At 37.5% G+C, this 288,358-nt stretch overlaps 4 protein-coding genes across 6 annotated transcripts; 3 read left to right on the top strand and 1 right to left on the bottom strand.

Annotated features, from left to right (window-relative positions):
- Positions 1-56,042: 56,042 nt before the first annotated feature.
- ATG10 (autophagy related 10) lies at positions 56,043-171,517 on the top strand. 2 transcript variants are annotated; one of them, XM_083357266.1, is made up of 8 exons: positions 56,043-56,336; positions 59,266-59,388; positions 69,047-69,157; positions 135,365-135,491; positions 142,747-142,844; positions 163,740-163,837; positions 168,633-168,748; positions 170,686-171,517. In XM_083357266.1, the coding sequence occupies exons 2-7, from the start codon at positions 59,266-59,268 to the stop codon at positions 168,742-168,744; spliced, it is 669 nt and encodes a 222-aa protein (XP_083213392.1). In that variant the 5' UTR covers positions 56,043-56,336; the 3' UTR covers positions 168,745-168,748; positions 170,686-171,517. The 2 variants fall into 2 exon arrangements, with proteins under 2 accessions (XP_083213392.1, XP_083213393.1); XM_083357267.1 differs by having other exon boundaries at positions 56,043-56,381.
- A 22,499-nt stretch (positions 171,518-194,016) lies between these two features.
- On the bottom strand, positions 194,017-198,675 carry LOC310633312 (small ribosomal subunit protein uS12). Its single transcript, XM_083351013.1, has 4 exons — positions 198,593-198,675; positions 195,796-195,955; positions 194,832-194,952; positions 194,017-194,211 (listed from the first exon to the last, which is right to left on the bottom strand). The coding sequence occupies exons 1-4, from the start codon at positions 198,594-198,596 to the stop codon at positions 194,065-194,067; spliced, it is 432 nt and encodes a 143-aa protein (XP_083207139.1). The 5' UTR covers positions 198,597-198,675; the 3' UTR covers positions 194,017-194,064.
- A 445-nt stretch (positions 198,676-199,120) lies between these two features.
- LOC310637016 (small ribosomal subunit protein uS12) lies at positions 199,121-201,775 on the top strand. Its single transcript, XM_083357268.1, has 4 exons — positions 199,121-199,171; positions 200,092-200,251; positions 201,301-201,421; positions 201,577-201,775. The coding sequence occupies exons 1-4, from the start codon at positions 199,168-199,170 to the stop codon at positions 201,721-201,723; spliced, it is 432 nt and encodes a 143-aa protein (XP_083213394.1). The 5' UTR covers positions 199,121-199,167; the 3' UTR covers positions 201,724-201,775.
- Positions 201,776-206,172: 4,397 nt separating this feature from the next.
- Positions 206,173-229,093, top strand: LOC310637011 (V-type proton ATPase subunit S1-like protein; the record flags this gene model as incomplete). Of its 2 annotated transcripts, XM_083357260.1 has the most annotated exons (7): positions 206,173-206,267; positions 219,078-219,118; positions 220,490-220,551; positions 223,422-223,654; positions 224,757-224,807; positions 225,771-226,014; positions 227,817-229,093. In XM_083357260.1, the coding sequence occupies 7 exons, from the start codon at positions 206,173-206,175 to the stop codon at positions 228,117-228,119; spliced, it is 1,029 nt and encodes a 342-aa protein (XP_083213386.1). In that variant the 3' UTR covers positions 228,120-229,093. The 2 variants fall into 2 exon arrangements, with proteins under 2 accessions (XP_083213386.1, XP_083213387.1); XM_083357261.1 differs by lacking the exons at positions 206,173-206,267; positions 219,078-219,118 and having other exon boundaries at positions 220,492-220,577.
- Positions 229,094-288,358: the final 59,265 nt, after the last annotated feature.

The following is a 288,358-nucleotide window of genomic DNA, read 5'->3' as shown; positions in this document are numbered from 1 at the left end:
AGATAGTGTAGATACATTAGATCTAGATACATTAGATGTATCTAGATAGATATATTCAATGTAGATAGTGTCTTTTCTTGAATGAATGAAATTAGTTTATCCATCTGAGCAAGATCTGTCAATTTCACCATCCATACCTATAGAATGGGTACTATCAAATATTTCCATCTCTAGGCCTATAATAATCTTGCCACAGTACTGTAATCATACATTGAGATCATTTTCTATGGCTGCACTATAGTCATGATGGTATTGAAAGTTCTGCTGCTACTTTAAATTCATTGGGTCTCTGTGTATTCCAAAAGAACCTGACATGTCTCAGTGTTGATTGAAAATGGTTTTTCTGTGTTCCTAATTATTTCCTAGTTGTTAACTAGGGTTGTGTGTTCTGTCTGCTCTAGCCCTACTTACCTAGAAAACCCAGATAGAAAGCAATAGTGGCTTACGTGATCCATGTGCCTCAACAGGCCGTGTGTGTGATGAGTGACCATTTGCTGAACCTGGAGGGGCATATAACACACACAACCTCCAGACTAAATCCTTTCTCAAGAATCTTCTAACCTGCAAAGTGATCTGCTACTCATAAATAGGAAGCTTGATTGGGCTAGGCAAAACTAATTGCAACTCTCATAGCCTCCTGGTGCCTACCAACTAATGTGCTGTGCAGAAGCAAAAACTACTAGGAAGGTGCATGTTCAACAACTGAAAAGTTGAAGCTGTCACCTGTTATCTTGCTTGTTGGCCCAAAAAGTCAAAAAAGAGCCACAAGAGGCTGTAATTAGTCCTTAGAGTGGCTTCATGAGGTCACAAAATGTGGATGTTAACACAGAAAAATAATGTATTGTTTGGTGATTGTGTATCCTACATGATTTTTTAAGAACAATTTTAGAGAATATATGTTGGGTGATGCAGTATGGTCTTCTGATAAGAAAGGAAGATTAAAAAAATGAAGTTTCTCAGCTGCATTCCATAATGATGCTTTGTGTTTCACAACAACAGTAAAATCATAAAACTCAATAATTAGAATAAAATGTCAAATTAATAGCAATATCTCTCAGCCCAGCACCCTGCTCTGTTGTGATTATCAAATAACCAATATACTTCCAAAGAATATAATTTTCATAGCTTCATTGAACAAACACCAATGGGTGTTCGCTGAACTTAGGGAAATTTCAGAGAGAAGCACCTCAGAGAAATACTGCTTTTATGTTCCCAACTGCTTTCATCTTTCCTATCACAAAATGAATAGCAGGACCTTGAGCATCCCTTTGTTTGATGAATATGCTGGACAGCGCAGTTCTACTTGGACAAAGCAATCCCAGAGATAAATGGGAGCCAAACCATATATGGCTTCATAGGTTATTTGAATTAGGCTTTAAAGCCTATTGAAGACAGCACATTGCTTGCAAAACCAGTGTTATATGGCTTTAGAGGCTTTCATCCACCAATAACTGCATTCTTTATAAACTGCAGCTTTTGAGTTGTCTTCAATTGCCATATAAAGTACACTGCAGCAGCCATCCATCTTCATACCCATAAGACCGTGAGTTACTATCATCAGGCTCTCCTATTCCAAATAAAGCTACAACTAATTCACAAGCTGAATTTGGGTAAAATCTCCCCAGGGTATGATCTCTGGTCTTCATGTGCAAATATAGTAAGAGCTATAAGTCTAAAACTCCACATCATCTCCTCCAGAGACAGCATGATACTTTCTAGAAACAAAATAGGAGATGACAAAAAGTTAAGTGGTTTCACAGAAATTGCATCACCTTATTTAATCCTATGTATTTATTTGTCAGATTTCTAGACCACCCAATTCCAAAATTACTCTAGACGCTTCATGAAGTTTAAAGAAATAACAGTATGTAGATTGGTTGATCTGAGCAACCAATGTATTTCCATATCACCTCCTCCAAACATCCAGATATGTGGATATTAAAGAGTAGGATGAAAATGCCAAATTCTGCAGCATTGGAAAATGGAACAGCCACTGGGCCAACTCCCCCACGCAACTGACCTTGAATACCACCAAGAGTCTAAAAGGACAGGCACCACTCACTGAATTCAGGTTAAATATTTAGTGTAGAAACTGTGTTTCAGCTGTTAGCTAAGATAATAATAATAATAATAATAATAATAATAATAATAATAATAATGATAATGATAATAATAATAATAGTAATAATAATAATTTTATTTATATACCGCCCTTCTCCCGAAGGACTCAGATGTGGAGTGGAATGAAAGAAGTTTAACTAATTACAATTAGTCCTCAATTTATGACTGTAGCTAAGCCTGGCAATTACGGCCATAGATCATGACAATCATAAAGTAGTTTATCATGTGACCTACCTGATTTTACAAACTTCCTTTGCAGTGGTCATTAAGTGACTGCTGTGGTCAATACCTATGTAAGCCAGGTTTTGCCAGAAACTGGAAGTAAATGCTGGATTGTAAGTAGCTTTTGGGGTCCAGTCATAAGTCAAGGACTACTTGTAATTCAAAGAGGGGCTTTCAGATCAATTTCGAGATAAACTCATGTCAGTGTGAATCCAGGTCTCTTTGGAAATAATGGAAGATTTGATGAACTGTGACAAAGTATGGGATGGAAAGACAGTTGTTACAATTTTTTTCATTTATTTATATTCCCTGCAACACTTACATATTAGAGTTTGGAAACATGTATTTATGAGACTACTGCTATCTGTCCAAGAAAAGATGTGCATATCCACATAAACACAGTGAACAAGCTGGTTATTTGTGCTTGAGTGTATTATTAGAATGCTCCAAAACTTTTCTAAACATCCAGAGAGTATCATTCTGAGGAAGGAAGGCATTTTGCAAGCACATGGCCGAAATGCTTCATATTTAGCTCATCCAGAAACAGGGAAGTCCCAATCACAAAGGCTAAGAGGCTGGACCATTGAGAAATTAAGTAGTTACCCAACATGTCAAGTTATGCATCAATATAAAGCCATTTCTGTTACCCTGTGGATGACAGTGGGATAGAACTAGGAACAATTTAGACTGCCCTCGAAAGCATGTAAAAATGCAAGTAGAAAAATAGGGACCACTCCGGTGGGAAGGTAACAGCGTTCTGTGCGCCTTTGGCGTCTAGTCATGCCGGCCACATGACCACGGAGACGTCCTCGGACAAGCGCTGGCTCTTCGGCTTTGAAACGGAGATGAGCACCGGCCCCTAGAGTCGGAAACGACTAGCACACATGTGCAGGGGAACCTTTACCTTTAGGAGTTGTTGATACAGTTCTTCAGAAGAATTATGAAGTCTTTATACTTCTATAACTTCTTGTTTGGTACAGCAACCAAAGAGGGCAGCTACAGAGTTCAATGGATAGTTAGACTGCAGAAAAAACAATTACAACCAGCCTATCTTCCATTGAGGACCTGCATATTGCACAGGTCAAAAATAAAGTTGAGAAAATGTCTACAGACTCCTCACATCCTAGACATAAACTGTTTCAACTCTTGTCCTTGTGATGCCATTACAGGATATTGCATGCCAAAACTAGACACAGGCAGTTTTTCCCCTTATGCCATTATTCCACTGAATACCTAATTCCCAGAGTCTTATATCTTATGTCTATATTTACCCATGTGGTGTGGCTGTGTTACTATTATCCTCATCTTGTTGTTTGTATGTACAATGAGACAAATTCCTTGTGTGTCCAATCCTACTTGGCCAATAAGGTATTCTAGATTCTGAATGATATTTTCTAGAGTTGTTAGATGATTTTTATTGTTTATCCATATGATTTGTTGACTGAGAATTCTGCCCGCACTGATCCGGTTTGAGCAGGTTTTCAGTGCTTTCATGAGCATAGTCTCTATTGTAAGCTAAAGGAATGCAGTTCAAACAGATTTTCATTTCTCAATCCATTTGCTATGGATTGAGTCCCATTTGTTTCTGTTTGTACCAGCTGATACTTCTGGTTTCACCTTGGCAGCTGTACCTTTACAATCCACTCCACAGTTTGAGAGCAACCTCCTCTTCTATGCATGTTTTCAGGCAGTTCCTCTCAGCCAAAAGAAGCTATTATGTTTTTAATAAAGGGTTTTTGCCATTAAATAAATGTATCAGCAGTGGCACCATCTTCTTGATTGTGCAGAATAATATTCTTGAAGGTGCAGAATAGTATTCAAAAATGATCAGAAGAATGTGGAACATCTACAAATTTCCCATAGGTGTACTCGGGGCTTTTTTTCTCATAGAACGTTCAGAATGGAGTTCCGGCACCTTTTTTGGATGTAACCTTGTAGGGTAGACAAGGCGGGTTGTATGACATGTGTGAGTTCCGGCTCCTTTTTCTTTTACAAAAAAAGCACTGGGTATACTTAAGGAGGTGATCCCCCCTCCTATTCTAACTTTTACATCTCTTATACTCCTTGCTTTGCAGAACAAAAGGATGATACTTTAATAAGTAAGCCAGAATATTTTCCATCCTTGAACCTGTTCCAATTTCTTGTTGGCCTCCCACCAACATCTGTCCTGTCCTGCAAGACTCTGGATTTTAGTGGTGAGTCTTCTTTGTCAAACCACACTCACAATAGCAGAAGCCATATATGTGGGTCCTTGAGAGGAACCTTTTTGATCTTTTTTCTTACCAATGGGGACGATAACCACACTATGACCAGCTATATATCCTTCCTTCCTCGAGAACAGTGTTGCAGCTATACCATGTCATTTGGGTATATCGGAATATTGAAAGCCATTCATCTTCTCCATGACTTCTAGTAGTCTTGTGTTACAGTAGAAATCAAGCCTTCTGTTTCTTCTTATACTTGTCACCATGCAAAATATCTGACCAGCAAACCATTTGGATTATTGCATCTTCTTCCTTCCCCACCTGGTCCTTGAGATATAGTTTCTTGGCACTTCTAATTGACCCACATGTCAAGAGCCTGACTGCCCCTCTAATAATAGTTTAGCTCTTTTCTAAAATGGCCAAATTCATTTCTGATCATGGCCTTTAATTTGACATTCCTTCAACAGGTTTTCTGCAAACTTACCTTACCTAAGCACCTGTTCCCTCATCCACAGTCCTATGGAGAAATGAAATACCATCTTAGAGCAATACCACAATTGGCCTGATGTTATATTTATGATTGGGTTTGCTTCAAGTGATTCTGTTCATAGTTTTGTTCAGATGTTATCATTTCAGGTTATCTATGGCTATTACCTAGTCCTGCTGCTTCTTAATCTTTCCCACATTTCAGATGCTTTTTCTTAGGAATTTCAAGCTGCTAAGGACTTCCTTATGGATTAACTGGATCATACCACTACCTTTTCCAAATGCTCTGTTGCTGAAGGTCACATATGGCTTTTTATCAAATTTCTCTCCTCCACACAAATGTAAAAGAAACTGGACTACTCTGTAATACACAAATTAGTTTCCTGACCTTTCACCTAAATCTTACAGAAAAACTGAAAAGTTTTTCATCATTTTCTCATGAACTTGCAAACTCTTTTGCCCTTTCATCAATAATTTCTTTGTCACTGAAAAAAAATAAAAAACAAAATGTATTTTGGATTCCCAGTGTAGTAGAAACAAACTGGAACATTTAATTTATTGGATGAACGGGGGTGGGTAGATGTCCACTTGTAGGACATAGCAGGTAATATTCATGCACCAGTCTCTTTTGACAGTTACATTTGCAATGTAAGACCAATTGCCAGATTGGCTGTGTAATCAGGGTTTGGCAGAACCCAACACTGAAAGAGAGATGGTCATTTTTATGGAATTTACAGTAGAATTACATTTTTATGTCACCAGACCTGGGAGTCTCAGGGAACCTGGAACATTCTTAGATGGCTCCACTGTAGGTGATTTTTTACTTTGTCTGTATGGTTTGTAGATTTAAATTTTTGTATAGTGTCTTTTCATTTTTAATAATGATTTTATATTTTTATAATGACTTTTTATATATTTGTGTTTTTTATTGATTGTTGTACACCACCTAGAGTTGCTTCTGTGAGATGGGTGGCCATATAAATGTGATAAATGAATAATTAACAAGATCTGTACCATCCAAGGATGAGGAGAAGAGTTCTGGAATGGTGGAATTTTGCACTAAAAAGAGACAACAACAACAACAATAATAATAATAATAAATAGGGTTGAAAGGGACCTTGGAGATCTTCCAGTCCAACCCCTTGCTCAGGCAGGAAACCCTACACCATTTCCAGATAATAATTGTCTGTTGTCCAGATAATAATTCTAATTTCCTAATGTCTGATGTTAGGAAGAGGGAATGGTAGAAAGTTCCAAAAGAAAGGAGATAAAAATAACTTTAACCAAAAGAAAATAAATGCATATTTCCTTTTGGCCCATCATCAGTCAGGAAAAAAAAGTGAAGGGGAAGCATAAAAGTGGGGGGAACTCAGGCTGAGAAAGAAATAGAATTGAAAGGAAGGACATCATGTTATCCACTGTTAGAAGGAGAAAGCAGGAGAACCCCAGGATGTGTCCCGATGCAGAGAGAAAAGGAAGGAAGGAATAGGGAAGGGACAAGCTGGTGAGACAAGAACCTGTAGTTCCTAGTCTAGAGTGAACTGTTATGTCTGCCTTTCAGTGCCATAGAGAGAATGGCAAAATATATGGAACCAACTGCCGGTTGAGCTCCGGATGGCACCGGATCTTCGCTCCTTCCGGCGCGGGTTAAAGACCCATTTATTCGAACAAGCTGGCCTGGCCTGATGGGGGAATGTCAGGGTTTTAATGGTTTTTTTATATTCTGATTGTTTTAATTGGGCAATTATTTAATCCTTTTTTAACTTTTGTATTTCTATTTATATGCCCTGTTCACCGCCCTGAGTCCTTTGGGAGAAGGGCAGTATAAAAATCCAATAAATAATAATAATAATAATATGCACCGAATCAGAAAAGGAGGAGGAAAAGCCTAGAAATAAATCATGGAGCACATACCTATATAAGGCCTTGATTTCTTCATACTGCATTCTTATATGTATAATGGCTTCATTTTATACTCAATAAAGGAGCTACTCAACCTCCTAAGCTATGTCTCAAAGCCTTCTGCCAAGTAAAGCCAATTTCTGAATAAAAGGTTAAGTTTCTAGAAAGCCAAGATTTGCAATCGGCTTCATGTGATGGAGATGGAGCAATGCTTGAAGTAGCTCCAAACAGCTAATGGGAACTGGGCAATAGGAGTAGGCATGTCAGAAGAGCTGCCCTCCCCCAACTCCATAGAATTCTCCCAGCCAGATGGTTCCTTCTGCAAAACATTTAGACAATTCAAATATTCTGGCTCCTTTCCCTTGGGGAATGATGCCCAGAAGTTGAAGGCCAAGACTTGTCTGCCTCAACATTGCCCTCTAGAGAGACCGTCTCTTATTGGTTAACCTCTTCACCATTTGGTTCCTACTCAAATTCTGGAATTGAAACAGGAGTTTGGAAGTCCGTTACCTGTCTGGGAAGATTAGAAGACCTTCAAGGTCCCTTCCAGCTCTGTTATTCTATATTCTGTATATTATTTCTTTGTGGAATATTCAACATTTGGGTCTTTATTTCATGGTCACCATTCCATGAATTTTTGAGCCTAGAAAGATAAACTGTTATTACAATTTTTTTCATCTATTTATACTGTTTGTTATTGCTTTTGACATAGGGTAAACTGGTTTTTTTTTAACAATGAGCAGCAGATTGGGTTTGGGAGTCTTTTTTCATTTTCATTTTCATTTTTCATTTTCAATCAGAAATGTATGTGTAATTGATTTGAGGATTGAAATAGTTATTTCATATAAGTACACTTCTTTTTTTACTGGTAGGTGTTTACCTTCTTCGTCTTTTAGTATGTTGAACTTTGCTTAAAATGTTCCCTCAATATTTGTATTTCTCTTAATATCATGGAAAGAACAAGAGATTTATTTCTCCCTCGAGGAACCAAGATGGCGAAACACTTCTGAAATAAACTCCCAGCTTGCAACAGGTCTTACCACATTTGGCTTAACTGAATGGCCCCAAAATGCCACCCAAGGGCAAGAAAAGAATCCGGACCAGCCCCACCTACTTTACTGGGACCCATAAATCCAACAAGGCAGAAAAAAAGACAAGGATAAATTTTTACCTTCCCACTGCAGATGTAACTAAAATATGTCTTTTATTTAGTTTAAACTCCTCATATCTTTGTGCTTTTCTGAAACTCAATATTTAATTGGCAAATGTTCTTCTGTCTCTGTTGGTCTACAGCAGGGGTGTCAAACTCAATTTCATTGAGGGCCGCATCAGCATTGCAGTTGCCCTCAGGGGGCCGGGTGGGTGTGGCCTGGGTGGGTGTGGCTGGCTAGAGTGCGTATGGCCTACTGGGTGGGCGTGGCCAGCTCTACATCGTTCGCATCAAGGGTGCCTATGGGGGCCTGGGCAGGAGTGGGACAGATCTGAGGGTCTCTGGCAGAAGGAGGGTCTCTGGGCCAGGGCCAAGGCAGTGGGGGCCGTTCCCTCACTGTTTCTAGGATGGCTTCGCGGGCCACATGAAACCACTTCGAGGGCCAGATCTGGCCCCCGGGCCTTGTGTTTGACATGTCTGGTCTACAGTGTCATATTTTCAACTTTGGAATCCTGAAACTTAGAAAGATTGTGTAAAGGAATTCTGAAGTTTGAAGTATCAGTTATATTTAAAAAAGCTTTAAGAGTGTTTCTCGATTTCTTTTATAGAGTTGAAATATGAGTACACTCAGATTATATGATCATAAACCTATTGGCAACAAAACATACCTTTAGTCTTCTATGGACTCAAAATTGAATAAAATGTGCACTTTCTAAACTACTGTATTTGACTAAATTAATGTTAAGAAATCAATTCTAAAAGTATGTTAACTGTAAGCTATTGGCCTTTATTCTGGCCAAATATATATTTGGTTCCAGAAGTTTGTGTAAATGTTAAGTATATTGTTTCTAAGTTAATTATTTTTCTAGGAAAAAAGATTAGCCTGAATGTTCAGAGTAACTAATAGTAAGATCCATTGTTCTCCAAAATAACTTTTATAGATATTCTGAAAAAGGATGAAATTCTAAGTCTTACAAAATACTTCTGGCTGTTTTAGGGATATTTTTTTTAAAAAATAGTATTTTACTAATTTTTTCAAAGAATGGAAATAAAAATACATTAAAAACAGAAACCACAGCTTATAAACATATACATGGAGTCCTTGAGTTACGAATGTAATGGAGCCTGCCCATTCCATTTGTAACTCAAGGATCCGTAGGAGTGAATCTCGTATGTTGAATGCAATTCACTCCCAGCTTTCACTCTTGCATTTGCTAATTTAATGCGTGGGCGAATGCACATGTTGTGATTCAAGGTCAGCCTGTGGGTTCGGCAGTTGGGTCGGACGACTCAGAGGAGGAGGGGGGTGTTGAAGACGTTGCTGAGGGGGTTGAAGGTCTTGCTGATGATAGCCCTCAGCCAGGCCCCTCCCACTTGGTCACCACGGAGACACAGCTGTGTGACCCTGACAGTGTGGATGAAGATGACCCACAGTTGGCCCTGTTCAAGGACGCCCGACGCAGGAGGCAGTCAATTAGGAGTAAACAGAGGAAGGCAATGGGGCTTCTCGGAAGGAGGCAGAGAGAAGCCACACCCTGAACTCTATATAAGGGGAATGTCTGGGAGGGCTGGTTTGCTGAAGGCAACCGCTCGGATGGTTCATGTTTCTTTAAGCTTCTGTTTCTTGGTTCGTGTCTTGTTTGTTTTTGTTGCAATAAATTTGGCAAGCGTATTCCAGCCTCTTGCCGTTTGTGGAGGGGTTGTCCCTGCCTTTTCTGCAGGGCCGGTAGCAGGCTGGTACAGAACAGCACAGCTCGCTAAGTGAACATGAGGTATCTCAAGATGGGGAAGGTCATGGAGGGGCCTAGTTATGGAACAGGCCATCTTCAGACCAGCAAAGTTCTCCCTCGACCCACTGAAATACCTAATGCTCCCCACAATCCTGCCGTGCTATGTCATTTACCTTGCAAAGATCTGTCTCCTCTCCAGCCTTTCTGTTTCTTTCTCTGCTATCAGGAAGAGTAGAGGGAGACCTCCGAGGCCCAGAACGGGCCTTCGGAGCCCCGCTGAAGTGTCCCCTGGAATCATTTCCAGGCATTGGAGATCTTTTCTGGGCCGCTGCCACATGGAAAGGACACTGGGGAATGCTTCAGTAGGGCTCCAAAAGCCCAATTTGGGCATTGGAGGCTTTTTCCGGGCTGCTGCCACCCAGAAAGGATGCTGGCGGATACTTCAGGGGGACTCCAAAGGCCCGATCCAGGCATCAGAGGTCTTTTCTGGGCTGCTGCTGCCTGGAGAGGATGCTGGGGGATACTTCAGCGGGGCTCCAAAGGCCCAATCTGGTGTCAGACACCTTTTTTGGGCCACTGCCACTTGGAAATGATGTCGGGGGATGCTTCAGTAGGGCTCCAAAGGCCCATTCTGGGCATCAGAGGCCTTTTCTGGGGTGCTGGCACCCGGAAAGGACACTGGGGGACACTTCAGCGGGGCTCTGGAGGCCCGTTCTGGGTCTCGGAGGCCTCCTGCAGGCCTCTGAGGCCCAGAATGGAGGCTTGGAGAGGCTTTTGTGTGCCTCCGGAGGTCCATTCTCCCCCGGCTTCTGTTCCGTTCTCTTTTGCAGAGAACAGGGTCCTAAACTACGGTGGAATCACATGACATCAGTAGCCTGAGATCTCATGCCACTGATCTTGCGTGACCTTGCATTACTTTAGGCCTCTATTCTCTGTGAACGCACCAAAGGAAGAAGAGAAACAGCCAAATAAGAGAAGGATTCTCAATCTTTGCAAGGTAAGTATCCATAGGCTTAGTGCCTAGGGAGACCCAGGGGGGAGGGAGGGAATAGCCAGGGTGAATGTTTCAGTGCCATTGTGGTTGTTCGTAAGGGTGAATGATTGCTGTGTGCAGCAACATTCACAATTTCGTGAGTTTTGGTAAGCACTAGGGGGCGCTTATTGCGTAACTTCGAATGTTCGCTAAGGGAATGCTCATAACTCAGGGATTACCTGTATGGTTCAAACAATGAAATCTAAATTATATATTAAAAAACAAAATTAATTCAAACTAACAACTAACATAGATACAAAAAAATTGAATAAAGAAAAATAAAAAACAATACTGTACAGTAAAAATGAAATGTGCTTTTCTAGAGTAAACACTAGTTAAGTTTTCCTGCAAAATGCCAGAGTTCAGTTTTTAAACAATGAGTTGAACTTGGATCATGCAGAATCATTCAATCCATTTTTTATTGATGCAGACAAGTTTCAGGAATACACAATCAACTTTTTTTTGCTACAATCCAAGCCCATCATATCCAAAGCTAACAAAAAGAATTACTAAATGAAAAAACAAAATCATGTACATTAAAATAAATTATAACTCCTATGAAAGGATGATTGCCATCTAAAACTCCTATTGAGAAGTCCATAGATGCTCATTTCTAATAAACAGGTTATCATAATAACAATATTCCCAGACTAAAAAAATCCTGTTTTTATACACCTTCATAGAAACCTTATTACTAACTGGTAAAATATTTAATTTATTCCATTTTATTGTATGACAGAGTATCCACCAAATTGTATACCATTCTTGCAAATTGTAGTAAGGCGCTTTGATAATTATTTAAAAGGCCCATACATATAAGACACATATGGGCATTGTTTGGTTCGAATTGACGAGGACTCAGAGTGGTTAACACTGAACGAGTTTATTGAATACACAAAGTCAACTGTCAACTGTCAATTGTTGCAACCCTTTTATAGAGAAAGCGTTTGAACTGTAACCAATACAAACAGTCTCTTTTCCCGCTCCTTGGTTGTGGCGTCCAATGAATGCACCTTATTTTCCCGCTTTAAACCTTGCAAAGCTGCACTGTGTTTGCAATCTCTTCCATGGCTTATTGCTAACTATTTACATACACAACACCCCTTACCCCCCAGTTGGTGTCATTTCTTTACAAAATCCATTAGGTATTTTGGTGGCCTATGTATTCTGGACGGGTATCTGTTACTTTGGCTATTAGGGACCCTTCTTCCTGGTTGACTGCTTGGCTGCTGGTTACTACTAGACCTGGGCTCTGGGTTACTGGCTTCAGATGTACTGTCTTGTGTATTAGGTTGTGTTTGGGATTCAGTGGTCACTGGCCTACTTCGCAGGGGTATTTCCCAATCAATTGGACTGAATTGTTGTTGTTGGGCATCAGGGAATGTGTCATCTTGCCCAACCTCTACACCGCTTTCTGGCCTAATGTTGTCTGTACTGTTTCCCCTTACTGAGCTTTGGTCCCCCTCAGCAGGCACACACCCACTAGATCTTTTCCTCAGCTGGTCTATGTGTCTTTTACAGATCCTATTCCCTTCCCCCTCAATGATGTATGATAGGGGACCTAAGATATCAGTTACCACCCCTGGAATCCATTTGTCCCCTTGGGCGTAGTTCCTGGCCCAAATCAAGTCCCCCACTTCAAATGTTCTGTTAGGAATGTCTAATTCAATGTTTGGTTGGAGTCTGTCAGGGTGTAATCTGTCCAGCTTGGTCAATATTTTCCTGCCCCACCTCATTTCAGCTGGACTTTTCCCTGTAGCCGAACAAGGGGTTGTGTGCTGAGCCAACAAGAACTCAGCTAGTCTCTGATGCCAGTCACCTCGAATGATTCTTTTAAGCGCGTCCTTCGTGGTCCTCACATTCCTTTCAGCCAATCCGTTGGTGGAGGGGTGGAAGGGTGCAGAAGTCTTATGCTTAATCGAGTTGGCCTTGAGGAAATCCTGAAATTCAATAGATGTGAATTGTAGTCCGTTATCAGACACTATTAAATCCGGCAACCCATGAGTGGCAAAGAGGCCCCTTAATGCCTGTATTGTTCTGCCTGCCGTTACTGAACTGACCGGTACTACTTCTAGCCATCTAGAGTAGCTGTCGACCACTACAAGGAACGTTAACCCCTGGAAAGGTCCAGCGAAGTCAATATGAATCCTGGACCAAGGATTCCTAGCTAGCTCCCATTTATGTGTGCGGATGTGTTGTTGTTCAGGCCTGGAACGTTGGCACAGATGGCAATTGGCAACGCATTCCTCAATGTCGTGGTCCAATCCTGGCCACCACAAGTGACTCCTAGCCAGGGCCTTCATCCTTACTATTCCAGGGTGTCCCTCATGCAATTCAAATAGAATAGCTGATTTGTGGATTTCTGGAATTACTACACGAGTTCCCCAGAGTAAGCAACCCATATGAACTGATAGTTCATCTTTCCTTCTGAAAAATGGACTGTATTTTACGTCTGGGTTGGCGTTGGGCCAACCGCTCATGACCCAGGCCATTACTCTCCTTAAGATGAGGTCCTTATTGGTTGCCTCAGCTATGTCTTTAGCAGTTAGGGGCAAATCAGGAATATCTTGTAGGGACATTACTTGTCCCACTGGGGCAGGGTCCTCCTCTGTTGTGCTAAGGGGCAATCTGCTAAGAGCGTCTGCGTGACCCATGTCCTTACCTGGTCGGTATTGGAGGGAAAATGAATATGCTGAGAGGAAAATGGACCATCTCAGCATCCTGGGAGACATAATTTGGGGAGTCTGTTTATCTGTGGTAAACAGTCCCAGCAGGGGTTTGTGGTCTGTCAGTATTGTAAAGTTCCTGCCATACAGGTAGTCGTGGAACTTTTTAACTCCTGCCACTATGGCTAAAGCTTCCCGGTCTATTTGAGCATAGTTCCGCTCTGCCTTGGTTAGTGTGCGGGAGTAGTAAGCAATGGGTCTTTGCATTCCCTGGGTGTCTAAATGGCTGATTACTGCCCCAACGCCATAAGGCGAAGCATCGCACGCCAGGTAGATTGGTCTGTTTTCTATAAAGTGGGTTACAGTTGAACTACTGGAAAGGATGTCTTTTAAGGTCTGGAAACTCGCTTTGTGCTTGTCTTGCCAATGCCAAGGGGTCTTCTTATCTAAAAGCCTGTGCAGTGGTTCTGCAATGGCAGCCTTATGTGGCACAAAAGTGTGATAAAAATTTACCAAGCCTAGGAAGGCCTGTAGCTCAGCCTTGTTCCTTGGTTCAGGAGCCCCTTTTATTGCTTTAATTTTTTCAGGGGTAGGGTGGACTCCGCTTTTGTCAATCCTGAACCCCAAAAAATCAGTGGATTTAACCCCTATGCTACATTTTTCCTTTTTTAATTTTAACCCAGCCTTTCTAAATCTACCCAGTACCTGTTCCAGCCGCTCTACTAACATTCCTTCATCTTTTCCAGCTATTAGGACATCATCAAAGTAAGGGCATACTCCAGGTATGCCCTTTAAGGTCCTCTCCATCACTTCTTGGAAGATGCCTGGAGCTGCTGCAATTCCAAATTGCAGTCTGTGGACTCGGAACGCCCCCTTGTGGGTAACAATTGTCTGTGCCTCTGCAGCCTCTTTGGAAACAGTCAACTGTAAGTACGCATGCGCCAAGTCGAGCTTGGCGAAGATGGCGGCGTCCTGGATCGTGGCGAGGACCTGCTTCACCGTCGGGACCGGGTAAGCATGCTTTTTCATTCCAATGTTGAGGGTCGCTTTGTAGTCGGCGCAGATTCTCACATCCCCATTGGGTTTGAGGGGTGTGACAATCGGCGTCTCCCACAAACCGCCCTCAACAGGTTCTAAAACTCCGAGGCCTACAAGCCGGTCGAGCTCGGCCTCGATTTTTTCTTTTAAGGCAAAAGGTACCCTCCGGGCCTTTAGCCTGATTGGATTTACTGAGGGGTCTAGGTTAAAATTAATGGGGGGCCCTTTGTACTTGCCTAGAGATCCATCGAATACGTCTGCAAATTCTTTGCAGACGGATTCGAGGGTCTTATTTCTAATCACTGAATTTATTCCCCCTATCCAAATTCCCAGGGCAGGAAACCAATTAAGCCCTATTAAGCTGGTCCTATTCCCCTCCGTAACTATCAAATCTAAGACCCCCTTAAACCCCTTAAAGTTTACTCTAAGGCTGGTCTTTCCTTTTACGATTATTGGACTTTTTTGGAAGTCCATTAATTGAATATTAGTTGGACTAAGTGGAATTCTTTTTCCGCTTAGTTGTTCAATTTTCTCAAGGGTTTCAGTGGAAATTATCGACACTGAAGCCCCTGAGTCGATTTCCATTCTGCAAGGGACCCCTTGCAGAAGGACTGTGATTTTTAATTTTCCGTCCGGAAAATTGTGACCCCTTCCCCGCCGTCTCCGATTGACTCGGGCCACCTCCCTTAGGTTTGGAAATTTCACCCGGGTTTTAGGGGTCTCCTTGCCACTAGCATTGGGGGTTACCTTACCCTCTGGCCACACATCGACTTCATTCAGACGGGTGTCCCGAACGTGGTTTCTGCAGATGGCCTGGATGTGGCCGGTCTTGCCGCAAGCCCTGCACTTGGCGGTACGGAATCGGCAGGAAGCGCGGGGATGGTTGCCGCCGCAGCTGCCACATCGGTTCTGGGTTTCGTTGTCGCGCGGTCTGGTTGCGGTGTCCCGCCACGGTCGTTGTGCCCCGGTCGGTGGTCTTTGCGGTGTTGCGGGTTGTTGCCGGCGGCCAGGTTCAGGCCCTTCGCTTCTGAGTTGTCTTGGTGCCATCTTTCCGAATCGCCTGGAGACTTCGGCGATCTCTTCCTCCCACTGCTGATCCACCTCCCCGCAGTCCACATAGCCCTCTTGGTTAATTTCGGGTGCTGCCGCCATGCTACCGCGGGGGGGGGTCGCGATACCCGGTTGACTCATACGTTAGGAGTTCGTCGAGCACTTCCTGTAAATCGCCGGTAGGTTTGGCGATTATTCTATTTTGTAATTGTTCATCACGTAAGCCCAGCACGACTCTGTCCCGAATTCTAATTTCTAAATTATCGTATTTGCAACGTACTGCGGCTTCCCTGACAGCAGCGACGAATTTCTGTATGGACTCCCCCGGTCTCTGATTTCTCTTTTCGAAGATGCGCCGCCAAAAGAGTTCGGACCTTCGTGGAGTAAAGTGAACCTTTAATTTTGCGAGGAGGTCGGCATAGGGCACGCTGGAGACTGGTTGTGGCTGGCACAGCCCGACAGCAACTCTCTAGACCGGTGTGCCGCAGATTGTCAAAAGTGCCGCCGCTTTTTTTCGGTCGTCAGTGATTCCGTTCACTAACAGGAATCCTTCGACCTGACCGATGTATTCTTCCCAATCTTCGGGGAAGTTAGGGTCGAATTCCTTCAGTGACCCGATTTGCGCCATTCGGAGAATTTTTTCCTATTCTGCCGCGGCCGCTCGGTTGACTATGACTCGCTCTGAATTTGCCGCCTTCACGACAATTCTTCCTAATCTCTGGTCTTCTGTCAATCCCACCTTCGTCGCCAGTTGTTTGGTTCGAATTGACGAGGACTCAGAGTGGTTAACACTGAACGAGTTTATTGAATACACAAAGTCAACTGTCAACTGTCAATTGTTGCAACCCTTTTATAGAGAAAGCGTTTGAACTGTAACCAATACAAACAGTCTCTTTTCCCGCTCCTTGGTTGTGGCGTCCAATGAATGCACCTTATTTTCCCGCTTTAAACCTTGCAAAGCTGCACTGTGTTTGCAATCTCTTCCATGGCTTATTGCTAACTATTTACATACACAACAGGCATCCATAGGGGAAGGATTAAAAAAAGTCAAGATTGCAGTTAGCACTGTGAGATTGAAACTTTACCACTTTTGGACATGTATCAATATCACCTGTATGCAAAAAGGGACAGGTCTTGATTATGTGATCATCCTGACATTTTTGACCCCAAGTCTACTAGATGCATATAAAACGTTGTTTTATTATCTGAACCCCTTGAATGTCACCAGGTATTCCAAGTTAACCAAGTTAAATATTAAAAGATAGGGAGCATCTTTATAAAGATCCACATTTCATTTTAAGAAATAACCCCATTAGTAATTATTCAAGCAGAAGAATTTATGCACTTTATTGGAAATCTATTTTTAACATAGTTTAGTGATAGGTGCAAAAGGCTACGTCTGCATATAATTTATTTATTTATTTGTTTGTTTGTTTGTTTGTTTGTTTGTTTCAATTTATATACCGCCCTTTTCCCGAAGGACTCAGGGTGGTTTACAGGGCAAATTAAAACAGTGCAATGTACAAATTAAAATAAAATTAAATTAATAGGCCCAAAACAGTTTAAAATTTAAAACCATTAAAACCCCCCAGTCCAGGCCGGCTAAATCAAATAGCCAAGTTTTTAGGTCCCGGCGAAACGAACGAAGGTCGGGGGCGATCCAGAGTTCCACAGGCAGCTGATTCCATAGGGCAGGAGCGCCCACCGAGAATGCTCTCCCCCCTGGGGATCGCCCGCCACCACTCCCTGACCGGCGGGACCCTGAGGAGGCCTTCCCCGTGGGAGTGCACAGGACGATGGGAAGTGGATGCTGGCAGCAGGTGCTCCCTAAGATAATCCGGACCCATGCCATTTAGGGCTTTATAGGTCATCACCAGCACCTTGAATCTCATGAAGCTGTCACGGTTGATTCTTTATTATCAGAACTTGATGTTTAAATATTTGCCAGTAATCTAATACAACTTAATCTATTTATCATTATTATATCATATGATATCCTTGACACACTTTCAAATATCCAGATAGCACTGGGTGAATTATTGTTGCTAATACCATCTGTAATCTTCATGCCAAAATAGTCAGCATTTATATTTATCAAGGAAATCAGATGATAAATCATACAATGTGTAGGATCCTTTCCTATTTTCAAAATAATCATTATATAAGATAAAATTATAAAAGATTGACTCCTTCCTTTCTTCCTCCCTTCTTTCCTCCCTTCCTGCAGAGGAATCATACTTTTTAAGTATTTAAAGGAATCCAAAACTGGTGGGCCTTTCAACATTTCATTGTTACATTAATATCAGATATCTCCTTCAAAATTAACAGTGTGGCCATGTCTCTTGAATGTATTTCCAAAATCTGTGAAAGATTATTCCTTGTAACAAAGGATCTGTTTAGGATATATATCATATTTATATAAAGAATGCAAATACAAGTAAAACTCTATACATTGAATATTAATTACGTTATACTCCCTATGAATTGGGGCTATAAGTTCAGGATAGTCCGGCAGCTAGGGGCGACAGTCTTCTGCTTAAAATGACTAATTTTTATTCAGGAAAAGGAAAATCTGGTTAGAATCTGGTTAGAATAACAGAGTTGGAAAGGACTTGTAGGTCATCTAGTCCAACCCCCAAGCAGGAGTCCCTACACCATTTCTGACAGGTGGCAGTCCAGTCTCTTCTTGAAAGCTTCCAGTGATGAAGCACCAACAAAATCTGAAGGCAGTCTGTTCCATTGGTTGATTGTTCTCACTGTCAGGAAATTTCTCCTTATTTCCGGTTGAATCTCTTCTTGATCAGTTTCCATCCATTATTCCTTGTCTGGCCTTCAGGTACTTTGGAAAATAGGCTGACCCACTCCTCTCTGTGACAGCCCCTCAAATATTGGAACATTGCTATCATGTCTCCCCTGGTCCTTCTCTTCACTAGACTAGCCATGCCCAGTTCCTGTAACCATTCTTCATATGTTTTAGCCTCCAGTCACCTAATCATCTTTGTTGCGCTTCTCTGCACTTTTTCATTAAAAAGCTTCTGCTGGGTTTTGAACCTGCAATCTTATTTATGCTAAAAAAAGATGTATGCTGTTTTCATTACTGTAGGCTAAAGAAAAACGTAAGAATGGGGATGCATGATAAACATTGATTTGGTGGTCCTTCTTTTGCACAGTAACCAATGAACCATTGACGTTAGCCTGCAATAGTGGACTAAGACAGTTATAGAATGGGTTCCATTTGATAAAAAGCATTCACAAAAGAGACCTAAAACATAATGAATCAACATCATCAGCAAGTATTGCAGGCTCAATTGGCAAAAGAAAGTTCAAGACTGTATTGGTTGGAAACATGCGAAACAGTGGATAGACAAGGGTTAGAACAGATAGAATAGAATAGAATAGAATAGAATAGAATAGAATAGAATAGAATAGAATAGAATAGAATAGAATAGAATAGAGCATTTGAAAAGTAGAACAGAAAAACACTCCTTGTTAATAAATGGTAATATTATCCATTTCTGACCTTCAGAAACAGTTGTTTACTTGTTCTGGTGATGTGACAACTGGACAGTGCAAAAGGATCTGTTCACCCAGTTCACTGAATTACAAGAAGTCAATTCTACTTTAGTGTTGTGTGTTGTGCAAAGCATGTGCTCTGTTTGTCATTCAGGTGGCAGATGAACTTGTGAACTTGACTTAATTTGTATAACATTTTATTAAGTTAGTGTCCTAATTTAAAACACATCCTGGTCCCTTATTCCATCAGCAACAAGCTTTTACTCTTCTGATTTATTGTTTGTGTTGTGTAGCGGGTTCTTTGGCGCAGGAATGAAGATGAGGCAAGTGAGTTCAGGAAAGCTCATGGTATATTGCTTGCAAGATCTGAACTGAAAATTGGGCTGTAACTAGCCGCAATATATAGTCTAGCCCCTAGGTGGGAGCAAATAGGTTTGAAGCAACCATTGCCGCCTAGGGACAGCCAATAGCAGCACTGGAGACTTGTAGTCTGGGTTGCTGGAGAGCCGTTAGCTGCTCCAGCAACCCACGTGGTATTACCATTGAGCCCAATATATAACAGTTTGTATTCAATATCTTTGTAGTACATTTCTAAAACAATCATATTTGGTAACTACTTATATTTCTAAGTGAATATATTTAGCTTAGCATGTAACTCTCCATACTATGGGATTAAATTCACTGATTGTTACTGTTCTGTATGAATAGATACTTTCCCACAGTTTTATAGCCATATATCTGTGCATTTATACATATTTTAAGTTTTAATGAGATCAGAATAATTTCCCAGTGCTTAGGGATTGTGATTGCTTGTTAGAGCTAATGATTTTCATCATTTGAAGTAATCATTTTTAAAATTTTAAGGTAGTGAAACATCAACACATAAAGCTCTATTGTGCATGGTACACCTCTATAAAAAGTCCAGTTCCAGTTATTATTAAAACAAGCTATCCACTTATTATATTTTTAGTACTCTACATACATAGATAATGCAATGTTTCAAAGACATGTATTCTATATCAATAAATTCACAGCTTACAATTAAGCATTTATCCTTTACAAATTGAACATTTTCCATATAAAATATAAAGTATATTAATTTAATTTCCCTGAATTACAGGGAAAACCTAGGATAAATACTAGCATTAATTTATATTAATTGCAGTAAATTTGTCATAAAACTGAAAAGTATGAAACTTGAAAAAGAGAACATTTTGATACAAAATGTATTGAAAGAAAAATGCATATAGATTGTAGTATGTTCCTAAATTGTTAAATCTACAAAGACTCACTGTAGTTTATAACAATCTATTAAAACATTTGGAATAAAAATAATTAAAATGTCAACAGTAGATAAGCTAATTAAAACAATAAAATATAAACTTCATTATATTAAGTGATAAAACATTAACTAACCAAAAAGTATAACAATAAAATGACAAGAGTGGAAAAGTCAATCACCAAACTCATTCTGGAAATGCTTCGCCTTTATCATGTTTGGGAAAGACATTAGAAAAGGAGCCAATTTTCTTTGTAAGGGAAGCCTTTTCCTTAAAAATGGGACATGGTCATAAGCAGCATTTTTTGCCCTTAGCCTTCTATAATAATAATAATAATAATAATAATAATAATAATAATAATAATAATAATGATGATGATGATGATGATGATGATGATGATGATGTTAGTTGTGAAGTCGTGTCTGACCCATCGCAACCCCATGGACAATGTTCCTCCAGGCCTTCCTGTCCTCTACCATCTTCTGGAGTCCATTTAAGCTCACGCCTACTGCTTCAGTGACTCCATCCAGCCACCTCATTCTCTGTCGTCCCCTTCTTCTCTTGCCCTCAACCTTTCCCAGCATTAGGCTCTTCTCCAGTGAGTCCTTCCTTCTCATTAGGTGGCCAAAGTATTTGAATTTCAACTTCTGGATCTGGCCCTCTAAAGAGCAGTCAGGGTTGATCTCCTCTAGGACTGACCAGTTTGAATGCCTTGCAATCTTGCCTTGCAAGGGACTTGCAGGAGTCTTCTCCAGCACCATAGTTCAAAGGCCTCAGTTCTTTGGTGCTCAGCCTTTCTTATGGTCCAAATTTCACAGCCATACATTGCAACTGGGAAGACCATAGCCATGAGTGCACACACTTTTGTTGGCAGGGTGATGTCTCTGCTGTCTAGATTTGCCATGGCTTTCCTCCTCAGGAGCAAGTGTCTTTTAATTTCTTGGCTGCAGTCCCCATCTGCAGTGATCTTGGAGCCCAAGAAAATAAAATCTGTCACTACCTCCATTTCTTCCCCATCTATTTGCCAGGAATTGAGAGGGCCGGATGCCATGATCTTGGTTTTCTTAATGTTAAGTTTTAAGCCAATACATAATAATAGTGGTGAGCAATCAGTACCATTCCTAGAATGATTGTATAGAATGGGCTGATTCAGATAGAAGATGATCCTGCAGGCACTTTCAGGTCAAAATGTTTAGGCCAAAACTAGCACTTTGAATTGAATTCCAAACTTTTTTAGTAACCAATGCAAGGCCCACAACACTGATGTTACATGTTTCAGGTGGTCAATAGCCACCAGCAAATGGGCACTGCATTTTGTGCCAGGTGTAGTTTCTGCATGATCTTCAGAGGCAGCTATATAGAGAACTCATTGCAAGATACTGTAATGCAGACATGTCAAATTTGCGCCATGATGTCACACAACGTATTGGGACGATTTTGCCGTTGCCGGCAATGGGGTGGGCGAGGCTTCCGCATGACACATCCAGCCCACGGGCCGGCAGTTTGTAATGAGTTTAAATGCAAGATAATAAGGGTATGAATCACTGTTACAAGATTCTGTCACTCCAGGTAGACCTGCAACTGGCATACCAACCACAACTGGGCAAAAGACCTGGCCATTATTTCTATGTCCCAGGTTTTCCAAAAATGGTTGTCAGCCCTTTGATATAGGCTAAATTAAGACAAGCAACACAAGATCCACTGGAACTCTATCATTATAGGGCATACAACAGCATCCTGAAACCCTATCATAGTTCCTCTTGCCACTTCTTTACCAAACAGAAACAAGGCTGGGGTTATCTTGAATTTCTTTCTCATACTCTCTTTCTTCTCAGGCTAATTTGACATTTACTTAATGATTCTTGCCTTCCTCCTTCAATATACACTCTCTAAAAATAAGACCTATCCCCAAAATAAGCCCTAGGTTGATTTTTGGGGTGGGCCTCCATTTTGCTGTCAGAGGCCTTCAGGAAATGACTCTGCAGCTGGAAATGGAGCTCTGGATTGACATGTGCATCACCTCAATTTTCCATTTCGCAGTCAGAGGCCTTCTGGAAAGGCCTCTGCAGCTGAGAACTGGGCTCTGGATTGAGTCACTCCCTGAAGGCCCCGGCGGCCAAATGGAGCCCATCGGCGACCCATATGAGCGGCGGCAAGTGGCCGAAGAAGTGGATCGGCTGGGTGGGGCTGTTGGTGCCACCACCATGGAAAAGACACCATGGAAAAGACATCGATTGGTGGCCCCCAGGGGGAGGTCCTTCTCTGTGGGCACCCTGGAGCTATGGAATCGTTTCCCGTTTGAGCTCCGGATGGCGCCCGACCTTCGCTCCTTCTGTCGCGACCTGAAGACATTTTTATTTGAACAAGCCGGCCTGGCCTGAAGGGGGATGGGTTGGGTTTTTATCTCATTTTTAATATTTGTATTTATTGTTTTTAGCTGGGCATATGTTTAATTTTCTTTTAACTTTTGTATTTTTGTATTTTTTATATATCTGCCCTGTTCACCGCCCTGAGTCCTTCGGGAGAAGGGTGGTATATAAATAAAATTATTATTATTATTCTCCCCCCAAAATAAGACCTGGTGCCTCTTTTGGAGGCAAAAATAATATAAGACTAGATCTTATTTTTGGGAAAACACAGTATTATCTGAATTATCACTAGGCCAGTATGCTGCTCAAAAATATTTGCTGCTAACTCCACATGGCATCAGGATGGGCATCCATCCAGTAAACACTCAGCTCAATCCAGTCACCCTGACTCTACTCCAAATTAAAGAATTGCAGGGAGTTTTTTATATTGTATATAGCCTTGATGATGCAATGTATAAATCCTTAGTGGATTTATAGTAATATAATTTTGTAGTATGAAGTTTGCCTTCTTTCTTTTGACCCACCACAATTTCTGTGGGTGAGTAACCTCAGTGATATTTCTCATGTGCTGTACTTACACTGTAGGAGCATGGAGATCATAATTCTTCATAGCAACAGCATCAATGTTTTATTTTACAATTTTTAAGTCTATAAAAGCTCCTCTAGATATAGTACATTTTAAAAACAATAAACAAATTTAAGCAATAATATGTGGCCAAATCTAAATGAGAACTTCTTTTATTAGGTACTTTACCATGCCAAACACAAACAAACAGAAACATGGTGACTGACCTTGGTTGTTTCTAAGAAATCTAAACTACATCAGCTATAGGTAATAGGTAGCAAAACACAGGAAATCCCAGCAGTGTAGGTTATAATGAGAAATGGGAGGAAAAAAATATCCTTGAAGAAAGCAGTAACAAGAATCTTTCATACTGCTAGCAAAAGTTCCATGGACTTGTCTGGATTTACTAGGTTTTTATCTGGACTGATGTGTTTTTATCAAGGAAATATATTTAAGTAATTTGACTAGTTATATTAATTACTTTTATTTCAAATTATAGAGTTAAAGTGTACCATTCAGTAGGACTGTTTGAAGCATTCAAAATTTGCAGTGAGAATAGGTACAAAAGCATTCTTTTAAACTGTTAAAGTGGCTATAGCATTTGTGAGAATGATGCACCTGTTCTGGAAGCTGCCCAGAATGTCTTTACAAACTCTGATTAAAAAAAGATCCTTGCTTAGCATCATGTGTGTAAACAATTCCTTTGTTTTTCCCCGAAATACTTTACATGCAAACTCTCATGGTCATTAAGTAAAACAGTAATAAGCCCATCATTATATGATGATTACAATCATAGAATCTTAATGGCCCATGTTGATTAGGGATAGCAGTATCTCCAGAACCAAGACAAAATATGAAATATTTCATGGAAGAGGCATTATGATAAAATCTTCTTTTAGTCAAACATAGGTTTTGGTGACTTAATGACTATATCTGCATAATTTTCTTGGCATCAATTCAGAAATAGTCTGCTTTATCTACCTAGAAATTTTGACTTACCTTCTAAATGTCCAGTTGGGAACTATAATTAGGGTATTTTTATTATAATATCATAATATATGTGGTCAGAATAAGAGAACTTTGGTTTGGAAACTCATAGATATAGCCTTAAGTGAGATCTGGTGTCTGACCTTCACAATTAATTTGTATATGAAAAGACTCCATTCTGAAAGTTATTGTCTGACTTGTACAACTTCCTGATTTTGTTTTAAATTTATTTGTCTTTAATTTTCAGGAACCCATCCAGATGTCTACTGACATTGGTTGTTCGATGAGCTCAGTGAGGTTTCTTTGAGCTGATTCTGATGTATCTCACTGTACTGTATACTACAGTCCCTACAGTTTCATACAAAGAGGAATTTCTCTGAAACTATTCTTCCACATTAAAATTATGATGGTAAGAATGCTACTTCATTACTACTTCCTGTAATATATTAAAAGAAATGCTAATAAATTTGTACTATATTTCTTCTTTTGCTATTGCTATTTTTCATGTAAGAACAACAGTTAATATAATGATTATACCAGTTCTAATTTGAGAATGCCCTTTCTTGAAGCTGAAGTCTGAGTTTTGTTGTAACTCAGAACATGTTTTCACATGTTTGTAGACTTACTGATGGGAATATATCTTGTCTTTAGAATGTGACAGAACCAGATGTGCATTGTATGAGTCTTACATGGGTTTGTCAAAAACAGATCATGCCAGACAAATCTTATTGCATTGTTTGACCAAGTGACAAAATTAGTGGATCAGAGGAATGCTGTGGATATAATTTACTTGGACTTCAGTAAGGCATTTGATAAAGTAGATCACAACCTACTACTTGATAAGATAGAAAAATGTGGGTTAGACAGAATCACCACCAGATGGATTCGTAGCTGGCTGACCGGCCGTACTCAGTGTGTGGTCCTCAATGGAACTGCACCTACATGGAGGGAAGTGTGTGGTGGGTGCCCCAGGACTCTGTTCTGGGCCCAGTGCTCTTCCAACAACTTCATCAATGATTTGGACAAGGGGATAGATGGGGAACTCATCAAATTTACAGACAACACCAAGCTGGCAGGAATAGCCAACACTCCAGAAGACAGGCTTAAGATACAGGAGGATCTGGACAGACTTGAACACTGGGCGCTATCTAACAAAATGAAATTCAATGGTGAAAAAAGTAAGATTCTACATTTAGGCAAGAAAAACCAAATGTACAGGTATAGTATAGGTGGTACCTTGCTCAATAGTAGTAACTGTGAGAGGGATCTTGGAGTCCTAGTGGACAATCATTTAAACATGAGCCAGCAGTGTGCTGCAGTTGCCAAAAAAGCCAACACAGTGCTAGGCTGCATTAACAGAGGGATAGAATCAAGATCACGTGAAGTATTAATAGCACTTTACAATGCCTTGGTAAGACCACACTTGGAATACTGCATCCAGTTTTGGTCACCATGATGTAAAAAAGATGTTGAGGCTCTAAAAAGAGTACAGAGAAGATCAACAAAGATGATTAGCGGACTGGAGGCTAAAACATATAAGGAATGGTTGTTGGAATTGGGTATGTCTAGTCTAATGAAGAGAAGGACGAGGAGGGACATGATAGCAGTGTTCCAATATCTCAGGGGCTGCCATAAAGAAGAGGGAGTCAAGCTATTCTCCAAAGCAGGACAAGAAGCAACGAATGGAAACTAATCAATGAGAGAAGCAACCTAGAATTAAGGAGAAACTTCCTGACAGTTAGAACAATTAACCAGTGGAACAACCTGCCTTCAGAAGCTGTGAATGCTCCAACACTGGAAGTTTTTAAGAAGAGACTGGCCAGCCATTTGTCTGAAATGGTATAGGGTTTCCTGCCTGAGGAAGGGGTTGGACTAGGTGACCTCCAAGGTCCCTTCCAATGTTGTTGTTTTATTATTATTATTATTATTATTATTATTATTATTATTATTATTATTATTATTATTAAAACTACTACTACTACTATTATTAAATCTCTGTATAATTCAAATAAAAGAAGGAAAAAAATGATCAGCCATTGCTATCAACAATAACTATTTCATTAGGTGATGAACTGACTACTGCTCAACATTATTCATTGAAATACTTTTCATGCAATGAAATATAATTGTTTTTTAAAAAAATTCTTTATGACTCTAAATGTCTTTCAATTTTACTAAACATATAGAACATTTCACATTATGTTTGCAAAGCTTAAAGAAATCTGTTGTGGCCTAAGACATGTAGACTGTGTCAGAATACTCCTGGAAAAAGATAGGCATTCTTGTATTCTTCTATAGATACACTGATTGTTCAATGTCATAGTCTTCATTGTGTAATACATAGTTTTCAAACCTAAGCTAGCTGAGAGACCAAAGAATGGTTCATAAGTAGCAAGGCAAAGGATTACAGAAGCCAAAAATCTAAAATTGCTACCAGTATATTTGTAAATCTTTCTCTACAGGGTTGTCTTGTACATTTGCAGGTAAGCAATTCATGATCAGTCACTTTAATTAATGTAAGCCTTTATCAGTTTAGCACTAGGGGTTCTATGATAATGGAAAGATATTTGGGGTATTAATTTCTTCCTTCATATGAATTCCTTTATGTCCATAGAAATCCGCTTTCATGTAACTTAAACACAATGTATCTCATCCATATGATAGTGGCTCACTACAGTACCCATCATATTGCCTCACAGACTTCTCTTTTCTAGGCGAAGCATATCCAATAATTTTAACAATGCTTCACAGATTGCCCCCTTTCCCCACTCCAAGTTCCCATATAATCTTTGTTGTTAGCCTGTGTACATTCTTCAATGTATCATTGTCCCATAATCTAGATGTGGTCAGAACAATGCAGAATACAGGAAAACTGCTTTTTCTTGATCTTAATACTATACAATTGCATTTGCCCTTTTAAAAGTTATAATACCCTATTAGCTCATGTTTAGCTTTTATTCCACCAAGGCACCAAATTCTTTTTACATAGATTGCTAACAAGTATAGTATCTCCCAACCTATATCCATGCCTTTGAAGTTTCTTACCCAAACCAGGGACTTTGCATATGTTCCAGGTTAAATTTATTTTGTTGATTACTGCCCATTGTTGCAGCTTATCAAGATTCTCATTAACTTTTATTATTCTATAAAGTATTATGTGTATGGTATTTGTGTTATTGCAGTTTTGAAGATCCTGTATTTTAATTCCTCATCCAAATAATTTATAACAAAACTGAGTGTAAACAGAATCTTATAGTACACTACTCAACAGCCTCAAGATTGATGTGGAGCTACTGAGGAACATTCATTGGGTATGGTTGCTCAACTAGCCTTGAATCATTTCATGGCAGAACAATCCAGCTTTCCTGAAATCTAAATCTAAATAATGTATGTTCATTGCATTCCTATTATCATATAAACTGGTCACTCTGTCAATAAAATTAATTTGGCATGATATGTTCCTTATAAACACATGCTGACTTGTGAAGCAATGTATTTTTTCTAAATACTTATATACTGTATTGACTACTTAGTAATCTGTTCTAGAGTTTTGCCTAACTTCAATATTCTAATGGTCAGTCTGTAGTTATTTGGGTATTATATTGTGCCTTTTTTCCACTCCATCCTCCATGTTTCCTCAAAGGTTATACAATGTGGCTCTCCTTTCAGAACTACTGTGGTGTACAAACCATAGTATGGTAGCTGAGTTCTCACAACATACTAAGAACACAAAACAAACTGCCTTGTAGCTTGTGACAGATGAATTTAGTTACTATTTTGCAGCCTAATCTACCTCAGACAATTAATTATATATTGTTTCCTTGATTATTTATAAACATGATTAAGAGTATTCTTATTTTGGAAAGAAGAGTTTATTTTATTTATATGTTATGGGATAAGGACTGTGGAGCATGGATGTATGGAAAATGATGTCATTGTGGATTTATTTGACACTTCAAAATAGCAATTGTAGAAAAAGCATCAAGGTGAGGAAGTAATGGATACAAGAACTCAAGTATAGGGCATGCTGGTGCTAAATCATTGCATAGAAAATTATCTGTGGAGAGAAAAGAATAGGGAAATGCATTCATATGAAGGCTGATGTCATAGCGGAAGGAAAGTAAATTTACTTTTAAAATATAATCTAGATTAATTGCTTATTTAATAAACAATTGTATCTTGATCAAGTTAATAAAAAAGATCTTTCAAGTCAAATGTCTATATTCTTTGAAGTTCAAAAATCAGCTGGAATTGAATAGACATTTCATAATGGATCTCAGCTCTCCTCTTAAACTGTTCATCTTAAACACACACACTTCATCATATTTAATACTTATGGAAGAAAAGTGTTGGATATCTTCTCATGGAAATAATATGGCTCATCAAGTGGGTCAGTCTTTCATGAATAAATGGGATATGTAGATTGAAACCGTAAGGTCAAATTGTCTGGACATATTAGAATCCAATTCCAAAATTCTCCTGCACCTGGAAAATATTCTCAAATATTTCAGAATAGCAAGTGAAGATAAATAGAGAAAACAGATTTGTAAGCTTGGTATATGAAGAAGATAGTTTCAAATGAGCGGAGAACAGATACATTCAATGTTATGTCTGAATTGGAGGCAACAGGCCTGCAATACTAGTTAAAAAAATAAAAAAAAATAAAGGCAGGAGAAGAAAATACATTGACCTCCTGCTGCTCATGGACATTCAGAGGCATCTGGCTGCCCACTTTGAAAAACAAAGGACTGGATTAAGATACCCCACATTCATAAATTTATAAAATAAAGAGAAAGGAAGCCAGGAGTTGCTGTTTTTCAGTCATCGTTCTGGCATTATGAAATAACTTGCAATTGGAATTAAGGCTCATAACATCCCTCTTAACCTTTTGGAACAGTTCACAATATACCTCTCCTACAGAAAATTGGATGAGCAGATAATTGTCATCATTTTTAAAATTTCAGTTTAACGGTCATGCTACATCTTTATCTTGTATTTTGGTTGGGTTTCATTTTTCCATCATTATTTTCATTGTAAGTATTATTGTTCTATATGGTTTCCAATTTTGATTTAAATGATGGCTACCATGGATGATGGTAGGTCTGAATTCCACATTTTAATTATATGCTGTGGGAAGAAGTGATTTTTAATTTTTGGTCTGTTCCAAATTTTCTTTCAATAAATGGCCCTAAATTCCTCTGTTCCTCATGTTTGAAAGAGGGAAAAAAGTTTTCCCTGTGTCTACTTTCTTTGAGTCCTGCAAGGTTTTATATAGCACAGTTTTAAAAAATCTGTGATCCTTTAATGTAGTAATATTAATATTTAATATTTCTGCAGAGATATGACATAAAATGTGATTTGTTCTCTATATGTCCTAAAACTAGATAAAGAGAATCCAATTAAACAAATGAGTCAAACATATTAGACTTCTTTATTGAAGAAAATGATACAAAGCTGCATATTTGTGTGTGGCAAAAGTAGGTGAACTTCTAGGATCATCAGTTAGTTTGAAGGGAAAATTATTCAGAGGTTTCAGTCAATGAGATGGTAATCAGGGAAGAATGTGGGAAGTCTTACCTTATTTAAAAAACAAAATTCTTGGTAATCACTATCAAAGCCTGAGCTTCGTAATACGTATGGAAATGTGTAATGGCCTCGAATGAAGGAGATTTCTTGGCCGGAATGGTTTACCATCATTAATGGAACTCTGAATTCTGAATTGCACCTGTAGATTTTAAAGAAAAATATCAAGGCATCTGTCCATGAACTGAAACTCAAGAGAAAGCAGGTATTGCAAAAGACAACAACTCAAAACACACAAGTCACATGACCAAAAAATAGCTCAAACAAAAGAAAAATAATATTTTAGAATGGCCAGATCCTGACCTTAATCTTATTAAAATGCTGTGGAGGAACCCCAAATTGGCAGTTCATACAAGGAAGCCCACTAAGTTAAAGGTAAGGAAGGTAAGGAAGAATGGGCTAAAATTCACTCAAACAATGTGAAGGATTGGTCAATGGTTATTGAAACATTTAATTGAAATTATTGCTGCCCAAGAAGGCATACTTGTTCTCAAGCTTTTAAGCACTACTGTAGACCTCAAACATGTCTCCTCTCTATGGGTAGTCCTTGCCTACCAATTAATTAAAGTTGCAACAATGCTGAATGATAGTAATGACTGATCCTTGAAGTTATGACCACTGTGGACTTCCAGGGAAGAAATGGTGAACTGAAGATGGCACTGCAAAAAGTGGAGCCAATGGCTGCAGTGGAATGAAAAGCCAGCAACTAGACTGGCTCATCGTAATTTCTCCCAAGACAAGGAGAAGACTTGAGATTGCTCACAAGTGCTCCAAAAAAATTGCTCCTTGGTCTCCGATGGCTTTAGAGCTCTTGCTCAAGCTATGGTCAGCACCTTTAAAAGGATGGTGGGTTCATATTATTTCCTTTTTAATTACTTTTGGGAAATATTTGACAATTGCTTTTTAGTTATTATGTAACTTGGGATATACAGGTTTTGCAGCACCTGGTGAATTTCCTCTATCCTGAGTCAAAGAAGTTTTAAAAACAAGTTTAAGTATTTAAATGTTGTGAGCAGAGATAAAAATAAAAAAAAACATATTCTAGGACATTATTTGACAGGACTTAAGATCAATAGGGACGCGGTGGCTCAGTGGGTTAGGACGCTGAGCTTGTTGATCAGAAGGTCGGCAGTTTGGCGGGTCGAATCCCGAGTGCCGCATAACAGAGTGAGCGCCTGTTACTCGTCCCAGCTTCTGCCAACCTAGCAGTTCGAAAGCACGTAAAAATGCAAGTAGAAAAATAGGGACCGCTACGGTGGGAAGGTAACAGCGTTCCGTGCGCCTTTGGCGTCTAGTCATGCCAGCCACATGACCACGGAGACGTCCTCGGACAAGCGCTGGCTCTTTGGCTTTGAAACAGAGATGAGCACTGGCCCCTAGAGTTGGAAACGACTAGCACACACATGCGGGGGAACCTTTACCTTTACCTTTAAGATCAATATTGTTAAACAGAAAAGGTGTACATTCAAAACGGTGCATTCAAAACTGCAACCAGGTGATTCCAGTAAAGTTTTGGTCTCTGTCCAGTTATTTACTTATTAAATTTGCATGCTATCCATCTTACTCTGAAAAATGAGCAGATTTCCACAGATTTCCACCTGTTAACAATGTATGTTTATTATCAAAGTTGCAAAAATGTGCAGATTTTCCTTACCCTATTTCAATAAGCACTATATTACTCAGCCTAATAATGTATTCAGTGATTGTAACCACACTGTCATGCTATTTCAGCAGAAAAGTGGTATGCAGTAAAACCAGTATGCTTGCTTCTTGGAATCAGGCCAGATAAAAGTAATAAGATTTCCTTATATCATGTATTTGCAATGACTCCCTGCTCTATAGGTTGTATTTAAAGAGAAAATTGATGCTGGCAGGGCAGAAAAATGCGTGGTCTTAAAACCCACTTAGCTCCAGAATGAAATAAGAAGCTGAAAAATTTTGCTTCCTAAATTGCTGTTATATTTGCCTGGCACAGTAATGTTGCACCATGGAGAAACTCCACAATACACCTTCTAGCAATCCAGAAGAGCAAACTGTTATATAGTCTTTGAGATGCAAATTGCAACTTATATGTAGGCAAACAAGAAATTCAATACTTTTTTGGGAAGCAAACTTTTCCTCCTTATCAGTTTGCAGCTAAACATAAAATAGAAGTTAAAATTGTCTACAGTACCTTAGTGCTGATGAGAATATTTAAGTGTAGCTGATGATCTACAATTTACTTTTGACCTCACTGTTTACTATTTATAGTCATACAAATGCACAACCATTTCTATGTTATACATACTTGTCAGTCAATTTAACATTCTGTCCATTTGATGGAGACTAAGCCATGAAAGTTTATGCCATAATAAATCTGTTAGTCTTTAAAATGTTACAAGACTCTGTGTTACTTAAATGAACATACTTTATCTTGACTGAGCAGCCTACATAATTTATTCTTTGGAAGGGTCATTGGGCAGCAATTCAGTTAAGTCCAAACAGCTGGATTTAGGCCAAGTAACTCTCATTGATACAAATTAGGAAAACGGAGTCCATAATCAGTAGGATTGCTGAAAGCAAGCCACAAACAGCATATACCACATATAGCTTTATTCTATGATAGTTATTCTGTGTTTGCATTCTTAAAAAGAAAAATTGCAATTTGTTCAACATGTGAATTCATATAGGAGGCAATGTATATGTTATAAAAAGACCTAGTATTGACATTGCACAAAATACTGTTAACTTTTAAAAATGTATCCAGATGTATGTAATTTATTTAAAAGTCTGTCCAGATGTTCATACTTTAAGTAGTGACTCAGTTCTGAAACAGTGATCATGATTTGATCAAATGGATGAAATTCTTTTCAATTGAACTCGGGGAAACCCATCCTTCCAGGTTCCATTTCAAGCTGACAATGTACAGTGTTCCCTCTGACCTTATTAGATTACTCTTGCTTTTCCAGAGCAGTTTTATTTTACTTTTCTTTTTTTAATGGGTGAGCTTCAAATCATGTGCAATGTATTTCACATAGCACTGGGAAATAACCGATTTCTAATTCCATGCTCATTAATGCCAAATATAGCTGCATAATCAACTAAAGTTTGCCAGGTACAAGGCTAAACTAAAGTCAGTGGCTAAGCACTGCAAAAGCCATACTACTGACAGAACACAAAGGATCCCACAAGGACATGTCTTAACCAGTTAATCTGTTTTGTACGAAGATGCTTTAGGAATGAACCACTGACTATGTAAGATTATCCTATGAGGTTGTCTGACTAGTGTGGCAACTTTATATTTATTTGCTGGAGTTCTAAATTTCAGATATAGCAAAGGGTTAGTTTTTTGGGTTTAACTTATAATGAACAGCATATACGTCACAGGGTTACAGGTTTCATCAAAGTGTGGCAAGAGTTGAAGCTATTTTTCTGTGGTTGAAAATACTCATTTGAAAGCTGCATATAAAAACCAACACGGAAAGAATATTGTGGGGAATATTGCTCCTCCCACTGAAGCAGGGAAATTTACATTTTAAAAATCTTGTACCCTGCAGTGGTGTTCTTAAAGTTGAGGACACCTGAATAAAATGGAACTGGCTCTTTTTACATTCTCTAGTATTGCATTCTCTCCTGAGTGTCAACTTGTCCCCCCCCATTCTCTTCTAATATTTTGTTCTCTACTCTCAGTCGCTCTCCACTATGCATCCTTTTATCTCTTTCTCCACCCACTTAGTTGCATTGTGCTTCTAGTTTCTATTCGAAATCCAGTAGATCTTCCCTGCAACCCCTCCATGTTTTTTCTTATCATCATGGACTTCTTTTCTTTCACTTCCTGTATTTTATGTGTTAAGGAAAACCAGGAATTAAAATAGATGCAATTCTTCATGGGCATTGTATTGCACTATGCTGATAAGCTCAGCTACGATAGCCTCCTGCCCACATAGTTTGTATTTTGTATTCCAGTTGTCTGATAAAGGCTGCAGGGACAAGCAACGTCTTGCTATCAGTTATCCTTGCAGCCTTTCTCAGCTCAGCATACATACAAAATGTCAACTGGTTTATATTAAACCATCAGATTTAAAACTATCAGTGCAGTAGGTATGATAAAACGGGATAAAAGCAGATAATTTGGTTGCTTGTTAAGCTTTTTAGTAATGTGATTAAATCCAAATATTTGCAGCTCTCTTTCCCTTCATACGATTATTTAATTATTTTTATCAGGATACAGGACAACAATTTGCTTCAGAAGTTGTTTTTTTTTGACATTGATTAATTGAGGTATCTTACTGATTAATTATTACATTTAGACAAAATAAATGCATTCTTTTAAAAAGATAAATACAACAAAAATGAGGTGCCCCTCATCAAATAATTCTTAAGTTGTATTAAGTCTTAAGTCTATAATTAGACTCATCAGCAGACCCCATAAATTATATAAATGTTTATACTACTGTGATTTTAGAGTGAAATTTATTTTATGTTTGTAGGAAAAGACAAATAAAGATGTGGAAGGACTATCCAGACATTGCAAAAGATTTCCCAGCCTAGACTACTTCTGTGCTTATCTAACTAATACATACTTTGAACCTTCTGCATTTTATTTCTCATTACATAGCTAAAAGGATTGGTACTGGCAAATCATTTATATTAAAAGTAACATGCTTTCTTATTTAGCAATATTTTGTGTAAAAGGGTCCTGTTTAATGAGGGGTGAAATCTTTAAATAAAACTGCCAAAATTTGGTCTTTGAGTGGCAGGCTGGTGATAGTACCCCAAAGCTAGGTAAGACCCAGGAGAGTTTGCAAAGTGAATAAAAAAACGACAAGATGATAGGTGTGATCATATTATCAAATCCATACTCTTTTGTGTCCTTTTTACTTGTGGATAGGATGGAGTTTGATTGCATAGTTGCAGCTGCCATCTTGATGTTTTTGAATCTCCTCTTTCCTGCAGAGAAACCCAGCAAGGCTTAATTTTGATCTCATTTCATTTATATATTATTCCTGATGTACTGATATAATTGTCTTCTACTGTATATATTTATATTTGGGACTCTATCTTGCTTTATACATGTTCTAATGATGTTTCATTTCAATATGGCATGCTTAACAAAATGATTTTGAAAATCCATATTAACCTTAACTTTGTTATAGCATATGTTATAAACATTCTAATTTCAAGGACAAAGGGTGTAAAGTGATAACCTGTTACAAGTGTTTGTGAGTATAAGGCTGGTGGGATAGTGAGGAATGAGAAGCACAGTACCTGTTCATGAAATTATGATGAACATACATATAGTAGAATAACATATAAAACCTTCCACCATGTGGCTAGACACAGGTACTGTGCCATTATTTAGTTCTAACATAAAAGGACTCAGCTAAAATTATTCTGATTTATGCTATGTCTGAATATCATCCCCTGCACAATAACATCATTTTATGAAAGGAATGCGATTTTGGAGCTCAATGATATGAATTTTAAATGATACTTTTTGGCAGAATGTGGGACTTCTGGCTTTGAATTGTCAATTGCTGTTAATGATCTAAAGGTAATATTTTGTCTGATCTATAGCTGTAGCTCCTGAGGAAGGGAACTGATCAGTTTGCATTTTCCAACTTAGTTTTTTGCAGTTTGAAAATTAGTCCTTTAGCATAGTCTTTGATCATATACTGAAATTATTTATAGCATAACTGTTTGGGTCTGATAGCTCAGATCCCATTAATATTATAGCATAAATGTACAGTACAGTACTCTACAGTACTGAATAGTTACTGTAAAGCAGACATGTCAAACACAAGGCCCGGGGGCCGGATCCGGCCCGCGAAGTGGTTTCATGTGGCCCGCGAAGCCATCCTGGAAACAGTGAGGGAACGGCCCCCACTGCCTTGGCCGAGGCCCAGAAACCCTCCTTCTGCCAGAGACCCTCAGATCTCTCCCACTCCTGCCCAGGCCCCCGTAGGCACCCTTGATGCGAATGATGTAGAGCTGGCCATGCCCACCCAGTAGGCAACGCCCACCCTGGCCATACCCACCTGGCCCCTTGAGGGCAACCGCAATGCTGATGCGGCCCTCAATGAAATTGAGTTTGACACCCCTGCTGTAAAGTAACTTTATATAAGTCTTTAAACAACAGGCTTTGAAAGAACGAGACAATATACAGTGCACCAATTGAAAACAATGATCTTATCTTTCTACCTGATCCATAGCTAAACCTTTGATGTCACATCCTAATGCTTCAAATTTCTCATCCATTGGCTTGTGAATAATATATTTATTTTGTTATATGTCAAAGATGGGGAAATATGCTTTTCCAGATGTTTCTGAACTACAGTACAACTCTCAGTAATTTCAATCAGAGTGGGTAATAATGATGAATATGGTAGCTATTGTTCAGCAAATAGATGGAAAATAGTTTTTTTTATTATTAGAGATATAGCACCACTGTTTTGGTTTTGGTTTTATTTATCAAGCAAATAAAGGCACTTCCCTGAACACAGACATCTATTAGGCACTTAAAGACAAGTAAAGGCACTTCCGTGAACATAGACATCTATTTATATGATATCTGTAAGTTCATACTATAATATTAATGGGACCTGAGGAAAAAAAATGGACCACACATATTAGTTCCTGCCCTCCTATCCTTGCATGTTCAGCCTGAAGATTTAAAAAAGGCTATGTGAAATCTTTGGTTTTCTCTGAGTTTGGTTGCTTTCTTGCAGTTATTTCATTACCCAACTAGGTAACAACATCAGTGCTATGTTACCTGATTGGGTAATAAAATGTCTGCAAGAAAACAACAAGCTCAGAGAAAACAAAGGACTCTACACTTGAATCCAGAACTACAGTACTAAGCTACTAAGCTACTTCTCTCATAAGGCTTTTTGAGAGAGATCAACTGAATGTATTTACAGGGGCCTTGCTATTGAAAATCCTGATATATTAGGGAACCTCAAATGCGTGAAGATTTAATAGGAGCTATATGTGCTGAGCCATTGGCAGTCTGCATCCATCAGCTCAAGAATGTTGTAGCCATGCCACTTTAATGCTTGAATAGCTCTTAGTACGTTATTGTTGTGGCCTGTTGGCTGCTGGAGAACTCAGCAACCAATTCAGATGAGGAAGCACAGGAATGGGCGCCAGGCCCAGCATCAGGTCCATCTGAAAGCTCCAACGAAGGAATTGAGCTGTCACAGCTAGGGACAGAGGTGGAGCCTGGGTCATCCCCCAGCCCTCAGATGGAAAGGTTGAGACCTTTGAAACCTTGAGGCCTTGAAGGAAGTGAGTCAGGAAAGGAGGATCACATGGGGCATGGGTGCAGCGGAAGCTGAGAAGAGAAGAACAGCGAGAGGCTAAGGGGCAGAGAGGCTAAGGGGCAGTCTTTGGGGCAGAAGAGTCACTAATGGAGCCCCACCTTCAGTTGTGGATAAAAGACAGGGGCGGAGACGAATAGGTGTGGCAGAGAACTATTCATGTTCCTGCTGGTCAGCCACTTGTATTTGGAACTCCTGACACTTCTCCTTTGAATTTTGCCAGAGTTTTTCTGCAGATCCTGTGGCGCTGGAAGTCAGAGCGCCTTCTTAGCCTGGGCATGTTAAACAATAGCCAGCTTGCTTGAAGGACTATTGGCTGCAAGCGTGGTGAGACTGAGAGTAACTCTGGGTATTGGGAGACCCCTACAGGGGAAAAGGGAGTGAACTCTGTTTTTGAGGTTGTGTGAAACTGCTGGCATTCCTGAAATAAAAGGAATCTTAGAGACTATTTGGCGCGTCTGTTGTGATTGGGGAGCTGGGTCAGAATAATTATGTGCTTTAGCAAGCCATGTATTGTTTTTAATATTTATTACAAAAGAGCTATAAAAACCATTTTTTCCCTAATTATTTCTGCCAGATACACACAAAATTGCTTTTTATGTTGTATATGTGATTTTTAAAGGAGATATACTGATCAATTCATTCAGTGCAATTGAATGAATTAGATCAGGGCTTTTCAAACGGTGGTACAGGTACCACCTGTGGTACATTGGCACCTGGTAGGTGGTACGTGACCATCCTAAAATAGTGGAAATGGGGCAGGGGAATGAGCTGAACCAGTGGCAGCACTGCAGAAACCTGAGTGAGAGATGGCTGGAGCTGCAGGGCTGTCAGGGCTCAACGAAAGTGACAGGATCAGCGCTTCTTTGGGGCTGTCAGGCCTCAGCAGAAGGATCAGCACTGGCTCCAGCTGGAATTCAACACTGATCGTGGTGCTTCTGAGCCCAGAAGAAGCGCCGATCAGCTGGAATGTTGCAGCATCTCCAGGGTCTTGTGATTTACATTCAGATGCTTGGCAACTGATTCATATTTATGACAGTCACAGTGTCCCAGGGTCATGTGAACTGACCAAAACCTGCTGCAACCAGCCAGCAGACGGGGGGGGGGGGGGGAGGAATAAAAACCCAACACCCCCCACCCCACCCCTGCTGCCAATCCTCAACAGAAATGGTCACAACAATGAAAACCTCGGAGAAAAGAAAAAGCGCAGCCAAGTGGGCAGGCAGGTGTCTTGCTCAGCTGTGGCTTGGGGGGCACTTTTTTCAGTGCCATTGTAACTTCGAACAGTCACTAAGCAAACTGTTGTAAGTCGAGGACTACCTGAACTTCATCACTTTTTTCCTTTTTTTTGTCATCAAGTTTTTGACACTTTGCTAGGCGACTGGTAGTACTCGGATGTTGCCATATCCTAAAAGTGGTACAGTGGGTGAAAAGGTTGAAAAGCCCTGAATTAGATAAATAAAGCTGACAAGTTTGGTACCTACTGTAGTCTTCTTTTCCTTTCTCTCTTTGTCCTATTCCCCTTTAGTTTGGAAGATAGTGTTTTAATGACCACTAGAATATTTTGACAAGACCACAGTAGTTTTCTGCAAAATTCACTCCTTTCCTCCTTAGCATGCACTCCATTGTCCGCCAAAGCCCTAGAGAAATTTTGACTGCCTCAGAGCACTTTAGAGTGTAGATGATTAGAAACTCTATCTCAGGCTATTACTTTGTTAAGCAGTACAATTTTAGTGATAGAATTTTAAAGATAAGGAGTGAAATGAATGGTTGGTTGGCTTTTTCATCATTGACTTAAATAGCAAAACACTTAATAAAACCAAAAAGAGCAGAAAAACATATGTATATATAATATGTTGCAAATATATAAAATAGCTAATGTATTATAGTTGATGAGTTCCTCAGTCAGCTGCATTAATATTTTTTGTACTGGTTTCTGACCAATGTAGGTGTAGCTTGATAATTATTGTAATTAAAAGTCTTACAAGCCTAATCAGTTTAACCCCTTTTTCTCTTGAGACTTTTACTAAGTGATGTTTGCATTTGATTATATTTTCTTGCTCACACCAAAGTTTTTAGATTGCTGGTCAAACTTCTCTGACAAAGGTAAGAAAAGGTAAGAAAAGGAAATACTGTAATTAAATTTCATAGTGACCCACAGTGCATTTCTTCCTAAAAGATAATAACTCTAAAATTTGTTCAGGTTCTGCCACTGTATTTCTTATTATCTGAAATTTTGTAAGGTCCATAAGGATCTCAAGTGGAAGTGTTAGAAACTCACACTATACAATGCAAAACACTAAAAGGTCACAAGATTTATGATTTTGGAAAATTTAATACATCTCACTTCTTTTGCTTTTTTGGGGGGAAGGGGAATCTGCAAATATCATTTACAAGGACAATTTAAAAGTGTTATGGGGCCCTGGCAACTAAAAGCAGCCTTTTGCTACCCTCTGCTCCTCAGAAAAATCCTCTTGTATTTAACAGTTCCTCTTAATATTGTTTCATATATTTTTCAGTTGTTATACATTATTTCTATAGTTGTTATGGGCAAGTGACAGGCAGTGCCAAATTTACATGTCTCTTAACTATTCAGTCCTCAACTTTGCCATGTTGACAGAGGAAACCTGAACTTACAGTTTCTATTTAAATAGAAGAAGCCCTGCACCAAATGTATTGTCACAGATTTTGCATCTATCCTATTCACAACACTAAAAGTATGATATTCTGAAATCAGCCAACTATAAGGATAAATACTCTTGCCTTTTTCTTGAGAATTGCCTTATTAATGTTGTCTGATGGACCTTAAAACAATACAAATAAAATTGTTTTTAGAAGTTCATTTTCCTGGTTCGGGAGATGCAAGGGTCTAAAATTGCTGCTTCATATTATTCAGAAACACTGGGTTTCTGAAGTCTGCCAGGAGATTTTACTTCTTCTCTAAAAAGACCCCAGATTCTAGCTCTGGGCAGGTTTAACTCTAGGGTCCAGAGCAGAAAAGTCTGCTTTATTGAGAGTGATGCTTTCCTTCAATATAACCCAAGAAAGTAAAGCAAACTTTCTGCAAGGACAGTATATTCAAATGCTGGATGATAAAGTATCCTAACTTATTCAGGAAGACTTCATTGGATCTCAAAGTCGCAATGTAGAAATACCTAAAAAGCTTTCCAAATGCATGTAAGCATAAAATAGCAGATCATATTGATCAATGTGCAGACATTATTGAAGATCCTGTTGTTTCTCCACTTTGCCCAAGCATTATAGGTGCTTATGAAACTGCCAAAAGTCATGCATTATTCCACAAAACTGAGTTCAAAAACACTTGCTATAGAAACAAACAGACTTTTATAAAGTGATTTGTTCTGCTAGAAATGTATTGCTGGAGGTTCAGTTTTCTATGGGTTTGGTAACCAAAATGGGACAGGACAACAAAAATTTGGTTTACATGGGGCCGTTTATGAATATATTCACCAATAGCTCTCCATCTCCAAAATGGTAATGAGTACATCTGTCTAGAATACATTGGCGTAGCTGAATTTTATTGTGAAGTATAGGAATAACCAGTGCTTTTTTTGTAAAAGAAAAAGGTGCCGGAACTCACACATGTCATACAACCCGCCTTGCCTACCCTATAAGGTTCCATCCAAAAAAGGTGCCGGAACTCCGTTCTGAGCGTTCTATGAGAAAAAAAGCCCTGGGAATAACACATGTGAGAAGGTAAAAACTGGTTTGATGACAAAACATGATTCCCACAAATGCCTCAAGAAAATGACTTTAAAATAGTATATTAAAGACTGAGTATATATTAATCAATATCAGGAAACTAGATATAATGGCAGAGCAAATAGTCATTTAATAGTAGCACCTGTAATGGCTGATAAAGATGCTGTATGAAATGATCAGTTTTGTAGCAGATGTTTTGAATCCCCTTGCAGAAGGCCACCACAGCAATAGGTCACAAATGTAGATGGCATCACAGGATGAACATTAAGCTAAACTATTGATGGAATGGAGATCAAAGAACTGTTAAAGTAGAAATGGAACCTAAGATATACCTTGCCACAAGAGCAATAGAGTTCTTCTGACAAAATAAAATATTTTTTACTAGTAGCCTAAGAATAATTATTGCAGATTTCAGTAAGATTGCATGGCTTGTAGGCCAGAAAAAGACTATGAGTACTACTAATACAATATTAATAATGTTTGTTAGGAACCTAAGATGATCAACATAAAGGTTGAAATAAAAATATGAAAGTACCTTTATGTTCTCTGATTGGGAAAAAGCAGGAAATATTGCTTTGCTGATCAAAAGCAAAATTACATATAGAGTTATATGAACTGTAATAATATTTCTTTAATTCTAAGTTTAATTTCAAAAACAGCTGGATTTTGGCTTAAGAAATTTGTTGTTAAATATCAGTTTTGAATCTGGGGATATAATTAAAGTTGGTGCAAAAAGTCACTTCAGACTGTCATAGACTTGGCAAGAATTTAAAAACTGAAACAGTTATTATTTAGGGATAAATCTTATATCTGGAAAGACCAGTGTTGCAAAGGAATTTAGCCAACTCTACATCATTTATTTGACAGAGCCACATGGCAAGCAATGGCAAGGCTGGCTTTAAAAGCTGAAGACAGATTGTTTCTTTAGTTTGTACTTTAGATGAAGAATCACTGCGGCACATTAAAGCACCGAATAGATAAAACATGCTGAGTATAATGATATAGTCAGCAACTTCTGACATTCACTCTAATGCATACTGATATGAGATAGGTCACCAGGAATACTTATAATAAATGTTAGAAAGCTTGATGATTAACTGTTTAGTACACTTAGTAAATGTCCATGTTTGGATTTGTCACTTCATTTGGCTGAGTTGGGCAGTTTTTGTTAAAGAAAATCTTTGGATAACAAATTGATGGATTGGACTCCTTGAATTTTGCTCCAAACTCTTTAGAGAGCAAGAAGCCAGGGTAGTTTTCATATGAGCAGGTGACTAAGGGGAAAATAATAATTTTGTCCCAACACACCATGATCCATATTAGAATTAGAAAGTAATTTGTGAGGAAGAGGAAGCTCATTCTTTTTGGAACCCTGATCCTGTTAAATGTCAACTATTCAAGCAGTGGTTCCCAATATGGCCCTTTATTGTTGAAACAATCCAAAATTATCTAGGGCATATGTGATGTAGTGACTACCCAAAGGCTATAATATAAATTCATTCATGCATTTATTTTTCCTAAGTAGTCTGGCTAGTTGTAATTATTTCAAAACAAAATAACACAACTAAAGAAGGGCTTTGATCGTCTGGTTTGGCATCTAATTCTATTAAAATCAATGCAATACTTGAAATTAAATTAATTCCATTTTATATTCCCTCCCTTTTTGTTTGTATTCCCTTTCTTTCTTTTGGTTAATTTATTTTAACTTTTTAAAAAATCTAGTGCTCAGCTCTCACCTGTGGCTCCAGGTAGCTGTAATAAATGGGAAAGTCTCAATGCCAATGAAAATGAAACTAGGGATATGGTTAGGATTAGGGTTAGGGTTATGTCTATTTGGAATCTTGGCTGAAACTAATGCTATGGAAGGGGAGCAAAGTTGACAGCTTTTCTTTTGGATTTGTTTGAGAATCACAATAGAAAAATCCCATTACCCATAAAAATTAGAGTAGGGTTAGGGTAAGGTCTCCTTAGAGTCATGGATAAAAAATGATGTCGGGGATAGATTCTTATAGGTAGTGTAATAGAAGCAACATTGACAGCTTTTCTTATGATATTCTTACAGTACCGCTAAAAATTTAGTGCTAGCATTAGTTTTCAGCCATGACTCCAAATAGACATAACCATAACCTTAATTTCATTTTCATTAGCAATGCATTTTTGCCATGTACTTTACTACGGACCAAAACCCCAGGTAAGAACACAAAGCTGTAACCATCCATTTTCTTACAGAATCTCTTAGAATCTGTGACGGATGTCCAGTTTTGGTCCTGACTCCAAGGAGACCTAATCCTAGCCATAAACCTAATCCTAACTCTACTTTAATTTTCATATGGAAAAGGATTTTCCCCAGTGGTGAGATTCAGCCGGTTTGCACCATTTTGGCAGAACCGGTAGCTAATTTTTTGTTGCCCAGGCCCAGAATGGACTTCCAGAAGCAGCATCCACACAAAGAACTGGTTGTTCACATATTTGAATCCCACCACTGATTTTCCCATATATGTTACTATGGTCAACAAATGAGTCAAAAGAAAAGCAATCACTGCTGCTTACAGAATATCTAACAATCTCTTCCTGGCATCAATTTTTGCCTTGACTCAAAGAAGACCTAACCCTAACCCTAACCCTAACCAAACCTTAGCTTCCTTTTCATCGACACTGGGATGCTTTCACATGTATTTTGCTGTGGACGACAAACAATTTGAAAGAAAAGTAGTCACCATTGTTTTCCTTAGAAAACCACTAAGAACATATTCCTAGCATTAGTTTTCAGTCATGATTCCAAGCCATAACCCTAACCCTAATTTTATTTTTATTGGCAATGGAATTTTCCCATGTAATTTACTGTGGATGAAAAACAAGTCCTATCAAAAAGCTGTCATCACTGCTTTCCTTAGACAACCTCTTAAGCATCTATTTTTGATGTCAGTTTTTGTCCCTGACTGAAATGACTCTAATACTAACCCTAAACTACTTTAATTTTGGTAGGCAAAAGCATTTTCCCATGTGTTTTATTCTGATGCTGAAACAACTCCGAAAGAAAAGCATCAATGCTGTTTTCCTTACAGTGCTTCTAAGAATGTATCCCTGACATCAGTTTTTGGCCAGGACTTCACGTAGACCTAATCCTAATCCTAACCTTAAGCCTAATCCTGTTTTGACTCTCCATGTGGTAGGGTATTTATCTTTCCCAGCATGTGAAGTCTGGGAGATTGAGTGGAGGAGATTAATCAATGTCCCAATGGTCAAGAAGGCAGGACTAGCTGCTATTGTGGAGGTGTACCTTGTTCCAAGAATGGGACTGCCTCTAAGCAATGGCTGATGCACTTAAAAATCCATCACAGAGGTTTATGTTGTACAATTCATCTTCATCTGCAACCCATTTGGAATTCACATATATTAAATTACTAAAGCGTATGCTGGTAATTTGGTTCATAAGTGGAGTTTTATTAGAAAGAAGCCAGGAATAAAGCATGAGACACTCCACCTGCTGCAAATCACGGCTTGAACTATCTTGCTTTGCATGTAATGAGTCTATCTCATATATTAGTTTCCCCTTTTAAATTGCATTACTGAAATAAATGAACTTTTGCACGATATTATAATTTTTCGAGTTTCACGTGTAATGTCTGTGACTCAAGTAGGCTTCTGAAAATGCCTTAAAGGTCTATAACTTTACTGCCCTAGAGCAGGGGTCACCAACTCCTAGGCTGCAGTCCAGTTCTTTCTGTAGGGAACTGGGCCACGCAAACGGCGGGTGAGTGCACAAGTGTGCAAAGCTGCATTTGTGCAAATGGCGCACAAAACCATCTCCTCTCTCTCCCCCTGCTGCTGGTCTGCAGAATGGAAAGGAAACTGTTGCCCTAGAGGACACCTGAAAATTAATTATTCAAAGCAAAAATATTATCTCTAGAAATGCTTTAAGGCTCTACCATGATGGACAATTAATGGTGAGCCCACCAAACAGGCAAAATTCTTTAAATATGTAATGTAAATATCTAGGTCCCATAGCAAATTTTTCAGAAATTTTAATTGAATTGTTTCTAAATTAGGAAACTCCTTATAAATATTCAAGTGAGCATCATATAACATCAAACCCAAAACTTTGGCTTTAAATAGCTTAACAGCTACAGGAAGATAATTGATGCCAAATTAATCTGTAAATTTAGTGATTACAAAGGATATTTTTGGGGCTTCTACTAAAAGCTCCCTTATACAAGAGGTCTGTCTGTAGATATTTCTATAACATCTTATATGTTTCAAATAGAAGACTATTTACTTTGTTCTGAATTGGGGCCCTACCTATCAGGACAACAATTGGCATATTTATAAGTCTCCCATTTGAAGCCATTCTGTTCAGACCTGGAGGTAGAATCTGTCTCACATTTATTTATTTATTTATTTATTTATTTATTTATTTATTTATTTATTTATTTATTTATTTATTACAAAAAGGGAAAAGACACACAAATATAATTATGATATAACATATTCAGGACGGAAAAAAGACCGTATTCCATGCTGGTTGCGGAATTCTGGGAGTTAAAATTCACAAGTTTTACAGTTGTCAAGTTTGGAGAACCCTTATTTAAAACAAATTTTATTCAAATATGTATATATTTTTAATACACTTGGATAACTATCATGCTTTTCTAACCTCCATACAAAGTCTACATCTATGGACAATCCACTCAAATGTGGCAAGTGCAATCAGGTCTTCAAACACCGAATGATACATTGACCTTTCTAATGATGCAATAGCAGTCTTTTGGCCATAGTAAGGATAGGGAGAATCCATTTACATTGTCTGCTTGTCAGATTCCATGCTCTTAGTTATGTAGTTCAAGAGTATAATATCCTCTGAATATGTTATCTGAATATGTTATTTAAATATATATTTAAACAACCTACTATTTTCTCCTAAAATTTAGCAACTGTAGGACATTGTAAAACATATGTTTTAGAACGTATTATGTTTATTAAATATCCAACAAAATGCTATTTTTAAAAGTTCTTTTCTATAAAACATAATGGAATCCAATAAATTCTAAATATTTTTGTGGTATAAGTCATAATATGAGGCCCATTGACACTATTGCTATAGATGTTAAGACTTTCTCATTGTCTAGGCAACATAAAAGGTAAAGGTAAAGGTTCCCCCGCACATGTGTGCTAGTTGTTTCCAACTCTAGGGGCCGGTGCTCGTCTCCATTTCAAAGCCGAAGAGCCAGTGTTTGTCTGAGGACGTCTCCGTGGTCATGTGGCCGGCATGACTAGATGCCAAAGGCGCACGGAACGCTGTTACCTTCTCACCGTAGCGGTCCCTATTTTTCTACTTGCATTTTTACGTGCTTTCGAACTGCTAGGTTGGCAGAAGCTGGGACGAGTAACAGGCGCTCATTCTGTTACGCAGCACTCGGGATTCGACCTGCCAAACTGCTGACCATCTGATCAACAAGCTCAGCGTCCTAACCCACTGAGCCACCACATCGCTTCTAGGCAACATAGTAATCTCTAATTCTTTATTCCACTCATTTGCTAGCATCACATATTAAACTGGTTTATTGATAATAAATATTTCTATCTTCCATTGGTTTACATATTTACAAATGAAAGAAAGATTTAAATTAGACAAAAAGAACCATGGGTTTAACTTTGTTAAAAATGAATTGGAAATCCTATTGTGTGGCAGTGATGAACATATTATTGCTAAAGTCTATAAAATGTCATTGAATTTAAATCTGGAAAATGAACAAGTAAAGCATTGTATGATTCAGTGGGCAAGGAACTGTAATGCTTGAACAATGGGAGAATATGTGGAATAAAGGCTTAAAAATTACATTAAACTATAACTTAAAAGAAATTTTTTATAAAATGATGTACTGTTGGTATTTAACTCGATAAGTTGTTAAGAATGTGTAAAGGTTTTTCAAGTGAATGTTAGAAATGTAAATGTAAAGAAGGGGCTTTTTATCATTTATGGTGGAGTGTGACAAAGCAAAGAAATATTGGAGTAGGATTCATATCTTAATACAGAAAATTCTTAAAGTGAATATAGAAAGAAAACCAGAGACTCTTCTCTTGGGATTAATGAACAAAGACTTGGGAACAAAAATTGGAAATTTGAGGTTATATATGTTGGCAGCAAGACTACTTTACGCACAGAAATGGAAGGTCACCTTGATCCCCACAATGGATGAATGGCTGCAAAAACTGATGCAATTAGCAGAGATGGCTAAACTGACTGCTCTGATTAAAGAAAAAAAATACAAATACTTTTATTTCTAAATGGAAATCGCTTCTGGACATTGTGCTTGAGGTGGAAAAAAATTGAAACTTTAATTTTGGGGTTTATTGATTAGATAGATTTGTTGTTATCGAAAGGGCTAGTTTATACTATTATGTAAAAATAAAAAGTTGAGGTTTAATGTTAATGTTTTATTCTACTGCACCAAAGGGAATCAGAAATCAATGCCTTTTTTTCTTTCCCCCACTTTTCTCTTCCTTTTTCCCTTCCCTAACTTCCCTATTACATACTTTCATATTTTCTTTGTATGCTATATTACAAATTAATAAAAATTAAAAATTAAAAAACCCAAATATTTCTAAAAGTTAATAGTAGTTTTTTTTTTAGTTTTAAAGCATTTAACAAGTTGTTCTAGTATCTCAGGCATGTCAGAAGCTGAAAATGCTGCTGGTGCAAACAATATTATTAACAAATGTTATAGCTGTAAAATATTGCAGTGTGATACATGATATTTATCTCTTAATACAGATTTGTTAAAAATTCATCTTCACCATCAGTTGGTCCAAAGTCAGAAGTTCTCCTTCCATCCATTTTTTTCCAAATTACCATCTTTTTCCCCCCCAATTTTTAAAGTTGAGTTTTCCCATAAAGTCAATTTGGCATGGGAAAAAGGGTAAAATCTATATTCCAAAGTTGCCCAAATTCAAAAATTAATACTAATTGTTCTTCTAATATTTAATTAGACAATAGGTAAGCATTGAGATAGACAGTAGCTCCACATTCGTATGTGCTATTAAAATGTCCATTGTACACCCAATAGTGATCAAGTTTAATCAGGGCTTTTTTTGTCATAGAACACTCAGAACGGAGTTCCGGCACCTTTTTTGGATGGAACCTTGTAGGGTAGGCAAGGCAGGTTGTATGACATGTGTGAGTTCTGGCACCTTTTTCTTTTACAAAAAAAGCACTGAGTTTAATACTTTCAACTGTTATAACTAATCACTGTTATGAACTGGAGGCTGTTACCCTTTTCCTCTTCACTAGTCTACAGAAATTCCTAAGAAGGCTTGCTCCAAATGAACCCCATATACAAAGTCTGGCCAGCCACAAGAGTTAGATTACTGATTATTTTCAACAAGGCCCTAGTGCTCATGGCTATGATTGTTTGAGCCATCTCCAATGTCAGGTATTACCAAATCCACACTTCCCTATACAAAAAATATTGAGACTCTAAAAAGACTGCAGAGAAGGGCACTATTTTTTTTTTGTATGATAGTGGATGGATGTTCTGAACAATTTTGATGAAGCCATTTTTTATTTTATAGTGTTGTACATGAAGATGTGAAATGGCAGGAGATACTTAACTTCTGCTTATAATAGATTTTAATATTAATAGTTGTAAGAAAAAAATAAAGCTGTTGGGACAATAACCAAGAGAAGCTTACAAAATACGTTGTTCATTCAAAGTTTCAATTCTTTGGGTGTTGTTTCTGTTAAAACCTTATTCATGTGTTTAAATATATAATGAATGAACTGCAGAACAATTACATTTCCCATTATCCATTTACTTGTCTTTTTCCATCATTCTGTTATTGTTCTCTCAATATATGATGAGTACATAATTAACTGAATGTTTCTAAAAATAATAAAAAGAAACAAACTATAAACATACAAGGCAAAAAACAATGTTTCACTTCTCAGCCATTCTGCAGTTCATATAAATAGTTTTGTATCTTCAAATGTGTTCTAAACACAGCTATTGGAGATTAAACCCAATTAAGCACAGTAACATTTGCACATGAAGAAATATTCATAACACTATACTATGATTTATTTATACATTATCATTGATACTGATGTTTATTTAAAAAAATAAAATAATTTGTAATAAAAATTGTTATTTTTTGATTTATAGAACAAAATAATCTGTTCCTTAAGAACATATTATGATAAAATAATAAAAACCATGCTCTAGCTAGAGTGAAGGATTTCAGAAATGAAATATTATGTTCACCAATGACAATACTTTATAAAACAAACAAACAAGGGCTTAGCATCTAGTAAAGTCATTTACTTTACTAGATGTGCTAACTGCTGTCACACTCACCAAAATTAAAAATAGCACATTTGGAAAACTTCACACATGATAGCACAACATCATTAGCAAATGCAGTTATAGAATGTAAAAACAACTACATACTGACATATGTACATTGGATGAAAGACACTTCAGAATGTTGTAGCAAATTGATTATTTAGCTAAACCTACCATATAATTCCAGATGAGTAGCCATTTCAATCTGTAGCAGCAACTATATAAAAACTACTCTGGCATCTCTAGTCACTAACGGGTTTATGTTGCATGAACATTTGTGCTTCGCTGCATTCCTATTCATGAACAGAGAGTATAATGTATTTGGGAGGGATGATAGCTTAGTGCTAGAGCGTACATCTCGTATTCAAAAGATTTCAGAATTAACTCCTTGCATGTCTAGGTAAAAAGAAGATAAAAACAATGAAAAATCTTTAGAGACCAAAGACATCTGCTGCGTGTCTAAGTAGTCCTGGTTCACTGAATCAGTATAAAATTGTTTTATTTATTATGAATGTTATGGTTTGGATATTTCAAAGTACAAATGGCATTTCTGACTAACTGATCTATGCATAACAATGCACTAACTCATTTTCATGGGCATGCACATGAAAATACTACAAAATAGTTTGTACAACCCATGTTGCATCTCTTTGTCTCATCCTCTATCAGTGTCTCTGTTAAACTTTGAGGAGAAAATAATTATAGTCTGGAAAGGAATAGTATTTTCTATGTGCATATCCCACTAAGTCATGATATGTCAATGACATAATAGCCAGGATTACATATAATGCTATGCAATAAATATGGTTTACAAATTAGAATCAGAAAGCTCATCCATTGTTCCAAGCCCAAACTAAATGAACTACATTACTACTGGTTTCGTATTATGAATTCATATTATATTATATTAAGGTTTATGGTAAAATATTTTCCCAATAAGCTACAATTTGCTTAAACCAACATAAGCAAAACCTAAATAAACTGTAATATTGGTTTATGTGATAAGTGAATCCCAACTATGGACTAAAACTGTGTGTAAACACACAGACATCAGTCCATATAATACTGCTGTCTAAAATTATTATCCTAAATCACCACTGTTAATATGAGATTTTGTAGAATATAGGACAGAATATTAAAAATAAAGAGCATTCCAAGCATGCAAAAAGACATAATGTTTTGTAATTTTCCCACGGCAAAGTCCCCTTTGAATTAAGCACCTCTTGATCACTTTGTAGATATGTCAATGCATTTTTCTTCCATTACTAGTACTATTTTACCACTGTTTTATCCAGGCAATTCACTTCTGAGTTATCAATCTAGTCACCAGCAGCTTATAGGCATAACAAGGCACATAAAGCAAATACTGGACCTCAAGCTAATGCAAAATCTGTACTCAATGCTGGAGGTTGTGCGTGCCTAGATGGGGCGGAAGAGACTTAGGCTCAATCCAGGCCAGACTGAGAAGCTATGTTATAGTTTGGCCCTTCTGGTTCTAGGGAGCTTTCATCTGTAGTAGCCCTTAATGGAATTGCAGTACCACATGTAAGACTGTTGTACACTCTGGGGGTCCTCTTGGATTCTTAGTTCCTGTTCAAAGAGTAAGGGGGAGCTATGGCCAAGGGGGCATTCATTCAGGTTCAACTTGTGTGCCTCTTGTGCCCATTTCCGAACTAGAGGGTCTTTAGCAGTCATTCAGACTTGGATCACCTTTCACTGAATTACTTTAATACATTCTGTAAGAGATTGCCTTTGAAGAGGAAGCTATAGAATGCAGCAGCATTTTTTTTATTTTTTATTTTATTTTAATTCCATTTATATCCCGCCCTTCTCCGAAGACTCAGGGCGGCTTACAAGCTTAGCAGTAGCCTTCATTCTATGTATGTGCCTGCTTATTAGGGCTTTCACACACACCCCAAGCGGCATTATTACAAAGTCAGCTTAATTGCCCCCAACAATCTGGGTCCTCATTTTACCTACCTCGGAAGGATGGAAGGCTGATTCAACCTTGAGCCTGGTGGGATGCGAACCTGCACTAATTGCAGGCAGCTGGTGTTACTTAAGGAGGCATTAGCCCACTGCTCCACCAAGGCTTGGTCAGTATATTGCAATATGGACACATGCCCCTGCAGTTTTGTGAGTGCCCTGTTGCCAGCTGGCTTCCAGGTGCAAATAATAATAATAATAATAATAATAATAATAATAATAATAATAATAATAATAATAAGAAGAAGAAGAAGAAGAAGAAGAAGTTGGAAGGGACCTTGGAGGTCATCTAGTCCAACCCCCTGCTCAGGCAGGAAACCCTATACCATTTCAGGCAAATAGCTGTCCAGTCTCTTCTTAAAAACTTCCAGTGTTGGAGCATTCACCACTTCTGGAGGCAGGTTGTTCCACTGGTTAATTGTTCTGTCAGGAAGTTTCTCCTTAGTTCTAGGTTGCTTCTCTTCTTGACTAGTTTCCATCCGTTGCTTCTTGTCCTGCCTTCAGGCGCTTTGGAGAATAGCTTGACTCCCTCTTCTCTGTGGCAGCCCCTGAGATATTGGAAGACTGCTATCATGTCACCCTCACCCTTCTCTTTGTTAAACTACACATACCCAATTCCAGCTACCGTTCCCTATATATTTTAGCCTCCAGTCCCCCCAATCATCTTTGTTGCTCTTCTCTGTACCCTTTCTAGAGTGCTGATTATCACCTATAGAGTTCCTGCATGGTGCAAAGCCTATTTACTTGAACTGCCTGTTTCCACATTTTGTCTGGCCATGTCAACTGGAGTGGGCATATCCTAGATCACTTATATTAAGTAGTCATACACAAACACACACTGGTCAGGTGTATTCTTTTTCTTCTTGATAGACTGTTTTCTTTGAATTTTTATCTGTAGGCTGCCCTGAGTTGCTGCAGAATTAGATGACCTCAAACTTTAAATAATAAAATAAAAAATGAGAATACAGAAAAAAACTGCTTCCACGGATCCCTTGTAACAGGACATTTTTATGTAATGAGAGTAGTGATTGACAGATCTTTGCTTAAGCTGTGGGGACATGTGATCTGATTGTAGAATCTAAAATTCATGCACATTTTTAAGTGTTTTAATTCTACCTTTACCTAAACACATCTAATTTTGGATGAGTCAGAGCAATGAACTACAAAGATCTGGCAGTGTTCCAACCATCAGAGTTTTATTTCATTTCATCACAACAGCAGTTAGCAAATGCCGCAGGAAATTCAGATTAACTCAGCCATGTTGCCACAGTGCTTTCAATACTAACTTTTTGAATTCTTGGTGGCAGCCTTTGTTCAACATTATCTGAAGGATAATAGGATTAACCTAATAGCCTTGTTTTGCCCAACACACTGAACCATAAGTTGACCATACTGCTTTGATCCATCCTGGAGTATTTAAGCCGGGTTACATTGCAGTTGCTAGATTTGCTCACAAGGCATACTTGGTAAGCAATCAAATTTTAGTCTAGGAACTCCTAATTAGATGGTAACCTGACAGTCAGTGCACCCTATTAAGTTGAAGAAAACATGGAGGTTAACTTACCCTTGAGAATCATGCAGACACTAGGAGGGAAGTCTGAATTATTGTACTGCAGAAATTAAGAGGGGCAAGCCATATTACAGCTCTTCCAACATACATAACAGAAATTTCTCTTTCTAAAGGTGGAACTGGGACCAACCAACTTGAAACTCTACAATAAATGAATTATTCACCGTCTCTCCACTTTATCCAGGAGATAGGCAGGTGTCTGGCTGCACGCATGCACTTCCAAAGATAGGAAAGATAGGAAAGCCCAGTAAGACTTCTGCACTTGCTTGACTCTTTCTTCCCTTCCCTTCCCAGCTGAGCTCCTTCCATAGAGAAAAAGAAGAAACTGCACTTCGCCTTGGCAGGAAGCTAAGAAGGTTCAGAGGAAGGGAGAAAAGAACCTAGGGAAGAAAAAATGGGTGCGGTAGTCTCAAGATTGGAAAGGCAAGTGGGCAGACAGACAGGCAGATGTGGAAACTTGTCTCTCCCTTCACCCAAAGCTCACTCTTCTTCTCCTTCAACTAGGTCAGAATGTTGTTGGAGCCATTTGCAAAATCCTATCTTGGCCTGCTGCCTGCATTAAAGGTTGCTCTATGATTGCACTGACATGTCAATTGGCATGTCCCCAATCAGACTGATGTTCTGCCTTTCCAAGCCTTACTTTTTCTGCCCCTTTCCCTATTCTCCCCACCCCCACAAAAAAATTGATACACCTGAAGATGCACTGCACATTCACAGTTCAGCCACATTTTGGGGTCTGAACCAGGAAGTGACGGCCTCAACCTTTGTGGGGTCGGTTGATATCCCTTCTGTGGAGACAACATGACCAAGGTATAACAGATGATTGCTAAAATTGGCATTTCTCTAGGGACAGCTTCAACTTTTCTTCATGGAGCCTAGTCAGAATCTTCTCCAGGTGCTCATGTTTTTCAAGAATCTCTCCAAAGACAATATCATCTAAGTACACTAACACCTCTATCAAATTCATGTCTCCCACCGTCCACTCTATAAGTCACTGAAAAGTCACAGAGGCCTCTGATAACCTTTGAGGCCTCCAAATGAATTCATTGAACCCCAAGGAGAAGATGAAAGCAGTTTCCTCTTTATCATCTAGATGCATGGGAATCTGGTGGTAGCCACTTCTCAGGTCCAGCACACTAAACTACTTTGCCCCTGATAAGCAGTATAGGGCATCTTTGATCCAGGGTGGGGGGACAGTGTACTGATCAGGAATGGTTCTCCAATTGAGGGTACGGTAATCTATGCACTTTCTCAGGGACCCATTCTTCTTCCAGGCTACTATAGGAGAGGTTTAAGACTTTGAAATTCTCAGATGATCCCGGTCCTCTTCAACTCTGTTAGATGCAGGTCTGAGGTCTAAGTCACCAAGTCAGGGAATCTACTGAGACCTCTTTTGGAAAGGTTTATCTTCCTATAGACAACTTTGATATTGAGCGCTTCTAGAGCACCCCATGTCAAATTCATCTTCTGAAAACAGGTGTCGCCATCTCCAAAGTTGTCTCTAGTTCTATCCTGCCACTCTGGGGCCAGCTGTGTGTTCTTCAGGTAGAATCTATCTGTTGAAACCTCACTTCAGGCTTTTCCCCTGTATCAGGGAGTACAACAGGGATGGCTGGGCTCACTTGTCCAAACAACATTCAGTCCTTCAACCTCACAGGGAAGTTGGTAACATTCTGGACTCCGACCAAGATTTGCCCTCTATCCTGCCACAAGGCCTTTGTGGAGACCCCCTGGGATTACTTCCAATCCAATGTTCTGTCTTCTGGGATCAGATTCAAGGATGAGGTTTCTTCCAGTTCAATCTGGCAGAGGCCTACAGACATGCCACCTCCCCTTGTTGTAGTATTCTGCTCACCCAGTGTATTGACTACAGCCATCCCATACCTTCCCCAGGAGTCTGTTGTTCTTGCACCAGATATCAGTATACTATCTGCACTGGAGGTTGAATGTCCCCCATCACCCCATCTAGGAAAATCGGTGTGAGGTGTCTGACCCACCAACTGTTCAGGGATCTCAGCGGTGAGAGGCATAGCATCTGGTCTGACTGTTCATGTTTGAGTACTCCTGCAAGTCTCCAAAGATTGTTGCCAGGGCTTCTGTGCTTTGTCCTCAGCAGGCCCTTGCATATGTGAGCCCCTCGCTAAGGGAGATGTCCCATCACTCCTGTCACTGAGGGCCCTTTGTAGTTTTCTGACTGAGCTGGACTTTGTGGTTTGTGCAGTTTTATACAAGTACACCCTCACAGCTTTAATAGATCACCTGCCTCACTGGCTTCTCAGCTGAAGTGGAAGAGCCCATCCTCCCACTGATCAGCTCAGCCAGGCCTCCATTTAAGGGCAAACCACCCACTGCCATCCACGAGGCCGTCATCTCTGTTAGGTGAGATATTTTGGCTTCCATAGCGGTAAGCTGGGCATTGTCACCTCCAATTTTTCTCACTCCCGCACATGGGGACCATTCTGGTGGCAAATTGGCTGTGGCCTCTTTGACTTCCTCCACCACTTCTGTTGCCCTAATTCTCCTTATGAGCTCATGATACCGCCAGGTGTTCCACGCATCCAGAGTCTTTAGCCGATTCCAGACTGGGTCTGAGAATAAAGCATCCTGAGAAAGCTGCTTCATCCTGGTCCATTCCACTTCACTGGTTCAATCCCTTCTTCCACAATCTTCCACAGCAACATGCCTTCTGCAGTGGGATCCCCTCTGCTTTTTTGGGATGGTGGTCAGTCCCCTCCCAGCAGGCAGGTCACAGGGTGGAGTGGTAGTCAGTCCCTTCCCAGTGCGTGGATCAGCGGTGGGGTGGTGTTCAGACAGCTGGTCAGCCCTTCTTCCTCTCTCTCTCTCTCTCTCTGCTTGCTGGTCTCTACTTCTACAGTCTCTGTTCCTTCCTTGATTCCTCTGCTTGCCTCCTTTCCCCTTCCTCCTTTCTCTACCCCACAGAAGCCTCCTTTATTCCTATAGCCCTCTCTCTTTTTCTCTTGCCCCACATAAGCCTCCCTTATTGCTATCACCCTCCCTCCCTCCCTCTCTCTCTCTCTCTCCCTCCCTCAGGCTTTCTCCACAGAAGCCTCCCTTATTCCTATTGCCATCTCTCTCTCTCTATCCCTCGCTTTACTTTCTCTTTCCCGCCAAAAGCTCTCCTTTTACAAACCCCTTCTCCTATTCTCCCCGCCTCTTCCTCTTTTCTTCCGGGCGCGCCGCCTTCTGGGGCTCTGGTAGAGCTCCAGTCTCGGTCGCTGCCCTAGCCTAGTCTAAACCATCCGCAAGCCATCCGACCGTTGCAGGCAGCGCCGATCAGGTGGAGCCGCAAGAGCTGATCCCTGGGCCTCAGCACAGCTCAGGCAGCGCCCCAGCTTCAGCTGACTCCCCACCCCCAAGGCCTGTGTGCTGCTGCCGGCGACAGCGGAGACCGACGGAGTTCCGGATCCGCGCGTGGAGTAGGCACAGCTCCAGCTGGTGATCCCAGTCAGCGCCGATCAGCTGGAGCTGCGCTGGCTGATCCGCTTCAGCTCATCTCTCCGGTACAGATATATTTTGACCTCAACTCTTAAAATTCCCAACAGCTAGTGAGTACCAGGTATTACGGAAAGTGAAACCCAACAAATCTAGAAGACAGATTGAGAAAGATTACTGTGGAGGTAGCAGAAATCAACATCTGGTATATCCTGTACTGTATACCCTTGATGGGCGGGAATAGGCTAGCTAGAATTTATAATATTGTACTAACTGCAGAAACCTAAATATTTATTATTAACCTTGTGCCCATAAACACTATGGAATGTATGACATTTTGCTTAAATAAGTTTCATATACTTTAATTATTCAAGGGTAACTCCTAATGCCTCTTGGTTCCAACAAAGGAAAGAGAGTGTTTTAATGCTGGTGTCATGTTTCTAGACTTGTAATCCAGTGATGGTTTACCTATCCCCATTACTGTAAATGTGTAACTGGAGATGCACATATTATAAATTTAATTTTTTGCATAAGTTTATTTTGTGCTGTTTTATTGATTGAATACTGCATTGCTCATTGCCACTGCCTTTTTAATGTTTCTAATATTTTATTGTTGATATCTATTTATATAAGAGGACTTAATGAAGACTTGATCTTAAAAAGCAATCTTAAATATTTTAATTAATTGAATCAATATAATGGGAACAATTGAATATTCTAACAATAATAGGTGCCTGGGTGCAATCCCAAAACATCTGGAGCATCACCTGAAAACCAGCAGTGATAAAATCACCATGACTTAATTGTAAAAGACGGCTTTACTTGGAACAGCTTACCTCCTATTATACATTTAATAACATCAAACAATACCTGCCTATCCCAGGTCCTTGGGAAGGATTCAATAGGTGGATAAAAATGCCAAATGCAGTCTAAACATCTGGCTGACTACAACAAACCATAATATTAATATAAGCATGGCCTGACATGAAGAAAAACCAAGAACCCTTGCTGAAAACAGTCAAGGAAAGCTCTTGAAATCAGTAAAGGTGAAAAGAAAAGAAATGAAACCGATTTAATTGGAAGAACAAGACAATGTATGGTCAATATTTGAAGGTTTAGGAGGAAAAGCTGATAAAAACCCATATGGAGTTATATAAAATTTGAGTATTAAATAAAGTAACTGAAAGCTTTATTTTGGTGGCTCAACAACAAGCTTTGCCAATTAGTTGTATGAAGATGAAAATTCAACATGTAACAACAGCAAATGTCACCTTTGCAGTAAAAAGGATGAAATAATTGATCAGTGGCTGCTGCAAAATTTCACAAACTGACTGAAAGCACTGTCATGACTAAGTTGCCAGAATTATTCACTGGAAACTTTGCCAGAGGGTTGGAATTGGATGTGGTAAAAACTACTGGGAACTTCAAGTTAAGAAAGTTTTTTAAAATTAGACAGTTAAGGTCTAATGGGACTTTAAGATCCAAAAAGAGATGCATTTTGTTCATAACATGTCCCATATAACAGACTGAAAAGAAATGAATCTGATTTATTGATGTTTCTATTCTGGGTGATACTAAGGAAAAAACAATTGGAAAATATTATCAAATATTAGGACTTGGGGACTGAAGTTGAATACAACAAATCTATTGTTATGCCATGCTTGGCACCCTAAAAGATTTCCTTGATATTTGGAAATTCTGAATTTATCAAACCTGAACATCATAATGTGAAACACCCCCCCCCCCACTGTGCTTAGAACTGCCTATATTCTTAGGCACTACTTAATAATAATTAGTTCCTTGGCTAGGTTTCCAGCAGTCTTAGACTGTGAATATAGTTTTAGATTACCCACACATATATACCCCATTAGGCATTTAGCTATCTTTTGCCACAGTTTTCAGTCTGATGCAGGCAACAAAAAGACTGTTTATAACTGATCATAAATAACTGTGGTGAATTACAAGTTCAGCAGACTGCAGAATGCAGCCAGTTTTGAAAATGTAGCATAAAAAAGATAGTTTTGCAACATAAACTACAGACTAAAATTTAATTCTTATTTTTGATGTGAATATTTTGTACTGTTTTTAACCTGATGCTAGTTGCCCAAGTTGAACCTGCTTTTCTTGATTGATTGATTATATAAATGAATAAATATAACTTCAAACTCAGAATGTTTATTTATTAAAATGTGATATATTTTATAAGAACTAAATAACTAATAAAATTCTTAATTTTTCAAAGATTTTAGCACATGGAAATGGAGTTGTTTATAAGTTTCCTAGTTGATCTGATGTAACTGTTGTATATGCTTATTTGCTAAAAACAAACTTCCTTTTAGGTGTCTGAGAATTATACCATCTGTCCTCCAGCAATGCTAACTACTGCTTTGTTTCTGTTGATAATGCTGAGAGACCTAGTAATTATTGATAAAGTCCAAACCCTGGAGTATGGAATTCCTAGTTCACAATAATCTGGGATGATGACAATATTTGTTAATCAATAATTCTCTTTAAAAATAAGATAGTTGGGGTTTTGCTGTCAGGTTCACTCTAATCTATAGACACTCTATTCCTTAAGCTCCCTTGCTTATTCAATCTGTTTTCATTTTGGTAAAGCAAATTGTTAAGCTAAATGCTTTCCATGTTGGAGTGCTAGGAAAAATACACATTTTATTGCACTACTGATTTTTTTTCTGACATTTTTCTGATTGGTAAGAAAGTAGTAACCAATGTTTAAATAGCACAAAAACTAAAAATGGAAATGTTTGTTCTTTTGGAATAGTTTCCAGACTCATGCACATAAATGTATTACTTCAAAAGTGTTTCCTAACTTGGTACCCTTCAGATGCCCTTCTGTAGCAAACTGATTAGGCATGAGTCCAATCCCTACTGTCTGTTGAATTTTCCGTTTTTCTCTCTTTCCTTTCCTTTGGGAGATAGGTAATATGTTAAGAGCTCACAGTTTCTGCCAATGCTAACACTTCCATTTCTTGACAGATGTCACTTAACTTGGTTGATGCAGATTTCTTTTTGGAAGAGAATAAATTCAAGCAATATTGTACAGAATTTCTCCAATATTCACAAAGCATTGGGGATGATTGGCAATGGAGAAGCATAAAGGTATGGGCAAACTTCAAAGTCTTAAGCCATCTCTAATAAAGACTTCCTGAGAGTTGTTGTTGTTAGTTGCGAAGTCGTGTCCTACCCATCGCGACCCTATGGACAATGTTCCTCCAGGCCTTCCTGTCCTCTTCCTGAGAGTAGTTGTTACCAAGTTATGGTTTATTGTACTTTAATATTTATACTAAGATAAAATATTCATATTTATTTAATTTGATTTCTGAAAGCTCTTCTTCCAAGAACTTTAAACAATAAGATCTCTTATCTAATTTTAATTCTTACTTGGCCTTTGGTTCTTTTTTTAAAGCACTGTATTTTTCTTAAAATCTTAATATGATATTTAATTTCAATTATTAATTTGAAATCAAAACTATAAATACAAGTGATAGGACTAGGATGCTTTTAACAAAATAAAACAAAACAAAATAAAAAATTAAATAGACATTGAGAATTGGGTATTCTTTTCCTTTATAAATATTTTTAACTTGCTTTTGAAAAGAAGCAGAAACAATTTGCATTGGGAAAATTTTCCTTTATGCTTGTTAATGATCTACATTTTGCAGAAAATTACAAAAATAACCAGTGTAGACACTTTCCTCTTAGGTTATATTTTTTTACAATACCATTCATTGTAGCAAAAATCTACAGTGATCAACTAAACAATGAAATTATCACAGGACACCTAAAAATCTAAACAAAGCAAAGCAAAAAAAGAATTTAAAAGTACTTAAGTGTATACATAGAAACTGCTTGCTTGGAGAATATTTTGTGTTTACAGATCACTAAGGAGATGGCTTTTTTCTTTTTAAGAGGGAAGGATTTCTTTGAACACTACAAGTTTTCCTTTTGGGTAATGTTTTGATGACGTTGACTCATAACTAGGCAAGCCTTGTTGACAACCATTTTGTGAACAGATGGACTTTTGCTGTAGCCATATTGCTTGCATATAGAACAAATGATCCAAAGATTGGGCAACACGGCTTTAGTTATTGCTGTAATCCTATCTGATTTTCTATGATTTTCTATCTGTGCTCTACTATGTTGATAACTGAAATTTTTTTATCATAAATATAATACAAATATGATAAGTACATGTTTTACATAGAGAAGCTCCTAGGTCTAATTTATCTGAAGATAGAATAAGAAAAAATGCTTTTCTGAATTCATGGAGAGCTGCAGCCAATCAGTGAACTATACATCAAAGTGAGCTAGATGCACCGGTGGTCTGACTTTACACAGGATAGTCCTGTATGTTTTTGTAGTTGTATTTTAGTTCCAGGTCTTTGGATATATTGGAAACTGGGAAGAGGGATAGGAACTTTTAGATACACATGGACACCGACAGTGTCCTCTAAATACAGTGATAAATTATTTGTAATACTGTAGATGCAATGGCCTTAACAAATGATATTTCTGGGGGGAAAATAAGTTTTTTTTAAAGTTTATGCTTCCTCATTGATTCATACAAGATTGTTTACTCTGGTACTCTTGCTATTAGTCAGTTTCAATATTTTCAATTCTTGAGCTTCCTTTTAATTTAGAGAGAAAAGCAAAAGGTAGTAAAACAACTTTTTCCCCAAGTTCTTTGGACATCCAAAACCTTTGTCGAGCTGTCCTTGCTGCTTCATCCAAATGCTATATTTTTTCCACCAGCCATTCCTTTCCACAATTTTGTTCAGATTGTATTTGTTTCTGTTGGCTTTTTAGCTACAAATTTCTTTTCAACCTGTGTCTGGATTCACACACAATGTGTCAAGTCAATCCAGCATGCATTCAGTACAGAAATTGTCCAGCAATCCTCAACATTGAGGATTCTACCATTGCCTAACACTTCTGCCTGATATATATATATATATATATATATATATATATATATATATATATATATATATATATATATATATGTGTGTGTGTGTGTGTGTGTGTATTTCCAAACATATGATGGGCCTGCTCTCAGGTAATTTAATTGGATATGAAGCTGCTAGATGTCTAATCTAACAGTTGAGTTGGTACTGACCAAAAAAAAAATCTTTACACCTAGATCATTTTATATTTTGCTATGTGTATCAGGGCATCATATCCTGCCACAACTGTATAATAATATCAATTTACATGTATACATGCTTACCAAAAAATTCAAATGAGATTTATTTCATACAGTGTGATTTTGTTTATAATTTTAAATATATAAACCAAGAATTGCCAATTTATGAGTTTTTATGCAATGTTTAGTAGGGGATTTTATAGTAAGGTACTGAAATGAAGTTTGTTTTTCCTACCCAATAATCCTATGTTTTTGTTCTGCTTAGATTTGGTTTGCAACTATAGTCTTTATTGCTTGTACAGTCATAGTTCGTTCTAGTAAAAGTACATTCTGAATTTGGCTCATTAGGTTTTAGTGGGGACATAAATATAAGGTGCCAGTAAAAGCAACTAAAGACAAGGTAATTTTCTTGAAAAGAATTGGTTTTGTGTTCAAATGTATACTGACAAAAGTACATATATTCATTTTAGGTGAAATCTTGACGAAAGAAATTCTAGAATAGCCTATGGCACTGTGATAGATAGATAGATAGATAGATAGATAGATAGACAGACAGACAGACAGACAGACAGACAGACAGATAATGCAGCTTGGAGGACAGAATTAATATGCTGAAAAGACATACATTGATTTAAAATCACAGGAAATGAAATAAACACTTGTCAGAAGTAATATATTATTCAAAGAGTTAAATTTATAGTTAAATCTGCAGACTTATCAAGTAATTTAATGGTACATTAATGGGGTTTGAACAGAGATTGTTTTGAATAGAATCCTTTTATATCAGCTGTTGCACATATGCTTTTTGTATGTGCTTCTCTAAAATAAAACTTAATGAAACAGCTAATAAAACCCCAATTTGTTTGTGCTTTCTTTGAGAAATGAGCTGTTAATATGCAGCTACTGTTTATTACCAACCATGCATTTTAGTTGTCTTTCAGTAGATATTGTTACCAGGAATCCATGCTGTGTTTACACAATCCCAGAACATCTTTTTTAAAAATAACCCTGTCAAAAACATGTTTAATTTTCTTAAATGAGATAATATGTAAGAAATGTGTAACTAGGTTTGGTTAATAGTACCTGGAACAGTTGTCCTATTTTTGCAGGATAAATTATATATATATATATTCATTTTGTGGTATAGTGGTAGATGATAAATCAAGTTTTCTGAAGGCTTTGTGAAAGCATAAATCAGGCATAAAAGCCATTTTTGGATCTATACCTCATATTGCAACTGCATGTTGCTAGCTAGAAGAAAATTAATAGGAGAAATGTGATTCTTGGTAGTTAACTCTTATCTGGAAAACTGCAGCAAGCAGATTCCCCCCCTTCTTTTTTGCACCACTGTTGGATTGGTATAATACAGGATTTATTGATCCCAATACCCAAAATCTCCTATCAGTATGGACAGTGATGAAGAATGCTGGGATTTGTAATTCACTAACATCTGGGGATTTTTCATCTTTGAATGCTCACTAATGAAAACATTACTGAACAGTCTTTGGAACTGCATATGGATTGTGAGAAATATATCAGGAACATATTGGGAGGTATAGAGGAAAGTGATTAAAACAGCAAGTGAATGTGTCGAGTAGAAATTCTTGTGTTTCATCAATCTTTAAAAATATTTCTCCTCCATTATAGAAGCTTTTCTATTTAAGCCAATGTTAAAAATCTATCTTTTTTACATCAAAATTAATACCACTTGTGAGCAACACAAAACCAGAGTGAAGAACAGTCTGTATCTATAATACAAAGCAGAAATGGACAACCCAGAGTATCTCCAGATTACTGTGCTGATCTAAATTCTACAACTTTCTGTTGTTTAATTCTCAGTAATATCTTTTCAGCTGTGGTATGTTTTCACTCCCCAAAATGGAATCTGGACATACTTCATGTGTTCCTTGGAGAACAAACAAAATATAATGTGGTTGGAAGCAACCCTCTCTATCTTTATATAAAGCTACATGGCAGTAATATAAACAGCAATAGATGGATAGACTATGTGCCATCAGATTTTCAATTCCTGGCACCATGATCTATCCCTAATCTGTTTTGTGAAATTGCCCAACAGGGTATTTATCAGTGTAACTGAGTGATCTACCTTACTGCTGTCAGCCTCCATTTATTTCCTTCCATCTTTTTCAGCATTAGAGCCTTTTTCAGAGACCCGAGTTGTTACCTAATATGTTTGAAGTAGGATAATTTGATAGGTAAATAGGTATGGACACATCACATCATTTGAATATTTTTTTTCAATGCCCTCATAGCTGCTCTATCAAGTGCTAGTTTTCTTGACTGCTTGTTCCTTTAGAGTTGATAGTTTAGGCCAGGGGCAGGCAACCTCGGCTCTTTTATGACTCATGGACTTCAACTCCCAGAATTCCTGAGTCAGCTATGCTGACTCAGGAATTCTGGGAGTTGAAATCCATGAGTCATAAAAGAGCCGAGGTTGCCTACCCTTGGTTTAGGCAGAAGCTATCCACCATTTTGATACCTTCATTGTCAAATCTAGGACTCTTTGCAGTTGCTATTATTAGTTTGGTTATCTTTATATTTCATTTTAGTCCTATTTATTCACTGTGCTCTTTGACTAAGGCTTGTGGATCCTTTGTATGTTTGACTGTCAGCAGTATCATCAGAATGCAGGGTATTTATATCTTTTCCTTCAGTTTTACACCCTTCTTTTCTTCCAGTCCAGCTTTCCTTAATATATATTCAGCATATAGATTGAATAAATAAGGGCAGAGTATGCAGTCTTATCGTGTGTGTTTTTTTTTTGCCAACTTGAAATGAGTATTTTTTGGTGAGTTCCCGACCTATCTGTACATTTCCCATGAAAATAATGGGAAGTCTGGGATTTCCATTTTTCCTAGTACTTTCCACAGCTTGATGCGATCAACACAATTGAAGCTTTTCAATGAAGCATATACTTCTTTTTGCTATTCTTTTGCTCTCTTAAATATCCAGCATCAGTTATTATATCTCGTGTTCCCTGGCTATTCTAAAGCTATCTGAACATCTGGCATCCCTTTTCCCATGCATGGCTGTAATCTGCTTTGGATGATCCTTATTTTGCTAGAATGTGAAATTAAGGTTATTAAGTATACTAACTTCCTATAGCCTTCTGGCTTGGTAAGGCTTGAAGTTTATCTAACTTCATCTTCTCTTACTTGTAAGTAGAGAATATCTTTTAAGGTACCGTATATTGAATACCTTGACATCTCTACTGTTTCAGTATACTTTTATTTTCCTTTGTTCTCCACTGAATTGGTTACTGTCTGTTCATTGGCATCCTTTAGCATATCAATTTGAGATTAGAACATTCTTCTGATTTCAGAGATCTTTTGAAAGATTTTCCTTGCTCTCCATGTCTGTTTCCATCTTCTTTACAGATATTGCTTCTTGTCTCTTCTAACACCTCTCTGAAACACCTTGTTAAGTTCCCTTCTGACATGTTTGTTGTTTGATTTTGACTTTCTTCTTTACTTTGCCATTTTCACTGTTTGTTGTGACATCCAGTTTGCTTTCCTCATTTTTGGAAGTCTTTTTTCACATTCTTCATAAACAACTTCTTTAAGTTCATTGCATAATTCCTCTGGTTTTCTGTTAATGAGAAACAGAAGTTCAAGTGATTCCTGATATGCTCCTTGAAAATAGTGGCTGCATAGATATTTTTCAATTTAAGGACCACAGTTGAGGCTAGAATTCCAATTGCTGCAATGCGGTTGTAAAATAAGAAATCATGGGATTATATCACTTAATGACTGCAATATTGGCAATCCACATTGCTATTAATAAGTGAAATTTATTAGTTGTTAGCCAAATACCCAACCTAGTCTAAGCCATTTTGGTTTTGGGTCCTTTCAGGCCCAAGCTTTAGTAAGGAAAGGGCTGCCTCCAATTCCTCCTACTTGCCTATCTCCCCTCCATCTGTGCCCTTTTGGCTATCCTGCATCCTGCTTTGTGGAGTAGCAAGCAGCCCTGGAACCAAGCAGCTCTAGGCCTGCTTGCCATGCTCTGCAAGACATAAGAACCCCAGCTGAATCCCAGACACCCTTGCTATCCAGCACTCTGCTGCTGCTGCTGCTGCTGCTGAGACATGACTGGCTTGTCTGCTAATCATAGGGGACTGACTTTGTGCAGTGAAAAAAAAGCAGAAGGAACTTAAAAGGGGCCTCAGCATTCCACTGGGGTGGTTTTGCTCTGAGAAAAGTGGGGGGAAGAACTGAACTAGCCCTTCCTTGAGGTGGAATATGCCATCATTGTTCGGATTACTTGTGTAATATGACATATTCAAGTTTTATGCTGTGAATTTATTTGATTTATAAATTTTAACTCATTTTCAGTGGTAAATAACAAATTCCAAAGTGAGGGCAATTTAAATCAATTTACAGTGACTTTTAAGCAATTGAAACTTCTAAAAGTAAAATATTTAAAATATTTAAAATCAGCTTAAAAACAAGCTACATGACAATAATGAATAAGACCAGAAGGCATGAAGATAAGCTATGCCCAGGTGAACATTGTGAACCTAATGCCTGGCGAGCCCCCCGTAGATAGGGCTCGCAACTTGGGAGTCCTCCTAGATTCACAGCTTTCTTTAGAAGATCATATAGTAACTCTGACCAGGGGGGCCTTTGCCCAGGTTCGCCGGGTGCGCCAGTTGCGGCCCTATCTAGACCGGGATGCCTTGCGTACGGTCACTCATGCGCTCGTGACCTCTCGCTTGGACTACTGCAACGCTCTCTACATGGGGCTGCCCTTGAGGACCACTCAGAGGCTCCAACTGGTGCAGAATGCAGCCGTGAGAGTTGTGTTGGGAGTCTCCCGATACTCCCATGTTACACCTATGCTCTGTGAGCTGCATTGGCTTCCAGTTGTCTTCAGGGTAAGATTCAAGGTGCTGGTAATGACCTTTAAAGCCCTACATGGCATGGGTCCGGAGTACCTTAGGGAGCACCTGCTGACGGCATCAACTTCCCTCCGCCCAGTGCGCTCCCATAGAGAGGGCCTCCTCAGGGTGCCACCGATCAGAGAATGTCGTCTGGTGGCCCCCAGGGGGAGGTCCTTCTCTGTGGGTGCGCTGGATTTGTGGAACCGTTTACCGGTTGAGCTCCGGATGGCACCCGACCTTCGGTCCTTCCGGCGGGATCTAAAGACCTACTTGTTTGAACAAGCTGGCCTGGTCTGATGGGTTTGGGTTTTATTATTGTTTTAACGTATTTTAACTTATTGTTGTAATGTTTTCGGCACGTTGTTTAATCTTTTCTTAATTTTTGTATCTTTGTATTTTAGTATTTATTGCCCTGTTCACCACCCTGAGTCCTTCGGGAGAAGGGCGGTATACAAATAAAATTATTATTATTATTTAGGGTATTTGAATCAAGATCAAATGTGCCGCATCACATAACATGTCAAATGTCAAATGTGCCGCATCACATGACATGTCGCAACGTATTGTGACTTTTTCGCATTGCCGGAGCTGGGGTGGGCGCAGCCTCAGCATGATGCAACCAGACTGCGGGCCGGCAGTTTGACAGCCCTGGTCTAGACAGACAGTTACATAAGGATATACACACCTATAGGTATTCAGATTCTAATATCATATAAGGCTACTGTGAATTTGGCTCGATAGCAAATTGGGAAAAAGCATTAACATTTTTAGAACAGATTAAAAACATTTTAGTGGTTCTCCCCTTCAACAAACATGTAAAAGTTAACCAGCATTCGGGATTAAATAGATTGTTAGAATCTTTCAGCTGAACTGACTTGGAATTATCCAGTTTTATTCCTGAATATGGCCCTATTGATATAAGTGAGTTAGTACAGTAACTCTAACTTCAAATATATAGATTCAGTTCACAGGGATATTATGATCAACAGTATCAAAAGCTGCCAGCGAATCAAAGAGAATAAAAAAGCTGTAATCTCCTTTTTTGTAAAGATCAACCATCAGTGATTGACCAAACCAAGGGTGATTTGGTCTTATAACAGGTTTGATCTTGTAAGTGGGCAAATCACCTAAACATATATGTATCTAGATAAATTCTAGCTGGTAAGAGTATTTGAAGCTGCTAAGCACCATATTGAGACATTTATAATGACTAAAGTCCAAAAAACCCCTTCACATTTTGAAAATTAAGTTAGCAGTTTTAATTATACTTTTCATTCTTACAGAGCTCTTTAGTACATTTCTGGGTCTATGTACTTTAATGTTTAATTTTAGAAAGTGCTATTTCACATTCTCCTGTATTACAGATGGTAATTTTTTTGTTCCATTTTCAATGGCATATGGGAAGAATCCTTCTTCATGCTTCTTGTGAAGTGCTTTTACTGAATGTCTGTTGAATGCTTGTGCCTTACAATTTATCAGTTTACCATCTGCACTTAACTGGAAAATGGGTCAGCATATATGATTTAATAACAATACAACCTTGTTTTGTTTTGACTGTTTTGAAATTGTTATTCAATATGGTATTAACTAGAGATTTTTATTTATGAATATTTACCCTGTGTCTTATTTTCTCTCTGCCACATTTGATATGATACATTTTGTAAGGCAAAAGGCAAGATCATATTGTATGATACACTTTGTAAGGCAAACGTTGCTTTGTAAAAGGAACAAATCCTCTTTAAGTAATGCTTTAAGTTGTAATATTTTACAAATAATTATGTCCTCATCCTGGACGATAATACTCAAAATGTGTTCTTAGAAACTTCCAATTCCAATGTTTCATCTGAAAATTTTGTTTCTACTTAGCTAATTAATAATTGTTTTAAATAGTGAAATTTAGTATTTTTATTCTTCTGTTGAAAGATCAGATTCTACTGCATATTATGAAAATATCTTTATTCAGAATACTGAATTTTTCTTAGATTTAATCCTCATATATTGCCTACACATTTCTGTAACCATAAATAAAGTGTAATACCACTAGAACGTATAATGGTTGGTTGAGTTTGATGAACTGGTTTTAAAACATGACAATGAATTAATATTTGATAGCAATATAATATTACTAGGATAGCTTAGAAAGAAAGTGAAAAGATTCCTCCAGTAAAGAAATTGAGAAAAAAAAATCAGCTTTAAGATTTTCAACTAATGGAAGTATTACCAAGAAAGAAAAAGGTAAAGATTTTTCTAGTATTACGAAAGTAAGTGGATAGAATCAATAGAACAGAGGCAGCAATCCTATGCATACACGAGACTGAACATCATTAAATTTAAGGGGGCTTATATTTGAGTAAACATGAATAGAAAATGTGGGTAGGAGTAGGTCTAATAATTCTGAATTTTTATATACTGTTTTAAGAATATTGAGCAATAAATCTTGACAAAACACTCTGGAAAAAGCCAATGACAAACCACTTATGCATTGTTTCCAAGAAAATAACATATAATATATGTAATATCTGAGAGACAGGCTCAACTTCACAAAATTTTGATTACTCAAGGACTTAAGTATTTAATTTGGGATGCTTTTGTATCAGTTTGCGTATTGCATAATTTAATTAAAATCCTTAAAATGAAAAACCTTTTTAATTTGTAGAATTCTTTCCTGAAAACAAAAAATTCAAAGTGTGCTTTTCTTTAATATCTAAACATAGGACTCTACTGATGGCTACATGAGTAAAACACATTTTCAGCTGAAAAACAGAAGTATCTCTTCAGGCAGAGTGGACATAGTAAATGATGAACCAACATTTCTGTCTGTTGAGGTATGTAACATTTCTGCTTTTGATCAAACCAAAATATTTTAATATTGTAATTTAAATCAATAAATTTAGTAATGTGAGCATTCATCAAATAGGTTACCAGGTAGACTCTAAAATTAATTGGAATAATTACAGAATAGTTTAGCTGTTGTTCATATATAATACTTGCTTGTTAATCATGTTTTGATTATACAATCAAATGTTTCATTATGTATCAGACAAATAGAATAGAATAGAATAGAATAGAATAGAATTCTTTATTCATTTCATTTCATTTCATTTCATTTTATTTATATACCGCCCTTCTCCCGAAGGACTCAGGGCGGTGAACAGGGCAAGCATAAAAAATACAGAGTTACAAAAGTTAAAAAAGGATTAAATATATGCCCACTAAAAACAGTAAATACAAATATTAAAATAACAATAAAAACCCCCACCCATCCCCCATCAGGCCAGGCCGGCTTGTTCAAATAGGAATGTCTTTAGATCGCGATGGAAGGAGCGAAGATCGGGCGCCATCCGGAGCTCAACCGGTAACTGATTCCATAGCTCCGGGGCGCCCACAGAGAAGGATCTCCCCCTGGGGGCCACCAATCGACATTCCCTGATCGGTGGCACCCTGAGGAGGCCCTCTCTGTGGGAACGCACAGGGCGAAGGGAAGTTGATGCCGGCAGCAGGTGTTCCCTAAGGTACTCCGGACCCATGCCATGTAGGGCCTTAAACACCATTACTAGTACCTTGAATCTCACCTGGAAGACAACTGGCAACCAATGCAGCTCATGGAGCAGAGGTGTGACATGGGAGTATAGGGAGACTCCCAACACAACTCTCGCGGCTGCATTCTGTACCAGTTGGAGCCTCCGGGTGGTCCTCAAGGGCAGCCCCATGTAGAGAGCATTGCAGTAGTCTAGATGAGAGGTCACGAGCGTGTGAGTGGCCGTGCATAAATCATCCCGGCCTAGATAGGGCCGCAACTGGCGCACCAGGCGAACCTGGGCGAAGACCCCCCTAGTCACAGCCGCAATGTGGTCTTCCAAAGTGAGCCGTGAATCTAGGAGGACTCCCAAGTTGCGAGCCCTATCTACGGGGGGTAATAGTTCACATTGGCCAAATGTGATTGGACACACAAGGAATTTGTCTCCGGTGTATAAGCTCTCAGTGTAGATACAATCAACAAGTGATAAATCATGACCATAATCATAAAATACAATCATCATAAATCATAAGATACAACACTTAGTGATAGTCATAGGATACCAAATAATCAACCTAAATCATAATAGAATACTAAATAAAAGCAATTAACATAAATCATGAGATACAAAAAACAAGTTATAAGAAACTAAGGAAATAGGTAATAGGAAAGATGAAAAGATGAGAATGATAATAGGTAATACAGCCCTACTGGGTAGTTTGACATCCTAGGGCATAGACAGTATTGTAGGGATTAGTTGTTTAGCAGAGTGATAGCATGGGGGAAAAACTGTCTTTGTGTCTGGTTGTTTTGCTGTACAATGCCCTATAGCATCGTCTTAAGGGAAGAAGTTGAAACAGTTTATATAGAGGATGTGCAGGGTCTGTAGCTATTTTTCACAGCCCTCTTTCTGGCTCATGCAGTATACAGGTCCTCAATGGAAGGCAGGCTGGTTGTTGTTATTTTTCCCCCCCAGTCCTAACTATTTGTTGAAGTCTGTGTCTGTCTTATTTCATTGCTGTGCCAAACCAGACAGTTATAGAGATGCAAATGACAGACTCAATAATTCCTTTGTAGAACTGCATCTTTGGACAGTCTGAGCTTTCTGAGTTGATGCAGGAAAAACATTCTTTGTTGTGCTTTTTTGATGACGTTTTTGATGTTAAGTGTTTATTTTAAGTCTTGAGATATTATAAAACCTAAAAACCTGAAAGTCTCTGCTGTTGATACTGTGTTGTCTAGTATTGTAAGAGGTGGTAGAATAGGAGGGCTTCTCTTAAAATCTACTAACATCTCTACAGTTCTGAGTGTGTTCAGTTCAAGATTGGTCCGGCTGCACCACAGGGCCAGTTGTTCAACTTCCCATCTGTATGCAGACCTGTTGTCGTCTCAAATGAGACTAATCACTGTTGTATCATCTGCAAACTTCAGTATTTTAACAAAGGGATCCTTTGAGATGCAGTTGTTGGTATATAGAGAAAAGAGTAATGGAGAAAGTGCATAGCCTTGGGGGGTACCTGTGATTTTGCCTAGTTTCACCTGCTGCTCCCTATCTGTTATAAAGCTTATGATCCACTTACAGGTGTGTCAGGCACAGCCAGCTGAATAATTTTAGTGAGAAGAATATCTGGAGTGATGGTATTAAATGTCGAGCTGAAGTCTACAAAAAGGACCCTTGCATAGGTCCTTGAAGATTTAAGATATTATAAGATGTAGTGAAGTACTATATTAATAGCATCATCTGCCAATTTGCTCAGTAGCAAATATGAAAATTGCAAGGGGTCTAACACTGGATCCGTGTTGGTTTTCAGGTGGGCCAGCACTAGCCTTTCAAAGGTTTTCATAATTATGGATGTCATAGCAACCAGTGTGTAGTTGTTCAGCTCCTTGATGGAGGGCTTGATGGGATGATAGTAGATTGTTTGAAGCAAGAAGGAACATAACAGATCTCTAGTGATTAACTAAAGATGCAGATGAAGATGGAGGCCAATTGGTTAGCACAAACTTTCAGTCAAGGAGTTATCTTGTCCGGCCTGGTGCTTTTCCAGGCTTCTGTCTGTGAAATAGACCTCACACATTTTTTTCTGTGATTACCAGTGGTGGGAGGCCCAGAAGGATGGAATCAGCTATTGGAGACTTGGCTGTTGTTGGTGTATCTGAAATGGAGAGGGTGGCGATAGTTGACAATGGTTTCCTCTCAGATGTACAGTAAAACACATTCAGGTCATCTTCCAGTTGTCAATTCCTTTCAGCATGGGAAGGAGGTTTGCTGTAGCCAGTGATATTTTTAAGGGTTTTCCACACATTTGCTGGTTCATTTGTTGAGGGCTAATTTCCTCAACTTTTCAGAGTAGCTTCTTTTTGCTGCTCTGATCTCCCTTGTTAATACATTCCTGGCCTGATTGTACAGCATTCTATCTCCTTTCCTGTAGGCTTCCTCTTTGGCACGAAGTAGTTGCTTGAGTTTATCTGTGAATCAAGTTTTGTTGTTATAATGCCCTTATTTGAATGGATATGTTCAAACATTAATATAAGCCAGAAGCAATCAATGCCAATGTCATTTTAAAAAAAATGCTGTTTCATTTCTGAACTAGTTTAAAGGTGAAATAAAGGAGAATAGCTAAATAAAATCAGATTTAAGACTAATTGAAAAAAATGAGCTGATTTTCTCGTGTTTATTACAATTAGATTTTAAGGTAGTCTTTGACTTACAACCATAATTGGGACTGAAATTTTCATCGCTATGTGATGTTCTTACAAATGGAGACATCATGTGACCACTACTTAATAACTGCAATCGTGGCAGTCCGGTTTCCCATTGTTAACTGAGAATTGTGCATTATGAAACAAGTGTCCAACCAATGCAAGCCATTCTGGGCTTCCTGAGCCTCAATAAGGTAAGGGACTGCTTCCATCTCCTCCCACCCATCAATTTCCCCACCATCTCTGCCCTTTGGCTGCCTTGTACCCTGCCTTGCAAGGTGGGAATTGCCTGGGAATTGCATCTGCCCCAGTCACAGCTGCAGTCATCTTTTCCATCCTGCATGCTGGGAGCCCAGTGCCTTGCGCTCTACCACCCCAGCTCTCACTGCTGACAAGTCTGTTTGTTCAGTGCCATTGTAACTTTGAACAGTGACTGAACAAATGATTCTTAAGTTGAAAATTCCCTGTAGTGTTGTTGCTACTTGAATAATTAAAAAGCTGTATGTCTATGGAGATTTTCAGTCATCCAGGTCATGGTTGTCCCAGAAATGCACTTTCAAGAGGCAACTGGACTTTCTTGCTTTTCTTTGAAGGTGTTTCTCCTCTCATCCAAGAAGCTTCTTCAGCTCTGACTGGATGGTGGGAATGGAAGGATTTACTGTATACTCCTTTCAGACATCTGGTCATGTGTATTCTTTTGGAGAAACATTGAGGCCACTTGGAGGTTTGTCTGTGTCCTCAGGGTTACCTGAGTAGTGCAAATAGGTCTGGAGCCTTCTTGGAACTGCTGTATAGCTGTATAGCTCTGCTTTCTGCAGGATTTTTTCCCAACAGCCATTTAATTTAAAGACATTTAAATTAAATTTCACAAATATTAGGGATAACTTTAAATTTCATACAGTTATTTCACATTAACAACTAAAATAATTATTTCTGTTAGTTAAATTAATATTAATTGATTTAAAATATTTAATTTTAATTCCTGCTTAAAAGAATAATTGTATTTTCTTTGTACACATTTCTTACTGCAATTTAGAATATTTTTAGTAAAAGTAAGCAATATTTATCAAATCTGTAGCATTATATTTGTAATATAAATTTGTATATTTATTTTAACTGTAACATTACTCAGATTATGTGGTCAAGCTAAAGCATGCATTAGATAAAATTGTTTTTACATCTTATTCTGTATCTGACAGTATATGATTGCATATCAGAAACTCCTTACAACTTCACCTAACAATAGAGCCATCTAACATCAGCTGCATTTTTCCTAACCTTTTTTCCTCTCCATCCTTCTGTAACCCATATGAAGATCTGTTGAAACTTGATTGCTTGTAACAGTTTAGTAACACTTCAGTTGGCTTAATAAAGATATTGACTTGGTGGATTTGGAAGCACTTTTAGAAAAGCTGTATAAACTTTATAGAAATACATATATATGGAATTGGCCAGTCACTTATCTATTTTCTCATGGGGCATATCCGGTGTAATGTGGATGTGGATTATTGCTTGCATGGTAATTGGAATGTATTGTTGCTTGCATGATACGGAATTGCTTTCCTCTCTGCAATTCCTGTAGCCTGTGAAATCTGTACTGTAGATTTGTTATGGTTGAATACAACTCTAACTAAAAAATTTGGTCTCAATTAATTGGTATGAGAATGGTCTGAAATGGTATAGGGTTTCCTGCCTGAGCAGGGTTTGGACTAGAAGACCTCCAAGGTCCCTTCCAAGTCTCCTCTCCTCTCCTCTCCTCTCCTCTCCTCTCCTCTCCTCTCCTCTCCTCTCCTCTCCTCTCCTCTCCTCTCCTCTCCTCTCCTCTCCTCTCCTGTTCTATTCTATTCTATTCTATTCTATTCTATTCTATTCTATTCTATTCTATTCTATTCTATTCTATTCCTATGTGCTCACCTAGAGTCAAGTTCAACTCAAAGATATGTTATCTTTTCTTAATATTTTATTGATTAAACGCATTGATATATTGATTAGAGATTAGAGCTAATACATAAATAATAAATTTTGTACTGTGAACATCTAAAACAGGCATGTCAAACTTGAGACGTCACGTGACATCGCGCAACGTATCAGAGCTTTTGCCGGCAATGGGGTGGGCACGGTTTCGTTGGGACGCATCCGGCCCGTGGGCTGGCAGTTTGACACCCCTGATCTAAAATGACTGGGTTGATTTCTTTGAATCATGTTCCTTTGATAGAATGTAATCAGATAATTTTCTATAAATGTCATAGTATTAATTTGGTGTCAATAGAGCCTACAGTCATACATGTTTTATGTGAATTGCTTTTATTTTTGAGACTATGGTGAGATGGAAAAAGTCATTCTGGATTAAATATGGAAAGTTTTCCATTGGATAAATCAGCTGCCAAGTTATTAATGCTGAACATAATCTTTTAATTTTAAAGTTAGACAGTTTTTGAAAATTTAGCTTGGCTATATGAATGCATTTTCATTAAGGGGCATCATATGTAGGTGCACATATTAATCATACAAATGTTTATTAATCATTTTTCCAAACAAACAAATGTGTTCAAATAAGAAAAAATCAAACTCTTCTTATTTTTGTGTAGAAGAAAATAGCTTGAACAAAAATGTAAATATTTGCATAACTGCACTGTTTGTTATGGAGTAAAAATCTGAAGTTAAAACTTAATAAACATTACTTAGGAAAAAATGTAAACAAGTTTAATGAAACCCAGCATTCAATAGGATTTTTTTTTCAGAGGAAAAAAATCCAAGTATTGTATTTTAAAGATAGTTTATAAACTGCCAACTGTTACTTTTGCTAACAGGAGTAATCTAAAAAAATTATAATTTCAATTACATTTAATAGTTTTGAATGTATAGTTTGTACCTGAGTTGATTCAGTGTTATACAATGCATGCAGAAAACATACAATGCATTTTCTGCCATTCAACATTGGGCTTTGATGTGTTCCCTGCAATAATTCTGTAGCAACCTTGGCTCTTTTATGACTCGTGGACTTCAGCTCCCAGAATTCCTGAGCCAGCCATGCTGGCTCAGGAATTCTGGGAGTTGAAGTCCACGAGTCATAAAAGAGTCAAGGTTGCCTATCCCTGCTTCTAATAATAATAATAAATAAACCTTTATTGTCAAAGTACAACATGTGTACATTGAGATTAGCTGAGCCTCCCCCCGTGCTCTCTCCCCCCAACACACCCTCCATCCTACCACACCATGTGAACCAACTACACCACACACCAGCCTCCCAATTCAATTCTGCATAAGATTATGTCCCATTTAAAAGCCTAACAGCCCACGGATAAAAGCTATTTTTCAGCCTGTTGGTACGGCTGGCTATATTCCTATATCTCCTACCAGATGGTAGGAGAGTAAAGAGATACCGTCCAGGGTGTGAGTCATCCCTGAGAATCTTCCTCACTCTTCGAAGGCAACGAGCCCTGGCGATGTCATCCAGTGGTGTCAGGGAACAGCCCACAATGTCTTGTGCTGTGCCCACTACCCTCTGCAATACTTTCCTGTCTGCGGCTGTCAGACCAGCATACCAAACCACAATACCATACGAGAGAACGCTCTCTATAGTAGACCGGTAAAAGAGGGTCATTAGCTGTTGTTCTACCTTGTTCTTCCGCAAGACCCTAAGAAAGTGAAGCCTCTGTTGGGCCTTTCTAGCCACCTGGGTTGTGTTAACTTTCCAGGTCAGATCTTCACAGAGGTAGACTCCCAGAAATTTAAAGGAGGAAACTCTCTCTACACAGTCCTCCCCGATGTAAAGTGGGGCAGGTTCCTCCTTTTTTCTCCGGAAGTCTAACACCATCTCTTTCGTCTTGCCGATGTTTAGGTGCAAGTTGTTGTTCTAGTTAGTTGAAAAAAAAAGAGATTATAGGGATATTCCAGAAACCATTTAAGGTTAAAATGTTGAAATGGGCACAGGTAAAGCAATGTATATATTACAGACCCTGTCCTCTGAAACGGGAGAAGTTCCAGAAATAGGCACATCTACTCTCCCAAGTCCTTAAGACTTGGCTCTGCTCTCATGTCATCAAGTATGGTCCTTATGGTTTTTGAATATTAATATTGCTCTTTTATCTGGTTGGTTGTGTTTCTAACTGTGTTTTAAATTATGTAATTTGAAATATTTTAAGCCTCCTAATTCCTTTTGGAATCAGTCAGTCTTAAAAATCCAATAAATCATCAGAACAATTAGCCTAAGCATCTTCATTTTCTTTCCTTCTAACTCAGGTAGGGAACAGACCATAATTCTCTTTCTGCTGGAATGCCAACAGAATCAAGTTTTATAAACTCATTTAAAGACTGATAATGATACAGTTACCTCTGCACCCTGATCTCTAGGTACTATTTTTTCTATGGAAAAAAATATCATGTTCCTAACTGAAATGGTTCTTTGGAGATTCTCAGCCCTATTGGTAGTTGGCAGGTTTGAATTTGGGATGTTTTGCCTATAGTGTATGTGTTTTATAATTGAATTATATATATATATATATATATATATATATATATTTATATATATATATATATATATATATATATATATATATATATATATATATATATATATATATATATATATATATATATGCTTCTGATATGCTAAGAAGAATAAGACATCATATTAATATAAAAAATACCCATTAACTAAAGTAAGCAAAGTGACCTTTTGTATTTTTTGGATTAAGACACCTATTGAATTGCAGGGTTGTTTGTTTGTTTAGACTGTACAGTTCTCAGGTTTTTAAAGTACAATAAATTGGAATAAATTATGAACAAAAACACCTTCATTTCTTTAGAATGTGATGTAATATGTGATTGAACATACCTCCAGGACGTACCTCCTGGAGTTTACATAGAAATGGAAAAATGAATTACATGATAGTTAATCATGTTTATCCTGAAATTAAGATCTTTTTCTAAATTGTTGTTTCAGCATATCAAATTGTTACTCTTTATTAAATAATGTCATATTCAAATTATCTCTAATTCAGATTTCTTTTTCTCAGTTTGAAATGCATAAATAAATAACCTGGTGAAATCCCTACAATATATTTTTCTTGATCAGTCTAAACATTTTATTCTGTGAATGGAACAAGCATTATTCAGGTTGTAAATGAAAGGAATTTCCACAACAATTGTGTTTTGAAAGTTCATTAATTTCCTTTTAACACTAAACAAGTTCTGATCTTTTGCGTTTGACATGGGCTATATGTTAATAGAGAAATGCAGCAGTTGTAACATAATGCTCAGTGTGTTTTCTTGTAGCATGTAAAATGCTTATTGTGTGAAATGTGAACGATAAAGTTATGAGTACTTTGTCATTAGCTTTAGCCAGTGTTTCATAAATTTAAACTTTAATAAAAATAATAGGATCATCATTCTGATCTTTTTTTTAAAGTTTCTGACTTTTGAGCTTCTCCATTATATATGTACTGTGTAGCACAAATGTCTATTGTGTATTGTTCTAATATAGCAATTTGGGTTGATGAATAAGAGAATGTAGTATATTTCCTAATGAATATCATGACATCAGCAGTAATTTTTATGAGAAGATATAAAGTTAGCTTTAATATATAAAATGAATTCTTTAAAAATGTTTCTAAGGAATATCCAGCCTTTAAATTTAAGTGAAATAAAATACAATTCAAGCCAATAAAGCAAGTCAAAATTTTATTAACTGAAGTGCCACTTGAAATAGTTGGTTAAAGAAAATATTAAATTATTATTTTTTAATCAGGTCAGGGTTAATTAGTTGGTTCTGATCTGTATTTGTATACAATAATCTTGGAGTGTTTGCATATTACTTAGAAGCTAAGAAAAAAATGAAAAACCTTTACATGTAACCCAGGACGTGAAAGTCTTCTTCACCTGATGTTTTATGGAATACCTATTTTCATTATTCTATTTTAACTATCTTAACGAGTTATGATTTTTCTTTATTCTTTTATGTAAAAGCATCTGTTTCTTAGTTTTGTTCACAGTGAATATTCTTCTGAATTCAGGAGGACAAAAGTTAAAAATATGTTGATATCAATATCTAAGTTTTGATACTGATGCAGTATGAGATTTGAAATACAAAATGAGATTCATTTTTAAATATACACAATAAAACGGATAGTATAGTTTCAAATAGCCTAAGCATAGCATAACTATTGGTTATAGTATATTGACAGCAGTTTTTTGTGTATAGAAAATACATAGGCAAAATCATACTTGACTTAACTGTGGCTTGTTGATGAAACCATTATTGGTTTGGTTGATGCCTCACTGGAAACCATAAATTATGATAGACAAAATACAATGATTTGTGATCATGTAACACTTCGTTTCAAATCAAAACAAAAGATCACACATGTTGTGTGATTCTTAACTAAGTATGGAAAAACCTATAAATTGTGTTAAATCTACTGTGTGACCAAGACAGCAGTTTCTAAGAATAGGTTCTACTCCTCCCCAGTTTTCTTCCTTCTATTGTCTAGTCGAGTGTCTTCAGAGTGTTGAAGACTAACAAACACATAGGTCCAGATTAATCCTTATTGTATCAGCAAATGTTCCAGGCCCCATGTGCTAAGGAATAACATCTGTCGGAACCCATGAGTTGGGTCTGGTCTGCCCTGGCACCTGCCCAGTAAAACAATAATTCCCAGAAAGTGAGATTAGCCCCATCTCTACTGACCTTCTGTAAGTCTGTAAGGCCTGGAGTCTCAAGGGGATAGTGGTCTGATGAGGTGGTTCCAGTGTTTGTACTGTGATGCTCTCTCTCAGCCGTTTTATAATAATATTAATTTTGGTACTTCCTGAATTTTTTTTTTGTAGTTTGTTCGTAGCCTGCCCAGAGCTGTGTCATGTGAGATGGGCAGCCAAATAAATGTTATTAAATAAATAAAGGTCTATATAAATTCCAGAGACCATTCTTTCCATTAACCTGAGCAAGTTTTATTTCTATTAAAAGGTGAAATTGTTACAAAATTACCTCCTGATGAACTTCCACTTGTTCTCCTGTTTATTTATTTAAATAATTCATTCTCTCTGGCCGACATGTAAGAATTAAAACAAAAACTTCAGCTTCTGCATGTAATTCATTCCCAAATTAAAACATCAGAAAGACCATGTCACCAGCAGAGCTCCCTCAATCACCTGGCCCAAATGCCTGGGGAAACAGCATTATAATTATAAAATTATAATTAGAGCCTTGGTGGAGCAGTGGGCTAATGCCTCCTTAAGTAACACCAGCTGCCTGCAATTAGTGCAGGTTCGAGTCCCACCAGGCTCAAGGTTGACTCAGCCTTCCATCCTTCCGAGGTAGGTAAAATGAGGACCCAGATTGTTGGGGGCAATAAGCTGACTTTGTAATAATGCCACTGGGGGGGGGGCGAAAGCCCTAACAAGCAGGCATATACATAGAATGAAGGCTATTGCTAAGCACATTGATTTGTGCTTTAGATTGTAAGCCGCCCTGAGTCTTCAGAGAAGGGCGGGATATAAATGGGATTAAAAAAAAATGTGAAAAATGAATATTCATCCTCATAGGATTATTATAACATAAATACAAAATAACAAAATGTCTTTCATACAATGCCATAACTATTTTTTAGTAATAAGATTAACCTAATTATTTTTTTCCACCTGTTAACCCTTAAACTGGTTTTGCAAATAAATCTCTATTTCTGCCTAAAAGTGGAGTTAAAAATAAAAGTTCGTGCATGCTAATACGTATTGCTTCTGATACTTTAGCCTGTTAGCCCTTTTACTATGTCACTGACTGCAGAGCAGAAAAACCCATGTACAGAAAATAATGAAACAAAGGATTAGCAAATTGGAAGTGCAACACTATAGGTTATTTGTAAATGTCACCTAGGAGTCATCCTGTGCTAAGGATGTTGGATTTTCATTTCAGAAGTTTTGTCTTCAGTTTCTGGTTTTACCCTTTGGCAATTTATGTTCATCTTGATTAAAAAATCAGTATATTATAATCAGCTTTCTTTGTACATTAAAACGCTTTCCTAATACTCCAGAGGAACCATGGGACTTATCACTTTTCACAGAGAATTTACAGTATATGTATAGGCATGATTAGTCACATGGTTTCCTTGAACATCTGCTGTGCTGGCCTTCCTGCACTGTTACAAGAACACAGCTGGGATTGGAAAGGCAGCAGGTTTAAAAGCAATTCCAGGTATTTGAAATTTTGAAATATAAAAATAAAATCATGTGAAATTTGAGGAGCATCCTGGTGAAAGCTTTTCCATAGCAGCCAAAAAAAGAAAAAGAACAACAAAGATGAATATTTTAGGTTCATGAATCTGTTGGCATTTGATCAAAGCCTTATATTCAGTTAATTTATATCTAGGAAGAGAAGCAAGAGACCTTTATAACGATTGAAAAATAGCTTATAAGGACAATGGGCAAAATAGCAACTTCAATTGCAGAGAAATTAATTTGAAGGAAACTGCATTCATTCAAAAATGTCCTACAGAGAAAGTAATATTTTTAAATACAAGCTTTCTAACTATCTAGTGATACTTTGTAATACATATCTAACTATTTATTTCCATTCTGTTATATTTTGCCAATGAAAAGTTGTTTTCCAGATATTCAGACTTATCAGATAAAGTGACAGGGGAGTGCAAACTTCTAAAGAAAGCACATTAAATCGCTTAGAAATAGCCAGAAAGCTTTAACAGCTCTCTTGGCTGTTGCAATAATGTTCTCCTTCCATCTGCTGCCTTCAAACTTGCTGCATTCTTTATTCTAAACAAATTGTTTGCTTGTGTGTTCATGTGTGGATGAACATTTTCTTAGAAAACTGTTCAGTGGGAAACCGAATATTGTTTAGGCTAGTAGTTAATTCTTTTTCATGAAACGGTTTATGGAGAACAGGTTATTTATTGTTAAATAGATAGTTGATTCCATCAACCCAGATTTGCTTTCCCTTTTATTTTAATATTCTTATGCATCTGTTAGATTCTACCAGAGTTTGGGTTTATATAGGGTGTTTATCTTTTTAAATTCAATACGTGGTTGTGTTGGATAATATATCTATCAATATTAAATAGAAAATAATATATATTAATATTAAATAAATTAGATATGATAAAGTGTAGGCATATCTGTATTATATAATGGAAGCTTGTGAAAAGTGTACTTTCAAATACTTTGATGATACCAATGATCCAGCACTCTGATACTTTCCTTCAGCCCTCTGTGCTCAATGCCAAACTGCTCGGATGTTGCATAATAACACCTGAAGCCATTTTTATCTTCACATGCTGCTGTTCAGAGCCCTCAGCTAGGGCAGAACCTGCCTTTGGAATAAGATGAATAGAGATTAAAAGAATTCCCTGAACTGACTTTGCAAATTTCTTGGTGATGGAGATTTTTATATCTGCTCAATCTGTATCTTACCAAAGATACAGTCATATTATAAATCTCAAGTAACTAATATGTCTTGATAAGCTAAAATATTCTGAAATCTGAATATTTTTTGAAAGCAGTGCAAGGAAGGATAAGGATATGGTTGCTGTTTGTGCACCCCGTTACTGATGATGTTTTGTGATTTTATGTTGTGTATTTTTATATAAATTAAAATTTGTATTTCTTTCTACCATAGCAATTAAGCTAAATAACAGTATGAACAACAAATAAGTTCTGGGATAAGCAATACTAAATGCTTCCTTTTTTCTCTTTTTGCTCTCCAAAGGGAATCCTCTTATCAGTCTCTTTTTGTCCAGCCACTACTGTGTTTCTGCACTTCTAGTCTCTTTCCCCCTCCTTCCATTTAAAAATAAATGGTTTGTGGAAAGTGAAGACTAAATTATCTGGGACCCAATTTAATCTTATGGATAATTAGGAAGGTTTAAAATTCCGTAGCTTTGTACCTGATGGAGTGGAAATGCTGCAGGAGCTTTAGAGCTACAGAAGTAGCATGTAGTTTTTTTCTTTTACAAAGGAAATACCTTCAAAATCTTCTCTTAAAATTACAGCACTTTGTGGCAGTACTGTGAAGTGCTAATATTTTGGCTACTTTTGTTGTGATTTGGGGATTCTTTAGTTGGATAATAGCTATATGATAGCATTCTCTCTCTCTCTCTCTCTCTCTCTCACACACACACACACACACACACACTCCAGTAACCTACATTATAAGTAAAAAGTTACAGAATATATATATTATAATTTATTTACATAATATAGAGCCATTTTGATGTAATGATGACTGCTGGTTTAGAAGATTGCGAGTTCTAATCCAGTTTTAGGCATAAAAGCCAGATGGGTGACTTTGAGCAGGTCACATAACTCTCGGCCCAACTCACCTCACAGTGTTATTGTTATGGGCTAAATATGAGCAGGAAGGAGAATTATGAATGTTTGCTAACTTGATTAATTTATAACAATAGGTAGGATAAATAAAAAATCAAAGTTTTCTTCCACTAATTAAGCTTGTCATGACTATTTCAAATTTTCTGATGGCTTCAATATACATTTAGGTATGTAAGTTTTTTGACGGCAGGAGTTGGGAGTTAAATGCAAGAGATGAAAATAATTTCTTATTGTTAACCAGAGTTTCTAGCTTAGCTCCTAATTTTATCCAATATTGCAACACACACACACACACACACACACACACAGAGGAAGGGAGGGAGAGAGAGGGAGAGAGGAGGGGAATGAAATTGCTTGCAAGCAGCCAATTTGGTGCCCTCAAGAATGTAAGGAAACATCAGAACTTTAGTCCCAACACACTTGGAAGATATCAGGCTAGTTTATTGATTGTCATTTATTGATCTGTTTGTTTTTGTATTCTGCAAGGATAATAGAGCACATTTCTGAACACACTGTTTATCTCAGAGATGTCTCTTAGGGCCAATCATTTCCTTTTGTGAAATTACATCTAACAATCTTATGGATGGTGCATTCCAAAGAACAGTTGCAAGTAGTTGACAAACTGCATTTGAAATCATTTGTCCATTTGCATTACTGCAGTTAAATTAGACTGCTAGAAAATCTTTGGGAAGTGAATCTGTGTTATCTAGTTCAGAATAGCTCAAAAACTCATAAGAGAGTTTCTATTCTTTCTCCTTTCTTCTTTTCCTGAAAATGTTACAAATCTCATTGTTGAGATGGGAGTATTGTTACACCATTTCCCGATTCTCTCCAATGTTGATCGTTTTTTTTTTCTACCTCAAAATCTGCCAATTTGTTTTATTTCCATAGCATTATTAGTTCCCTGGAATTCTGAAACAATAGTAATAGAATATTGAAATCCCAGTGCCTCTCCCTAGACCATAAGCCCATGTGCTAATTCCTCTGTATAGGTAGTATTCCTTCAGAACCAAGACATGTTTGCTTTGTAAAATGCTTGATTGGTTAAGACAGATTTTTTTTACCATCCTCAGGGAAGGGACATTATCTCAACAGAGCTGTAGGAGCTACTTTGGCAATCAAGTTGAATATGTGTAGGAATCAAATCAAAATATTCAAAACAGATGGTGTCCAGCTTCAGCATTAATCTATCAAGTCAAGAGGATCTGATCTTTTTGTGGTAACCTTTTTTGGGTTAACTGTTGAGCTGCTCTTATTATTAGAAATTTGTAGCAGTATTTGTAATTTCTTCCCTAAAAGCAATGTTTAAATGTTAAAATTGTGCCAACCCTAATGCATGCACACATGTTCGATACCATCGACCATGGTATCTTGCTGCGGCGTCTCAGGGGATTGGGAGTGGGAGGCACAGTTCTTCAGTGGTTCTCCTCCTATCTCCTGGGACGCTCGCAGTCGGTGTTGGCAGGGGGGCAGAGATCGGCCCCTAGGTCTCTCGTTTGTGGAGTTCCTCAGGGGTCGGTTCTCTCGCCTCTCCTGTTCAACATCTACATGAAACCGCTGGGTGAGATCATTCGTGGTTTTGGAGTTGGGTATCATCAATATGCCGATGATACCCAACTTTTCTTTTCGACCCCAAACCACCCCAGTGATGCCCTCGCTGTGATGTCCCATTGCCTGGAGGCGGTTCGGGTCTGGATGGGGAGGAACAGACTTCAACTCAACCCTGACAAGACTGAGTGGCTGTGCATTCCGGCATCCCGGGACATTCAAAATGTTCCATCTCTTTCTATGGGGGGTGAGCTCTTACCCCCCGTGGATAGGGCTCGCAACTTGGGAGTCCTCCTAGATTCACGGCTTACCCTGGAAGACCATATAGTGGCCGTGACTAGGGGGGCTTTCGCCCAGGTTCGCCTGGTGCACCAGTTGCGGCCCTATCTGGACCGGGATGCTCTGTGCACGGTCACTCATGCGCTCGTGACCTCTCGCCTTGACTACTGTAATGCTCTCTACATGGGGCTTCCCTTGAAGACCACTCGGAGGCTCCAACTGGTACAGAATGCGGCCGCGAGAGTTGTCTTGGGAGTTTCCCGGTACTCCCATGTTACACCTTTGCTCCGCGAGCTGCATTGGTTACCAGTTGTCTTCCGGGTGAGGTTCAAGGTCTTGGTTATGATCTTTAAGTCCTTACATGGCATGGGTCCGGGTTACCTCAGGGACCACCTGCTGCCGGCGTCAACTCCCCTCCGCCCTGTGCGTTCCCACAGAGAGGGCCTCCTCAGGGTGCCTCCGGTAAGGGAATGCCGACTGGTGGCCCCCAGGGGGAGGGCCTTCTCTGTGGGCGCTCCGGCACTATGGAATCAACTGCCGGTGGAGCTCCGGATGACATCAGACCTCCGAACCTTCCGTCGCGGCCTGAAGACCCACTTATTCGAATTAGCTGGTCTGGCCTGATGGGGGAATATGGGCTTTTAAAATTGTTGTTTTTATTATTGTATTATTGTTTTTTATTTGGGCATTGGTTTAATCTTATTTTAACTTTTGTATCGTAATTTATATATGCCCTGTGAACCGCCCTGAGTCCCTAGGGAGAAGGGCGGTATACAAATTAAATTAAAAAAAAAATACATACAATGTTGTAATTTAAAATGGTTTCTGGTTTACAGTATTACAAACTCACTAAAGCATTTCTATGGAACTTTTTAGTAGAAGTAGAGATTGTGCTAGATTGTCATTGTGACTTTGTACAATTAATTTCAATTCCAGTTCATAAGAGAGAAGGTTAATTAATAAAATATTTTTATGCCTAGATTTCAAAACACTTTTTAAAAATCACAAGTACCAGAGATCTAAACTCAGTAGCTTGAGGTTTCTAGAGTCAAGGGATCTCTTATCAGTTATTAAGAAATTCAAATGGATTTGTCAATGATGTTTGTGTTTTATAACTGAAAGAAAATTAGCCAGGTGATTCTTTGTGTTTCTGTTCTGTTTGAAAATTCTGACTTGAGATATAATTTAACTTGACATCCTCCCTTTCCAATATTTAGAGCCATATGTAAATTAAATACAAAAAAAATCTTTAGTGTACCATATTTCTCAAAATGGCAAAGAGTCTGGTGTTAAAGTGTTTAGAATTATTTGAATTTTGACATATTGTTACCATATTTTATTATATAGTGATTTGTAAGGGGGTTTTTTTGGTTCCTATATGTGAAATTTGTATGAAGATATGAATGGACATGATAGGCCATAGAAACTGAAAAGTTTTTCCTAGGATACTTCAGCTTTAAAATGTGTAGTTTTCAAAATATGAAATGTTCTCAAAACAAGATGATTCCCCTGTAAAATGGATGAGACAGTGGCACTCAAATGGAAAAATACCAGCAGATGAGATGGATAACAAGCTGGGAAATGGGATTATATGGCATTAGGCCTTGTTGAAATGAGTGGGAGTGGGAATAGTTTAAGTTTGTTTTGAATGTTATAGCAGTTAGGGTACATTATCTTGAACCATAAATTGGGAAAGGGCATATTGTGACAAATGGAAGAAGAAGAAGAGGAGGAGGATAATGGCTGCTATGAATAGCACTAACTAATTCTGGCATTTAAACCTAGGCTTTCTGGTGGCCACATGCCAAGCAGTTCATGGCTAGCGTATGGACCTCTTGGGTAAGGGAGGATACCTGTTCTGTCTTTTGTGGAGTGCTACCCATGCCCTTGAGACTGTTCAGGAAGTATTTGAAGAGACATGCTGACTTTGTTGCTCAGGTAGTTAGAGATATAAAGGGAAAGCTACCAAATATGAGTTGCATAGGAAGAGGATATTCCTTATGCTGCTGCAAGCAAGAATGTCAACATAGGACATCAATATCAATAGAAGAGAGTATAGCTCAGTGTTGAATTGTGGCGTCCTTGGTGCTTTCTCTGCATGGGTGCTTTATCAGGTAAATGAAATATCTGCAAGAAAACAACCAAGCTCAGAAAGCACCAAGGACATCAGTGACATTCCAGTTGCGTGCGGAAGGAACATATGAAGGACCAGGCTTAAATTCCTCTTTCTAGAGATGCTGACAGTGGAGCATATGAGGTAGGGGGATTTCTTTCTATGTCTCTGATTTAAGTATTCTCACATGGTATGTGGGGCAATGGGGAAATCCCAGGGTAAGTGGCCTTAATACAGTCAGATTGGCAACAGGTATCCTCTTGTTCTTTTGTTTATTAGGGCAGAGGGAATATGAAATACTCTATTAGTTTAGATTAGATTACTGGGTTCTTTGGGGAAAAAATAGGATGAAAAATAGGAGGTCTTTGTAAGAAAATAGATGGAAATGAGAAAAGGAAGAAATAAATAAATTTTAAGACTAGATTTCTTAACCTTTAAAACTACTTTTCTTAATGTGAATGATTTAAGAATAATATTAGAAGGATTTGTTTTATTTTTTACCACATTTATTCCCAAGTAAACCATAAATTTATGATAAATAAACGGTAATTATTGGTGGAAAATAATGGGAATGTGTGGAAACTGCCGAAAAAGATTTTTTGAAGCATGATGCTGAGGCTGGTGGCATAGGGTTGTGTTCTGTGATGTTAGGAGTTGTTTTTAAAGGTGAAGAGGGTTTGCGAATGTTGTGGAGATTTAGTTGCAGTTGGGGCAATTTCCCCCCAGACTTAATTTGGGCTGAAATCTAATGTGACAAGAGAAGCAATGGCAGCAGCAGTAGCAGCAGCATGGGTGGCCAGTGAAGACGAGATCTCCTAGGAGTCTAGCCTAGTTGGATGGACCATGGTGTGGTGTATATTGCTTTGCCTTCCAACCCAACAGGATTTGTAACTACTTTAGTATTAAGAATGACCGTATCGTATTTGTATTTATCCCAAGGCAGTATGGGAATAATATTCAGAAACACTAAAAATACTAAAAAAAATGATAAAAAAGAAGAATTCAAGAAGACCTTCTGCTTCTTCTGCTACACAGAGCCTGAAAGATGAATGAGTCTTTCGAAACTGACAAATTCGTAGCAGCACCTTCCCTGCATTAAAATTACATTTCATGAGCATTTCCAGCCAACTTACATTGCTCTAAACAACAACTGATCACATCTGTTTTCAATAGTGTCATCTCACTCAAATTGCCAAAGACAAGGAGGGTGTGTTTATCTTATCATCTGCTTGAAATGCTTCACTTAATCCTGGGAAGAATGTGACCATCTCAAAGTTAAGAAAATCACTTATCCCAGGATATTAAGGGAGACAGGGGAGACCAGTAACTCAGTACTTGAAGAACTGGCTAAAACATGGAATATTGGTATCAATACCAGATCAAAATATTAAAGTTAACTTTAAAAATGACGATGCATTAATGATTTTGGTGTCTCTGAAATACTTGCTTTATTTTGAAATATTACCAAATAAAATATAGTGGAACATTTCTATTATTGAATAAGATTCTTATATATAGAAAGGAATTACAATTTCTGCTGAATCTCAAAAGTGGTTGGATCCAAATTCAAAATGCCTTAAATGTTTTATATTGAGCTACAATTGAGCTATTTACTGTAAGTGTCATACCGTAATGCTAGGTTGATTTCTGTGAAGCTGGAAATTGAAAAGTTCTGTTCTGTGGCCTTTGATTACATTTTAATGTTTTGCTAGCTAAATATATGTTATATTTTTATGTTAAAACTTTTAAATCATTTTTGAACCATGGTATTATAGATCATGATCTTTACTAAAATATAAATACCTTGCCATTTGAAAGATCAAAGCTAAATGTAAAGTTTAACTTTAAGCTGTAATGTTGTTAATTAAATATTTCTAGTTTATCTTGTTTTAGTATGGATTTATGGATAAAATTTTGCTGTCAGAGCAAAGAATTAATTTGACATAAAAGCAATAGACCATTATGTATTCATTTGTGATGCCACAATTTTTATCTTGGATATATTGTACACATCATATGTTTCAAAGGACCATAGCAAAAGTTTAGAGAAGTATCAATATTAAAGATAAAACACACTAATTTAAAATGCTCTGTTTAAAAGGCTGTTCTTGATTGCTTTAACAAATTGTATGTCTCTTAAAAATTTACTGACTTGGTACAAACCTTCAGCTATGTCTTGAGTTTACTGTTAAACAAAATCATTGATGATTTTAACATGCTTCGTAATTGTGACAATTGTAATCATACAATTAAGAATTAAATAAAAGGAATCCAGTTTGTTTTCTATGTAAGGAAGTGCTTTGTTCCTTCTAATGTTGTTAGCTGCGAAGTCGTGTCCGACCCATCACGACCCCATGGACAATGTTCCTCCAGGCCTTCCTGTCCTCTACCATCTTCTGGAGTCCATTTAAGCTCATGCCTACAGCTTCAGTGACTCCATCCAGCCACCTCATTCTCTGTCGTCCCCTTCTTCTATTGCCTTCAATCTTTCCCAGCATTAGGCTCTTCTCCAGTGAGTCCTTCCTTCTCATTAGGTGGCCAAAGTATTTGAGCTTCATCTTCAGGATCTGGCCTTCTAAAGAGCAGTCGGGGTTGATCTCCTCTAGGACTGACCGGTTTGATCGCCTTGCAGTCCAAGGGACTCGCAGGAGTCTTCTCCAGCACCATAGTTCAAAGGCCTCAATTCTTTGGCACTCAGCCTTTCTTATGGTCCAACTTTCACTGCCATACATTGCAACTGGGAAGACCATAGCCTTGACTATACACACTTTTGTTGACAGGGTGATGTCTCTATTTTTTAGTGTGCTGTCTAGATTTGCCATTGCTTTCCTCCCCAGGAGCAAGTGTCTTTTAATTTCTTGGCTACAGTCCCCATCTGCAGTGATCTTGGAGCCCAGGAAAATAAAATCTGTCACTACCTCCATTTCTTCCCCATCTATTTGCCAGGAATTGAGACGGCGTCAACTCCCCTCCCCTTTAGTTCTTCTTCACTTTCTGCCATTAGAGTGGTATCATCTGCATATCTTAGGTGGTTAATATTTCTCCCGGCAATCTTAATTCCAACTTTTGATTCATCTAGCCCTGCCTTTCTAATGATGTGCTCCGCATATAAGTTAAATAGGCAGGGTGACAATATACAGACTTGCTGGACTCCTTTCCCAATTTTGAACCAATCAGTGGTTCCGTGTCCAGTTCTCACTGTTGCTTCTTGACCAGCATATAGGTTTCTCAAGAGACAAATAAGATGGTCTGGTACTCCCATCTCTTTAAGAACTTGCCACAGTTTGTTGTGATCCACACAATCAAAGGCTTTAGCATAGTCAATGAAGCAGACGTAGATGCTTTTCTGGAACTCCCTAGCTTTCTCCATGATCCAGCGTATGTTGGCAATTTGGTCTCTATTTCCTCTGCCTCTTCAAAATCCTGCCTGTACTTCTGGTAGTTCTCGATCCACATACTGCTGGAGTCTAGCTTGTAGGATTTTAAGCATAACTTTACTAGCATGTGAAATGAGTGCAATGGTGCGATAGTTTGAACATTCTTTGGCACTGCCTTTCTTTGGAATTGGAATGTAAATTGATCTTTTCCAATCCTGTGGCCACTGTTGAGTTTTCCAAATTTGCTGGCAAATTGAGTGTAGCACTTTTACTGCATCGTCTTTTAAGATCTTGAATAGCTCAGCTGGAATACTGTCACATCCACTAGCTTTGTTGCTCAGCTTTTCTAAGGCCCATTTCACTTCACATTCTAGGATGTCTGGCTTGAGGTCAGTGACCACCTCATCGTGGTTATCAGGGACGTTAAGCTCATTCTTGTATAGTTCTGTGTAATTTTGCCACCTCTTCTTAATCTCTTCTGCCTCTGTTAGGTCCCTGCCATTTTGGTCCTTTATCATGCCCATTTTTGCATGAAATGTTCCCTTCATCTCTCCAATTTTCTTGAAGAAATCTCTCGTCCTCCCTATTCTATTGTTTTCTTCTATTTCTTTGCACTGTTCATTTAAGAAGGCATTCTTATCTCTTCTAGCTATTCTCTGGAATTCTGCATTCAATTGGGCGTATCTTTCTTTTTCTCCCTTTCCTTTCGCTTCCCTCCTTCCCTCAGCTATTTGCAAAGCTTCCTCAGACAGCCATTTTGCTTTCTTGCATTTCTTTTTCTTTGGGATGGTTTTAGTTGCTACCTCTTGTACAATGTTGCGAACCTCTGTCCATAGTTCTTCAGGCACTCTGTCTATCAGATCTAATTCCTTAAATCTATTTGTCACCTCTACTGTATATTCAACAGCAATATGATTTAATTCATACCTGAGTGGCCTAGTGCTTTTCTCTGCTTTCTTCAGTTTAAGCCTAAACTTTGCAATAAAAAGCTCATGGTCTGAGCCACAGTCAGCTCCTGGTCTTGTTTTTACTGACTGTATAGAACTTCTCAATCTTTAGCTGCAGAGCACATAGTCAATCTGATTTCTGTGTTGGCCGTCTGGTGATGTCCATGTGTAGAGCTGTCTCTTGGGTTGTTAGAAAAGAGTGTTTGCTATGACCATTGTATTCTCTTGACAAAATTCTGTCAGCCTGTGCCCTGCTTCATTTTGTACTCCAAGGACAAACTTGCCTGTTATTCCGGTTATCTTTTGGCTTCCTACTTTAGCATTCCAATCCCCCATGATGATAAGGACATCATTTTTTGGTGTTAGTTCTATAAGGTGCTGTAGGGCTTCATAGAACCGGTCAATTTCATCCTCTTCAGCACCGGTGGTTGGGGCATAGACTTGGACTACTGTGATATTGAATGGTTTGCCTTGGATTCGAACTGAGATCATTCTGTCATTTTGGGGATTGTATCCCAGTGTTGCTTTTCCTACTCTTTTATTGACTATGAAGGCTACTCCATTTCTTATGAGGGATTCTTGCCCGCAGTAGTATACCTGATGGTCATCTGAATTAAATTCACCCATTCTTGTCCTTTTTAGTTCACTGATTCCTAAAATGTCGATGTTCAGTCTTGTCATCTCTTGTTTCACCACGTCCAGCTTGCCTTGATTCATGGATCTTACATTCCAGGTTCCTATGGAGAAAAAATCTTTACAGCATCGGACTTTCGTTTCACCACCAGATACATCCACAGCTGAGCATCCTTTTGGCTTTGGCCCAGTTGCTTCATTCTTTCTGGCGCTACTAGTACTAGCCCTCTGCTCTTTCCCAGTAGCATATTGGACACCTTCCAACCTGAGGGGCTCATCTTCCAGCGTCATATCTTTTTTCCTTTTGGTACTGTCCATGGGGTTTTCATGGCAAAGATTCTGGAGTGGGTTGCCATTTCCTTTTCCAGTGGATCACGTTTTGTCAGAACTCTCTGCTATGACCTGTCTGTCTTGGGTGGCCCTGCACAGCATAGCTCATAGCTTCATTGAATTACGCAACCCCCTTCGCCACGACAAGGCAGTAATCCATGAAGGGGTCTAATATTAGAATTCATTTTTATTAAATAAGATTACAGATGCATGATTAATGCTATGAAATGATTTAGCTCATAAATATTGATGTATTTGAAAATTCTGCCACCATTTTAAATAACCCATAAACCAGATACTAGGTGAGGCAAGTCAGTTTTTTCTTAAAACACGATTGCTATACAATTTCCACCTATTTTGAGTTAGTGCTCTGTATTACAGTAGTCTATTCTGCATTCTCTATATTTTGCTGAACAGCAATTTTCCTGCTAGGAAAAAGAGTTTTCTTGTTTTCTCTCTCTGCACAATTCCCTGCTTCCCTCCACCTTTGGGAGGAAACTTAATTCTTTTTTCAGGGACAAGAAACTGATCCCTTTCACTAGTGGATATGTGCCATTATATTAAGTAACTCATTGCCTCTTAATCTTACAGGATAGGTTCTCACTAACTGTGAAACCGGCTATAATCCATGTGGCCTTAAAGTGTTGCATTTGTGAAGTGCTGTTTGTATGCAAGGATGTCCTTGAAGAGTCTGGTTCAGTATGTTGCCTAGTTAGAGAATTAGGATAATTATTGAACTAATAAACTTTTAGGGAAAATTTATATTGTGATCTGCAAAATGGTGCAAAAGCGAATGAGACAATTATATTTGGGCATCATAGTGCTTAGAGTAACCCATTAAAGGAGTTCATTTTTATTCATTGTCATAACTTCTGCTCAGAGTGTAAGGAGGATAATTAGAGTTCATGCATATATTAAAATTGCAAGGGAATATATTGGCTTTCTACTTCTTTCTGAAATAAGTAAACCATATGTGTATTCATATTATGTTTTTATATTAAAATATGGATTTACAAATTTTATTGGCATACATCATAATGTGGTGAGTGATCAGGGTGTTTCTACAACTCTTAACACATTTATAAATTTTTTGAGCTTTCAGGATGCTCCATAGAAGTATCTTTAAGACTTGTTGAAAGGATAAAGGTAAAGGTTCCCCCGCACATGCTTGCTAGTCGTTTCCAACTCTAGGGGCCGGTGCTCAACTCCGTTTCAAAGCCGAAGAGCCAGTGCTTGTCCGAGGACGTCTCCGTGGTCATGTGGCTGGCATGACTAGATGCCAAAGTCACACGGAACGCTGTTACCTTCCCACTGTAGTGGTCGCTATTTTTCTACTTGCATTTTTACGTGCTTTCGAATTGCTAGGTTGGCAGAAGCTGGGACGAGTAACAGGCGCTCACTCTGTTACGCGGCACTCGGGATTCGACCCGCCAAGCTGCCGACCTTCTGATCGACAAGCTCAGCGTCTTAACCCACTGAGGATAGCTGATGTCTGTTACTAGGTTTCAGCATCCAAGAAAGGAAGTTTCACTAGTTGATGATTGGTGGAGTTTATCTGTCATCCTCTGAAAGTTGTGGGGGAGGGGCTCAACTAGCATTGTTATTGTAGGAAACATTCACAGGAATGGAGAGCGTCTTGGTTTACTGCCAGAAAGTCTTCAGGTTCTATGTAATGGATACTCTTTTTGTTGTTCAGCTGTAAACAAACAAAATCTTCTATTTTGAATTGTTTTAATTTGGAGTGGCTGTTATGGCATGCTTCTAATGGACTTGCAGTATGTCTGTTGTGCTTGAATGATGGGCATTTAATTAATGCATGCCATCACTGTCAAGGCCTTTCAAAGCAAGCACAGGGTAATCATTCTTCCTGATTTTGAGCTCTTTTCTGGAAGGAGGTTTCACTAGCAGCTACAAGGGCTAAATCAGTACTGACTGTAATTCAGACTATATCCATGTCTAAAGCTAAACAGCCATTAGCATTGATAACACTGGATCAAGAAGTGTTGTTGCTCTCAGAATATCTGAATCGCAGTGGACCCCAGCATCTCTTTAAAATCCTGGTTTTAAAAATCCTGCACTTCTTGTTTGCCAACAGACAGAGAATTGCCTTTCATGAAATGCCCAAAAGAATCCAGCATGGGTTAGGGAGTTACTAACCTATGAAGCAAAACAAACAACCCCCCCCCAACCCTCTACCAAATATAAAGGCAAAGGGCAGCTTCTGGCATTTGAGGTCTCATGCGTTACTTAGGGCCAGATTCTCTTGTTTTGTTGTATGAACAGGAATCAATGTGGATTTATTGCTAAGCTTGTGACACCTTGCTAAGGCTGTGATATGTTTCCCCAAACGTCTTCTTTGTGGAGGAAACATGTCTGTCAATCCAAAATATCAGATAAATGAGCTTTCTCCAAAAGCTGGGAGATGGCATTTGACCATATCTGTGTCCCACATTAATGTTTGTTTTATGTTTTATGTTTTATTTGATTTGTATACCGCCCTTCTCCCTAGGGACTCAGGGCGGTTCGATTCAGAATGAGGTCCAGTCTGAATTGGAATGGCTTGGCATATCCCTCAGGGCGGTTCAATTCAGAATGAGGTCCAGTCTGAATTGGAATGGCTTGCCATATCCCCAGGCAAAATGCCATTTTTTTTATCCTGTATGAAGTTATACTGCTCAGTTGGATTGTGATAAAATTGATTGCTCTTTATGAGTTGATATTGGAATTGCCTTCTGGGGACAAGAATAAGGACTTAGAGGTGTTCATTGTATCCAAGGTGCAGATTCTAAAGCAGAACTAGCAGAACTTCAGGCTCTGCAATTCCAATCTGTGAACTACAGCTTCTGAGCCCTGTAGTGTTCCTCTTAATTCTGAGTGGGGCAATAGCATGTTGAACAGCATAAAACTACTAGTTGCACGGTCCAATAAATAAAGGAAAGCTAGAGTCAAACTAATTTTGAGTGTCAGCTGAGCCTGAGAAAAACTGGTTTCTAGGACAGTGCCAGAAATAGGGACTGTTGTGGAAACAGTTTTATTACCAGCTTTTCACCTCCAGCTGAAACTATTGGATTAGAGACTACACTGCCAGCCTGTACAGGTGATGATCTGATATTGCAGGCTGTGCAATCATGCAGTAACTCCAATTTCTGCTTTTATATTTATAGCATTTCTGTGAACAAGAAGATTTCTGGCAGAACCTAATTTCTATCACTGATATTGAGAAAGCTAAAAAACCTCTAGAGCAGTGCTTCCCAACCCTTTTCCTTCATTACCCACAATTGCTTAGCAGAAAATTATTTTTACTCAGTGTTGATAAAATACTTAAGTTGGTTAAAAATGTTCCTGTTGTGATTGGAAAATGAGTTTGTGCATCATTACTCTGCCCCCCCCCAAAAAAACACTTTTACCCAATTTTGGGTAACTTACCCAGTTTTGGCTCCCAACTTGTCCTAGATCACTTCTGATATATTCTCACACCCCTTACAAAAGTTTGAAATAATGGCCACAAATTGTGCATATACACTATAATTTTGAAAACCCAAGTTTTTACACCCCCTGGAATATCAACTTGCACCCCCGGTTGGAAACCCCTGTTCTAGAGAATCGAAGGTGATTTTATTTTCTGTTTCACCACAGCACTAATCTCTATCTTCTTGTATATGTAGCTGAATGATCATTATCATTCTCATCCAGTGGTTCAGAAAGCAGAATATTAGATGAAATATGGAATAAATGTCATTCTACCAATACCTTATTCCTTAGGTCAGGGCTTTTCAACTTTTTCACCCATTGTACAACTTTTAGGATATGGCAACATCTGAGTACCACTAGTTGCCTAGCAAGGTGTCAAAAACTTGATGACCAAAAGAAAAAAGAAAAGAAAAGAAAAAAGTGATGAAGTACAGGTAGTCCTTGACTTACAACAGTTCGCTTAATGACTGTTTGAAGTTACAATGGCACTGAAAAAAGTGCCCCCCAAGCCACAGCCAAGCAAGACACCTGCCTGCTGGCCTGGCGGTGTTCTTCCTCCTGTCTGAGGATTTCATTGTTGTGAGCATTTCTGTTGAGGATTAGTAGTGGGGGTGGGGTGGGGTGGGTGTTTGGTTTTTATTCCCTCCCCCTCTGCTGGGTGGTTGCAGCAGGTTTTGGTCACTTCATGTGACCCTGGGACACTGTGACCATCATAAATATGAATCAGTTGCCAAGCATCTGAATGTAAATCACAAGATCCTGGGGATGCTGCAACATTCCAGCTGATCGGCACTTCTTCTGGGCTCAGAAGCACTAGGATCAGCCCTGAGCTCCAGCTGGAGGCTGGCACTGATCCTGGTGCTTCCACTGAGCCCTGACAGCCCTGCAGCTCCAGCCATCTCTCGCTCAGGCTTGTGCGGTGCTACTACCGGTTCAGCTCATTCCCCTCCTCCGCTACCATTTTTCTAGAATGGTTGCATACCAGCTGCTAGGTGCCAATGTACCACAGGTGGTACCCGTACCACTGGTTGAAAAGCCCTGCCTTAGCTCAAACACCACACCTATATGACATACCAAATCATTTTGTGAGGCAAGGTTGCTCCAGTAATTCACCATTTGTTTAATTATATAGAAATGGGCATGACAAAATTAGTTCATAAAGAGGAAGCTTGCGTAGTGCACCAGCAAATTAATATGGCCAAACACTGCTGTTCTGCCATGCATGATTCATCTAAAGAGTGAAGCTGTGAGGTAGGAAGCATTACTATTAATACCAGGCAGAACATTTGTGTAAGCATTAAGCATGGGTTTTCTAAAACAAGGCTGGAAAAATAACATCCAAATATGCATTGACTTGTAGAGGTGTGAGGAAAAGGCTTAGGATTAAAATATTTAACTAAAGTTTTGTAGCTTCTATTATTTTTATTATTCTATTATCTGTTATTCTGTTATTTCCTGGATGTGGGGTTCGAGTCCTAGAAAGATTTACAGCCATGCCTGATTTGAAATCTGACAATTGTACTATTTGGGATTAAACAAAGCCAGATATATTAAGAAGTCATGGGAGAATGGTGAATGACTTGTTCCATGCAGTGATAGGTGATAAAATGAAACAGGTATGTTTTTGTGTATGTGGTTTTCATTGTTTAGTATTGTGATCCACCCAAAGATTTTTGCTTGAAATAGACAGCCAGATAAATTTTCTGAATAAATGAAAAAATTACAGTGTTTCATATTCCACTTGAACATCCTTCAATACATATACATATTCTTACAAAACAATTTGTTATAGAATTCACTAATCTTTATTCTCTAATTCTCCTTCATGGAATATTTAGTATTTTATATGTATTAAAGCATAAGCTCTTTGAGCTGCTGGCTATGACGGACTGTCACTTGTAAAAATGGTATTCTTATTACCAGTACTAAGGCAAGATGTGCAATCGAATTAACACTCATAGAGTAGATCTGCTGTTCCTCTTTTTTTCACAAACATGAAGTTGTATTACACTCAGATATTCACTAACTTCCTTTTTCTCTCTGCAGCTACAGAGTTGGAACCAGCATGCCATTCTTTGGCTGTTAAAAAATCCCTGATTTCATTTCTAGATGGAATTCAGTTTTTATGAAAGACAGTGTAGCTCTGTGTTTGTCATGGATTTCAAAGGAGCTTGCTAGCTTCTCTGCAGGGGATTGCAGTTGGCTAACAGAATCTGTCATTCCTGCCTATGTGTTATCAAAGTTTTATTTTCCCTTTAGTTGTGTGGGCCCATTCAACAAAAGTGTTGCTACATCAGCAGCAATCTTAGAAGGCATCACATTGCCAGACATTTGTTGTGTTGCAACTTGGTCTCAGGCTTCATTTGCCACCTTCATTTGGCACTACCATCTAGATTCTCAAAATATAATGCTATATTTGATAGAATAGAATAGAATAGAATAGAATAGAATAGAATAGAATAGAATAGAATAGAATAGAATAGAATAGAATAGAATAGAGCTGGAAGGGACCTTGAAGGTCTTCTAGTCCAGTCCCCTGCTCAAGGAGGACAACCTATACCATCTCAGACAAGTGACTGTCTAATCTCTTCTTTAAAATTTCCAGTGATGGAGCGCCCACGATTTTTGAAGGCAAGCTGTTCTACTGGTTAATTGTCCTCACTGTCAGGAAGTTTCTCCTTAATTCCAGGTTGCTTCTCTCTTTGATCAGTTTCCAACCATTGTTTCTCATCCTTTCCTCTGGTACTTTGGTGAATAATGTGATCCCCTCTTCTTTGTTGCAGCCCCTCAGATATTGGAATACTGCTATCATGTCTCCCTTGTTTCTTCTTTTCTTTAGACTAGCCAAACCCAAGTTCCGCAGCTGTTCTTTGTATGTTTTAGTCTCCAGGCCTTTGATCATTTTAGTTGTTCTTCTTTGAATTTTTTCCAAACTCTCAACATATTTTTTGTGATATGGTGATCAAAATTCCAGATGTGGTCTTACTAGGGTTTTATAAAGTGGTACTAATACTTCATGTTATCTTGATTCTATTCCTCTGTTTATACAACACAGGATTGTATTAGCTTTTTTGATTGCTGCTACACACTGCTGGCTCATAGTCAAGTGATCGTACACTAGGACTCCATAGTTACTGTGTTTTTTTTTATTAAAGAGTTTTACAAAAACAAAATTTTACAATATATCCCCAAATCCCTCCCACCCCAAACCCATCCACTTCCCCCCCACTTCCCAGAGCTAAATACAGGATTATAGTTACAATAATCATATTCTAAATAGAAATTATGCATAATATACAATTAACCAAATTCATAATGTGTTTAACTCCCCTTTAACATAACTACAAACAAAGTACCAATAACAATATCCCACTAAAATCTACTCATAAGCTAAATGGAACTTTTTAGTCCCATATTTGTTCTGAATATAATTTATCCATCTTCTCCAAACTGAAATATATCTTTCCTGTGAATGATCTTTCAAATAAGCAGAAATCTTAGACATTTCTGCAAGATTCGAAACTTTAAACACCCATTCTTCTATAGTGGGCAAACTATCCTTCTTCCAATATTGTCCCACCAGTAACCGAGCTGCTGTTATCATGTTCAACATCAAGTTAGTTTCTTTAACATCACAATCTACAACAATACCCAATAAAAACAATTGCGGAGAAAACTTTATCTTTCTCTTAAAAATCTTTTGAATGTTCCACCAAATTTTGATCCAAAAAGCTTTTATATTTCTACAAGTCCACCACATGTGAAAATAGGTAGCTTCTAAACTACCACATCTCCAACATTAGGACTGTAAATTAGGATACATGTTGGACAACGTCTTGGGATCCAGATGCCATCTATAAAACATTTTATAAAAATTTTCTCTTAAATTTTGAGCCTGAGTAAATTTAACATTTCTAACCCAAATTATCTCCCAGGTGTCCAACGAAATTGGTTCCTGAATATTTTGTGACCACTTTATCATACAGTCTTTAACCAGTTCCGTTTCTGAATCCAATTCAATTAAAGCATTATATATCCTTTTTATATGTGCACAATTTAAATCTCTAATTTGTTTTACTAAATTTTGATTGTAATTTTTTCAAAACTCTCAACATATTTTTTGTGATATGGTGATCAAAATTCCAGATGTAGTCTTACTAGGGTTTTATAAAGTGGTACTAATACTTCATGTTATCTTGATTCTATTCCTCTGTTTATACAACACAGGATTGTATTAGCTTTTTTGATTGCTGCTGCAGACTGCTGGGTCATAGTCAAGTGATCGTGCACTAGGACTCCATAGTTACTGTTTTTGAGCCAGGTCTCGCCCAATCTGTACTTGTACCTTTGATTTTTCCTGCCTGAGTTTGTCTTCTGGGGTGTTAGCTACTCCTGTCAGTTTGGTGTCATCTGCAAATTTGATGAGTTCCCCTTCAATTCCCTCATCTAAGTCATTGATAAGATATTGAAGAGTACTGGACCTAAGACAGAACCTTGTAGTACCCTGCTGCTTATTTGTCTCCATGTGGATGTGGTGCCATTGAGGAGTACTCGTTGAGTACGGTTTGCCAGCCAGCTACAGATCCATCTAGTTTACCAAGGAGTAGCTTGTGGTCTACATTATCAAATGGCTTACTGAAATCTAAGTATACTACGTCCACAACATTTTGCTGGTCTACTAATTTATCATAGTTCTGCCACCTTTACTTAATTGCTCTGCCCCTGATGAATTAGCTTGATGATCCACATGCAATATATAGAAGCCTATAGAAGGCTCTGTTGTTTAGTTGCAACAGAGTAATCCAAAAGGATCTTTGTGTGTTCACATGATTTTACCCTACTCCCCAAAGTACATTAATCTGAAAAAAGAAGAAATATTGTCATAGAGTAAAGAAACCAAAAGGAAAATTATTAAACTTTTTAGGTATGTGAGTTGGATACACAGCTACAAATATGCAGCTTGCTTGCAGCAACCTGGAACAGCAGAAAAATGAAATAGAGCATCTATACAACATATTCCAACAAAATGGATATCCACCCAACTCTATCAAAAAGTCCCTGACCATTCAACCCAATACAGCACAACCAACACAAACCCTAAAAAGATTAGACTGCCATACATCAAGAATATCTCAGAAACTACCAACAGACTATGACTACCACATGGAACAGTATAGCACACAAGCCCACTACTTCTTTGGCATCCTTCAGTCTCGAGAGACTATGGTATCGTGCTCTGGGTGGCAGTCCCTTCCACACTGAGGGCAGATGCAGTCTGTCCCTTGTCCCGCCCCCAGATTTCGCTGGTTCCGGGACTACCACCACATGGAATAGCATAGCACACAAGCCAACTAAAGCCCTTCAAAACATCCTAAGCAGACCAAAAGACCCAACAACTTCAGAAGAAAAACCAGGAGTCATCTACAACATACAATGCAAGGACTGCAACAGCAATGTAGGACAAACAGAAGACTTGGCAGAACGCATTCACAAATACACAAATACCAACTAACAGTCAGAAGACATGATGAAAATTCTTTAATTTTACAACACATAGATAGATTTAATCACAGTTTCAATTGGGAAAATGTGACTATCCTAGACCAAGCCAAGTCTAAAAATGCCAGGGAATTTCTAGAAGCCTGTCACTCTGACAAATCAGCCATCAGTAGACACATAGACATTAAAACGTCTATAGGCTATGCAAAAGAGATTATCACCTAGCCCAAAAAGGAAGACCCAAGCACCTCTTCACCAGCAATCAGCACCCAGATCAGTACAGATTAACTCCAAGGTTAACATCAGACCAGCAATCAGATAAACAATACCCCATCAAGAAACTGCCAAAGAAGCCAACAGCAAACAGACCAACCAAAGAATCTCGAAGACCACCTCACCAACATTAACCAGCAAGTCACTAGAATATAAACTGACAGCAAACTGCACTCCTTACTAGCACTGATGATGTTAAACTAGTTTGGGTAATGAAATGTCTGCAAAGAAAACAAGCAAGCTCAAGACCCCTCTGGCATTTTTTGGCACTTACAATATTTTAATTTATTAATTTAATTTATTAATATTTCTATACCGTACCAACAGGCTGAAAAATAGCTTTTATCCGTGGGCTGTTAGGCTTTTAAATGGGACATAATCTTATGCAGAATTGACTTGGGAGGCCGGTGTGTGGTGTAGTTGGTTCACATAGTGTGGTGGGATGGAGGGTTTGTTGTCACTGTGTGTTGGGGGGAGAGAGCACGGGGGGAGGCTCAGCTAATCTCAATGTACACATGTTGTACTTTGACAATAAAGGTTTATTATTATTATTTATTATTATTTTAAAAAAGTGACTGTTGCAGCAACCCCATGAGCATGTGGTTAAAATTCAGATGCTTGGCAACTGATTCATATTTACTATGACAGTTATAGTATCCTGGGGTCATATGATCACCTTTTGTGACCTTTTGATAAGCAAAATCAATGGGGAAGCCGGATTCACTTAACAACAGTGTTACTAACAACTTCAGTGATTCACTTAACAACTGTGGCATGGAAGGTTATAAAATGGGGCAAAACTTAACAAATGTCTCACTTAGGAAAAGAAATTTTGGGCTCAATTGTGGTTGTAAGTCAAGGACTATCTATATATGTCTATTCACAAATGAGTCATACTAAATTCCTCTGGGCTTGGATATTTGTGTGAGTATAGATTTACAGATGAAATAGTTAAGAATTGCAAAAAAAATATAGAATGTTCTTAGTTTCAATTTTAGGAATTATGTTTACAGTTAAAAGATACCAATTGCTTAGAATGAAAAGTAGTACTGTATATATTTTTCAAATATCCTAGCCTTTCCTATATACTTTGCTCTCATGCTTGGGTTTAGTCTAAACTATTTTGAAAGAAATGTCATAAATATAAAACACTGTAATTTATTCCTGCTGCATCATTAACTGGTAAGCAATTTCCCTTCTATTTACCTACCACTATCATCACCACCAAATTTTGAAACTGAGCATTTCTTCATCTATCAGAAATAACACAGCACTGCATTTAGTTTGCATGTAATAGCATGTAGATTTAAAAAAAAAAGTTCTTTCAGCAATTGTTTAGAAAAATACTTTCCAAAAAGATCTGCAAGAGATTAGAATACTGTAACTATGTGTTCCTTTCTGGCTTCCTGTTTTGAAATTAAATGGAGGGTTCTCAGAATATCTTAGTTGAGAAAGAAAAGAAGAGAAAAAGAAAGCCAAGCCAAATTAACCTTTTCAGTACTTAAAACTTTCATATATGCTTTATTTTAATTATTCTCAGGGCTTTTTTTGTCATAGAACGCTCAGAACGGAGTTCCGGCACCTTTTTTGGATGGAACCTTGTAGGGTAGGCAAGGTGGATTGTATGACATGTGTGAGTTCCGGCACCTTTTTCTTTTACAAAAAAAGCACTGATTATTCTAGAAAAAGAAAAGATGAAATCATTTTCATTTTAATTAAACCATGTTATTGGACAATAATCTTTTCTTACATATCACTTTTTTAGATTTTTAAAAACTCCACCTTTAATATTTTTATAAACAACTCAAGGTGGTGAAGATACCTAATATTCTTTCCTCAAGCTGTGAGATGGGTTGGGCTGAGAAAAGTCACCAGCCAGGCCTGGAACTCACAGTCTTCTGGTTTTTTTCCTTGGGGCCTTAGATTCTGATGGCCAAGTTGACTTCTTTGATCACAGAAATGTCAGTATCTATATTTATTGATGACTGAAAAGTCTTTATGAATATTTGCATAAAAATGTAAAAAATAAACTTCAAATTTATAGTTTTGATGCTTTCACAGGATACATTATAGAAAGAAGAGAGTGTTGTAGCCTTAGACTAAGAGGTAAATTTGTAATTGTATTTATAACTGCTTTTATAACTTCTTTTCATGCACTTTTTTCTTTCTGATTTTTTTTCTCTTCTCACTTCATATCAGTTTATATTGGTTTTTAATTTTTTAGAACTTTTAATAAAATTATATAAAAAAGAAAAATTGATTACACTGATTTGAATGCAATATTGATTTATTATGTTACATAATTTGATTTGCACTTCTATAAATCAACTGAAGTGGATATTTTTGAACAGTATACTGAACCAGATAAATAAAAAAGAGAAGAGATTTAGAACCATGGTGACTTATTAATGATAATTTGTTTTTACCAATTGTAACATTAGTTCTGATATGAATTTAAAAGATTGTTGGAATTTTTTTTCTTTTTTGAGTTCATGCCATGATTGCTCTCTTTCTGTTGAGTGACAGCATTTCTCTGGTCAGTGAATATATACGCCAGCTTTCCTTCTCTAAAAACATTCTAAACAATATTTAGAAGTGTTAGTCACTATTAATCACTGAGGACCATTATTTTTAAGCAGGATTTTGCCCCCCTCCCCCACTCTTTTCTCCAATCTAAACATTTATTCAGGAGATGTGTAAAACAAATATTGATTGGCCTATTTATAATGAGGGCATGCATTCAGCAGCTGTAGAAATAATAGTAAAAAGATATCAACAGTCTCTTACATTCTTTAACAAAATAAGCCTAAAAATCTGTTGCTCCATTTTATGTCTATCTCTTGCATTATTTTTAGACTATAGAGATATGCACAAAATATTTTACATAATAACTACTTCCAGTGCAATTTATGAAAGAATGTCACTGAATGTTGCTTACTCTGAATTAATTATATTTAATATTACAGTTCTAGTTCAGGAGTTGAGGGCCATTTAGTGCAGTGCTTAAGGCACCAGACCAGAAACTGGAAGATTGTAATTTCTAGTCCTGCCATGGGCAGGAAGCTAGCAGGATGTCCTTGGACCAGTCACACTCTTTCAGCCCTGGAAGTAGGCAATGGTAAACCACTTCCCACATCTTTCCAAGAAAGCTGCAGTGACTTGTTAAGGCACTTGCTCCAGGAGTCAATATTGACTTGAAGGCACATGCTCTAAAAATAGGTTTCTAGAGCAATTTATGATTATATCGTTACAGAACCTGTTAAGAGGAATAGATAGTTTTAGGTTGAATATTGAACAGGTTTAGTGTATAACTGTAGTTAGGAAAGGTTAAATCATTTTATTTATTATTACATCATTTTACAAATTATGTTTTTTTTCTGTTTTATGAGCTGCACAATCAACAACTTGTTAAACTAGCTTTGTGAATATGTTTTTAGATAATATCAAATATTTTTTTGGATATGACAAATCTTTTGTTGACTGGTGATGTGTGCTGTCTTGGGTCTGCTGAAGTAATGAATATGACCAAATTATTTGATGAAGTGGTTAAGGCATCAGCCTATAAACTGGAAGACTGTGAGTTCAAGTCCCATCCTGCCAAATTCTTGCACCACCAAAATGAAATATCAGGTTGGAAAATAAGATCAGCATGCTAAGATCATATCCAAGTATGTGAAAAAATGTGTTATAGTCTGATGAGTTTTAGTTTTAAGGTATAATACTTATGCAACAATATTATTGTATGTTAATTGTTATTTCCCCACTAAAAGATTTCAGTTTGTTTTTCAATTGAATTGTACAAAATATATGTTATATTAAAGGTAAAACAATTTCTGAAATGATTTATCTAGTCTGATTTTTTAAATCTCAAAAACCTGTTATTTTAATGATGATGATGATGTTGGAAGGGACCTTGGAGGTAATCTAGTCCAACCCCCTGCTCAGGCAGGAAACCCTATACTATTTCAGACAAATGGCTGTCCAGTTTCTTCTTAAAAACTTCCAGTGTTGGAGCATTCACAGCTTCTGGAGGCAGGTTGTTCCACTGGTTAATTGTTCTAATTGTCAGGAAGTTTCTCCTTAGTTCTAGGTTGCTTCTCTCCTTGATTAGTTTCCATACGTTGCTTCTTGTCCTGCCTTCAGGTGCTTTGGAGAATAGCTTGACTCCCTCTTCTTTGTGGCAGCCCCTGAGATATTGGAAGACTGCTATCATGTCACCCCTCATCCTTCTCTTCATTAAACTACACATACCCAATTCCAGCAACCGTTCCCTATATGTTTTAGCCTCCAGCCCCTAATCATCTTTGTTGCTCTTCTCTGTACTCTTTCTAGAATCTCAACATCTTTTTTACATCGTGGTGACCAAAACTGGATATAGGATTCCAAGTGTGGCCTTACCAAGGCATTGTAAAGTGTATTAACACTTCACGTGATCTTGATTCTATCCCTGTGTTAATGCAGCCTAGGAGTGTGTTGGCTTTTTTGGCAGCTGCAACACACTGCTGGCTCATATTTAAGTGATTGTCCACTAGGACTCCAAGATCCCTCTCACAGTTGCTACTATTGAGCAAGGTACCACCTATACTATACCTGTGCATTTGGTTTTTCTTGCCTAAATGTAGAATCTTACTTTTTTCACTATTGAATTTCATTTTGTTAGATAGCGCCCAGTGTTCGAGTCTGTCCAGATCCTCCTATATCTTAAGCCTATCTTCTGGAGTGTTGGCTATTCCTGCCAGCTTGGTGTCGTCTGAAAATTTGATGAGTTCCCCATCTATTCCCTCATCCAAATCATCAATGAAGATGTTGAAGAGCACTGGGCCCAGAACAGAGCCCTGGGGAACCCCACTACACACTTCCCTGCATGTAGATGCAGTTCCATTGAAGACCCATGCTGAGTACGGCCAGTCAGCCAGCTACGAATCCATCTAGTGGTGATGCTGTCTAACCCACACTTTTCTATCTTATCAAGTAGTAGGGTTGTGGTCTACTTTATCAAATGCCTTACTGAAGTCCAAGTAAATTATATCTACAGCATTTTCTCTGGCCCACTAATTTTGACACCTGGTCAAAAGAATGCAATAAGATTTGTCTGGCATGATCTGTTTTTGACAAACCCATGTTGGCTCTTGGTAATGACTTTGTTTGCCCCTAGATGTTCGCTGATTCATTGCTTGATTATCTTTTCCAAGATCTTCCCAGGTATTGAGATCAGGTTGATAGGTTTGTAGTTTCCTGGATCCATTTTTCTCCCTTTTTTGAAGATGGGAACATCTTCAGCAATTTTCCAGGCCTCTGGTAGTTCCCCAGTTCTCCAGGATTTTAAAGGGTGTGTAGACTTTTTCTAGCCACTGTATGTACATGTAACATATTAAATAACGATTTTACTTAGATTTCACCATTATCATATTTTAGAATGCTGCCACAGTTTAAAGTTAGAGTATTTAATCCTGGAAATAACTATATGAACAGTATATGTTGCCTTAAACATACCATCCTGAGGACTTTTACTGGGATTTGAAGATGATCTCTAGTATATAACAAAAAATAATTTTAAAAGCAGACTTTCATTTTAACCTGATTGTCTCTAACAGAGACTTGGTGGGGAGTGAAATTTATGGCTTACCCCTTTTCCCTCCTTTTTCCTTGCAAATAAATTCTGTTAGCTATTCAGTGGTGCTTAAAACTTTGTGAACTCTTTTGAATTTTCAATATTTGTCCATAAATATGGCCTGAAATGTGGTCTGTTCTCTGTACCCAATTCAACAAATGAGTAAAAAATGGTATACTTGTTCATTTATGTATTGAGGAAAATGATCCAAATTTATATATTGTTTAATGTGCATGTGAAGATTGCATTTGTGGTTCATAATGGAAATATTGCTTCTATATTTAATTGTACAAAGGGAAAGGCAGCAAGAGTTAATATAAAAACTATATAGAGATTAAATTGTATGTTTGAGAAATGATTGTAGAATCCTGATCCAAAGGGTACATAAGATGAGAATGATCAGATTTTAGGTTGTGCCAGTAGGGAAGCGATTCTCTAGATAAGATTTTTGCTCTTCAACAGATCATTGACAAATATAAAAAAATGAGGAGAAAAGCCTATTGTATGTTTCATTTAGAGAAAGCATATAATAAAAGGAATAGATTAGAATTATGAGAAAATGGATAATTGATTGCTGAATTTAGTAAATGCAATATATGGTAGAGATAAATTATTCATGAGAATAAATGGAATGCTTAGCAAATAGTTCAGTACTAATCAAGGACAAAGATAAAGACCCATGGTGGCCTATTGCTTGTTTAGTATAGATACATTCATAAGGAATGCCTATGTTGATGTTAGGGGTGTGTGTTTGGAGGTGTAAGTATATATGTTTTTGTGTGAAGATGTTGACAAACTGCTCTCTGAAAACCTGAATAATTTGGAGAAAATTTTTGATTTTTGTGATTTGATTTTTGTAAGGAGAATGGACTTAAGGTATCAAGTCTAAGGTAATTCTGTTTGAAAGGAAAAATTAAGGGGGGAATTAATGGGATACTCTGGATTCCACCTGTTAGGGAAGTTGTATGACAGGTCCTCTGCAGAACCATTTTTGTCATGGCACTAGCCTTTTGGAATATCAACCCCCGTAGATTAGATTGGCCTCAATCCTGCTGGCTGTTCATGAGACCCTAAAGATCTGGTTTTACCACTCTGCTTAGGTATCCAGATATGCTGTTGACCTGTATAGTGCTTATGCTGATTTTATACTTTAACTGCTGATAACATTATATATTTTTTATTTTATTTATTTTAATTCCATTTATATCCCGCCCTTCTCCGAAGACTCAGGGCGGCTTACAAGCTTAGCAGTAGCCTTCATTCTATGTATATGCCTGCTTATTAGGGCTTTCACACACACCCCAAGCGGCATTATTACAAAGTCAGCTTAATTGCCCCCAACAATCTGGGTCCTCATTTTACCTACCTCGGAAGGATGGAAGGCTGAGTCAACCTTGAGCCTGGTGGGATGCGAACCTGCACTAATTGCAGGTAGCTGGTGTTACTTAAGGAGGCATTAGCCCACTGCTCCACCAAGGATATGTTCTCCAGCATGATAGATGGAGAATCCACGAATGGGTTAACTCTGTCTTCCTGCCCAATTAGACTGTCAAATTTGCCATGCCTCTCCTGGGCCAGGATACCTCCCAGTCATGACTTAGTCTGTGCTCAGAATAGACGTGGTAATTTTGGCTCCCAGTTTTCAGACTGAATTCATTGAGCAGGTGGTATGGTTCTTTACTTTCCATTCGTGAATTCTCCATTTCCCTCTCTGCGCTGGGATCAATGCAACTCCTAACTGCTCAGCAGATTTTCCTCTCCCTTTGGAGCTTCAAACTCCAGGAAGCATTTGGCTTCCCAGCCACTGCAGAAGGCCCTCTTCACAGGCCTCGGCCTACATTCCTTCTTCATCTCTCTAGCTGCACTGGGATCAGCGCAGCTCCTAACCGCTTGGCGGATTTTCCTCTCCCTTTGGAGATTCAAACTCCAGGAAGCATTTGGCTTCTCAGCCACTGCAGAAGGCCCTTTCCACAGGCCTCGGCCTACATTCCTTCTTCATCTCTCTAGCTACACTGGGATCATCGCAGTGCCATACTGGGTAAAGGTGCCCTTCTTACTCTGCAGTCTCTAGGAAGCCCCAGGCCTCCATCCCTTATCATGCCACGCTCGTTGTGGGTGTCATTTTGGAAGGCGCATGGGGAGGTTTTCTCTGGAAATCCTCTGCTGCCTTTCAAGCGTGCCTGTAACAGCTTTCCTTACTGGCTCTCCCTATCGTCAGCCTAACCCTCCTGAGATTTTCCTCAGTAGTGGCTGCTATTTTAGACGCCGCTATCGCTCCAGGTGCGGCCTGTCTGCCACTCGCAGGGGCATGGAGTGCATGTTTCTTTGAGCTAGAGGAATTAGAGCATATTGCCACCCACTGCTTGACTTCATAGGTAAAGCAGGCGCGGGGGTTCTTTTATACTTCTTTTCTTCCAGCCACTGCAGAAGGCTCTGGGACCAGAGCTCTTCTTTTGACCATGGCATCAAGGCCATAGAGCGATAATATCACAGGCCACACATTTGAGGTTACAGTGGCCATCAGTTCCGGCTGTTCCTACAACATCAGGTCCAATCACCTTTACCTCGCTTCCCTACTTACTGTACATTCTGTGGACAAGCCTCTCAGAAATGGATGGTCAATTACAGGAGGCAACAGTTATAGCCCTAGGACCCAGGCTAGGTGTTTCCTCGTCCACTCCAACAGATGATGTGTGCCAATTCTTGGCCTTGCCGCCACCAACTAGGACTAGTGAGCTGGCCGTTATCATTGAGGTGATCTTGCCGCCACTAAGTGAGCTACGTGTGAGTTGGCCATTATCACTGAGGTGATCTTGCCACCACAGTAGACCTGTCCAGTGCACCAAAGGTGGTTTCAACTGGTATTACGGCCATCAAGAGTATTGCAGGTGTGCCAGTGTCCATTAAGTTGGTCCTGCAGCCACCATTGCCCTAGAGTCCTTGTTGATCCATGTGAGGTGGCATACAGCCACAGGTCAGTACTCTGCTCCTCTACTTGAGATCCCTCTCAGCATACCACTGAGATTTCTCCCATTGTGATGGCAGACAACACGGCACCTCAGTCTTTGCACGGTGCCCCCAACACTTCTGGGCAGCCAAAGGACAAGTCCTCCAAGCTGGAGGCCTCTGGGAAACTCAAGGCCAAGGCCATTTCTGGCAAAAGGCCCTCCAAAGCGGCAGAGAAAGAGGCCAGCAGGAGACACCAGGCCTTAGAGAAATAGTTTTCCAAAGCCCAGAAACAAGGCATGATGGACTCTGACCATGTCTCTTCTCCTCTCGCAGAGGACTCAGGATTTGGCCCACATCTCACTCTTCCCACCTTGTCTGCCCAAAGGGCCTGGTCTCCAGATGGGGATGCTGGCCAATCCTACTTTCCCAGGGCTGAACAGGAGGAGATGATTTCCTTCACCCAGGGACCCAACTTTCGACTGGCTCCTCGTATCCACAGAGTGACACAGTCAAGACCTGAGGCCACCTTTACACCCACAGCAGCCGGTCTTGGACCGTCAGAAGTGCAGGGAACATGGTCACCAGAGCAGTTACAGTCCCTGATCTCCCAGGTAGTCACCCAGGGGTTGGCCTCAACATGCCAACAAAGGTCTGGACCTGATTCTGTGGCCTCAATGACCCTATCTTATCTCTCCCAGTCGGGAGCTCCAGACTTTTCTGATCTTATTTCTCCCGCCCGGTCTCCTCGCAGCAGAGTATCGTTCTCTGAGGAGAAGAGCAGTTTATGGATATGAACCAAGGATGTTTTGCAAGAATAAAGATATGCAGGAGGATTTTAAATAGTTTTGGTGAAAGGTAGATTTAGCTACATTTCTTTTTCTATGTTTTATGTCTCTTTCTTTGCAATAGTTTATTTTAAACTTCACAGAATGATCTCAGTTCGAATCCAAGGCAAACCATTCAATATCACTGTAGTCCAGGTCTATGCCCCAACCACCGGTGCTGAAGAGGATGAAATTGACCGGTTCTGTGAAGCCGTACAGCACCTTATAGAACTAACACCAAAAAATGATGTTCTTATCATCCTGGGGGATTGGAATGCTAAAGTAGGAAGCCAAAAGATAACCGGAATAACAGGCAAGTTTACCCTTGGAGTACAAAATGAAGCAGGGCACAGGATGATAGAATTTTATCAAGAGAATATCAATGGTCATAGCAAACACTCTTTTCCAACAACCCAAGAGACGGCTCTACACATGGACATCACCAGATGGTCAACACAGAAATCAGATTGACTATGTGCTCTGCATCTAAAGATGGAGAAGCTCTATACAGTCAGTAAAAACAAGACCAGGAGCTGACTGTGTCTCAGACCATGAGCTTCTCGTTGCAATGTTTAGGCTTAAACTGAAGAAAGTAGGGAAAAGCACTAGGCCACTCAGGTATGAATTAAATCATATTGCTGTTGAATATACAGTAGAGGTGACAAATAGATTTAAGGAATTAGATCTGATAGACAGAGTGCCTGAAGAACTATGGACAGAAGTTTGCAACATTGTCCAAGAGGTAGCCACTAAAACCCAAAGAAAAAGAAATGCAAGAAAGCAAAATGGCTATCTGAGGAAGCTTTGCAAATAGCTGAGGACAGGAGGGAAGCGAAAGGCAAGGGAGAAAAAGAAAGATACGCCCAATTGAATGCAGAATTCCAGAGAATAGCTAGAAGAGATAAGAATGAACAGTGCAAAGAAATAGAAGAAAACAATAGAATAGGGAGGACCAGAGATCTCTTCAAGAAAATTGGAGAGATAAAGGGAACATTTCATGCAAAAATGGGCATGATAAAGGACCAAAATGGCAGGGACCTAACAGAGGCAGAAGAGATTAAGAAGAGGTGGCAAAATTACACAGAAGAACTATACAAGAACGAGCTTAACGTCCCTGATAACGACCACGATGAGGTGGTCACTGACCTCAAGCCAGACATCCTAGAATGTGAAGTGAAGTGGGCCTTAGAAAAGCTGAGCAACAACAAAGCTAGTGGAGGTGACAGTATTCCAGCTGAGCTATTCAAAATCTTAAAAGATGATGCAGTAAAAGTGCTACACTCAATTTGCCAGCAAATTTGGACAACTCAACAGTGGCCACAGGATTGGAAAAGTTCAGTTTACATTCCAATTCCAAAGAAAGAATGCCAAAGAATGTTCAAACTATCTCACCATTGCACTCATTCCACATACTAGTAAAGTTATGCTTAAAATTCTACAAACTAGACTCCAGCAGTATGTGGATCGAGAACTACCAGAAGTACGGGCAGGATTTCGAAGAGGCAGAGGAACTAGAGATCAAATTGCCAACATACGCTGGATCATGGAGAAAGCTAGGGAATTCCAGAAAAGCATCTACTTCTGCTTCATTGACTATGCTAAAGCCTTTGATTGTGTGGATCACAACTAACTGTGGCAAGTTCTTAAAGAGATGGGAGTACCAGACCATTCTATTTGTCTCTTGAGAAACCTATATGCGGGTCACGAAGCAACAGTGAGAACTGGACACGGAAACACCGATTGGTTCAAAATTGGGAAAGGAGTCTGGCAAGGCTGTATACTGTCGCCCTGCCTATTTAACTTATATGCAGAGTACTTCATGAGAAAAGCAGGGCTAGATGAATCAAAAGTTGGAATTAAGATTGCCGGAAGAAATATCAACAACCTAAGATACGCAGATGATACCACTCTAATGGCAGAAAGTGAAGAAGAACTAAAGAGCCTCTTGTTGCGGGTGACGAAGGAGAGTGCAAAAGTTGGGTTGAAACTTAACATTAAGAAAACCAGGCTCATGGCATCCAGCCCTCTCAATTCGTGGCAAATAGATGGGGAAGAAATGGAGGTAGTGACAGATTTTATTTTCCTGGGCTCCAAGATCACTGCAGATGGGGACTGTAGCCAAGAAATTAAAAGACGCTTGCTCCTGGGGAGGAAAGCAATGGCAAATCTAGACAGCACACTAAAAAGCAGAGACATCACCCTGTCAACAAAAGTGTGTATAGTCAAGGCTATGGTCTTCCCAGTTGCAATGTATGACTGTAAAAGTTGGACCATAAGAAAGGCTGAGCGCCAAAGAATTGAAGCCTTTGAACTATGGTGCTGGAGAAGACTCCTGTGAGTCTCTTGGACTGCAAGGCGATCAAACCAGTCAGTCCTAGAGGAGATCAACCCCAATTGCTCTTTAGAAGGCCAGATCCTGAAGTTGAAGCTCAAATACTTTGGCCACCTAATGAGAAGGAAGGACTCACTGGAGAAGAGCCTAATGCTGGGAAAGATTGAGGGCAATAGAAGAACGGGACGAAAGAGAATGAGGTGGCTGGATGGAGTCACTGAAGCAGTAGGCGTGAGTTTAAATGGACTCCAGAAGATGGTAGACGACAGGAAGGCCTGGAGGAACATTGTCCATGGCGTCGCGATGGGTCGGACACAACTTCACAGCTAACAACACCATTTTAATCTTTTTTCTGTGTTTTTCTTGTGTTCCTTATCCTGAAAGGGAATGACCACTACCACCACCACCATCCTGCTTTTAGTTTGTACAACTCATGCATAAATATTTTTTAAAAATAATAAACCTGAGAAACTGTTGGCACAAAGAGCAAGAAAAAAGAATTGTTACTTTTATTTACGATGGGAAATGGTATGTTTCAACAACAGAAGAGAAGATTAATCAATTTGTTAAATATTAGCTTTCATTATATAGTAAACAGACATCAAACCTGGAAAAGATCAAAAAGTACTTAAATGCAACACAGTTTACAAAATGTATAGATCAACAAAAGGAAGCTCTTAATAAATCAATCACAGGAGATGAAACGAAGTAATACAGAAACTGAAATTGAACAAATCTCTAGGACCAGATTATTTTTTTTCTGTAGTAGATTATAAGACCTTTCAAGAACTTTTGATTAAGCCATTAGTTTAAATAATGACTGACATACTATAATAACATATCCTTTCTTGTGGCTAGAGCTTTTATATTTATTGTTTGCAAAGGGGGTAATGAAAGGTCCCGGTGCTCTTGAGCTTTGTTGTTTATTTGCAGAAATTTCATTCCCCAAACTAGATTAACATCATCAGTGCTAGTAGGGAGTGGGGTTTGCTGTCATTTTATATTTCAGGTGGCTTGTTCTTTCAGTGTTGGTGAGAGTGGTCTTGGTGGTTCTTTGGTTGGGCTATTTACTGTTAGCTTATTCACACTCTGATGTTAATCTTGCTGTTACTCTCTGCTCACCTGGTGCTGATTGCAGATAATGAGGTGTTCCTTTTGGCTTGTTGATTGTCTCTTGAATGGTTTGTAGCTGTTTATGTGTATGTACTAGTTGATGGCTGATTTGTCAGAGTGCCAAGGCTTGTTTAGCATTTTTGAACTTGGCTTGGTCTAGGATGGTCACATTTTTCCGGTTGAAACTATGGTTACATTTTCTTTGTGTTTCAAATTAAGGAGCATTCAGTGTGTCTTCTGACAATTAGTTGCTGTTTATGGATGTGTTCTTCCAGTTTTCCGCCTGTTTGTCCTACGTAGTGGCTGTTGCAATCTTTACACTGCATGTTGTACATGACTCCTGTTTTTGGGCTGCTTGTGGTTTACTTGGGATGTTTTAGTTGGTTTGTGTGCTATGATTATGCTATATGATTATAATAGTCTGTTGATGGTTTCTCAGATGTTTTTGATGCATGGCAGTTTTATCCTTTTCAGAGCTTGTGTAGGTTGAACTATGTTGGGTTGATTGGTCAGGCACTTTTTGATGAAGTTGCATGGATATCCATTTTGTTGGAAGATGTACAGATACTCTATTTCCTTTTTGTGAAGTTCAGGGTTACTGCAGTGTGTTTGTGCTAGTCTAAGTAGGGTCTTTATACAGCTTCTCTTGTGGGAGTTTGGGTTGTTATTTTGGTAATTGAGCACTTGTTTGTGCTTTGTTATAAACTTGTGTTTCTAGTTTGCCATCACTGTATCTGCTGATGAGGGTAGTATGTTGTTTTCTTTTTCCTTTGTGAATTTTTCTGCTTTTTTAAATAATATTTTATTGGTTTTCCAGTTTTACATTTGAGTATTTACAATGCAATGTGGTGATTGGGTTAACATAGTTCAATAACAAAATCTTTAGTAGATATGTCAGGTTACATCATCAAATATTTCTTCTCTGTTTCCCTTAACATTTGCTATTTCGTATTTAAGCTAGTAAATTTCTAATTGTATCAAACTCAGTAAAAATTTCATTGTCGCATTTATGAATACATTTTTTGCTTATACATAATCTTAATAAATCTCGATAAACAATCCATATCCTGTTATTAAGTTTTACCTATTTTTTAATTACAGTATTCCAATTAACCTTTAATATCCATAGTATTTGACTTTCAGGTAACCCAAATTTCCTTTATCTCACTTCATACAAATTATAATGTCTAAAATACACATATTAGTTACTTAAATATATTCTTATTCTATTTCGTAAACATTTTCTATTTCTCACCCTAATACATCACCACCTTAGTAATAGAGTATGTTTTGTTAGTTCAAATCCATCATCTATATTATCTGAACTAATCAGTAATTCAAACCTATTTCCTAATAATTAGTTTACATTTCCCTTGTAAATCTAAGTCTTCAGTATTAGACAGATTAATCCCTTTTTCCCCCTATTTTACAACTATTTTAAATCTAATAATCAAATTTCCCCTTGTCTCAAAATCTCCCTTTAGCCCACTAGTTAACAGTTTATGGTCCTCTCTAGTAAATCAAAAGGCCCCAGTTTTTCAACCTAATTCTAGCTTTCTTCTTTTGCTTCCATACCAATGCTTTTAAATCATCGAATAGATCTCCCTTCATTCTTGTATATGTTACTTGGATTGAAGGAGACCATCTAATTGGCAATTTTCTGAAAGATCTGGTCCATTTATGATCATTAGGTTGTTGCCCTGGTAACCCAGATCCCCGTATTTGTTCTGATATAGTTGTCTTCAATTCGATCTGGTCTTCTTCTTTCTCAGATTTCTTCTGGTTTGTGTAGAAAATCATTTTAACAGGAAAGTACTTGGGATACACAGAAGGTAAAATCTCACCCAGTTCCTCCACATTGCTTCCAAGGTGCTTGAAAATTTGGCCTCGGCTGTCAGCAGCTTGATGATGGGCCATATTGATGGCTGATCTTTTCCCTGTCAGTTTGAAGAGCTACCCTGGATCAAACGGGAGGACTGCCGCCCTTCTGCAATCACTTGGGGTCCTCTTCTCGCTCGTCACCCCTACAGGGTCACTTCCAACTCTCTTCAGGGTCCCCCGGAGGGAGAAAACCGACGCTGGAGAGAGCGATCGCCCCCACACGTTCTCCAACGCTGCGATCGCAAACCGGAAGCCTTGAATTTTTCTGCTTTGAAGATGTGGTTTCATGTATGTTCTCTAGTTGGTCCTTTTTATTGTACAAAGATGTCAGAAGGAAATGACTCAACATGCCCAAAGTCATTTAGACCTATGTCTTTGTTGATCGTAGATTACAAGCTATTTATGGCAATAGCTTTTTAACTTATCTCATACGTCCTGACCAGAGTAGCTTTCTCCCAAACAGATACATGAAAAAAGTAACAGATACATTCTGAATCTTATCAATAATATACTTTCAAAAATCAAGATTATTTTTCTAAATTCAGATAAAGCCTTTGATAATTTGGAATGGCCTTTTATAGTTCTGAAAAAAAGATGAACTGCAGTTTGAATTTTCTTACATAGATAAAGAATATTTATATTAAAAAATCCCAAGATAATGGTAAACTGATCTTTATCCCCAAAATGCTTCTCTTTCTCCTTCCTTATTTTTTTCTGGCATTAGAATTATTGACAAGGAAGTTACAAAGAAATAAAATTAAGAACATAAATTAATATTATATGCACATTATGTTGTACTTTCAGTTACTCATCCAAGATATTCTTTGGAATCAGTAATGTAACTTATAGCTTGGTATCAAGAATATGCCTTGGTATCAGGATATTAGGTTTAACAAGAGCAAGATATGCATGTTTATATTTGAGAATTTACCTGAAAAAGCAAAGGGACCCCTGTAGTAAATAACACATTTTATATTACTGTTAAAAGATTAGGTACCTGGGAACTTTCTCCATTTAAAATATCATTGTCATTATCTTTTTCCAAGTCGATTAATAGTCTTAAACCATAATAAAGACTTCTTTAAGTCTATTAATAAACTTGGAAAAACATAATGACAATGATATTTTAAAACTGGAAGTTTTTAAGAAGAGACTGGCTGGCCATTTGTCTGAAATGGTATAGGGTTTTCTGCCAGAGCAGGGGGTTGGACTAGATGACCTTCAAGGTCCCTTCCAACTACTTCTTCTTTTTCTTCTTCTTCTTCTTCTTCTTCTTCTTCTTCTTCTTCTTCTTCTTCTTCTTCTTCTTCTTCTTCTTCTTCTTCTTATTATTATTATTATTATTATTATTATTATTATTATTATTATTATTATTATTTGGAGAAAGCTAACATTGGCTTGGCTAGAAAAATAGCAATAGTAAAAATGAATGTTTTACTGAAGCTCAACTTTTATTTCTAACAATTGCAGTAAGAATTGATATTAAGGTGTTAAATGATTGGCAGAGACAATTAATTAATTTTATATGATCAAATAAAATACTGAAAGTTAAAGTTAATCAAGTCAAATCAATTCTTTATTAAAGACCAGCATAAGGAGGATAAGGTGCAAAGAATTAAAAAGTGTAAATAATATATTAGAATAAAAAATATTATACATACAAAAGGCTAAAAAATATAAAAACAGAAATCTTTAAAAAGACTAAAAGGATGAATAGGAGTTGGATGTCAGTATAGGGGAAGATGGCAGACTAGATCTATCATAATAAAGAGCATTTAGAAATGTGATCTAGGTGCTCATTAACACTACTTTATGGCACAGGCCTTCTGATGCATTTTAAGTGCTGCTAGCAATAGTATACAGTGTAGCAACATTATACAACCTGGGGGTAGCTGAAAGCAGCAGGGAGGTATGAAATAGTCTTGTGTACTCTGGTTTATGAAGTAATAGTAAAGTGAGGCTAGTACAAATGTCTCTGTAGTAAGGCACTAGTGAAATGCACAAACTGTAGTTTCAAGGTATTCAGAGTCACAGGAGCATTATCAGTCCAGATAGGGGATCTTCCTGTATTTACCTTCAAAGACAGCTGACGGGAAGGCATGACATTGTGCCAGAATAAAGGTCTTCTGGTGGTTAGGTACTTCAAGATTAGTTAAGTATGTCATAAGAGAGACAGCGTAGCTGTTGGTCTCATTGGCAATGAAGATTGGAGACCTGACTAGGTTGCATTTGTGTTATGCTGTTTAATGAATGCTTTGGCTTGATCATATCCCGTAGAAGACCTGGAAAGCAGCCCAGGTGTGAGATTTTATTTTTCACTGTCTTTTTCCATGTGGATTGTAAATCATCCCTCATAGTTAGTGGGACAAGGGGAAAAAGAGTCAATAGTCACCCACACTCTATCTTCCTATCTCTAGTTGCAGGGTGGTACTAGAGACACATTTTGGGACTTGAATGGCTGATCTTAGAGATTTCGACTGAACAGGTTGCAATGATGCAAAATTGGGAGACTGTGAATGCAAGTCATTGAACTATTGTTAACACAATCCTTGTCAAACCATGTGTAGGAGATGACCAGGCTGAGCCTGAGGGAGACGTCAAACATGTCATCAGTCCTGAGGGACTTTGCGCCCACAAGAGATCTAAGTCCAGTCCACCTTGAATTCCACTGAATCTTATCTACTGCCAATTTGCTTTAACAGTTAGTAGTTCAGATTCTTGTACAGAGCTTAAGCTTGCAATAAACCCTTATATTCATTTGAACTGCCAGAGTTTCCTGATTTCCATGCTTGACACCATGTCTTGGAATGGTGCTGTTGTTGCTTTGAAGGTGCACTTGGGTAAGGGTGTTATAGTTCTCCAAGAATGCATCAGGAGATTCATCTGATATCAGGGTGATCTGAGGCCAGTAGCTTGGTTATTATTTGATACAGATGGTGGTGGAGGGGGTTCACGTGGCTTAGCAGTAAGTTCTTCTTGCTGGCATTAGTAAGGATTCGCAGCAATCCTCAATATCTGTTCCTTGGTAGAAAGCATTTAACTGAGCAGGATTGGAAAATGATCACTGTCAAACTTAGGCATAGCTTCTGGGGCCTTTGCAATAAAGCCGAAGGTCCCTGGAGACAGTTATGTAATCAATAGCACTCATTCTGGGGCCAGATAGGTAAATGAATTAGGCTGGAAGGTCACTTTCAAGGGCACTGCTTAAAATGTGTTTGAGCCAGATAGAGATCTCCAAAGCTTGATTTTTGGTCTTTACAACAATGTTACCCATCTTTAGAGTTGGGTAACAGTCGGGAGATCAATCCCGACTGCTCTTTAGAAGGCCAGATCATGAAGTTAAAACTCAAATACTTTGGCCACCTAATGAGAAGGAAGGACTCACTGGAGAAGATCCTAATGCTGGGAAAGATTGAGGGCAATAGAAGAAGGGGACGACAGAGAATGAGGTGGCTGGATGGAGTCACTGAAGCAGTAGGTGTGAGCCTAAATGGACTCCAGAAGGTGGTAGAGGACCGGAAGGCCTGAAGGAACATTGTCCATGGGGTCGTGATGGGTCAGACACGAATTCACAACTAACAACAATTACATATCCTGATTAAAAAAAAATCTGTTAACATGGTTTGGCAAAACTATAGTGTTCTTGTGTGAAATAATAACATCAAAAGAACAAATAGCATTGATGGTGTTCAATAGAAATTGCACTTCAGGAAAGATTATTCAGATTGCAAATTGAGACTTAAAGGCAATTAATTTTGCCCCATTTTATGATAGATCTTGCTACAATTGTTAAGTGAATCACTACAGTTGTTAAATTAGTAACACAGTTGTTAAGTGAATCTGGTTTTCCCACTTTGAGAGAGAGAGAGGAAGAGAGAGGGAGAGAGATAAAAAGAGTATTTTTTGTTTGTATTTTTGTTTGCATTTTTAATAAAGGTAAAGGTTCCCCCGCACATGCGTGCTAGTTGTTTCCAACTCTAGGGGCTGGTGCTCATCTCCGTTTCAAAGCCGAAGAGCCAGCGCTTGTCTGAGGACATCTCCATGCTCATGTCGCCAGCATGACTAGACGCCAAAGGCGCACGGAACGCTGTTACCTTCCCACAGTAGTGGTCCCTATTTTTCTACTTGCATTTTTCCGTGCTTTCAAACTGCTAGGTTGGCAGAAGCTGGGACGAGTAACAGGCGCTCACTCTGTTACACGGCACTCTAGATTCGATACGCCAAACTGCCGACCTTCAGATCGACAAGCTCAGCGTCCTAACCCACTGAGCCACCACATCCCTCAACATTTTTAATATATACAATTAATTCAAGACTGTCCAGCAAAAGGTTATTCCCTCAACAAACTCAAAGAAAGTGTATTTGACATTTCAAGGAAAATGTGTATTTACCAGTTTGTTTATTGTTGATTATCATAACAATTTTGTATGGAGTTAATTAATTTTCCAAAAGCTTTCCAAACTATTATATATGCTATTACATAGTAAACTATTGCCAAGTCTGCCAATCATCTATAGCAGAGGTCCCCAACCTTTTGGGCACCAGGGAATGGTTCCATGGAGAAAGGTTTTTCCATGGACCAGAGAGCGCATGGTTTTGTGTGCTGCCTGCATCTCACGGATGGGGCTTTGCTTGTTTGTGCAGACCGGTTGCTGGCATGTTGTGGCCCCCGTGTACTGGTCCATGGACTGGGAGTTGGGTACCCTGATCTATAATGATATTATACAAAACTTACTCATTCAGCAAACAACTCAACATTTAGTGTTCTCTGAGACAGCTTATAGCACTGTTTCAAAAACCTACCTAAAGGTTGAAAAGTTAGAAACTGTTCTTGGGTTTAGCTGCATACACATTTAAGGCAAAAGACATTAGATATATAATGATTTTGGTTTTCATTCTCAGTACAAGCACTTTGATTAGAGACTTAATTAGGAGATTTGCTTTATATTGTAGCTTACCATGTAAATAGGTTTTCTATTTCTTCTCCAGTTCATAAGCAGGGCTGTGAATAGTTCGCTCTTTTCTTTCAATATATTGCTTTTCTAGGGATGGGGTGTAATTTCTGCAGTTCTTTGGGAACTGTAGCATGTATAAAATGTTCAAGGCAGCTGCTATATGCACAGTAATGTCCTTGTGGGGGAGGAATGAGAATTAGAATATAAACATTTGCAGAATATGCAATTGGGCTTTTTTTTTAAAAAAATGATGTAATATCTAAAGCCATACAGATGATTTTTAAGTGTTGGTGGGCAGTATCACTACTCTTGATCACTACTCATTTTACTTTACAAGTTGTGTGTTTTGTATTATTTTGAAAACCTTTTTGCAGAGATTTTGCAAATCTCTGCATTTTCCTATATATATTTTCCACATACATTTAACAAACAATCTATCTAACAAAATGAAATTTAGTGTACAAAAAAGTAAGGTGTTACATTTAGGCAAGAAAAACCAAATGTATAGGTACAGTACAGGTGGAATCTGGCTCAAAGGTAGTAACTGTGAGAGGGATCTTGGAGTCCTATTGGACAATCACTTAAATATGAGCCAGCAGTGTGCTGCAACTGCCAAAAAAGCCAACACAATCCTAGACTGCATTAATAGAGAGATAGAATCAAGATCATGTGAAGTGTTAATACCACTTTGTAATGCTTTTGTAAGACCACACTTGGAATATTGCATCCAGTTTTGGTGTTTATAAAAAAGATGTTGAGACTTTACAAAGAGTGCAAAGAAGATCCACAAAAATGATTAGAAGACTGAAGACTAAAATATATGAAGAACGGTTGCAGCAATTGGGTATATCTAGTCTAGTGAAAAGAAGGACTAGGGGCAACATGATAGCAGTGTTCCAATATCTCCACAAAGAAGAGGGGGTAAACCTATTCTCCAAAGCACCTGAAAGCAGGACAAGAAGCAGTGGATGAAAACTAATCAAGGAGAGAAGCAACCTAGAAATAAGGAGAAATTTCCTGACAGAACAATTAATCAGTGGAATGACTTGCTTCCAGAAGTTGTGGGTGCTCCAACACTAAAAGTTTTTAAGAAGAGATTGGACAACCATTTGTCTGAAATAGTATAGAGTATCTAAGGTAGAGTTTCTACAGTCCCAGTTATCAGTAAGCAAGGACTACATATACCTTTATAGACTTAAAAATATGGGCTAGAGAGTACTGGAATGTAATGGATTTGCAACTTGTTGAATAATTGCACTCCAGAGGCTTCACATCATTCTGTAGATTGTAGTTTGGAAAATGGAAAGCTGGAGCACATTCATAGTAGAGCTACCAGGAAGATAAGGCATTTGGAGACAAGTCCTATAATGAATCATTAAAAGAATTGGGCATGGTTTATATCACAAAAGACTGAGGAAGGATATGATTATGGTCTGCAAATATCTAAAAGAATGTTGCATGGAAGAGGAGTGTGGAGATTTTCTAAATAAAAATTGAGAGGAATAAGAGGCCAAAATTAAAAGGAGATTTGAGATAAATATTAAGAATTTTTTCCTAATAAGAACTGTTAAGCATTAGGAGAGTATGCTTAGAATAGTAAAGGACTCCTCTCAGTTGGAAGTTTTTAATCGAAACAGGATCGGCACTCCCAGAGATTATTTAGTGATTCCTGAACTGAGCAGGAGATTGAAACAAAAGACATACAGCCTACGACTCTGTAAGTATGACAGAATGAATGGATATTTTCTCATGTGAAGAACATTACATTTGAAGATTAATTCCTAGGCTATTATTGAAGTTTTTCTGTGAAAATTTAGTATTTTACAAGAAAGTTGGCAAAACTGCTTTGCAATGATCTAATTTTTTAGTGATATTAGATAAGAATTGGGGTGGTTTTGCATGTACTCTTACATTGAAGTCCTATGTAAAAAGTCCTATGGTGTTCCTTCTATATTTTTCGTTTAGCAATCACAGTTGGGACTGGCAGCTCCATCACTACCCGCTGCTGTCACTAAGGGGAAATGTGACTGTGACAGACTTGCAATTTTACTTTCATGTTTTCCATTAATTGTTGCAGACAATTGGGAAGCGTGCAAATGGTGTTGACATGAGTACAGGATGCTGCAACAGTTGTAAATGCATATTGGTTGCAAAGCACCTGAATGTGATCATGTGACTGAAATATTGTAGATGTGAGAATTGGTTGCAAAACCTTTTTGTTTTTCACCATTTAATTTTGAATGTTTACTAACAAAGCAGTTGGTAAACAAGGACTACCTGTATTATACAAGAAAACAAAATAAATGCCAGGGTTTTTGGTGTGGGTTTTTCTGCTTTTAAATCCATATATGTTACACAGTCACCTGGGTGAAATGGGCAACTATATGCTGTAAGTAAATATCCACCATATAGAACTTTATGCAGAGTCCAAAACAGGAGTAAGATATAGTAAGCTAAGATATTAAAGAAAAAAGAAAGGTAAAACTAGTTTACATAAACACACTCACTATATTTCTCCATACTATTTTATTTTTATATCATGCATACACTGGCAAACTACAAATATGTATACAGAACTATTATTTCATACTTCTTTTTAAATTTAATATCTTTTATTATATATGTTGAATTATAACTTTCTAAAAGTACTGTCTATCATTATCATTTGATTATCCCAGATTTTTTAAGGAGAACTAAAAAAAAGGCAGTTGTAAAAAAAATCTATATATTTTTGAAAAATTATCCTTTTCCTCAAATGTAGTTACACTGCATAATATCAGATTGAATATAATCGTCTTAAGGTAAAGGTAAAGGTTCCCCCGCACATGCGTGCTAGTCGTTTCCGACTCTAGGGGCCGGTGCTCATCTCCGTTTCAAAGCCGAAGAGCCAGCGCTTGTCCGAGGACGTCTCCGTGGTCATGTGGCCGGCATGACTAGACTCCAAAGGCGCATGGAACGCTGTTACCTTCCCACCGTAGTGGTCCCTATTTTTCTACTTGCATTTTTACGTGCTTTCGAACTGCTAGGTTGGCAGAAGCTGGGACGAGTAACAGGCGCTCACTCTGTTACGCGGCACTTGGGATTCGACCCGCCAAACTGCCGACCTTCTGATTGACAAGCTCAGCGTCCTAACCCACTGAGCCACCGCGTCCCTATAATCGTCTTATTAGTAAGCATTCCAAATTGTTTTATCTAACATTGTCTGACATTGGTATGGTTATCTATTCTTTTCCCTATTGAAGATAAAACAAAAAAATAAAAAGGTAAACAGTGGGGAATTCCTTTGCTTTTATTTTGAAAAAAATGTTAGAAATATGTAGGAAACCAGCAATTAATAAACATATTTGTTAAATATGACCATAAAGTTTTAAGAAGTTATTGATCAATGTTGGTGAAGCACTACTAAATGTTAGTAATAATGTCAGACATATATATATATACACACAACCTATGTTTGCAATAATAATAACAACAACAATGATGAAGATGGAGTTCTTTGTCTGTATGTTACCAGTTTCTACTTTAAAGAAAGAAGTAGTTTTTTTCTGGTCCCAAAGATGTATCTAAGTGTGTGTGTGTTTTTTTGATAGGGAGTGAATTTGCCTGTGATGAAAATACACTGCTGGTTTCTTTTTCTTCTATATGGAAAGAAGTAAAATACTTTAGCAGTTTGGAAATTTGTTGTATGACATTAGTAAATGAACCATTTTCAAATTCTCAGGCTTTCTTAGATTGCTTTCTACCATCCAAAAAAAATAATTTTAAACCACTATTTCTGGATTATACATAACAAACCCTAACTCTTCTGAAACAAATCTGAAGCCTGGTTTATTCTTCTACAAATAACAAGGGAGGGAACTGGAGAGGGGATTCCTGCCTATGCCTGGAACTTAATTATAGTTTATTGTTATTCATGAACATGCCTTTTGTGTGAGAAAGGAAGCAAACAGTTTCCCCATGATGTTTATTGCAGTGGGATCAAAAGGCAGGATAACTATAGCATTAAGTGAAAGTCACTTCCTTACAAAGAAAAAAAAAAATCTTTGTATTATTCCCCTTAAGGCACATAAAACTTTGTCTTCTTTGTACCACTCAAATGAATCTCAAAGAAATTGCAAACCTACTCAGGCTTGCAGCAGTTAATATGCTTTCTTCTGTTCCATCATCCATACTTTATACGGTAAAAGTCCTAGCCTTTGTAATAAATCTTTAAAAAGTTAAATAAAATTAATTAAATAAAAGTTTTGTTTCAAAAATAGACCGTGCAAATAGATTCATCCTCATAGTATGTACAAATTACTTCCTTTTAAAATATAATTAAAACAGTGGAATAAAACTTGAAAAAATAGATATGAAGAAGAGGGTATTATCATGATCAGGACTTTTTATAGAAGCAATAATTGTAAGAGTATGCTATTTCTAATATCATGGTAATGGTCTGTTAGTGAGTTCTTGAAAAGCTGCTTTTCTTCATTATTAATATAGTGTTTACTGATTGTTACAAATTAACTTTGAAAGAAATGCAAGGTGAGGAAAGATTCTTTAAGGCATCATTTGCATCTTTGTTTTTTTCTTTTCCGCTTAGTATCATGATTTCATGGCCTGCAACTGAAAAACCCACCTATAATCCTCTTCGCTTTGGGGTCTATTTGGTGCATATTCAGACTCAAGGAAGTTCTGTTCACATGCCAAGAATTATTCCCAATGGTTTTGAAATAACAGTTATTGGAAAGCAATGGTATTGTGAAATGTTCTGATTCTACAACATTGTATGTAATTGAGCACATATGTTTCACTGGTTGTTTCCAGATTATTGGGTAAGCAAAGAATTGGATTCAGTTCAGTAAGTTCTGCCAAACAGCCAAACTAAGTTGATTGTATGAGGCAAGTAGAGATGGGGGTGGGTGATTACAAGCAATAAGTGGAGTTTAGCAGTAATAAGGAACACCTGGGAGGTAGAATAAAGTATACAGATAACATCAAACCAAGCAGACAAGTCCTGACAACATCCCTTACATGGAAGAAATTTTAATCTAGTATTTGTATGATATTGTAAATACCGTATATTCATGCTCATTTGTTGTACTGCTTTACCTTGTTTCAAGGTAAAGTGAGCCTGAGGAAATGTAGAGTTTAGGATGTAACAAACAATGTTGAGACAATGATAAATATGTATTCTAGTGGGGAAAGTTCCTTTTGTTGGCACCTCATTCATACCAGATAGTCTAGAATGTATTTCCTGAATAAATGCAAAACCTGCATTCATTGGGAGGATTATTCTTTTCCAGATTTTCTAAATAGCTGTATCTCACTTGGGTATGAATACTTATTTCTGCATATATGTGTGTGTGTGTATGTGTGTGTGTGTGTGAGAGAGAGAGAGACAGACAGACAGACAGAGACAGGGACAAAGAGACAAAATAAAAATTTGCTTTGCCATATTAGGTGTCACTTTAATGTAGCACTAGTAGTTTTTTTGCTAGATATTATCAGACAAGTGCTACTTAAAAACATCCTGTGTGGCCATAATGAAATCCAATAATGTTCATTACAATATCAATGACTACTTTGGTAAAGGTTGGCTGCTATATGCTAAGAGATTATAAAATAGCAGCAACCCCAGCTTATAATTCTGGTCAACCTACAAATGTGTAGGTATCACTCAGTACTCAGCTGGGTAGATCTCACTGAGGAGGAGGACTGTCCCCTCACCTAACTATTCAGCCAGTTCAGTATTGGACACCAGGTCTGCCCTTCTCTTCACAGTTTCATCATAGACAACCTGACATTCAATGGCATCAGGCCAAGTATGAACGAAGAGTTCAGATTGGGGGAATGGAAATTTACAAACTCTTTTCCCATGGAACAACTTGTACCATTTCCATCTTACCTTTCCCTGTCTTTTTTTTCTTTAGCCTCACCCAATCAAACAGTGTACAGGATAATGATTTTCCTTCCAATTTAGCTCCAACTGCAATATTAATAATTATACCCGGCAGCTAGACTTGAATACACACATCTACATTCCAAACCCATTATTCCCAAGAGTACATAGTCAGGCCTCTCCCTTCTCTAGGAACCAGTCCTTAATTTCTTGGTTCTTACCAATTGTGGTCAAAGGGACAGAACCCCTTTCTTTGTTGTCTCATACCTGAATGCTACAACTTTCACTCAGAGAAAGAATGTACTATCTTTTGTTTCTCCTTTATCTTTTCTTTCCTATGTTTATTATTCGATCATATTAACTTGAAGTCAGGTTAATTTCATCAGTCAGTCAAGAGATCTCTTGGGCAGCTGCCCTAACTGGCAGAGACCTGCCATACAATGTAATTTTCATCTCCTTTTCCCTGTTCCATTTTACACATTCTACCTTTTTTTTCTTTTGTCATTATTTTTCCTCCTTTTCAGCTCATTTTATTTTCCCTGTTCATTTGTCTTTTGTACCTTTTTTTGATTCTTCTTTCTGTATTTCATATGGAACTGTATCTGCTCTGTTCTCATACCGTCTTGTCTTCTACTTTTCAGTGGACTGATCAGGTAAATTTCAGGCAGTTATTTTGGCAATTCACAGGGTCTGCTTTCATCTCAAGCACAGAAGTCATTTATTGAATAGTACTCCTCCTCGAGTTATGGTTTCTTGCTTCATCTGACTTCACTCATTTGAAATTCCAACTCTTTTATTTTATTCTTAGGTAAAACTTTGATTTCTGATTTTTTTTCCTAGTTTTTTTTCTCCTTCTCCTTCTAATCTTCTTTCTTTTCCTTCTTCTGCACCATACTTTGTATGCAACATACTGCAACACAATATTACAGTCTGGAGGTCCTCCTAGACTCATAACAATTGTGACTAGGAGGACCTTTGCAAAGCTCCCTCTTGTCCGCCCATTCCTGGAATGGCAGGCCTCCTTACAGGCACTCGTGCCCAACTCTCTTCCACATTAGATGGATGCAATGCACTCCACATGGGAGGACCCTTGAAGAGTATCTAGAGTATCTAGAATCTTCAGCTGATATGAAATGCAGCAGTGCTGGTAGTTATATGTGCTCCTCATACAGTGTGTGTTGCACTTCTACACTGCAAACTGTATGGGTTGCCAGTTTGCTTCCAGATCTAAATATAAAGTGCTGGTTTTATGCCATCGTGGCATGGGAATAGGCTATCTGAGGAATCGCCTCTCCCCATTTATTTCAGCCTGCTCTGTTAGATCTGGCAGAGATAGCATGTTGAGGGTACCATCAGTTAGAAAACCATATTTGGCAGGTCCCAGGAGATGTGCCTTCTCTTCTGTAGTGCCCATCTTATGGAACATTCTCCTTCCCAAAATTAGATTAACTCCGTCCCTTTAGTCATTTTGGAAAGCCCTCAAGGCCTGGTTATGTTATCAGGCTTGGAGCTCCTAGGAAACTAGAGATTTGCTTAGATGGCTCCATTGGTGAGGTAGCCATTTTTATTCTCTTGTTGCCTAGGGATTTGTATATGTGTTTTTATGCTATTCATTTCTCAATGTAGATTTCTATATTTTTAGTATCTGCTGTTTTTATATTTATGTTTTTATGTGATTGTTCCACATCACCCAGAGTTGCTTTTGGTGAGATAGGCAGCTATACAAATTTGATAAATAAAATTACAGAGTCATAAACAACAGGAAGAATAGGTAACATACTCATAGCCTACTGAATAACATTTTAGCTGATTATGTTTGAAATTCTTTGGACTAATTCAGACAACAAAATAAGACATAACATGATTTGTTTGGCTTTGATTTATTATATTAACTAAACCCAGTCATTGTCATTTATTTAATAAATCATAATTAAACAAATGATGATGTAATAACAAGTCTGTCTCTTGTTTCTTTGTTCATGGGAACGATTCTTTATGACTAGTACGAATTTTGAAAAGCAATACAAGGGACAGTGAGAGAATGTAAGAACAATGAGAGGGTGGTGGTGGTAATGCATTCCTGTAGGAATGATACATATTTTTGGCATTTGTATTACACTATCCCAGAATTATGAGTTCATGTTACTAACATATATAAAAAGCTGGTTCTGCATTACTGGGGAATTTTGCTTCAAAAATGCTTTCTGGATCAAGTGTTATCAATGTTTGAGAGTAGAAAATGATGCAACTTTTATCAGCTTCCTCTTCTTTCAAAGAGCCTTCTCCCTCTCTGTATTTTTCCATAACCTAGGCCAGTTGATGTTGGCTGGATTCCAGATCCTTTTGAAATGCTGCCAAATTAACAGCTCCCACTATATTGAACTTTGCTTGAAGGATCTTGTTGAACAGCTTTCTGAGAAAATGTACAATTAACATGTTTACAAAAGCAGAAATCTGTATTTTGGATTAATTTTTAAGGTAATTTTTAACAAGTAGCTTTAAAAAGAGCAGATCCCTCCACATTTGAGAGCAAACATAGGATTAAAATACTGAAGAGTTATTGAGATTTGTGAAAATCTTGTACATTAATTAAGTAGTGCTGCTTTTTACATAATAGTTTAGTTGAGATGAGATAGAAACAGTGAGCTTGGTATCTATTGTACTTAGTATTCCAAAATGATAGTACAAGAATCTTTTATTGAATGTAATAAAACAGATGCTTCCTGATGACAGCTTCCCAATTTGTTTAGAAAACAGGCAGTTCCAGATTGGTTTCCCCATGCAGTACAGCAAATAATATTGCAATGAAGAAGCAACAACTAAAAACTAACTGGTTTGGGGAAATTTTAAATTATTGTTATAAAAGGTTTCATTTCATTTTTAAACTCTGAATAATAATTACAGATCTTTTGATCACAAGCTATACTTACAAGTTCAGTCTTTCACAATTCAAAATCCAGTTGAAATCAGTGACAATCTCTCAAGTTTATAATTATGGTAACACCAAATTAACCCATATATTAAAACACTTCAAAAAGAACTCTTTTTATGAAAATACTAATACATTGTTCATATAATGCATGTTAATAGGTAAACTCAGCTTATTTGTGAGATATAATTGGACACAAATGTTTATAACAGGTTCATATGAATTTCTTTCTGCTATTACAGAATTAATAACATTTGACTCTCTAGATCAGGGGTGTCAAACTCAATTTCATTGAGGACCGCATCAGCATTGTGGTTGCCCTCGGGGGCCAGGTGGGTATGGCCAGGGTGGGCATGACCTACTGGGTGGGCGTGGCCAGCTCTACATCGTTCGCATCAAGGGTGCCTATGGGGGCCTGGGCAGGAGTGGGACAGATCTGAGGGTCTCTGGCAGAAGGAGGGTCTCTGGGCCATGGCCAAGGCAGTGGGGCCCGTTCCCTCACTGTTTTCAGGATGGCTTCGCGGGCCGCATGAAACCACTTTGTGGGCCGGATCCGGCCCCCGGGCCTTGTGTTTGACATGTTTGCTCTAGATGTTGTTGAACTTGAGTTCCCATTAGACCTGTGTAACATAGCCAAAAGTAAAAGAAGAATGAGGTTTCAGCTAGCAATTTCTAGACAGCAAGATGTGCTGAGCTCATCTACTTGTTCAATATGTTTTACCCCGCAGAAGTTGCTGCTAAAGTTTGATAACTTGAAATAATATAAAATATGGTGTGGGAGACTGAAAAAAGTAAAAAAGATAATAAAAATCCTATATTCGTCTTTAGAATATGATTTTTTGCTTGTACAACAGTGCTGTTCTTGGAAAGAACAGTGAACTGTATACACTATATGCTCCTAGACCAGCAGAGCTCAGTATGGAAACCTCTCTCTTTCCCCTCAGCATGGCTGGCTCAGGAATTCTGGGAATTGAAGTGTACGAGTCATAAAAGAGCCAAGGTTGCCTACCCCTGAACTAGACCAATGTAAAATGTGACATTAAACTCTGCTTCGCAGAGGAAATACAAAGCATCCCTTTCTGATTTTGAACTAGGCTTACATTAAATGGAAACTTGAGCAGTCATGCATGAACTAAAAGTATTGAATATGTCATAATTCTAAGCCTTGACTTAATCCTGACTTGCTTGAATTTATAATTTAAGATATGTTTCATTGTAATTGGAAATTGCTTAATTCAAAATCACAAACAAAAATGTTTAGTCTCTAGAGGAGGAAGCATGCAAAAGTTAAACTAAAGTTAAATCTAAACTGGCTATCTTCTGAAATACTATCTCAGCTTCGGGTGAGTATATTAGAGCAGAGGTCCCAAACCACGGACCGAAGAGTGTGTGGTTTTGTGTGGTGCTTGCATCCCATGGATAGGGCTTTGCTTGTTTGTGTGGACCGGTTGCTGGCATGATGCAGCCCAGTACCAGTCCACGGACCAGGGGTTGGGGACCCCTGTATTAGAGGGATTACCTAAATAGTTCTTTTTTTCCATAATTTTGAAACATCTAACCAGTGGACATCTGAATGCCTGGCCACAAGAGGAATGTACTTGCCATTATATAAATAATTACTCTACCATTCATTTCACAAAACATCGGTGCAATTAAAATTTTTGATAAATCTTTTCACTTATTAATTTTATTCATTATTTCTTCTGTTCTATATTGGTTCATAAAATACATTTCTGTCAGAAAATGGTTAAAATGTGCTATCAACATTTGCAGACACCAAGGTTTACTTCCTTATTTATATTCACCCTAGTGAACAGCAAAGGATTACACATGAGTACTCTAGATGTCTTGTTATGCATCCTGTTAGTACTGTTTACCAAATAAAAAGGGATTAATACTGGCCTTAAGCGGGATTCAGTAGTTCTTGTATGTTTATAGGATGAAGAACTTGCTATGCAAGTGGTAATAAGATAAGCTAATGAGCCTGTGCTCTGAGTATGTAGTTAAAATCTATAACAAAACTGGATATTATCCCTACTATGTATACTTATTAAACAGCTTGCTGTGCTTAAATTATTTGTTTCAGTGACTTTGTAAAAAAATATTTCTGTGCTTTTAGTCTGTGATCTTCAGGAATTTGATCATTTCTTTTGAATAGGCACAGATAGTTCTCAACTTATGATTACAATTGGGATCAAAATTTCCATTACTAAGCATAGTAGTTGTTAAGTGAGTTGCACCCAACTTTATGACCTTTTTGCCACTTGTTAAGTGGATCACTGCAGTTGTTCAATGAATCATGTATTTGTTAAGTGGATCCCATACTAACTTTGTCAGACTAACTGACAAATAATGGTCACATGATACTGTGCATTGCATTGCATTTTAATCATGTGACTGTGGGAATGCTGCAATAGTTGTAAGTGTGAGGAGTGGTCATAAGTCACTTTTTTCACTCCCATTGTAACTTTGAATGGTTGCTAAACGAATGGTCATAAGTCGAGGACTATCTGTACATTTCTTATATCAGTTTGTTTTCTAATACAGTACTATGTTTGGCATAGTATGAAATGTTTCTGTGGAAGGTAGTACTAGCTGTGGTTGAAACAAGTTCTTAAGTTATTGGTTTTTAATTGCTTCTTTCAGCTCTTTAAGTCTTCATGCATAAAAAAACAATTGCACAGTGATTTCCCATACTTACAGTTGCTAACTACTAAGGACATCTCAAATTTTTGAACGATATAGTATACAAACTTGGAAGTGTACAGTGTTTGTACATATAGATATATGTTTTTCTGGCAGGAATATCTGCTTATATTTTGGGAATATATTTTTTGTGTTATAGTATTGTATATTCTAATATTTGTCTTTCAGTCCATGATAAATGTTTTTTTTCAAAAATAAAATGGCTTCATTTCCAAATGACTACTTATATTTGCAAAGGAAATTACTTCAGTTTGCAAGTGGTCAGTAATTAATAAAAAGTGTCATAAATTGTCTGAACGAATATTTTGAACAGTTAAGAGTTATTATGGTCTTTGGGAAGGATTTAATGAATGCCTTATATTTATTTCACTTCTGTGATAGAATGTAAAAAATTTTCATTATAATTAAGCCTAATCTAGTAGTAGTATGTTTACAATTAAAGTATTCTTATTTCAGTAATTAAAATTGCTGTTATCATATGAATTAAAATATACATAGTTTGTGCAGGTAAGCAATAGGATCAAGGCTAGTATAAGAGTAAATAGTTTTAATTTTCTGTTTAAAAGTAGTATTATAAACACCAGCAATATAAATTTAGGGTCTAACATTTATTTTCTTTCAAATGAATCATACAGAAGGATGCTTAACTACTCAAAGTGATCAAAAGATTGTCAGTGATAGACAACCAACTTAGTGTAATGAGTAAAGTAGATAATACAGTTAAATTTATCTAGCCTAACTTGTTAGTAATAATGAAGTAATAAATGCAGCTCAGGGTACAATTTCATTCTTAAGAAGACTGTACATTGGTTTAACCATACTTTGAATTCTGTGTGAGTTTGGCTGTGTGAATTGTCTGTGACTCTAATGTAATATTTTTCTTCCCCTTTGTACATCTGTAAATCTTTTCTTGGTTGGAAGAAACCCTATAGATGTAATAGGTTAGGAATATTATATTGGTTGAAAGGAAGCCTCTGATTCTCAGCTTTGATTCATTAAATAGCCTTATATAAGGCATACCATTTTAGACTCAATATCTTAATCCAGAGTCACTTTGATCTAGTGCAGGGGTGTCAAACTGCTGGCCTGCAGGCTAGATGCATAACGTGGAAGCTGCACCCACCTCAGCTCCGACAAGGGGAAAAAAGTCATGATACATCGCGACATGTCACGTGACATGGCAAGTTTGACACCCCTGGTCTAGTGGTTGAGGCACCAAGCTAGAAAGCAAGAAGACCATAAGTTCAAGTCCTGCTTAGCCATGAAAGCCACTTGTTAACCTTGAGCTACTCAATAACTCTCTCTCATAGAGCTGTTGTTTTGGGAAAAATAGGAGAAGGAAGGAGGACTAGATGTGTTTGCTGCCTTGAGTTATTTGTAAAAATAATAAAGGTGGGATATAAACAAATAACAAAATAATATTTGTAATCTGGACAGTAATGGCCACAGGCATTAGTTTAGATTGTGATAAATGTAGAAAAAGGACTAGGCTTGTGATGCCGCAATGCAATACTGCTTTTTTCTGTATGATCCCTTTCTGCTGTAATTCTGAGGAGTTCATTATAAATTTTAAGCATTTTACTGAAGACAATATTTGACTTCATGGATAGTACTAAAGCATAATGTAGTTTTTATGGTTACCGCTTTGTATTTATTTATTTATTAAATTTATTGGCTGCCCATCTTATCACAGAGTAACCCTGTACAGCTGACAATATTAAATATTTTGTGAAGTTAGACACTGTAGTTTATAAACCATGATGTATTAAAGCAGACAACTATGCATTATTCAGTGAATGGTGGTAAGTAAAACAATAATTTAGCATGATGGGTTACCCCAGTTTTGTATGTCACTTTTTTGAATTATTTTGAATATTTGAAAGTTCTATACAATAGTTCATTGAGTTGAAGAGAAAACAAGCATATGGCTTTCAACTCAACGTAGCTGAGTTCTGAAAGAGAAAAGACTTTTTTCCAAATTTGTTGTATATTATCTCTCTGTGTGATACTGACTGCGTGATACTAATTGTGCAAATGTATTTATTTATTTGGAAAACTTATATGCCCTTCTATTTTATACATGATAATCCTAGGCAGCTCATAACAACACTCATAAAATCTGAATAAATAAAACCCACAAAACCTCACAATAGCATCACGGATCCCATTACACTGCTATAGTATCCAATTAATTCCATGTTTACATTTGCATTTGCTGGGCTAACTTCCACCTTAGCATAATGCCTGGGTGAAGATCTTCATATTTCTCCCAAAAGCTAATAGGCTGGGGACTCCCTGAATTTTAAGGGGAAGCTATTCCAAAGTAGTCTGACTTGCCATGAAAGAGACACAATTCTAAATACCATCACAAATAATGATATTTAGGGAAACAAACTTGTGATATCACTAAGAGATCTTTTTGACATTTTAAACAGTAAGACAAGAAATATATGGATAGCCTAGAGATTTTTTTTTAAAAAATGGGACTTATAGTTAAATTGCCCCAAACAAAGAAGATGGTACCCCCAAGGGTCTAATTATTACTAGAACAAGAGAATGAACTTATTTATTTAAAAAACAGTTTGTCACAAGTATATTAAACCCTCCCTCTCTCTCACACACACATGTGTGTGTCTTTGTGTTTGTATTCATGTGTGCACTTTTTTAAATATACCATCAATTTCCAGACTTATCATGATATAATACAATGTATGCATAATAAAAGATATATTAGTTTTGATTATCTCATATGTGTACTAATTTGATGGAATAAGCTATTTTTTTTCCTGTCAAGTCTTGTATTTACTAATATAAATTATGTTTCAGGAAGGTCTGGATGATTCTCAAGAGGCTGGAGTCTCTGAAGTATCAGAGGTGATTCGTTATGAATATCATGTTCTATATTCTTGCAGTTATCAAGCTCCTGTTCTCTATTTTAGGGCAAGTTTTTTAGGTAAGTGCCTTCTATATCAAGCAAATATTTAAAAGATACATAATGATATAAATTTTGAACTTAACTTAACAATTAAATAAAAAATGAGTAAGTGGTTTATGATTCATTTTATATACATATGTCAGTATCTGCAAGTATCAGTATCTTAAGGGTAGATGATATCATCTCTGCCTGAAGAAACTTGATCTTTAGAATTCTGGCAGAAAGCCTAACTGTGATCATTTCCTTTACTTACCTTTTTTTAATGTTAAAAATATGGGGAGATCCTCATGAATGGAATATTTGACCTTGAGAGTTATTGAGGTCACTGTTAGGGGCTTTTAGAAAAAGTCACAAAGTTTTAATAATGAAAACAAATTAATGAGGTTTCACTGTTTTGTGCATAATTTTTAAAATGATTCCCAAGGGTTGGTTATATATGTTGTTTTAACGTATATAATTTCTTAGGTTTTTTTTACATTGCTTAGAAAGGTAAAGAACTCAATCTTGAAGAAAAATTGTTAATTATTTTTAATCAACAGATGAGAGTAGCTTTTCCGAACCATAGTTCTGTCCAGATGTATAGACTTCAATTCTCAAAATTTCCCAGACAATTTGAAGAACTAGTTTGGAATATTGGTTAAGGTGTTGACTGAAGAACCAGTCAACTCTGAGTTCTAGGCCTGCTATGGCCATAAAAACCACCTGGATAACTGAGTTAGTCTCTCTACTCAGGAGACAAAATATTAGGCATGTTCTCTGCCTTGAGGTACTAATAAAAATAGATAATAGTAACAACAACAACAACAATAATAATAATATAATATAATACATTGAAGCACCACTTGAACACCATCAGCACTGACAAATTCATCATCAGACAATTGCAACAGGCAACTTTATGTCAAACAGCTGATATCCTGTGATGATACCTCTAATATTATCATACATCAACATCTGCCTATTTCACATCTTTGGGAAAGACCTGATAGGTGGATACAAATTGCTAATCCAGTCTGATCATCCAGCTCAGACATGTCAAACACAAGGCCCGGGGCCCAGATCTAGCCCGCGAAGTGGTTTCATGTGGCCTGTTAAGCCATCCTGGAAACAGTGAGGGAACGGCCCCCACTAACTTGGCCCTGGCCCAGAGACCCTCCTTCTGCCAGACACCCTCAGATCTGTCCCACTCCTGCCCAGGCCCCCTTGATGCAAACAATGTAGAGCTGGCCATGCCCACCCAGTAGGCCATACGCACTCTAGCCATGCCCACCCAGTAGGCTACACCCACCCTGGCCATATCCACCCAGCCCCTTGAGGGCAACCGCAATGCTGATGCGGCCCTCAATGAAATTGAGTTTGACACCCCTGATCTAGCTGAGGGCGTGATGAACAATAATAATATAGATAGATAAAAATGCCAAATCCAGTCTAAACATGACAATGAAGGATCCAACAAAAGGAAACCAGGCAACTATAGGCTAACTGCCAAATTCCTAACTGGTGTGGTAGCTAATGTCAGGGCTTTTCAACCTTTTCACCCATTGTACCACTTTTAGAATATGGCAACATCCAAGTACCACCAGTCGCCTAGCAAGGTGTCAAAAACCTGATGACCCCCCCAAAAAGGAAAAAAGTGATGAAGTACAGGTAGTCCTTGACTTACAAGAGTTCGCTTAGTGACTGTTTGAATTTACAATGGCACTGAAAAAAGTGCCCCCCAAGCCACAGCCGTGCAAGACACCTGCCTGCAGGACGGTGGCGCTCTTCCTCTTGTCCAAGGTTTTCATTGTTGTGAGCATTTCTGTTGAGGATTGGGAGCGGGGGTGGGGGGTGTTTGGTTTTTATTCCCCCCGTCTGCTGGTTGGTTGCAGCAGGTTTTGGTCACTTCACATGACCCTGGGACACTGTGACCATCATAAATATGAATCAGTTGCCAAGCATCTGAATGTAAATCACAAGACCCTGGAGATGCTGCAACATTCCAGCTCATCGGCGCTTCTTCTGGGCTCAGCAGAAGCACCAGGATCAGCGCCGAGCTCCAGGTGGAGCTTGGTGCTGATCCTGGTGCTTCCACTGAGCCTTGACAGCCCCGAAAAAGTGCTGATCCTGGCACTTCCGCTGAGCCCTGACAGCCCTGCAGCGCCAGCCATCTCTCGCTCAGGCTTGTGCGGTGCTGCCACCAGTTCAGCTCATTCTCCTCCCCCGCTACCACTTTTCTAGGATGGTCGTGTACCACCTGCCAGGTGCCAATGTCCCACAGGTGGTACCCATACCACTGGTTGAAAAGCCCTGGCTAATGTAGTCCAACATCTAGTTAAAAATAAGCTTGTTCCATCAGAAAGGGTACTGCCCAAACAGCAGAGGACAATAGGACAGCTCCTAATTGACAAGATGATTTTAGAAAATTGCAATATCTTTAATATTATTAAACAACTGCCTATCCTAAGTCATTGGGAAAGACTCTATAGATGGACGAAAATGACAGATTTGATCTAAACACTTGGGTGACCATGCAACTAACAATAATAATAAGGAATACCAGGAGTTGATACCTGCGGGAAATCCAAATTAGGACTTAAATGATTGTAGTACTCTCTTGTCTGTGCTCTACAATTTTCCATCCAAAGAGTTGTTCCTAGGATTAGGGAGTTTGAAATCCTGAAATCATTTCTAACTTTAGTTTCCTATATAGCAGCATCATTAGCTTTTCTATGTGGGATTATCTTGCTTTATCTAGATTAACACATCTGAATGTTACTAGTGATATCATTTTCTTTTTAATTAAAAAGTAGCTTAAGATGCACTGAATGTGCTTGCTAGATTTAATCACTTGCTGCCTTATATTGTTTAATGGCTTTTAATTTTGCCATGTTAGCATTTTAACTTGCAAAATTGGAAGAGGAAATTTTAAAACAAATCTGGTAAAAGAGTTTTTAATCTCAGGTTCATATTTTTGCACATGGTAATTTAGGCTATATTTGCAATTTAGGATGTAAGAAATGAGATGCATATCTCAAGCTGTATTGCTTGTAATAGTTTGCTAACTTATTGTGAGATTATATCCTTGTAATTATTATAAACCTTTGACAAAGTAGCAACACACTGTTGAAACCTATTTGCAGGTGGGCAAGTAATGAAATGCTTGCTGCTTAAAAATATAAAGTAAGAAGCCGATTAATTTAGCATGTGAAAATATGTCAGCTTTGTATTCACTGGAACAACAGTACTGCATTCCGTTTGGGTGAAAGTGGAGGGTGGAATGGAAAGGCTCCTGCGGTTGCAGGTACTGTATAAGGCAAGTTTCATCCCTACCCCCATTTTTTAAAAGTATGCTATTTTCACATAATTAGTATTCACTATATAAGCAGTTAATCACCAGAGAAGAGCTCCCAGAGACAAAACAAGTTGTTTAGCTTGTCAGCATCAGGGAATCAGATGTGTTGAAACATGATTCCATATAGCTGGAGTGGATATTACAGAAGCTGATAGGTGATTTAATGCACCATCATTATATTGCATGCCAACAGCTCCCCTTGCAGTACAGAATTTTAATTGTTCCTGAAAGTATAATTATGTGCTCTAACATGTTTGTTGGGAATTTTTCCATAGTAGAAAACAATAGCTTTTGAAGGATTTTCACAATTAACTCTGACTTCCTTCTATCTTACATTTCTTCACTAAAATGTAGGACCAATGCAGAGCTAAAATGGACCATTTCCCTGTACAGTTTTGTTTAAATGCCCTGTTGCATTTAAAGTTGCAGAATTGTAATTCACAGAATGTGTTTCTTTTGACAGAATGGCAAAGATAAATCTAACATAATGGAATCATTCAAATTAAAAAATGGTTAATATCTTCACTGAACAGTTAGTTGTGAAGATTAATTCTTTCATTATTTAGTAACTCGGTTACTGTTTGTTAACAGTAATTTGAAAATAACTCATTTAGTTGGATTTGTTGATATAGTCTTAAACTTGTTTTAGTAGTACGTGGAATGTACAGATAGAAAACAACGCTTATATAGTACTAATAAAAGAAAGCATTTAATGCCACATTTCTTTCTAATGTTATACACACACACACACACACACACATACACACCAATCAGTCATGGATATTAAGTAAGAGTTTGTGATATATTAACACTGTGATTGGTATATTATATCTTGTATTGTGAATATTCATCCAATAAAAAGTTTCTCTAATGTGAATATTATTAATTTTCTTTCATTTTCAAAATAATTAAAGTCTTAATTTCTTAATCTTTGGTACAGGTAGTCCTCAGTTTACAACAGTTCATTTAGTGACCGTTCAAAGTTACAACGGCACTGGAAAAAGTGACATGACTATTTTTCACAGTTGCAACCATTGCAACATCCCCACGGTCGCATGATCAAAACTCAAGTGCTTGGCAACTGGCTCATATTTATGATGGTTGCGATATCCTGGGGTCCTGTCATCCCCTTTTGCAACCTTCCGACTAGCAAAGTCAACAGGGAAGCCAGATTTAGTTAACAATTGTGTCGCTAACTTTACAACTGTGATAATTCACTCAACAACTGAGGCAAGAAAGGTTGTAAAATGGGACAAAGCTCACTGAACAACTGTTCTGCTTAGCAGCATACATTTTGGGCTCAAATGTGTCATAAGTGGAGGGTTACCTGCACTAACATTTTGTCATAAATATAATAAATTATTTTTATATTGCTAATTGTTTATTCTTCCATATGTAAACATTATTCATATTGCATTATTTATATATCTGTAGGATTCTGGCAGCACTTTGTGTACTTTATAGTAAAGTAAATTACAACTATGACACCAGAATCTCTATGGAGATTCTCAGTCATCGAGGTCATGGTTGTTCCAAAGGTGCTTTTTTCACGAGGCAACTGGACTTTCTTGTTTTTCTTTGAAGATATTTCACTTCTCATCCAAGAAGCTTCTTCAGCTCTAACTGGATGGTGGGGAATGGCAGGATTTATACTCCTTGCAGACAGCTGATCATTTGCTTTCTTTTAGCAAGTTGTTGAAGCCCCTGGAGGCTTATCTGTGTCATCAGGGTCAGCTGAGTAGTGCAGATGGGTGTGGAGCCTTATTGAAACTGTTGAAAGGACTCTGTTGTAGACTGGAGATAGATGATGTCGTTTTCCTCTCCTCTGTTGAGAGTGGCCTGTTCTGAATAGTTATCAGAGCTGGTATACATGTTCTTGCAAGAAAATGAAATTATAAATACTTTTAATTTTTTTTACGTAGAAGTGACTTGTGTAGCAGCAATTCTATCATTATTAAAATTAATAAGAACATTATTACCTCACCACATCTAACAGTTCTTGAAATGTTAAGTATAAATCTAAAGATTCTTTTGAACTCCACCACTTTATTCCAAATTTGCTATTTCCAAATAAAAATCCCAACTAACTGGAATTAATTTTAAAACCGTTATTTAATTATTTAAAAATTGGAAGTAAAAATTATATATTAGTAACACACTATAAAGTGTTTTTCCCCCCATTTATTTGTGTGATAGTAATGCCATTACAGTAGTGTACATTAAAACAGACAGCAACTTTGAAACAGATACTGTCTTCTGCTTTATAGAAGAGTTTCGGAATCAGATGGACAGACTTTGCAATCTTTTAGCCTTTTGAAGGCAAGGAATTGATCCTTTATCCAAACATACTGCTCAGCAATAAATGCAATTTATGTAGCTGCTTTTCTGTAGTTATAAAGACTTCATTCTAGAATAGGATCAATTCAATCAGACAAAGAATACTTGAAAGAGAATAGCAATTAAAACATGAAATTGTGCATTACCATATCAATAACAGATACTCATATTTATCTAAGCAAATTTGTTTTACTTAATGTCTGGAAGGAAGCCAGTCATGACAGATGTAAAATGGAAGTTTTGCAGCAGAAATCATATCTTTTTTTTGTGTTTAGCATTTCCTATTAAAACTAGTGCTGTGCAACAAAAATTCTTTTGCATTTGCTTTAACCACTTGCCTTTAATCTGATTAAGAAGAAATTGCTTTTTGTAACTTTCTTACAAAAAGAAAGTTGCAGGAATATTCTCATGAAATTCTTGTACTTACTTTGTTTTATAAAGTGGCCAAAGAGAATATGTTGACAATCTTTCTTTCAATGTATAATCATCTTTCCAGCAGTCTTCAACTGCCTTAGTTTCCTATAATTCAATTAAATCCCAAAGGAGACATCTTGAGGAAACTCCTACAATGGGCCTTTTTCAAAACAGGAAATGTGAGTAGCAAGAAAGACTGCAAAGTGAAAAAATATCCATAGAAGAACTCTTGATCATCTCGGAATTATTAAGTAAATTCTAAAACAAAATGAAAGGAAATACACAAGCACCTCAAGAATGGAATAGGAAAATGGAAAAGTTCTAGATAGAAGATAGCTTTTGGGAACTTGGAGGACCAGATTTCTGAACAGTAGTAATTAAAAGGCACATAAAGAGCCTTTTAATTACAACTTGTTTTGGTTGTTTTATTTGTATTAGTAACTTGATAGCTAACCTACCAGTATTTTGAGCTTATTTTCTGTTGTGACACATTCCAATTTTCCTATACAGATATTAGTTTCCAGTATTCTCTTTGCTTCTTTCATATTGGTTTTGCACTAGACATTAGTGCTGCTAAATAGTAAACAGAATGTTGTCCTCCATTTTCAGTATGTTAAAAAAACTGAATCTGATGGCAACATGATTTCAAGTCCTATCTAAATATGACATTCAAATGTTAATTGGAGGAATAAATCTTGTTTATTTCATGAAGATGAAAATGTCAATGGAATAAGACTATCACAGTATAATGTCCTTCTGACACCTGATAAATGCCATGATAATGACAGATTGGGAAAAAAATTAAAATATTCTCTCATTTATCAAAACCAGTTCATACATTTGTTTCAATACAGGGACTTTATTTTATTAAACAAAGGTGATGTAAGAGTGAGGGCATAATCAATATTGCACAGAGGATCTTGTTGAGGGTAGCTATCGTACCATTTAGAGTTACTTAAGTTACCAAACAATGATGAATAAAGTTAGACATCCTTATTTGTTTGTCTCTATACAAACAAACATCATGACATTATTGCTGTGATTCTTTGAGATTAAGAAGAATTAATGTTATCATCACTGTTAATTTTGTTTGTTTGCTTTCAATCATGTACATTTTAAAGATTAAAAATTATATAGAGATGTTATAAACAACTTCTCACAATAGATTATGTGGATTTCTTTTTACAGATGGAAAATCTTTAACATTACATGAAATATGGAAAAGTGTGCATGAATGCTATATGGATCGCCTCTGGCAAGGACCATGGGATACGATTACGCAACAGGTTAGCTATTTCTGTTACTTGTTTGGAATTATTTGTTTGAGGAATCAATTTTAGAGGAAAAAAAATTGTTATTAGTCCATTGAGTAGGATCTACTATGAAACATGTATTCGTTTGAATAGAAAAGTTAATAACTAGAAAATAATGTAAAGAGTTTTTAGATTGCTGTTTTTTAAGCATAATACTTTTGCCAATCAATTAACTACAAATATGTATTTTCTAATTTTACTATTGAGCATAGTAACAACACTTCAATGATCATTTATCTTAGAAAATAATGAATCATAAGGAATTCCTACCTGATTTTGAAAAATAATATTGTAACACAGAACATTTTAGCTTTCCTCCATCCCAAAATGTGCAACTGTCCAGAGATCTTGGGCAACATATTCATGTAATAATCAACAACAGCAGTAATACATAAGAAGTTTTGATTGATTTCTATTGTGGTTTATACATTTTACCACTGTACTACAGAAATAACCTATTTAATAGATCCTATAAAGAGGCAGAGCTGTTCCGAATTGCAGGATAATAATCATGCCATTAGTTTGTATATAATTCACTATATTGGGAAAGTAGCCTTTAAATGCATGGTCATTTTTTCTTTAATGAGGTTGAGATATAGAAAAACCTAATTTTGGAATTTTCTCCTTGTTTATATCTTTTCAAGAACAAAAAGGAACAAAAAAAAGATTCACAAGCTATAAAATTGAATGAGAATTTTTCAAAGAAGTACTAGATTATTAGATTAGTACTGCAAAAAAGGTGATTTTATATGAGTTTAGCATTTTAAAATAATGGTGGAAATCAAACAAATAGTAAATGCAGTCAATATAAGAATAATTTAAAATAAACAGTTAATAAACTTTTTATGTAATCTGAGAAAGACTTAAACTAATTTTGACAGACCATTTGGAGAAGAAAGAAATTATCATTAATTCCCAAATGTCTCATGTACCACCTTAGGAGGCTGCATTTTTTTCTAGTGCAGGAACCCATAAAAATAAAATTTGAATTAAAGAAATGCTGACAGGATGCTTTGGAGTGGGCATGGACATGCTGTCAGCAGTTCCCAAGTGCAAAACAAATAGTTTCCTGAGATTGTGTAGTATTGTGTAAGTCTAGGAATAGATGCCACTTCTTAAGAAAAATACCAGAAGGTATGGCTCATACCCCCTGCTCCCTCTGTAAAGCATTTTTTGGCTTCAGATCCAAAGCCGTGCACATCCCTCATTTATTGCTTTCCACATTTTATATGCCAGATGCAGTTAGGCTGAAGCACAAGATGGTTCAAGGTGATTCAGTTATACTGATATGTGGGATTCAGCTGGCATATATACAATTACTTTGGCTGAAAGTATTTTGCATTCTGCATGGAACTAATAATTGAAGCAGTGTAAGGGAAAAGAGGAGCAAACATATAAGCAGTCTGATTGTACTGATCCAAATGATGTGTTAAATTTCTATCAGAAAATTTCTGTCAAAAAATATTTCTAGGACATTCTGTTCACTTTTTTCTAGACTCCAGTGCTTGAGTAAACAGAAAACCCTAGTGGGTTTTGGTAGTTAAAGTTCTAAATCTAGAACCAGGTCTAAATATTAAGTCTTTCAACTAGGAACCTCTTGAGGAATAGCTGCCAGTAGAACTATCTCCTGCTTTCAGTTATTTTTCACTCTGAGAATAGTGGCCTGAATATTGGAGTATTTCTGCAAACATCTCAAAGGGTAACTCAGTACCCAGTAATTAATATTAGATCAGAGGCAAGTTTTCAGTTATAATGGTTATGTTCAATATACAGAAAGGCACGTATATATTCATGTGAAGATTGATACACTGCAAAACAGACTTTCCCAATCTGGTATCCACCAGATGGGTTGACTACCAATTTCATAATTGCTTAACAGTATAGCCCACTGTGATATATTTTATATAGTTAATAGGTTAATTAAATATTGGACAAGGAGAATGAATGGTCCAATGGGAGAGCATACACTTAAGCATGTAGAAAGTTTCACGTTTTCATTTTTTGGCAAATTTAAAAAATCCTTTTTGGTAAGCCTCCTCAAAAGCATGTTACTGGGGCCTTATATCCCTAGTTAATGATTCTGGAAGCTATTTCAGCATTACATCATTTTGCTCATGTGTATAAATTAGCATCAAGCTGGACTATTTTTAACATTGATCCAGCTGATACTCTTTTTTAGTATGTGGTTAAGAAGCTGAAAGGCAAGCTTTTCTAGTAGTATAACGGTGCTATCCATTACATCATTTAATTTATGGCGGTGTTGAGCAAAAAAATCAATAAATTATTTCTAAAATGTCAAGGATGTTCATAATACTGTTTTTTAAGGAAGCAAACTCAAAACTGTTTCTGAAGCTTTGATGTAACAGTGCTAAGGCAATACAAAGTGGATTCATGATACAGTAGAGTTTAAATCTTACACTTACATCTTAAAGAAAGTGTATAAGATAGCTATTCATTCAATAAACATTTTCCTGGATGTGCTGCAGGATTTTGTTAATAGAAAGATTTGTGTATAGTGTACCTTAATAGAAGGTTGTTAGGATTTCTCATTAAATGCCTGATCAATTGTTATCAGCAGTTGCTATAGTGCAGGGCTTTTCAACTTTTCACAGATTGTGCCACTTTTAGGACATGACAATATTTGAGTACCACCAGTGCTTAGCAAGGTGTCAAAAACTTGATGACTAAAAATGGGGGGCATTTTGGGTTTTACTGATTAGATTCATTTGTTGTTATAGAAATGGCTAGTTTATAATATTATGGAAAAGTAAAAAGTTGAGGTTCAATGTTAATGCTTCCTTCTACTGCAACAGAGGAAGTCAGAAGTCAATACCTTATCTTTTTCCCTTCTCCCCCTAACCTTTTTCCCTTTTTCCTCCCCACTGTGTTCTACTGTTTGCTTTTGTATTTTTGTATTTTATTCTATAATCTAATAAAATGTTACAAACTGTAGAAAAAAGTAAAAAAGTACCAGTTTTAATTTCTTCGGTGGCAGTTCCTTTGCTGAATCACTTTCCCTTTGCACTGACAAACTATGATGAATTTATCCATATTTACTAATATGCACCACTACCAGCTGGCTGGTCAGCCCTTCTTCTCTCCCTCTCCTCTCCTTCCATAGTGTAGTAAGAATGCAGCCCCTAGTTCCTTCACTGTACCCCTAAAGACACAGGAATCAAGTACAAAGCAAAAAAGGCTCACAAAAGCCTCCCAGAATAAAGAAAAACTCCATTTTTTTAATTTAAGCTGCCTCAGGCGTATGACAATGTTGCAATTGCAAAAGCAATAACCTTAAATTAAACCTGTTTACCTACAAAGAAAACTTGCTAAAAGCCATAGACAGATTCAAGATAAGGGAGTAAAACTAATTAAATTTGTTTAAAAGGATTAAACCTATGGAAGCCAACACTTTGGACTTATTGCTAGCCTTTGTAAAATATAGACTAAAATATTCCAATAACCAAAACACATAAACCAAGCCTCTGAATTATAAAACGCTGTAAAAACTGTACAGAAATCATTATAGTAACCAATCAAGCTGATAGCTGGCCCAGAACTAAATAAACCAACCTCCTTTCTGACTTGCTCGTCTCCCAGCTTTTCATTTCATCAGCACTGATTGCATTCTCCTGGCTGGAGAAAATGAACCAGGGGACCTTTTCTTAAAGCAATAGCTTCTTCTTCTTCCCTGTCTCTTTTCCCTCCCTGCCTGCTAAGCTCTCCTTCCACAACTTCTTCTCCATCCCTTCCCTGCCCAAACCACCTCCTTTTATATCCTTTCCTCTCCTCCCCCACTTTTCTCTTCAGTTCACCTCCAGCTAGGGAAGCACTAATCAGCTGGAGCCCTGCAGTGCTCCTGGGGCTTCTGTCCTGTAGCTACAGCTACCTCTCCCTGAGGCTTGTGTCACTTCAGCTCATTCCCCTCCCCTGCTACACTTGTTTAGGTGTAAAAAATCCCTGCTATAGTGCACTAGCTAGAACTTCTGTAAAATCATTTGTAGTATCAAAACTGAGGAACACAAACATATAAATATGCTGACCTTGGTTTAATTCATATTTTTTATTTCCATGAACAAATTTGAAACTTAAGTTTGGAGGGGCCATAGGTACCAATATATCCAAAAATGTGTTGTTCTGTTGTGCTAATTGAAACTTTCTACTATACAATCACTCCTGGAAATCAAAGAGTGGATTTTTAAAATTCTTGGGGGCACAGATTTTCAAATATGTACTTCAAATATTTATGAAGCATTTGTATAAATGTAAATCTGAGTCAGAGTCATTTTCATATATACTTCTGTTACTGTTTCTGTTTCAAAGTTGTGGAGAGATAAGATGATAGACAAAAGCAACAAAATTCCAAAGTTCATTTTGACATGGGGCCTGCCATCATCCCAATTAAGGCTTTAAAAAACCTTCAACTGAGCATTGGTGCCAAAAGTTTTATTTCATTTGCTATTTGGGAGATTAAAGAACAAACTGGGAGCCATAAACCTTATATATGCCAAAAGTGGCAATAAATCTCGACTCTCCAGACACTTAAACCATATTCAGGTATTGTTTATAATGGGAACTCAGATGGATAACAAGCTAGGTTAGTTGCCTTATTGCAGACAAGAATAAAAGCAAATACCCAGAGATGTGCCATCTGCAGTACATAAAAATATCTATTGTATATGTTGGTGTTCTAAGTTAAAATTCTAGGTCTTTATCTCATGTTTTTCTGAGTCAAAGAAAATGAATCTGTTGACTTCGTGGCCTTCTGATTGAGAGGCACCTGCTCAGTTTTGGCATAATAGTTCTGTCTAGCATGGGAATTGCTGGCTCTGCCTTGGCAGATGCATTCCTTATACCACAGGTGACTTTCAAGTGTGCTATTGTAATCCTTGACATACCATGAAAATTCTGATGATGCATGATAATTTTAAGCTATACCAACACATTGCTTATTGGGTGAATTAGGTACGTACATGGAAAGCATGCTATGGCTTGCCTGGCCTGCTTTAAATAACCTGTTTATCTTTCTAGAAGATCAGAATAGAAGATACAGATAATTCACTGAATATAATATTATTTAAGGGAAAAGAAACATTTAATGTATTTAATGGCTGATTCACTGAGAGCATGATGAGCTGTCAGGTGAACCTAAAACAGTTTATAATTTTATATCAATTCTTTTGCTAGGTTTTTGTTCTAGATGATTTTCAAAAATCTTTAGGAAGGAGCTTTAATAAATTCCTGAACAAGAAAACTGACAGATTGTATTTTCATTGTGGATTATATAAATATTGCATTGGTAGTTTATGAAAGACACACTAATCAATAGCTAATAATAAAGGAACTTGAAGAGATGCTTTGCAGCGATGTTGATGTGAATGAAGTGCCCTTCTTCAAAATGCTGAGGCAGCCATGTCCTCTTGAAGGTTAGATTCAACTCAAATGTTTATCTTTTTAAACAGCTATTAGACATAACAGAAAACAGGGTATCTATATGTAAGTACACTATGCCACTGAATGCCAATTGCTGGAGGACCAGAAGACTATTATCCTTACAGTTTCTTTCCTGGGAAAGTTCTAGTTCAGTAAATCTTAATTTCTAAATTCTAAACTTGAAAAGGATGCACATAAACTATTGGGATTTGTGCATGAAAACTCAAATAAATTCAACAAAGATTATTTTCAAGCAGAGGTTACTGCTTGGAAGAGTGATGCTAAGAAGACAATGTTCTGTGTTAAGTCAAGATCTGCCATGCTTACACCCACAGACAGATAAACATAGAGCTACTTTATAGTGGAATGTTTATTCTATAGTATAACTATAGACAACCATTTTGGTTATCTTTAAAAGTATGATTATTATGATTATCATTATTATGATTATGATTGTTATTGTTGTTGTTATTATTATTGTTGTTGTTGTTGTTTGCTGCTCATCTCATCAAAGAATTTCCAGAATTTTTTTCTTGCTTGACCTGTTACAACAAAAGCATTGTAAAAAATTAAACTATTACAGTCTCATTCTTGAAAGTACATGTTTTTAGACAGGAACTTCTGAGACAAAATTCATCCCTTAATTCTTCCTTTTTACACTTTCCAGTAGATACTTTGAGTTAATTTGTATTTTGAATCTAAGTTTTTCTTAGTGTCGCTTTCTTCCACACTGTTGTAATTGATGCATTTCCTCAACTTCCGATTTACACAAATTTTTCTGTGTAAAAACTAATTTGAGTGATAAAGAATCTGGTCAAACTGCGTTATAAAGAGTCCTGTGGTTCCTCAAGAACTTGATGCGGTACTGTGAGAGATTGTGGGATTAAAAAAGAAGTTCACTTGAATATAGCCAATTTTGTGTTACTAGAGATTTTCCTTTAGATATGGGAATTTTTTAAAAAATGAGCAGATTCCATGGTCTAAAAAAGTTTGAAAATTCCTGTTCTATCCTATACTACCAATACAATACTTGTGAGTGATGATTTCACATACAATCTAGTTCTTTGCTGTCAGGAATATTTTGTTTAGGTAAACCATACTTTCCTTAGTATAATAAGTACAGCTTTAAAAATTATCAGTGTTCACATTAAAAAGGTCATGAAATAACTATGTAAGTATAGTAATTCATTATATCTTCTTTTACACTTTTCTTTATTTGTGCTGTTTTTTCTATAGGAGCTATTACATGGACTTCTCTTAAGAAGCAAAATTTGCCAAGTACTTAGAAAATGCTGCATAAAAATAGCAACATAATATTAATTATGACTCAAATGTATAATTGCTTCTACTTTTTAGAGAAAACTGGAGTTCTAGAGTTTAAACTGAAAAATTGGCAGACCAATTTTTGTCATTAGAATTGGCACTCATTATTTTTGAAAAATAAACAGACGATATATTTTTCAGCACTTGCCAAAATAAAATTAATCAGTTATCAATGTTTTACTACCTTTGCATATTATTTTAATGTTAAATTAAAATAATTCTAAAGTTGTGAGATGTGTTGAAGGAGTTAAGAGGCAACCTTGACAAGTGTAACAATCAATAAAATAAGACAATAACGCAGCATGATATATATATATATTTTAAGTGTTTGTTAGGTATTTAGCAGTTTGGCGGGTCGAATCCCGAGTGCCGCGTAGCAGAGTGAGCGCCTGTTACTTGTCCCAGCTTCTGCCCACCTAGCAGTTCGAAAGCATGTAAAAATGCAAGTAGAAAAATAGGGACCACTACGGTGGGAAGGTAACAGCGTTCCGTGCGCCTTTGGCGTCTAGTCATGCCGGCCACATGACCACGGAGATGTCCTCGGACAAGCGCTGGCTCTTCGGCTATGAAACGGAGATGAGCACCGGCCCCTAGAGTCGGAAACGACTAGCACGCATGTGCGGGGGAACCTTTACCTTTACCTTTTAGGTATTTAGAATACCTTGCTAACCCAAGGTATTTAAAATACCTTGCCTAACCCAAGGCCATCAACAGGCTGTAGTCACACAGTGACAGCTCATATTTGTGTAAATTTTTTGGAGGGGATTGCTAACAAAGAATTAAAGGGAGACTGATATAGCTATTTCAAACTGATGAGAACAAATAAGTTTGAAATAGCTACCGTATATCAGTCTCCCTTTAATTCTTTGTTAGCAATTCAAAAAAAATTTTTTACACACACACACACACACACACACACATATTTGTGTTATTATATTATTATATATATATAAACAGTGATTAAATTAAGAAAGATTACATTGCTAAAGTAGTGGTAACAGAAAGGCTATGAAGTCTGGTTTTTAAAATGATATTATAATGCTGTTGCTCTGTAATACTAATTAAAACACTGCTTCAGAAATATTGAATGTATATTTCTGGAATTCTGGATGGTTGATGAGCTAGCATGTCTCGAATGAGCAGAGACAACTGAATGACCGAAGAGTAAACTGATCCTACATGTAATTAGTCATAGAGCCTTGGTGGAGCAGTGGGCTAATGCCTCCTTAAGTAACACCAGCTGCCTGCAATTAGTGCAGGTTCGCATCCCACCAGGCTCAAGGTTGACTCAGCCTTCCATCCTTCCGAGGTAGGTAAAATGAGGACCCAGATTGTTGGGGGCAATAAGCTGACTTTGTAATAATGCCGCTTGGGGTGTGTGTGAAAGCCCTAATAAGCAGGCATATACATAAAATGAAGGCTACTGCTAAGCTTGTAAGCCGCCCTGAGTCTTTGGAGAAGGGCGGGATATAAATGGAATTAAACTAAATTAAACTAAATATGTGGGAATCACATTGGGAGAGAGCAAAGTGATATAATCAAGAGACTAGCTGAACCCACAGCAAGAATGGGTAGAGCAAGAAGCACCAAAGAAATCTCCTTAGTATATTGCCTTGTAAAGGATACTGGAGGAGAGATGTACAGATAGTCTTCAATATGTTCTTACATGATTAAAGAAGATAATCATAATAAATCACAGAGAAATAAAATTCTAGCACTTTAATTCTATCATATATTTAATATTTTATATGTTCCTATACACTATGATTTAGCATTTAGGCTCCCCGTTTTGTATGCAAAAAATGTTAGAGTTGAAATGTGCAGATGAATCTTTTGCTAGCTGTCGGGCCTTTAGAAATTCAAATAATAACTGTGGAACACATTTCAGAGTTGCTCATGTACACAAAGGCCATGCTAAACTGATGCCCCCAAAGTTGCTTTCAGAAATTCCTGTTGATTAGGGAAATCTGGAGTAACCTGGCAGATGAAAACATTCAGCTGGACAGAGATGCTGGAATGACAGAACCAGTTTTCTGAAAGTGTGATTTAGGGAGCGCTCTTTTGGGGAATACTAGGCAAATTCCTAATATACCTATGGTGGACTATAATACAAGATGCCATTTCATGAAAATATATCTTTATCTATGGAAGAAGGAACTTAAAACCAGTGAGGAGTTCATTAGATCCTGTATATAACATTAAATCACAAGATGGCTGAATCTTGAGAAGGAAGTGAAGAACAAAAACGTTTCTTTAGATGTATTATTGGCAAAATATTATAAATACAGGTTATTTCAATATGATGTTTAAAAATGTCTTTATATTACTAAAATTCCCCTTGTTGTGACCTTTTAACTGAGAGAAATGGTGCAACAGTTTTACAACCAAGATACCTCAAATGGGCTAATGTGTAGAATGCATTATTTGTTGTTTAGTAGCCGTTCAAAAATTCTGAAGGACCTGAAAAAGGGACTTATGATATGTATACAAAGTTTTGATGTCTGACCTCCCAGTCACCTGACCACATTTTTGGTGCTCAGCAACTGGGGCACATTTGTAGCTATTTACAGTCCCCAACCTTTGCGGCTTGACAGCCTGGCTGGGGGGGGGAAGAGGGGAACTGGGCCACACGAGGTACAAGGCAGTGCACATGCATGGGCAGCTTGACTTGTGTGAGTGGCAGGATGGCGTGTACGTGCGCACAGCTCAACTTGCACAAGTTTTGAATTGCGTGCATATGTGCTGGCCTGCTGCTTCTGCAAGTTGAGCTGTCCACATGCATGCACTGGCCCAACATTTGCACAGCCCACTTCCGAACAGGCCACAGCCTGGTAGTGGGTAGTGGGTCCCAAGATCATGTGGCTACAATTTATGATTTTGTTTCAGAAACCAGTGTTTATTTCCACATTCTGACTCATAGCGAACAATGGGTTCACTTAACACTCATGGCAATGACGCCTGGGCTCAATGACGCCTGGGCTAAGTCGAATAATACCAGTACTTAAGCCTTTCATCTGTCTAGAGTAGTCCGAAAGGTCCTTTTTCAACAGGCAGCTGGACTTTGTTTTTCCTGTGAAGACATTTTGCTTCTCATCCAAGAAGTTTCTTCAGTTCTGAGTGAAGAAGCTTCTTGGATGAGAAGTGAATTGTCTTCAAAGGAAAAACAAAGTCCAGTTGCCTTTTGAAAAAGCAGCTTTGGGACATCCATGACCCTGATGATTGAGAATCTCCATAGACAATCTAGAGCAGTATTTCTCGATCTCAGCAACTTTTAAGATGTGAGGAGTTCAACTCCCATGCTGGCTGGAGAGTTCTGAGAGTTGAAGTACACACATATTAAAGTTGCTGAGATTGTGAAACACTGGTCTAGAGGAAGTAAGAAGAACAAACAAGATAAAAGCTTGAGAGCAAATATCTATCTCTAGAACCAGTTCAATTGCATTCAGGAATAGTGAAGAACTTAGTGGATAGTCTGGTTGCTGCTTTATGAGAATGGAGAAAAGCAAAACTTCACAAAAGTGGAGAGAAGACATTCCAACCATGAACAGTCCTGTCTATCTGACATTCATAGTGATTACCAAAGGTTACCACAATGTTCTTGTCCATAATTCTGCCAGGCAAATTTTATTTCAGGTTTTAATGGAATAACTTCCTTACCAGTTTGTGGGAATGCTGTATACATATACTGTATATTTTGACTTTAGCAAAACATTTGATAAAATACCTTATCATGCTGATTAGCAAGCTAGTTAAGTGTGGGCTAGATGTCATAGTAATTAAGTGGATACATTAATTATGGCTCAAAACTCCTACTGAAAGAATGCATATTAATGGATTCTCATAATTGGAGAGGGGTATCAAGTGCAATGTCTCAAGGATCAACCCTGGTTTGTTATTATTTTTATTAATGATTTGGATAAAGTAGTGAAGCAAATGCTTGTCAAATAGGCAGATGATGCATACTTGGGTAGATTAGTTAATACTGTGGAAGGCAGAAATTCAAAACAATATTTATAGATTGGAAAAAGTGGGCTAAAAGAAACGGAATGAAATTGAATTCAGATGAGTGCAAAATTATATATGTAGAAATCCAAACCAAATGAACAACTAAAAGATGTTACATAGAAAAAGCAGGACCTGTTCTTTCTTGCTCCAGAGTCTGATTCCAACTCTATGGTATATATTTGTGTAAAAATAATTTTGGCTTGCTAACATCAGTCAGAAACTCAGAAGGGTATGGCTGACTGATGAGAACAAATAAGTTTGAAATGATCATATCTGTCTCCCTTTATTCTTTGTTAGCAAGCCAAAAAAAAACTTCACACACACACACACACACACACGTACGTACGTACGTACGTACGTACGTACGTATGTATATGTATATGTATATGTATATATATCCAATGCCATAGACGTATCACGATACGTCATGATACATCACGTGATACGATCAAGTTTGACACCCATGCCATAGAGGGATTTTTATATCTGGAATATTGAGACAAAGCCAAAAGACCAAATATAGTATCTTATATTTAGGGGCAAAACAAGAACAATTAATGCATATAAAATGAGGAGATTTGATTTAAGAGTAATATAGATGGAAAATTTCTAGATGTCTTAGTGGATCAAAAACTGAAAATGAACCAGCAGTATTACACATTTGCTAAAAATATTAATGCATTTAGATATATATTAAACACGATAGCCAAATCACAAGAAATAATTGTTCTGCTCTATTCTTTATTAATGAGGCTACGTTGCATTATTTGGAAATTTATCAGGATTATCATTTTATTGATTTAAAAAATGAAAGGTGTGACAATTTTAATTTCAATTAAATTATAATTGATCCTTTTCAATTATTCTAATTAACACCCTCCCAACTCCTCAGCCTGAAAAACAGATGAGATACGTGGGGTACTAAAAACAAGTTGAAGTACAACCATTTTCTGCTGCCCTTAATAAAAGCTTGGCATACCTCTGTGAATGATTTTCATCAAAGCTACATCTTGCAAACTGGATGAGACAGGATGTTTTGGACAATAGTCCCTTTCCACTGCAGGAGAAATGGAGTGGCCATAAATGCTATGATGAATGCTCCAAGGCAGTTTAATGTAACACTGGAGAAAATAGAAGCCATTACTACTGGAGAAGTTCCAGTTATGACAGGGAAAATAAATGGTGCTGTTATAGGAAATGTACCGATAACAAAATACCTGCTGTTTGGGGGAAGAGAAGTAAAACATACAATACCAGCTATCCAAAACTAATTACCTTGCTGTATCCATTACCCAAAAGTGACATTTGTTGTTAATTGAAATTTGACATGGATAATATTTCACGTATTATTTTAGGCATTATCTCACTGTATGCTTACTCTTTAAAGTTGTATAACCTCTTTGCAAAAGGTCTGGTTATGGGAGGAATGAAGATTGCTTTCTCAGGAGGTAAAAAGAATGATTCATATACATTTACATTGATATCTGACGGAAATGATTTAGTGGAAATCTTGTATTTAGTCAAAATAAGCATAAGGGATATGAAACCAAAAAAAATTGACTCTTCATTAAATATTATTTTTTAATACATTGCCAAAAGAAACTTACACCATCACATGTTTTTAGATACCAAACTGTGCATCAATAAAAGCTCTGGTTTTTTTTTAATATCAGAGCTGTTATTTGTCTGTTTTCTCTGTATGGATTGCTGCATTGCAGAAGATGAAATTATAACTAATTTTGCATGTCAGTGCAAAAAAATCCTGATACGTTCATAGTAAAAGCTTTTGAACAAGAAAATTAAGTGAAAACTTTTGTTTAAAAATCCATGGAAATTAGAAGGGGTAATACAAATGGGAAAATGAAAATATTGAGAGAAATAAATTTACAAACACATAGTGGACAAGCATTATAATAAAACCTTTTTGATTTACATGTCATTATCCACTTTGTAGAAACAAAATGGTTACATTCTAGAAGAAAACATAATATTTGATATATTTATTCCTGTCCACAAAATATTTTTGTTTTTCAAGTTGTCACATTGTCTCAGCCAAATTTCAGATAGATATTAATCAGAAGGCAATCCACTGAAATAGCAATTTCACTCACAAAAAGATCAAATTATGACTGAAATAATTTTTTTTCCAGTTAAATGGGTTTGTGCTTATATGGATCAACGTGAGTCATGTTTCATTTCTGTAACATACGCAAATCTGACATATGGAAACCAAATTTTACCATTTTTGTGTGGGGAGAATCCTTGAACTCGCATAATAATAAAAAATTCATATAGTTGTTTTTCAGTTTTGTACTCTGGAATTTTTACATCAGTTATATAATCTTCTTTCCCATTTACTGTGCTGTTGTTTGTTTCTTTGATTCTCAGCCTTATAGGTAGTTTAGGCAAAAAGAAAGTATAAAGAGTTGCTTCTGGAGCTATTTCAAGAGTTATTGGTGCATGGAGGGACAGAAGAATTGGTTAGGAGATAAGCCATTTAAGGGGGAAATAGCATCAAATATTTAGGACAGCCCAATTTTCTTCCACTTAATACTTCCCTAAACATGGGAATAAGGCTGATGGCATGGGCCATCAGAATGTATATGTTTTGATTCCTGCAATTAAAAAAGAAGAGACCATTCTTTTCCAGTCTGTTGTTAGACAGTAACTTTGTCTCCAGTCAACTCTGCTTTAATGCATCTGAATTGTGCCAGATTGAAAAAAGTTGATACACTGGCTGTTTAGCTGTGTCATAGTAATTAGAGAAAGGACATGTACTGTTTGTTAGAAACTTGATTTCAGTAAGTTCATCTGAACACTTGTATTTACACCAAGAACATAAGATTATTTTGATTAACTTTGAAAGGTGGTATTGTTGCTACTATTAATATTATGCAAACATTTGATCAGGAAGCTTATTCTGCAGGGATTTTTCATCTTGCTTAGAATTTAATGGAAATATTTTTAAAATGTTTAAATTGTAGACAATTATTAATTACAGTTTTGTTTATCTTGATCTATTTGATCATTTCATTAATTCACTTTTTTCATTTATTCCAATGTTCCTCTTCTCAACAATAAAAAGGGGCTACTTCTAATAAATAGTAATAAATTCTAGTATTATTATATATATATATATATATATATATATATATATATATATATATATATATATATATGTATGTGTGTGTGTGTGTGTGTGTGTGTGTGTGTGTGTGTGTGTGTGTGTGTGTAGTACATTTCTATATACTATATACTAGTAAACTGCAATAAATTGTAATAAATAATATAAATATTCAAATTAATATACTAAGGGCTACATTCTGGAAATTAGCACTGTCAACATCCAACCTTGAAAAAATTTCCTATGTACAAAATCTTTTGGAGTTAGATCAGCATATCACATATCTGTCTTTCCCAAACTGAAATGCTACAGGAATTGATAGAATATCTACAGATATGACAAGTAACAGAAGAAGAATCTGTAAAAGTTCTACCAAACAATGTCAGCAAATTTGGAGAACAATTTAGATTGGAAGAGGTTGGTTTACATACCAGTACAAAAGTATATTTCACATATTAAGCAATACTCAGAACCATCCAACACAGATTAAAGCTCTCTATATAAAGGGAAATGCCAGATGACGAAGCTTAGCCAAGGAATAAGAAATGTTGGTATTGATGCATGCTCCATCAGTAAAAAATTCTTTTGCAGAAGTGAAAGAATTCCAATAAATAGTCAATATGTGTTGGGAAATGCCCACCCACAGAGGGAAGACGATTAAGCAGGGAATTAGCTTTGAGTCATTGTTCAACCACAAGACATATAAGATTGATCCCCCCCCCAAGCCCCATGGAACCTTATCTATCTGTTCCCAAGGGAAGGCAAGCAGTCTGGGGAGATACCTAAATTATAAGCAGATTGCAATAAAGTAGTTTATGGATCAGGGGATAGATGGACAACTCATCAAATTTGCAGATTGCAGCAAGCTGGCAGGAATACCCAACACTCCAGAAGATTGGCTTAAGATACAGAAAGATGTTGACAGACTTGAACATTGGGCGCTATCTAACAACATGAAATTCAGTGGTGAAAAAAGTAAGTTTCTACAATTAGGCAAGAAAAACCAAATGCACAGCTATAATTAATAGTAACTGTGAGAAGGATCTTGGAGTCCTAATGGACAATCACTTAAATATGAGCCAACAGTGTGCTGCAGCTGCCAAAAAGCAAACACAGTCCTAGGCTGCATTAACAGAGGAATAGAATCAAGATCACAGGGAGTGTTAATACCACTTTACAATGCCTTGGTAGGACCACACTTGGAATACTGCATCCAGCTTTGGTCGCGACAATGTAAAAAAAGATGTTGAGACTCTACAAAGAGTGCCAAGAAAATCAACAAAGGTGATTATGGGAATGGAGGCTAAAACATAAAAAGAATGATTGCTGGAATTGAGTATGTCTAATGAAAAGAAGAACTAGGTGTTACACGATAGCAGTGTTCCAATATCTGAGGGGTTGCCACAAAGACGAGGGAGTCAAACTATTCTACAAAGCACCTGAAGGCTGGCCAAGAAGCAATGGATGGAAACTAATCAAGGAGAAAGCAACTTGGAATTAAGGAGAAATTTCCTGACAGTTAGAACAGTTAATCAGTGGAAAAACTTGCTTCCAGAAGTTATGAATGTTCCAAAACTGGAAGTTTTTATGAAGAGACTGGACAAACATTTGCCTGAAATGGGTTTCCTGCCTGAGCAGGAATGGGCTAGAAGACCTCCAAGGTCCCTTCCAACTCTATTATTCTGTTAGTTACCTTGAACTCTGCATTTGTGGATCTGGTCACTTGCGCCTGACAATATGTGCTTTGTTGATTATAGAAAGGTCTTTGTTTGTGTTTATCATGACAGTCTGTGAAATGTCCTTAGAAAATTAGAGTCCCAGAACTTCTCAATGTATTCATGCAAAATCTATATTTTATATATTTAATTATTTAATATATATGTTTAAGTTTAAGTTTATTGAATTTATATACCGCCCTTTTCCCATAGGACTCAGGGCGGCTTACAAAGTATTTAAAAACATCAATACAATACAAGAGTTAAAAACAGTTAAAATAATTAAATTTGATCCCTGGGGGGGGAAACCTCTCAGCCTAGGCCGGAAAGCTCAAAGAGCCAGGTCTTCAGGTCCTGGCAGAATGACTGAAGGTCGGGGGCAGTCCTAAGCTCCACGGGCAGCTGGTTCCACAGGGCAGGCGCACCCACTGAGAAGGCCCTCCCCCTGGGTGTTATCCGCCAGCAGTCTTTTACAGGTGGCACCCTAAGAAGGCCCTCCAAGTGGGAGCGCACAGGACGAAGGGAACTTGATGCCAGCAGTAGGTGTTCCCTCAAATATCCCGGACCCAAGCCATTTAGGGCTTTATAGGTCATCACCAGCACCTTGAATCTCACCCGGAGGGCAACTGGAAGCCAATGTAGCTCACGGAGTAGATTAGTATATGTTGCTCATCTGAAATATATAGGCAAAAGCCAGAGTTCAGGCAGAACATGGCAATATGTCCTTGCTCCAGCTCGGCAAAGGAGTGAAAAAATGCCATATATTCTCTTCTTATTTAACATGTCATTTACTCATTCATTCAGCCTATATATACTCTGATTGCAAGAAATTAAATGTGGGTTTAAAATTGTAGGAGGAAACATCAATAACCTGTGGTATGCTAATAATTCTCCTCTGATTCCAGGCTCTGGTAATAGAAGTTGAGCACAGTGTAAACATGGGGATAAGATTATATTTAATCTTAAGAAAAGCAAACTAATAACAGGTACAGCAGCCAGTCATAGATATGATGATAAAGATACTGAAGTGATAGTTAGTTTCTGCTCTTTTGGATGGACTATTAAGAGTAGCACAAATTGATACTAACGCTTGGTAGGAGAACATAAAATGATATAAAGATGCTTTCAATTGGCTATACTTACAAAGAGCAAACTTGCACAAGCAATGGTTTTGCCTGCAAGACTATGTGGAAGTTCAATAGAAGGAGTATTGATAAATTTGAACTTTTGTGTTGGAGAAGATTCTGAGAATATATGGGTAGCCAAGAAACAAAAATCAATCCAGATTTGTCACTCAAGGCCAAATGACCAGGGACAAATTGTCATATTTTAGATACATTATGAAAAAACCTATATCTTTAGAGAAAACTATAATTATAGCAAATGTGAAAAGAAAGAGAAAACAACCAGTATCACTTCTGGTTAGGCGTTGTGGCATGATAGTCGCAGGAAGACGGGGCTCCATCTTCTATGTTCAATTTTGCCAAGCTAGGGACCTTAAAAAGGGTCCAAAGTCGCCCCTGAGAGGTGACAAAGAAGGAGGGGACCCTCGTCGATCATGGAGAGGTGGCGGCCCTTCCGCTGGATCCAAGGAAGCCCTCCAAACTGGCAGGGGAAAGACTGGCTACATTCGTGTGGCCAGTCAGAAGCTGCTGACAACCGAAGATAAGCACTAACTAGCAATTTTTGAGCAACGTGGATGGAACTGGGTGAGACTTTATCCTCGTTTTATGACCTTAATACTATTTTCCTAGAAAAATGAATGCCCAAAGCAAAGAATCCTCCCCGATGAGAGAGGGAAGGGAAGTTTTTGCCCCACTCCTTCAGGAAAAGAAAAGTGCTGAATTAATTGCGTTGGGGGAAAATAGAGAAAACTACAAGATCAATTTGGAATTAATACAGATATATAGCTTTGAAATTTGGGGAGTAAAAGTACCTTTGAGATTTTTTTTTAGAAATTTTTTTTGAAAGTCTGTAAAATAGACTTGGATTTGGAAAGCTGGAAGACAGTGTCAATGTCATCTAGTGGTGAATCATGGCACTACAAAATTTATTATACTTAAAGGAAACTTGGCTTGAAGCCTGGACTTAGATAAGACTATTTGTTGTTCCTGGAAACTTTCACTTTTGCAGACTGCACCTGGAAAAAGGGGGGAAAAACTCTTGGGCTGGTTATCTGTGTTGGGGACCTTATTGGACTATAAAGACTACATACAAAAACAAAATGGGTGTTCCATACTTAGCATCAAATGGAAAAAACCATCTTGAACACTTGTCTCCGAAGCTCCAGCTTGATATATCAACAAGAAAATGTTAATGAATCTCAGAAATTCTTTCTATGTTGAAATCAGTCCAAGAGACAATTGTTTTATTTCATGATGAGACTAAACATAATACAAATGAGGTAAAAGAACAATTTTCTAACCTCTACTTACAAATCCAGACAATGACTACAAAGAAGGAGCTAGTAACCCAGAAAACAGAAGGAAAATTAGAAGAAACTGATCCAAAGATGGAGGACCTAAAGGAAGGAATTAACAGACAAATACAGACAAATTTAAAATTAAAAAATGCAGTGATAACAAACAAAAACAAACAAGAAGTGAAAAACTGAAGGAGAAGGATGGAGGCTGTTTAATGAATAAAAATGGGTTGAGCGTTCTTCCAAAAATACTTCAATCAAATTCTCTTCCTCATTCCAAACAATATATACAAAAACAGTAAGAATTTCTTGATAATTCAAATGCACTGACTTGGAAAGTTATTTGACAAAGGAAGAAAGCCAGAGTAAGACTGAAGAAAATAGAGGTTTTGACCTATTAGATAGAATATTATACTATTAAACAGATGTTTGAATATGGTTAAGAAAATAGATAACTGCTAGAAATAAAAGTATTATTATAATTAGAAGGATAGGATTTGTAACTAGAATATTATACTTTGTTATGAGATGGGAAATATGAAAATTCTAAAAGCGTTTGAATAAGGGAAGCTCTTGGTTACCCAAATATAATTTATTATGAGAGAATTTTAAGCGATAGAGATATTTTGAACATTGATAGGAAATTATTTTTTTTTAAAAAGCCGTAAAAACAAGATATTGATTGAACAAATGGATTTTAAGTGCAAATGCAGTTGAGATAAATTCTAGTTAGAAAATATATTACAAACTGTCACTATCGATGATATGTATAATACCAGAAAAATGTGATGAGGATGTCTATATTTAATTGTATACATGTTGTTTATTAAGTACTGATGATTGTAAAATTACACACACACATATTATGGACTTTATTACAGTGGCAGTATGTATATCTCTATTTTTCACTAAAGTATGACATTCATTTGATAATACATAATAATAGATAATAGATATAATTTTGATAATTAAAACTTTATTGCCAGTTTCAAGATTTGATTCTTTTCCAGAAATCTGTCTTTGCAATAAGTTTTTAAGTTTTTCTGATGCAATAGTAAAGGTTTTTTTCCCCAATTTGGCACTTATTTCATTATGAAAAAATACATCAGTTCATTTGTATGAGTAACAGATGGTAATATCTTTGCATGAATTTATAGTTGGGATCTACAGGATTAAAATAAAAGGAATCTAAAACATTTAATATTCTTCTACCATCTTAAGTTTGGTAAATGTTATAGTTTCATTGTATATATTTGCACTATTTTGCATATCTATAAATTCATTTTTACATTATATTTTGCACAAAATTAAAGATGATAAATTTGTCTCACTAACTAATGTGTTATTTTCCAAAATCTTTTAATGTTTCAGAGTTTAAATAGAGAACTATAGGATAAAAGAATTTTAATGTCTAGCTAAGTTGACTACGTATGTTTCATGAGAGTTGAACATCTAGAAAATCATATCCTGACCATTTCTAGATAAGACAGATATGAAAATGGGTGTGTTTATATCTCCAAAAATAAAAGAGCATTTGATTTGTAGAAAAAGAACATGCAAAAGTCTGATGCTGGCAAATGTGAAAGTAGTAGTCCTACATATAGCTAAGATTGCATTAAATACTTTAAATTTATCTTAAATATATGATTAGAGTTGTTATATTTTTTACTCTTATTATTCTTTTAAATTATATTCCTCACTGCTATGCTTTTTGGGGGTCCAGTTTAAAAAAATTATGTGAAAAAGGGTTGTGACAAGTAGCAAAGTTTATTTTCTTATTGCTACCAAACTACAGGAACATAATCAAAATGTTTATGAGCCGAATGTAAATTACAATTGCCAAACCGAATTATGACTAATACAATTTCAATAACACCAATATTGGTTTAGCACTTAGCAGTAGGTCTGGTCTGAAAAGGAACAGTAAATCATTTAAATTTAGAATTAAATTTATTCATCTCTGTAAATCCTTTTGCTAATACAAAAAGAAGGAAAAAGCGTAGCTTGGAAATTACTTTCACAGTCATTCTTATTTTAACATTTCATGCATGTTCTGCCCAGCCCTTGCCCTGGCATCATTTTCTTGCATGATATTTTTTAAAAAAATAACTTAGAATGTTGTGTATTTGGAATTTACCATGAGGTTATAAAGTTCTTAAAGATTTTTAATGTTCAAATGCTAAATGTTTTTTCATATGACTAATGTTTTAAGAATAATATTTAGATGGTACATTTTTAAGATAAATGCAGTATTGTATGAGTATTATTATAATTCCAACTTATGTACAGTTATAATTATTTAGATTTTGTTATTTAATCATGTTGACACTTTTGTAGTTAAATAAATGAAGATAGTTTATTCAAAATAATACTGAATAGGTTTAAAAATCTAGGATTCATGCCTCAGGCTTATTTAGATCAGCGGTCCCCAACCTTTCCGGCTTGAGGGCCCAGTGGGCAGGGGAGAGGGGATGGTTCCATGCAAGTGATAGGCACACACGTGCAACTCCATTCGCCTGCTGTTCACACAACTGAAGCTTCATATATGAGTGCAACCACGGTCCACCTACCAGCGCCTGCCACTCACAAAAGCGCCTGCTGCTCATGCAAGTAAAGCTACTCACATGCTCTTGCCCACCACTCATGCAGCCCAATTCCAAACGGGTTGTGGCCCAGTAGCGGGCCACGGCCTAAGATTGGGGATGATCTTGGGCAATTCAATTTCACTTCACTTCCATTCATTGAAAAAAGTACTTTCTAAAAAATTATTATGGGACAACTTGTGAACTGTAAACAGTTTTGTATACTAAAAATGCATTTATACAGTTAATCAGATTACCTCTTTTTAGGAACATCCATTACTTGGTCAGCCTTTCTTTGTACTTCATCCCTGCCGGACAAATGAATTTATGTCTTCAATATTATCCAGTTTACATAAACAAAAAAAGTGAGTAATACCAGTGTACATTCTCAAATACAACATTAAATATTTCATGAAAAAAATCAATAATGTATTTTTGGTGATGAACTATTACCTAAGAACTATATATGTTTCCTATAGCTATGGGGAAGAGCAGGTTACAAAAGAAGGTACTAATTCCTAAATTTATTGTTATAATGAGTATATATTTCTTAGTTCCATAGTTCAAGTTGAACAACTTAAGAGTTATTTCTCAAAATAGTAACCCAGACATTCTGTTATTTATATGGCCAGTGTTATATCATGATTTTGACAAATATTATGTTTGTTTGTTTATTAGGCTTGTTTGCTGCCCATCTCTTGCCTAGAGATGACTCTGGGCAACTTACAAACATTAATATTATATTACGTAATGGTTATTAGTTTTAAACAAAATATCTCTACATAAAGCTTAAAATATCTTTTGAAAAAATGCTGAATCTCATGTAGTGCTTAGGTAATGTTACAGGATAGAATGTACAGATTTGAAAAGGGTCTTTAAGCCCAGCTCTCTGATCAGGGGAACAATTTAAATGAAGCTATCCCTGTCTGTCTAATTTTTGCTTGAATATAACAAGTGCACCATGTCACCATGCCCTTCCTAATGGGACAAGTAAATGTGACTGAGATAGGTAGTCCCTCAAATTACCCAGCATCTTGCCATAAAGGGCTTTGAAGTCTACTTTCTTGTAAGAAACTTATAAGTCCAAGTTCTGCACTGTAGAATAATAAGCTGATATTCTTCTGTTGATATACTGTCAAATATTTGAAGAGTGCTACTGTACACCTTTCAGGTCTTCTCAAGTTAAACATTCCAGTTTTCTCAGCCTCATAGGAGTTTCTTTGTTGTGTTCTGAGAACTGTCATTGCCTTTTTCTGTACCTGTAGTGATTTCTCTGTATCTTTTTGAAAATGTAGTATCCAAAATCAAATGCAGAACTGTATCCAGAGTATCATCTACCTGAAATTTGGAAATTGTTCACCAGTTCATACTGGTAGTCCTTGACGTACGATGGTAATGGGACTGGAATTTGTTGCTAAGCAAGGTGATTGAAAAGCACAACCACATTGCTTAGTGGTGGTAATCCCTGCAGTCTGGTTGCCATTCTTAACTGAATCCCATGGTCATTAAGTGAAACAACTTCCTGCTTGCTTTCACAAATAAGTCAGTGAGGAAGCCAGTAGGAAGTTGCAAGTCCCAGGAAGTTTGTAAGCAGGACAGCAGGGAAATAAGTGGCTGATGATATGAGGGATGGTCACAAATGTCCATGTGATACATAAAAAAAGTAGAAGTTTAGATTCAAATATTCACATTGATTAAGAGGATTTAAGAGATAAATATACGTTTGAGACCAGATGTTTTTCTTTTGGGATTCATGGACAAACAATTGGAAAAAAGTCATGGAACTTTGTTTTTGTATATAACTACAGTGAGATTATTGTATGCACACAGATGGAAAGAGCCGGCATTACCTACAGTAGAGGAGTGATTGTTGAACAAGATGGAACTTATTGAGAAGGCTAAATTAATTTCTTTTGTCAATGAAAGACAATATCTATGTGTGCAGTTGACTGGAAACCTCTTGTGCACTTCTAGCATAAAACAGAAAAATGAATTACAATTTGTGATTTTGAGGCAGGATAGATTATAGAAAGAAGAGAGTCATGTTGTAATCATAGAATAGGAGGTAAATTTATAATTGTTCTAATAACTACTGTAAAGAAAAATGGAAACCACTTCTTTTATCTTTTTTCTTTCTTTTCTATTTTTCTTTTTCTTTTTTTCCTATCTTGCACTTTTACTTTTCTATTTGATTTCTTTCTTTGCATTTTCTTACTTTATCTTATTTTTTATTAGTTTTATCTTCTTTTTAAAAATATTAAAATAATACACACACACAAACACACACACACATATGTATATATATATGTGTGTGTGTGTGTGTGTGTGTAAATTTTTTTAGATTGCTAACAAAGAATTAAAGGGAGACTGATATGCATTTCAAACTGCATATGCATATCAGTCTCCCTTTAATTCTTTGTTAGCAATCTAAAAAAATTTACACAAATATGAGCTGTCACTGTTGTGACTACTGCCTGTCGATGGCCTTCAGTTAGGCTGAAACAGGAATGTTTGGGGCCTAGCAAGGTAATCTAAATAGTTAACAAGCATTATATATATATATGTCCGAGGACATCTCCGTGGTCATGTGGCCGGCATGACTAGACGCCAAAGGCGCACGGAACGCTGTTACCTTCCACCGGAGTGGTCCCTTCCCACCGGAGTGGTCCCTATTTTTCTACTTGCATTTTTACATGCTTTCGAACTGCTAGGTGGGCAGAAGCTGGGACGAGTAACAGGCGCTCACTCTGTTACGCGGCACTCGGGATTCGACCCGCCAAACTGCCGACCTTCTGATCGACAAGCTCAGCGTCCTAACCCACTGAGCCACCACGTCCCTTTAATACACTATATATATATATATATATATATATATATATATATATATATATATATATATATATATATGAGTTAATTAGCAAGGTCCATTCAAAAAACCTTGACAAATACTTAAACATACATTTGCCTTGCCTTCCAGCTAATATAAGAGAGAAGGAACCCGTGGCTCAGGAGGTTAAAACACTGCCTGATATATATAACCAGCCCGGGTTCGAATCTCAGATAAAGGGTATGACTAACTGATGAGAACATGGGGGGGTGTTCTGAGTGGATGGGCTGGTCTCAGCTGCCAGCTCCAGAACTGAGCTGGTGAGTTGTGCTGCTTTTGTTCGGCTTCGTGTTTGTGGTGGTGCCATGTTTTTATAGTGGGTGTCAGTTTGCTTATTGTGTGGTTTGGAGGGGTTTAAAGTGGCTAATGTTGCAGCTGTGGTTAGGTTTCTGTTTTGTGGTTGTGTGTCTTTATCGTTGTGGGTTCGGATTTGCTTTTTGAATGGTTGTGTGGTGGTGATGTCATGTGATGTTATCATGAGTTTGGGTCTGGTATCATTCTTGGTGGTTGGGCCTCGTCTGTCAATCAAGGCGGGTTTCCAAATGGCTGGTAGACGAGAGGTATCATCTCGTGTATTCATGCTGTGGGGGCGTTTTTCTATCTCAATGGCTTCTCTGATTATTCTGTTGTTAAAATGTTCAATTTTGGCGATAGTTTTGGTTTTTTTAAAATCAGTTCTGGAGCTGGCAGCTGAGACCAGCCCATCCACTCAGAACACCCCCCCACCCAATCAGAACACACCCACCATTCAAAACACACTCCCACCCAATCAGAACACACTTGGTCCCCTACCCAATCAGAGCACACCTCCACAGAACACACCCCCTCTGGCAGTTTAAAAAATAGGAACTAACAGCCACATGCTTCTCCCAGAAGAAGGAAGCTAAAGCCTGATGATGACGGATGGGACTCCGTCGAAACGTTGCGCCCACACCTTTAGTTCTACGCGGGGAAAAACCCGAAAAACCAAGGATCCATATATATATATATATATATATATATATATATATATATATATATATATATATATATATATATATATATACATACACTATATATAATTTTTAATATATAAAAGTATGTGTAAGATGGTTGTCAAGTGCTCGATGATGATCATCTGACAGTGGGGCTGCTGGAACTCCGAGGACTGGTTGTAAGAATCATTCATTCAGGTCCATCATAACTTAAAACAGTTGCTGAATGAATGGTTGTAAGTCAAGGACTAACTGGATAGTGTTTCTTTTTCTTGTGTACTAGCACACTAGTACACATTCTTCCTTAATGACCTCACTTAATGTCCTTACCTGCCATATATGTCTTCTTTTTCCAGATGGTCACTAACAGTTTTATGCGTCTACAGTGGCTTTTGCTGTTTTTATTTTTCTTTGTTAAATTTAGTTACAATTATGTTTTCAGCATCTTCCCATTTTCTTTGCCTGCCACCTATTATTGTTTTGTATTGATTAAAGTCTGAATTCTTAGGTTCAAGAGATATGTTTGACTATAATCTGGTTCTAGTAGTAGGGAGCCACCACCTATAATTCCCTTCTTTGTTATATTTGCAAATAGCAGTTCAGTCCTACTGCTATTCAGGGTTGAGAATTTGAATTTTCTCATATTCCTCAAAGACTAAAAAATTCAATTGAATGACTGAAATAGAGAAATGTGAGAAGAAATTCAGCTATATTCTCAGTATCAGTGTCCAGTCGTCCATTTATTTGGGTTACTGGACAAATAACTTGATGCTTTTAAAAGTTCATAAAGGCCAGTTCTATGGGCTTTCAACACTCTTTGCAATATTCCTTTCTAAAAGAGCTTTCAGTTATTTGTGGCTTTGTGTTTTTATTACATTACAGGTTCCACTATTTTTCAGATCTGTTGAATTTCATTTGTAATTTTTGCAGCTTTTCTTATTTAAAACAGGATTTTTTTAAAAAAAAAACACCAAGTTGACTTGTCTTATACTTAATTTAAAGTATAAACAATTGTAATAAAACAATTTCACAATCACCAGCTAAAAGACTTTATGGTGGTACCTCTTGCAATTAATTCATCCTCTATAGAGATGTCTAACAACTGTGTCTGTCTCAAAATACAGTGTACTGGAAGGTTAGAATTGCCAATAATGTAAATTGTTTTACAAAATGTTCTTTCTTAGCAGCTGTGTGTCATAACACTTTAATAAAAAAATACTGCCCAACTTTCAAAGATACTTGGAATATTTCACTGCTGTTCCCCTAAATAGAAATGTATATTTCCTTTTTTCTTTGTAGACATACAAACTACATTATTTCATGGTTGAGTGTTGTTGGCCCAGTTGTGGGTCTCCATCTGCCTTTAAGTTATGCAAAAGCCAATTTGGAAGAGACTACAGGTGCTGATTAAAGAGGTAAAATATAAGGATGTCATTATTTATTTATTTATTAATTTTTTTATGCCACTCATGTCCACAAGGGGAAACTCTAGATGGCTTACAAGTAAGTAAAAACAATGGGATAAAATATTAAAATAATAAATATTAACATTAAAATGGTTAAAAGTCGTCAAAGATGGGAAGGAACAAAGCAAGATATACATGGGATGGAGGTGGAGTCTTGTCTCAGTCTATTAGCCACGTCCAGCATGACACCTCCCCATTGGGTCCCCAGGCCAATTAGAAGAGCCAGCTACTCAAACTCTTTTAGAAGGCCAGAAATGATTCGTGTAAGTTTGGATGGCTTGTATCCAAAGCCAAACATATACATTTGGTCCACATAACGAATTAAGCCGGCTTGTTTTGTCCTGATCATGGATCACAATGGAGTTATTATAGGCAGAACTCTTTTGGTGGCAGGAAGAGTGGAAACAGTAAAACATTGTCAAGGATTGAGGGAAAGCAAGGTAAAAAGAAAAGGGAAAGTTCTGAACATTAGGAGTGGGTGGTCTAATGCAGTATGCTGTGATATTATTGTTGGGGATTAGAGGGATAAAAGATAAGATCAGGTGGAATGGAATGGAAGATAGTGGGGCAGGTAAATTTATTTTATTTTATTTTTTATTTTAATTCCATTTATATCCCGCCCTTCTCCGAAGACTCAGGGCGGCTTACAAGCTTAGCAGTAGCCTTCATTCTATGTATATGCCTGCTTATTAGGGCTTTCACACACACCCCAAGCGGCATTATTACAAAGTCAGCTTATTGCCCCCAACAATCTGGGTCCTCATTTTACCTACCTCGGAAGGATGGAAGGCTGAGTCAACCTTGAGCCTGGTGGGATGCGAACCTGCACTAATTGCAGGCAGCTGGTGTTACTTAAGGAGGCATTAGCCCACTGCTCCACCAAGGCTCTTGGTGGATGATCACCAGTCTTTTCCTAGTCATGCTATAAAATTATTTTAATTCGACTTAACCAAGAATATTCTGGGATATGTTTCTGCCAAATCATCTAGAATGGTTTGGCAGAACTTCCAGAATGTGATGTATTTATTTTGTGTTTGAAACAAAACATATTTTGAGTTTGTGCACATTCTTCTAAAATAGTATTTATTTAAATTACATATTCAAAAGCGCTCTTTCTTAGAATTACTAATTGCTAATCATAGGTCTGCTTGTCAAACTATAAAATATCAAACTTTTTTAATATACCAATAACTTTATACCTAAATGGGAGTATAAATTTTCTAAAAGGTGATCTCCTGAGTTTGTTGCTTTTATTTTTATTGTATGGTTATATGTTATATTTTGTATCTTTTCATTGATTTTACACTGTTCTTTAGAATACTATACATCGATGGATTTTGTGTGAAAACTCAAATTCTCTGGCTGGTGCAGATTAAATTAGAGATAATTTTCACCATGGTTGAGAAACTGGAATGAGAACATTTCCCTGTTTCTATATAGAGAAAATTTCTTTCCCATTTATATATGATTGCTACTTATGACACAGTAGTCATGACTATGACTAATAAGATTGGTCTCACTTAACTAGAATAAAAACTAGGATTGAAATGTAATAAAATAAATGAATATGGAAGCATCTTTCACGTATTATATTTTTGTGTTGGAAAAAAATACATGTTGAAGTGATAACTGCATAAAGTATCTAGTAAATCTAAAATTGCTTATATATTTATTTGCAGAGTATGTTCTCAATGATAGTTATTTGTCTTAAATATTTATGCAGTGAAGAACTGTTTTCAAATGCTGAGGGTAATTATTTTAACAATCAAAGAAAAAATAAAAGCAAGATTTATCAAAAGCAAGTTTAGATTCATCATTCTCTCCATGTTTACATTTTGATCTCATTCAAACCATAATTTCTGATTACTTTTTCATTGTTATTTCAGATTATGGACAGAAAATATGGATTTGGAGTAAAATATAAAGTGTCACAAGCCTTATAATTTAACTTATACTAAGGATAATACCACAATGGAGACCATGTTGCATTGATATAGTGTGATGAACATCCAGTTTGCAAAGTTTTCATTTCAATCAGAATACATGATGCCATCGAGATACAAATATTGATTCATATTATAATTTCCTTGACTATGATAAGTGGGTAAAAAGACATTCCTCCCCAAAACAAATAAGAGGACTATATTGGAGCAACATCTGGACCAGTGCTTCAAATCATAGAAAGCAATTGCCAAAGATGTCTGAAACCAGCAACAGTTACAACCATTTCTCTATCTGGACTGCTGTTGGAGCTTATGCAAATTAATGAAAATGAATAATTTGTGTGAACAGTTGCCTTGCTGCAGAACTCATGAGCAAAGCTGATAACATAACTTTCTTCTTTTGAAGATTTAGTATGAAATGTAATCATACAGAATGTTAATAGGCTAGTGCACACATAAGGAAAGCTTATTGGCTACAGCTTCAATGTATAAGCATTATAATATATTAAAGGCTAATATTTATATGACTTATGACCAATTTTATGTCATGGTGTCAATTTTATTTTTTCAAGTGTCTTTCCTATTCCTGTGGAAATGAGGAACTTTGGTATAAAAATGCAGTAAGGGATGCTGCTTTCACCAACTTATAATTTATGGTCCATTAATCAAATATCGTAGCCTGGATCCCATATCAGAAATAACCCAGACCAGGGGGAAAGTGCCCAAGGGGTCAAAATTGGCTTTGAAAAGAGTCCGTTACTGTGTCTGGATGTCATTCTCAGGGCTTTTTTTCTCATAGAACGCTCAGAACGGAGTTCCGGCACCTTTTTTGGATGGAACCTTGTAGGGTAGGCAAGGCGGGTTGTATGACATGTGTGAGTTCCGGCACCTTTTTCTTTTACAAAAAAAGCACTGGTCATTCTCATAAATAAAATGGCAGCTGCTTTCACACCTACTTGTCTTTCTGTATGCTATTTCTTTAAAGAAAAATGTTTGACATAGAAAAATGTAATATATGTAATAGCCCAATTCAAACCATCTGAAATTTAAGTCCTGTAAATAATGTGTATCTTTGTTTTCTGTTTTTTTCCCCAGCTGGTTTTCTTTTCAGTAGAGTTGCATAAAGATAAACTGTGCTGAAAAGTTTACATTACAAGTTCCACAACTTTACAAGGTGCACACACATGCTTATGTTTGGTTGTGGCTTACTCTTTCAAGAGGTTAATTAGCAGTCAATGTATGAAACCAATTAGCAGAAAATGGTCAGGTTTTTATTTCAATTATCTTATTTAATTAGTCACTGTCTAATTAATGTCAATTATTTCTCTGAGATGCACCCTAGCATACTATGTGCCTTCCACTTAGTTTTCATTTCTATGAGAATAGTATTAGTTGTAAACAAAATCTGCCTATTTCTTACTATAATAAATGGTGTCGATATTCCAATATTTTACTATAACTATTATCAGTTAATTTTCAAAAGCTCAGTGTGTTTTGATAATTAAAAAAACAATTCATTACTTTAGCTTCTTTCATAATATTAGGATATGTTGAGGTAATTCATAGGGTACTATTAAGACTTGGGCTTGTTCTTAGCTTTATGTTTTTCCCATCTGTAGTAATTAAATCTCCACAAAGATTAAATAGATTTCATGTAAATAAAGTTACTATAATGTCAGTATGAGAAATATTACACTGTAATATAATATCCATATAATTTCCATGTGAATCTTTTTCATTTTTCTTCAGTTTAATTTTTTATTTTCTTATAGGGAAAAATACATGTAAAACTTACTATTTAAAATATTTTAGAATATCTCCTATTTGTTAAATATATATTATTTATTTTGCATTCTTTAAAGTGGCTATAGTGCAGTTTAATACTTTTGTTTGATGATGTAACTTTGCACATTTTTAAATTGAGTTTTGTGTTGTGTGTCTGTACATGCATATGTGCACTACCATATTAAAGAAGAAGCCAACTAAGAGTTGTGATACCAGCTTAGTGTTAAAAGCCATATTTCCATTCCGTTGATCTAAATATATACACTATAAGAAAAATGAAATAAAATCTCTCATCTTGGTGACACTATTATTTAGATTCTTATATATTCAGGATGCATGTTGTCAGAATGTCACTTGGTATCTTAATTATATTTTATTGCACAAACTATAATATTTAATTATGTAATTATTTATAACTTATAATTATTTAATATACTTGAAGCTGGTTAACTATTTTTAATGGCAAAATTTATATCATGATAGCTGGCAAGCTTAGTACTTTAAGTTGGGTCTGCACTGTCAGCGAATTACCACCAGACTGCAAATATTCCATTCCTGGCTGCTTAACAGCAGTTAATGTTTCACTGTATGGTGCTGGAATGTCAAGACAAAATGCTGAGGAAAAAGGATGCATATTTCAATAAATGCAATGAAATTATCCAGAGCATTTCTATTCTAATACTAGTACAAAACTAAGAATCATCTTCTAGAAATACACTTATTTTTGCCAGTTGCTGTTAAAGTTCTATGAGGTTGTCTTAGTAGAAATAATTCTTTAGTTATTAACCATAATTCAGGAACATACAGATTCCAATCATAGAGGTCTATATGTGCAATGTGACATATAGCTGTACAATATCTAACCAACCCTTAATTTGTTGATCCATTCCACTATTTTTTCAATAGTGGGATAGCAATACAAAATACACATATGGTAATATTTATGAATGTTTTTTTATCTCATGACTTTTATTGTTTTATCAATGTATAAAATACAAAGAAAAATAAAAATAAGGGAAGGAAAAGGGGGGAATATGAGGTACAAGAGAAGAAAGAAAAAAGCGTTGATGTCCAACTCTTTAGCACAGTACAAGATAACAACATTACAGACTCAACTTTTTACATTTATACATTAGTATATAACTACTGGTAGCCATTTCTATAATAACTATCAATAGTAATATAAATTAATTTAGTCTGTAAGCTTATTGTTAAATGTAGAGCATAGAAAATATTTTTATTTTTCAAAGATAGTTAATAGACTCATATCCTGGATCTGTTTCTTAAAATCAGGAAAGTGGTTTCTTTTTGATCATCTTCTTTCCCACGCCCCAGGCTTGGCATAGCCCAAAGTTCTTAATGAGATGACAGAGTCCATGTTTTAGAAATATAGTTCAACGTAACATTAAGGTTCTTTATAATATTTCTTCCCAAAATGGTGTTAACAAGTGCATTTATTTGAAACCAAAACAAGGCTACAGCTTGACAAACCAGCTTACAGGAGTTAAATTTCAGTTAGATTTCTGACTCCAATTCAAAAATCTGGACATTAGTTTGTGGTCACACTAGATTATGCTTCAGTTTCCATTCTGCATGCCTTCAGCCAAATAGCTTTTTACTTGTGGTTCAACCATTAAGAGCCTCTCTCTGGTTTTGAAATACTGATCTGCATTAAAATTTGCTGTTATCTGTAACTGTAGTAGAATAATAATAGAAATAAAAAATTAAGAGCTGGCATTAAAAGAAAAGGTGAAAGTTTGAAAACATATATTATCCGTTCAGGTGGCATAAAAATGCAAAATGGGAAATGTTTAGAATTATGGTTGGCTTTACATTGTGCATGAGGATTATCACTGAATAAAATAAAATGTGAGGCAAAAGTGTTTCTAATTAGACCCAGAGGCTACAATATAAAGGGGCCCTACTGCTAACAAAGTTTATGGTTACAGTTGCTAAGGCAAGCAAGATCTTTGGCAATTTGCAGCAATAAAAATGAAAATTATTGGTTTGGATATTTTGATTGCAGGACTAGTAGAGAGAATTAAGCTGAGTGGTATATGAAACTAATATATTGAACTTTGCTTAAAGAGTTTTGGGAGAACACTGCAAAGCAATTATGTTTATGTTGATGTTTATTGGACTTATATACCGCCCTTCTCCCGTAGGACTCAGGGCGGTTCACAAGGAATTTAAAATAACAATACACATAATTATGCATTATGGGTCAGTGGGTGTAGCCAAAGTTCAACAGATAAGCCAGGGAGGATAACAAGAGGAAACAAAGAAAAACATGCAGAACCAGAGAATAAAGTTTAATCTTGAGATGAAGAGTTGCAGCCTAAAAAAAGAAGACCACTGGTGGCTATGAGAAACACATGAGTTTAAATTCAAAAAGTAGAAAATGTTCATTGAGCAAACCACCAAAAATCTGAGATGCCCAACAGCTTCAGTGGATATATGCAATGCTTTGGACTTGATTCAGTGCAGTAGAAGAGCTTCAGAATAAATGAAAGGCATAAATGTTGAACTCATTAAAGCAGTTGCACTTGTTTCCAGGAATGCATGGTCATCACTATAGCGATAGAAAGAACCTTTCTAGCTGTTAGCTTCAATCACAAGGAGTGTCATCATATTCATCCCATTTCCCAGGTTGTTATTAATGTATATGTTTATTGCTTTCACAAAAATGAGTTTATATACCCAGAAGTCTAAATGTCTAGTAGTTGATAATCGTAATAGTGCAATAAGCTGCTGAAATGTGGCTTTATTTTCACTGTGCCTTATTTTTACGTAGATTTTTGAGTAATCTTCTTGAACCAGTCAGAACTCAAAAGTTGTCAGGATGTCTCACTCTTGCCTCTGCTTTGTAGAATTAACACACTAGTTACCTAACATACGTACAACCATTTTAGAAAAGGTCAGTGAGAAAGAATAGGATTAGACAGAGATGGAAGGAATTGACATTGTTTAGCCATCAGTAGAAAAGTGGGGCCAGTGTTATGATAGTTTCATTTTCTGGTTTCAGCAAAGAGAGAAAACACTTCTACAACTAGCAGGCAAAATGCAGGCACAATGCAGGTGTTTAGGGGAGAGGCTTACAGAGGTAGTGGATAGGAGAACACATTTTGGAAGGAGCTTGATCAAAATGCAGCCAAGCAATGGGAAAAAATGGGAAGCAATGGGAGGCATGAAGAGAACTGAGATATAAGTGATTGGAGCATAGCATTTGCAGCAAGGCTTCTGAAGAAATCAGGAAGCTTGTCTTGAGAGATAGCATCAGGCAGGCAGGAGCAACAAGTGTTGGAAAGCATGTAAGTGCATGGTAGCTTTCTAGAGGCTGAGAAGATAATCAGAAACTCACAATATTTTGCAAAGTACTAATGGAAGAGCCAGAGACTTGGTCAGCAATGTGCCAAGGTCAAAACATAGCCAGAATCAAGAGCAAAAGTGCCCAAAGCCATATGCTGAAGTTCTTTTCAGCAAGGCAATTTGTGCACAGTTTAAATCTTCTCCCCAAGTGTGCACAGGTGAGCTTTTTCTTGTTCAGCTGTTGCTAACAATGGAGCACCAAGCTTGCTTGCAGAGCCAGTGTCTTGCCACTTGCTCACAAAACACTTATTTTGATGAAGTGCAGGATTTCCTTGGCTGAAGGGGTATATGCCTTGCTTCTTGGCACCTGTGTTGGCTCAAGAGGGATCAGTCCTGACTGAGGAAGAACCCGAGAGGGTGTCAGCATTTTATTCAGTGGCTACCCAATCAGTGGGTGCAACACCTGGTGGGACTTGATCCATCCTTGTTTTGGAGAGTGATTCTGAGGTCATGAATGATAAACTCTTTGGCTATTGTAAAAATGTTATACAGGAGGCTGACTATCCATTGTTTCTAATTAAGAACACAAATTGAAGTTTGGGGTCCTTGGTGCTCCCTGAGCTTGGTTGTTTTACACACATTTTAGGCTAGCAGGCACTGATTGTGTTACCTAGTTGGATAATGAAATCTATGCAAGAAAACAACCAAACTCAGAGAGCATCAAGGATCTCACATTCCTGAACTACAAATACTGTATTCTCTGGTACAGATTGAAGTTACAAGAAGATGGATTCTGATTGAATTAGTATTGTATTCCATCTTTTTATATATAACTTAAGGCAGCAAACATACCTAAAACTAGAATATTAGGAAAACATAACAGTAAGAGTAAATGGCCAGTAAAATTAATTATCCAAAGAGATGGTGAACTCTTCCTTGTGGGTTACGGCCAAGCAAAAGCTAGAAAGCCATTTGTTAAGAATGCTTTAATTCATATTCTTACATTTAGCAGATTTAAAGGTTTATGTCTCTTTCCAACTTCATAATTCTAAATAAAATTGTGGAAGTGCACAGTCCCATTAAGGCTCTAGTTATATGGAATGTTCAACATGCAAGAGCTTTGCCTCCCTGCTAATGTTTTAATTATGCCAGCTGCTGCAGGCACTTGTACACTGAGCATGGATGTCTGCCTCAAAGGATCCCTACACGATATATGGTTCTGTAAGCACTGATCCATGTTGAGGTAGCAACCTTAAAAATTATGATGCTAATTAATTTGAAGCCAATGATTTGCTTATGGAACCATTGATACTTGATCATAAAGTCTACTGAAATCATTACATCTTTGCAGGAAAGAAATGATGTTGGGCTATGAAAAGAAAGACTACTCTAAACATTAGTTTTCAGACCTTAGCTCAAGCAAGGTGTCTGTATCTCCCAAGGCCAGATAGCTGCAGCTTTGGCAATCACTATCAGAAGGTGAAGGAGAACAAGGATAAGAACAAAACTTCTGTGAGTAGTTGGGGATGAGGAGTGAGGCAAGAGCGTTAGAGCTTTTATTTAAAGATGAGATGGCAAAATGAAAATGTTTCTCCATGTGTAAACAAGGATAAACATCCGAACTAATAAAGTAGGCATGAGAATAATTAGGAAATGGTTGAATACCTAAGAAAAGGATTTGTAATACCCCTGTAATTGTTTAATGTAATTATGGATAAATGTTCAAGAAACATTAGACATAAGGGGACATGAACATATGTGTGCTTTTGAAGGAGTGATGTAATGTTGATGGGTGACAGCCTGAATAATTTGAAGATAATAATAGTTAGACTATATGATACAGTGAAAATTGTTTTTTTTAAAATCACTGTATCAAAATATCAAGATAGTTTGAAAAGAAAAGTGTAATAAATGATTGCAAGCTATATACAAACGACGAAGAACTAGCAGAAGCAGATAAATTTGGATATCTGGAGAAAATGGATGGACAAATTTGAATATATGAAATTGCTGGTGGGAAGATAGTAATGGCTGTCCATCTCAGCCAATAACTCTGGATGGCTTACAGTTCAGAAAATCTATCACAATTTTAAAAAAATTAAAGCAATAAAAACAGTAAAAAGCATTAAATTTCTGTTTTAAGGAATTGATTGCCAAAAGAAATTAAAGTGGCTATGCATAAGAGCATGCTTCTGCTCATTTTGTTTTACGGAAGAGAGTGTTGGGCTTATAAACTCTGATTGACAAGAATAAATAAAAACAAAGAGGCTGTTTGTTGTAGCTGCTGCTGCTGTTATGTTGTCCAGTTGAAAGTTTGTGAATGAAAGCAGTGGAGATAGCAAGGAAGGAATGGGAGCCAAGTAGGTGGCTTCCTTCTTTGCACTGTGTGGCAACTGACACTTTTGATCAGGTTGTCAGAAAGAGGGAAGAAAGAAGATACATGGGATGGAGCAGTCTCCAGAGATAGACCAATGGCAGAAAAGACAGGAAATCAAGTAATGCAGAGATCTGCAAGTGAAAATTTGCTATTATTTACTGATCCTGGAGAGTTTTTGCAGCAACTGGTCAGGAGAAATGAATTGACAGATTTCCTGAGTGAGAACTGGGAGAATGGAAGTATGGCCCTATCTCAGATTTGAGAGATTAGGGAAACAAGTTTCCTCACTCTCTTATGGGGCCTAGTGGGCTTGAGGAAGAGAGAACTAGGATGATGGGAGAATGCTATTGTGTTGTTGATGGGATATGTGGTCCTGTTTGGGTGAGAAAAGGGCCTCAATGGCAATGGAATTAAAAGGGCCTCAATGGCAACAGGAATGGAGAGAGATAATATAGGATTGTCTTAAGTAAAATCTTCGCACACATTGGTTAAATTTGGTTTTCACCTCTGATATGAAGATAGAATATATTATCAGTAGTGTTTGATATAGTCATATCAATTTCTGGAGAAAGTTTGACCTCTGCAAGGTCAGGAAACTGATTAAAATTATTTAATCAGTGAATCCTTCAGGCTTTTTGTCTGGAGATTTTTTTTGTAATATCATAAGCAATTTTACCAGTTGAATGTTAAACTCTGGAGTTTAACTTATTCAAGAATATTGAATGACATTGTCTACATTAACCAACTCTCCATTACAAATAACAACTTAACCTCTTGTAAGAGAATCTGTGTAAGAGCATATTCAGAAAAGCACAAACATACTACAACAATCCAGAACATCAGGAATAGGAAACAGACTTCCTATACAACATCTTGCAACAAAATTGATATCCACACAATTTTATCAAAAGTGTAGCTGATCACTCAACCCACTAGACAGCAAACCCACACAAACGATGAAAAAACAACTCTGCCATATATCTGAAACATCCCAGAACAGACTTACAACCGCACAACATAACTGTAGTACAAAAATCAACTAAAGCTCTCCAAAACATCGTAAGTAAACAAAAAGACTCAATAATCCAAGAAGAAAAATCAGGAGTCTTCTACAACATACAATATGACTGTAACAGCTACTATATAGGACAGAGAGGCACAAGACTAACACAGTGCATCCATGAACAAGAATTAGCAGGCAGAAGACATGAATATTCATTAACCTCACAATACATGGATAGATTCAACCAGTGCTTTTTTTTGTAAAAAAAAAAAAAAAAAAGGGTGCCGGAATTCACACATGTCATACAACCTGCCTTGCCTACCCTACAAGGTTCCACCCAAAAAAGGTGCCGGAACTCCGTTCTGGGAGTTGTATGAGAAAAAAAGCCCTGGATTCAACTATAGTTTCAACTGGGAGACTGTGAGCATCCTAGACCAAGCTAAATCCAAAAATGCTAGGGAATCCCTGGAAGCTTGGCAACAAATCATTCAGTAGACAATGAAAAAGCTAAGAAGGAAAGAAAAAACACATCCTCTTCATCAGCCAACAGTGAAATAAGGAGGGATTAACACAAGACAGACAACTAGAAAGCAATATCCTGAGGCAGGGGTGTCAAACTGCTGGCCCATGGGCTGGTTTCATCATACCAAACCCGCGCCCACCCCATTGCCGGCAATGCAAAAAGAGTCATGATACGTCGTGACACATCACGTGATGTGGCGAGTTTGACACCCGTGACCTAAAGGTTTTCCTAAATCCATGGCTATTGTTCATACAGCAGAGGGAGGTTGTGTTTAGAGGAGACTTTGCTCTGATTTGGATGGAAAGGCTTGGTGGCCCCTTCTGAACTAGGAGGTGTCAGTGTCACACTCTCATCACACAATTAAACTACTGTAATGCATTGTACTTGGGATGACTTTGAAGAGGACTCTGAAATTAAAGTTGGTTTAAAATGCAGAAGCTCTCCTACGAGTGAGCATGACTCATTTTAGCAACATAATATATAGTGCTGTGCTGTTTTAATTGCCAATAAGTCTCTGAGTCCAAAGTGCTAGTTTTAACCTATAAGTGCCTTACACTGTAAACTTTAAGGATTGTCTACTCCAAATTTAATTCTACCACCCCAATCTGTTGTGTGTAAGAGAAAATATATTTGTGATATTTATGTACTATTTAATGTTTATGATTGGAAGATTTTGTTTTTATAGTCTCCTTGAGTCTATCAAAGTGGGGATATACAAGCAACTGTAATAAATAATATTATGGGGATAATCAATGATGATACATGAATCCCTGGAAAGATGTTAGGACGCGTAATAAAGTTGATCATTGGTAAGCATCTTTAAGGTAATGTCATGACTGATAACAGCAGTGCTTTTTTTGTAAAAGAAAAAGGTGGCGGAACTCAAACATGTCATACAACCCGCCTTGCCTACCTTACAAGGTTCCATCCAAAAAAGGTGCCGGAACTCCGTTCTGAGCGTTCTATGAGAAAAAAAGCCCTGGATAACAGCCAACATGGCTTTATCAAAATAAATCATCTGAGACTAATTTTGACTCCTTTGCCAAGGTAACTATTCTGAATGAGCAAGATGAATGCTGCGAATATAATCTACCATGATTTCAGTAAAGCTTTTGACAAGGTTTTATAGGACATTTGCATTGACAAGCACTTAAAATATCTGTTGGAGGACATAGAGAAAAGATGATCCACTCCTGTCTAGCTACCTGCAGACAATCAGTATTAATGTTCTATATCAAGCTGGAAATTGGAAATTAATGGGATTCCATGAGAAATCTGTCTCATTCAACACTTTTATTGACCTGGCTTTTTATCATATTGGCAGTTTACATAAAACTGGTTAGTCTGGCTAACATGTAGAATGATGCAAACTTTCAATTTAATCTGGTTTAAGAGAAACGAGCAACCAACTCATTAAAAACAAATCAGGAGTATAAGGCAACTGCTGGAAGAACTCATACAGTTCTGAGCTGCATTAGAAACAAAACGCTACCAAAGATACATGAAATCATTACTACACTTTACATAACAAGAGTGAGACTTCACAGAGTACTGTGTACAATTCTTAGCATTCAGTTCCCCCCCCCCCAAAAAAAATTACACATTGAAGAGAATTCAGTGGATAGCAACAAAGATGATACAAAGACTTCAGAACATGGTATGTGAAAAAAGGCTGAAAGACTTCAGGATATTCAGTCTGAAGAAAAGATATAGGGGAGACATGATAGTCATGATAGTCAAATTATATTATTTGCAGATTTTATACCATTCATAATAAATTATATATTTTGAGTAATTACATTGTTACACAAATGATATAAATTGCCACAAATACTGTAACATTGAAATAAATTTAGCTGTGTTGTCTGGAATACTTTGGCTGCAAACAACTTGTCTGTTAATGGGGGTGGATGTCTAAAGGAAATCAGCTTTATCACAGACTGAAATAATAGTCTTTTAAATCAAAGTTTGACTATAACTGTTAAAGAGGGACGCGGGACCTGACTCCAGTACATGTTTAGATCTACCTTCAACATCCTTGCTTATTCTATTTTTATAGAAAGTTTTGTACATTTTTGCAAAGAAGTGAAATGGAATTGAAACATGCTCTGGTAAAATGTGCTTACAATGGTGCTCACAATAGGAAACTAATTGGACAAATGCAGTTCTGAAAGTGTACAGCTAAATATGTTTATAACTGCCTTTCAGAACTTAATTCTAAACATAAGATTAAAGTATTATTGAAACCAAAAGTATTATTTATTTTGGAATTAATAGACAAGCAACTAGGAAAAAGTCATGGAACATTGTTTTTATATATGACAGTTGCCATGAGACTAATATATGCTCGAAATGGAAAAAATTGATAGTACCCACAAAGGAGAAATGGTTGGTGAAGATGACAGAACTTGCAGAGATGACTAAACTGATTTCTTTGATTAGAGGAAAAAAGATTATTTACATTTATGGTTGACTGGAAATCTCTTACAGACTTTTTACATAAAATGAAAACGTGCACTTATGATTTGTGGTTTTGATGGTCAGAAAAAATGAATAATAAAAAATGACTTTTCTTTTGTAGTTATAGAGTAAGAGGTAACTTTGTAATTGTATTTATATTTGCAGCAAAGGAAATTGGAAACTTCTTAGTATTTTTCTTTTTCTTTCTGCACATTTGTCTTTTTACTTCCTTTTCTTATTTGTCTGCTTTTATTTGTTATTAGTTTGTGTTAGTTTTTATGCTCTTTGTAAAACTTTCCGTAAAAAAATATATTAAAATGATACATACAAAATTTCCCCCAATCCACAGATTTATAGATTTTCAAGTGTGCACCAACTTTATGAACCATATAAGTAGCTTGGCCCAACATGTGTAAGGGTTACTAACCATTTCCTGAGAGCAGCAATGCAAAATTCTACCTTCTACCTAACTTTCAGAGTGGTACAGACAGCATCAAGGAAAGGTGTGAAGAATTATTGAGTGTTGAGTATTCCTTTGGGTTCCTTTTGGGATTTGTTCCTTTTTAGGGGGAGTGTGTACATTGAGATTACACCAAAGCAGTTTTTCCAAATTTTCATACTGGCTGGGAAATCCTGGGAGCTGAAGTCCACACGTCTAAAAGCTGCCAACTTTGAAAAGCAGTGTGCTAAAGGGAAGTGTGATAGCAAAATGTTCAGGAATCCCTGCTTTACACACAGTTCACAGACAAGGCCGACTCTGTCTTCTGCTATATGACAAAATAATGTGAAATGTAATGTATTCCTGTAGTGGAAAACTTGCCAATAAAATTATTTTATGATTGTAATTTGGTTATTATAGTTACTGATACTAGATAGGATTATGAAACTATAAAATCATAGCCTGCTGAAATTGGTACAGAAGTAATCTGAAGAAAAGAAACTTAGCTATTTTGTCTAGAATCTTTTGCAATTTTGAACAATCCAACTTCCCTATATGGTTGAATAAATGGGAAGGTAAGGGAGCAAGTTAAAACTTCAAAGGGAAACTAAAGTTTTGTGGGTGTAGTAAGTTAGCTGGGCAATAAGAAATCTGATCACTGCAGTTCCTGTTTGCAATATTTATACTCAAACCTGGTCTAAAGGCAGTAAGAAGCAAAAGCAGACAAGGTGTAATTTTTAATAATCTGTAAATACTCTCAGATGTACTGATGAAAATGTTACATAATTAACATGGCTGTAAGGAGATGGTCTTAATACTTTGAGACAATGCTCCTTCTACTGATTAGAACGACAAGAGCATCACCAAAACAATGCAAATGAATGCAAAATTTTGCTTCTAGGAAGAAGTATCCAAAATGACATCATTCAAATTTCCATGACCAATCCTGTGAGGTTACGCTAGTTGTGAATGAATTCCAGCTTGACTGGAATTACAGTGAAATGGTTATAGACATCAGCTGAAGTACTGTAGATGACAAGAATTCCTTGCCCTTCCTACTGCCAAAGCTAAATATGAAAGAAATCTATGGGGCTCAAAGAAGATTTCAACATTCTCTCTCCCCCCCCCCCTTAACCCTCTCAAAATAAACCAAGTGAAAAAGTTAATCCTACTGCTAGAGACTACAAAAGAGGTACTGAAATTGTGTGTCTCTGCTGCAGTATTCTCCATTGATGGCCCCACCTTCTGAGTGGCTCAGTCTGACTTAATAGGATGAAGGAAAATTCACAAGAGTTTCTGAGCATCCCATTCACAATAGCATTTGTGCTGGATGATGGGATTTGCTTACCAAAAGAAGGATAACTAAGTACCTGCCAGCGTTTTCCCTTAGATGGTTTGCAATCAATACAAAACACGTGGTTGTATTTCCTGTTTCCTAGCTACGTTTGTTTTTTTTAATTTTTCTTATTGAAAGCTCAGCACATAATTGACTACAAGTCACGTAGCTCAGATCACAGTAGTATTGGGACTGAAGTACAGTATACTTCAGTCTGACATAACCATGGCTTGATGCGATTTTTTTAAAAAATTGAAATGATACTAGCAGTTTGGAAACCTGACAGGCAGAATATCAGGGTCAACTTCTTGGTTTATTTTTATGCACCTGGTTTACAGTCAACAATTTTGGTAGGTGTTAGTACTGAATAATGAAACCATCACTTTGCAACTTTAAATCAATACTTACATATATAATTTTAAAACAAAGCGATTCAAAAAGGTAACTTTTGAATCTCTTTGTTTTAGAATTACATATGTAAGTATGAGTGTTTCATATAAATTAATAAAAATCTATAAGAAGGTGCAAAACTATTTTAGATGAAGGTCAAACAGCCAGATGATTTTTTATTAATTTATTTTGGCTTCAATAAGTTTCCACTTAGCCTGTTTCAGGTAATATTTATTTTCTATCAAATAAAAACTCTGAACTGGCAGGAAATGTAAATAAAAGTGCTCATTAATGAATGCAATATGTATTGGTTGATTGAAATTTGATTACAGTGTAAAGTTGATCTGCTTTGGCTTAACAAATATTTAGCAGAAAGAGAGGAACCAAGATTAAAATGGTCTTGTGTTTCAGAGGGATGACACAAAGCTGGGGATAAACCTCCTAACTTTAGAGCAGGGGGTTGGGCTTGAAGACCCCCCAGATCCCTTCCAGCCCTGTTGTTCTACAATCTATGTTCTAAGATGAAGGGGCTGGCATTTGTGACATGGATACCTGTTAGTCAAATAAAAGCTATGGACCTCTGCACACATTTGTGACAAGATTGGTGGTGCTAGTTAAAAGAAAAGTGGGAAGATAAATCTTTCCTTACTCTTCTGCAAACTGTGAATAAACCATCCTTTTATTTATTCTGTTATTACACAGATATTACTTCAGCATCTAGTTTTCTTTTATTGAAGCCCAGAGAGACAAAACCCTAGGATGAATGGTGGTCAGTGCTTTTTTTCTAAAAAAAAAAAGGTGCCGGAACTCAGAGGTGCTGTCACTGGGAGCGATGCCGGTGTCTTGCTAGGGCGTCGCTGCCCATCCTTTGCACCCCGCCCCTGCGGCTCGGAGCCTCATTCCACGGGGATTCCCCTCCCCACAGCCACCGTGGGGATTCCCCTCCCCACAGTTGTCACGCCGCGGCCCGTGCTGAGCCCCCACCTGGAGCTGCTCTGAACTCCGACCCAGAGCTGTGTTACTCATGGCAGGGGTCTCCAGTGCCAAACAGCCTCTTTCCAACCACATCCAGAAAAATTTGTAACAAGCATTGGAATTCTTAAGGCCATGTTTGGTATTTGCCAGCAATCTGTTACTGGAAGGAAAAAGGAATCCCTGCTGCGTTACTGATCCCAGAGAAGCATTTGCATGTATGCAGGTATCCTTAGGGTGCCATAGTTATGGATGAGAAATATTGGTTGCAAAGTTGGCATTTCTGGATGTAATACAGATATTTTGGACTTATTTTTGTTTCTTTGCATGTTTGATATTTTTAAAAAGGCATATGCTACTGACTACACTTATGCACATATGTAACATATTTTGCTAGGATACATGAGCACTGCTTGTCCAGAATGTGAAAAGTAAAAGATTGTGACTAAACAAAATTTTAATGTACAGATAATACCACCAGAAATTATTTTAGTCTTTTTAATAAATGTTGTTATTGATGTTAAGCTCACCACGGAAAACATCATATATTGTTATGTATATACTAGGTTAATTATTTAAAGACTGAACTGCACCATAACTAGATTCTAAATAATCTATTTTTCAAAACACACAACAGTCCAAACAGTAAAAGTAAAGTCCAAATTAAGAATATTTCATTCTTAAGAATTGTTTAAAGTGGTTTAGTTGTAATAGATGGTTATAGATTCAAAATAGTTTTCAAGAGTGTACAAAAGATACTATTTTTATAGCATCAGCTAAATTAGACGTATTACATTGAGAAAAATGTTTGTCATTTCTTTCCTGTTACCTTTATTGATTTCATTGCAGAGATGTTAACATAGGAAATAGATTATTTTGTTATCTAATTTTACCTTCCAAAAGACAGAAGCAGATGAAAAATGTGAGGTTCTTTCCTGTTGGCTTTTTTGAATTAGCTGTTTTAGATTCTAAAAGTTTAGTTCCTAAAGAAGTAACCTTGTAACTAATTTTAATGTCCTCCTCTAGTGCAGGGTAGGCAACCTTGGCTCTTTTACGACTCAAGGACTTCAACTCCCAGAATTCTTGAGTCAGCATGGCTCAGCTTGGAAACCTCTCTCTTTCCCCTCAGCGTGGCTGGCTCAGGATTTCTGGGAGTTGAAGTCCATGAGTCATAAAAAAGAGCCAAGATTGCCTACTCCTAAAGCCAATAGAGGGAGCTTTTTTTGCAAAAAAAAAAAAAGGTGCCGGAATGCCATTCTGAGCGTTCTATGAGAAAAAAAAGCCCTGATGGTGGTGCAATATTAAATTTGTTCACCTGAATGGAAGTAAAGCTAGTTCAATACAGTATGTTAAAAGTTCTCAGTAATAATTACTGTAATAGAATTGTGTAGTTATATTTTTCTGCATTTTCCTGACAAGCACATCTACAACTCTGTAAAGTTCAAAATAGGATGTCAAAGGAGCATTGAACTTCCTGAGCTGTTCTGGTACTACAAAATAATATTTCTTATTTTGTTTGTTACGCTAAATTTGTATAAATGCAATTTAGATGAATAGATAATTCCATAGTAGTTAGATTTGCTCAAGCAAAGGAAGATTGCTACTAAAAGGCTGTGAGAGCCACAAAAATGTAGATCACTATTAGACAGCAGCAGAAGAAATTATCGTATCACTTTGCTCTCATAGAATAAGCCTTCTGGATTGTTGGCAGTCTATATATGGCAGACCTAGTATAAATTAATCCCCAGGACTGAGTTTTAATATGTTACTATTGGTATATTATTGTATTTACCGGTATTAAAAGTGTATTTTTATTTTAGGATCATTGTTATGGCTTGGTTAAACATACATTTGGCTTGGTTAAACATACATACTAAACCTTTTCCAGACTATCAACAATTAACCTTTTGGCTTATTTTTTTACTTCTATGAAAAGTTTCCCTCAAATCATCTAATTTGCTACCTTCAACAATTCTAGGAAAAGCCCACTCTCTAAATGAGTATAGATAAACGTCTATCCAATTCTGTTTCCTCTTTCTGTTTATAATATGGGTTGAATGGGAAGTCTTATATATTCTTCAAGGCACAGCTGAGATTTTTTTCTTTTTCTTTTCAGAGATGGAAACATGACACCACCCAACAGTAAATAAAAGATGTTTAGTCCTTTGGTGGATCAAAGTTGAACTGTTGAAATCGTGCATCAGTTTCAGAAGATTTTCTCCTAACCAACATATTAACATTGTACAGTCAACAGCTTATGCTTTTTTTCTTAATAATTCTCAGCACCCTAAGAGTGGCATCTAGTGGTAGGATGCCCTCATATCCCTTACCACCACATTACTACAAACATGGGCAATTTTCACTCGATAGGTTTACGAGCATAAATCCTTCACAGAAATATGTATGGTCTTCCTATCATTTACAGTACATGTTTTGATTTATAGTTTGTCATGATTGATTGATTTACGTTAGGCAACACATACTTCTCATGTAGGGTTAAAGAAAAATAGCATTCATTTCACTAAGCAAATAGAGAAGGATTGTGAAGCACTTGTATGCAAGTATCATGGAAAAGCTGAGAAAGAAGGAAAGAGAATGGAATACTGAGGAATGGGGGGTGGGGGAGGGGGAGGAAGCCAGTAATCTGAACCACTGATAGTAGACACTGAATACAGTAGCGATGGAAATCTCATTGATTTGGTAGTTTCCAGAAAACTATAACAGAACACTGTCTGTATGTACGGGATCCATCCATTCTGATTTCTGAAGGTGGTTAGAAGACCTTAAAATGATGTTTGGTTTTAGTTGAGATTAAAATGTCTCCCTTGGAACACAGAAATGTTTTAGCAAGAAAACTCTTGGTTCTTATGTGTTTGGTAGGCAAATTTCATAAGAAAAGAAAAGAAAAACATTGTTTGCAGCAGTTAGAGACAGAATCATCCTAGATCACCAGTTTGCAGCATCTATCCTGTGGCTCTGGAAGGCCCCCTTAAGCATCCAACAGATAGCTGAACTATTATGGAAGATGGAAGATTCAGAGGAAGGAGCAAGCCAGGAGTCAGGGAGGTTTTCTTACCTTGGTACACTATCAGATTGTTTGTAGCTTTTGCTGGAGGTTTTTAAGAAGAAACTGTTCAGCCATTTGTCTGAAATGGAATAGGAACTCCTGCTTAAGCAGGGGTTGGAGTGGAAGACTTCCAACTCTTTTATGTCTGTAAATCTGGTTGCACTTTGGCTAGAAAAAAGGATAGCAAGACATATCTATCTGTCAAATGTAGCAGTTGCTCATTGGGAATAGGACATGAACTGTCACTATATTGAATAGTACCATGACTACTACCCTGTGTTTTTTTAAATGAAATAAGGCCTCAAATAGGTAAAGGTAATCCTTGACTTGTGACTAATTGAGCTGGAACTATGGTTGTAAATCATCTTGGTCATTAAGCAGGGTTTCCACGTGACCTTGCCCAATTTTTATGATCATTTTTGTGATGGTCATTAAATGAACACCATAGTTATTAAGCAAATGCAGCAGTAGTTAAGTAAACACTGCAGTTGTTAAGTGAATCCATTTTATCTAGTGGAATTTCTTTGCCAAAAATTAGAAGAAATTGGAAAAATTGCAGTCACATGACTCCAGGACATTGCAAATAGATGTGAAGGTGAACATTTACCAAGTGTCCAAAATGCTATCTTGTGACCATGGGGGAAGGGTGTGTGTGTGTGTGGGGCTATCCGAACTTTGAAATTAGGTCGTAAGTACCTTTAGGGGGTCCATCCTTTGAATGGCTGCTAAGCGAGGCATTACCTGCCTGTTAAACCTTTGGTTGGCCTAAAGCACTAATTTTGAATAATCCATACTGTTCTCCAAAACTAGAGATAAAACATCTAGGTCTCCTTCTCCAGTGCCAATAGTGCATCATGTTTTCTTCAGTCCTTGGAGGCAAATAAAAGAAAACATAGTGCCTGCCTACCCACACCCCAACTGCAGGCATGTAGGGGAAGCAAGAAAAAAAACCCCGTTAACCAGAAAACAGAGTTGGTGCTAGAGTAAGCTAGACCACAGCATAACAAGCTCTTCCATCCCACAGATTCTCCAGGTGATAAGAAATCCTAATTTTCCAGATAACAGGAGTTAAGGTTTCATAGCACCCCAAAGAAGATTTCAATGTAGCCTTATTAATTCCATTATGCATACAGCTTCTTGATGTATTAGGAAATTCAGAAGTCAAAGAAATTAAAAAATGTGAGAAAGGATCTAAAATCTGCCTACCATTTGTCGTATTTCCAACATAGCACAGTGTTAAGACTAATTCATTAGGTTTCTTCTCAATATTCACAATAAATACATGGAATAAAGGATAAGTACCACTTCTGGAAAATATATGGAGAAAATAAGCTCTAGCTTCACTTTTGTGCTGGAGTGTAGTTTTTTTAAACAGAAATACAATAATACTGCAGCTTTAAAGAACTCAACCTTGGTCTCATTTAGGAGAAAATGTAACTCTTCACTATCATTGCAAATTGATAGCTATTGAAGTACCATTATCATTAACATGTGTGAAAATTCCTGAAACTATTATATAACAGACTGTTATATCTGCAAAGCCTTCCTCTGAATATAGTCACATGCAAAATTCTCCATTTGCATTTGTTCAGGCGTTTTAGCATTGCTGCTCCTGATTCTGATTCCCAGGCTGTTTGTAGAATAACAGTGAGTAGTATATGTTTGCTGCATGTGGTTTGGTCAAATCAAAATGAACATTTCTTTATTTGGCTCATTTGATTTCACATTTGGTATTACTTTCAGGCTATGTTACTTCCTACCAATTGTGTTCTTGATTTGGCTAAGTTCAACTCTCAGACTCTTCTTCAAATTTTGCTTGCTTTTGCTTAGAGTGAGATCTAGGACCATGTCTTTGGTCAACTAAAGCAGGCATTAGATTCTGTCTATGTTTTGCCCTGATCATTATGGTATAACCTCTGGTGTGTTTGAACAAGTGCATGGCATTTTTGCCCATTTGGAAAAATAAGTTCCAAGCTTAATCCAGTTGCTGTCCTTTTTCATCTTGTCTCCATGCAGTTCAGGCTGGACCAATTCTCAACCTGTTAACGGATATGTGTTCTCTGTGCCTGTTGCTCATGTAGTGATGGCTGTACTATTGTTTTGCCTTGCCCTTGCCTCCCAGTGCCTGAACAGTTACAGTACTTTCTTGAAATCTCCAAATTTTACTGCCATCCTTGTTTCTTCCCTTGATCCTTCCTCCTTACACATCTCCAATCATGGCTGTCTTCTTTCAATTGCTGACCTTTCTCCTTGCCATGTTATTAAAGAAATTCCCATTGCAAATGCTGATATTAAATTTTATAGCAATGGGTTTTCTTACACTCCCTGATGGAAACATGTTTCTAGATATGTAGAATTCTCCTTTGAATGTGTTGAATCTGGTTCTATACCACCTCCTCCTCTCTGTTCAAGTTGATAACATACCTGCTGCAACTCAAGCTTTTCTTTCAGCTTTTGGTTGTAAGAACCAATGTTGTTGTTACATGACAATGACCAAATTTGGCAAAACCATGGGTCTCTCAGTTCTCTGGTTCAGCCAGCTGACTTTATTTCTACGGTACTTTACTTGATGTTCTGCTCTCTGCATTTGATTTCATTAAAATAAAGGATCATTCTTGTTAATTTGGTAATGAATTCTTGCAGTTAACGTGCTGCTTTTTCGTCTTCCGAAATTTCTGTACAGGATGCTCTTTTACTTCCTCAATTTCATTGTCTGCTCAGAAGCTAAACCTAACTTAAAGGACTAGATCAGGGCTGTCAAACTCAATTTCATTGAGGGCCGCATCAGCATTGCGGTTGCCCTCAGGGGGCCGGGTGGGCGTGGCCTACTGGGTAGGCGTGGCTAGAGTGTGTATGGCCTACTGGGTGGGCATAGCCAGCTCTACATCGTTTGCATCAGGGGTGCCTATGGGGGCCTGGGCAGGAGTGGGACAGATCTGAGGGTCCCTGGCAGAAGGAGGGTCTCTGGGCCAGGACCAAGGCAGCGGGGGCCATTCCCTCACTGTTTCCAGGATGGCTTCGCGGGCCACATGAAACCACTTCGCGGGCCGCATCCGGCCCCCGGGCCTTGTGTTTGACATGTCTGGACTAGATTAATGCAAGATGCTTTCTTAGCTCCCATGGAGCTCTTTACTTGGTTGGTTCCTCTTTTTTTCCTCTTTGCCTGCTGAGCCCATTTTAGTGGACATATTGGCAAAAGTATTGGTAGGCAACCAGGATCATACCTATGAAAGTCACTTTGTGCAAATTTATTTCACACCAAGTAACCAAATGAACTTGTCTGCAGTTAAGTACTGTTAAGCACCACTCTCCTATCTTCTGTTGTCAAAACTAATCAGTACTGTCTAGCCACTGGATCTTCATGAAGACCCACCAGCAAAAATTACCCCAACTTTGGTGAAAAAGAACCTTCCAAATTCCTTTTCCTATAACCTCAGCAACAAGTTGCCACCCTGGATTCCTGAATCCACCAGACCCATGGCAAGTTAACTTGCAAACACTTTTAAAAGCTTCCATTGCAAACATGACCAGAATAATCACTACCTCTTATCAAACAGGCCAAGATATTCCGTGCTGAGTTATAAGAAAGTAGAAGTGGTAGAATACAGGGACAAATAAAGACCCCTTTCCATTATCTCTGAATGACAAGTCACATTTAAGGAAACCCAAGTAATAAATTATATGAATATCAGCATATTCTAGGATGGGGAAGCAGTCTGTATGTTAAGACTGTAAGAGCACAAAATGCATCTGTATGTGCAAACTATGTAGTTTTATATAAGCACAATCATAAACCATTAAGAAATGGACACATTATGCTATTTCTAAGTATTGTAACCATCCAAATATTATCTGCTTCTATGTGAAAATCCAGTGGTTATTATTTAATAAAATGTTCAACTCATTGGATATGGGTTCATTATTCCAGAAATGAATAGAAGGTATGAACTTACTTTGTGTAAACTACACTTTTTTATTTCTTATTTTTATTACATTTACTCATTTCTTCCATTCTGTGAGCTGACCCCAAAGAGGAATAGAGAAAAGTTTTGTCTTTGTGCCATCTTATGGTTGTCTAGATTTTTGCAATCAAAAAAGATATTTCAACTATTTCTCGTTATATAAAACAGGACTTTTCAACCTTTTCACCCATTGTACCACTTTTAGGATATGGCAACATCCGAGTACCACCAGTTGCCTAGCAAGGTGTCAAAAACTTGATGACCAAAAAAAAAAAAAAAAAAAGGAAAAAACTGATTAAGTACAGGTAGTCCTCGACTTACAACAGTTCACTTAGTGACTGTTCAAAATTACAATGGCACTGAAAAAAGTGCCCCCCAAGCCACAGCCGAGCAAGACACCTGCCTGCCTGCCCAGTGGCGCTCTTCTTCCTGTCCGAGGTTTTCATTGTTGTGAGCAGGGGGTGGGGTGGGGGTGTTAGGTTTTTATTCCCCCACCCCAACCCGTCTGCTGGGTGGTTGCAGCAGGTTTTGGTCACTTCACATGACCCTGGGACACTGTGACCGTCATAAATATGAATCAGTTGCCAAGCATCTGAATGTAAATCACAAGACCCTGGAGATACCGCAACATTCCAGCTGATTGGCGCTTCTTCTGGGCTCAGAAGTGCCAGGATCAGCGGCGAGCTCCAGCTGGAGCATGGCACTGATCCTGGTGCTTCCGCTGAGCTGACAGCCCCGAAGAAGCACTGATCCTGGTGCTTCCGCTGAGCTGACAGCCCTGCAGCTCCAGCCATCTCTCACTCAGGCTTGTGCGGTACTGCCACTGGTTCAGCCCATTCCCCTCCCCCGCTACTTTTCTAGGATTGGCGAGTACCACCTGCCAGGTGCCAATGTACTACAGGTGGTACCCGTACCACTGGTTGAAAAGCCCTGATCTAAAACTGTTTTGGATTTTGTTCCTGGTGAAACAAAGGATATGAAAAACTGTTACATTTGCTTCTCCCAAAATGTAATTGATCTATGATTTGACAGAATTTCTGGACACAATATTTTCTTTAATTTCTGAAATAAAATGTATTTTGCATTTCACATATACCTCTTCTGCCCCACCCTAAAGCAAATGGCTGCCTATAGCTTCATTGGTCCTTCATGTATCCATGTATACCTTTATGCTGGAGCTTAAATATCTTCCTATCACCAAATGAAAGAAATAAAAACCAACCACCGCAGTCCTAACAAATGTAACCCTGAGACTAATAAAAACGATCCAACTTAGAAAACGTAGAATAAAATGTATTTCAAGCATATCTCATCAACCCTAAAATGATTGTTACATTTCTATCTTATTTTTCCTTCAGGAACTAAAGGTATTCCAAGCTCCAATTCCCATGACAACTCTTTGATACAAGTTAATTGTAAAATCATGACTGGTAAAAAATCCTCCAGTGAGCTTCCACGATTGCGATGGATTTGAACTAGGCCTCCTAGGTTATGATCAATGACTAATATACCACTCTGGTATTGTATACAAATCCAGATCCAATATGAAATTTTCCAGACCAATCTAATTATTATAAATATTAAGCCTGACATTTATGTAAAAGGCATGATGTCTAAACTACAAAATTAATCATAATAAAAGTGATGGCCATTTCTTAAGAGCAAACGGTTATTTATTATCTTAACAGCGAAATAAAATTTATGATCTGGGTCTCTCCTTTTTGCCTTTGTACAAGGCTAACAAGGAAACGTTTGCCACTTTGACAACCTTGAAACGAACTCCAGGAATGTCACCAACAGCATGTCCTTTTCGACCAAAGCCAGCAACCAGAACCTCATCGTTCTCCTAAAATTCAATGAACAATGAACAAATAACAGTTAATGTCATTCAATCAAAATTTAATAAACATATACACAACAACTTTTGAGTCTTTGAAGGCTCACTTTGCCAAACAAAATCTATTACTTCTTTTTAAAAGCTGAGAAGCAACACAGAAAAAGAACAGTAAAAAAAGAAAACCCTAATTTCCTGAAATGTCTTTTTTTCTTGAGAAAAATCTGAATACTAGAAAACCAAGTTCATGGTCCAAATTCATCTCCCAATAATTGACCACAATACAAACTTCCTGGACAATGTTTTATTGCAAGGGTCCATCATTCCCCTTCATATACAGGCAGCTAATGTTTTTTCTTCTGCTTGATTTTATCTTTATATGTATATATGTAGGTTGTATTGTAGGTTTGTGTGTGTATAAGAAAAAAGGGAGATTAGTTGATCCTTGTACTTTTATAGGTAGGACATTTTTTAGGTAAGCGCCTCCCTGCAATTTTTGAGAATTTTCTGTGCAAATATTCTCCTGCAAAATGATCACATCTGAAATATTTTATAAAAAAACTCAGTCATAATTATTGCAAAAACACATTACTATTCCCTACTGTTTTATAGAGCAAAGATTAATTATGCACCTCAATGAAGTTCAAGCAACCGTCATTGGGAACAAAAGCTGTTATTTTCTTCCCATTCTTGATGAGCTGGACTCGGACACACTTTCTAATAGCAGAATTTGGCTGCTTAGCCTCCACACCACTAAAATGAAAATAATGAATGTATGTTTAATTTTTTTACCACAAGCTACACGTCTTCTTGGCTAGGATAGAAAAACATTTTATTTAATAAAGGCATATTCCCACCACTTTCCACTAAGGAAAACCATTTTAGACATGGGTCAGATTCAGCTTCTCTTCCATTAGTGGGAACATTTCTTAAAGAGTTCAGAACCAATCCAGCTAGCTTAAAGGGAGATGATCTTTGCAGCTTTCTTTTCTTTATATCTTCCAATGTTCCAGATAGTTCCTCAAATTTCTGGGTCAAATTTTTAAGGAAGGAAAACACACAGAAGTGCAGCAGAAACTGCTATATTTTCCATTCCCTCCATGAGGTTTTCTGACAGATCAAAAGTATTCCCTAACTGAATGAAGATTTTCTATCTTTGTAAAACTGAGCTTAGCTCAAGTCCTCATATTGATGGGCTGCCTACAAAAAAACAAAACAAAACTGAAATTCACTGAGCTAAAAAATAACCAAAATGCCAATAATGAAAACTCAGTCTCACGACACAAACAGCAAATTGCAAATCAGCCATAACAAGTCCACGGAACAAGTAATGCCTAATATAATTTAAGTATTCAGCAAAAACTAATATCAAATTTCACTTTACTCAGAAGATCAGAAATTAAAGAAAAATTTCCAGTATTTGATGCTATTCGTATTAACAAAATACATGAATACTTTCAAAAATATGTTACTCAGCCACCCAACTGCACTTAATCCATTTATCAGTTCTGCTAAACAGTACAATACACCTTAAAAGAAACAGGGTAAATCTCTTCAGTCAAAATTAAGATTCAATGAATTCCTAGTGAAACTCACACTTTTTCCAGAACAATTCCTTTGGCATGAGAAGCTCCCCCAAAAGGATTGGCTTTCAAAGCAGTGCCCAGATGGGCCTTCTTATATTGCTTGTCATGCCACTTCTGTTCACGACGGTGACTGCGCAGCTTCCTGGCTGTGCGAAGTCCACGACACTTGCCTAGAAAATGGTGTGATAAAAGTTATTAGGAATTACAATTAAGTCTGTAAAACTGGACCTTCATCAACTTCCCCTATTTAAGTAGGATTTCTAAGATTCATTTTTTTTAATCTACTCAAAATTGCACTAATATTTTACAGTATTTTCTGATACTACATCCAGGATGTTTTTTTGCACAAATTTAAGCAACTGAGTATACTGAAAATGAGGTACTCTATGCCTCTGTTTTTCAACCTTTTTTGGGCAAAGGCACACTTGTTTCATGAAAAAAATCACGAGGCACTCCACCATTAGAAAATGTTAAAAAATTTAACTCTGTGCCTATATTGACTATATATAAAGTAATTCTCTTGAATAGGAATCAAATAAACACAAAGAAAGTATTTTATAATTACTTTTCAATTTTTCCCACGGCACACCAGGCAACATCTCGCGGCACACTAGTGTGCCGCGGAACAGTGGTTGAAAAACACTGCTCTATGCTAAAGCCTTATAAACAAAATTTATCTTGACTAACTCGAACAATGGCGCCTACCAACAAAATGAGTTTCAATTTGGAGAAAAGCAAAGTCCTGCACTTAGGCAGGAAAAACCAAAAGCACAAATACAGATTGGGTGAGACCCAGCTTAAAAGCAGTAACTGTGAGAGGGACCTTGGAGTCCTAGTGGATGGATCACTTGAATATGAGCCAGCAGTGTGCAGCAGCAACCAAAAAAGCTAATACAATCCTGGGTTGTATAAACAGAGGCATAGAATCAAGAACATGCGAAGTATTAGTATTAGTACTGCTTTATAAAACCCTAGTAAGACCACACCTGGAGTACAATTTTGGTCACCATATCACAAAAAAGATGTTAGAGTTTAGAAAAAATTCAGAGAAGAGCAATTAAGATGATCAAAGGCCTGGAGACTAAAACATATGAAGAATGGCTGCAGGACTTGGGTTTGGCTTGCTTAAAGAAAAGAAATAGGGGAGACATGATAGTAGTGTTTCAGTATTTGAGGGGCAGAAGGGTTCAGGTTGTTCACCAGAGCACCAGAGGGAAGGACAAGAAACAGTGGTTGGAAACTGATCAAGGAGAGAAGCAAACTGGATTTAAGAAGAAACTTCCTGACAGCAAGATCAATCAACCAGTGGAACAGCTTACCCCCAGAAATCATGGGTGCCCCATCACTGGAGATCTTTAGGAAAAGACTAGACAACCACCTGTCTGAGATGGTGTAGGTTCTCCTACTTAAGCAGGGGGCTGGACTAGAAGACCTCCAAGGTCCCTTCCAGCTCTATTCTATTATTGTTCCAAAGTCTTGTGTTCCCCTCTTTGTGTGTGTGCATACAAATGCACATTATACATATTACGATTTCTGAAGTTCCAATCTGGTTTCCTTTTTCACAGCACATTCCCAGTTTATTTTAATTTTTTTTCTATTTATAATACACCTAGTAACAAATGGGAATTTATATCATTATTCATTGCAGAATGGGAACGTAAACATTAGAGAAATCTGAGTTTTGTAAGTAAATCTCATTATGTAAACCAAATATGATGTAAAAAAAAATCATTCAGGCACGCTGGCTGGGGAATTCTGGGAGTGGAAATCCACAAGTCATAAAAGGGCCAAGTTTGACTTGGTATAGACTTTTATTCCCAAAATTCTCAAGAGCGGTCATGCTGGCTGTAGTCTCATCAACTGTACCACAGATGGCAAACACTGGCTCTAAAATGTATTTTCCATGTCATGCTCTTCAAGCCTGTTCAGTTTGAACTCCCCTATCCCCTAACGGAGAGACATCACCCTGTCAACAAAAGTGCGTATAGTCAAGGCTATGGTCTTCCCAGTTGCAATGTATGGCAGTGAAAGCTGGACCATAAGAAAGGCTGAGTGCCAAAGAATTGAGGCCTTTGAACTATGGTGCTGGAGAAGACTCCTGCGAGTCCCTTGGACTGCAAGGCGATCAAACCAGTAAGTCCTAGAGGAGATCAACCCTGAGTGCTCTTTAGAAGGCCAGATCCTGAAGCTAAAACTCAAATACTTTGGCCACCTAATGAGAAGGAAGGACTCACTGGAGAAGAGCCTCATGCTGGGAAAGATTGAGGGCAATAGAAGAAGGGGACGACAGAGAATGAGGTGGCTGGATGGAGTCACTGAAGCAGTAGGCGTGAGCTTAAATGGACTCCAGAAGATGGTAGAGGACAGGAAGGCCTGGAGGAACATTGTCCATAGGGTCGCGATGGGTCGGACACGACTTTGCAACTAACAACAACATCCCCTAACGAGCACATCTCTGGCAAAGCTTGTCGGGGAAGATGGGATTTGGATTTCAATGCATCCTTAGAAACTCAAGGTTTCTAACAGAAACTCTGTTTCCGAATAGGCAAATCCTGCTGGCCGATTTTTTAAATATACCATCGCTGTTATCTCGTATCAGGGAGCTCTATGAATTAATAACACGAGGAGGGACTAATTTTAGGAACCCACAAGGGGGTCCCTCGTGGTGCTTAAAAAAATTGCGCTGAGCGGACGGCGGCGGGGCGTGTGTGCTTTTTTCCCGCCCGCCAAGATCCCTCAGCCACAACGCGGTCCTTTTCACCCCTCCGTTCAGCCATAACGAGAAGCCCAGACCCGGAGCACCTCACCCATCGTGTCGTCCGCGGATCCCGAGGAGGAAAAAGAAAGACCCAGAATGCATCGGCCTCGAGGACCCTCCCGCAACGCACACTTTTCGGGGGAAAAAGCTGTCTAACTGAAAGCCTGCTGCAAGGAGGATAGTCGCGGCGCGGCGCATTGTGCGGAATTTATTTGGCAGCCGCTCCTTTTCTGACAAGAGTCTCATTTGCTCAAACCTAGAAACGTTAGACCTCCAGTTAGGCTGTCTTTCTTTGCGAAGATAGAAATACAGATACTGCGGGAATGCGTTTTGTGTGTGTGTGTGTGTGTGTGTGTGTGTGTGTGTATCTTTGAGGCGTTTCTAATTTATTAGGATCACATGTGAGCGGCCTTGTAATTTTTTTTTCCTTCCCGCTCAGCCTCCCGCGCCCACGCTGGCATTCGCCCTTTTTTCCCCCCCTCTTAACAGAAGATAGTGTAAAATCCGGCGAGTCAGGCGCAGGGCACCACATGTACGCGGGGTCTTCGCCACTGTTACGTAAATCCGCCGCAAAGGTTTGTGGGTCTTTTTTTGTCGTCTTCGGTTCGGGAACGCGGCAGCGCGATGGGTGAGAGGAACCTGTAGCTTTTCTGACGGGCGGTATAAGCGGTCCTTATAAGTCTGGGTGTCTGCATAGGGGAGCCGGCATATATAATTGAAACTGTATTGTCTGCCTCGATGCTGCTGTCTTCGGTCAGATTTTCTTTTTTTTTTTAAAGCGCCAATTAGTTGGCGGAAGTCTCCTTCGGAGTCCACTTCGATTTCCCTGCACGCGCCTTTTCAGTGTCCTGGCAGGGCTCGGAGCGAGTTTTCTGTGGCTTTGGGTCGCTTTTTAAAACTTAACATTTAATTTGCAATCTTGTTTCCCCCCCCCCTCGAGGAATCCTATCTTGTTAAGTAGATCTGGCTGCAAGTAGCTTCTTTGTCACCACAGTAGATATCACCCAAATACCAAGAGTCGTCGACGGAACCAAGAATAAAAACAGCATGAAAGTTTTAACAACAACAACAACAAAAATCAGTAGTAAGGCCTATTGCAGGGGTAGGCAACCTCGGCTCTTTTATGACTCATGGACTTCAACTCCCAGAATTCCTGAGTCAGCTACGCTGACTCAGGAATTCTGGGAGTTGAAGTCCATGAATCAAAAAAGCCAAGGTTGCCTAAAGGTAAAGGTTCCCCCGCACATGCGTGCTAGTCGTTTCCGACTCTAGGGGCCGGTGCTCATCTCCGTTTCAAAGCCGAAGAGCCAGCGCTTGTCCGAGGACGTCTCTGTGGTCATGTGGTCGGCATGACTAGACGCCAAAGGCGCACGGAACGCCGTTACCTTCCCACCGTAGCGGTCCCTATTTTTCTACTTGCATTTTTACATGCTTTTGAACTGCTAGGTTGGCAGAAGAAGGTTGCCTACCCCTGGCCTATTGTAATGAGGTCCTTCGGATGAAATCCAGGGGAAATTCTTCTTCTCATCTCTAAACTTCCTTTTCTAGGCAAGTGTCGTGGACTTCGTACAGCCAGGAAGCTGCGCAGTCACCGTCGTGAACAGAAGTGGCATGACAAACAATATAAGAAGGCCCATCTGGGTACTGCTTTGAAAGCCAACCCTTTTGGGGGAGCTTCCCATGCTAAGGGAATTGTCCTGGAAAAAGTGTAAGTGAGATCTCACCATTATTAACTAGAGTGTGGAATTATTTATAATTGAGCTATTGCTGTTAGAGGTGCTTGGGTATTCCCGATTCTCCATATGAATTGCAGCCTTAGAGAGAGAATTTGTATTGATGGTTGGAATGGGAATGTTCTTGTACCTACAACTTCAAAAAGTCCATAATAAAACTTACAATCTGGAATTCTACCGGTAAGAGGAAGATCTTCAAGGTTGTTGTCTTAGCACAGCTCTGAATGATTTCTCTGTTCCAATTATTAAAATTAGAAATTAGTGTTTGATACAGAATAATAAGCATTTTGGTCTCGGGAACCTTTATATTCTTAAGAATGAGGACTCCAACAAGCTTTGGTTTATATCAGTTATTTCTGCATTTCATGTATTAGAAATTAAAATGAAATGATTTAAAAATATTTGACTTTGTCAACCTTCTGAAAAGGTCTCGGAGACCTCTCAGGGCCCCCAGACCACACTTTGAGAACTACTAGTTTACCTATAACCAACCTTAATCCGTCTTTTGCATCTTTGTAAATGTTAAGTTTCTTTTGTTTTTGTTTTATGAAGCATATAACAGCCAGTTATTTGCCTAAGGATACTGTTCTATATGTTTCTATTTACTTATAAACAAGCCCATGGAACTCAGACTTCAGTTTGTCTTGTTAAGTTCCGTGGGTTTTATCTGTGTGCTTATCTGTATTATTACTTACATAATTGTCCAGTTTTTTCTTACAATAGGTAAAATTAATATTCCAGCATTATACACACTTACTTGGAGTAAGATCCATGGAAAATAATAAAGAGATACAGAGATGCCTGGATTTTGCTGTGTTCTTACATAAACAGGACTAGCTGTAAATTGTGCCTTAGTTTTGATTGTCATTTGCACACGGGAAGACAACCCCAAATATCATTTGGTTTTATGATCTTAAGATTATGAATTCAGAATATGAAGATTGTATAATTAGATGCTAAGCATTATTATTGTACTTTAGAAATGTATTATAACAGTGTCTGTGTTGTTCAATTCATGTTTCAGTGGTGTAGAGGCTAAACAGCCGAATTCTGCCATTAGGAAGTGTGTTCGAGTTCAGCTTATCAAGAATGGCAAGAAGATTACAGCTTTTGTTCCCAATGATGGCTGTTTGAATTTTATTGAGGTAAATGCATTGATGGCTATAATATGGCACCTGATTGAAGGTGGAAAATTATTAATTGAATGAAACTAAATCATTTTTTTCTTAGAACTAAAAATTGTAAAAGTATGATCATGCTTTTGTCATCAAACATTAATTGTTGTCTTGTTTTAAACTAGGAGAATGATGAAGTCCTGGTTGCTGGCTTTGGTCGGAAGGGTCATGCTGTTGGTGACATTCCTGGAGTTCGCTTCAAAGTTGTTAAAGTCGCCAATGTTTCTCTACTAGCCTTGTACAAAGGCAAGAAGGAGAGACCCAGATCATAATTCCTGTGATGCTGTGAATGGATCTAATAAACATTTTTGCTTTAATAAGGTTTCCCTGATGAGTCTTTCATAAAGTGACCCAGAATGTGTGTCTGTAAATTTTTCATGATGCTTTTGACTTTATTCTTACATAATATCCCAGAGTTGCTTTGCTTGTAAGAAAATCCTGCCGAGTTCAGGAGATTTTCATTACTTTGCATCAATGTGGGTACAGCTTCTATTCTAAATAGGGTCCATTTTGAATCAAGAAAATGAAATTTTTAAAAGTTTATTTAGTAATACTGATTGCTAAGAAAAGTATATTTTCTTTGATGTAGTAATGTAACAAGGGACATGCAAGGGTAAACAGAACAAACCATTTATTTAAGTAAATAAAATCGTGTCTATTTTAAACTTATCCATAGCAGTTTCCAGAGGCTTGTATCCCCTGTTGGACATCTTTGCATGTGAGCAAAAAAAAAAAGAATTTAAAATATTAGACAAAAGACATAGTTGGAATTAATTAAAAGTTAGAATTTAAAGGAAAATTGGTAGCCTTTGACCTCATAAGTGCCATTCTAACTTCAAAATGGTCATAACTGAAAGACTACCCATATAGCCTTGTCTCAATTTTTTTTGTTACATTAGATTATTTTATCCCATGTCTTATTATTTGTATATTACAAGATGGCAAATGCATCTGATACTCCTTCCTCCTATTTCCCCCACCCAACTACCCTGTGAGGTTGTTGGGGTAAGACAGTGACTGGCCAAACCTGTAGCCAGGCTATTTTGTCATATCTATACTGTGGTTTCCTGTCTTGTAGATGGATTTTATTTATTTATTTATTTATTTATTGATGGGATTTATATCCCGCCCTATCTCCCGAAGGACTCAGGGCGGCTAACAGCAAAACATAAAATAGGTACAGAAATCAAGATAGAAATAAAATTGAGAACATCTGTGCAATAAATTAAAATTAGAGAATTAAAAAAAATAAATTAAAAATACTAAATATAAATTAATTAAAATGCCTGTCAGTCTAGGTCAGCCTGGTGGAAAAGGAGTGTTTTGAGGCCGCGGCGAAAGGATTGGAGGTTTTGGGCCATCCGAAGCTCAGGGGGGAGCTGATTCCATAGGGCTGGCGCTCCCACAGAGAAGGCCCTCCCCCTGGGGGTCGCCAGCTGACATTGCCTAGCTGACGGTACCCTGAGGAGGCCTTCTCTGTGTGAGCGTACTGGACGATGGGAATTTGTTCCCGGCAGCAGATGGTCCTGCAAGTATCCCGGACCTAAGCCAGGATTTTGTACAAGATGTTTTGGGATTCCTGTTTTCCCAAGGACATTCCACAGCTAGACTCAACACAATCAAAGGCTTTTCTATAAACAATAAGGCATATATTGACTTCCTTTTAGTATTCTTTGGCTTTCTCACTTACCCACCTTGCATCAGCAAAAATGTAACTTGTTTCTTGGCCTTTTCTAAAAAGAGCTTGAATATCTTTTCTCATGTAGGGTACAGTCTGTGTTGGAGATCCTATGTATTATTTTGCTAGTATGTGGATATTGTATGATAGTATCAGGCTCCAAAAACCAGGAAAGGCATGCAGAGTTACATCTAAGTAGTTTCCTTTATTTTTCCTCACTATAGACAGAAATCTTGTCAAACTAAAGTAACTATTTGCATAATTAAAGATGTACTCTGAGTACTAATAGGGAGGAGCTATCTTGACTTCCAACCAAACTATCTAAACTTAGCTGTTTCTTGGTCCTTTGGAATGCAGCCTGTCCCTCCTGGGAATCTGTAAGGTAAAAGGTAAAGGTTCCCCCGCACATGCGTGCTAGTCGTTTCCAACTCTAGGGGCCGGTGCTTATCTTCGTTTCAAAGCCGAAGAGCCAGCGCTTGTCCGAGGATGTCTCTGTGGTCATGTGGCTGGCATGAGTAGATGCCAAAGGTGCACAGAATGCTGTTACCTTCCCACCGTAGCGGTCCCTATTTTTCTACTTGCATTTTTACGTGCTTTCGAACTGCTAGGTTGGCAGAAGCTGGGACGAGTAACGAGTAAATATTTCACCACAAATTTCTTTCTTTCTTTCTTTCTTTCTTTCTTTCTTTCTTTCTTTCTTTCTTTCTTTCTTTCTTTCTTTCTTTCTTCTTTCCTACCATTGGCATTCTTTAGTATATCACTTTAAGCTGGAACCTCCTTATTTCTGTGTTCTTTTGGAAGACTTGTTTTTCCCAAGTCTGTTTCCATCTTCAGTGTTATAATGTGATACTGTTTGTTTATTCTAGCAACTCTGAAATTCTTTGTCATGTTCCTTTACTTTTCTAAACTTTAGCTTCTCTTCCCTTTATGCAATTTCCATCATCTGTTCTGACATCCAGTGTGCTTGCTTTCTTGGTCTTTCACAGTCTTTTTTTACATTCATCTTGTATGCTCATAATAGTTTTGTCCTGGAAAATATTTGGGTTTTTACTTCCATTTTAACTTAATTTGGAATTTGCATAAGGCAGCAGTTCTCAATCTGCTTTCTACAGTATAATCCACATGACTTCCTTGGAATTTCAAGGAGGTTATTAAATATGACTGGATTAATGACTTAATGTCAAAAAATGACATTTTGATAAGTATTTTTATATTCAATTGGCAATAAAATGCACGTTTTCTAAATACAACATATTTGGGCAAAAGAGAAAGGAAAGGTGAAAGGAAGGAAGGAAAATGAATTTATAGTTTGGCCCCAATATTGCTAGTATTTCATATCTTACTTAAAGGGTAACTGCCTATCTCAACAGAGATTAAATTATTAAACCATAACCAATGGTTCTGAGGTGATACGAGCCTTCCAAAGCCTCCAAAAGTATATGTCATTTTTTAAAATATTAAAAAATCTTCAGTTGGATTTGACGTCTGATGGTATCAATTACCGGTATTTTCCCAGTAGTCATTTAGAAGCATTCTAGAATCGTCATTGTGCCAAAATAATAATGAAGGCAGCCTTTTTATTATTTCACTGTTGATGGGTGTTATGTGTTCTGTGAAAGCAATATAAATCACCAGAGGGACAATGACAGTATTATGAAATCATTAGACCTATGACAGTGAAAATTTAGATTTCATCATGTCTTATTGTGTTACAAAGGCAAAATGTTTCTTGAGTGCTTCATAATGCAGATAGGTTTAAAAACAACAAATGGAAGACAACATCTGGCACAGTCTTCCTAAATTTCTATGAACAAGGCAGGTTTATTCTCACAGGTCTGGAAACACAAAATTAATAATAGTTTTACTGTATTTTTTTTAAAATTCTTTTTAAAAAAGTATTTTCTTTTTTAAAAAGAGTATTTTCTTTTTAAACTGGTTTGTCATCAGGTGCTAATATGCTCTCTTTTTCTCATCTAGGACTTTATTGTGAGACTTACAAATAATTGTTTTGTCAGGTTAAATTTGATTGGTCTCCATAACCATTCACACTGGCAAGCAGAAACTAACTCAGAAACAAATACCATTTTTCAAATGGTATTTTCTGAATCACATCCAAATATATTGATTAATAATGTAAATTGTTAGATGGCCATATATGAGAAAGAGGGAGGGAGGGAGAGAGAGACTTCTTGATTTTATCATCTTGGCAAGCTCAGATATATTTCATTTTGCTCATAGGCGATGTGCATGGACAGATTATAATGGAAGGGCAGAGAAAGCTTTTTTTTTTTGCTAGACAAGGATGCAGATGGATCTTGGAAAGTGAAAGTGAAGCTATTCAAGTCCCAGCTGCCCTAGCGCAGTGGTCCCCAACCTTGGCAACTTTAAGACCTGTGGACTTCAACTCCCAGAATTCACCAGCCAGCCATGCAGGTCTTAAAGTTGCCAAGGTTGGGGACCCCTGCGCTAGTCCATGAACAGAATATAAAAATAGCCTGTGCATTGCCCCTTTCCAAAATACCTTGCTATTCAGTTGTTTTGTGTAGGAGATATCCTAATTGTTTGCATTCGTTTTAAAAACCCACTTTTATAAAAATTTTCCTCCCAATAATCTCCAAAGTAGAAAAAAATATAGCTAAACAATCCAGTGATCCCACGACTTATATTTTAATTCCATGCATATGGAAGAATGAATGTAATGCTGCTGTCGTGTAACCTTAATTTAGACAGCTTTAGTATTAAAATAGACTTCTGTTAGGAGATATCTTTTGTCTTAGTAGTTGTTCTTCAAGTATTCAACTGTATCTAATCCTTTGATATGAATTTTAAAGCACAAAAGGAAGGTGACTGTACGTTCAGTAGAAAATGTCCAAGACAGCCTCTTATTTTGCATAGAGACTACATGACAGCTCAGATGGTGCTGAGCAGTGCTTCCTATTGGTTGGTTCAGCTGTCTATCTCTGGTTGCTGAAAATACTGGCTCTTGTTTCTTTGCTACACATGAACAGATGTGCTGGGGCTGGAGGGTCTGCTTTATTTCTCAATGGAAAGCAGTGCAATTTTTAGATTTTTATTTCTCCTTTTCTGCATAAGATTTTCAGCATCTATGGACCAAATAGCTGGAAGAATGGAAAGGAGGTCAGTGAATTTATGAGTGTGTGCAAAAAGTGTGGGGGCAGCTGAATGAAAGGTTTATGTTTGTGCTTTGGAGAGGGTAGATTAGTAGATTGATCATTCAGGTATTGATGATTAGGGAGTTATTTGGTTTTTTGATATACGAATCACAGGCAAATAGTTTCAACATTTAAGATGCTGAGATAATTTAGTTAAAAACAGGGCTGTCAACATCAATAGACATTGTCTTGAAACTGTATTATAGATGAGAAAATAAACAGTCCTGTTATGCACAATCTTATACTTAAAACCCAAAAGCTATGAGAAACAGTCTCTGTTGCATTTCTCTTTTGCCATGATGGTTTGATTTTCTTTCCTTACGCACTGTTAATAACAGAGATATAAATAAAATAGTGTAGGTGTAAAACATACAGCCGGAAACGGTGCTGATGACACTGAAAAAAAGAAATTTAAGAAAGATGAAATGAAGCTTATAATATGAATTTTGATGCAAATTCAGGTTTACCAGAAAATGTGCAATCTCATTCTTGTTCCCTGTACACAATTTTATTTGTGCAATATAAAACAACGTCAAATATTTCCCCAAGGGCTTGAGTTGAGAAAAGTTACAATTATAGAAGGAAAAATAGTTACCCAGAGAGATATGTTTTGTTTCATCATTAAAATGCAGGTCAGATTAAGATGGGGAGGCTCACAGCTGTGCCTTGGGGTAATGGATAGGTGCTTGTATTAATCTGTATCTGTAATTGTATAGATCTGTAGTTTGGCTAAGAGATGAATTAAAGTGTACTAGTTATTTAGTTTAATTACATTGGCTCATAAATGCAAGCAAGGGAAAAAAGCCACATGTGTGATTTGTAATAACATCGAATTTTACTGCATTAAATTTGTTTTCAAAAGTCTCTCAGTGTTTAGGAAAGTCTTTCTAGAGATATATTTAAGTCTCTGGAATGCAGGATTTCTCCAGTTCTGGGCTCATGATGTAATCAGGATCAGAACGAGATGTAAGATAGCGTTTCCTCTTTCTTGTTATTTAATAATCATTGGGGTACAGCATGGATAATCTTAGAGGTAGTAACTGATTTATTGCAAAAGTGATTGGGCAAAGTGATATTTTAGGGAAGAAATTCCCTTGTCTGTAGAAGGGGGTTAGTAGTAGTTTTTGTGCTTCCCTGTGTGGATCTTGTTAGTTGGTAATTCTGCCTGTGTGTAACAAAGCACCATTGACATAAGGATTAATGGACCTATTGTAGAATTTGAATGGCAAGCAGACAGATTCAGTGTATTATTTTTTTCTCAGAAAACTTGTTATGAATGAAAAATGAAAAAAAAAATCTGTTGATATTAAATTCTTCTGTTTTCCCTATGCACAGACTCCAAATCATAAGTGGATACTGATGTCCTTTCCATACCTTTGATATCTATTGCTGCTTTGATCTCCAATGTCTGAGCAAATCTGAATGATTTTATATGGGAAAATACTTTGTAATCTATGATCTTTTTGTTGTCCTAAGTTGCATGAAGTCATTTTAGATTAAAATAACATGGATCTGAGTTGTAACATATTTAGCCAACCCCAAGTATCACAAAACTTAATTTTCTGCAGCAATAGCATCAAATGTTAATGTCATGAATGACCTTTACAAAAATTTATAAGTAGCCACATTTCAGGAAAGCAATATTCGGGCATTTTTTTTCTTTTGTTTTAAGCAGTAATGAAGGATAATAGTTGGTTAAAGTCTCCAATTAAGTCCTGATTTCCAGGTTCAAGAATCGAACAGCTGAACACTTAGATTCTAGGTTCTCCCACAATATAATTGTCAGTACTATAAAAGATAGCAGTGATGCTGAACCCCTATATCTGTGATGTGTTCAATATTTTGTGCAGACATTTAGTTTATGCACTTGATCACAGGGGCCACTTGCTTTCCACCAGATGTATATCCATTCCATTAACCTGTTTACCCTTTAATTTGGTGTCTATATAGCGCCACCCTGAGCCTTAGCTAGTATACAATATTCACAGGTACTGACTGCTTGTCCTATTCAATGGCATTTGTGCAGTTTGACACTTTAGTTCCCTCATCCAACAGTTCTTGTGACTGACCTATCGTAAGATAAGTCTTTGGGACTATTGTAAATGCCCAAAATTTTCAAAGCTTTTGCATATTGTGTGGAAGAGTTATACTTTAGAAGAATTATATCATTTGGACATATCAAGAGTGCAGGTTTTCTGTCGTCAACATAGATTTTAAAAAGTGCAAGAACAAAAAAAGGCCAGAAGGTACCCAGGCTTGATTTCTCTAGGTATGGTTTCATATGGAATGTCAGCTGTGATTTGTTTAACTTTTAATGAAGTACTTTGAATTCATTATAAAAGTAATTTACCTAGATTACTTTTTCTACCACAAACCCCATTAAAATCAAAAGCTCTCTTCAGGTCAATAAAAATAAATCTGTTTTGGTTTGGGTTTTTTTACATTATGTGCAGGTAATCTTTCACTTACAACCACAATAGAGCCCAAAATTTCTGTTACTAAGTGAGACATTTTGTTAAGTGAGTTTTGTCCCATTGTATGACTTTTCTTGCCAAAGTTATTAAGTGAATCACTGCAGTTGTTAAGTAATACGGTTGTTAAGAGAATCTAGTTTCCCCATTGACTTTGCTTGACATAAGGTCACAAGAAGTGGTCACATGACCACAGGACATTGCAACTGTCATAAATATGAGTCAATTCCCAAGTGTCTGAATTTTGATCATTATGGGCATGCTGTAATGGTTGTAAGTGTGAAAAATGATCAGAAGTCACTTTTTCCAGTGCTGTTGTAACTTTGAACAGTAAGTTCAGGACTACCTGTATTTAATATTTTAAAAAAAGATAGCTGCAAACAATTTAGTTAAAGAGTTCAAGGAATGGTTAATAGGAATAGAGGCTGAGAAAATATAATGTAATTTTAATAGGATCATGGAGAAAATTTTTCTGTGTGGTTGCTAAGAGCTGACAATGACTTGATGGCATATAATCAATCAATCAATTTTAATGGAAGTCATACACTGTTTTAGTTAGAGCTGAACCAGGAACCTTCTATAGAGTAAATGGAATTAAAAAATAAAGTACTGAAATTATTTAGGATGAAATAGTGGAATACTGGAAATAGTACTTTAGTAATTTGCATGAGAATTATACTAATAGGTTAAAGATTTGAAACAAATGATATAAATGTAAATGTTCAAGAAAAAAACCATGAGAATGTATAAGAAATGCATGTGGTGACATAAAACCTTAAGGTGTTGGACATTAATACATTTTATATGCAGATGAGTCTCTGTATTGGCTGCGATTATGAATGATTTGCAGTGAATATTAGATATGACGCATGTCTTAGATATTAGATATGATGCATGTAGAACGTGAATCTGAAATTTAATGTATCACAGAGCAGGTAATTGTTGTTGACAGAGAAAACGGAGTGACAAATTATAAGTTATACAAAAAAATAGCAGAAAACTACAATAAGCAAATGAATTCTAGGTGATAAAATGTTTACTAAAGATGGAGGAATAGATAAAAAATTAAGACATGAGGCTTCCGGTTTGCATGCACGGCACTTGCAGATGCACGGGAAGAAGCCTCTCCCCGCCGTCCGATCTATCTTCCTTGGAGGACCCTGAAAAGGGTCGAAAGTCACCCTGTTGGGACGACCACCATGAGGAGGTCCTCCTAATGATCACGGAAGGGTGGCAGCCCTCCATTTAATCCAGAGTAGCTCCTCTGGCCCAAAGAAGAAGAGATCGGCCATTAAGATGGCCAATCATTAAGCCATTCCCTGCTGAAAGCCAAAAACACCATCAAGCACAATGAAGCAATCTGGAGGATCTGGGTGAGATCTTACGTTTCTTATTCCCCTAACTAACTTTCCTGTGGGATCTTTTTGAAAATCTCATCCCCCTCTTTTGAAAGATCGGCAACTGCTTACTTGGAGAACAAAAATTTTAAAGCCCTAAAAGAAACCAAATAACTAAGCTGAAAAATTAAGCAACCTTATTTGTACTTTTGAAATTCCTGGGCTATTAAAAAGCTTTTATTTCTGCGAGGACCTACTACCCTATTTTCTGCTTAAGCTGTGAAAGATGAGGAAAAGAACAATACTGATTAATTGGATAAAAGCCTCATATCAGTCTGGAAAAAGATTTTACATCTTATTTTATATGCTATTGATGACATCTTGTGGCGAAACCTGGTATAACAACTAAACCTTTTCTTTATTGTGAGAACTGGCTGAAACACAAATTTGTCCTTGACGCTATCTTTAAAGATAAGAATTGGGAACACCTGGCACTGAAAACAATCTCTAGGAATAGTGGAGGTGGACACTCACTGATGCTTATTAAAATAGCCTCCATGAAATACCTACCTGTAAACATCAAAGAAATGGAGGATTATATTCCACCACTTAACTATAAACTGATACTTAAAACAATATTGGCACTTGCTGAGCAAACGAAACGAGACTGCAAGATAAATCTGACAGCTTAAATCTACCAAATGAAACTTTGACTTTAAATGATGAATTGACAACCCAAAAACAAATAGAAGAAGAGGAAATTAACATCAAAATAGGAGACCCTAAAGAACAACAAATACAATCTATTGAGAACCTTGATGCCTAAATCTCATCTTTAACTATAAAACCTACAATTAAAAAAAAATAGAAGCCAAAGAAAGCAACACTTAGACGGAAGATACCAGAGGCTTTCAAATACAGTACGTTGAGAACCTAGCCAACCAAATAATAACTATAACATCGATCATCCCCTCTTATCTAAGCCAGATGGAATTGGAAGAAGAAGAAGACCAGACTGAACTAATGACAACTATACCATACCAAACATCGAGAATTGATCTATTAAAGCAACAACTTAATGATTACAAAGAGGACACTTTCTTTGCAAAACTGACAATTGGATGGTCTCCCTGGATTCAAACAATGTGTGTTGGAAGAAAGAGAGACACATTTGAGAAACTAAAGACACCGATATGGAAGCCTGATTGGCACAAAAAGAAGGCGAGAGTTAGATTTCAAAGATTGGATTTGTCTTTCTGTTGGAACTTGTAATGATAGAGGTGAAAATTTATTTTAATGGGCTAAGGGGAATCTTTAAAAGATATAAAATATTTGGGCAATAATTTAATTCTTTTTTGGGCAATAATTTAATTCTTTTTTAACTTTTGTACTTTTGTATTTTTATTATATGCCCTGTTTACCGCCCTGAGTCCTTCGGGAGAAGGGCGGTATAAAAATTTAATAATAATAATAATAATAATAATAATAATAATAATAATAATAATAATCTGATTCTATACTTAGGTTTTAGATCTTTAAGGGAAAGCAAAATTAGCTATTAGAACATAACTTTGAATTATAGAATTTGGAATGATATAATAAAAACATTATTTTAATAATTGATGAACTATTAAGATGATAAATAGAATATATTTGTTGTAATGATAGAGATTAAAATTTTTATTAATGGGCTAAGGGGAACTTTTAAAAGATATAAACTGACTTTATATTTAACTTCTAGATTTCTAAGGGATAGGAAAGTTAGCTATTAGAATTGATTTATATTATAGAATCTGGAAGGATAGAACAAAAGATATTTTTTCAATAATTGGTGAACTATTAAGATGATAAACACTATATACTTGTATAAAACAAGAATGCACTGAAATGAAAAATGTATGTATTTTAGACAGGATAATTACTATATAATGAAATGGGGGAAATATGGGTTACTCGAAAATTAAGTTTTCTTCTATATATTACAGGCTACTTTGAAATATTCTATTGCAATTAGGTAAAATTCAAAAACATGTCATGGATATGTATAAGTGAAAATATATTGAAAATTGTTCTAATTGATTGTGTCACAATTAGAAATGTATTAATTTGATTATGTTATCATAACTAAGGCAATCGGATAGGGAATTATTGTTGATGTAACTTGAGCTATCTACAAATGATTTTGTTATTTGCCATTGTTTACTTTTAACTACCCAACCACTGTATTGCTTCATAAATACCTGGATGTAAAATTAAAAAAATAATAAAACTTGTATTAAAAAATTAAGACATGCAAATGAATGTAGAAAGATAGTGGGTAGGATTTGGTCTCTTAACAAGGAATGAATACTTGTTCAAGAAAATAAGAGTGATTATGCAGGTGCTTCTGCTCATGTGGAAGAGAGTTGGGCAAGTTGTGAGAAGCAGAAAATGTAGTTGAATTCAATGGAAATGGTGTACTTGGAAGAAATGGGTGTGGTAAAAGAAGAGATAGCATTAAGATTGAATGGGTGATGAATGTAGAATGTGCAAAAATTAGCAATCAATATGAAAGTTTAGATGGTTTAAAAAAATAGAATGAACAACAACTGAATTACAAAATAAATATTTGAAAGAAGAATGATGTAGCTTGAGAGGAAGAAAAAGTCCAACGAAGCCATAACTGGCGGAATTTGATGAAATCCTCAAAAAGCGAATAGCCAGAAGTTAAAACAAGAAAAGGCTAAATAGAAAGAAGTGCTTGGGCACGGTGGAAGCAAGAATAGAAAAATCTGGAAATATCCAAACAACCAACCTAGATGTTCTTATCTTATTAACAGATACTCATAGAGTAACTAAGCATATACAATATTTTGTATATGTAATTTTATTTAATCAGGTATTGCCTGGATTAGAGCTGGTTATATGTACAATGTGCGGCTATATAGATGTTTTAAATAAATACATTCCGTAGCTGTTCATAGTTCGATTTTAGTTTGACTGTTGATAGAATTAGAATAGGAATGCCACATATCATACCATGATTATGGAATATAAATCATATTTACATTTATATTTTTTTCTTGAAGTTCATAATATGGTATATGAATCATGGCTATTTACACATTTAGATTGATTCTTCCTATTACGGCAAAATTAAGCATTATTCAGAATTTGCAATGGACAAGGAAGGGAAGGATAGAAACCCGGTACAGGTAATGATTAATGAGCATTCATTCAGTGACCATATGAAGTTTGGAAGGCTTTGGATGGTCCTTGGAATTCTGACCATCCCAGCACCCCTGAGGTCACATGATCACAATCTGGGCATTTGGCAACTAGCTCACACTTACGATATGCAGTGCCCTGTGGTTATGTGATTCATAATTTGTGACTTTCCCTGCTGGCTTCCCACAAGCAAAGTCAACAGGTAAGCTGGCAGGGAATGCCACAAGTTGCTCAGGTAAGTCTCCCCCACCTGTGCACCCTCCCCATTCCTGCAGGACTTATGCTGTGCCTTGCTGGTCACCTGCACATTCTTGTGCAGCCTCTTTGAGCCTGGCTGTGCCCATGCTATGCCTCGTGCACTTTCCTTAGCCACGTGCACATCCACATGTTGATGATGATGATGATAACTTTATTGTCACTTTGAATGTACACCAATCGGCATACATCAAAATGAAATTTCGTTGCATACAGCTCTCAAAGGGTCACCACCTCCGATATATACTCCTTGTTCGGGGCCCGCTCAAATTTCACATTGTCCATTTTAGTCTCTAGGGAGTGAACGATGGCAAACAGGACAGATGGAAATGGGGCTCCATGTGGATTAGCCCTCAAATTCGCTTGTATTCTGACAACCTCGCCTTCTTTCCTTTTTCTGATCCTGACTCTTCCACCTTTTTCTTTAAGAGGCCTTGCTTCTTTTCACCCCTGGAGCACGCTGCTGCCGCCGCCACCAACTCCTCCAAAAGCCTCTCTCTCTCTTCCTCTGGGCCTGCAGACAGCCTCATCCAGTTCCTTTGTTTCATAAGCTCCACGTCCTCTCCTCCTCTGCCTCCTCTGGAAACAGCCCTGATTTGCAGTAGAATCCATCACTGGGCCAGCAGTCAGATCTTGCTGCTGGTAGAACAAATTCAAACAGCGCCAATGATTTTTAACGGTCTCACCAAACAAAAACAACTAGAAACTCGTCAGGCCAGCAAAGATTGTCGGTCGTATGTCGTATGTTACCTTAGTTCCACCATGTTGCTCAAACACATTAAAATCTTCCTGATCATGTGGCCTATAGCCCTTACTATCCCTCCCAAAACTATTCGCCTTCAAGAGCCAATGCAGCCGCAGCCATTCCAGGCACCGCCATCTTAGAACTGATGTAGCAGCCACCCTGAGCCACTGCATTGTGGCATGCCTCCCCACAATCAGTACACTCTTTTGCAACCTCCCAGAGCCTTACTACCAAGGTTTCCTGGCTACTTATACAACCTTCCTGGTCACTTGTGTATCCATGCTCACCCTCTCTCACCTACCAGTCACTTCAGACCCCACCACACTCACACAAAACTTCCCTTGCTATCCACACACCCTTGTGCACCATCTCCAAACCTCACTAGGCCTGCACTATGCCTCCCCACCCAACAGCAGCCACCCCAAGCCCTTCCATGTGCACACTGTGCCTCCTTGGCCATCTGCATGCTCTCTCCCTCCCCCAGCAACAGTCACTTACCTGCCTGCTGGGCTGCTTGGCTCTTGCAATTTCCTCCCACTTTTCCCATTGATTTTGGTTGTTGGAAGCCAGCAGGAAGTTATGAGGTGGTGCTTGCTTAGTGACTCCAGATTATCAATGGCAATAGGTATTTCAGGGATTGCCATTGCTAAGCATTGTGGTCACGCAATGTTGCCTTTATGACTGCATTGCTTAGCAATGGATATTCTGATCCCAACTACTATCATAACTCAAGGACATTCTGTTTAACAAAGATGCACAAATTTCATTTGGTTTAGGACTGCATTAGCTTTTGAACTGCATATGTGAGGAAGGGAATATTTTAAAAAATATAAAATAGGTGGAGACATACATAATATTGTGGTGTTTAATATTATTTAAAAAATACATTTCATATAAAAATAAAGCAATCTTCTTACCTCAATTGATTTCTGAGTTTAAAATGAATTAAGAGTTAACATAACTCTTCATACATGTAGATACTGTACACATAAAACACATATATAAAGGTCATGGCAAAAGATAGCATGAAAAGAAGAACTCATGAAAATTCCTTTCTGGTAGATAACAGAAATTGAAGAGGATACAGAGCTATTCCATTGCACCTATGATTCTGGTAATAAAAATAAAAATAAGGCTGACAAAAGATTTTAGCTTAATCCAGCCTCCTCTAACCTCCTGGTACTTAAATATGTTTGGACAGCTATTCATATAATTTGTGTTAAAGCCTTGATTGGTTTCAAATGACTATTATGACTACAAATGTCAGCACAATTTTGGGAAGAGATATTATACATAGGGATCTCAATGTGAAGATGGGCCATATAAATTGTTTCCATATAAAACATGGAATTTGTTATCAGACTCTTTACTGAGTCTGGGGCACAGCAAAGAAGATGATTTTTCATAACTGAAATGTATTCTCCTTTTAAGGAATGGATCAAGGATATAAATTTGTTACTCTTTTTTTTTGTTTGGAAAAGCCGTTGTATTCTAAAGATGAGAAGATGATGTACTACATTGCTGAATGATTTTGATTTAATAAGCTTAAGGATAAAATTAAATAAAAATTGTTATTTCTAAATATTATTTTTTTCTAGTCATGCTAAGTTTATTTTAATCCCTGCAATATATCTAGGTTTTCTTTCTTCAAACTTTACACTTACTACTTATCTTTTTTATGTTATGATGCAGGGTTTTTTTTAATTTCACAACTTTAAAATGTAAGTTAAAATTTTTAAAAAGCCTTGGAGCTAATATATACTTCTAGGGAAGACTGATCAATCCCACAACATGAAATTGTTCTTTTATTATTATTTTTAAAATGGCTATATGGGGACATAAGACTGGAGAATATTTGGCAGCTGCACCACAATTCTAGAACTTCACTTCCTCACTAACAACTTTCTGAAAGTTTAGAGGCCTTCAGTTTGTCATCCCCCTTGCTGTTTCATCCACTTCTGATCTAAATATTTTAAATGTTTTTTTCTCTCTGCTTTTGGTATGCTATTTCATGTAATATGTTGTTTTTATGGTTCAGCTTAAAGTTCTTAATATTATGAACCATTTAGCATGGGCTAAGTGATAGACAATATTTTCAATCATTAAAGAAATATTGTAGAGAGCCTACCTAAAAACAATGAGTGCCTGTGAGCCAGAGAGCTTTCCTATTTTTTACCTTAACATTTCCTTCCCATGAAGCTTCAGTAGCAATCTTTCATCCATCTTCATTTGCTGACATCTGAGTTGGCAAATGTGATTTAAAAAAAAAACAGATCACTCTTTGTCACAACAGGCAGTTGGGGGCTTATATGTTTGTACCGTCAGATGCTTCATTATATTAAATGGATTTACGTGCTTTGGGGCTCCAAATGTTTTTATGTATTATAAAAAAAAGTGTTTATGTATGAATAGGGAGCAAAGCTACACTGAAGTACTCCATCCATAGTATTCTGTCAGTCTATGTTGTGGGTAAGGGCTTTCATGTGTACATCTGGACACATAAAATCCTGGTAGGCAATGATGCTATTTCTGCAAATGCTGGGGAAGAATGGAGAAGGTGTTATTTTGCATGTACAATACTAGGAGGAGTTTTTCAATGTGACCATAGTCTCTGCTTTACTGCTACATGTATTAATTTTATTTCTATAAGGTCTGAATGCTTCGATGAGCAAACTAAAGTTGCTTTGTGGCGCATTTACTACCTGCTTTCCAAGAGTAGAAAGATTGTTATTTTTTTCTGTTTGTAAGCTTTTCAAAGGCTTGGAAATTACTATTGCCATTAGGGTTTTAGCAGAGTTATGAATATTTCACTTGGAGGCATCTTTAGTGCTGGGTGCATTTTCCTGCTAAGAGAAGAATATTATTAGTTTGGCATGAAACTTGGTTTCATTGTCTGGTGGCTTTTTGGAAAGAATCAGAACTGAAATCAGCAATTTTTAACAGTTATTTTTGGGGTGCAGTATACTTTGTTGGGACAATACTGTATAAATAAATATGTTCACCTAATTTGTAAGTGTATAGTAATTTCTATGTAAGTTAAGGTTTGAATTAATAAATAGTTACTTGTTGCCTAGCAAAAACAATGTGTGGACAGGAGAAGCACAATGATCTTCTGAATTTCAAAACCCTCAGTGATATCTATGGGTTTGCGTTGAGATATTTTAATAAATTTTCAAACCCACAGTGATAACTATGGGCATGTTTTGCATACTCTAGTAAAATGCATACATTTTGTCCACTTAAATTTATTGGCCATCCAACACCAGTGGACCTTGGGCTGTGTAATATTCCTAGAAAGCTGGTGTGTGGCTTTTCTTCAGATCTCTAATGTGCCCTTTAATTGATAAGCCGATTAAATACTAAATACTGACTAAAAAGATTAGCATACAACAGATTTAATGTTGAGTGCAGTGACTGGCACAACACTCAAAGTGACAGGCGGCCATCAGCCCAAACTGGCTGCCTCCCTTGACCCAGGCTGCTTTTCTAGCTGGGAATATAGCATCTGCCAGCTGTTCATTAAACAGCTTTTGCTCTTGTTAACTATATAAGGCTTGCATGAGAGACCTACCAGTTTACTTAATCTAATTTTCTGGGTTTGTGTGGCAAAATGAACCCCATTCAGATTGGGTTTGCACTATCCACTAGAAGGTAGTTGGATGACATGTGATGCAATCTATCAAAAAAGTAAGGTTTCCTTGTCCAGCTGTGTCTGACTCTAGGGCACAGTGCTCATCTCTGTTTTTTGGCTGAGGGAGCTAGCATTGTCCGAAGACATTTTCCATGGTCCTGTGGCCAGCATAGCTATACGCCAAAGGTCTAGGGAACATTGTTACCTTCTCACAAAAGTGGTGCCTATTAATTTACTTGTATGCACATGCTTTTGAGCTGCAGGTGGGCAGTTTGAATAAAAATGTATCATGTCCATTTTCTCATTCGCCATGGACAAGAAAGGAGTAGGGAACAGGGAGCTTCAGAGACTGAATCACTCAATCTCCTAGGTAAGGAAGCTGGTAGAACTACAAAATTCAAACAGTACTTATTGTGCTGCAGCAGGCTGAGCTGTTCCCAAATCACTGCATATATTTTTGTTACCTGGCCTTGAAACATGAAATATGGTGACATTTTCTCTTTTCATTTGACCTCCCTTGTTGCCAGGTATACTGAACTGGGAAAGAGTTTTGCAGCAGTTTTATTTAAATGAAATAACTAGTCTTTCAGGTATCTATCAGACTCTTACCTAGCAAAAGTCTATTTTAACCTATTGCCAGCAACTTTCTCCACACTGTCAGAGTCCCACTTTTTAGCATGAGACCATGAAATGCATTTGTTCATGAGTTGCATTTGGCCCTCACTTGATTTGCGTTTAGGAAATCTTCAACAGCATCTCTTAAATAGGTATTTTAATCTTGATTTTTATTCATGGATTTAATGTTTTATTTCCTGGTTTTATTTTTAAAATTTTATCATATTTACCTGAATACTTACCAGAATGGATAAATATCAAATAAATAAAATGAACCCACTTAACATACCCTGTTGATTTACCAATAGTTGTGTCACATGAAGCCTCATTCTAAATTCAGCATGGGGAATGTTTTTCCTGAAAGGTTGTTTAAACTTTTAAATAGATACATTATTTCCTAGATTATATTGCAGTTTGAAAGTACTAAATATTATATTACTGCAGTTTAAGTAAGATATATAATTTTTTAAAAAAATATTGCTCATGTACTACTTTCATGTCTGCTTTTTTGCAGTTTGTTTGTATTCTCTGATCAAGATCTACTCCAGAGAAATGGTAAGGCCTTAATTATCTCCCTCAAATTGTCACTTCCTGAAAAAAATACAGGTCCAAAAAATTTACAGAGGAGTTTCAGGTCTCTATAGGTCACCAACAAATAGTTTAATTAATTCAAACATTTTTAACCTTTTGTTCCACCAGAAATATTCCTACAGTTGCTTAGGAGTGATTAATCGCAAAGTTGTCTGTGTTCAGGGATATAAACTAAATACACCACCAATGGAAAAATGGATGAGCAGGGAAGCCATATCAAGCAATAGTTCTTAGAATCATTAACTGAAAACAGTTCAAAGAACTGGATCCCATCAGATCTTATATTTCCATAAATTTAATGGAACGAGTTTGCTTTTTACTTTTCTTCTGCTGCAATAGTTACACCTAATTAGTCTGTAAGGGAGTTATGAATGAACAGCAAGAGGTGTAGCCACCATGACATTATAGAACTTTCCTCCTGCTCTACCCTCATCAACTTCAAGATACTTATTCCCTTTCTCTTTTTCTCCACTGGGATGCTGAAACAGAAGATACATAACCAAAGGGCATGAAATGCTATTTCCTTGAAATGCAGGTAGTCCTTGTCTTGCAACCATTCATTTAGCAACCATTTGAAATTACAACAGCACTTTAAAAAGTAACAACTGGTCCTCATATTGATGACCATTGAAGCAGCCCCACAGTCATCTGATCAAAATTTGAGTGCTTGGTAACTGGTATGTATTTATGATGGTTACAATATCCTGGGGTCATGTAATCACCATTACACCACCTTTTTTGTCGGCCTCTGACATCAAAGTCATTAGGGGAAGCTGAATTTGCTTAAGGATAGTAAAATTCACTTAAGAAGTAGTTGCTTAACACTTGTTGCAAACTTCATAAACTTGAGCATGATTTATTTAACAACCACCTCATTAGCAATGGAAATTCTAGTAGCAATTGTGATCATAAGTTGAGGACTACCTATAGTAGACAAGATAGACAAGAAGAGAGGATGCGTTGGGTTTATAAACATTATTCCACAATACAATTGATTTAGCAGGTTCTTAGAGAAGATTCCTGAGTATTAAGAATTGTTCTTAATAATGAAAGGCAGTCGAAGATTGTACCTCTCTTGTTCTAAAGATCTATCAATGACATAAAGATGAATTTTTAAATAAATAATCTTTTTTAAAAGATTCGTCCAAATTATTCACCATGTTGGCTGAGGATGCTGTGTTAAACTTCATCTGTTGATAAGTTGTCTGCCCCATATAAAAACATTTTTATATCAGTTTTAATAAAAAGGAGCTCAAATTTAAAAATAGTAATTAAAATTGTTTATTGCTAGGATGAGTTTTATTTGGAATGTATTGTATGTTGTTTCTTTTGTAGGTCGGCGATATGATGGCAGTGTGAAGCCCAAAGTTAATTTACAGCATGTAGCAATAACACAGGTATGGAGACACCAGGAAACTGGATAGTAAGTTTTTCATGACAATATTTTCCTTCTGAATCATGTATCATATTTATGCTCCTTGACCAAATTATTTTCAGTGTTATACAGTATATTGTGCCTGGATTGTAAATCCATATGCATATTGTAATGTAGCGGTGGGTTAAGGACCACGCGAGACAGCTGGTACTTCAGCGAAGAGTTGTTTATTCAGAGGAGAATCGGACAGCTGACAGTGGGTTAGAGTCGCCCTTTTATACACAAGTTGTCAACCCTTTGACCAATCCCTGCAGTGCATTCTCCCGCCGCAGAACTCTGACCAATCGGCTGTCGGCAGCCCTTGACAGCTCCGAGCTGTCAAGCAGCTGCCGCGCATGCGCAATCAGCTGGCAGCAGCCTTGACAGCTGAGAGCTGTTAACAAGCTACCGCGTGTGCGCTTCAAACTGTCAGAAAGCTGTCAGCGGTTTTACCTCATAACTAATGTTGTTCCCAAAAGTTTAACAATCGCAACACAGCACAACACAACACAACACAACACACATGTTTTCCAAAAAAAAAGAAAAAAGAAAAAACATTGATGATAGCAGATAAATTCATGATATGAGTTGGTTTTGCAATATTTGTCTTTCCAGAACAATTTTTACCCTGGTACAAACTCCACTGATTGCCGAAGCAGTGGCATATATCAAAAATTAAAATAAATAAGGTAAAGAAAAGAAAAAAAGAAAAGAAAAAGACTCAGCTTTCCATATTGAAAGTATAACTGAGAAATATTCATGATGGTTTTCTGCAAGAAACTCTGAATGACACATTTATTGGCTCTTAGGAATATCTGGTACATATTTCAGAAACCCTGTAAATGTTGTTCTGTTCTGAATATCAATAGTTCACAATTTTTCACAGAAAGTATTCTAGAATTCTATTACATTTTTTTTGTTTCTTTTAGTAGCTACAGGTTGTCTTCATCTTAGGACCACACCAAATTCTGTTGCTAAGCGATACATTTATTAATTTGTCCTATTTTACAATTTTTTTTGCCTTTTTGTTAAATAAATCTGGCTTCCCCACTGATTTTGCTTGTCAGATGGTCACAAAACAGGATCATATAATCCCAGGTCACTGCAACTGTCATAAATATGAGTCAGTTGCCAAGTGTCTGAGTTTTGATCATGTGACTATGGGGATGCTGCAATGGTCGTAAGAGTGAAAAATGGTCATGTCATTTTTTTCAGTGCTGTTGAGGACTACCTGTACTTATCAAATAATTTCACCACCACCCCCAGCCTCCCTGTTATTTCTGCTACTTTGTAATGGCATGAGTTGTCTGCTGGCACAAGTGTGCACAGGACTCTCTGGCACAATTGTGCCAGCAGGATGCTTCTAGATCCTCCATTTACCATCTCTCCTTTTAAAACCTCCCACATTCCTGCTCAGTGTGCTATACATTCCAATTTATTTCCAAGAGAAATTCTCTTCCTACTCTGGTTTAATCCGTGTGGAACAAAATTGCCCAGACTCTTCAACAACAATAATGTGGTACATCCTCTGACTTTTCTCAGTAGCCTAGTCAAATATGCTGTGCTAAAATTTAATCCCTCTCAGAATGAGTGGACTGACTCAGAAAGAAATTCAAACCTTTTAATATGTATATCAGAAGTACGAAATTATTAAGGGTGAAAGACAAAGAGAGAAAGGAGAATTGAACAGTTAATTTCTTCAGTTCCTTCACTCAGGAAAATATACATAGAACAAAAGCAGGTAGAAATAGGACATAGTTTAACAAAATAAGAAAAGCAAACAAATTTCTAACAACTCAGATGATTTCTTCTGCTCTTCCTGCGAGAGAGGAAGGTAGAACAAAAAAGGATCTTTCTATTCTTTTTTTAAAGCCATCTTGAAAGTGTTGAATTTCTTGGTTTCTGGTTGGTGCTTCAGATTTGATTTTCTAGGACTTTCATGGTCTCTGCCAATTTCCTATACTGACAGAATTTAGGTTTCATTGACAGAACACATTTGTGTTTTCTTTCATCACTTTCATGTCTGAGCCTCTGAGATGGGATTTCTTTCACATCTGTTTATCTCCTGAAATTTCCAGAATCTCAATTTTAAAATTGGTACCCTATATAATGTTACAAAGATGTAATTTTGTTTAGATTTTGATGAAAAATATTCACAAATTCAGTGTCTGAATTATCTGATATAATAAAGTTCCTGCTGATAAGAAGCTGTATAAATATTTCCAGCTATTATTAACATAAATCAATATGTCTTCTTGTATCTAGATGGATAAAAATATGAGTTCATATTGCAAGCTGTTCATCTAGAGATATTTATATTTTAGCACATTAATTGCACAGTGTTTCACTAATGCAGCATTTCACTAATAGCACTTATGCCATTTTACTCTAGCAGTACTAATTTAAATGATTTATCTATTAAAACTGTTCAATGAGTTTTGTTTCTACTATGATTAGACATTTATTATAAAATCTATTTTTAGAAACTCTGCTTTTTACTTATGCATTGGGGATGAACAGAAATTATAACTTCTTATGGTGTTTTATAAGCAGGGCTTCTCTTCCTGTTACACAGAATTATGATAGCCACCTTTAAGCAGAATATTGCTAGTTGTTTAATTTATTATTATTATAGCCAGAACTGAGATTTTTGTGCAATGTTCTAGTTCTGATTTTGATTATCCGATTTTGGATGGGCTCCATCTCAAAGCAAAGCATTTTGGACTAGTCTCGATGGCAAGTTATTTATGGAGTTAACTCTATGTTGCTCTGGGGTCTAGTAATTCAAAATTAAGCATTAGTAGTATGTTAAGGGAGAACACTAATTGTTATTTCTTACTTGGTTGCATGCAGATTGGCAATTACAATGTAAGCACTAAAGAGAATTTGGAGAAAGAATCTATGATTCACACCCACTACAGTCCACTGAATATCACCATTAATGGAAGCCCCTGTATTCTATTCTGGGCCAGAAGGATCATGATTAAGTTTCAGAACTACACTCAGCTGGATCTAACAGACAAAACATTTGGTGTTCATGCATCAGTGGATGTTGCTGATTCAAACTGCAGTGAAGAAAATGCAATGTAAGATTTATGGAGATTCTCAGTCATTCAGGTCCTGCTTGTCCCAAAGTTGCTTTTTCCAGCAGGTGACTGGACTTTCTTGATTCTTTTTGTTTAAAAATGTTTCATTTCGCATCCAAGAAGCTTCTTCAATTCTAACAGAAGAACTGAAGAAGCTTCTTCAATGAGAAGCAAAATGTTTTCAAACTAAAAAACAGTTGCCTTTTGGAAAAAGGACCTTTGGGCCAATGTAAAATTGTGGAGATTTCCTAGGTCTGGAATAAAATTCAAACAAATGTATTTTTTTAAAAAAAACAAAAACAAAATAATGCAGTGTCCTTGTGGTAGCACTGAACTAATTTAATGACTTTGAATGTTCCCAAGTATTCTACTTGCTGGAACAATACAAATGATGAATGCTTGCTATCCTATGTTTGTCAGCAAGGTAAATATCGTAGGTTGTCTGTGTTGTAATGTTCATATAAGCCAAAAATGAAAGAAATAGATTGTGGAATAGATTGAGAAGAAAAAGTTTTGTGATGTATAGAAACTAAGGACTAGACTTATGTAGCAAGATATATTTATAGAAACCTATGCTAAAATTAATTGGATAATCTTCAAGGTATCATAATATCCTGTGTCTGTGACAAATGCAGTTTATTTTAAGCCCAATTATTGTCTGTTTATGATGTGCGACTACAACCATGAAATATAGCTGTAATTCAGTTTTACTATGAATGGAATATAGTTATTACTAGGTACCCACACTAACGTTACTCTGAGGTCCTGTGAACCTCTAAATAAGCATCCTTGGATACAGTTGCTCACTTTTCTTCAAGCATTTATTGTACTGTAGAAGCATGGCACAAGCAAAGTGCCACTCAAGTACATTATAGGGCCACATTTTTTGCACCAGGTTAAGATTTGGACCACCAATAACTGCAAGAGGTATCAAGACTGCATGTTGTGTCATTACCAAGCTCTGCCCTTTTGTGTGTTGCGATGGTACCATGCAACTATCTTAAATAACTTTGATGAATTTATATTTAACTACATTGTCTTCTCTTCTTCTTTCTCTTTCACCTCTGAATAGTTCTTGATTTAATTGTCCTTTTCCATCTAGGCTTTCACTTAATTTTGGTGATATTGACAATTTGAAAGGATTTGTTATCAGGTATGTTTTCAAATATTAATCTCCACAGCATTATTACATTAAAACTACTGTTAGCCTATCTCCATTATGATAATATTAAAATGTGAAAATATGTCGCTGTTGCAATAAATACAAACTCTTCCACAATACAACAGAGGCAAGAATCTGTAAGAATTAAAGATCCATTCATTTCAGTAAAAAAAATAAATATTCCCCAACTGAAATTACCAGGACTTAACTGGTTAACTTTGGATGGCAAATATCCATAGGCACAGTTGGATGTTATCAAAATTTAAGTGAATAATTGCAGATATAGTTAGCATATCTCACCTTGTGTATTTTAGAGATGACTTATTAGGAGCAAATATTTTTTAACCTCCACTGTGCTTTTATTTAATCTGATTTATGTTGTCTTAATGTTTTAATGAAAATGTATTTTTATGATATTTGATAGTTCTGTTTCCTCATTTAGTTTGAAATATTATGTATGCTATGTTGGGCTTTTAGTTTTCAAAATTACAAATTGCTCTAGGAAATTTTGCTTACAAAGGTGGTATATGTGTTTTACATATTTATATATGTAAATTAGTGCACTACATGAACATCCAGTAATATTTATCCTCTTATTTTTCTAGTCTTTAATTTAGACAGTGCTTTTAAAGTATCAGACGTACAGAATGTCAAGGCTGTTGAATTATTTATCTAGAATTGTATTTTTGATAAGTTTTAAAAAGAATATTTGCAAACAGCAACAACCAATTCCTTCCTTCTTTTCCATTATCTTGATTTTCTTGCCATTTAAAGGGGACTATTTTTAGTGTTTAATAGTGAAAACGAAGAATTGAAAAGCATACATTCTGCATAAACTAGGAGATCCCATGCAATAGTAATATGAAGTTGGTATATCTTTATTAGATTTATTTACAAATATAAACAAAAGATGGCAAGATTTACTGCAATTATTTTTCTGATTTTCCCTGGCAGATTCATTCTGACAAACAATTATTACAAGCTCTCCATTCAAAATTGGTTTACCTTACACAGAATCCAGCTTATTTACAATCAGTCTGTACAAGCAACATTCAATGCAACACGAATACATGCACCAGCAATCTATTCTTATCACTGTGAACATGTCAGCAACTTGCAGAGATATGATGCACTGCTAACACCCAGTTCTGCAAATGATGCAGCCAAGCAGTGGGAAATTACTTTTATTGACTTTCAGGTAATGTGTGGGAAAGCCAACCAAGGCCTTTAAGCAAATACTTAGACGGCTAGATCTTATTACAGGTGGGGATGAGACAGCATATAGGGCGGAGGTACAAAAACTATCCATATGGTGTAGTAACAACAACTTGCACCTAAACATCGGCAAAACGAAAGAGATGGTGTTAGGCTTCCGGAGAAAAAAGGAGGAACCTGCCCCACTTTACATCGGGGAGGACTGTGTGGAGAGAGTTTCCTCCTTTAAATTTCTGGGAGTCTACCTCTGTGAAGATCTGACCTGGAAAGTTAACACAACTCAGGTGGCTAGAAAGGCCCAACAGAGGCTTCACTTTCTTAGGGTCTTGCGGAAGAACAGGGTAGAACAACAGCTAATGACCCTCTTTTACCGGTCTACTATAGAGAGCGTCCTCTCGTATGGTATTGTGGTTTGGTATGCTGGTCTGACAGCTGCAGATAGGAAAGTATTACAGAGGGTAGTGAGCACAGCACAAGACATTGTGGGCTGTTCCCTGACACCACTGGATGACATCGCCAGGGCTCGTTGCCTTGGAAGAGTGAGGAAGTTTCTCAGGGATGACTCACACCCTGGACGGTATCTCTTTACTCTCCTACCATCTGGTAGGAGATATAGGAGTATAGCCAGCTGTACCAACAGGCTGAAAAACAGCTTTTATCTGTGGGCTGTTAGGCTTTTGAATGGGACATAATCTCTATGAACTTATGCAGAATTGACTTGGGAGGCCGGTGTGTGGTGTATTTGGTTCACATAGTGTGGTGGGATGGAGGGTTTGTTGTCACTGTGTGTTGGGGGGAGAGAGCATGGGGGGAGGCTCAGCTAATCTCAATGTACACATGTTGTACTTTGACAATAAGGGTTTATTTATTATTATTATTATTAATGTGGTAAGAACCCTTTAAATGTAGATTACGTGATTTTTTTAGAAATAGGTAAAGAAGTAAACTTTGAATAAGTCCATATTGTCTGCTTCCTCTAACAATCACTAACCACAAACAAACCATGAAGTACAACCCCTCTGGCTCTGGGGCAAGCTCTCATTGGTTTTTTCTTCTCTCTGGGCCCATAACCTGTCAGAGCGTGCCCAGTCCTATCGCGTGCGACAACCCAGGAGCAGACACATCAAGCAGTGGTTTGTAACAAATGGTGGTTTACCTATGATATCTACAATTCTATGCAAGTATCACTAGGAGAAATATACATACATGTGCTATGAGCAGAATCCAACAAACAGCAAATAAAGCAGGAAAGGGAGAAGAAAAGAAGACACTCTAGCAGACCCTTACCTTTTTTACACAGGCTCTTAAAGAGACAAAAGCCAAAGACCCCGCTGACTCATTCCCATCATTGCATCAGCTGGTCAGCTCTTAAGTCATCACCTTGACAGTTTTTATGTGCATTGCACAGAACGTTTGTCTCTGTTTTAATAAGGTATTGGGTTTACCTTCTTGATCCTGGAATTACAATCTTTGGTAGTGTCTTCAGTAGTCTTATTTAGCCAAATTCCATTCAGATGTGTTAGTAGTACTGTATCCCAACTCATTTGGGAAGTCGGTCAAGGCTTAACGTCTGCAATCTCACACATATATCTATCCTAGTTTATTTTAAAAATCCTCAGTGTCACACAAGAAGCTTCATAGGAATAGATGCTGATTTCAATTTCAATTTTCGGCAACTGATATTGGGGAAAATAATCTTGATCAACAGTAGTGATCAAAGAATAGCGTGCCCTTGAATTGAAATGGGTTGTTGTCTTAATTTAGGATATTTTATTTTCTTCACAGATTCAAGGATTTAACATTGAAGATGGACAGTTTGCTTATGCAAAAGATTGTGCTGCCCTCTTCCCACCAGCCATTCTAATGGGTCTAGTGATGTCTCTGATACTGCTTCTTGTTTTAGCTTATGCTCTTCACATGTTGGTGCACTTAAAATCCATTGACAGACATTATGAATGCAAAGCATCTTCTGCTTATTATCCACAGATGAAAGATATTGATACAGCAGACGAAAAAGAGCCCCTGAGAATCAATGGGCACGAAACCTATGAACTTAGAAGCCAACAATATTCTAAAATCTATATCTAACCATTATTCTGGGTGGCTGTTCTCATCCCATGGTTAGACAGCAAAGTGCTTCAAGGAACCTTTACAACGCTACTGAAACATAATGTTGCAACTTTAATTTCAATCAAACAATTTCAAGTTCTGGTGATTTTGTGGAGATAAAAGTAGAAGTGCTACACTGAAGTGCTTCATTACTCATCAAAAACAAATCACATGAGTGAGTTTGTTAAGTTTGTCAATATCTAATACAAAAGCAACTTTTTAAAAGGAGATGTTTCAAGGTCAGGAATGTTTTTAGAATGATAATATTGACTGTGTGATTAATTAATTGCCTGGAACTTATCTAAGAAGGTGGAATTTGCTGCTGTTCTAAAGCTGCCAAAATTTTCTTCCCAGTGAAAATAAAATATAACAGCCAAAGATGCATAGTAAAAAAGAGCCAGTTCTTCAGATGTGGTCTAGCAACAACATCATGTTCCTTCTGCCATAACCCTCAAGATTCTTAAACAAGGGTTCCCCCATTCTGCAATATCCAAATGATTTCTATTTTGGTGTAGCAAAGAACATTTTAACTGCTATTGAGCTGAAAAGTGACTATGTGCATTCTAATCATTGTGTCTGGTTGCAGTGTGAAATGCAAATGCCAACCAAACAGCAACCATCTATGGCTCCTGAAGATATTATGTGAATTTTGTCAGTTATATCTCAGTGTTATACAGATTTGCTGTGGATAGCTTATCTTGTGATGCTTTTGTGCCTTGGCACTGAACATTGTTCACTTTGGTTGTATTTCACTGAAATTATAAACAGTTTTTGATGTTACATTCTTCTAATATTGAGCTAATTTTTATGACATGATTTCTCTGATAAATGATCAAAAAATACCAGACTGTTGGCATTAATTTCAAAACATGTCATTCAGAATAAGATAAAAGAAAAGGAATCTCAGTGGGAAGGAAAAATTTAGTGTAGCAAACATTGCCTCTGCAAAAGTATGAGTGTTGTCTTCAGTTTTAATTCCCAAAGCCTTGAGAATCATATTTAATAATGACATTTTTGAAGAAACCAAACAATTGTTCAAAGGCAGAAAGCCTCTGGTCTCTTGTAACCGTATAAAAAGAATCTATTGTAAAAACCTTTTGAATTCTACCCTAGAGGTACCCTCTATTCTATAAATACACCTCCAACATAATGTATGTCGGACAGCAATTAGAATGTTTTAGCCCATGGATGAAGAAGTTGTTTTGAAGCCACACCATTGTAACCTCTGCATAGGTGGTCAATACTCTTACAAAACTGAAAATTGTATTCAAGAGTAGATACAATTTTGAAATCATGTAAATGTTAAATTTTAAGAAACATTATCTGGAATCATGATAAGCCAATAGCTTAAACAAGCCAACCTGAAGCAGTGACATACTTTTAATTGCCTTGTAGCATTTTGTATCCAGAATTTGGATAGTATCATAGAAGGCAGAGCTGGATTTTGTCGAACACTTTTAACATCATCCACGTCTTGGGAAGGGGAATGTGGAAAGTATTCAGCCATTTGGCTACATTCTGTTTCCCAGCATTTTGTTGTCATCTACATAGTAATGAACATTTTTACCAAGTTTTAGTTCCTAGCGGTTAATAGTTCTTTTTTGTATATAAAGGGAGAAAGAAAGAATCCTGAACAATTCTAATCTCATCTCTGTTGTTTTATATTTAAAAAAATAAATAGTATTGATCCCACAAAGCAGATTACATATTAAAATATTACATTACAGTATCCAAAAGTTCACTTTTCATAAAAATAGAGTAGAGTAAGTGAAACAAATAGAAGAAAGCCATAGATTTTAATTAATTTAATTAAAACCACAGTATACCCAAAGTAATAAAATAGTCACTACACAATATGCTAAAAGTCTACAATATTGTAAAAGTATACAATATATAAAATATATTGTATTATAAATATATTTGATAGGTTTGGGAAATATCAGATAGCAGCAATGCAGCCTCTCTGCTCTATACATGCAGGGATTCTTTTACTTCTGTTCCTCTCAGTTACTTTTCAATCTTGCCTAGGAAAAGGGCCAGCCAAGTTGACAGTGGCTGTTTTACTAGGTTTTCTATTTCCCCCTTTTTTTTCCTTGAGTTACCCAAGAGAAACAAGCAGGAAATTGTTCCCACTGCATTCAAGAATTTGCCCCTGTGTAAAGGGGTAGAATAGAGCTTCCTGAGGCCTATTTCTTTTCCACTCCTGCTCAGGTCACTGCTTTTTCCCTTGAAGAGAAGTAAACAGCAGCAACAGGAATTGTTGGATGAGATCAGGGGCTCTGGAAATTGACCCCTATTTAATAGATGCCAACAAGAGCAGTTCTTAATGTAGGTCCTATATCAATATATCAATAAATTGCTCTCCATATGCATCCCAAAAGGGATGATAAGACATTCCAGAGATTCCAGCCTGCCCATGATTTACTTTCCATAAAAGGAGACAGTAGATGGGACATTCAGTTACCAGAACGGAGTATTATTAGGGTAAGAATTGTTCTTTCTCGGCCCTCTGTGTCTTCCTCAAACTCACTTCCATCACAAATCATCTTTCTGCTACATTATTGCCTAACATTAATCATGGTTAAGAAATGGCTGCATTCACAGAGCATGTTAAGCTTCAGAAAAGCAAAACATAGTTTTTCTAATGAACAGTATGAACCCAGTCACTGGGTGAGGCATTCATGCTAACCATAATATAGCCTTTTTGATTTTGGTTATGCTATTGGGTGGACCCAATTATTATGGCATGTAAATCTTGGCTTTTACTTTAGAATAAATTACAATTTCTTCAGTAAACCATGATTAAAATATTTTCTAATTCTGCATGAGATATATCTCACCTTATCCCTCTAGATAAGAGGGATCAAGTAATCTTCATCAATTTCTAAGTACCCAATAGATGTAAGTTAGGAAGATGCCACCAAATGAAAAACAATGCTTATCTGACCATGTGCATGAGGAAAAATAAAATAAAAATGTACAATTGTCAATGATCCAGGCTTTTCAAATAAATCACTGTATTTTGTAACCAAATAATAATTATTATTAATAAGTGGTTTAAAATCTATGTATCTGAATGCTACGTGTTCAGAGCAGAGAAAATGCTTTCTGCTTGTAGATTTGCAGAAACCAGTCACGCTTTTCACCATCTGCTGAATTTCCACAAATTTCCTGCAGCTTAGCAACTAAAAATTAAAAAATAAGATCAGTTTGGCACTGGACAGCTAATTTGGTATCTCATTCATGCAAATGGTAGAACATGCTTGAAAGGATTTTCATCTGTCATAAAACTGGGTGCTTGAGGAGCAAATATTTCAAGCTTTAAATCTGCACAGAATATAACATAATGCTTATATAAGAATTTGTGTTGAAATAATTAGAATGACATGTTGAATTATTTATATGGTACAGCATATGATTCATTCATTCATTTATTTTTTGCATTATTGGTAGGTTTCTGGAGAAACAAGTTCAAGGCAAAAATTTGGCCATTCTTCCGGAAAGCATAAACTCAAATGCAGGAACGCAGAGAATAACAAAATATTGCTCCATGGACTTTGGCACAAAATGTTATCTTCACAATACAAGAGAGCCCCCTAGCGCCTGTTTGCTAATATTTGCTATTATGAAGATAACCTCTCTATCCTAAAAGCCTTTATTTATTTTTTTGTAAAGAATGCAGTATGAGAACAAAACCCTGATTAGCCTTAGAAATTAACACTTTATTATGATAGCAGGCAGTGCTTTTTTTGTAAAACAAAAAGGTGCTGGAACTCACACATGTCATACAACCCGCCTTGCCTACCCTACAAGGTTCCATCCAAAAAAGGTGCCGGAACTCCGTTCTGAGCGTTCTATGAGAAACAAAGCCCTGATAGCAGGAATGGAAACAAGGCAGGGATATTGTTAACCCAATTTAATAAGAGTTTGTCCATGGGAAAGATGGTGGGACTTTTCCAGCACACATAGCATGTGTGTGAATTATCGCTCTGATTCTTTACATTCTTGCAGTAACAGAGTGTATTAGTTATAATCTCTTAATTAGAGTTTTCATAATCAATAAAAAGTAGAAATTAAAATGCCGTATATTACTACACTAAGTCACTTAGGCTGCCTATGTTGATTTCAGGAAAAAAACACACCACTGCCTGGTTGGGCCTGGTTAATACCAGCTTAGATCACTAGAAAATCCTAGAAACCAAATCTCTCTCCATCTATCTCTCTTTTTCTGCTATGTTGCCTCTGCATGTACATCCACAAACAATACTTCTGCTAGGACAGCTGATAAAGGAAAACAGCAGTGGAACCAGACCCCTGGGTTGGCACCTGGAGAAATCTTCACAGCAGCTGCATTGAATCTTCTGGATGCCATGTTGCCCTCTGGATGCCATGTTGCCCTCTGCTTTGAGGAGAAGGGTCTTTGTTCATTCCTACATACTTTGCAGAAGGATCTTTCAAATGTTTTGTACAACTCTAATGCTCATTACTTTAGCCTATTTAAAGTGTGTCAGCAATGTTCTCTGGTTTAATCAATGTGGTAAGCCCTGTGCCAATTATGCAGTACTTAAGACTAATTGCTATGTAACATTATTATATGAAAAACAGGTACATGTTATATTGTTTGAATTTATTTTAAATTTGATTTGGGAAAAAATGGCGAAAATAAACGTAGCTGGGGACAATCTAACCAAACTTGTGCTTGTGTGTGCGTGTGTGTGTGCACATACATACACACAAACATACACACACACAACACACAATATTTTCCCCTTTAAAGGAAAAATTAAGCGTGTGTTCAATCCTATGTAGTTAAAACCAAAGGATTTACAGAAAGAAAAAAGCAACTGAGGTTGGATTATCCCTAATGGCTCTAATTCACTCAGTCTGCTGCCATTCCTTGTCTAGTGACAAAGTAGTAGTTCTCTGGTTACACAGAGCAGCCATCTTTGCTGATAGATTGACAAGTTAACTATTTTTTTGAGGAGGACCCTTAAAGGAAATATTTCACACTCTGTATTTATACACTGATAGCTTTTCTCAGTCAACCAGGTTTTCCTCCTTCTCCTTTCCCCAGTGATGTGTTCACCTGGTAAAAAAAATAAAAATAATTTCTCCCCATTGCTTGGTTAGCTTTCTCCAGGAAAGAAGAAATAGCAAAGTTGGGCAAACGAACAGCAGCAGCAGCAGAGACGAGGAGGATTCTTTACAATGGGTTTATTGCTGATCTAGGGACGTCACAAACAATCAAATCTTGATCCTAAAGACAGGGCTTGATAAAGGCAAGCAGTGACCTGTATAATAATATTTTTTGCTGCTGCATTCCTGTACTGAATAAAGTATGATACAATTTTGTCTTGTTATGTATTCTAAAATATGGCAACATATAGTAAGTTGGTTCCTTGTTATAGTACAAGAGAAGATTGGTATTCCTAGCTTGCTTAGCTAAAAAGACGTGGGATTAGGTAGTGCCTGACTGGGATATTCTATGGGAATGTTATATGAGTTTCATTGTGGAAAAAAGACTGTCTCTAAAAGTCCTAAATAAGGCTGTAAAAGAATTGGTGACCCATATTTCCAATATGATGGAGTTTATTGTTAAAAATAACCACATATCTTTGAAATCTGTCCATTTGATTATAAATTGTATTACTGTATCCCAGTTTAAATACTTCAGGCAATATCTTGCTGTCTTCCGCTGACTTAGCCACGCTCTGTAGGCTAAAACAGACAATTTTGTTCAAGTCAATTAAGATTAAGATTGTAAGCAAGTGGAATTTAGTATAGCCAAGCTGGATACACATTTTTCCAGCAAAGGCCAGATACAAAAGATAGGAATTGAAAGAAAGGGGGAAGAAAAGCAAGCTAGCAGTAGTTTTATCTGGGACAAATCCAGTGAACTATCCAGAAGGGAAGTTTGATTTGATAGATTCAGGGCATTTTTTTCTCATTGTTGTTGTTGTTGTTAGTTGCGAAGTCGTGTCCGACCCATCGCGACCCTATGGACAATGTTCCTCCAGGCCTTCCTGTTCTCTACCATCATCTGGAGTCCATTTAAGCTCACGCCTACTGCTTCAGTGACTCCATCCAGCCACCTCATTCTCTGTCGTCCCCTTCTTCTATTGCCCTCAATCTTTCCCAGCATTAGGCTCTTCTCCAGTGAGTCCTTCCTTCTCATTAGATGGCCAAAGTATTTGAGTTTTAGCTTCAGGATCTGGCCTTCTAAAGAGCAGTCAGGGTTGATCTCCTCTAGGACTGACCGGTTTGATCGCCTTGCAGTCCAAGGAACTCGCAGGAGTCTTCTCCAGCACCATAGTTCAAAGGCTTCAATTCTTTGGTGCTCAGCCTTTCTTATGGTCCAGCTTTCACTGCCATACATTGCAACTGGGAAGACCATAGCCTTGACTATACGCACTTTTGTTGACAGGGTGATATCTCTGCTTTTTAGTGTGCTGTCTAGATTTGCCATGGCTTTCCTCCCCAGGAGCAAGCGTCTTTTAATTTCTTGACTACAGTCCCCATCTGCAGTGATCTTGGAGCCCAGGAAAATAAAATCTGTCACTACCTCCATTTCTTCCCCATCTATTTGCCAGGAATTGAGAGGGCCAGATGCCATGATCTTGGTTTTCTTAATGTTTAGTTTCAACCCAAGTTTTGCACTCTCCTTCTTCACTTGCAACAAGAGGCTCTTTAGTTCCTCTTCACTTTCTGCCATTAGAGTGGTATCATCTGCATATCTTAGGTTGTTGATGTTTCTTCCGGCAATCTTAATTCCAACTTTTGATTCATCTAGCCCTGCCTTTCTCATGATGTGCTCTGCATATAAGTTAAATAGGCAAGGCGACAGTATACAGCCTTGCCGGACTCCTTTCCCAATTTTGAACCAATCAGTGGTTCCGTGTCCAGTTCTCACTGTTGCTTCTTGGCCCGCATATAGGTTTCTCAAGAGACAAATAAGATGGTCTGGTATGCCCATCTCTTTAAGGACTTGCCAGAGTTTGTTATGATCCACACAATCAAAGGCTTTAGCATAGTCAATGAAGCAGAAGTAGATGTTTTTCTGGAACTCTCTAGCTTTCTCCATGATCCAGCGTATGTTAGCAATTTGATCTCTAGTTCCTCTGCCTCTTCGAAATCCTGCCTGTACTTCTGGTAGTTCTCGATCCACATACTGCTGGAGTCTAGCTTGTAGAATTTTAAGCATAACTTTACTAGCATGAGAAATGAGTGCAATGGTGCAATAGTTTGAACATTCTTTGGCACTGCCTTTCTTTGGAATTGGAATGTAAACTGATCTTTTCCAATCCTGTGGCCACTGTTGAGTTTTCCAAATTTGCTGGCAAATTGAGTGTAGCACTTTTACTGCATTGTCTTTTAAGATTTTGAATAGCTCAGCTGGAATACTGTCACCTCCACTAGCTTTGTTGTTGCTCAGCTTTTCTAAGGCCCACTTCACTTCACATTCTAGGATGTCTGGCTCGAGGTCAGTGACCACCTCATTGTGATTATCAGGGACATTAAGCTCATTCTTGTATAGTTCTTCTGTGTAATTTTGCCACCTCTTCTTAATCTCTTCTGCCTCTGTTAGGTCCCTGCCATTTTGGTCCTTTATCATGCCCATTTTTGCATGAAACGTTCCCTTCATCTCTCCAATTTTCTTGAAAAGATCTCTGGTCCTCCCTATTCTATTGTTTTTTCTATTTCTTTGCATTGTTCATTTAAGAAGGCATTCTTATCTCTGCTAGCTATTCTTTGGAATTCTGCATTTAATTGGGCATATCTTTCTTTTTCTCCCTTGCCTTTCGCTTCCCTCCTTTCCTCAGCTATTTGCAAAGCTTCCTCAGACAGCCATTTTGCTTTCTTGCATTTCTTTTTCTTTGGGATGGTTTTTGTTGCTACCTGTTGTACAATGTTGCGAACCTCTGTCCATAGTTCTTCAGGCACTCTGTCTATCAGATCTAATTCCTTAAATCTATTTGTCACCTCTACTGTATATTGAACAGGGATATGATTTAATTCATACCTGACTGGCCTAGCACTTTTCCCTACTTTCTTTAATTTAAGCCTAAACTTTGCAACAAGAAGCTCATGGTCTGAGCCACAGTCAGCTCCTGGTCTTGTTTTTACTGACTGTATAGAGCTTCTCCATCTTTGGCTGCAGAGCATATAGTCAATCTGATTTCTGTGTTGACCGTCTGGTGATGTCCATGTGTAAAGCCGTCTCTTGGGTTGTTGGAAAAGAGTGTTTGCTATGACCATCGTATTCTCTTGACAAAATTCTATCAGCCTGTGCCCTGCTTCATTTTGTACTCCAAGGCCAAACTTGCCTGTTATTCCAGTTATCTTTTGGCTTCCTACTTTAGCATTCCAATCTCCCATGATGATAAGGACATCATTTTTGGGTGTTAGTTCTATAAGGTGCTGTAGGGCTTCATAGAACCGGTCAATTTCATCCTCTTCAGCACTGGTGGTTGGGGCATAGACTTGGACTACTGTGATATTGAATGGTTTGCCTTGGATTCGAACTGAGATCATTCTGTCATTTTGAGGGTTGTATTGCTTTTCCTACTTTTTTATTGACTATGAAGGCTACTCCATTTCTTCTGAGGGATTCTTGCCCGCAGTAGTATACCTGATGGTCATCTGAATTAAATTCACCCATTCCTGTCCATTTTAGTTCGCTGATACCTAAGATGTCGATGTTTAGTCTTGTCATCTCTTGTTTGACCACATCCAGCTTTCCTTGATTCATGGATCTTACATTCCAGGTTCCTATGGAGAAAGAATCTTTACAGCATTGGACTTTCCTTTGACCACCAGACATATCCACAGCTGAGCGTCCTTTCGTCGCTTCATTCTTTCTGGCGCTACTAGTACTAGCCCTCTGCTCTTCCCCAGTAGCATATTGGACGCCTTCTGACCTGAGGGGCTCATCTTCCAGCGTCATATCGTTTTGCCTTTTGGTACTGTCCATAGGGTTTTCATGGCAAAGATACTGGAGTGGTTTGCCATTTCCTTCTCCAGTGGATCATGTTTTGTCAGAACTCTCTGCTATGACCTTTCCGTCTTGGGTGGCCCTGCACGGCATAGCTCATAGCTTCATTGAATTACGCAAGCCCCTTCGCCACGACAAGGCAGTAATCCATGAAGGGTTTTTTTTTCTCTCATAGAACACCCAGAAAGGAGTTCCAGCACCTTTTTTGGATGGAACCTTGTAGGGTAGGCAAGGGGGGTTATAAGCCGTATGTGAGTTCTGGCACCTTCCCCCCCCCAAAAAAAAAGCACTGGCTAGATTCATTCCTTTTCTCTGACCATTTTTTACCAGCCAACACTTTACTGGTCTCACTGTGCCTCTGATTTAGAAAAAGATAATTTATCGGCTTCTCCTGTCTGGCACAACCTCTTTAATTAGCTCCTTGTAGATTTATAGCTTGTTTCTCTGTACTGTTTCTCTCTGTGTGATACTCCAATGTGAGAACTTTCCATGTATTGATTTCTTCCATGGAATTCTAAGGTGCTATTTCATGCCCCTTTTCAATGATCTTTGAGCAGCATGAAAGACTTGCTTCAGCCTTTGATCTATTGAAGCAAGGCAGTTGTGTTTGTAAGGTTCATTTTTTCCTTCTTTTAAACAAAAGGAGCTTATATTAAGAAGTATGAACACTCCTGGTAATTCTTCTCTTATAGCTTCTTTTCACTGGATAAACTTTTCTTCCTGCACTGTTGCGATTTCCTATTCTTTCAGGAGATACGACCAATAAGGCAGAACAGCTATCACAAGCCTCAGGCATCCATCTTCAAAAGGAAGCCAGATGATGAATGCCTCAAAGTACCCTAACCTCATCTAAAAGTAGCACATTGATGGAGATGCTTCATAAACAAAATATATTTTCTAATTATGTAATCTGGTGTTATGTGCCCAAGACACACACTAGAATTTTCTTTCACATAGCCTGCAAAGAAGCTAAAAAGACAACTAGAATGGATACACCTGAGAAAGGGTTAGATAAAAAGAAGTTTTTACACTACAGAGCAGTAGAAATTATTTTATTGCACAATAAAAGGTATATGTCTCTTGACCATTTTGTAAGTAGGGAAAAATACATGCATAAAATTCAATACTCCATTCATAGGACCCTCTGCAAAATTCTCCTTTTAAATAATTTTAAAGGATCTATTTCTTCAGACTGAATGGGAACAGGTAGAAAATGAAATGCATCCTGCCTTTGGGGTCCTTGATTTCAGTGGTGGGCTCCAGTGTTATCTGGGCCACTACACAGATATTGTCTTAGGAAAAAAAAAGACGAATCTGAAAAAAAGCAAATCTGAAAGATGTTTATTAGGATAAAAAAACAATTACTTATGTTTATAACTTTGCATTACAAAGGAAAAGTCAAGAGCAAAACCAAGAAAATACCGGTAAGTAATTGAATTAAATAAATCTAAAGGGCAGCTTTCTGAAATAAAGGATGTATGGTCACTATACACTACATGCATATGAGAATGGAGCATTATTATGGTTTGTTACACAGTCAGCCAAATGTTTACACTGGATTTGGCATTTTTATCCACCTATATCCAGTCCTTCCCAAGGACCTGGGATAGGGAGATGTTCTTTGATGGTGTTAAAGGTATCGTTGCAGGATGTAAACTGTTCCAAGTAATGCTGTCTTTTGCAATTGACTGATGGTGATTTTGTCAATGCTGGTGCTCCAGATGTTCTTATGATTGTACACTATTGGTACTATCTTTGGCAGAGTTATTCTACTTTTATTTGCAGGTCTTTGTATTATTATTATTGTTATTGTTATTGTTATTGTTATTGTTGTTGTTGTTAGTATTAGTATTATTAATCATCATCATCACTCTGTCAGCCAGATATTCAGACTGGATTTGGCATTTTTGTCTACCTATTGAGTCCTTACCAAGGACCTGGGATAGGCAGATGTGGATGTTTGATGGTATTACAGATATCATCGCAGAATGGAAGCAGTACCTAGTAAGGCTGCCTTTTGCCATTGACTAATGGCAAATTTGTCAATGCCAGTGGTGTTCAAGTGGTGCTCCAGTTGTTTTGGGATTGCACCCAAGGCACCTATTACCCTTGCTTATCTTAGTCACAGTCTTTCTATTTCTATTTGTAGGTCTTTGTATTTTGTTATCTTCTCCAGTTTTTTCTCATCTATTCTGCTGTCTCCAGACACTACCACATCCGCTATCCAGACTTTTTTGTCTTTCTTATTGACAATTGTTAAGTACGGGGTGTTATGTTGCAGCTGCTTGTCTGTTTGAATTCTGAGCAGTTTAATTTTATCATTTTCTATGACTTCTTCTATTTTATGATCCCACCAGTTCTTGCATACAGGCAAATGATATTTCTTGCAGATCTTCCAATGCACCATTGTTGCTACTTTGTCATGCAGCTACTTGTAGTCAGTTTGTGTGATCTTCTTGCAGCAGCTTACTAGGTGGTCCACTGTTTCTTTAGCTTCTTTGCATAGATGACACTTACTGTCTGTTGCTGTCTTCTCAATTTTGACTTTGTATGCATTTGTCCTTAAGGCTTGGTCTTGTGCAGCCAGAATTAGTCCCTTGGTCTCTTTCTTCAATTTTCCTGCTCTTATTATTTCCGGGTCTTATTATTATCTGCTTTCCCAGCCATTTTTTTAATGTACTGGCCATGTAGTGCTTTGTCTTCCCATACCTCTATTCTGTTCTTCATTTGGTTTTTATTGTAGGCCAGTTTGGTCTCTCTAGTAGTCAGTAAGCCTTCCAGATATACTAATTTCAGTGCATCTTCATCACTGTACTTCAGATATTCTTCCAAAGCCATATTTTCTTCTTCAACCATCTGAAGTACTTGCAGCATTCCACGCCCACCTATTTGCTTGGTACACAGAGTCTGTCAATGTCACTGCGTGGATGAAGGGCATGATTCATTGTTTTTCTGGTCTTCCTATCCATTGCTTTTAGTTCTGCTTGAGTCCAGTCCACTTTTCCAGCTGTGTATCTAATGACTGGAATTGCCCAGGTGTTGATTGCCTTCATGGTATTTCCTCCATTGAGTTTGGACTTTAAGATTTTCTTCACTCTCTTGATGTATTCACCTCTAATCTTTTTCTTGACTTCAGTGTGCTTAATGTTGTCAGCTTGAGAGATACCCAAGTATTTGTAGTAATCTTCCTCATCCAGAGTTAATGTTGTTTTTGTGGGGCATCTTGATTCCTTCAGTTTTCACTATTTTTCCTTGTTTGAGAGTAAGTGTGGCACATTTGTCCAAGCCAAACTCCATTGCAATATCTTGGCTATATATACGGACAGTGTTCAGCAGTGATTCTATTTCAGATTATGTTTGTCCATACAGCTTCAGATCATCCATGTAAAGGAGGTGGGATAGTCTGGCAGATGTTTTTGATGTTTGATGTTTTGGGGGGAGTAAGCAGAAAGTAGAGTTTGACATTGCTTTATTTATTATTTAAAGATACGTCTGAGGGCTCCTTTCATGAACTTTCTGTTCGTAATTTTAACTCTCATTTAAATTGCTTTTGCATTTAATTTTTTTAGTTCATTGATCTTTGTAAACTGTAAGGGCTTCATAGACTTCAACCCAGAATCCTGTTAAATTTTGCACAGCAGTGGGTAATGTCATGTCACTACATGTTAAGATGCACTGCCTGAATATGTTGTCACCTTCATGGAGGAAGAAAATCCGCAGATATTCTGGTCAAAAAACAGATGTGATCTGAAAGCAGTATGACTTTATTTCTGTAGCATAGGCCTCTAAAACCTGTGCATTCCTGTTCACCACAGACAAGACTTTCAAGGAATAACTGATCAGCCTGGAGATAAAGCCAGCTAACAATAGATAGCTATTTTCTGTTCCCACAGGTGCTTAAATGATCTGCCCACACACACACTTTTGAGGTCAGGAGGATGTGACTTCTCACTGAAAACTACAAACACAAGGACAGTGTACCACTTCAGGTAAAAATAATAGTTTCGTTGGCTGAAGGCCATGTTACATTTTTCCAAGCACATAATGCATCTGTTTTTTGTAACTGAAGTATTACCATAACTATTTAAGGCAGAAAGAATGAACAAAAACTTACTCAACTAAGCAATTCAGCTGCACTTAGATTCTTCCTGTATTTTTGTGGGACACCGAAAGGTGGAAAGGAGTCAAATGTTGAAGCCTAGCTATAATTAGGGTTTTAGTTTCTATTTCTGCTCTAAGTGCATTAGAGAAAATGCTGCATGTTGGACTGAACTCAACAGGAAGAAGGGCCAAATAACAAGATGAATCCTGTAAAATTCTGACAAGACAAACGTCTGTGTGATTCATTAAAACCATCTACATTTACAAATATTGAAATCATCAAGGATATAAAAACAACAAATTAAATGACAGCATCTAAAGTAACCAAAGTAAGGTCTTTAATTGATATTAAACGTTAGTAAGACTAAAATTGAACAGGGGAAGCATTCCATAACTGTGGTGCTTGTATTGAGAATGCCTTGTTTTGGGTTGCTGCATAGTGAATGTCTGGCAACTGAATTAAATCCAACAGGGACAGCTTACTTGATATTACTTGCTGAGCTGGACCACGAGGGGTAAAGTGATCCATCAGATGGTGTAATAATAATAATAATAATAATAATAATAATAATAATAATAATAATAATAATAATAATAATAATAATAATAATAGTTGGAAGGGACCTTGGAGGTCATCTAGTCCAACCCCCTGCTCAGGCAGGAAACCCTATACCATTTCAGGCAAATGACTGTCCAGTCTCTTCTTAAAAACTTCCAGTGTTGGAGCATTCACCACTTCTGGAGGCAGGTTGTTCCACTGGTTAATTGTTCTAACTGTCAGGAAGTTTTTCCTTAGTTCTAGCAAGGTATCACCTATACTATACCTGTGCATTTGATTTTTCCTGCCTAAATGTAGAACCTTACTTTTTTCACCATTGAATTTTATTTTGTTAGATAGTGCCCAGTGTTTGAGTCTGTCCAGATCCTCCTGTATTTTAAGCCTATCTTCTGGAGTATTGGCTATTCCTGCCAGCTTGGTGTCGTCTGCAAATTTGATGAGTTCCCCATCTATCCCCTCATCCAAATCGTTAATGAAGATATTGAAGAGCACTGGGCCCAGAACAGAGCCCTGGAGCACCCCACTATACACTTCCTTCCATGTAGATGCAGTTCCATTGAGGACCACATGCTGAGTATGGCCTGTCAGCCAGCTACAAATCCATCTGGTGGTGATGCTATCTAGCCCACATTTTTCTATCTTATCAAGTAGTAGGTTGTGATCTACTTTATCAAATGCCTTACTGAAGTCCAAGTAAATTATATCTACAGCATTCCTCTGGTCCACTAATTTTGTCACTTGGTCAAAGAATGTAATAAGATTTGTCTGGCATGATCTGTTTTTGACAAACCCATGTTGACTTTTAGTGATGACTTTGTTTGCATCAAGGTGTTCGCTGATTTGTTGTTTGATTATCTTTTCCAGAATCTTCCCAGGTATTGAGGTCAGGCTGATAGGTCTGTAGTTTCCTGGATCTATTTTTTCCCTTTTTTGAAGATGGGAACTACATCAGCTCTCTTCTAGTCCTCTGGTAGTTCCCCAGCGCTCCAGGATCTTTGAAAAATATAGTTCAGTGGTTCTGAGATCACGTCTGCCAGTTCCTTGAGAACCTTGGGGTGTAATACATCTGGTCCTGGTGATTTGAACTCGTCTAGGCTGGACAGGTGTTCACTTACCATTTTTTGCCTATCTTAACTTGCGTTTCTATTCTGTTTTTTATGGCACTGGTTTTGGTAGGCTGGACTGTTTTTTTCCCTTTGTGTAAAGACAGATGCAAAAAACGAGTTAAATAGTTCTGCTTTCTCCCTATTGCTTGTCACCAAGCAAGTAATTCAAGTAATTCAAACTTCCTATAGTGCTATAAACACCTTGAATTTGACCTGGTAGCATCCATTCAAAACAGGGGTAGTGGGTTATCCCTTCAAATGTCCACTTGTCTCACTTGTGAAGAATGAATTGAAATAATCTAACTTTATGGTTAATGTTTGGTGAGTCACTATGATCAATCTGACCCTTTCTTGGAGCGAAGAGACTCACCAAGCTACAAGATCTCATGAGCAATTTGGGGAGAGATAAGAGGAAACAAATGATGACCCATGCTTTGTGATGCTGTAACACAAATTCTGACACAAACTCATCCTCTCAAAATCTCATGATGGTCCTCTACTAAGTATCCTTTCAGTGAACCCTCTTATTTGAAAAAGAGCAAATAGAGGGTATCAGGAAAAGAAAAGAAAAGAAAGTATCCCCCCCACTCACTTTTGATTCTGGTTGCACTTCTCACGTGCTTTAGCACCACCACCACCCATCTCCTATCACATATAAAAATATTTGTTTTTAAAGAAAGGCATGCAACAAGAAACATTTTAATTTGAAGAGCTAAATTTCAATTCCAGTGCCTAGTTTTAAATTTCTTAGCAGTTAAAAAAAATGTTAGTGGGAATGTTAACAGCACCAGCCTGGCTACTTTGTGTCACAGATCTAATATTATGAACATAGATTTTGTTTTTGTGTTTGCTTTTAGTAGCATAAGAAAACCAAAGGGACATAACTCAGGAGACAACTGAAAAATGTTGACTGACGATGCCAAAAAAGAATAGTTCCATGAAAAGAAGAAAATTTGATCATATCTAAAGCATCATCAGAAAACCTTGCGCTCCTGAAAGTCTATATCATTCCATTTATTCACTATCAAAAGATAAAAGGCAGAGCTTATCCAGAGAAGGTCCAGGCTTGCTTTTCAGGAAGTCTATGTCAGATCCAATACCTGAGGCATCATCCTTTGCCTGAACTTGTTTCCTTTCACAGGCATGTTTCCGCTTAAAATAGAGTATTTTAACTGTCTTGGCTGAAGAATTTGGAATCCACCCATTCCCTCTGCGTCCAAATCCATATTTCTATTTCAATCACTGATTGTTTAATGCATGCTTTATTTGTCTAAGAAATACCAGTTAAACATTTCTGAAGAATTGCTATGTATTACTTTAGTGGCATCTAGCTATTGCAGTCTTGATCTTTAGGAAGTAACCAGCCTTATTGCATTCCTGCTATTTTCTCTACAAAAATAATTTTAGGCTTATCAATCATTTCAGTTAGGAAAATACCATAACATGAAGGAATGGGCCATGTCCTTAGAATAGATGTATTATAGATGCAAGGGAGAATATCATACTAAAAGGGTTTGCCTGGCATATGACTCCCCTCCGCCCCGTGCGTTCCCACAGAGAGGGCCTCCTCAGGGTGCCTCCAGTCAGAGAATGTTGGCTGGTGGCCCCCAGGGGCAGGGCCTTCTCTGTGGGCGCTCCGGCTTTGTGGAATCAGCTGCCGGTTGAGCTCTGGATGGCACCGGATCTCCGCTCCTTCCGGCGCGGGTTAAAGACCCATTTATTTGAACAAGCTGGCCTGGCCTGATGGGGAGTTACTTAGGGTTTTAATATTTATATACATTTTCTATTGTTTTTACTGTGGGCAATAATTTAATTCTTTTTTAACTTTTGTATTCTTGTAGTTTTATGATATGCCCTGTTCACCGCCCTGAGTCCTTCGGGAGAAGGGCGGTATAAAAATTTAATAAACCTAATAAACCTAAACCTAATATTTTTATTTATTCATCTAATTGTCTTCCAATGGACACCATACAGGGAGTCAGGAAAGATATGGATTATTTAATGGGCTACCTTTCAAAGTAGGATAGGCTTTTATTTGATTTAGCTGAAACGTAAATATAATTGCAAATAGGTTCTGTTAATTACATACAATTCATACAACTATGTCCCTTGTCTGTAATAACATTTTCCTTTGTCACAATTTTTTTTTAATTTGGAGGTTATTTGGGCCTAATTCATTAGAAATACATGCACACACAGACGACTGTGCTATGGAAAAAGATGGGGAAATATGCCTGATATGAAGAATGTGCTAAGATTTAATGCAAATGGTTAGCCCTATTTTGGTTGTATATTTTTGCATGGATAAGCAGTGAGCAGCTCCTTCCCTCTCTAAGTCATGTGGATGAGCTCATTGGAAAGACAGTGTCCACAACTATTGCATAGTTCTCTGGTGGGGAGTCAGCTGCCCTTGATTCAGGCTCAGGGAAAATCTACTGAAGACAATGGGAATCTCTTTGGACACATTAGCTCATCAATGACCTCATCAGAATGACTAAGACAGGGGAAGAACTACTTACCACTTGTTGGATTAGGCTTTTAATCTATTTATTGTGATTATGCCTAATAACTGTTAATTGGAGTTCCTCAAAAAAAATAGCAAAAAAAAGGGGGGGAGGAAAAGTACAGGTAGTCCTAAATTTATGACCACAATTGAGACCAAAATTTTTGTTGCTCAGTGAAGCATTTGTAAAGTGAATTTTGTCCCCTTGTATGACTTTTTGTCTCATAGTTGTTAAGTGAATCACTGCAGTTGTTAAGTTAGTATCACGGTCGGTAAGTGAATCTGGCTTTCCCATTGGCTTTTCTTGTCAGAAGATCGCAAAAGGGGATCACAGGAACTGGGGCACTGCAACGGTCATAAATATGAGTCAGTTGCCAAGCATCCAAATCTTGATCATTTTCCCTTTTTCTTGCCCTAGCTGGTTGTGTTTCTGCCTTTTCAATGTGAGATGTAATGGGAGAACTGGATACATGTTTATATCTTTATTTCTGGAAAGTGACTCAGAAGACACACAGGAGAAATAAACGAATGGTCATTAGCAACATACGTACATGAGAGGAATAGGGAATCTGAAATGATGGAAGCTTGAGTGATAGGATCTTGTGCATCTTCCCCTCCTCCCCAAAATCTGGCACTTAACTAATATACTTTTTTCCTCAGCTGACCCATGCTGGAGTTCTCCAGATTGATAGGTTTTATTTGCATTGATAATTTTTCCTTCTGCTTATCATACCCTTTTTCTAAAATGGTAAGTCTATAGCTCCTGGCTTTCTTCTTTCTTGACATTTAATCTTGAGGGAAGCCTGCTTCTCCCTTTCTTAAGTGTTTGCCACTTGGAATAAGGGTATGCTACACATTTTAGTTGTTGTCATGCTATGGTAAAACTCCCTTCTTTCATTTGTATGGTCAGGGCTGTTTTCACCTTTGATAAGCTGTATCCATCAACCCTTTTATAGCTCAGCTATGATGGGAAAATCCACTTAACAGACTCCATTACCTTTTTTGTCTATGAGTACATTCCTGTGTAATGACTCTGATGCTGAATTGCTCCTATTGACTTTAATTGAGCTATCAATAAATAATTTGAGGCTGATAAAGTGGTTTTAGCAATGCAATAGTGGCATTTCAGTCATATGCTTTTATCAGTATAACTCCTTACATATGTAACAGCATTAGAATTGGCTTTTACCTATTTGTTGCTCATAAACTTTCCCATCTATACCTAGAATAAGGTAAAGGTAAATAAGTTAGATAAGTAGGATAGAAAATCTGCTTTGTTATGTATTATAAAAATACAATTCTTTTATAAAATTGGTTGTGATCAAAGAAACATTTAATATATGAAGCAGATTATATGGCATCATTCAGATGTAATAATTATAGTGTAATGCTGAGAGTGAATGTTATACCCACACATTCCCTTCTTCTGTAGCTCACGTGCTTAAATAAAATGCTTTTAGGGTTTACTAAGCCACAGTTTTTCATATATTTGAATTGTAAACTGTGGCATAAATTGAATTTATGAACCAGGATAACAATTTACGATGTATTTCAATTGATTCGATGACTCTGTTTACAGTTCAAATTTTTGCAGATGAAGCGGCCATGTAGCATAATTAAATGAAATATAAGTTTCCTTAATAATAATGCAAGCATAATATGGCCATGAAATTAATCAAGCAACTAATGTATGCAATTTCTACTGCTAAGGTAATTATATATTTTGGCTTCCATTGCCAATGTATAATATATACTAATTAATCTTTCACTGTTTATCTAGCCTGAATACATCTAACTGAAAGAACATAATACTGTGTTTGTTCTTAATTGTAGATACTATGTTGATGGACCACCCAAAGATGAATTCTGCAATTGTTTGCAAAATTTAAGCTGTAGGCTACAAAGATTTATCTTGTCACAATGTCTGAGTGAAGTAAAAACAACAAAAATACCACCGCCACAATAAGTAAACCAAACCAAACAAGCAAACAAACAAAAAAGTATAAAGCTCTCTGCAACATGTGGTAGTTGTTAGATGGATTATGTCTATCTTCCAGTAAAACTTTGTTGAGTGTAAGCCCATTCCACTCACTAGGAATTGGAAGTTGATTGTTCTACAATAATCCCCATTGATTTAATTAAAATTGGAACATGAGTTGAATTGAGAACTAGATATTAACAACTGTCAGTTTTCAATAATTTCTTCTGTCAAATGCATGTTTATTTACACAAACTATCCAGTCTATGTATACATAGTATACATGCATAAAGTTTATGTAAACTGTAATGGGGTTAAAGGATCATGTATCTATATATCACTTTTATTGCAATTTCCTGCTGTCTTCTTAGGATGACGTTATGTAAACCTGCGAGTATGGGGCAGTGAAAACATCCATAAAAAGACAAAGAGACTGTCATTTAAGTTGGAAAAGATTATCACTAAGGAGCAATTTCCCCTGTTCCTTCCATGTTTATGACACATCCCTTCTTCTAGGCTTTTTACAGTAGCTTGTTGACAAGGCACATATGCTTATTTGGAGCAAAAAGGATCCTTACACCAGTCTGTCTGTATTTTACTGCTGCAGAGAACACAGGCAATCAGTAGAGGGCATTGCCTGCCTTTCGTTTTAATTAATAACACGAAGCAGGAATGCTTCTAACTAGCGCATGGATCAACATTTAGAGGGTCAGTGTGAGACCTCTGGTTTTTAAACAATGTCTGGGAATTTGAATGGAATCAATTTGTAGATTAAGTGAATAATGGTGAGAACTGTGAGACAATATGGCCTTTTCCCTGAAATACAAGCACTGAAGCAATAATCCAGACTCATGTCATGCACTTCCATGTGTGTACACCATGACAATAGTGCAGCACAGAGACTCTTGATTAGCTGGGAGTTTAAATCGTATAAATTAAATAGCATTTGCTCTTGTAAGCTGCTTTATGCAGCTATTGTTACGAGCTGCCACAAGCAGAACAGGCAAAATTCTAAGACCCAAAATGAAGTTCTTGTCCAAGTCTTCTATTGGGATCAAAATAGCACTTTTTAAAATCAGTGTTCTTAACTTTCTCATGAATGCTTGGAAACAATATACATGACTATTTCTATAAAATTCAACAAATATTGAGACAAGATGGATCAAGAATGTGAAATCCCACAGTAACTTAAATATTTAAAATCCTGTGCCACACTGAGCTAAGCTTATATTATCTCATTGGAGCCTTGTTTTGAATTATTATGGGGTAGATAAGAACTATTTACAGACAGTCATCACTTAACAATTCTAACTTGGGCCAGCAACTTCTTTGGTTAGTGAAGCAGTTGTTAAGTGACACCATAGCTTGCAGTTTCTTGCCTCCTTTCTCACTGATTTTACTTGTCAGAAGGCTGACTGGAAGATTGCAAATGACAATTGCATGATCATGGAATGCTGTGACTGTCATAAATTTGAGATGGTTGCCAAGCACGCAAATGGCGATCACTGGGTCATGGGGATGCTGTAATAATTGTAAGTCTGAAGTCACTTTTTCAGCTGCATAATAACTTTGAACAGTTGCTAAACAAATGGTCATTAAGTGAGGACTACTTTTATTCTTCTTTTCCTAGTTTAGGAGCAGAGAGATATATGAAGGAAGCAGTTTAACATGTCAGAGAAAGAATCATAGAGTCATAGGCAGTGGTGGGATTCAAATATGTGAATAACCGGTTCTCTGTGTGGATGCTGCTTCTGTAAGTCCATTCTGGGCCTGGGCAACAAAAAAATAGCTACCCGTTCTGCCAAAGTGGTGCAAACCAGCTGAATCCCACCACTGGTCATAGGGTTGGAACCTTGGTGGCCTTCTAGCCCAGGGGTCCTCAACCTTGGCAACTTTAAGACTTGTAGACTTCAACTCCCAGAATTCCTCAGACAGTTGGCTGAGGAATTTTGGGAATTGAAGTCCACAAGTCTTAAAGTTGCCAAGGTTGAGGATCCCTGTTCTAGCCTACCTCTTGCTTGAGCAGGAGAACTTATACAATTCTGAACAAATGTCATCCAATCATTTCAGGAAAACCTCCAGCGATGGAGCACCCACAACTTCTGAGGCAAGCCATTCCACTGATTAATTGTTCTCACTGTCAGGAAACGTCTCCTTAGTTCCAGGATTTCTGTTTAATTAACCTGTTACTTCTTGCCCTGCCCTCAGGTGCTTTGAAGAACAAATCAATCCCCACTTCTCCGTGGCAACCCCTCACGTACTAGAAGATAGCTATCATGTCACCTCTGTTCCTTCTCCTTGCTAGAATATGCATGCCTAGTTCTTTTAACTGTTTCATCATACAGTTTAGCCTCCAGACCCCTTGTCACCTTTGTTGCGTTTCACTGTACAGGTAGTCTTCAACTTGCAACTGTTTGTTTAGTGACCATTTGAAGTTATAATGGGCACTGAAAAAAGTAACTTATTACCATTTTTCACATTTACAACCTTGCAGCATCCCCACAGTCATGTGACTTGGATTGCTTTTAGAAAATATGAACATTGACAAAATATTCCTCTATCTCTTACCAAAGGCCACACAGCATGTATTCACACATATATTATTCTAATATATTACAATATTCTAGATTCTTGGGAAAAACTTTATGCCAGCTAAAGTACTGGCAGCTTTGTTTTCACATAGTTGTGTATATACTATAATAATAATTTATTAAATTTATATGCCACCCAACTCACAGCAACGTTGGGAGAAGTACCAAAAATGGCATTTCTTTGTACTTAAAAACTTAACTCAACTTTATTGCTTAGCTTTCCTGCTTTCAACTTTTTATTTTAAAATCCTTTTGCTTGCTTTTTAAAAAAAACTAGATGTCAAGTTTCCAATGGATGACCTCTTCAAAGGACTCTGAGGCATTGTTTACCTTAAAGGTCTTTTATTAGAACCCTATAACATCGGCAATGCTTGCTGGAAGCTGGAATATGAATTCCCCTCCCCTTAGCACAATAATATTAAGCACAATTCTCCTCCTTTCATTGCTGTCATTAATCACAATCTCCAATTAGTTTGAAGGGTGGGTTTTCCCTTCTGTTAGACAACCTGCCAAATTCTTATCTTCTCTTATTTCAAAACAGCCTTGAGAGACATTCTTCCTCCTCCACCCCAGCATCAACTGATTCTAACTCTAAAAGTAACACACAGGTTTTAAATATGAAATACTGCTTCTTCATCTTTTGTCAAAGCAAGAACATCTGATGTTAGCAGCGTTGACATTCAGTCCCCCTTACAAAAAGGACAGATTCTGTAATGTAAACAAAACACAAATTAGGAGCTGGCTTTTGGTTTGTTGGGGTGTTTCTCATAAAACCTTTTGATAAGTCTGCCAGCTTTCACATTGCTAGATTTCACCCAAATGGCTTCAGACAATGGGTATCCCTTCCATTGTACCAGGTGCTGCAACTTTCCCTTAAAGATTCTAGAGTCAAGAATACATTTCACTTCATAATGGGTCTGACCTGCTACTATGAGGGGTCCGGGTGCCTTCTTAGGGGGAGGTAGTAAAGTGGAGGCCCGAAAAGGTTTCAGTAAGCTACAATAGAAAACCAGGTGAATTTTCCCCAAATGTTTGGGGAGTTTCAATTCTACTGTGACCAGGTTGATGATTCTCACAATGAGGAAAGGCCCCAAGAATTTCAGTCCTAACTTCTTGTTGGGTAGTTTAAGGCGTAAGTATTTGGTCGACAAATAAACCTTTTCCCCAACTTGGGATGTCTTTTGGGGAGCTCTCTTTTTATCAGCCTGCTTTTTGTAGGTCTCAAAAGTCTTTTTTAAGGCCATGTTTGTGTTTTTCCAAACTTCTTCCCAACCCTTCACCCATTGATCAAGTGTCTGGGAAGCTGAGAACAACTGAAGGTATGGGGTTGAATTCTTTCCCTGTGGCTACCTGGAAAGGAGTGTAGTTGGTGCTGCTGTGTACTGAATTATTGTAAGCCACCTCTGTGAAAGGGAGGAGGTTGGTCCACTTTGTTTGTTGGTAAGAAACATAGCATCTAAGATATTGTTCCACCATTTTGTTGGCGGATTCTGTGGCCCCATTAGTAGCTGGGTGAAAAGCAGTTGATAGGCCTTGAGATGATCCAATTAATTTAAGAAAATTACTCCAAAATTTTACTGTGAACTGCACTCCTCTGTGTGAAATTATTTGCTTAGGGGTGCCATGTAACTGGTAGATATGTTTTAGGAACAACTTAGTCAGGTGTTGGGCTGATGGGAGTCCTTTGCAGGTGATAAAATGAGCCTGTTTTGAGAACAGGTCTATCACAGTCCAGATAACAATATTTCCTCTACTGTCAGGTAGGTCTACTATAAAGTCTGTAGCTATTTCTTCCCATGGATGAGAAGAGTCGTCCACCGTTTGTAGTAATCCAGGGGTTTTCCCTGGGATTCTCTTCATGGTGGCACATACAATACAGCTCCTGACATAGTTTTCCACGTCTCATTTTAGTCCCAGACACCAAAATTGCTGGCGAATGAGATGTAGAGTTTTTAGATATCCAAAGTGTCCAGCATATTTGACATCATGGCTGTGTTTGAGAGCATTAAGACGGAGAGCTTCAGGCAAGTACAATTTTCCCCCCTTGTAAGCCAGACCGTCCCTGCATGTTAGAGACGTCTGATTGTCTTTGAACCATTGATTGGTGAGGAGTTCTCATTTTATTTTCTTTACTCTAGGGTCATCAGGATTAGGGGTCCTATGAGGCATGAGTTGGGCAGCAGTTTGTAGACTGGAGATAATTGCCTCATTAACTTCTTCGCATTTGCTTTTGTAGTGGGGCAATCTCAATAGTGCATCAGCTAGGAAGTTTTTTCTTCCTGGAATGTACTTTAGAGTAAAATTAAAATGGTTAAAGTACTGTGCCCATTGCACTTGCTTTGAGGACAATTTGTGGGGAGTTTTTAGTGCCTCTAAATTTTTGTGATCTGTCCATACTTCAAAAGGCACCTTGCTCCCTTCTAGATATTGTTGCAAGTTTAATATCCCCCACCTAATTGCAAAGGCTTCCTTCTCCCAGAGTGTCCATCTTCTCTCACTTTCAGTGAATTTCTTAGAGTTGTAAGCACAAGGTTGCAGGATCCCACTTTTATTCTTTTGCAGTAATACAGCTCCAACTGCCATATTGCTGGCTTCAGCTTGAATTACAAAGGGCTCTCCAGGGCAGGGGTGCTTTAGAACCGGTTCAGCAGCAAATAGTCTTTTTAAGTTCTCAAAAGCTGTCTGACAACTCATAGTCCATGCTAGTGTTTGGCCAGGTGGTGGTTTTCTCCCTCCCTTACCTGTTTTGAGTAGTTCTGTAAGGGGTAGAGCAATTTCGGCAAAAGAGGGAATGAATTGATGGTAGAAGTTGGCAAATCCTAGAAAGCTCTGGAGCTGTTTGCGAGTCTTTGGGGGCTGCCATTCAATTATAGCTTTCACTTTGCTGGGTCCATTTCAATGCCCTCATTGGAAATTCTATAGCCAAGATAATCTAATCAGGTTTGGTGAAATTCACATTTCGACAATTTGACATAAAGTTTGGCATTTAATAGTTTCTTTAACACTTCTCTGACCAGTCTTATATGGTCAGTCATATTCGTACTGTATATCAGGATGTCATCAAGATACACTAGAACCCCTTTGTATAAATGATCATGTAGGACCTCATTAATCAACTGCATAAATACAGCTGGGCCCCCCTGCAGTCCAAATGGCATGACTTTGAACTGGTAGCTTCCCAAGGGGCAGTTGAAGGCCATTTTCCAGTCAACCCCCTCCTTTATTCTCACCTAGTAATATGCTTCTCTCAGGTCTAATTTAATGAAGACACTCCCCTTCGCCAGGTGGGTTAGTAAGTCTTTCAGGAGGGGGAGACGGTATTTATTTTCCACACTCACAGTGTTAAGACCCTTATAGTCAAAGCAGAGATGAAGAGACCCATCTTTTTTTTCTTTGAACAACACAGGAGCTTCCACAGTAGACTTGGCCTGTTCAATGAATCCCCTCGCTAGGTTTGTATCCACATATCGTTGCATCTCCTCCATTTCAAGGGGGGACATAGTGTACATTCTTGGTCGTGGAAGTTTGGGCCCTGGCAACAGTTCAATGGAACAATCATTGGGCCAGTGAGGAGGCAAGGTATTGCATTCTTTCTCACTAAATACCTCTGCTAGGTCCCGGTATTCACTGGGGATGAGTGGCTTGCCTGGTGACTGTAAGGCAGCCATGTGTGCTCGTTCATTGGGTGGGCTAAAATCCCCTGTAACATCTGTTGAATCAATGGGGGGATCGGGCCCTATAGGTAGTCTCACAGTTCTCATTGTTTTCTTCCACCAGATAAATGGCTTCCATTTGTCTAGCCAGGCTAGTCCTAGGATCACAGTCTCAGTCATTTTTGGAGCCACCAGGAAGTGAATAAACTCCCAGTGCTCACCTATTTTTAGGCAAAAGGGCTCCATTAATTGAGTGACTAAAGTCCCTCCCATTAGGGAGCCATCGGCTTGCTCAAACCTCATAGGTTTGGAGAGTGGTTTAGCCCATATGCCCAGTCTCAGAGCATATGAGAGTTTAATGATGCATTGGGAGCAGCCAGTATCTACTTTCAAGTCTACTTGTGCCCCTGATTTAGGGATTATGAGTTTAGCAGGCAATGAAAAATGTGGGATGTGTCGACTCACCATCAGGTTGTTCTCCCCTTCATCGTCGCTGTCAAAGCCGGGTAGAGAGGGGGCAAGTCCAGTTGGTGGGCCAGCGTCTTGGGTGGGGGATGTAACCTGGGCAATGGGCTCATGGGTAGCCCAGTTGGACTTTTCTCTCGGTGGCTGCTGTGCAGGTCTCCTCCTCGTTGCTGGTTCCGGTCTACTCTGCTGTTGTGGGTAGGGGACTGGACAGTTCACTGCTCGATGTCCCTTTTGTCTGCATCAAAAGCACTTGATTGGTGGGCCTGTAGGTGGCCTAGGTCTTTCAGCCGTAGCAGTAGTTGGAGATTTTCGGGGTGGTGGTGGTGGTAGCCGTTTGGGTTCTGGCTTTGGTGCAGCTTCAGGTGGGAGAGGCTTTTTATAGCGAGTGAGCTGAACATCTAATTTCACTGCTGCCTGGTACCATTCTTGCAGCTGGTCAGGTACAGCTCGATAGATGCATGCCTGAGAAAGGTGGTCATCCAACCCTTCTGTAAAATGATGAATTATGGATTGCTCAGGCCATCTCTCTATCTGACTGGCAATCTTGGGAAAATCCTGCACATACTCCAGGGCAGGCCAGCCAGCTTGTTTTATCTTGTGGATTTGTTCTTCTGCTTTGAGGGCAATGGATGGGTCCTCAAATCTTTCTCTCAGCCCTAGGAGGAAAAGGTGGGGGTCCTCCAATTCAGGGGCTTGCTCATTATATAAATTGTTTAACTATTTGGATGCTTCTCCCTCTAGTCTGGATGCAATCACATCGACCATAGCACCTGGGTCTGGGTAGAGATAGGCCCAGCGATTCAAGTGAGAGCATACTTGGTTGAGGAAAAAAAAATCAGTTTCTTTGGGTCCCCATTGAAGGTTGCTCTGAAAGGTGGGCTTATCATTGGTTGCTGGGCCCCCCATTGCTGCTGGCCCCATCCTGGTTGTTGGTTCAATGTCTGCTGCCCCCCTGCTGCTGGCCCCATCCTTGTTGTTGATTCAATGGCTGCCAGGGCGCCCACTGCTGCTGTTGGACCCCCAGTTGCTGGCTACTCCATTGGTGCTGCTGTATGCCTAGGGAGTTGCATGTTTGGGCTCTGCTGCTGCTCCCCTTGCTGTCAACTACTCTGTATTTGGACTGCAGGGAATTGTGGCACCCTCTGCTGCTGATCTACTAGGAGATGTGTTACCCTCAATTGCGGGCCCCTCAGTTGTTGCTTGGTGCTTGGGGGTGGTGACCAGCCTCCATGGAGTTGTCGTCCTTCAACTAGCTGTTGCTCTCCAGGCTTCTGCATCACCCCAAGCTGTTGCAAGGCCTCTATTATTTTATTTAGGCCCAGAAGTTGTTGCCCCTCCTTCTGTGGGGGTTGCCATATTCCCCACTGCTGCGGGGGTCCTAGGTTCTCTTCCTAGGGACTGGAGGCCCTAGCAGGGAACTCCAGGGGTTGGAGGTTTATTAGCTCTGTGAAAGGGGGGCTAGGGGCCTCTCTCGGCAGAAGCTGTTTTGCGCTCCTCACTTCTAGCTCTTCAAACGTTCCTGCTACATAGTCAATTGATTGGCTATGGGCTGAAGACAGATATTTCCACTCACCCGAGTATTCAATCTCAGATAGCCTGGCAGCTCCCCACCGTTCTGGGGAATGCGATGTGCAGGAGTCGTCTCTTGTCACTCCACCTCCTCTGCCTTTGAAGCCCTTGGGGGTGGCAAGGCTGCTTCAGGGTGTCTGGAGTCTCTGTTGGGCTTAATCCACTCTGACGGCCAGACCAATTCTCCTGGTTGTTTGGGTCTAGCTCCCAGCTGGGAGGATTGCTGAAACTCTTTTCCAGCTTCTTCGTTGGCCCTTCCCCCCATGGGGTGGCTGCTGGTGCTGAGGAGCTGGCTTCAGGCAATTTTCCCTCCTCCATGATGGGATCTTCCCTAACTCTTTGTCAGCTTGTCTCCCAAACTTGGAGACAGTGACAGGAGGTTGGGACCCCCTAGTTAGTTTGTAAAGTTGGTGGATTCCAGCTAGTTGTCAAGTTTCCGACGGATGAGCTCTTCAAAGGACTCTGAGGCATTGTTTACCTTAAAAGTCTTTTATTTAGAGCCCTATAACATTGGCAATGTCTGCTGGAAGCTGGAATATGAATTCCCCTCCCCTTAGCACAATAATATTAAGCACGATTCTCCTCCTTTCATTGCTGTCATTAATCACATTCTCCAATTAATTTGAAGGGTCAGTTTTCCCTTCTGTTAGAAAACCCACCAAATTCTTATCTTCTCTTATTTCAAAACAGCCTTGAGATACATTCTTCCTCCCCCCCCAGCATCAACTGATTCTAACTCTAAAAGTAACACATTTTAAATATGAAATAGCTGCTTCTTCATCTTTTGTCAAAGCAAGAACATCCGATGTTAGCAGCGTTACTAATCTAATTAAGCATAAGTTATTTCATACAAACTATACAAAGCTTCAGCCTTAGCCTATTTATTTAGAAGCATTCATAAAATTCATTTTTCACTCTTATTCTCTTTTCCAGATTCATACACAAAGCACAGTCTACGTCCATTAGTTGTGCATTAACATGATTGCAATATGTGTTGCTAGGATCATTTAAAAGGTAGAATTAGGCCATATGTTAATCTGTGACAATTTCTGTATAAAAGGATTCTATACACCTAACAATAATAGCTTGGTAGTTTGCTCATGAACTCATCAATGGACATCAAATATGCCAAGGATATTTGTTGTTGCTGTTGACAAAAGAGTATAATCTTTTTTATAGCAGGATTGGAATGTATTTACTGCAGCATTGGAACAATATATTAATCTGGTTCCTTGAATAACAGGCTTCAGTATATTTACTTTTGAGGTTGCTATTAATGCCGAAGCAAGAAGTATTTTTAAAGAATGGAGGATGGCTATCTTTTCTTAAGAGAAGTTCACAATTACTGCTGAGGCAGACCAAAGACACATAAAAAATAGCACATTTCTGCCAACAACATGCTGATATTGGCTGTTTAATATTTTTTTTTAATACTGTGAAGACACTGTACTTTAAAAGCCTCCCATTCTGGTTGCTGAATTGGGCTGCCTTGGATATTATGGTATACATTAAAAATGCATTTGTATGAAGCAAAGCAAGAAATTATTTTGATAGAACATTAAGCTAAATGTACAGGAAAATACATATTTAGCAAAGAGGAACATGTTACCCTCTTCATTTGGCACACTTAAAATTAGGATTGACAGCAGAATAAAAGCTTTGGAGGAACTATTACTACTTATGAGAAGAACAAAGGAAGTAAGTAATCAAGCTTACTAATGGCCAGACCAATCCATAGAACTGGGAATGGATTAGGGAGATAACATTATTATGTATTCAAATTTTCAAGCCCCTTTTTTGCCCCCCTCCCTAACCCAGAAGAGCAAAGGCGTGTAGTATAATGTCATGAAGTTTGCCTTTGGGCAGCAACTGTGGGACAATAATAATACCATCATAGTTTTTGTTCACACAGTCTAGTGGTAGCCAGCAGGTAAGTTAGGGCTTTAAGAAATATTTAGATAACTTTTTGCAGGAGGTGAGGATAGCAGCACTGGGGTGGATGGCGGAAGCAGAATTATGGAGTCAGCATCACAATATAATGATGCAAGTCTTGCCTCTTTTGTGTGTTCATTGTGCCATTGCATGTATTGCAGATTATTTTGAATTCCAGTTTCTATAATTTCTTCCACAGGCCCTGGTGAAAAATAATACAGATTGCATTCTAGCAACATCTGGGCTGCTAATCTTGGGAAAATATATTCTGTACAAATTGGAGGCAATATATCTATGTATACATTTTGATGGGGAATATGGATGATCTTCCTAGAGAGCTAGTGGACACTTTGGGCTAGAAAAGTCTTTTTTATGTTCATGCAGTATGTTTCATCATGTAGATAATTTGATTTAAAACACACAGAGAGATGCACAAACAAAATCTGCCTTTTTGTAAAGCTATTTTATTATTGGAGATCAGATATATTTTTCTGGAATCACCTTCTCATTAGCAGTTATAATGTGCCTTCATTTAAGACTGGCCTTGACTGGATAAATGATTAAGAATATGCTTCTTCCAAGCCTGGAAAATTTAGCTTTCATATACATAGAACTGCATGTTCACTACAGCAGATGAGATTGCAGATCCCCTTCTCTTCTTTTCTGAGAGGGACATACAATGGGACACACAGGATAAGAAGAATCTTGCTGACTCATAGCAGCGTGTTTCTAATGCAGCATTCCAAGTTACAATGACCAATCAGATGTACCTGCAAACCTCATAGACAAGACTTAAGGGAAATAGTCCTCTTTAAACAATGATAGATGCACTGTTTGCATCTAAACATGCAAAAAAGCTCTGCTACTTGAGATTCTGGAAGGAATATTTGGTTTCCAAGCCCTAGGATAAAATATGAAATATTGTTTATTACCTTTAAAATTCTCTATAGATTGAATCAGGTGACTTGATGAAACTTCTGTCTTCATCCACTTATTTAATCCCTCTTTTAGAACTATTTAAATTGTTGACCATCTAATGGCAATGAATTTTCTATTTAGTTATGCATCTTGCTAAGTCCTGAATCTTTATGAAGTTTTGTGTGAGAGAAGAAATTTTTTCCATGTCATGTAAAATCAAATGCAGTCTTTTCTATCATATTCTCCTTTACACATTTCATCTTTAGGCTAAACAGTTCCAAATGCTTTTCTCTTTTTCTGAATCTGAGCACATGTTCACTCTGGCAGCTTTCCCCAGTTTGATGCCTTCAGATGTCTTGGGATTACAGCATTGAGAGTTTCCAGTCAATATAGCCAGTGAGAACTTTAAAAATCATACATGTCTGGAGCTACTGTATTATAGAATGCTACGTAAGGTTTTGTGGATAAGCTATAAGTGTATTTCATAGACACATTTGCTGTATTACAATAATATTTAAAGTGGCAGAGGATTCATTTGTTGCTGAAAATAAATTGTATGACAATAGCCCTTCCTTTGCAACATTGCAATTTTTTCAGCTGATTTAAGATACTTTGTTGTAGACCACTTGTCTTCTCTTAGTTGTTAAAAACTGAGTGAGTTTGGACCAGTTACTCTTGCTCTGCCCTAGGCTGGGAAATAGGAAAAACATCCTGGAAGAAGGTAAAAACATAGAAAGAAAGAAAGAAAGAAAGAAAGAAAGAAAGAAAGAAAGAAAGAAAGAAAGAAAGAAAGAAAGAAAGAAAGAAAGAAAGAAAGAAAGTGAGGTACTTGGATGATATCTTCAATACAAAAAACTAAGCAAGCAAACTAAGTGCTTTCTTATAGTACATTTTTATTATATGGAGACTAAACACACAACTGGAAAAGGCAGCCAGGTCTAACTATTCCCCTTGGGAAATAATCATAGCTTTTCTTATGTGGGAAGAATGAGTCTGACTCTGCTTTAAGGGTTGAGTGAATCAAATAAAGTTAATGTTCCTTTTTTGTTTTTATCATGAGCATGTAAAATTGAGTTTGAGGGAACCATAATCATAAAGCTACAAAGAGGCATGAAGTGATCTGTAATTTATGTAAGAGAGACCAAGAGCTCACAAATGAACAAGACCAATTGGCCTGTCATTCTGCAGGAAGATGGAGATGTATGAATGTCTCTGCTTTTTGTTGATTAAAGCATGTGCAATTTTTGTGTATCAGATCACTGCTGAAATAACTGATGCTTATTTTAGGACTATTCTTGGATTCAGGAAGTATTCAAGTGTTAGGGGCTAGACTTGAAATATTAATAAAAAACATTAATTTATGAAATCAGGAAAAGCATGATGGGGGATGAAGAAGAATCATAAAAGTTTTAGCCTGAGGGGTTTTTTCCCCAAATAATTTGCTGCTCCATGTTTCATGGGAATTTTTTTTGGCATGCTTATTTCTCTTCTGGATCTGGAACAAAGTGCTTCTTGTTTACAGTATATATTTTTTGTAACTGCAGATTGTTAAAGCCATAAAGACAGTAGGCACCACATTTCTCCAAGTGTAGTCAAAATTATATATGTTTGTGTGTCTGTCTGTGTGTGTAAATTAAAAATAGAAAGTGTAGGAATGAAACACTTTTTAAGAATATGTATATTGCTAATGATCCATGCCAGTATGAAGACATGAGAATGACAGCTCCAAATACCATAAGTATGGTAATAAGCATATCTATATGTCATAAAACAAGGGACGCGGTGGCTCAATGGGTTAGGACGCTGAGCCTGTCGATCAGAAGGTCGGCAGTTTGGCAGGTTGAATCCCGAGTGCCGCGTGACAGAGTGAGCACCTGTTACTTGTCCCAGCTTCTGCCAACCTAGCAGTTCAAAAGCACGTAAAAATGCAAGTAGAAAAATAGGGACCACTACGGTGGGAAGGTAACAGTGTTCCGTGCGCCTTTGGCATCTAGTCATGCCGGCCACATGACCACGGAGACATCCTCGGACAAGCGCTGGCTCTTTGGCTTTGAAATGGAGATGAGCACCGGCCCCTAGAGTCGGAAACGACTAGCACGCATGTGCGGGGGAACCTTTACCTTTTTACCTTTATATATCATAAATAAGGTGTCTTCTGAGAGTTAATTGTTTAGGCTGAATGTATTCTGCAAGTTACATTACTTCTACTTTCCTTAATTGCAATACTAGAGTTAAGAAAATATTTTTTTTAAATTATTGAAGAAAGAAGAGCTTTGAAACATATTAGTGCCATAGAAATTATATTATTTGCAGGTATGTGAAAAATTCAATAAATTCATATATTATTGCTGACTATGTAGGTTCCCCATAAATAAAATTGCGCAGTCAAAATTGGAAATAGCCAAAAATATTGCACTGAAGCAACCCGTGGACCTCAAACACAAAGTAGCAAGTTTTATGTATATTCATTTGAGTGAGCTAAACTGATACCATGCATACTGTATGTTTAAACATATTTTGTTGTCAGATAAATTGGTTGACAAAGAGGTTATTATAAGAGTAAATAAACAGGTCTCCCATATTCATCAGTGAGAAGCCTACTAATCTGGTTGGTTTATATAAGGGGTATTTGTTAAAAGTATAACAGCTAAAAGGGATCTGCTTGTCCAAGTATATTTGTCTGAATGGCAGATCTTAGGGGCAAACAAAAGAGGGCCATATTCTCCATTCTTTGTTTGTTGGCTTCCTAAATGGATTTAGCTATTCAGTTCAAATGAGAATCAAATTATTGAGATGGAACACAAATAAATAAAATAAATATTTAGAAGTGGATGGTGGAGTAGATAATCCTTGGAGTGCTTTGAGATGGAAAACTCCTATGGCTACCATTAAAATGCACTGTACTCTTTAATATAGTCTATCAATAGAAAAAACGACAGGATAACAAATGAAAACTGAATCCCTTGAACATTCCAAGAATCAGCAGGGCAACATGCATTAAAAGCCTCATTTGAATATGTTTTACCTAAGAATATTTGAATATTTAGTAGTGCTCAAGGTAATGAATTGTCAATTTTTATAAACTTTCTGAATAAATTATTATTATTCTCTAATGACCCAATTTATGCACATAGGGAGATACCCTATTTTTTATCATTAATAGTAAACTATTGGGCATTTATCTGACTAAATTGTTTAGTGGATTCATTTGACTCCTAAAATGAAGCCATCATAAAATAATAAATTAGAAATAGTAAAACCAAAAATGATTTTCTGGGACTGCACCTGTGTTTGTTTGAACCTTAGCGTTATTAACTGCTGTGGGTAGGTAAAAGCATAGGCGATGAACATTAGCAAAATGATGGTTTAGGAGGCATAATGGATCTAGCAAGACACAACCTGCTTAACAGCTTAATACAAAAAGCTATCTGACACTAATAAGAAAAGAACAAAAAAGTATACGTGGAAAATGCAGTTAATCTTTTTAAAATAAATATCTGTCATATTTAAGAAACTACCATCCTCCAAATTTAGATAAATATCATGGTTATTTTTTTGAAAATAGGACCATTTCTCATTCACTTCTGCTTCCTTCCATTCCACATGGCATTGTATAAATATCTTTATATTTTTAATTGTTATTTTTAATTAATTAAACTATTTTTTATTAAATTATCAAATGCAAACCATTCAAGTGAAAGGTAAAAAGCAAAAATAAAACCCTATATTATATTGCGTAAAATATTGCAAAACACATTTTATAAATTAATTCAAATAAAATATACTGTAAAAACAATAACAGAGGAAAAACAGTAAAAAATAATATATATTTTTTAGATGGGGCAGGATTCAACTCCTTCTTGATTGTTTATTATTTTGAATCATGGCCACAGAAATATACCATTTATTTGTATTTAGCAATTAGAAACCCAAGAAATTATTATACTATTATTACTTAAAAATAAAATAGAGCTTTCAAAAGAAAAATTTACTTCAGGCAATGGTAGAATCTTAGTGGGTTGGGACGCTGAGCTTGTCAATCAGAAGGTCGGCAGTTTGGCAGGTCGAATCCCGAGTGCCACGTAGCAGAGTGAGCGCCTGTTACTCGTCCCAGCTTCTGCCAACCTAGCAGTTCGAAAGCACGTAAAAATGCAAGTAGAAAAATAGGGACCACTCCGGTGGGAAGATAACAGCGTTCTGCGCGCCTTTGGCGTCTAGTCATGCCGGCCACATGACCACAGAGACGTCCTCGGACAAGCGCTGGCTCTTCGGCTTTGAAACGGAGATGAGCACCGGCCCCTAGAGTTGGAAACGACTAGCATGCATGTGCGGGGGAACCTTTACCTTTACCTTTACTAAAGTTGGAAAGGGACATTTACTGCATCAAGCCTAACCCCCCACTTAGTGTAGGATTCTAAAGGAAAATGTTACCTATAATTCTAGTTGTAGCCCAAAAGAATAGAGATTAATGTGGAGGTGCAGTGCAGTTCTGGGTCTTGCCAATTGTGGACTTGGGACAGCTGATTCCATACAGGATTGGTTTAGATAAAAAAACAGTTGTAGAGAAAAAGAATTATACTTGCTTCACTGGTTTTGATTGACATCAATATCCTGGTCTCAAGCCAAAAGATAAAACATTCTATGTCAAGGGGAGATCTGCAGTACTCAGCAGCTTATAATCACACTAAGAAAACTTGATGGCAAAATAAAAAATGGTGGCACAATTTTAAATTTTATAAAATTAATGATGGGAATGGGACAGTGAGATATATTCCTTATATTTAATCCTTTAAATGATCCGTCAACCCTTTCATTACCCCACAATGTTCACTACTGACATTCAGGATGTTTGGGTGGTTTTAAAGATAGCAATAGGGGAAGATCCTTAGAAGCTAAACCGCTTCTATTGCTACTGTTATTTTTCCCCTTGAAAATAAAGCCTAAATAAAGCCAAAATATTTAGGTCATTTTTCCGAGAGTTGAATATTTTTAAGATAGTGATGAGAGCCATTTGCCACTGATCTGCATTTAAGGATGTTCACTGAACTGTTATTTTTATTGGCCTCTCTTGTTTTTTTTTTCCAGTCCAAAGGATTTCAGAATAATCAGACTAAATTTCGATGGGTTTCGGGCTTGTGAAACTAAGAGGCACCCACTTTTACCTTTTATTATTCACACATCAATTGTTGAGAGAGGAAGACCAGAAAAACATTTAACATTCCTTACACTGCACCCTCATTTCAATATACTAATTAGATTAATAATTTCATTTTCAAAGTGTTCTTTGGAAAGGCATTTTTTGCTTTTTGCCTTTTTATTGTTCCTCTAATATCACCCAGACTTAACAATTGTCAATAAAAACGAATTTGATAACAGCAGCAAGGCTCTTGGTAGGTCAATATTGGAAGAAAGATAGTTTGCCTACTATAGAAGATTGGTCACTTAAGGTGTCAAATTTGGCAGAAATGGCTAAGATTTCTGCTTATTTGAAGGATCATTCACAAGAAAGATACATTTCAGTTTGGAGAAGATGGATAGATTATATTCAGAACAAATATGGGACTAAAAAGTTTCATCTAGCTTATGAATGAATTATAGAATGATATTAATATTAGTATGTTTTTATGGTATTTTTATTAGTTTTTATTATTATTTTTATTATTAATAATTTAATAATATGAATATTATCTTGTGTTTATGTTCTTATTATTATTATGTTTACTTTTATCTTGTTTGTGTTCATGTTAAAGGGGAGTTAAAGTGCGTTAGGAACTTGGTTACATATATAGTTGGTTAATGTTATTTAGATTTTGATTGTTATTTTTGTAACCCTGTATTCAGTTCTCGGACGTGGGGGAGGGGGAGGGGGGTGGTTTGGGGGTGGGTTTGTATTGTAACTTTTATAAAACTTTTTAATAAAAAAAAGACAAAACAGCCTCAATAGTTGATGTGGCAGTACCCAGAAAAGCTGAATAAAAGAAATAACAGGAGTAAATAAAAATATAAAATCCTGCAAATAGAAGTAGAATGACTGTGGCAAAAGAAAGCAAAGACTGTACCAATAAAAATAGGCATCTTAGATGAAATCCCAAAATATCTGGAGGGCCACTTGAACACCATCAGCATTGACAAAAGTGCCATTAATTAATTACAAAAGGCAGCTTTACATGGAACAGCTTACATTCTTCAGAAATGCTTTTATTAACATTGCCTATCCCAGGTTCTTGGGAAGGACTTGATAGTTGGGTAAAAATGCCAAATCTAGTCTAAACATCTGGCTGGCTGTACAACAAACCATAATGATATTAAAGATCAAGATTTGAAATTCAAAATTGAAAGATTATGGAACTGGCTGTGGTGGTCTCAGTGGCTAAGATCAGCTCCAGGCAACTACAGGCCAATTACCTCATTACCAACAACTTTCAAATTGCTAACTGGTATGGCAGTTGATGAAGTCCAATAGCATCTAGTTGAAAACAAGCTCTTTCTACTTGAGCAGAAAGGAAACTGCCAAACAACAAAGGGAGTTCTAATTGACAAAATAATTTAGGAAAATTGCAAGAGAAGGAAGATCAACTTGAATGTAGCTTGAGTTGATGCAAGAAAACATTAAACTCTCTGCCACATGATTGGAATAATCAAGTGCCTAGAAATAACGAGTAAATCAAAACATCAGAAGCTTTGTGCAAAGATTAAAGGCACAAAAGAAGACCTAGTTGCTGGTTAATGGTAATAGAGTGGGAGAGGTTAATATCAAGAGATGATTATTTCAAAGAAGCTCACTGTCAGATCAACCATCTTCAGCTTGGCACTTCACTGGAATCCTGCCACCAAAGGACTAGGGGAAAGAGATGGGGAACAAATGGAAATAAACCTGAATACATTTATTGTGGGAATTAGGGAGAGGTGGTATGGCAGCTAAGGAAAAGCAGATCTACATAGGACCAATTCTTGCCAGGCATCCTCAAGGTCATTTATTCTGAGTGTGGAAAGTTACCAGCCCTAACACCTCAGTGTTCCCAAAACATCTTGGTGGCATTGCATTGTCTGGATTTGGACTGGATTTGGATTTGTGGGGAGGGATGGGAGGAATGAGGAATGGGGAATGAGGAAAATAGTTTTGTGTTGCTTCACAGGAAACTTAGATTCTGCCTGACTTTACTGCAACCAGCATCTTTTAGTAAAAATACCTTTCACTTCAATCAGGTGGAGTCGAGGGTTTTTCTTTCTTAAGGGATGAGACTGGGGCAGGTCTGACACTTTCAGAACTACTGTTTGTCATTGTATTGATTCCTCTGTCAACAATACTGAACAAATCAGGCCCTGGCTATCAAACATGGAAAAAAAAATCTGCCAGGCTATCTCACCTTTATATGGACCATCTGAAGCTATCTGGAAAAAAAAACAGTATCTGAAATAGAAATATTGTATTGATTTAAAGTTAGTTAGTTTATGAACTTTCTAAAGGACCTTCCTCCAGCAAAGCGATGACCTAAAAAGTCTTCATTGCAGCACCACAGGATGTTACACAATTAGCATTTAGATGGGTAATGATGATCAGGAAATCCCAGAACTGTAGGTGAGCCTGGAGGTTGAAAAATATTCCAGAAGGAGACATGGCAAATCACTTCCATTCCACTGTGCAGAAAATTGAATGGATGTGCCAGGAGAAAAGACCTCCTCCAAGGTTTCATTTTCTCTATTCATATAACTAATATGCTATTCTGCCATTCTGTAATCTATTTGGAGAGATATTTCACAACATGCTTTAGATTTTAGAATACAAAATTATTTGGTTTTAATATTGTCCTTTCTTTTTAAATTCAGACTTCTGCTGGCGAATGGAGTTGGCATTTTTTTAGGTTTGCCAACAACCTGAAATCCATTAGTTGAAATTTGTTTGCTGAATACCTCCATCATTACCACTTTCCTTCCCCTAAGAATTAAATCTACATTTGGCAAGGTAGTCTGTGAAGAATTCTAGGTATGTGCATTTTGATAATAGCATTTCTTTAATTAACTGGCCACATGCTAAACTATGCATTATGTATTTGTTTTTGCTATGTAATCAACCTTCTTCAGTTATATTTCCTAGTTATATTGGACTTCAATTCTTGCAAAACAACAACAGCATGGTTCTTCATTGTGAAATTTGAGCGGGCCCCGAACAAGGAGTATATATCAGAGGTGGTGACCCTTTGAGAGCTGTATGCAACGAAATTTCATTTTGATGTATGCCGATTGGTGTACATTCAAAGTGACAATAAAGTTATCATCAATTATGGGAAATGCAGTCCCACACATCTGGAGGGAAAACATTGGGTTGGGCAGCCAATGAATTTAAACAAACAAATATAAAATAAAATAAAAGAGATAAAAAAGTTGGGTTATGCGAACTTACATCTTGGCCGTTTAAGCAAGATTTAAATTGTTTTGACCAGATTTTTTTTTCTTTCATACATTCTAATCTGATATTAGAGTCAGTAAAATATTTAAAATAATTTGATTCAAATCTTTTCCTGACTTGGTACACTTCTGTTAATGTTTAAATAGGTTATGTGTTGCATCCTAATAAACCTGGCAAACTACTGTTCCAAATATTTGTGTCTGTAGGTGGGAGTCAAAAGATATCACTGAACATATATGTCTTGCTCACAGTACTTAATTTAGAATGTTGATTTGATAGCTATGTTGTAACATCTTGTTTGAAATGGTTGCTGACTGATTTCTCTGAAGGGTGTGTACCAGTGTAAATAAAACAGAACCTAATATCCAATCTTGGCTTCTCTTTCTAGTTTCAGCTGATGATTAATATGTAGTATTCATTGGATCTTTACTTAGGTGCTTAACTTGCTTGCCAGATTGACTTTTTATCTTGATTGACCAATTACTTAGAGAGTGGTGGGCCTCCTCAAATAGAGGTCAGATATTCGTTTGTCTGAGATGTTTTAATTTGGACTTGTGCATTGAGCATAAATGAGCTTACATGGTCCTTTCCAACTCAGTTACTATGATTTTACATTTTGTTTTCAGGTCTAAGATTCTTCATGAACTGAGGCTCATATTTTACTGATAACAAAGAAGGGCTGTCTCTTCTAAAGTAGTGTTCCCCACTTGAAATTATTATGCACGACTACATTGAAAACAAATGAACATTACTTACTTTTAAGTAAAACATTACTTAAAAATGACCAATTAATCAATATAACAGCTTTTAAATTAATTAAATTGATAAATCATTTGACTATTTTTTGTGGTCCAGGTTTTACCTGCAGTTTTATGATAATAAAGTTATGACAAATATAATTAAAATTATATCAGGTGCTAATTTATTTCTTGATAAATCCATTGACTAAAATGACTTGCTAGATGTTGAGAATACTTTTAATGTTCCTTTACTTCTCCTGATTTTTTATTAGAATTTCATTATACCATAACTTCATTCTAGATTCCTAGATTCCAAGCAGTGATGTATTGTACAATGTGTATCTTATTCTTATTTAATCTATGCCAAACATGTGTACCTTATTTATACTTTGCTGCCTAGAATTTCTTCTGAATTCCATCAGAAGTCCTGTTAATCTGCCCATCATTTTGTCAGGCACCTGATCATAGTGTGACAAGTATGTTTGGTTGACATCACAAAGATCTGAAGTGTATGTGTGACTGCAGTGGCTGGTAAGGTCTATTTATTTAATTGGTGGGGGGTTTAGTTTCTGGCTAGCTAAATCCTAGACTGAACAAAAACAAGCACTCAATGATTAACTTTACCTAAAAAGATTAAACCTTTATTTTATATCAAAAATTGTAATGTGTTCATATAACACAATTCTTTTTATTTTTCTTGGTTATGTTTGCTCTATTTTTCTTAAGATGGAATTGTAGAGTAACTTCAGAACTTAACTTAGGCTATGAAACACAAAGTGAACACTAATGCATGCTTAGGAATACTTCACAATTTTTCTGGGTCATGCTAATGCATTGGCATTGGTTTCTTTCCTCTTTTTCCTCATAGATTTTCTTATGTTGGAAAACCTTTCCAGATGATTAATGCTTTACAATGGCAGGAATCAGACTGCAAGTGGACAAAATCAAATTCAGGAAGCCCTTTTTCTGAAATGTAACTGCATTCTGCTTATCTATTGATAGATACTGTTCATTGCCATAAAACAATCTTTTTTTTGTCCAGCTAGATGGCTTGGTTAATTATTACCACTTTATACTGAACAATAGGAAGTTTTGGTGATAAAGCTCTCTATAAAAGCCCCCAAGAAGCTCAGTTTAAATAGTGATGATCTATAAAAGTACACAGAAATGGATAAATATCCTGATAATATCATGATGATTAGGGGATATATTCTTAGACCTGACTTGGGTGAAATACAGAATGGGAAGTATCTTAGCAATATGATTCCTATGAAACTCATTAAGATCTGGGTCGATTGTGATATAAATTATACTGTTTTAGTCATTATATAATACAGTCATTACATGTATGTATTCCCTCTCTCTCTCTCTCTCTCTCTCTCTCTCTCTCTCACACACACACACACACACACACACACACACACACACACTTCTTTCTTCTCCCTTGAAAAGGGAGTGGCTCATTCTGGCTGTCTGGACATGACTTTGTTAATGTTTGTCTGTTCACATGGGTGACTCATTCTTAGAATATTAATGGATGGGATAGAAGCCAAATCAAAGACAATTCCATTAAAGTTTCTGAGTTTGCAGGGTGCTTACAAAATCAACATGCTGTGCAATGTTAATATTTGACCAGTGAAACTGCTGCTTCCCTTCTCCTGATTTTGGCTTTCAGCCACATAAAACACAAGACAGATGTTATGCTTTAGCAGGGTCAGGGTTATCAAGAGGGTGTGATTAATAGCCCATTGCTTTCCTTTTGACACTCATGTTTTGTTTATTGCTAGGGAAACAGAATTCATTGATAGTCTTCTCTCTGTGAAAAATACAGTTGAATAAACCATAAAGAGAGCAGTCTTGAGCCAGCCAATGCTCTTCTTTCTAACATCACAAACTGAGCTGGAACCTTCTTGATCTGAAAGCTACTGATACAGATATATGGAACGTCAGAGGTTAATGTCTTCTCATATAAATAACAATGCAAATGGAAACAAGGTGTTCCCTACTGTAAAATGATTTACTATTGTATGATCAAGGCAAAAAAGTAGACAGCAGAAACCACTAACTTTTAGAAAGCCACAAAGTAATTTGTTAGTCTTTGATGTAGGAAGTTATTTATAACACACAGCATTTGCTGATTCTGTGATATGGCTTTAGGCAGGTATCAATGGTCAAAGTTGCAATAATATTATACACAGTAAAAATGGAGCTTCAAAACTGATGATATAAGGGACTGTATTTTAAATTTTATTTTTAAGACAACCTATCTTCATTTTGGGACGCGGTGGCTCAGAGGGATAGGACGCTGAGCTTGTCAATCAGAAGGTCGGCAGTTTGGCGGGTCGAATCCTGAGTAACAGAGTGAGCGCCTGTTACTCGTCCCAGCTTCTGTCAACCTAGCAGTTCGAAAGCATGTAAAAATGCAAGTAGGGACCACTATGGTGGGAAGGTAACAGTGTTCCGTGTGCCTTTGGCATCTAGTCATGCTGGCCACATGACCACGGAGACGTCCTCGGACAAGCACTGGCTCTTTGGCTTTGAAACAGAGATGAGCACCAGCCCCTAGAGTTGGAAACGACTAGCACGCATGTGTGGGGGAACCTTTACCTTTACCTTTATCTTCATCTTGGAGAGCTCTTCCATAAGTTAAGATTTTCTTAATAGATACAAATTATACCATCTCTTTGATGTGGAAGGTATTTTGGAATATATTTCTCAAGTCAATGATTCAATAATTTTATGTAGAAATTCTACTTCAAAGGATAGCACCTGGTGTAAAGGAAAAGTTTAACTTTTGCAGTGTATCTTAGTAAGATGGTGGCAACTGGAGGAACAGGTCTAAAACATAGTGAATGGGAATATAACCAGTGGACATGATTTGATCCTATCACATTTTGAAAGGCAATTTCAGCTGACACCTCTTTGACTCCAAAACAGGACAACTCGACACAGCCAACTTGCCATGGCCAACTTGCCATGGTCAATTCACCATGGCCAATTTGCTGCAGCCGACTCACTACTGCCAACTCATTGTGGGATAACTTGCCATGGAACAACTCATTTAATTAATTATTTAAAATAATTTAAAACATATTTTAATTTTTGCCATTGGCATTTCATTTTGTTCCTCCTTTGGCGCCCTTTCTTTAATTGTTCTATTTCACTATTTCTTTGATATTAGTGTAATTCTTGTCCCGCGGTGAGTTGCCTGCAACAAGTTGCCTGTGGCAAGCTGGCTACAGCAAGTTGGCCATGGCACAGTTGCTGTGCCAAGTTGTTGTAGACTCCTTTACTCATGGCATCCATTTCCATGGAAGCACAGTTATAACCATTCTGGCATAAATTTCATCCTAATACAAATTCGCTATCTTTCTTTTTTGTGTTATTCTGTCCTTAAATAGGTTGATGTTTTAGGTTCTGAAGCAGAAATGCTGGATATAGGTGTTATTATCAAAAAATGAAACAAAGGTGCACACTTTTTAATCTCCTGAATTCTTATTTTTATTTTTATTTTGGTCTGATTATCTGTTGCAGGCATTTTATATTCAGGTTTGTAGAAGATCATCAAAAATTGGTAGGGATGAATCTAAAGATGCTGATACAGAAAAGTCTATTCAAGTAGCTTAATGTGTTTTAATAAAATTTTAATAAAATTTGTTAGCCTGAACACTCCTGATTTTTGGCTATGTAGATTACTGTTCTATAATTTCTATAATGATGTAGTAAATTTTTTTGAAATGAGCACATTAAACATATTGATTAAACATTTTTTCTTATTTCATTTTAATTAATTTGACACAATAAAAAAACTCTTCAGAAATTCCATTGTTTGTTCAATTAGCACTATTGATCTAGGAATTACAACTTCAAAGCTGCTATCATTTTCACATCATTAGGGAGAGTCTAGATCCATTTTTAAGATTTATCTTCCATATGCTGTTATTTTCAAGTAAGATAAACTTCTTTTACTGCAGAGGAATGTAGTAACTGAGATAGCAGAAGAATGGATTTTAAAAGGCTCTTTGCCTCTAACTTTGGCCTAATCTAATCTTTTTATCTTCTTGCCTTTACAAATGTCACTCAAAAACCAAATTAAATCCATGAAGTGTGTTGGTAGAGTTATATTGCTAACCTGAAAGAGAAGATTAAAAAGTACCAGAAAGAAAATGAATGGTTATCTATTGAAATAGCTCTTATAACAATCTAAGTAACTGGGGAAAAACAACAGATAGAACATTTGAAATTAAGTAGCAGTGAAAATTGAAAGGGAAACAAAATTTGTTAAATAAAATTAAAGTTACCAGTTAACCAACTGTTTTAATATTTGTTAATAGAAATATATAAACAAAGCATATATATGTATTCCTTGACTTACATCCATTTGTTTTGAGACTGAAATTACAACGGCACTGAAAAAAATGACTTAGGACTGGTTCTCATACTCACAAGTGTTGCAGCATCCCTATGGTCATGGTGACTGGCATGTATTTATGACCGTTGCACTGTCCCAAGTTCAAGTGATCTCCATTTGTAACCTCAACTGGCTTCTGGCAAGCAAAGTCAATGGGGGAAGCCAGATTTGCTTAACGACTGCATAATTCACTTAATAACTGCAGTGATTTGCTTAACAACTGTGGCGAAAATGTTATAAAATAGCCCAAAACTCACTTAGCAAGTGCCTTGCTTAGCAATGAAAATGGGCTCAATTGTGGTTGTAAATTGAGGACTAGCTGTATACTACTTAATGTTTAAGGACTATGAAATGCTTTAAGATGAGTCCAGGATCTAGTCATTTTGTGCTAGGCAGGGGACTTCCCTTTGGAAGATTGACCCAGGCACCATACAGTATATTTACAGCAACTGTGAAGGGCCACATTCAGTATAACTTGTCCTAACAATTTCTATTAATCATCTTCCTTATTTGGTATGGCCTTCTTAACAGATAAATCAAGGCAAGAGTTTGGGAGAGAAGGCTGTGTGTGTGTGTGCGTGCTCGCGCTCACGCGTGTGTGTGTCTAGGTGTGCGTGCGTGTGTATTTGAGTGGGAATTTAAGGAATTTGTTTTGCTCTCATTCAACATTTGGCATGGTTCAATCTTCCAAAGACACATCCACTACCTAGCACAATATACATATCTGAATCTGAAAAGGTGGATTGGATGTTCTGGAATCACATGGGAACTGCAAAAGGCAACCATGTGGTTCCAGTGAAAAATGGCTGATTTAAAGCATATAAAGCGTAAAAGTGCTACATCTGTGCTTTTACATGCCCTAAGCAACTTTTCCAAATTGTTTTTGAAGCTCTGAAGCACACTGGACTACTTAAAGCAGTACTGCAGTTGGAATTATGTAGGAAAAAGTAGATGTTAATTGTAAGTTATTATAATTGTCAGTTAATTGGCTTCTGCTTTTTTTGAGCAGCATAATTAGTAATTATGTAAGGATACATTAAATAATAGCATTCATAGCACCATGTAAAGATCTGCTGGAAATATTCATTTGATTGTGAATACAACCTAATACCTTGTATACGGATGTAAGAAAAATCTTCACAGATTTATATAAAAGATAAAAATACTATGTGTTATTTTAAAGAACATTCACTTAAAAATCTAAACTATAATGATAAATATTCAATTAGTAATTAGTTACACATATTATTATATTCACCAATTAATTTCTTCAATAGACAGTGATAGTCATCATAGTTTCTGATTATTTTCAGTTTGCCTTGGCAGTTCTCCCAGGACTATCTGATCTGGCCTGAAACCACTCCTCTGATCTATGGGTCCTTGTCAAAATATCTAATTACCTTATTTTCTTTTTAACCAAAATGAAATATTGTTTCTCATGATTAATTCCCATGGGTACAGTTTTAGATTGACTATTCTATCTTTCCATCTGGTTTTTCTCTGATTTAAGGGTCAATTATATGATTAACTATTATTTTCCCTTATATTCAGTACTAATCATGAAATATCTTTATTACAGAAAGTGAACTGTTGGAATTTATATTACAGTTGAATACTCCGCTCACTCTGAAATTAAACCATTGATACATCTATTGGTGCCATTTCTTATTTAAATTATTCAGCTAATATTTATTATCTGATTAGCTGCTAATGTATAAGCTTACATTTTTATTATTTGGGCTTGGCAAAGCTAGGATCAACATTGAAGGCTTGATAATATTCAGAAATCTTGAGCACTAAAGAACAAAATAGTATTTCTGTATAGTCAGGTATATCCAAAACTTAACAATGATGTATCCAGTGCCTCTACTGTCATCAGCAAAGTATGACAGCTGTTATTAAAGCTGGGGCAAGCTGAGGATTTTGAAACCTTGATTCCAATTTCATTTCAAACACTTGTGAAAACTAGCTATTGTGGTATTCGTGGAGTCTGCTAAATTTGAAATAATAGAAAATACTTGTAGCTCGGGTTTTAGATTTTGGCTGTTGTTTGTTCTCCAAGCTTGTTTCAATATAATTTCTGAATGTTTCGTTACCAAACTAGGTAACATCAGCAGCAGGATTTTCTTGTCCTATTCTCCTTAGCTCATAAATGTTTTGTGTGTGCAACCAACTGACCACACTGGCAGACAAGACATTTATGAGCTAAGGAAAATAGGACAAGAAAATCCTGCTAATGATGTTACCTAGTTTGGTAACGAAACGTTCAGAAACTATATTGAAACAAGCTTGGAGAACAAACCACAGCCAAAAGCCTTCTAAATTTCCCACTCCATCTGAAGTTATTTTTCTTTTCATTTCTTTTAGTAAAATAATCAGAATTGTATTTTTTATTTGAAGAATACCTCTCTATAGGCATTATTAGAAGATAAATATCATGGATGACTTTGGTCCAGTGCTTTGTTTAGAAGTATGTCCCCTTCTCTGAACAAAAAAAAAATGTCCATCACTATAGCATCCATTTTGTGAGAGAACATCTCATTTCCAGTTGTGCATCATAGCCCAAATGGATACTTTCCATCACTCATATCATTCAGAAAATGCATGGATGTACAAGTATACACTCTTTTTTCCTCAATTTGGTTACACTATGTAACTCATGGATGAAGATTATTTTAGCATGACTCCAATTGTTTTCAAACCTTCTTCCTTGCCTGTCCTTGTTTTCTCACTGGATTGTCCCAAGAACTCAGAAGATTCTTCCTGTAGTTTATTATTGCAATAGTTTCACTCAAGATCTTGGGTATGTATGTATGTATGTATGTATGTATGTATGTAGGTAGGTATGTATGTATGTAAGGGACACGGTGGGTCAGTGGGTTAGGACACTGAGCTTGTCGATCAGAAGGTCGGCAGTTTGGCGGGTCGAATCCCGAGTGCCACGTAGCAGAGTGAGCACCTGTTACTCGTCCCAGCTTCTGCCAACCTAGCAGTTCGAAAGCACATAAAAATGCAAGTAGAAAAATAGGGACCACTACGGTGGGAAGGTAACAGCGTTCCGTGCGCCTTTGGTGTCTAGTCATGCTGGCCACATGACCACGGAGACGTCCTTGGACAAGCGCTGGCTCTTCGGCTTTGAAATGGAGATATAGCACCGGCCCCTAGAGTCGGAAACGACTAGCACGCATGTGTGGGGGAACCTTTACCTTTACCTTTATGTATGTATGTATGTATATATATATATATATATGTGAGAGAGTGAGAAAGAAAAGGAGATAGAGTGGTATACCTTCAGCCAGCATTGTCTTCCAGCTCGATTGTTCCTAGAGAATCAATTCTGGAGGGGTTAGCAAATGTCCCATGCCTATATTTTATTGAAAGTATTTTTTAAATAACTTACTCCTGCTGTTAAAAATTGCATTTCTGAAAATACTTATTTTCCTTTCCTTTTACAGAAGAGGGTTTTTTCTTTTAAAAATGGGTATTATTTATCTGTAAAATTATATTTATATACATTTTCAGATTGTTTAAAAAGCATTAATAATATGCATTGGCTTAACAGAAAGACTGCTTGTTATTCTACTTGGGAGGAATCCAATTTGGACTAAATCATTTGCTTGCTGCCAAGGATAACAATTTGTAGGCAACAGACAGGAAGCTGGTGAGTCTTATTCTTTAAATTGCTTCCCCCCCTAATAAAGGCTTCCCTTCATCTGTTCTCAATAGAATTGCACTTCCCTCTCATTTTCCTTCATACTGCTGTAACAATGATTAGAAATATCAATAATTAAATGAACTATAATTATCCACACTTGTTAATAGTTGCTTACAGTTTTGAAAACAATTTCATTTATTGGATGTTGCCAAGAGCTTAAGAAAAATAATCTATTATCCAACTTAAAAAATAATACACTTCTATTTCTCTTCACTTAAAGTGTGCCTCAGTGTGGAACCTTACAGATGTCTGGGACTATGTGCATCATTTGTTTGGTAATGTTGGTTGCGGATATCCAGTAATCTAAGGTATTTGGAGGATACCAGGTTGGTCTAAGCTGGATCAGAATACATAAAATTTAATGGATTAGTTGTAAATTGCATTTTACATCCAATGCTTTTTTTTATCCTTACCACAGCTCTTTAACATGTTGTGTCCCATCTTGAACATGACCCACTTCAAGGCAAAGGTTTCCCCGCACATGCGTGCTAGTCGTTTCCAACTCTAGGGGCCGGTGCCCGTCTCCGTTTCAAAGCCGAAGAGCCAGCGCTTGTCCGAGGATGCCTCCGTGGTCCTGTGGCCGGCATGACTAGATGCCAAAGGCACAGGGAACGCTGTTACCTACCCACCATAGTGGACCCTATTTTTCTACTTGCATTTTTACGTGCTTTCGAACTGCTAGGTTGGCAGAAGCTGGGACGAGTAACAGGCGCTCACTCTGCTATGCGGCACTTGGGATTCGACCCGCCAAACTGCCGACCTTCTGATCGACAAGCTCAGCGTCCTAACCCACTGAGCCACTTAGCATTTCATATATTTCAGAAGACCTTGGTTAGTGTGAGATGGGAGTGCCAGGGTCTTGGATAGCTCCAAAAAGACACTCTCCTCTGACCAGTTCTCTAATTTAACTGAAACACCAAATCCCGCTCAGGTCAGGTTTCTCTTCCTATCTACTGCATCCTTTATTAACAGTGGAGAATAAAAAGAATAGAAACACTTGTTCATTTTGCTTTAAAAAGATATCATCCCTAATTTTAAATTCTAGATTTGACAGTGAAAATGATTCATTGTCTCTCCAGCACTCTTTCCATCTTCAGACTTAAACACACCCTGGGGGGTGTTTACTGTACAGATATTCATGCTTGGTTTTCATATTGAGTATGAAAGCAGGTCAAATGCTCTATTGAAAGACCCAACAGATCTGGGTTAGTGCTGAAGACATATTCTTGAATTCTTTTGTAGTTATACTTTAACAATTTTTTTTCCTTGACTGTTACCCCCTTGATCCCCTCTGGCTGTGCTTTGTATTACATGTTGCTTCGTGGCTTTTTACCCCCTGCTAATTATCTCTTACATTATGTTGATTATATTGCAGCTCATCCATACCTGCTGACTAGAATCAGCTTTGGTGTTTGCCTAGGAAAGGCCTCCTAGGAAGCGCACTGGTGGCATTTTTAGTTGAATTGCTAGCTGAGGTCTTACTTCCATTATACTATTGTGCAGTGGAATTATGCCTCAGGATAGACTTTTTATACTGTGTCATACTCCAATTTTCAGCTCTGTTCAGCTGGCATAGAATGAGTTGTAGAGGAGGTTATGTTGTCTGAAAGCGAGTCTTTTAAAAAGTGGTTTAAGTTGCTTTTGTCCATGTATGCATTTGGTTGTTGTTTTTTTTAAAAAAACATTTATTTCTTAACCTTTGTGCCCAGTTTTGTATAAAGGGCTTACAGTAGAAGTCAGAAAGAGGAGCTGAGCTGGAAATCAAACTCATCTGATGGCTGAGCATTACAACAGTTCCAGCAGCAAAACATCCTTTCAGTTTCTAAATTGGAGATGCTGACAGGAAAGGGGAGTCTTTGAAACAGAGATTTCACATTAAACCAGGTTTTGTATAGCTAAACTTAAAAAAAATGAAAAAGCCTTTTTTACAGGCAAGGCCTTTCTTATCTTCCAGAAGATTCTAGTTCATGCAGAAAACAGTAAATTATGCTGATTACACTCTCAAAACTTTCATGGGATTTTTTAGTTTGCTCCATCAGCTTTATTTTTCTGGATTTTTTTTTTTGTAAACTTCAGCTCAAGGAAGATAGTTGTTATATCAGAGCCTTGGTGGAGCAGTGGGATAATGCCTCCTTAAGTAACACCAGCTGCCTGCAATTAGTGCAGGTTCGAGTCCCACCAGGCTCAAGGTTGACTCAGCCTTCCAGCCTTCTGAGGTAGGTAAAATGAGGACTCAGATTGTTGGGGGCAATTAAGCTGACTTTGTAATAATGCTGCTTGGGGTGTGTGTGAAAGCCCTAATAAGCAGGCATATACATAGAATGAAGGCTACTGCTAAGCTTGTAAGCCGCCCTGAGTCTTCGGAGAAGGGCGGGATATAAATGGAATAAAAATAAAAATAAAAATAAAATAAATATATTTTACATTTCATGTTGATCATGAATATCCCAATTTTCTCATTGTTTAGGATTTTGTATGTATTATGGGATTGGGTAGAAAAAGTGATGTAATAAATGGCCAATTTCCCCTTCTGAAAGTCAACTCTGCTTTTGGCTCTAAGAATCAAAATAATACAGTTCATGGCTGGGGACCTCTAGCAGCATGTGTAGCCACCTACACTTTAGCAAATGACAGTTTGCTAAAAGAACTAATCAGGCTATTGATAACAGCAGCTGTCTAAAGTTACTTTCTGAGTTTAACAAAAGGAAAACTTTTCTATAATAATAATAATAATAATAATAATAATAATAATAATAACAACAACAACAACAACAACTATTATTATTATTATTATTATTATTATTATTATTATTATTATTATTATTATTATTATTATTATTATTATTATTTTATTTATATGGTGGCCTTATTGAAGTTATTTCATTAATAGATTTCAGATAATGGATTTCACCCAAATAATTTATATTTAATTCCCAGTGAAAAATAAGGGAATTGGTTCATGGCTAGCTTTTTTCACTGATTTTATTGGGACTTATATTCAGTTAACATTGGTTCCTGCCCTAGATATATTATCTGGAAATAAGCCCCACTGAACAGTAAGAAATGTACTGTAGAATTGCAACCCAGCCCAATCTAAATTCAGCTCAATGAGGTTAATTCTAATCTGTTTTCCCAGCGATAGAAAGATGACCGCAATTCTGCCTTACATTTGTAGCTTGTTACTGTTTTGCAGGGGTCTCAGAATCAAATCAGTGCAAGTCCTACAGGAAATCCAGTTCACCAGTCTAGTTAACAACACCAGTAGGTGAAACATAGTTCTCATACAGCCAGAGATAAGTAGCATCATAATAAATAAATACGATGGCTGCACAAACAAAGGACTGATGGAGGTAGGCTAGCCCAGCCAGTAGAGAAGTCCAATGAGCCCATTTCATCAGGGAGGAAGACTGGTCAAGATAAAAATAGCCTTGCATACTAGTTGTGCTTCCCTTGGTATGCCCTTAGAAGTTTCTAACTACCTAAAATCTAGTCTGTTAGGATCAGTGGTGGGATTCAGCCAGTTTGCACCAGCTTGACAGAACCAGTAGCTGCTGTTTTGTTGCCCAGGTCCAGAATGGACTTCCGGAAGTGGCATCCACACAGACAACCGGTTGTTCACATATTCGAATCCCACCACTGGTTAGGATATATAAATTTCACTGGGAATATTTTGCCAGTCAAAATATGAAATAATGGAATTTCCTTGACATATTGAATTAGTAACAAATGACCCAAATTTGACTTCTTAAAATATTCTTTCAAAGAACAATTTTGAATGATGAGAGCTGACTTTTATATGAATATTCCCGTTTTCTCATTTCACTCAAGTCTGTTTCTCCAGGCAAAAAACTCCAGCAGTAATTCCAATCGACAACTGCACTATAGCTATAAAGGAATTAGCTGTCTTGAAATCATATTTCCTCTTCTGACAATGTCCTTTCCTACGTTTGCCATTCATTGGTCAATTTACAATAAAATGTGCAATTGATTGTATGCCAGTCTTTGAGCTGAGAAGGTCCTGAACCTTTGCCGTTTTCATCAATGTTTGGTGCATATTTATTTGAAAGAGACTGTATTTATAGATTGTGAAATGGCTCACTTTTTTTGTTTACAGGCACCATACAATTTCAATTCTGATAATAAAATTTCACGCAAAATAAAAATGTGGTTGTCATAGTTGATTAATAAATTATGGTTAATTTTGTGCATTCTTGAATATAAATTAAGTTCCAGTAGGGCAAGAGTGGATCACCTTTTGGGGTAGATCAGTGTTTCTCAACTTTAGCCATTTTAGGATGTGGCTGGGGTATTCTGGGAATTGAAGTCCACACATCTTAAAATGGTCAAGGTTGAAAAACACTGAGGTAGATGCATATGTTCATATTCTTACTTCCTTGAGGTTATTGCATGACACAGAAAGATAGTTGGTGAGCAGAGGACTTGTGAATATAAAAATGCACACATGTTCACACATGCACACTCATATACTCTTTCACATTCCTTTTCTTTCTTTCCTGCCCTGAGCTAAGTCCAAAGTTCATAGATTTGCCTTAATTATTTTATTTAACAAAGTTTATAATTCACCCAAATCCTGCTATATTTTTTAAAACAGAACCGCAATGTATTCAAAATATAAATGTCTTACCTGCTGCAATGGTACCTACCTTTTGTATTTAGAGTAGAACAAGAAGGATTTTCCAATGAAATATTTCCACATATTACCCAAAAAGCTGGATGATCTACCTGAAAATGAAATCGTCTTTTCCTCCTATGTGACAGTAAACATTTTGAAAAGGGAAAAAAATGCCAAGAGGAATTGCCAGCTTTCTGGTGAGTAATATTCCAAATATTTCTCATTATAGGCAATTCCATAAATCTTAAATTTGTGGTTAATTTCTATGGTTAAAAGTTCAGTGGAAATTATTAGGTTCTGCATGGTTGGAAAACACAGGAAAGCTAATATTTTGATAAAGGAAGCACAAAATATTTTGGTATAAACATGGATATAAACCATTAAGGCAGCAAGGATGGAAGGGCAAGTATTGAAAAGTATAAGTAACATCCATCATCTGTCACTAACATAAAGAGGATATGCTCAGTTTCTTGTCGTAAGAGGGAAATAGAAACAGAACTATAGAAAACTGACATCAGAAAAAGGTCTAGTAGCCCATGGAGTCTGCCCTTTGAGTTTTTTTTCTTTTTAATTAATTTATTACTTATTTGTTTCTTTGCTTGTTTTTTAATTTTTGTCAGATGATAGTCCTGTATTTATCTCAAGCATGAAATCACAAGAATAGTCCCTAGCTAAGTTTCTTGTAGAACAAATACAAAAAACCCTTAGGGCATCTTAAGGATTAATAAACTTATTATTGCCTATCACGAAACACAGCCCACTTTGTCAGACAGCCTTGAGAAAGAAGCCTAACAGTGTTGAAAAGGTTTGGAAAAAGAAAAAGAGAACCAAGAGATTCCAAATTATTAGAATTACAGTTACCCAACTGTCTGATTTGTTTAATAAGTGCAGTAATCTGAAAACGCCATTGATTTTATTTGAATTAAATTGAACTGAATTGATCTGTAGACTGGCTGACTCCAGTATAACCTTGGGAAGCTTACAAAAGTTTTTTTTTTTTACTACAAGACAAAAAGAAGTCAGCCCCCTGCATTTGGGTCAGGATAGACTTGAGCAGTGGTGGGATTCAAATAGGTGACCAACCAGTTCTCTGTGTGAATGCCACTTCCAGAAGTCCATTCTGGGCCTGGGCAACAAAAAATTAGCTCCCGGTTCTGCAAAAGTGGTGCAAACCGGCTGAATCCCACCACTGCTCCTGAGGATGGAAAAATACAACTAGCAGGTATTCAGAGACAGCTGTTTTCTGAACATCAGGAGTAACAATAAACTATATCCCAGATATACTTCATATACTTATGTACTGTACTACATAGTAGTATGCAGTACACAACTTTAAACTCATTTCTGCACTATGTATATTGCATTTAATATTCCTTACTCAGGATCCAGATTAATAATGATGTTACAAGTGTCTATAATTTTTAACTGAGTTTTTGCAGAAAAGAATGAGAAAGAGGTAAATTGTCTAAAACAAGAATGAACAAAAATGGAAAAAAAGGAAAAATATATAGTAAGATATAGACAATTAGTCCTTAACTTACAACACTTCACTTAGTGACTGTTCAAAATTACTATGGTGCTGAATGAAGGGACTTACAGCCCATATCTGATATTGTGGCTGTTGCAGCACCTTTCTGATCACATGCTGAAAATTTGAGCACTTGGCAATCCACCCACATTATGACTAACCGAGGAGGTTAGAATCCTACCTGTTACAGTTCATTCCTCATTCCTTATCTTTATATATTCATCTCAGTTTTTAAATTATATGGAAATGGGCTAGGAGGTAGCCCAATATGGGAACAGATATGCTATACTTGTTTCTCTGCCATGGAAGGGAAATTAGTCACAAATCCAGAGATTTTCAGAATGGAAACAGCTTGGTCCTTCAGTACTGAATGTGTGAAATCACTATGTCTACAACACAGATGTTTGTAGGGAACAATTCTTCATTATTTATTTATAATAGCCTAGTTCAGTCCAGTAACTTACAAAGCCTCTTTCTCTATACATTTTTGCATTCTACAGATGGCAGTCGGGGCAAAGATAGTATTACATGAGTGTCACTCTTGGTATGGCCCTTGCCCTTTTTATATATGGAAGTTAATATATTTTTGAAATGTGAAAAGAGCTAGACAGACTAACAAAACGCACAGCCGGTACATAACACATCTCCATTACTTTCTCCTGACACACTTGGAAAGTATTTGAAATGGTGTTTCAAACAACATAAAAGTTTTCAATGCTGAGAAGTTTATCTTGGCTTTAGTCTCCTGACTTTTATAATTACACCTTTGGGATTCCTTCTTTCAAAATGGTAGAGTTTAAAACTAATATGGGAATCTCATTTTCCTCTCCTATTTGGAAATAGATTCATAATAAATTAATATAAACATTTTGCTGTTTATATGACACATACATGGAAGTATTGTGTTTCCTTTCTATTATATTTATTTTTAATTCATTTCCTCATAAAATATAAGATTATATGACATTTATAATCATAGATATTGTTCTGAACAACAAAATAAACAAGACAAGGAGCAACAGATGAAAACTAGTCAAGGAGAGAAGCAACCTAGAACTAAGGAGAAATTTCCTGACAGTTAGAACAATTAATCAGTGGAACAGCCTGCCTCCAGAAGCTGTGAATGCTCCAACACTGGAAGGTTTTAAGAAGAGACTGGACAGCCATTTGTCTGAAATGGTATAGGGTTTCCTGTCTGGGCAGGGGGTTGGACTAGATGACCTCTAAGGTCCATTCCAACTTTATTGTTATTATTAAATTAAAAAGTTCCATGCAGTGGTTGAAAAAGCAGCAGAGAAATTAGACCTCAAATGTACACTCTACTATAATGTTTACTAGTTGACTTTGGGCCAGTAACTCTCTTTTGTGTCAACCGACTTCACAGTAGAGGTAAAGTGTTAGGGAAGAGAGAACAAAATATATGGAGTTCTTGGAAAAACTTAAATTAAAGCGATAAATATAATAGGATAAGAAATTGAACAGGACAATATATTAAGTAAATGTGACAAATTCGTAACAAACTACTAACTTTTCTTTTTCATACTTCAACAAAATCACCTGTCTGTTATTGATGGTTTTTAATCTTACCACATTTTTATGTTACTGTGTTCTCTGAAACTCAGTATGTATAATTATTTCTGTGAATAAGTTTAATTCATTCTATTCTTCACAAACAAGATATCTATACTGATTTTTTAAACTTCTTGGCTGTTGTTCTGTCTGCATGTGCATTATATTTTCTTTCTGCATAATTACAAGACTGATTTGAGAACTTCTAGAGATGGAATTACCTACAAATTTTATCTGGAACACCTCAAACCATTCCTGAGTCACATCCTGAAATTGCTGCACTGCTCCCAGAACACCATAGTCCCTGAAGTTTAAGATGGTCTGGAGAGAAAATAAATGTTACAGGTTTGGCAGAAAGGTCCATTCATTGATTGCCAAACTTTGAACAGCCCTGAGCCTATTTTTATAGAAGTGAGAATACTAGCTTGCACCAAACGATATGAATATGCTTAGGGTAAAACTGGGTTATTGATAGGGTTGTCATACTTTCCAAAATTGACTGGTGCTTTCACAAACTGACTGGTACTGTCCATAACACAAGCAGAAACTACAGCTAAGTTTGATAACATAGTCTATGTTTCTTTCTCTTACTAGCAAGCACTATGTGAAAACCTGAATTGACTATGATGAAAAGTGGAGATCAATATTTATGGCTACATGGAGTAATGTCATGTCATATGGAAGGTTTTGACTTGGAGTGGAGTGATGAAGACATGCAGGGAACTAAATTTAATTAGGAGCAAAAGGTCTAAACAAGGAGTGTCAAACTGCCGGCCCATGGAAGCCGTGCCCACCCCAGCTCCAGCAAGAGGAAAAAAGTCACAATATGTTGCAACACGTCACATGATGTGGCGAGTTTGACACCCCTGGTCTAAACTATGAAATACACATCAGAGAATATGAACTACTGACATCTAGATTGTTGTGGTGTATAAAATTAATAGGTTGGTAATGGTTGGACATTACTGTCCTGTGAATGGAAAAATCAGGGATGTATTTTGGGGAAATTGTGCAATACTTGAAATAAGTGCAAACAACATAGAACATTTGATTTGACCATTTATAGACTCAAGAATAAAGAAGAACGGGAGTAACAGTTTAGAAACAGGACTGGTTGTTTTAAGCAGAAATCTGTGGTTTGCTTATGGAGCACATGTGTGATTTGTTTAATTTATGCTTGCAGACTGCATCTGAGTCTGACAATTGGAAAAATCCTGTAATTGATTCCATATACAAATGGAAAGGAGCAAGAATGAGTGTAAAAATTACAAAGGAACAAATTTATTAAGTGTTCTTAGACAACTGATGGAATTCTTATGGAAAGAAAACAAGAGCTGTCAATGAACAAAATTTGGGAAGTGCAATGTGGGTTAATGCAGACAGTGAGCATATGATCAGATTTTCAGCAGGTAATTTAACTGAATACAACAGGAATGAGTTTCTAATTGCAGAAAACCAAGAAAGTCTAGAGTCAAGAAAAAAAATTGCTGAATACTATATAAAATTGACTGACCAATATGAAGGAAGAAATGGATGTGGTTTGAGCATACTGAGCAAAAATATATGTGGAATCAATTGCAAAACAAATATATGAAGAAACGATGACTGAGTCTAGAGAAATAGAAACCAAGAAAGATGGTTTTGAAGTTTATATACATGAAATTTAAAGAACATGACTATGACATGATGTACCAACATAGTGGGAACAAGCATGTCTTGCAACATAGAAGGGTATGGAGAAGAGTGATAGATAGTATTAGTGTAAACTCTTTATAGCTACATGTCCTTTTCTTATCTCATGCTGTTAATTCTTTTCCTTCCTCCTCCTGTCTAAAAAGGAATAGTGTTCTTGGCATGTTTGCATGAATCATAGAGGAAGAATTACTGAAGAATTATACTGCTACCATAACATCTGAAAGGATGCAAAAACAACATTTTAGTCAGGGAAGTATTATTGAATCCATTGGCATAGTCTACCAGCATAATGTATAGCTAAAGGTACAGTACAAAAATATAATAATACCTGGAACCTGTATTTGAAAACTAAGGCTGGGCAGTGGTGTGGATGGCAACTCTCTGTGGCTATTATAACTATGCAAAGCCTCAAGGCCCAAGAAGACACTGGCCGCACTGCAACCCTGCCTCCTTTGCCAGTTCTGCTCCCTGCCTCACTTGTGTATGTCCCAGCACTGCACCCTCCCCAAAATGCCTGAATCCTTGGCTAGTAATGGAAAGAAAAAGGCAGTGAAGACCAGCTGGGGACAGCAAGGTAGGTGGTGCTGTAGCTCAGGGTGGCCAAAAGGATAGAGTTGGGAGGCATATATGCATATAAGGAGAGTTGAAGTGTATACTGCACTCATAAATGAGGGCAAGTTGCTAAGGACCCAAACTTTGATTAGATGTCCGCAGGATGCTGCAACTGCTGTACGTTTCCTGACTGGCCATAAATACTATAGTTCAGTGCTCTAGTAATTGAAGAGTCACTGAATGAATGGTCATTAAGGGAGAAATACCCATAAAGCAGATGATAAAAGAGCTTTATGTACTATTCTGAGTACAGAGATACTGTGTTTCCCTGAAAATAAGACCGGGTCTTTTTTTTTTTTGCCTCCAAAAGAGGCACAAGGTCTTATTTTCGGGGTAGGATTTACCTCACCTCCGGCACTGACAGCCCCAGCGAGCTGGTCCACTTCTTCTGGGGCCGAAATTCTGCAGCTGCATTTGGGCCTGCATTTTTCAGTCAGGCCTTTCCAGAAGGCCTAAGCAGCCAAGTACCGATTTAGGGATTCAATCCATAGCTTGGTGCTTGGCTGCTGAGATCTTGCAGAACTGAGCTATGGATTGAATCCATAACTTGGTTCTTGGCTGCACAGGCCTTCAGGAAAGCCCTGTGACTGAGAAATGCAAGCCTGGCTGCAGAAAAGGCCTCAGAAGAAGAAGTGGGCTGGCAAGGAGAGGCCTGCAAGGTAAGTGGGTGTGGGGTAGGTGGGGCAGCTCCACCCCCACCCCCACCCTAGCTTGATTTTTAGGTGTGTGTCTTGCCCCAAAACTAGGGCTTATTTTTGGGGTAGGGCTTATTTTTGATGTAGGACTTACTTTCGGGGAAACATGGTACATATGAATTTAAATCTACTTTTATTTTTGTTTTTAGAGTAGACCCATAAAACTTAGTGTGATTTAAGTTCTCTATTTTCCTGCAAACCCATCTCCTTACAAATTCTACTCCAGAGGATTTATTACCCTTCCAATGCAAATGTTGAAGAAAACAACATTATGGTGCAATAGTAGAAGTCTGCTTACTCAATACTGGATTTTATCCAAAGTCTGGATTCATACTAAAGACTATAATTGTCTTGTCCTCAAATGTTGCATTACAGAGGGCAGAAATAAGAATGAGGTTTGCAGGTAGAATTATGAACTGTTGTAATACATCAAGTGAAAAATGGTTGTACTCATGTTAGTTTAGTTTAGTTTTAGTTTTATTTGATTTCTATACCGCCCTTCTCCCTAGGGACTCAGGGCGGTTCACAGGGCATATATAAATAACGATACAAAAGTTAAAAGGAAATTAAACCAGTGCCCAGTTAAAAAACAACAATAATAAAGTACTAAAAAACCAATTTAAAAACCCATATTTCCCCATCAGGCCAGACCAGCTAATTCAAATAAGTGGGTCTTCAGCCCGCGGCGGAAGGATCGGAGGTCTGATGCCATCTGGGGCTCAACCGGCAGTTGGTTCCATAATGCCGGAGCGCCCACAGAGAAGGCCCTCCCCCTGGGGGCCACCAGTCGACATTCCCTGACTGGAGGCACCCTGAGGAGGCCCTCTCTGTGGGCACGTACTGGGCGGAGGGAAGTTGACGCCGGCAGCAGGTGGTCCCCGAGGTTACCCGGACCCATGCCATGTAAGGACTTAAAGATCATGACCAGGACCTTGAACCTCACCCAGGAGACAACTGGTAGCAAATGCAGCTCGCGGAGCAAAGGTGTAACATGGGAGTACCGGGAAACTCCCAAGACAACTCTCGCGGCCGCATTCTGTACCAGTTGGAGCCTCCGAGTGGTCTTCAAGGGAAGCCCCATGTAGAGAGCATTACAGTAGTCAAGGTGAGAGGTCACGAGCGCATGAGTGACCGTACACAGGGCATCCTGGTCCAGATAGGGCCGCAACTGGCGCACCAGGCGAACCTGGGCGAAAGCCCCCCTAGTCACGGCCACTATATGATCTTCCAGAGTAAGCCGTGAATCTAGGAGGACTCCCAAGTTGCAAGCCCTATCCACGGGGGGTAAGAGCTCACCCCCCATAGAAAGAGGTGGAACATTTTGAATGTCCCGGGATGCCAGAATGTACAGCCACTCAGTCTTGTCAGGGTTGAGTTGAAGTCTGTTCCTCCCCATCCAGACCCGAACCGCCTCCAGGCAATGGGACATCACAGCGAGGGCATCACTGGGGTGGTTTGGGGTCGAAAAGAAAAGTTGGGTATCATCAGCGTATTGATGATACCCAACTCCAAAACCACGAATGATCTCACCCAGCGGTTTCATGTAGATGTTGAACAGGAGAGGCGAGAGAACCGACCCCTGAGGAACTCCACAAACGAGAGACCTAGGGGCCGATCTCTGCCCCCCTGCCAACACCGACTGCGAGCGTCCCAGGAGATAGGAGGAGAACCACTGAAGAACTGTGCCTCCCACTCCCAATCCCCTGAGACGCCGCAGCAAGATACCATGGTCGATGGTATCGAAAGCCGCCGAGAGGTCTAATAGGACTAGGACAGAGGAATATCCCCTATCCCGAGCCCTCCAGAGATCATTCACCAGAGCGACCAATGCCGTCTCCGTGCT

Source organism: Vipera ursinii, assembly GCF_947247035.1.
Source record: "Vipera ursinii genome assembly, chromosome: 2".
NCBI lineage: Eukaryota > Metazoa > Chordata > Lepidosauria > Squamata > Viperidae > Vipera > Vipera ursinii.
This window is presented reverse-complemented; position numbering and strand designations above follow the sequence as displayed.

Coding starts and splice junctions, on each gene's coding strand:
- ATG10 (XM_083357266.1), top strand. CDS start 59,266: ATGTCACTTAACTTGGTTGATGCAGATTTCTTTTTGGAAGAGAATAAA. Junction 59,389..69,046: donor GGCAATGGAGAAGCATAAAG/GTATGGGCAAAC, acceptor ATCTAAACATAG/GACTCTACTGATGGCTACAT. Junction 142,845..163,739: donor GGGATACGATTACGCAACAG/GTTAGCTATTTC, acceptor ACCTCTTTTTAG/GAACATCCATTACTTGGTCA.
- LOC310633312 (XM_083351013.1), bottom strand. Junction 194,953..195,795: donor GGAATTGTTCTGGAAAAAGT/GTGAGTTTCACT, acceptor TTTTCATTTTAG/TGGTGTGGAGGCTAAGCAGC. Junction 194,212..194,831: donor GTTGCTTGAACTTCATTGAG/GTGCATAATTAA, acceptor ATTGAATTTTAG/GAGAACGATGAGGTTCTGGT.
- LOC310637016 (XM_083357268.1), top strand. Junction 200,252..201,300: donor GGAATTGTCCTGGAAAAAGT/GTAAGTGAGATC, acceptor TTCATGTTTCAG/TGGTGTAGAGGCTAAACAGC. Junction 201,422..201,576: donor GCTGTTTGAATTTTATTGAG/GTAAATGCATTG, acceptor GTTTTAAACTAG/GAGAATGATGAAGTCCTGGT.